Source organism: Lepus europaeus, chromosome 13 (genome assembly GCF_033115175.1).
Source record: "Lepus europaeus isolate LE1 chromosome 13, mLepTim1.pri, whole genome shotgun sequence".
In the NCBI taxonomy this organism is placed as follows: domain Eukaryota; kingdom Metazoa; phylum Chordata; class Mammalia; order Lagomorpha; family Leporidae; genus Lepus; species Lepus europaeus.
This window is the reverse complement of record NC_084839.1, coordinates 65,270,327-65,537,404: the sequence shown is the minus strand read 5'-3', so window position 1 is coordinate 65,537,404 and position 267,078 is coordinate 65,270,327. Positions and strand designations below refer to the sequence as shown.

General features: G+C 44.6%; 1 protein-coding gene across 8 annotated transcripts; it reads left to right on the top strand.

The window, feature by feature from the left end:
- Nucleotides 1-76,595: 76,595 nt before the first annotated feature.
- Nucleotides 76,596-260,484, top strand: AAK1 (AP2 associated kinase 1). Of its 8 annotated transcripts, XM_062209572.1 has the most exons (22): nt 76,596-76,701; nt 76,985-77,401; nt 161,579-161,697; nt 181,186-181,294; nt 184,200-184,342; nt 191,279-191,400; nt 193,759-193,840; nt 194,325-194,457; nt 197,627-197,730; nt 200,344-200,423; nt 203,372-203,526; nt 205,349-205,647; nt 208,322-208,597; nt 217,719-217,948; nt 219,277-219,434; nt 221,255-221,359; nt 227,341-227,436; nt 240,655-240,756; nt 241,820-241,921; nt 243,264-243,374; nt 244,901-245,011; nt 254,137-260,484. In XM_062209572.1, the coding sequence occupies exons 2-22, from the start codon at nt 77,239-77,241 to the stop codon at nt 255,249-255,251; spliced, it is 3,915 nt and encodes a 1,304-aa protein (XP_062065556.1). In that variant the 5' UTR covers nt 76,596-76,701; nt 76,985-77,238; the 3' UTR covers nt 255,252-260,484. The 8 variants fall into 8 exon arrangements, with proteins under 8 accessions (XP_062065556.1, XP_062065557.1, XP_062065558.1 ...); XM_062209573.1 differs by lacking the exon at nt 227,341-227,436; XM_062209574.1 differs by lacking the exon at nt 243,264-243,374.
- Nucleotides 260,485-267,078: the final 6,594 nt, after the last annotated feature.

Below are 267,078 nucleotides of genomic sequence, written 5' to 3'. Positions count from 1 at the left end.
TCCACGATCCTTTCAGACTGCAGCAAGGTAATCAATTCTAAGGAAAGGAAGATTCTAACAGCATCCAAACGACAGGCAGGGAGCCAGGGAGAATGAGCTCATTCTGTTTGGGGACAAATGCCAAATGTGGATAAAGCTTTCAACTTTCAACGATGAGTAAGCCAAACTATATGGCACTATGAGAAAATTCTAGAATATAAAAATGAAAACGTGACACCTCAGAGGTAGAAGAAGCTATTTCTCTACAATATGGACAAGTATGTTTTAAACAGCCTCTTCTATGTCTTTGATAAAACACATTTAAAAATATAGGGCTAATCTGAATGACTCACAAAATAGAGTTTGTAGTTATGGATTAGACTGGGCTGTATATTCTATGGAGAAAGCACTCTGTTTCCCTATTTTTTTTTAAAGATTTATTTCATTTATTTGAAAGTTACAGAGAGAGGGAGAGAGAGGTCTTCCATCCGATGGTTCACTCCCCAGATGGCCACAACAGCCAGGACTGGGCCAGGCTGAAGGCAGGAGCCAGGAACCTCCTCCGGGTCTCCCATGTTGTGGGTGCAGGGGCCCAAGGACTTGGGCCATCTTCTACTGCTTTCCCAGGCAAAGCAGAGAGCTGGATCAGAAGTGGAGCAGCCAAGACTTAAACCAGCACCCACATGGGATGCCAACACTGTGGCAGTGGCTTTACCCACTATGCCACATGGCTGGCCCCTGAAAGCACTTAGTTTTCAATTATCTGCTGAATATTTATGGAAACAGACAAAGTATTTGCAAAGGAAATATCTTTACATTTTAAAATAAAAATAGGACTTTGAATCAACTCTACCATTTATTAGCTGGACACTTACCTTCCGTAAGTTTTCTCATCTGTAAAACAGGTATAATGATAGTACTTACCTTATAGGTATCATGTTATAAGGATTGAATGACTTACATTTGTAAAACTTTTTGAGAAGTCCTTGACCATTCTAAGCTCTAAGGTAGTGTTGGCTATTTTTCTTTTTTTTTTTTTTAAATCTTGGGACTGGCGCTGTGGCTAGTGGGTTAACGTCCTGCCCTGAAGTGCCAGCATCCCATATGGGCGCCAGTTCGAGACCTGGCTGCTCCACTTACGATCCAGCTCTCTCCTGTGGTCTGGGAAGGCAGCGGAAGATGGCCCAAGTCCTTGGACCCCTGCACCCACGTGGGAGACCTGGAAGAAGCTCCAGGCTCCTGGCTTTGGATAGGTGCAGCTCCAGCCGTTGCAGCCAATTGGGGAGTGAACCATCGGTTGGAAGACCTCTCTCTCCTGCCTCTCCTCCTCTGTGTAACTCTGACTTTCAAATAAATAAATAAATAAATCTTTTAAAAATATTTTAAATGATTTTTAATTTTATTTTTATTCATTTGAAAGGCAGAGTTACAGACAGAGGGAGAGACAGAGATCTTCCATTGGTTCACTCCCCAAATGGCTGCAATGGCTGGGACTGTGCTAGGCCTAAGCCAGAAGTCAGAAGCTTCTTTTTCTTTAAATTTTTTAATTTAATTTTTTTTGACAGGCAGAGTGGACAGTGAGTGAGAGAGAGACAGAGAGAAAGGTCTTCCTTTTCTGTTGGTTCACCCTCCAATGGCCGCCGCGGCCGACGCACCACGCTGATCCGAAGCCAGGAGCCAGGTGCTTCCTCCTGGTCTCCCTTGCGGGTGCAGGGCCCAAGGACTTGGGCCATCCTCCACTGCACTCCCGGGCCATAGCAGAGAGCTGGACTGGAAGAGGGGCAACCGGGACAGAGTCTGGCACTCTGACTGGGACTAGAACCCGGTGTGCCGGCGCCGCAGGCGGAGGATTAGCCTATTGAGCCACGGCGCTGGCGTCAGAAGCTTCTTATGGGTCTCCCACACAGGTGCAGGGGCCCAAGCACTTGGGCTATCTTCCACTGCTTTCCCAGACACATTAGCAGGGAGCTGGATGGGAAGTGCAGGTGTTGAACTGACACCCATATGGGATGCCATTATTACAGGTAGTTGGCTTAACCTGCTATGTCACAACCCTGCCCCATATTTTTATTTATTTATTGAAAAGCAGAGTGACAGAGAGAGAGAGAGAGAGAGATCCATCTTCCATCTGCCTATTCACTCACCAGATTACCACACAGCCAGGTGTGGGATGAGGGAAGCCAGGAGCCAATAATTCCTTCTTGATTTCTCATATGTGTGGCAGGGCCCACGTGCTTCTGCCATCTTCTGCTGCCTTCTCAGCTGTACTAACAGGGAGCTGGATGAGAAGCAGAGCAGCTGGGACTCAAATTGGCACTGTGATATGGGATACAGTCATTGCAAATAGCAACTTAACCAGCTGAGCCACAACACAGGTCCCAGTATGGGCTATTTTTGTGTTCATAGTTAAATTAAAATTCTAAAGGGGCCGGCACCGTGGCTCACTTGGTTAATCCTCCGACTGCGGTGCCAACATCCCATATGGGCGCCGGGTTCTAGTCCCGGTTGCTCCTCTTCCAGTCCAGCTCTCTGCTGCGGCCCAGGAGCGCAGTGGAGGATGGCCCAAGTGCTTGGGCCCTGCACCTGCATGGGAGACCAGGAGGAAGCACCTGGCTCCTGGCTTCGGATCAGTGCAGTGCCAGTCATAGTGGCCATTTGGGGAGCGAACCAATGGAAGGAAGACCTTTCTCTCTGTCTCTCTCTCTCTCTGTCTAACTCTATCTGTCAAATAAAAAAAAAAAAAATCTGAAAAACTTTTAACCACTGCCATCCCCAATCAACAATACTTGGTAGGCCGGCACCATGGCTCAATAGGCTATCCTCCGCCTAGCGGCGCCAGCACACCAGGTTCTAGTCCCGGTCGGGGTGCCGGATTCTGTCCCAGTTGCCCCTCTTCCAGGCCAGCTCTCTGCTATGGCCCGGGAGTGCAGTGGAGGATGGCCCAAGTGCTTGGGCCCTGCACCCCATAGGAGATCAGGATAAGCACCTGGCTCCTGCCATCGGATTAGCGTGGTGTGCTGGCTGCAGCGCGCTGGCCACGGCAGCCATTGGAGGGTGAACCAACGGCAAAAGGAAGATCTTTCTCTCTGTCTCTCTCTCTCACTGTCCACTCTGCCTGTTAAAAAAAAAAAATACTTGGTACCACCCAATTACATAAATGCTACATTTGAGAGCTCTAAAGGGAGTTACTTTTGATACCATCCTTTAAGAAATTTCTCCAGGGACGAACATTTGGTGCAGTAACTAAGATGCCACTTGGGTTTCATCCCATATCAGAGTGCCTAGTTTCACATCCCAGACCCATATCTAATTCTAGCTTCCGGCTAATGAACACTCTGGGAGGCAGCAGATGATAGCTCACGTTCTTAAGTTCCTGCCTCATGCACGGGAGATCAGGATTGAGTTCCAGGCTCCTGGCTTCATCCTGCCCCAGCCCTAGCTGTTGTGGGCATTTGGGAAGATTACCATAGTACTTGGGCCTCTGCCACCCATGTTGAGGATCAGAAGGAGTTCCTGGCTCCCGGCTTCAGCCTGGCCCAGCCTTAGCTATTGCAGGTATTTGGGAAATAAGCCAGAGATGGAGGGTGTCTCTCTCCCTCTCTCTCAGTCACCCTGACTTTCAAATAAATAAATAAAACTGAAACATAAAATGGCTTGTAGCTTTTTTGTTCATTAAAGATTTTTTATTTATTTGAGAGGTAGAGTTACAGATAGAGGGAGAGAGAGAAAGGTCTTCCATCCGCTGGTTCACTCCCCAAATGGCTGCAATGGCTGGAGCTGGGCCAATCCAAAGCCAGGAGCCAGGAGCTTCTTCTAGGTCTCCCACATGGGTGCAGGGGCCTAAGTACCTGGGCCACCTTCTACTGCTTTCCCAGGCCATAGCAGATTGTTGGATGGGAAAAGGAGCATCCAGGACTAGAACCGGCACCCATATGGGATGCTGGCACCGCAGGTGAAGGATTAACCTACTGCACCAAGCCCCAAGTAGCTTTTATTATTATTATTCTTTTTTATCAAGTTACTCACAGCTTTAAGAGGTCAGCAGTTGGGGCCAGCGCTGTGGCGCAGTAGGTTAATACTACTGCGGCCAGCATCCCATATGGGCACTGCTTCTAGTTCCAGCTGTTCCTCTTCCTATCCTGCTCTCTGCTATGGCCTGGAAAAGCAGTAGAAGATGGCTTAAGTCCTAGGCCTGCACCTGTGTGGGAGACCTGGAAGAAGCTCCTGGCTCCTAGATTGGCGCAGCTCCAGCCATTGCAACCATTTAGGGAGTGAAGCAGCGGATGGAAGACCTTTCTCTCTGTCTCTCCCTCTCACTATTTGTAACTCTACCTCTCAAATAAATTAATAAAATTCTAAAAAAAAAAAAAAAAAAAAAAAAAAATCCGTAGTCCCTGAAGGCTTGGTAACAGAGAAAGCAGCTTGCAGCTTTCTGTCTCCTGTCTGCCCCCTGTCTTTCTGACAGGGAACTAGCATTGGTGTTGGCACCAGCCCACTGGGGGACCACAGAACACATAGACCTGAGTTTTTGAAATACGTCCCCACCACAAGCCCAGCAGTGTGCTACAATCACTAAAACACCCACTCAGGGCTGGGAAGGGGGTTCTCATGCAGAAAACCTGCTACGCTGAGAGTGCAGAAAGGACCTGAGGAGACACACCAGAAATCAGGTCTGCTTGGGCAGCTCTGCCTGGCGCCCAGGGACAGCTCTGCCTTCGGTGACTGCAGCCCCCTCCGCTTTTCCGCCTTGGACCTCCTCCGGCAGGAGCCATGGAGGAGGCGGCACTGCTCTTCACTTCTGTCCTGGACTTGTGATTGCATTGGACAGCACAATCTGGGCCGCGCATGCCCGTAGTGGGGCTCCTCTTCAGGGGCTGCGGTTTTCATTCAATGAACTCCACTGCTGTGTGGAAAGAGCTGTTGCCCAAGTTATCTCAAGTCTGGTTATTAGGACCTCAGAGCTTCGTGTCTGCCTGATGGACAGACACAGGGAGCGGTGTTCTCAGTCCCGTGGCCCACAGGGTATGTAGCTAAGAAAAAGAGCAGAGGCCGTTGCTGTGGCTTAGTAGGCTAAACTTTGGCCTGTGATGCTGACACCCCAGATGGGCGCTGGTTCATGTCCTGGCTGCTGCTCTTCTGATCCAGCTCCCTGCTAACGGCCTGGGAAATCAGTAGAAGGTGGCCCAAGTGCTTGGGTCCCTGCCACCCACGTGGGAGACCTGGAAGAAGCTCCTGGCCCCTGGCTTTGGATCAGCTCAGCTCCAGCCATTGGGACCATCTGGAGGGTGAATCAGTGGATGGAAGACTTCTGTCTTTCTCTCTCTCCCTCTGTGACTCTGCTTCTCAAATAAATAAAAATCTCAAAAAAGAAAAGAAAAAGAGCAACATAGCCTCCCACCCCCAGCAAGCCTGTTTTGATTACCATGAAGGGATTCAGCTTAACAAAGGGAGAACCACACCTGACCACCAGGAGTTAATTATTTGCATTGTATCAATCCAAAGCAGCATCCTTTGATAACCAAATGACAATAATTTGCAGATCACTGTCTCCAGAGGAGTGCCTGCCCCACCTCACCCCTCAATCAGAGGCTTGGCTTTCAGCAAGAAAGGAATTTTACCACTGATTGATGGCGTTTTTGACTCTTCTTATATGTCTTTCCTGCCGCTGTGCTGCTGCGTGCGTCTGCACGTCATCCACTCAAAACACCTTATGAAAACGGGCACTGACCACAGGACTCAGTGAGGTCTCATTTGTGTTCACAAATCCTGCAGGTGGATGTCAATAGCCCCTGAGGGAAGGCAGATCAGTTGGCAATCACAGAAACACAGCTGCAAAGAGTCCAATGAGAATAATTGTGCTAACCCATCTTGTGTATTTCTGTAGGGAGGCTTTCCCCTTGAGCATGGTCGTGGCCTCTGATGGGTTTAGGCAAATACGGCTTGCTCTGGGAAATTAGTAGGCAAATTCTCTTAGAGTATAAGAACAACAATATACAACAGTCATGCTGAACTTAATTAAGCAAGAAGGACCCAGTCGTTATAGGGATGCAGGACCCCAAGAACAGGACTAGGACCCAACCTCTGGGAATTAAGTCTCAAATACTGAGTGGAAATGGACCAAGCGCTAGACACATAGGGGGCTATTGGTGACTACAAAACCATGATTTTCAATACACATAGTGACATGCTGGCTGCTGGCTTCCCTAACGTTTCAGTGCCTGAAACCACCCTACCTAAAATCCAGTGCCAAATCCACCCTACCTAAAAGGCAGGTTTGGGGAGTCCTGGATGGAGACACAATTTTTGCCTTACTATCATCTCAATGGGACAGGGAAAACCAACCCACGGCTTTAGCAGTGCCTCTCCCCATCCTGGCAAAAGGGCTCAGTGTGGGCAATCAGTTTAGCACACCAGTAGAGAGTCAGCCAGCCAGATGTGGCCCGACCCTTACTCCCAGTGCAGCAGGTGGCAGGAGCATCACGTTCACGTGGTTCCTCCTGGCTGTCAAGTCCCGCTTTGGGCTCCTGGGCAAACCGTGATTTGTAAACCTAAGAAACATCTTTCTTAGAAGGGTCTGCTGATGAACCTGCTTTTCTACACTTGATCTTAGCCAAAAGGCCGAGAAGCGATGAACCTGCTTTTCTTCTTCCCAGATTTTAAAAGAGCCCTTCAAAAAGTTCATAGAAAAGTAGGATTAAAAAGTTCATTTTGGATCAAAGTGATTTAGAATCCACCCTATTCCCCCTAATTTAAATAGACAGCATACCATGCATCACATTTGGGGGTAACAGTATTTAGGCCCCTTCAAAGACAGGGGTAAATATCTTCATGACCTTGTGGTAGGTAAAGGTTCTTAACAGAACACAAAACACTCACCAGGGCTGGCGTTGTGGTATAGTCGGTAAAGTCACTGCCTGCGGATGCTGGCACCACATATATATGTCAGTTTGAGTCCTGGCTGTTCCACTTCCAATACAGCTCCCTGCTAACATGCCTGGAAAAGCAGTGGAGAAAGGCACAAGTTTTTGGGCTTCTGCCACCTATGTGGGAGACCAAGAAGAAGCTCCTGGCTTCAGTCTGATCCAGACCTGGCCGTTGCAGCCACTTGGGGAGTAGAAAGAAAATCTCTCTCTCTTTTCCTCTCTCTGTAATTCTGTCTTTCAAATAAATAAATAAATCTTTACAAATAAATATATAAAATTAAAATTAAAAAATAAGCCAAGTTACAGAAGAATGACTATGATTTTTTTAAAAGAATAAAGAAGAAATACATTTAGTTACATGCAATTTAAAGCATCCATTCATCAAAAGACAAGAGCATGAGAAAGCAAGACTTAGGTTAGAATAATGTATTTACAACATAGTTATTTTTAAAAGGACTAGCAGCAAGAATACATACAGAATCCTATAAACTAAAAGCATCTTAGAGTAAAAGCCTGAGGAAAAATGATATGTATTTATACTGCTTTATTAAATATTTATTAACTGCAAACAGGAAAAAACAGTAACTTTACAGCAGCGACACTACCTTAACCAAGTGATGCAAGGTAGCATGACCACTGATGAGAACCATTCCAATCACGTCCCTCCTAGCAGCATTCGCCAAGAAGAGCATGGCATCACTTCTTGCAAAGATACATAATCTGAATTTAATAAGCTCTGAAGTTTATTTACTTGAAAGGCAGATGACACAAGAGAAAGAGAGAGAGCCAGAGAGACCTTCCATCTGCTGGCTCACTTCCCAATACCCACAGTAGCTGGGTTTGGTCCAGGACAAAAACAGGAAGCCAGAACTCCATTCAGGTCTACCACAAGAGTGGCAGGGACCCAAGCACTTGTGCCATCACATGCTGCCTCCCACTGTATGCATTAGTAGGACACTGGATTGGAAACAACAGGGACTCAAACAGGCACCCTGATACGGAATGCAAGCATTCCAAGCAGTGCCTTAACCTTTCTGCCGTAGTGCCTATCCCTAAATTCAATCGGAGAGTATACCTTACACTAATAAAGATGCAGGAAATTTTACAAAATCACCGACCAGTACTCTTCCAAAGTGTTAATATACTGAAAGAAAAAGTCTCAAGAACAATCTCAGGGCAATGGAGATTCAAGGGCATGACAACTGAATACAATGTGTAACCCCGGATTGAACCCTGGTCCAGAAAAGCCATTAGTGAGACAAGTAATGAAATTGTAGTAAATCTGAGACAAGTACCAATGTTAAGGTTTTTTATTTTGATAATCAGCTACAGCTGTGTAAGATATCAAATTATTAAGTTGTATGAAGGAAATTGGGATATTTTTGCCAAAGTCTCAAGTTATTTTAAAATTTAAAAAAAAGAAAAAATAAATTTTTTTGTTTAATGCCTATTGACATATTTTGCAGAAAATTCACAAAAGGCTTGAACAGTTTTTTGTTTTTTGTTTTTTTTTCTTTTGACAGGCAGAGTGGACAGAGAGAGAGACAGAGAGAAAGGTCTTCCTTTACCGTTGGTTCACCCTCCAATGGCCGCTGATCTGAAGCTGGGAGCCAGGTGCTTCTCCTGGTCTCTCATGTGGGTGCAGGACCCAAGCACTTGGGCCATCCTCCACTGCCTTCCCAGGCCACAGCAGAGAGCTAGACTAGAAGAGGAGCAACCAGGACAGAATCCGGCATCCCAACCAGGACTAGAACCCGGGGTGCTGGTGCCGCAGGTGGAGGATTAGCTTAGTGAGCCGCGGCGCCGCCTCTCTCCCTCTTTCAAATAGACTTTTTTTTTCTTTCAAAAAATAAAAGACATTTTCTAAATTTTTACAGCAGCATTATATGTAATACCAACAAATGGAAACAATTTATGTGTCCATCTGTAGTGAAATTAAGAAGTAAATTATGGTTCTATCCAGCAGGAGAAATATCAGACTACAAGTACATACAACAACATATATGCAGGTCTGTCTCAAATAAAGCACTGAGATGATGACAACCACACATAGATCTGTTCCTCTCACATGGCTCTGTTTATGGAAAATTCAAAATCAGGTGAAGTTCATCTGCTTAAAAAACTTTTTTCAAAACTTTTATTCCATGAACTTTGTGAAACACTCTTAAACAAGTCACCTGGATTTTTTTAGTGTATTCATTTTATAATTTATAATTTATTTATTTGAAAGGCAAAGTGACAGTGAGAGAGAGAGAGTGGTTCCATCTACTGGTTCACTCTCCAAATGCCCACAAGAGGGAGGGCTGGGCCGGGCTCAAGCAGAAGCCTGGAACTTCATCTAGGCCTCTCCACCTGGGTGGCAGGGACCCAAGCATTGGTGTCATCATCTGCTTCCTCCTAGCGTGTGCATTAGCAGGAAGCTGGATGGGAAGCAAAGCAAATCACTGCATTTCTCCAACACAGTATAAAGGCACAGCCATTGCAAGCTGATCAATGAACCCTCTCCTGGGCTGAAGCATGGTTCTTCAGGAAAGGTTGCTTTCAAAATAAATAATTGGGACTGGCACTGCTGGGTAGCGGGTAAAGCTGCCGCCTGCGGTGCCAGCATCCCATATGGGTGCTGGTTTAAGTCCTGGCTGCTCCACTTCTGATCCAGCTCTCTGCTATGGCCTGGGAAAGTAGTAGAAGGCCCAGATTCTTGGGCCCCTGCACCCACGTGGGAGACCTGGAATTGGATCGGTGCTGCTCCAGCCATTGCAGTCAATTGGGGAGTGAACCAGCGGTTGGAAGACCTTTCTCTCTCTCTCTCACTCACTCTCCACCTCTCTTCTCTCTGTGTAACTCTTTCAAATAAATAAATAAATCTTTAGAAATAAATAAATAATTGGTCCCACTGAACGGTTTTGATAACTTTGAAAAGATTTATTTGAAAGTCAGAGTTACAGAGAGGGAGACATACACACAGACACACACACAGGTCTTCCATCCACTGGTTCACTCCCCAAATGGCTGCAACAGGCAGCACTAAGCCAGGCCAAAGCCAGGAGCCAAGAGCTTCATTCAGGTCTCCCATGTGGGTGCAGGGACCAAAGCACTTGTGCCATCTTCTACTGCTTTTCCAAAGCGGATTAGCAGAGAGTTGGATGGGAAGTGGAGCATCAGGACACAAACTGGTGCCCATATGGGATACTGGTACTGCAGGCAGTGACTTTACCAGCTATGCCATAATGCCAGCCCCAAGCTTTGAAAATTTTCTTAGCTGCAGTCCAGCAACTGTATGGAAAAAGAACATCACAGAACCAAATCATGAAGTAATCACTCAACATGTTTTAGAGCACTTCCTACATTTACAAATGTGGAAGAAAATCATTTTACTAAAATGCAAGGTAAAATGAGCTGGTTCTTGGGGGTGGTGCTGTGGCAAAGTGGGCTAAGCCTCCACCTGCAGTGCCGACATCCCAAATGGGCACTGGTTCAAGACCTGGCTGCTCCTCTTCTGATCCAGCTCTCTGCTATGGCTGAAGCAGTGGAAAATGGCCTAAATGCTTGGGCCTCTGCACCCGCATGAGAGACCCCGATGATGCTTCTAGCTCCTGGCTTCAGATTGGCTCAGCTCCAGCCATTGTGGCTATTTGGGGAGTAAACCGACAGATGGAAGACCTTTCTGTCTCTCCCTCTCTCTGTCTGTAACTCTACCTCTTAAATAAATAAATAAATAAAATCATTTAAAAAAATGAGCTGTTTCTTTAAAATGCCCTTTCTTCAAAGTAAACAATTGCTTGATTTTACCAGCAAAAGGCACAACACAAAGCCATGAATAACTTAGGGTTGGAATTAGCCTCTTGTCAGGCACTTAGTCCTAAGGCCACTGCTCACTGCTTCACCTCCAGCCCCCATCTACCCTTCATGGGCCTTCAGTTTCTTCGGGTCATGGAGTGACTTTGAAGGAGACGAGATGTGATTGGCATGCCAGAAATGCTCTCTGTCCTGATGGGGTGGTGGTTGTATACAGTTACTAAGGTGCAGTGAATGCTGCACTAAAATTGTGCCTTTAAGTATTTATAAATTACAGCCCAATTTAAAAAAAGAAGAGGGGTGGGTGTTGTGGTATAGAGGGTTAAGCCAAGGCCTGCAATACCAGTATCCCATATCAGAATACAGATTTGTGACCCGGCTGCCCTGTTTCCAATTCAGCACCATGCCAATGCACCTGGGAAGGCAGCGGCAGATGACCCAAATCCTTGGGCCCCTGCCAGCCATATAGGAGACCAGGATGGAGTTTCTGGCTCCTGGCTTCAGCCTGACCCAGACATGGCTGCATGGCTGTTATAGGTACCTGGGGAGTGAACCAGCAGATAGAGGATCTTTCTCTCTCTTTCTCTCTCTAACTCTGCCTTTCAAAGAAATAAATTAATCTTTATGAAAGAATTACATGACAAGATGATAAGGCATTTCCAAACCGAAAAAGATTCTGGGATCCACTAACCTCCTGTCTACAAAAGCAGCCCCTGCTTCCACCTTGTGTCGGCAGTTGTCCTTAGCCAAGTTAGTCTCCAGGAACAGGGAAAGGTTTCCATCTAGTGGCAGAAGAGGGAACCGTCAGGCCAGCCAGGAAAAGGAAGAAGCTTTGCACGTGTGCACACACACACTTGCGCTTGCCTGCCTGCCTTCTCTCTCTCTCTCTCTCTCTCTCTCTCTCTCTCTCTCCTTCCTTCCTTCCTTCCTTCCTTCCTTCCTTCCTTCCTTCCTTCCTTCCTTCCTTCCTTCCTTCCTTCCTTCCTTTCCACTGTGGGTGCCCAGTGCTGGTTTAGTTCCCCACCCAAGGACTTAAGAGCCTTCTCTGACCAAGGACACAGGGCTGTGATTGGCCCATCCTCCCTGACACACTGGTGCCAATGAGGATGCACAGCTTGGGATGCTGAGTATAGGCGCTGGGAACTCTTATGCAGTAGCAACATGCACAACTGTGTGCTGTTGTGATGCAGGAACAGTATCCTCTCCTGGCACCTCATTTTCCCACAGCAAACACTGACGCCTAAAGACATAGCACAGGATGGGCACACCCCACCCTCACATGTATCCCACCGTGGGGCTGTCATTGTGGCATAGGGAGCTAAGCCACTGCCTGCAGTGCTGGCATCCCACTTTGGAGCTCCAGTTCCAGTCCCGGCTGCTCTGCTTCTGACCCAGCTCCCTACCAATTCCCTGGAAAGGCAGTGGTTGATGTCCCAAGTGCTTGGGCTCCTGCCACCCATGTGGGAGACCCACATGGAATCTGAGGCTCTGGGCTTCAGCCTGGCCCAGCCCTGGCCACTGTGGCCATTTGGGGAATGGACCAGCAGGTGGAACATCTCTTTCTCTCTCTGTGTCTCTTTCTCTGTCACTGTGCCTTTCAAATAAATAAAATATAATAAAATTCAGTTTTCTTTTCAACAGGCACCAAGCTTTCATCCAGGCCCAGTTATTGAGTGGAGAGAGGGGGTCAAGGCATCACACGTAGTGTTGTTAGGAAAATAGGGACATACTGCTTTGTCATGAAAGATTACAACATGGAATTGGACAAATCCAAAGTCATAGGGAAGGAGCTTAAGAAATGTCATACACTAAAAGCCACAAACAAGAGGCGGCGCTGTGGCGCAGTGGGTTAATGCCCTGGCCTAGTGTGCTGGCATCCCATATGGGTGCTGGTTCTAGTCCTGGCTGCTCCTCTTCCCATCCAGCACTCTGCTATGGCCTGGGAAAGCAGTAAAAAGATGGCCCAAGTTCTTGGGCCCCTGCACCCATGTGGGAGACATGGAAGAAGCTCCTGGCTCCTGCCGTTGCAGCCAACTGGGGAGTGAATCAGCAGATAGAAGACCTCTCTCTCTCTCTCTCTCTCCCTCTCTCTCTCTCTCTGCCTCTCCTCTCTCTGTGTAACTTTGACTTTCAAATCTATCTATCTATCTATCTATCTATCTATCTATCTATCTATCTATCTATTTTAAAAAAGCCACAAACAAAAGTCAGTGTAGCACTAAGACACAGATGATGATTATTATTTAGCAAACTTTTTTTTTTTTTAATTGAGAGAGAGCTCTCCCATCTGCTAGTTCACTCCCCCAAATGTCCATAACAGCCAGAGCTGGGCCAGGCTGAAGTCAGGAGCCAGCATGCAGCCTGGGTCTCCCACGTGGGTGGCAGGGACCTGACTACCTGAGCCAGCACCCGCCGCCTTCGGGGGTGCACATTAGCAAGAAGCTCCAGTCGGAAGCAGAGCTGGGTCTCAAACCCAGGCACGTTGATGTTGGATGCAAATGTTGATATTGGATGGGCCGCACATCCACCCACAGCAAACATTTCTTAAGCAGCTAGTTTGAGACACAGGGCCAGGAGGAGGATACAAAAGGACTACAACCAGACTCCGCCTGGCCGCTCCCCTGCCCTCTGTGCCCCCAGCAAACACCTACGCTCTGCTCCCTAGTGCTCAGGTTAAGAGCCTGTCTCTTTGAAGCCCTCTCCTGCCTCCTTCCGCAGGACAGCTTCTTCATAGCACTCTGAGTACACCTCTTTCAGCGCTTCTCACAGTTGATCATGATTTCTGCAACCGTATTCATGCACACTTTCTGCTTCCCTGCGTCAGCTTCTGCTGTGTTGAATTTCTCCATTGTTTGTTTTCTACTTCATTCACATTAGTTTTATCTTTATTATTTCCTTCATTATACTTTTGGTTTTATTCTGTTCTTTTTCTAGTGTCTTGACTTGAAGTCTAAACAATTTTTTAAAATGTCTTTATTAAGAATATAGCATAAAATTTGCCATTTTAACTGATTTTAAGTATATGACTCAGTGGCATCAATTAGATTCTTTTTTTTCTTTTTCTTTCTTTTTTTTTTTTTTTTTTGACAGGCAGAGTGGACAGTGAGAGAGAGAGAGAGACAGAGAGAAAGGTCTTCCTTTTGCCGTTGGTTCACCCTCCAATGGCTGCCGGCGCACTGCGCTGATCCGATGGCAGGAGCCAGGTGCTTCTCCTGGTCTCCCATGCAGGTGCAGGGCCCAAGCACTTGGCCCATCCTCCACTGCACTCCCGGGCCACAGCAGAGAGCTGGCCTGGAAGAGGGGCAACCGGGACAGAATCTGACGCCCCAACCGGGACTAGAACCTGGTGTGCCGGCGCCGCAAGGCAGAGGATTAGCCTATTGAGCCACGGCGCCGGCTCATCAATTAGATTCTTAATAGCTATCACCATTATTTCCAAAATTTTTCATCACCTTAAATAGAAAACTCTGTCCTCATTAGTTAGGTCTCCTTTCCTACCTACCCCCCGCTACTGGTTAACCTCTGATCTACTTTCTGTCTTTATGAATTTGCCTATTCTAGGTATTTTATGTGAGTAGAGTCATTTAATACTTGTTCTTTTGTGCCTGGCTTACTTCACTCAGCCCGGTGTTCCTAAGATCCATCCATGTTGTAGCACGTGTCAGAATCTTATTATTTTTCATGGCTGAGTAATACTCTATTGAGTAATATTCTATTGCACATACACACCATATTTTGATTACACATTGATCCACTGACGACAGCTGGGTTGTTTCAATTTTTAGACTATCATGAATAATTCCATGAATGCTGGCATGCCAGGGTGTGTTGGAATCTGTTTCTTAATTCTTTGAGTATATTGCCTAAAAGTATTCTTTTATATCACTGCTACTTCCAGTAGACCATAGTCCGTTAGGGCTCATCTCATTCATTTTTACATCCCTAAGCTGAGTACAAGCCAAATACATACACCATAGCACTGGGTGTGGGTCTGGTAAACAAGCGAATAATGATAACCATATTGTACATCTGCGAATCCCTCTGCAGCTTAGAAAGCATTGATCCTTTTTTATTTGAGCTTCACAATGACCGTGAGGTAGGTAGGCAGGTCTGAGCTTTTATTTCCGGGAGTCTGGCAAGGGTCAAGCAACCAATGCCAGACTCATTGAGATTCAAATGCAGATCATCCTCTTCCTGGCCCAATCTGATTTTCAACCTGTCTTGCTATCTCGCCTGTTATTTCTGACAATCACTGGTGAGAATACCCATTCTTACTAAAAACTGCTTACAGGACGGCAAATAAAGATTTTCCTGTACAAGAGCTGGAGGAGACTGAAGGGGGTCTTGATTTGTCCTCATGCCTAGCGAAGCAGTTCTTCCTTGGAATTACACACTAAGAGTAATATTTTATTTTTGTGTTATTTATTCAAGAGGCAGAGAGAATGAGAGATGGACAGAGCTTCTAGCTGCTGGTTCACTCCCAAAATTCCGGCAAGGGTTGGGGCTGGGAACTCAATCCAGGTCTCCCATGTGGGTGGCTGGAACTCATCACTTGAACCATCAGCTGCTGCCTCCCAGAGCCTGTACTGGAAGCTGGAATTGGGAGCTGGAGCCAGGCATCAAGCCCATGCACTCTTATATAGGATGCCTATATATATATAGGTGTCTGAACCACATCCTTCAGAGTAATCTGTTAGCATCAGCAACTTGATTGCATTCATGTTCTGTGGGAAAACCTGAGGCAGTTTTGTGTGTCTCAAGCGTTCACACACACACATACACACACACACAGCACCACAAAACCCTAACTGCAGATTCTAGCCTTTGACTTCCAAAGTCCCATCTGAACAGGGACTAGGGAACTAACTTGAATGAGCCAGCTGGCCGGGTACAAAGTGAAAAACAGCAGCTGGCACTTGGCTGGGACAGGGGGAATTGATACGTGTTTCTGCTGTGGTGGCCTGGAGAGCACACACTAGGTCCATAGAGGGTAGCTGGCACACAGATCCAAGGTGGCCATGCCTTCCAACTTTCTTAAGAGAAGTAGAAATGAGCATATTTTGTGTGAATTCTAAGTATTTTTAATACTGGCAATAAGCTTCAATTAAAAAAATCAGCAGCACCAAACTTGGTGTGAATCAGAGAAACATGGATGTTACCCTCAGGGGTGCAGAGCTCAGCTCTTCCCTGGTATTCCTCCTGGCTCCCCTGCCAAATCCCTGGGTTCTCCAGCCATAGCAAGCACCCCTGCACCTCCAGGGCAGTGGTTCTCCACCTGGGTGCGCAGGAGAATCACTGGGGAATGGGGAGAAACAAAAGTGCTATCCTGGCCCTGCTCCTGGTCATTGCTTAGGGCTCCCCAGGTGCAAACAGATTGAGAGCTCTCAATGCCAACTGGACTTCCTGCCTCCAGTGGTCAACTGTCCTCTGGTCAATTGTCCACACTGCAGCAAGAAGAATATTTTAGAGGCTGGCGTTGTGATGCAGTAGGTTAAGTTCAAGTCCCAGCTGCTCCACTTCCAATCCAGCTTCTTGCCAATGCTCCTGGGAAAGCAGCAGAAGATGGCCCAAATGCTTAGGCCCCTGCCACCCACATGGGGAGACCCAGATGGCATTCCAGGTTTCTGGCTTCAACCTGGCCTAGCCCTGGCCGTTGCAGCCATATGGGGAGTAAACCATCAGATGGAAGATTTCTTTCTTCTAACTCTTTCAAATAAAGACTTATTTTATTTATTTGAAAGATAGAGTTACAGGGATGCTGAATGTTTTAAAAACCTGCTCAGCCTTCCTGTGGCTGCCGTCTGTGGTCATGATAAATGGCTCTGCATGTAACCAAGATCTCATGCCCTCCCAGCCTCCTCTCCCCCCACGCCCACCCCTGCTCCTTGCCCCCAGTGCCCTTGGCTTCAGCTGCCCTGACCGCCTTGAAGTTGCACGGACACATCGGACCCTTGAGCGCGTGAACCTTTGGCTGTGTACAGTCGGAGAAGCCTGCGTGACAGCCGTCACCAGGGCACTGCTACAGCGAGGGCGAGGGGTCTGGGGCCGTTGCAGTGGCGCGGGGAGGTGACTCACATTGGTTCTGTCCTCAGAAAGATGGAAAGTCCCTTGAAGGCAGGGACCACAATTCTGGCTCGACCCCCTCTCGCCAACAGCCAAGTCCCGCGGACAGGAAGTCAGTCCTGAACTGAGCGGAAATGACGCTCCCCGGAAATGTTCTCCACCACTCAGCTGCTGGGACAGGGGGCGCAGCCCAAACCGGAAGGAGCGTGGGAGGGGAACAGTGCGAAGCCTCTGTTTACCTGCCCACCTGCACCACCGCTTATGGGTCGTGGCCTGGAGGCCTGGCCCATGGGAACTGAAGTGACAGTCAAGCTTATTGCTTGATCGGGAAACGGTTATTGACTAGAAACTGTGAGCGGGAAAGTGCAGCTAGCTCCGATGGACCGGCAGGAGAGCTCTACAATGGAGTATCCTGAAGGAATGGACATGTCGCGGCCGACAGGGAGGAGAGGAGGAGAGTCCAGGCGGAGGAAGCAGCAGACGCAGAGCTCTGGGGCCGAAGGCAAGTGCGGCAGTCAGTACAGGTAATTCCACACGTCTGAGCCTGAGTGATACTCTGACCCCCTCAAGCTCTGATGAAGCAGTTCCCAAACACAGCGCGTACAGTATCAGAAAGAGAAAGCTCCCCTCTGGTGAATTATGTCCCTAGTCTCAAGAATCTCTGAAGAGGTGTAGGTGGTTTGGCACACTAAAAAAAAAGACACTGCCAGGGGCCGGCGCTGTGGCGTAGTGGGTAAAGCCACTGCGTGCAGCGCTGGCATCCCATTTGGGCACCTGTAGGAGACCCGGCTGCTCCACTTCTGATTCAGCTCTCTGCTATGGCCTGGGAGGGCAGTAGAAGATGGCACAAGTCCTTGGGCCCCTGCACCCACGAGACTCAGAAGAAGCTCCTGGCTTCAACTTAGCTCAGTTCTGGCTGTTGCGACCATTTGGGGAGTGAACCAGTGGATGGAAGACTTATTTTTTTTTTTCTCTCTCTCTCTACCTTTCTGTAACTCTGCCTTTCAAATAAAAATAAATAACTCTTAGAAAAAAAGACACTGCCTTTAAAATAAATCTATATAAAAAATGACAGAGAGAGATTGATCTCCCATCTGCTGGTTCACTCTCCCAAATATGTGCAACACTCAGGGCTGGTCAAGGCCAAAGTTGGGGGCCTGGACCTCCATCTGGGTCTCGCTTGTGGGTGGTAGTGGCCCAAGTAGTTGGGCCATCTTCCACTGCTTTCCCAGCAGCATTGGCAGGAAGCTGGATCAGAAGTGCAGTAGTCAAGACTCAAACTGGCTCTCAAGATGGGATGTGGATGTCCCAAGGGACAGCTTAACCAGCTACACCTGCCCCTCTCTCTACTTTTCTAGTAAATAAAATCACTTTTTTTTAAAAAATCTCTTGAGAGACTCTAGGAAAGAGAAGGAGGAAGGGGGAGATGACCAACATCCAGGGAATAGTGATGATATTTATGTTACAGTTTTTCTCCCAATAGCAGCCTTCTTTGGGAACCTGACCAGCTGGGACACTATCTGCCCACCCATCCAAGCTTTTGTCCAGGAGATGGGGATAAAGGAAGGAGATCCTTGCTTCTATTATGTAGATAGGAAGGGAGGTTCTCCTGGGGTCACACAGCAGGAGCTTAACATTCAAGGAAGTGATGGATGAGTTCTGTCTTCCAACAGCAGAGTCCCACAGAGAGAGGGGGACTCTAGAAGCCAAATAAACAAGAAACTTTCCAAACCAAACATCTGCTGTGAAATGCAGAACACGCTGAACTGTGCCCCACCTAGCTAGACACACAGGCCTGTGCTTCCCAGGGAAGCGTCTCCTAAGCCAGACTTTCCTACCATCAAAACAACTCCTTTTAACTTGAGCTTTCTTGACTACAGACCCCTGTTAAAATGTCCTAGGAGGAAGAGATCCCACAGGTGGTAGAAGGTTCCTTAACTTGAAAAAAAAAAAATTATGTAGGATCTCTGTCTTTAATGTGCTGTACATTGCTATTTAATGCTATAATTAGTAATCCAATGGTAGTTTATTCACTTTACGTTGCTATGTGGGCAAAATGTTGAAATCTTTACCTAATATATACTAAACTGATCTTCTGTATATAAAGAGAATTGAAAATGAATCTTTACATGAATGGAAGGGGAGAGGGAGCGGGAAAGGGGAGGGTTGCGGGCGGGAGGGAAGTTATGGGAGGGGGGAAGCCATTGTAACCCACAAGCTATACTTTGGAAATTTATATTCATTAAATAAAAGTTTAATAAAAAAAAAAAAAAAAAAAAAAAAAAAAGAAGGTTCCTTAACTTGCCTGTCATCTGATAGGAAGCCAAGCCCCCAGGGCAAGCACTGTAGGGATTTGGGTAGACCCAGAATATAGACACTTCCTGAGACAGATTGGTTGAGGCATCAGTGAGGGCCCAGGGCACTTAGTACTGAGGCAAGGTTTGGGGAGAGAGAGGAGACAGAGGAAATAAGATAGTCTACAGAAGAGAAGGGCATGGGCTAGGAAAGTTCTTAAAGGCCTGGCTTGTTACCAAAAGCTCAGTCGTTGTCACCGATGCCATTGTCAACGATGCAGAATCAAAATAATGTGGACAAGGTTTGAAGATAAATGGAAGAGAAAGTGTAACCTGTAGATAGCTGAGGAGGTAGCAGACTCATGTCTCACAACTACATCCCTGCCGAAGTGGGGTGCTTTGGGGGGGGGGGGGAGCTGCAAGAACGAAGGAGTCAGGAGCAAGGGGAACAGAGGGTGGGGACAGCTGCATGTTGACCTCTGGCCGGGTGATAAGTGGCTGGTTGGTGCCACAGTGGTTATCTGGGCTGGTACATGTTCAGCTTGTGCCCAAGTTTCTAGTTGGTTAGCAATGGTGTACTCTCCAGAGAATTTCTATGATGGTCAAGTAGGCTTCAGAGCTTTCTGTCCTGAGCCTGGAATTACCCTGCATGGACCTGGAAGTCCCCCAGACAAAACGCCCTGAGACAATACTGGTCATCAAGGTGTTACCTATTGGGAAAGCAAATGACCTCAGGAGTCCAGAGACTAGAAGCTTCTAGGGCAGCTGTGCCATTCCCTCCCTTCAGTAAGCTCAGCTAAGAGACAGGGCCTGATGGAATCTGAATTCAAGGCACCGTGTTGGGGCTTGGGTTCTAGCTTAATGCACAGTCTTCTCTAGGACTGGCCAGTACCACAAATCCATTATCTCCCTGGCTTTCCTCTTACGAGTCTATAGCAAAAAAAAACAGGAATTGCAGTATACTCTTTTCAGTATCAATGAATCTTTACAGTTCTTAACTTCCCAGTTCTCTAGTGCCATCAGCAGTTTGGAATGTTGGACAGAAGGCTGGGCGTTTTGGTCGACAAGAGTCAATGTAAACCATAGTGGCCCCCTAAGATGATAAGAGAGTGAGGAATTCCCTGTTGTCTGGTGTGTCCCAGTGGTCCTAATGTGTAGTGCAACACATCTCTCATGTGTTTACAGTGGTGCTGGTGTGAGCAAACTACTGGGCTGCCAATCTAAAAGTATAGCAGATATAGTTATGTATAGTATGTAAAACTTGATATTACAGATGACTTATGTTTAAAGCATTATTTTAGAGTGTGCTCCTTCTACTTATTAAAAAATAACATAAAGCAGTATGTTGTTTCATGATGGCAACAGCCTCAGATATCTTGTGTTCATTGAGTCTCTTGAGCTCATCATTTTTTCTTGTGCTGGATTTGATCTTGTGTGGTTTTGTTCACCAGGGCCCCTACACACACAAAATTCACTGTTCGGGTTGCCACTAAGAGGCCAGATTGAGAGAGTGACCTGGAAACAAAATTAAAAGTGATTAAGGAGGGGCCAGCACTGTAGTGCTGCAGTGCTGGCATCCCATATGGGTGCCAGTTCAAGTCCTGGCTGCTCCACTTCCAGTCCAGCTCTCTGCTGTGGCCTGGGATAGCAATAGAAGATGGCCCAAGTCCTTGGGCCCCTGCACCCGCATGGGAGACCCGGAGGCTCCTGCCTCCTGGTTTTGAATCAGCACAGCTCCAACCACTGCAGCCAATTGGGGAGTGAACCAGCAGATTGAAGACCTCTCTCTCTCTCTCTCTCTTTCTGCTTCTGCCTCTGCCTCTTTGTAACTCTGCCTTTCAAATAAAAATAAATCTTAAATAAAACCAAGTGATTAAGGACTACGAAGGTAGAAAACCAGTGATGGTCAGTGCTCCATTCCACAATAGCCATGATCTTGAAGAACAAGAACAAACGGATGGAAGCTATTAAAGGATCTGCTTGAGCTGTGGTGCAGCAGGTTAATGCCCTGGCCTGAAGCGCTGGCATCCCATATGGGCGCCGGTTCGAGACCTGGCTACTTCACTTCTGTCCAACCCTCTGCTATGGCCTAGGAAAGCAGTAGAAGATGGCCCAAGTCCTTGGACCCCTGCACCCATTTGGGAGACCCAGAAGAAGCTCCTGGCTCCTGGCTTTGGATTGGTGCAGCTCCAGTCATTGTGGCCAACTGGGGAGTGAACCATCAGATGGAAGACCTCTCTCTCTCTCTCTCTCTCTCTCTCTCTCTCTTTCTGCCTCTCCTCTCTCTGTGTAACTCTTTCAAATAAATAAATAAACCTTAAAAAAAATCTGCTTTACTGAAGGCAAAAAGATTAACAAAATTCAAGAAGGGCCCTTCCCAAATATGGAGAAGCTTCAAATGGCTTGGACTGAAGACTGAACACAGAAGTATATCCTTCTCCTCACCATGAAGATCAGAGCCAAAGTTTGCTGGTAACATTGAAAGAACGGTTTCATCCAATTATGATGTTGAATTTACTGCCAGCTGGGCGGTTTAAATGATTCAAGACTCGCTAGTCATTCCACAGTGTGCAAGTGAGTTGTGAGGGGCTGTCCTCGTGGTACAGCTGGTTAAGTTGCTGCTTGTGATGCTGCCATCCCAAATCAGAGTGCTGGTTCAAGTTCAGCTGTTCAGCTTCTGAGCCAGATTCCTGTTAATGTGCCTGGGAAGGCAGTGGAAGAAGGCCCAACTGCGTGGGCCAGGCTACCTGTGGGGGAAACTCATGTAATTCTTGGCTCCTGGTTCAGGCCTGACCTGGCCCTGGATGTTTTAGGCATTTGTGGAGTAAACCAGTAGATGGAAGACCTTTCTCTCTGTCTCCCCCCCACCCCACCCTGTCAATCTGCCTTTCAAATAAATAAATAAATCTTTTTGAAAAAACTGAATGGTGAGTCTGTGAGTGCTGACATGAAGGAAGCAGTAGAATTTTTGGAAACTCTGGATAAGCTGATTATAGAGAGAAATTACCTACAACAGTAAGTCTCCAATATAGATGAAACCTCTCTTATCTGGGAACGGATACCTGCAAGGACTTCCATCCATAAGGAGGCCAAGTCAGTGCCAGGTTTCAAGGCTTTAAGGCCAAGATGACAGTTTTAACTTGGGAGAATTGTTGTAGGTAAATACTGACTTCCTTGTGATCCTTTGCACAGTGAGAATCCAGGGCCTTCAAGCATATCGGTGACACACACTGTCAGTGCACCCTGGTAGCAGTGGGAAGTCATGGATGGCCTGCATCCCCTTCCAGGACACCCTCCTGATCACCATGCCAGTGAAATGGAAGAGCACTGCTTGGAGAATACCATCCCTTCCGAGATCCTGCTGATTGTTGATAATGGCTCATATATCGTCCTTCTACTGGTGATCTCCATTCCACTACTAACATGGTATTTTTTTCCAGACATCACCTCTGTGATCCAACCTGTGGATTAAAGAGTTGGAGCATCTTTTGAGGCCTCCTAGTTGGGGCAGACCTCTGCTCAAGCTATCGCCACAGCCAAGGAAGATGCTGCTGCAGTTCTGGGAGGATGACAGCATCCGTGACTGCAGCGAGGGCCTTGCCTGGGCTTAGAGCAACATCACTGAGGACTGTGCCGATTGCATCTGGAGGAAGACACTCAAGAGGCTTGTCTGACTTCAAAGGATGAAGAGGAGGCAAAATCAGGATGGCTGTGCTGGACATGGCAGACATCTCGAACCTGAGTGGATGAGGGTGCCATCGAGGGCCTCTTAAAGGTGGTTCTTGAAGAATTCGACTCATGAGTTGTTGAAAGTGGAACAGGAGAGCATAGCTGAAGAGGAGGATAAAGGAAAGAAAACTGGAGAAGAAAATGAAGACAGCCCCTGCCTCAGAAAATTCACAGGGACTTGGTTCAGCAAAGCTTTTGCAGACCTCAGCAAGCTCCATAAAAACATGGGCTCCCAGCTCTCTGCTGTGGCCAGGGAGTGCAGTGGAGGATGGCCCAGGTCCTTGGGCCCTGCACCCCATGGGAGACCAGGAGAAGAACCTGGCTCCTGCCATCGGATCAGCGCGGTGCGCCGGCCTCAGCGCGCCAGCCGCAGCGGCCATTGGAGGGTGAACCAACGGCAAAAGGAAGACCTTTCTCTCTGTCTCTCTCTCTCACTGTCCACTCTGCCTGTAAAAAACAAAACAAAACAAAAAAACAAAACAAAAAAAAACAACAAAACATGGGCTCCCACATTGAAAGGCTTTTCCTATAGAGACAAATGTGAGATGGGCATAGTGGTGCTGCTTGGAATGCATACATCCCATGCCAGAGTGCTGATTCAAGTCCTGGCTGCTCTGCTTCTAATCCAATTCCTGCTAATGCACCTAGGAAGGCAGAGAAGATGGCCTGAGCACTTGGGTTCTTGCCACCCACATGGGATTCCCAGATGAAGTTCCTGGTCCCTGGCTTCAGCCTGGTTCAGCCTTGGCTGCTGCTGCAGATGGCTGAACCAGTGGAGGAAGGATTTCTCCTCTTTGTCTCCCCCACACCTCCATCACTCTGCCTTTCAAATAAATGGATAAATCTTAAAACGAAACAAAACAAAACAATACCTAAATTGTGACATGGTCTTAGAATGTAATACCACACAGTAGTGAAAAAGAGTGAACTACTGGTACAATGCAACAATGAGGATGAATCTCACATAATGAATGAAAGAAGTGAGACACAGAGTATCATTCATCATCTGGGTGTTCCAGCGTTACCACTCTCCAATTCTAGAACATTTTCATCACTCCAGAAATACCTACTAGTAGTCACCCACCATGCCTTCCTCTTCCTACTCCCTGGAAACCACTACTTTCTCTTCTGTCTCTAGAGATTTGCTTAATCTGGGCATTTCCTATAAATGGAATCATATACTGTGTGGCCTTTTGTGTCTGTCTGCTTTGATTTAGCATAGTGTTTTCAAGGTTCCACCATGTTGTAAAATATATCAGTACTTCATGTCTTCTTATGACTGAATAACATTCCATTGTATGGATATACTATATTCTGTTTATTCATTCATCAGTTGATGGACATTTGAGTTGCTGTCACTTTTTGGCTACTGTGAATAATACTACTGTGAACATTTATGTACAAGTTGTTGCATGGCCACATGTTTTCAAGTTTCCTGGCTATATACTTAGGAGTAGGCTTGCTGAATCATATGGTAACTCTGTTTAAGGAGGTCCAGTAATTCTATTGGATGAGAAGTTGAATCTCATTGATTTTTAAAAAATGTTTATTAATTTTTATCTACTTGAAAGGCGGAGCCGAAGAGAGAGAGAGGATATTGATACTAAGATTGAGATTTTTTTCTTTTTTCTTTTTTTCCCCCAGAAATCTTTCATTTAAGGAATACAAAGTTCATACATTTCATAATTACAACTTTAGGAATATTGTGATTCTTCCCACTGTACCCACTCTCCCACCTCTCTTCCTCCTCCCTCTCCTATTCCCATTCTTATTTTTTAATAAATCTATTTTCAGTTAATATTATATTACATATGACTAACTCTGTGTTAAGTAAAGAATTCAACAAATAGTATAAAAAAAAAAAACTGTTCCTCAACAGTTGAGACAAGGGCTGTTCAAAGTCATTGCTTCTCCAAGTGTCAATTTCACTTCTATAGATTGCCTTTTAGGTGCTCTATTAGTTATCACATATCAGGAAGAATACATGGTATTTGTCTTTTTGGGACTGGCTTATTTCACCAAGTTTGATGTTTTCCAGTTTCATCCATTTTGTTGCAAATGACTGGATTTTTTTTTTACTGCTGTGTAGTATTCCATGATGTAAATATCCCATAATTTCTTTATCTGGTCTTCAGTTGAGGAGTATTTGGGTTGATTCCATGTCTTAGCTATTGTGAATTAGGCTACAATAAACATGGGGGTACAGATAACTTTTTAAAAAAAGATTTATTTTATTTATTTGAAAGGCAAAGTTACAGAGAGGCAGAGAGAGAGAGAGAGAGAGAGAGAGAGAGAGAGAGAGAGAGAGAGAGAGTTTTCATCTGCTGGTTCACTCCCTAGATAGCTGATCCGAAGCCAGGAGCCAGGAGCTTCTGCTAGGTCTCCCACATGGGTGCAGGGGTCCAAGGACTTGGGCCATCTTCTACTGCTTTTCCAGGCCATAGCAGAGAGCTGGATTGGAAGTGGAGCAGCTGGGACTTGAACCGGCACCCATATGGGATGCCAGCACTGCAAGTGGTAGCTTTATCCAATACACCACAGCATTGGCCCCAGATAACTCTTTCATATGCTGATTTCATTTCCCTGGGGTAAATTCTCAGGGGTGGGATGGCTGGGTCATATGGTAGGTTTATATTCAGATTTCTGAGGTATCTCCATACTGTCTTCCATAGTGGCTATACCAGTTTAGATTCCCACCAACAGTGGATTAGGGTACATTTTCCCCCATATCCTTGCCACCATTTGTTGTTTGTTGATTTCTGTATGAAAGCCATTCTAACAGGGGTGAAGTGAAACCTCATTGTGGTTTTGATTTGCATTTCCTTGATGGCTAGTGATCCTGAGCATTTTTTCATGTGTCTGTTGGCTATTTGGATTTCCTCTTTCGAAAAATACCTGTTTGGCCGGTGCCGCGGCTCAACAGGCTAATCCTCCACCTGCGGCGCCGGCACACCGGGTTCTAGTCCCAGTCGGGGCGCTGGATTCTGTCCCGGTTGCTCCTCTTCCTGTCCAGCTCTCTGCTGTGGCCCAGGAATGCAGTGGAGGATGGCCCAAGTCCTTGGGCCCTGCACCCGCATGGGAGACCAGGAGAAGCACCTGGCTCCAGGCTTCGGATCAGCACAGTGTGCTGGCCGTGGTGCGCTGCCCGCAGCCGCCATTGCGGGGTGAACCAACGGAAAAAGGAAGACCTTTCTGTCTCTCTCACTGTCCACTCTGCCTGTCAAAAAAAAAAAAAAGAAGAAGAAGAAGAAGAAAGAAAAATACCTGTTTAAGTCCTTGGCCCATGTCTTAACTGGGTTGTTTGTTTTGTTTTGTTGTTGTGAAGCTTATTGATCTCTTTGTATATTCTGGTTATTAATCCTTTATCAGTTCCATAGTTTGCAAATAATTTCTCTCATCCTGTCAGTTGTCTCTTTATTTTGCTGAATGTTTCGTTTGTAGTACAGAAGCTTCTCAATTTGATGTAATCCCACTTGTCAATTTTGGCTTTGATTGCCTGTGCCTCTGGGATCCTTTCCAAGAATTCTTTGCCTATGGCAATACCTTGCAGGATTTTCCCAATGTTCTCTAAAAATTTGATGGTATCAGGTCGTAGATTTAGGTCTTAATCCATTTTGAGTTGATTTTTGTGGAAGGTGTATGGTAGGGGTCTTGCTTTATACCTCTGCATGTGAAGATCCAGTTTTCCCAGCACAATTTGTTGAAGAGACTGTCCTTGCTCCAGGGATTGATTTTTCAAAGATAAGTTGGTTGTAGATGCATGGATTGATTTCTGGCATTTCTATTCTGTTTCATTGGTCTATCCATCTGTTTTTGTACCAGTATGAGGCTGTTTTGATTATAACTGCCTTGTTGTATGTCTTTTTTTTTTAATTTTTTTTTTATTTTTTGACAGAGTGGACAGTGAGAGAGAGAGACAGAGAGAAAGGTCTTCCTTTGCCGTTGGTTCACCCCCCAATGGCTGCTGTGGCCAGTGCACCGCGCTGATCCAAAGGCAGGAGCCAGGTGCTTCTCCTGGTCTCCCATGCGGGTGCAGGGCCCAAGGACTTGGGCCATTCTCCACTGCACTCCCGGGCCACAGCAGAGAGCTGGACAGAAAGAGGAGCAACCAGGACAGAATCCGGCGCCCCCGACCGGGACTAGAACCCGGGGTGCTGGCACCACAGGTGGAGGATTAGCCTATTGAGCCGCGGCGCCCGCTGTTGTATGTCCTGAAATCTGATATTGTGGCCAGTGAACCAGGGGATTGAAGATCTCTCTCTCACTCTCTAACCCTGCTTTTCATATAACAACTGAATCTTTTAAAAAAAAAGTTATAGGAGTGGCTAAGGTTAGTGCTTGGTTTTGGACTGAACAGATAGAGCTATGATTGGTCAAGTCTTGGGCCATCTTTCTTGACCTGGGGCAGGAGAACCAGCACTCTATTTATCAGGGAGCAGCTCTTGGATGAAATGAAACCCATGGATCTCTAATGCCTTTGATGTAGACTTTATCAGGACCGAGCGTCTCTTAGCATGCAGCCCCTCTGTCTTCACTGTGGCCATCACAGGTCACCTCCACATTAAAGGTTAACTCACTAAGTTAAGGGAGTGGTACAGGGGTCGGGCTGACCCTGCGGGACTCTGGGTGGCAACACTCAGCATTCAGTCATCATTGCTGTGGCTAACGTCGACCACCAGCCTATTCTGAGGTGTTCCACAGGAATTTAAACCCTGATGAAACAAAGTAACAGTCAGTCTACCCGTAGACCCCAGATGCACCAGAGCTCACTTTGCCATCACAGCATCTTCAGAAGACCGTGCTGGCCTGCTGTCACTGACCAGTCCAAGGAAGGCCACAAGCACTGCTGACAAACCTGAGGCCCGCACATGGTAGATCTTGCACTACTCATCCCCGCAGGCATCCAGGAATTGAGTGACAGCTGCCCGACTCCTTGCTCTGCACACTGCATTGCATATAAACTTCTTCCTCCCACCACCCCAGTGTCAGTTATCATCTTTCTGTGCTCCAAGCCAGGCGACTCAGTTTTGAGGTCCTATGGCGCTTTCTCCAACCAATTTTGGGGAGTTCTGTAACAAAACGAGGAGGTGATCTTAGCAAGAAAAGAGGGTACACCCCTGATGTCTGCTGCAACCATCTCCCTCGTCCTACTCCCATACATGTTCCCACTGCCCTCTGTGTATAGGCAGAAGGACCCATGGGGCAGGAAACAGACTTTGGGCTAAGACAGACATGGGCTTTATAACAGCTAGGAGACTTGGGAAAAGCCTTCAGGCTCTCGTGCCTCTACTTTCTCACCTGTATAATCTTATAGGACTGATGCAAGGATTAAAGACACAGGTAAAGTATCAGGCACACCGTAGTTACTACAGTAGTATTAATAGCACCCAGTACATTTAATTGCATTTGCCTATCTTCCCTTCTAAAATAGGGGCCTTGCTTTAGGCACAATTAAATTTAGTTACAGTAGCAGGACCCATGTATCATAGATTAGTTTATGTCCCCTGAAAGAGGATGATATAGAAAGGGTTCCCAGGCAAGACCAATTTGTAGGACCAGGGAGATGCTCAGTTCTGTCCTCAATCTTGTCTTTATAATAGTGGTTCATTACATTTATATAGTCTTTAAAGAAATACTTATTTATGTATTTATTCATTGAAAAGCAGAGAGAGAGAGAGAGAGAGAGAGAGAGAGAGAGAGAGAGAGAGAGAAAGGAATCTTCTATCCCTGGTTCATGCCCCAAATGCCTGCAACAGCCAGGACTGAGCCAGGCCTAAGGCAGGAGCCAGGAATTCCATCTAGGTCTCCTGCGTGGGTAGCAGGAACCATCATCTTGGGCCATCATCTACTATTTTCCCAGGTTCATTAGCAGGAAGCTGGAATTGGAAGCAGAGGTGGGATTCAGTTCCAGCTACTTTCCTATGGGATGTGGGAATCCCAAGCAGCAACTTAACCTGCTGCACCACAATACCCACCCTAGAAGTTATCTTTTTTAAGCTTTCCAAAACATTTCAGTCTGTATTCACTGTCACCTAGGAGGGTTACCGCGCTATTTGGAGGACAGAATTGAGGAGGAATCTATAAGTGGACAGCAGGGGGCACTGTGGACAAGCCCTAGGAAACCCAAGTTAAAAACAACTGGATGCTTGGCTGGTTACTGGGCGCAGGCTGAAGTGTTGCTTCCCAGGGCATCACCAAACGTTGGCCCAGCCCTGGGATCTGACCCAATGCAAGCCCTTTTCCTTGTGTAGGAGCTGGGTCGACAACACGAGAAGTTCGAGGGGAACTCAGCCAGTCTTTCAACTCTGCCTGGGTCCCAGGAAATATGGGGACATTAGCAACTGATGTTTGAGAATGCCTGTGTGCCAGGAGTGGCCGTGGCTACAGCGATGGGCACATTGTGGACAGAAAACTGGCTGGGCTGAGTTCACCTCCTGACACTGACCCTGGGGTGAAAGTGTTGTGTAAGGTCTGTCACACTCTGTACCTGAAACCCTCTGTGTCCCCTCTGTCTTTGCTCCTCCTGCTGTGGTTGTCAGGACGAGGTGCCTGTATTCTACCAACTTCTTGAAATCTTGAGTCGTGCGGCAGGTGCCTGCGGTCCTCACGGTGTCCTTCCTGCTTTGGATCCCATGCACGCCTCTCCTGTGGGGAGAGTCTGCTTCATGTAGGGCTGCCAGCCCAGGGCCCAGCTGCCTCCTGGAGGCGCGAAGAGCCCAGCCTTGGAGGACAGCTGGCTCTGAAGGAGAGGAACTTCCAGGAACATGGGAGATCAGGAATATATTCAGAACCCAAGCCTACATGTCTCAAAAGCCTGAAGAGCAGTGTGTCATAGGAAACTCACCTGGGACAGAGACATGGATGGAAGACTGACTGCTCCATTCCCTTGGGGAGTACAGAGCAGGAAAAGTCAAGTCTTTTTCTATTACAATTTCTCTTTCTCCCCTTCAACACACATATGTCTTCTTCCCCGCCCCCCCCCTTCCATTTGTCCTGGTTATCCAAAACTCCTTAGAGAGTTAGGTGCGCCAGCAGGAGAGGCCACAGAGGTGGTGCCTGTAGGAAAGAAGCAGGAGGAATGGAGGGATAGAGGAACAACCTCAGAAAGAACCAAAGCTGTGAGGTGTGTGCCTAGCTGCGAACTCACCACCACATACCCACACTAGGAGGGTGGGGGGCTGCTGGAGCCAGCATGTTGACCGCCGGCACTGCACATTAACTTGTTTAGGATTGTACGGGCTGGTTGGCTTCATTCTGGGAGCTTGTAAGCAGTGATGGTGGAAGGATTTACACCATGGGAATTGGCACATGCCGGCTCCTCCCATAGCGGCTGAGTCAGCTGCTGACCCTGAACTGGCTACCACTGCCATTTCCTCAGGGAGGAGTGAAAGGGATGGGAGAGAGGACCAAGAAGAGTGCTCCCTTCACAAAAGCAGAGTGGGTCCTTCATAGAAACATGGAAATAGAAATAAAGGGGCTCTGTTTACCACCTTGCCTGCCTTTCTGTGTGTGTGTGTGTGTTTTTTTTTTTTTTTTAGTCTCAATAATGTCTGACCTGAAGGTTTGAGGAAACATCAGGAGGCAGTGGAGTGTGGAGGCAGACTTGGGGTGCACAGCCAGCTCCGCCCCTCTCCTGCTGCAATGAGGCTGCGGAAAGTGGGGTAACGTCAGAGTGAGCAGAATGGTGAATGTGATTTTGGGGTGGAGGAGGTGGGAAGCCAGAACACTCTGCTCATCAGCTCTAACAAGGCTCCTGAGGCCCCCAGAGTCCTCTTGGCTTCTCTGAGCCACTGTGATGTGGCAGCGGCCCACAGACCTCGTCCGCAGAATGTGGATAGCATTCAGGTGTTATTTCCACGACTCCATGGCCCAAGAAACCTTTGTCTCCTTCTAGACACAGTGAAAAACAGAATACCAAACTGAAGGCACTGCCCCCAGCCTTGGTCCCTCGGGTCTTTGTGAGAGAACAAGTGGACCCCGTGACTTTCCAGAATTTGGAGAAAATAAAAAACACAGTCCCACCTTTGGTGGATGCATATTAAAAGGCCCGGAATATCACCAATTCATTTCTGGAGTTTCTCAGTTGGATCCGATTAGGATCATGACTGGTGTGGTTGTCTGCCCTAGGCTGAAAGAAAAGTGTCACCATTAACCTTTAATTAGTCACAACAAACCCAAAGGAGAAGTCCTTGGCCCAGATCCTAATGGAGCGATTAAAATTATTTTCCTATTCAGCTGTTTAAACTCCTGGTAGATACCCTGGTAATTTGCTGCTGCTGCTCTACAGAATGTCAAGGACCAGGCGTGAACTCTCCCTGCTAATGCACTTCAGAGCAGGTGCCCAACCCCACCTTCTCTCTGGGCTGAGTTTCTCCCCCTCTCGTTCTCATTGGATTGTTTTGTTGGAGTGTGGTCTGTTTAGACTTTAGGCACACAGATTAGTCACACGTGGTGTGTAAGACTCCCCAGGAAAGGCAGAGACCAAGAGAATAAAGAGAAAAAGTGAAAATAGGCTATCCCAGCCCCTAGAAACCGTGGATCTGCTCTTGTCAGCATAACGTTTTCTGTTCTAGAATGTCTTATAAATGAAATCGTGTACTAGGTAGTCATTTATGCCTGGTGTCTTTTCTTAGCATACTGCTTGTGGGAGTTCTCTTTCTTGTTGCATATATATGTAGCTCACTCACTTTTATTACTGAGAAATATTGTGTTATGAGCGTGTAGCCACATCACAGCTTTTTTTTTTTTTTTAAATCCACTTACTAGCTGATATACATACTGGATTGTTTTCAGTTTGGGGATATTATGAATGAAATGCTATGAACAGTCACATACAGGTCTTTGTGTGGACATATTTTCACTCTTCTTGGGAGTAAAATTTCATTTCATTTCTAGAAGAATTGCTGAGTTGTCTGGTAAAGATAGTTTCACTTCATAGAACACTGATAAACTATTTTCCAAAGATGTGTCATTTTCATTCCTACCAGCAATATATGCTCATTGTGAGTTAAAATATTTTAGCCATTCTTGTGGATGTGCAGTATTACCTTCATGTGTTTCATAAGTGATCTCTTCGTAGGCTATAGACATTGCTGATATTTTTGTCATCTGATTTTTTTAAAGATTTATTTATTTATTTGAAAGGCAGAGTTACAGAGAGAGGCAAAGACAGAAAGAGAAATCTTCCATTCACTGGTTCATTCCCCAAACGGCCGCAATGGCCAGAATTGGCTGATCTGAAGCCAGAATCTAGAAGGTTCTTCTGAATCTCCTATGTGGGTACAGGAGCCCAAGCATTTGGGCCATCTTCTGCTGCTTTCCCAAGCACATTACCCAGAAGCTGGATCAGAAGTGGAGCAGTCAGGACTCAAACCAGTACCCATATGGATGCTGGTGCTGCAGGTTGCAGCTTTACCTGCTATGTCACAGCACCAGCCCTGTTTTCATCATCTTCTGTATATTTTCATGATAAAAGTTCTTGATATTAATGTTAAATTTAAAGGCTAATTAATTTCAGATTTATCAATCTTTTTATTATTTATGATTAGTTCTTTTTGTGTCCTACTTAAGAAGTATTTCCTTATCTTTAATGAAGTTTTAAATTTAGTGTACTCAAATGCATTGTTCTTCTCTTTTATGATTAGTACTTGTGAAATAATTTTTCCCTACCCTAACGTTATGAAGCTCATTTTCTATATTGTTTTCTAGAAACTTTATTGTTTTGCCCTTCACATTTAAGTCTATGCTACACCTAAAGTGAATTTATATGTACTTTGTGAAGTATGGTTCAAGTCCCTCCCCCCTATAATTATCCAAATGTCCCAGAACCATTTGTTGAAAAGATCTTTTTTTCTTTACTGCTTTATAATGTCACCTTTGTCATAGAAATATCCATATATGCATGAATCTCTTTCTGGATTTTCTGTTCTGTTCTATCAGTCAATTTATCCTTGTGCCCAAATTATTTACAATGCATCTAAATATATAGTGGAGAGGGGCTGGCACCGTGGCACAGTAGGTTAATCCTCTGCCTGCGGTGCCAGCATCCCATATGGGCGCCAGTCTGAGTCCTGGCTGCTCCACTTCCGATCCAGCTCTCTGCTATGGCCTGGGAAAGCAATAGAAGATGGCCCAGGTCCTTGGGCCACGGAAGAAGCTCCTGGCTCCTGGCTTCAGATCGGTGCAGCTCTGGCCGTTGCGGCCTTCTGGGGAGTGAACTCACGGACGGAAGACCATTCTCCCTGTCTCTCCCTCTCACTGTCGGTAACTATACCTCTCAAATAAATAAATTAAATTTTTAAAATATATATATATATAATATATATAGTAGAGAAAGTCCTCCCATTTTCTTCTTCTTTAAGATCTTATTGGTTATTCTTGGCCCTTTGCATTTCCATCTTACTGAGTTTCTTTTTTATTTTGAGAGGCAGAGAAGCAGAGAGAGAGAGCGTGAGCTGCCATCTGCTAATTCATTCCCCGAATGCCTGTTGCAGTTGGAGCTGGGCCAGGGCCAACGCTGGGAGTCAGAAGCTCAATCTAAGTCTCCCACATAGTCTACGGCCATACCACCCTGAACGCGCCCGATCTCGTCTAAGTCTCCCACATGGATGGCAGGCACCTAATTACTTTAGTCATCACTGCTGCCTCCCGGGGTCTGCGTTATCAGGAAGCTGGAGTCAGGAGCTGCAACTGACTATCAAACCCAGAATCTCTAATAGGGAATGTGGGTACCAATCTCTAGAGTAAATGCCCAGCTCTGTCTTATCAAAGAACAAAACTTGATTGGATTTTGAGTGGCTACCAAACTTTGAAAAACCCCTCTACTAGAACTTCTGAATAATTATTTGAATATTTCTTAGTTTCATAGGTCACTCATCGGCAAACATATAGTGTGCCTGCTTTGGGTAAAGTCACTGACCAGGTTCAAAAATACTTTGATAAGAGCTAAATCACTGAGCCTCAGGAAACATGCTGCTTTAGGAAATTGCCTTCTTATGAGCATAATCCCTGTCGAAGCATCTTAATTTCCCTGAAGTCCTTTCTTTCAATAAATCCAATAGTAATTGTACTCTCCTACCAGGCTTCAGAGCACAACAGAAATTACTTTAAAATTAGAATTGAAAATGGGTAAAAGGAGACAAATTATTTACAGGATAAGACTTTGCAGGTGCAAACTGCAATTCTCTACAGAATTGACTTATGTGACGTCTGATGTGTGGCTTAGGCTTTCTCCATTTCCTCTTTCCACTCTGATCTTTCCTTCAACCCCAACATTGTCCTCAAACTGAGGCTTTTCTCTTTAACTGCCCTACTATTTTCCCTCCAGCCCAGTTCTCTTTGATCTCGTTTTCTGTGCGTGGAAGCAGAGAAGCTGTCTTCCAGGTGCGAAAGGCATGACTGACTTCTCAAGATGATCTTTGCAAGTCACTGAAGGTAAGATCAAGAGCTTTTACATATTTTAGAGTACATACCCGGGAAGCAGCTCCCCAGAAAGCTACATGGTGACTTTGCTGGATATCTCACAGTTCTGAGTCCCATTTCAGAAAAGCTGCCTGCAGCTCTAAGACAGAGCTGGAATGATAGTCCAAAGCTCTTTGGAGGTCTGTCGTACAATTAACTAACTCACTGTGTTCCTTATGGTATCACACATCAGGCTGAAATCAGGTGAGGTTGTAATGGAAGTGCCAAGCACTGCTCTATTTACTTCTTTTTTTAAAAAAAAGATTTATTAATTTATTTGAAAGGTAGGGTGACAAAGAGAGAGACAGAGAGAGATCTTCCATCTGCTGGTTCACTCCCCAAAGGGCTGCAACATCCAGGAGTAGGCCAGGCTGAAACCAAGAGCCAGGAACTTCATTCTGGTCTCCCATGTGGGTGGCAAAGATCCAGGTACGTGAACCATCATCTGCTATCAGGGAGCTGGATTAGAAGCAGAGAAGCCAGGACTTGAACTGACACTTCGATATGGGATGCAGGCATCCCAAGTGGCAGATTAACTTGCTGTGTAACAACAGCTGCCCAATTATTTACTTCTTTAAAAAAAAAAGATTTATTTATTTATTTGAATGTCAGAGTTACCCAAAGAGAGAAGGAAAGGCAGAGAGAGGTCTTCCATCCGCTGGTTCACTCCCCAGAAGGCAGCAACGGCCGGAGCTGTGCCGATCCAAAGCCAGGAGCCAGGAGTTTCCTCTGGGTCTTCCATGTGGGTGCAGAGGCCCAAGGACTTAGGCCATCTTCTACTGCTTTCCCAGGCCATAACAGAGAGCTGGATGGGAAGTGGAGTAGCCGGGACTTGAACTGGCACCCATGTGTGATGCACGGCACTGCAGGTGGCGGCTTTACCCGCTACGCCACAGCACCAGCCCTAATTATTTACTTCTTTATGACATTTCCCCCCTTATAGCTAAAGCATGCTTTCCACATAAACCTTAAAACTATGGGTAACTTAAACACCAGCCATACATTTTCCATTTACATGGTATCTTACTATTTTGACATACACTTACACACTTTTTAGATGTCTTGCTAATATTATACTGATATTATTTATAAGTTTGTTTTCTTCTTAGAATTATATCAAAGCACATTTTTATATCTTTGCATTTTTATTTATTTTAAAGATTTAGGCGGCCAGCGCTGAGGCGTAGTGGACTAAGCCTCCCACCTGCAGTGCCGGCATCCCACATGGATGCCAGTTCATGTCCTGGCTGCTCTTCTTCCAATCCAGCTTTCTACTTGTGGCCTGGAAAAGCAGTGGAAGATGGCCCAAGTCTTTGGTACCCTGCACCCAGAAGAAGCTCCTGGCTCCTGGCTCCTGGCTTCAGATCAGTGCAGCTCTGGCTGTTGTGGCTATTTGGGGACTGAACCAGCAGATGGAAGACCTATGTCTTTCTCTCTTTCTGTCTCTCCCTCTCTCTATCTGTAACTCTGCAGAATTACAGAGAGAGATGAAGGGACAGAGTTATCTTCCATTTGCTGGTTGATTTCCCAAATGGCCACAATGGTCAGGGCTGGGCCAGAGTGAAGCCAGGAGCTAGAAACTCCCTCTGGGTCTCCACTTGGGCACAGGGCCCAAACACTTGGTCCATCTTCCACTGCTTTCCCAGGTGCATTAGCAGGGAGCTGGATCAGAAGTGGAGCAGCACCCATATAGCAGGCCATGGCTTTACCCACTGAGCCAACACGTCAGTCCCCACAGCTTTGCTTTCCACAGTTTCAGTTACCTGCAGTCAGTCACAGTCTGAAAATATTACATTGCTAAAAACTTGCTCCCTTTTTCTTTTTTAATTTGGAAAGGAGAGAGAGAAGATAATTAAATTCATTTTGAAATTACAAGAATTAAAAACAGTTTGGTTCTAGCAGAGATTTAGACAGATCAACAGAATGAAACAGAACCCAGAAATACATAGAATACACAGGAGAATTCAGTAGATGATAATGGTGACATTTCTAACCCATGAAAGGAAAGTTGAATTATTCAAAAAACAGTGTTGAGACAAAGACCAGACTATTTGGAGAGGTGGGGGGTGGAAAAAAGCAAGCTGTACAACCCCAGTTCTTCATTAAAGTAAATTCCAGAAGGAATGTGATATAAAATGCTCAAATGAAATTATAAAAGCACTAGCAATTAAGAAGCCAGACACAAAAGGTTACCTGTTGTGTGATTCCACTTATCTGAAATGTCCTGGGAATCCACAGAGACAGAGAGTGGATTGGGGGTTGACAGGGAAATGGTGATGAGACTTCTTAATGGGAATGTGACTTCTGTTTGGTGTGTTGAGCGAGTTCTAAAATTGGATATTGGTGATGGTTGCACAGCTGTGAATATCGTGAATTGTAGACTTCAGGAGGGTGAATTTTACAATACGTGAAGTACATTTCAAAAGCACTCTTGTTTTAAAAAGAGAAAAGCTGAACCTGGAGAGTCCAGAGAAGGCTCCCACCAGGTTGGGGAAGGCCACCAGGGCGGCACCTGTGGACCCGGTCTGCAGAGGAAGGGAGCAGGGGACAGCTCCCTCTCAGCTCTGATCATCCTCTCCACCTCCTCCCAGAACTCAATGGGCTCTGTGTGCCTGTGTACCTTCACCAATCACTTTAACCTAAGCAAATACTTTTTGAGTTAAAAAAATACTAGCGGGGCCGGTGCTGTGGCGTAGTGGGTAAAACTGCTGCCTGCAATGCTGGCAGGGCGCCGGTTCGAGTCCCGGCTGCTCCACTTCTGATCCAGCTCTCTGCTATGCCCTGGGAAAGCAGTAGAAGATGGCCCAGGCCGGCACCGCGGCTCACTAGGCTAATCCTCCGCCTGCGGTGCTGGCACACCAGGTTCTGTCCCGCTTGCTCCTCTTCCAGTCCAGCTCTCTGCTGTGGCCCGGGAGTGCAGTGGAGGATGGCCCAAGTCCTTGGGCCCTGCACCCGCATGGGAGACCAGGAGAAGCACCTGCTCCTGGCTTCAGATCGGTGTAGCGCGCTGGCTGTAGCGGCCATTTTGGGGGTGAACCAACAGAAGGAAGACCCTTTCTCTCTGTCTCTCTCTCTCTCACTATCTAACTCTGCCTGTCAAAATAAATAAATAAATAAAATGGAAAGAAAAAAAAAAAAGAAGAAGAAGATGGCCCAAGTCCTTGGGCTCCTGCACCTGTGTTGGAGACCCGGAAGAAGCTCTTGGCTCCTGGCTTTGGATTGGTGTAGCTCCAGCTGTTGTGACCAGTTGGAAAGTGAACCAGCAGATGGAAGATCACTCTCTCTCTGCCTCTCCTTCTCTCTGTGTGTAACTCTTTCAAATAAATAAATAAAATCTTTAAAAAAAAATACTAGAAGAAAACATGATGAAATCATTTATCATCCTACAATGATAAAAATGACACAAAACCCAGAAATCATATAGAAAATGACTGATAAATTTGCATAGAAATGAAATAGTTTTTATATTGAAAAACCACTTAACATGTGATGGCAGTGTTACAGTTATACATATTTTTAAAAATTTATCTTTAGAGATATGTACAGAAAACTTGTGGATGAAATTATCTCTGAGGTCTACTAAAAGTAATTGGGGTTGGAGTGGGAAGGAAGCTTAGTGAAGGATACATCCTCTGTTGCATTTCTAGTAGGGAGCTGCATAGGAAGTGGAGCAGCCAGAACATGAACCAGTGCCCATATGGGTGCAGAGGCTTAATCTATGCCATAATGCCAGTCCAACCTGGATACTTTTTCAAATTCAAATTGTTTATATTTAAGAGGCAAACACTCAAGTGCACACACAGAGGGAGAGAGTGAGGGTGGACCCAAATAAACCCTCCAATAGTCTGGGCTGGGCTGGGCTGGGCTGGGCCAGGCCAAAGCCGGAGCTAGGAACTCAATCCAGGAGTCCTACGTGGGTGGTAGGAACCCAATTACTTGAGTTATGGCTGCTGCCCCCTAGAGTCTACAACAGCAGGAGTCTGGAGTCAGCAGACAGAGCTGAGTATCAAACCACACACTCCAACGTGGGCCATCAGTCCTAACTGAGGACTTAACCACTAGGCTTAATGCCCAGCCCTGTGTTTTTTAAAGTGTGTGTGTGCTGTATATATGTGATGGATTATTAGTAATTTTTATGTAACCATAGCATATGTTTTGGAGCCATAAAGTGTTAATAGTGGGGAAAGGAGTAGTGATGGTGATGGTGATAGTAGAACTTTATTTTAAACTTTTTTTTTATACTGCTTGGCTTTTTTCTTCATTTGAAAATACTCTTTTTTAATTTTATTTGTGAAAAAGAAATGTGACATATTGTACTCAGAGGCTGTGGGTTTGGCAGATGGTATGCAAGATGAATTTCCATTTGGGTGTTGTATCTAGGTGCCCTGTTCAGTAGGTCAGATTTCAGAATGATAACGTCAAACATTTTGTCTTTCTATACCTTTCTTCAGTTCTCTCTTCTCCCCTTCCATCCCCTGTGGGCACTCGGTTCCCTGTCCAAGTCAACCACCACCGCTCTGTGGCCCCTGTGCATGACACTGGGATATCTTCAGGGCTGCAGCTTTTTCACTATGTTCCCTCAAACTTTTTATAGAGCTTGCATTTGGCCCATGCACAGCATGTACTGCAAGCTCAGTGCATGTCTGAAAAATGGAATCTCCCTGGTCGTGATGAACGCCTTTGTTCCGAACACCCCAAAGCAGCAGTCTTGCAGCCTCCTTCCCAGCACCTCCACCCTCCTGCTTTTGCTCAGTTTGTAGGAGAGTTGAGCCCATCACTAGTGGCAAGCCTAAATTCCTTACTGCATGGGTGTCCTCTACGGGTTCACGTGTGGTTTTCCACGTCCTTAGTCCAACTTCCTTAGGGTAAGCAGTGTAGAGAAAGGAGTCCTGGTCCCCACAGCAAGGAGGCCAAAATGTAGCTCCAGATGTGCCACCAACTTCCAGAGGGACCCCAGCCCCTGAGTGCCCCTCCATAACAATGAAGATGAGCTCCAGACCCCTGACCCTGAACTCCTGTCTAGGTCACCTCCCTGAGAAGCAGGGACAAGGCTGGTGAAGGCAGAAAGTCTGCTGAATCCTAGAGCCACCCTTAGCAGCTTAACTCCATTGCCTCTGTGCCTTCCTCTGTACAAGCATCATGGAGACACTATTAGCTTTCTCTCGCTCACCTCATGGTGCCCACCTTGTCAGGTCCTGCAACACAGGACGTGCCCATGGCGTGCCTGCTGCACAGGCAACAGTCTTGCTCCTAGGCCTCCAGTTTTGCTGCCCACGGTCTGCACTCTCCCTAGGCCTGGCCTCCGGAGAGAACCGCAGCTCTCTGTGGAGAAACAGTGCTCTCCACTGGGGGAAGAGGGTGGCAAACGGAATAAAGGTGTTGCAGGTGGCTCTTCAGCTTCCTGAGTTTCAGAGAATGGGCCTTCCAGGGGATCTGGCCTTGGCCCGTCCATCTGCAATAGACTGCGCACACACACACATGTGTGTGTGTGTGTCCCTGACTCACATATTGAATCCTTAGCCCCAGTGGGATGGTGTGAGAAGGTGGAGGGTCTTGGAGCAGGACAGGCCTGGGCCAGGGCTGTTTCTCCTTTCCTCACTTCCCATTGGCAAGAGGAGCATGAGGGTGTCGTTTTATTTCACACTCACAGTCTAATGTTCTGTGTTGTTTATTTTCACACTTTCTGCAAGTTTCTTTTTCTCCCTCGTTTCCAAAAATAGCAAATAATATTGCTTGCCTGGATTTTCCACCCAAGTGTTTTTTTTTTTTTTTTTTTTTTTACTTTTGAGAGAAATCAGCACTGGCGCCAAGTGCCGCCTCAGCACCAAATGAAGAAATCCCAGGATGAAGTCAAGGGCTGGGCTTCTCTGCTTTGCAGCGCACATCTGTCCATGTCCTCAGCATGAGGAGGGTGGACACTGCGTTTGGACAACTATATATGGGGATAACTTGGCTGTGCCTGGATGTTTGCATTAAATATGTCCCTTATGTTTAATATGTTCTTAGAGTTATAAACAATGCAGAATGACCAGTGTTGTAGGCTGTTGAGGCTACTAAAGCAAAGATACCACCAACCAGGGAATTTATAAACAGTGGAAATCAATCGTTCATAGCTCTGGCCCAAGATCAAGGCAGCATTAAATTTTGTATTGGATGGGGGAGCTCACTCTCCACTTCCCCGGGTGCCTCGTTGCTATGCTCTCATGGGGTGGGAGGGACAAGCAAGCTGTCTTGGGACTTTGCCATGAGGGCACTGCTTACTCCATCCACCCCATTCACTTCTCAGAGATCTGCCTCGACCAGATCCAGGTTTTGCAGAACTTCATTTCTAGAGTATAATAATAGGAACAAAAAGCAGAGAGAGGAGAGGGCTCTCTGGTCACACTTGGGAAACACTGCCTATTCCATGCCCTTCCTAGAGATTTAACTAATCACTCTTAAGTATTTAGGAATGTCAAGGAAGAAACTATGTGCTTTCCTGTAACCCAGGGTTTCCTAAGTTTCCTAAGTTGGGCACATAACACACCCACCATCACCCCATCCTCACCCCTACACACTCACATACATATACTCTCACAGTCACATACACACATAGTCACACATGTATAATCACACACATACTCACACATTCACACACATACACTCACATAGTCACATATACATAATCATACACGCAAACATGGAGTCACACATACACATTATCACACGCATGTATACATTCACACACATACATGTAATCACACAATACACATCCATACACTCACACATATACATGCACTCACATACATTCACACAGTCACATACACACATAATCACACACACAAATAGTCACACACACATTCTACAGATAGTATTATTGGATGATACTTTCTTAGAATATAGTAAAATGAATTGATATAAACCAACTCTGAATGTAATTTAGTATCTCTGAGGAATCCCAAGGTGCTGATATTTATCCTCTGATCCCTAAACAAATGAGGATGAAGGCTACTGTGGACCATGTTTAAAAATATACTGAAGACATTTAGCCTTCCAAAGAGCGAGGTACACAATGAATTCAGTGCTTGTTGAATTACTGAATTTAAAGAATTTCCATGGGCCTCAGTTTTGTGTGCCTAGAGGGACCAGATTAGTTGGTCTTGGAGATCACTTAAAAAGTCTCAGATGTCTTTGTGGCCAGTCACTGAAATATGTAGACTGTGTTCCTCCTCCAAAAAAACGCACAGTTTATTATCAAACAGGCAAGGAACAAGTATTATTGGCCCTCAGTGTCTATGGGTTCCACACCCACGGGCCAACCAGTCACAGGCCAAATACTAAAAGGTCACATCTATACTGAACACCTACAGAGGGTCCAGGAAACAAGCCATTTTGGCTACCTAGGGACAACTATAACTATTACACAACGTGATATTTTAGTTTTGTTTTTTTTTTAAAAGATTTACTTATTTATTTGAAAGTCAGAGTCATACACAGAAATAGGAGAGGCAGAGAGAGAGAGAGGTCTTCCATCCAATGGTTCACTCCCCAGTTGGCCACAATGGCCAGAGCTGCACCGATCTAAAGCCAGGAGCCAGGAGATTCTTCCCAGTCTCCCATGCGGGTGCAGGGGTCCAAGGACTTGGGCCATCTTCTACTGCTATCCCAGACCATAGCAGAGAACTGGATTGGAAGAGGAGCAGCTAGGACTATAACTGGTGCCCATATGGGATGCCGGTGCTTCAGGCCAGGGCGTCAACCCACTGCACCACAGCACCGGCCCCTGGGATTTTTTTTTAAAGACTATTTTTTTGAGAAGAAGAGCTCCAGACCTGGGGAGGAGGAGAGATAGAGAGGTCTTCCATCCACTGGTTCATTTCCCAAATGGCTGCAACAGCCAGAGCTAAGCCGATCAGTCAGAAGCCAGGAGCTTCTTCCAGGTCTCCCACGTGGGTGCCCAAGCACTTGGGCCATCCTCTGCTGCTTTCGTAGGCCTTTAGCAGAGAGCTGGATTGGAAGTGGAGATTTGAACTGACACCCATAAGGGATGTCGGCGCCACAGTGGAGGCTTAACCTACCTGCTATGCCACAGCTCCAGCTCCTATTGTTGGGATTTTTAAAAAGGATGTATTTGTTTGTTTGAAAGGCAGAGTGACAGAGAGAGGAAGAGAGAGAGGGAGAGGGAGAGAGAGAGAGGGAGGGAGAAAAGCAGAGGGAGAGGGAGAGAGAGAGAGACAGACAGAAACATGCAAACACACACAGTGATCTTACATCCACTGATTCACTCCCTCAATGCCCACAAAAGCCAGGGCTGGATCACACCAAGGCCAGGAGCTCTATCCAGGAATCTAAATACTTCGGCCATCACCTGCTGCCTTCTGTGCGCATCAGCAGGTGTCGGAATTGGAAGCCCTGAATCCTAGGCACTGTGATGGGGGATGCAGCGTCCTAAGCTGTGGCTTATCCTGCTGCACCGCAAGGCCAGCCCCCACAATGTGAAATTGTTACAAGGGGTACACACTACATTTTATGGAAATCAGGAGGGGATAACACTGAACTGAGTTATAAAAACAAGAAGGAGTTCATTTGGATGAGAAGATACAGGGAAAGAGGACTCCAAGCAGAATGCACCACACGTACAAATGCACAGAGGCCTAAACCAGTACATTCTTCCAGAGACACTTTGAGGCCTACGTTCTTTGACTTTCTCTATAAATATTGTGGCAAATTGCATAATGCAAATCATGTCCAAATTTATATTTCCTAATTCAGGGCTCTCTACATAAGATCTCCTTACTGGGGTTCCATGTGAGACAGTTTTCTGGGCTTTTCTGAATAAAATATATGAGTTCTTAGATGTTCAGTAATCCTACTTCCCTTCAAGACAGAGGCCAGGAGGCCCAGCCCCAGGGACTGAGCCGCTCCATGCTGCCAGCTGCATCTGTGCTGCCATGGGACAGCCCAGGCGTTTGCTCCAGGCCTTCATGTCCCATGCCTTTGCCAACTGAGTTCCACAGCTCCCTGGGTGTCAACGGCAGCTTCAAGAGTTCTGTGGCCAGTCCTAGCAAAACAGCCCACAGGTGTGTGTGTGTGTATGTGTATGTGTGTGTGTGTGTGAGAGAGAGAGAGAGAGAGAAGACCCTTCTCTCTCTCTCTCTCTCTCTCTCTCTCTCTCTCACTGTCTGTAACTCTACCTCTCAAATAAAGAAAGAAAGAAAAGTAATAACTTCTAAAATATTTGCTTGTTTATTGTGAAATAAAATGGACAAGTAATTGTATTGATGTTTGTGAATTGAGTTTTTTAATAAAATACAAAATGAGATTGATGAAGTTAAGAAAATACCTTTTTTTAAAAGATTTATTTATTATTTGAAAGTCAGAGTTACACACAGAGAGAAGGAGAGGCAGAGAGAGAGAGAGAGAGAGAGAGAGAGAGAGAGAGAGGCAGGCCTTCCATCTGCTGGTTCACTCCCCAATTGGCTGCAATGGCCAGAGCTGTGCCAATCCGAAGCCAGGAACCAGGAGCTTCTTCTGGGTTTCCCAAGTGGGTGCAGGGGCCCAAGGACTTGGGACATCCTCTATTGCTTTCCCAGGCCATAGCAGAGAGCTGGATTGGAAGTGGAGCAGCTGGGACCCGAACCGGCACCTGTATGGGATGCCAGCACTGCTGGCAGCAGCTTTACCCACTATGCCACAGTGCCAGCCCCCAAAAGAGTCTTTTAAAGTATAGTCCACCACCCTTTTGAGATGAGCTAAGCAAAGCCAGGAGTGGGGCTGCTGCCTTGCATGTGCCTAGAAAGAGCAATGAATCCAAAATTAGGAAATTGTAGACATTTGGAGATCATTAAGATTATCCTACCCCATAACTGCTCCCTCCCCTCATACTCTTCCTTAAGGTCATTACCATATTTTGCAGGATTACCTTCTGCCTTTTCCATATGGTAGTTTTGCCTGTAAGAAATTTCTTCCTTATACTAAACAGAAATCTACAAATCTGTGTCCTTGTATCTTCTACCCATAGACTAGAAACTTAACCCTTCTTTACACAACAGCAGTTCCTCAAATATTTGAAAATAATCATTCACCTGGCCCTCTTCCCCTCACCCCACTTGCAAGCTCCAATCAGCAGCTTTGATGGTGTCAAGTGTTCCACCCTTGCAGGACTTGGGTTTCCTGCCCTGCTGGTTGCTTGCTCTGATCTCAGAACAAATTCACTTTAAGTTCTGTGTGCTAGAACAAAGAGATCTGGGTGTGGCCTGACTATTATGGAGAGCAGCAGGGCTATCACTTCCCTTTTACCAGTCACTGTGTTTCTTGGTTACCCAGGCCTGGAGGCCCTCTATGGAAACTTATATGAGACCATAGTTAAATTTTCAAGGATTTTCTGAACCAGCTGTTAAAAGCAGTACTAATTAGGAGCTAAATGACAAACTTACAAATAGATATATCAAAAACAAAGTAATAAATATTTAAAATTGATCATCCCTAGTATTTTGACTACATGTTATTATCATCTCTTTTCTTGGGGTTACTCACATCTGTGGTCTTTGCATAGTGGAAATACCACATAATGGTATGTTACTGCTCATCTCTTTAAATCTGCCCTCAGTGACATTGAGATTAGCAGTGGCGGGGGGTGAGGTGGGGTGAATCTGCACTAGAGAGATTGTCAGATCTGCGGGTGAGTGTTTGGGGTGATGGTTAAAATGCAGCTTGGGGCCGGTGCTGTGGCTCACTTGGCTAATCCTCCACCTGCGGCGCCAGCACCCCGGGTTCTAGTCCCAGTTGGGGCGCCAGATTCTGTCCCAGTTGCTCCTATTCCAGTCCAGCTCTCTGCTGTGGCCCGGGAGTGCAGTGGAGGATGGCCCAAGTCCTTGGGCCCTGCACCCATATGGGAGACCAGGAGAAGCACCTGGCTCCTGGCTTTGGATCGGCACAGCGCGCCGTCCGTAGTGGCCATTTGGGGAGTGAACCAATGGAAAAGGAAGACCTTTCCCTCTGTCTCTCTCTCACTGTCTAACTCTGCCTGTCCAAAAAAAAAAAAAAAAAAAAAAAAAAGATGCTGCTTGGGACGCCTGCATCCTGTGTGGGAGTGCCTGGGTTCAGGTCCCGCCTCCACTTCGGACCCAGCTTCCTGCTAATGAGCATCCTGAGCGGCAGTAGGTGATGGCTCAAGAACTTGCATCCCTGCTGCCTGCATGAAGAGCTCAGATTGAGTTCTGGGCTCATGGTTTCATTCTGGCTTAGCCCTGGAATTTGTGGACATTTAAGGAATAAATCAAGGAATAGAAAAGCTCTGTATGTCTGTCTCTGTCTTTCTCTCTCTCTCAAATAAATGAAAAAAAATTTTTTTTTCAGAAAAATTGGTAAGGGCTGACAATCAGAGAAAGCTGGTTGTTAAACATTCACTGCTACACTGTTGGATCCAGCCTGAAGTCATGGGGTCAGGCTCTTTGCTACTGCTGAAACAAGTATAACCCATTCCTACTGATCCATTTAATTCCGTAGACCTCATATTAACCGCTTTTAAATTTCATCCTATAGGATTCAGCCCAATAATTTTCCTTCTGTCATCTAAGTATTCATCATACTTCCCATTTTAGGTCACCTGCATATGCCTTCTGTATGAGGGAGCTCCAAAATATTCACAGAAAATGTGTATTGTGAGAAAAACTATGCATACATTTCAAAATTTTTGCATCCACATAAGGTTATATTTTCATTTCATTCTCTTCCAGCTTTTTGAAGTACCCACATATATTTGTTCTGAAAGCATTTGTGAGTGTTAGATGAAGAACACAGCTCAAGGGCTCACCACTAGATACTTCCTTGCAGTTTGATAGCAACTCATTTGTGTGCACCTGTGCAAGTAATTGATTGGCTACTAATTCATCCTGTGTGCCAGCATCTAGTTTAGTTTCTGACTTGTCCAAAACAATATCATGAAAAACTTCATTAAATGTCTAACTGATGGGGCCGGCGTTGTGGTGTAAAAGGTAAAGCCACCGCCCGTTTGCCTGCATCCCATATGGATGCTAGTTCATATCTTAGCTGCTCCACTTCTGACCCAGCTTCCTCTTGATGACCTGGGAAAAGCAGTGGAAGATGGCACAAGTATTTGGGCCCCTACCACTCACATGGGATGAACTCCTGGCTCTTGGCTTCAGTACGGCCCAGCACTGGCTGTTGCAGCCATCTGGGGAGTGAACAAGCAGATGGAAGATCTCTCTCTCTCTCTCTGTATCTCCTTTTCTTTCTCTAACCCCTGCTTTCAAATAAATAAATAAATCTTTCTTAAAAATGTCTGATGACAAAATATATTTTCAAAAATTAAAAAGTATATTCATGTTCATTTTATTTGAAAAGGCAGAGAGAGAGAGACAGAGACCTCCCATCACTGGTTTACTCCCCAATGACTGCAACATCCAGGGCCGAGCCAAGTCAGGAGCTAGGAACTCAATCCCAGTCGTCTTCAGGGATGGCCTGTACTTGAGCATCATCACCTGCTGCCTCCAAGGTGCACATTAAGAGGCAATTGGAATTGGGAGTGGAGCCAAAACTTGAACCTAGGCACTCTGATATGGGATATAGTTTTCCCAAGTGGCATTTTAATTGTTGTGCCGAGTCACTGCCTTGATGACAAAATAGTCTATGAGGACAGGCATCTCCTGAGCTCCTGGACTGCCTAACTCTGTCAAAAGGAGAGAAGGTAAATCAGATGTGGCTTATTCTTCATGAAGTCATCTGAGTGTTGGTAATTATTTCTTTACCTGGTACCTGGAATCGTTCCTCCAGTAACCTGTTCTAGACTCCTGTCTGAGATGGAGGCTGCAATTATCTACAATTCTTGCCTTCTTTCTCTTTCCAAAAATCAGAATCCATCACTATCACCAGTCTGCTGGTATCTCTCCTATGAGGATGTCCCCAGCCTCACGGCCAATCGTTTGGTGATCCCCTAACATTTCCTCAGGACCCTAAGATGGTATTCCTCAAAGCTGCGGCTTTCACTCACTTGGAGCAGCTCTGGGCTCTTTATTCTGTTCCTTCACCTTAGCCTGCCTGTCTGTCTGTATTTCTTTGTAAGACTGATTGATTTATTTGAAAGGCAGAAATACAGAGAGAGGAGAGAGAGATCTTTTATCTGCCTGTTCATCCCCCAGATGACCACAACACCCAGGCCGAAGCCTGGAGCCAGGAGCTTCTTCCAGGTCTCCCACGTGGGTGCAGGGGCCCAAGAGCTTGGACTATCTTTGGCTTTCCCAGGCACATTAGCAAGGAGTTGGATTGGAAGTGGAACAGCCAGGACTCGAAGTGGCACCCATATGGAATGCTGGAGCCACAGGCGGAGGCTTAACCTACCACACCACAGCGCCAGCCCCTCCACTTTAGCCTTTGATCTTCCTTCACCAAAGTTCATTTCCTTCCTCTACTGCTCTCACCGTTCTCCTGTCATGTGGAGGAGGAATATCCTTGTCCGGAGCGAGAAATAAGAGAATTGGAGAGCTCAGTTTTCTCTGTCTCCCACTGACGGTGGCCCCAAGCTGCGTGGCCCATCCTTTACTTGATGTCATTCCTCAAACTTTATTAAAACAATAGAGCACCCACAACATAATCTTGTAGTTTCAGAATAGCTTGCACTTACGGAGTTTTCTGATACTTATTCCCGCTTTACAGGTAATAACAACGTGATGGTGGTTAGCTGTTTGGTACGAGATGCCTGGCTTTACAGAAACTGTGACACTCCATCCCCACTGGGATTGGAAACAAGCTCCCTACCTCCTGAAGTGCAGCTTGGCGTGGTCTTAAAACTTTCAGTTAATTTGGCCTTGAGAATTTTTCATCTTGAAACTTTTTGAGCAAAACTGTAGATACCTCTTAGATCACACAATCATAATCACAACCACACACACACACACACACACACAAGCCGCAAAGATGAAAGAGCTCAATCTATTTAGGTGGTTTTCTTTTGAATTTTATGTAGCTGATCTTTAACATGAAACAAGTCTTTAATATAATCAACTCTTGGTTTATGCCTTTCTTTTTACCTATACTCTATAGGTTGCCCTCAGGAACAGTTATGAAAGAAACTGTTAACAACGTTCATGGTTTTAACCCAGAGGCCCTGAGCTAAGAGACAGAAAACCCAGGTTTTCCATTTTATTCAGCTGTGCAAACTTGAATAATTCTCTTGCCTCTTCTGTTCACAGCTAAGCACTATTCTAAGTTCTTTCAAATCTAAAACATCAGAGCAGTGTATTACCTGCTATATCACTGGGTCATGGGCTGTCTCCATTTGCTCTCTGTAATAGGCATGTGTGCAGGTGTCTAGGGAGGGACAGGAAAGAAAAATTTGATCTACCTTGGGGGTCTTCAGAGGGGGAGGAGGAGGAAAGGGAAGAGGAGGAGGAGAAAGACTCCATCTTATTCCTCTTAGGCTTTTCACAAGAGGTAATTTCAGAACAAAACTAAGTCAAACCTATCAAAACAAGATAATGGCAAAAGAGAAAGTAAAGGATTTTGGCCAAGTCCATCTCACAATCATTTTTCCTGCCCCACAAAGCTATCTGAACTGAGATCTTATTAGTGGACCTCCATTTCCAGTAAACATCACTCACTCAGAACAAAAACGGGAAGCTCCCACATGTAGCCCCTGGAAAGAGTCCCAGATGCAGGAAGAGGTTTGCGTGACATCATCCAGCACGTTATGCAGTAGGAAGGTCTGCAGATTACAATAACGCACCTAAGAATTCTTTTAGCTAGTGACTGTTAACACACAGGCCCATCTTAGGAAACATGCTTCTGTGTTCATATGCAGAAATGTTTATACCTCTTGATAATTGTTCAAATGCTAAGGAAAATCTTATTTATGTCTCTTTCTCTGAATGTCAGTGTTTGATTAAAAGACCAGGAAAAAAATATAAGGGCAAATACAACTGTCCCTTGGTATGTAGAAAGATTTTGTTCATGCTTTTAAAAATAAGTTGGTTGTTTTAGTGAAGAAGATACATGCTTATTACAAAATCTTTTTTTTTAAGATTTATTTATTTATTTATTTGAAAGGCAGAGTTATAGAGAGGCAGAGGCAGAGAGAGAGAGAGGTATTCCATCTGCTGGTTCACTCCCCAGTGGCCACAACAGCCAAGGCTGGGCCAGGCCGAAGCCAGGAGCCAGGAACTTCTTCCAGGTCTCCCTCATGGATGCAGGGGCCCAAGCACTTGGGCCATCTTCTACTACTTTCCCAGGCTGTAAGTCGAACTGGCACTCATATGGGATGCTGGCATCACAGGTGGTGGCAGCACCAGCCCTTATTATAAAGTCTTGAAACAAATTAGAAAAACACAAACGGCAATGTGGCATAGTGGGTAAAGCCACTGCCTGCAGTGCCGGCATCCTTTATGGGCACTGGTTTAAATCCTGGCTGCTCCACAGCTTTCTGCTGTGGCCTGGGAAAGCAGTAGAAGATGGCCCAAGTCCTTGGGCCCCTGTGCCCACGTGGGAGACCTGGAAAAAGCTCCTGGCTCCTGGCTTCGGATCGACACAGCTCTGGCCGTTGTGGCCATCTGGAGAGTGAACCAGCAGATGGAAAACCTCTCTCTCTCTCCCTCTCTCTTAGTCTCTGCCTCTCTGTAACTCTGCTTTTCCAATAGATAGATAGATAGATAGATATTAAAAAAAAAAAAAAAACAAAGAGAAGATCATAAAAATCACCCAGAGTGTCAACCCCCAGAAATAAATACTGAGAGAACTTTGGTAAGCTCTCTCTGGACACTTTCTTGTGCAAATTTTGGCTGAATTTTACAGGAGTGTGTGATCTTTGTTGTATTTCTTTGTCCTTCTTCCTTGATAATGCCACAAATCTCTTTGAATGTCACCAAGTATAGGCATAGAGTGTGACTTTAAGGACTCCATGGTTTCCCATTTTACTTTGTTCCATATACTTAGTCAATTCCATATGGAAGGAAATACAGGTTGAGAAAGAACTTTTTAAGCTTCAAAAGAACTGTTATGTAAAGACTGTAAGTTATGTAAAGAAACTTACTGGCAAAAGGATCTGGTTTAGTTGTCCTACTGCAAAGGCTTGAAATAGTGTATGCAAACAGCAGGGTGTTGCAAACATGTAAGATAAAACTTGATTATGCCTGAGTCACTAAGTAAATGATTTTATTTTATTTTTTTAAAAAATTTTATCTATTTATTTGAGAGGTAGAGTTACAGACAGTGAGAGGGAGAAACAGAGAGAAGGGTCTTCTGTCTGTTTGTTCACTCCCCAGATGGCCGCAACGACCAGAGCTGCGCCGATCTGAAGCCAGGTGCTAGGAGCTTCTTCTGTGTCTCCCACATGGGTGCAGGGGCCCAAGGACTTGGACCATCTTCTACTGCTTTCCCAGGCCATAGCAGAGAGCTGAATTGGAAGAGGAGCATCCGGGACTAGAACCAGCGCCCTTATGGGATGCTGGCACTGCAGGGGAGGATTAACCTACTGTGCCACGGCACCAGCCCCAGTAAATGATTTTAAAAGCAAGAGTGAATGACAACATGAAATTCAATAGATTTTATAACATAGTTATGTAAAATATAAAGAAAATTAGAAAACCAAAAACAGCTATAGTGGATGTGATAAAGGATTAAATGCTATTATACAAAGAGCTCACATATACCAATAAGGACAGTAACTCATGATAGAAAAGCATGTAACTTGTGATTTACAAATAATTGCTCTGCATGATTGAAACACTAAACATGGCTCAATATCACTATTATTAAATAAAAATTACAGGAGGCCATTATTCTAAGCTAAGCTCCTGCACTAGGCCTCAACAGATCGGGCTGTAATTCAAAATGGAGTCACTCAGGCTAAGCTGTTTGACTTCCAAGAAATTAGAATTAGAGCAATAACAGCCAGATTTCCCAGATGATGAAATTTTCTCTGCTTTAATCCTGTCCCAGAAAGGGTAACCTATGGTAACCAGTTCTCTTTTCTGTTCCTCTGTTATAAGGAAAATAATTTGAAATAACAAATAACAAATCTATTCTTTTGCTTTTTTTTTTTTTTTTTTGACAGGCAGAGTGCACAGTGAGAGAGAGACAGAGAGAAAGGTCTTCCTTTGCCGTTGGTTCACCCTCCAATGGCCGCTGCGGCTGGCGCACTGCACTGATCCGAAGCCAGGAGCCAGGTGCTTCTCCTGGTGTCCCATGGGCTACAGGGCCCGAGGAGTTGGGCCATCCTCCACTGTACTCCCTGGCCATAGCAGAGAGCTGGCCTGGAAGAGGGGCAACCGGGACAGAATCCGGTGCCCCAACCAGGACTAGAACCCGGGGTGCCAGCACCACAGGCAGAGGATTAGCCTATTCAGCCGCGGCTCCGGCCCTCTTTTGCTTTTTGTTTTTGTTCTCTTTAGCTCTGTTCTGTCCATAAAACAAATATCTCAGATTGGTTCATTGGAACGCTTATTCTATTTCACATAATGAAGTATTGTCCAATTCTATAAGTAAATAATGTCAATTAAAAGCTTTAAATTAAATTGTAATTTTGTCCTTTGGCACTATTAATCAGAAGATAAAAATTAAGGGGCCTGTAGTGTGGCGTAGTGGGTAAAGCTGCCATCTGCAATGCAGGCATTCCATGTGGGTTATGGTTCAGGTCCCAGGTGCTCCACTTCTGATCCAGCTCCCTGCTAACATCTGGGAAGGCAGCAGAGGATGATCCAGGTGCTTGGACCCCTGCACCCACATAGGAGACCAGGATGAAGTTCCAGGCTCCTGGCTTGCGGCCATTTGGGGAGTGAACTAGAAGACGAAAGATTCTCTCTCTCTCTTTCTCTCTCTCTCTCTCTCCCCCTCCTCCTCTTCCTTTCTCTCTGTAACTTTCCCCTTTCAAATAAATAAATAAGTAATAAAATCTTTAAAAATTAAAGCAAACAACTTTTTTCTCACCAATAATATGAAAAATTTTAAAGTTGAACTAGTAAAATTGAGGCATTGGGGTAGTCGCTGTGCTTAGCGCTGTGCTTAGCGGGTAACACCACCACCTGCAGGGCCAGCTGGATGGAGTCCAGCTGCTCTGCTTGTGATACAGCTCCTTGCTAATGTGCCTGAAAAAGCAGCAGATGGCTCAAGTGTCTGGGTCCCTGCCACCTACGTGGGAGACCAGGATGAAGCTTCTGGCTCCTAGCTTAGGACCAGCCTAGATCCAGCCATTGTGGACATTTGGGGAGTGAACAAGCAGATAGAAGATATTTCTCTCTCTCTCTCCCTCACTCTCTCTCTCTAACTATGCCTTTCAAGTAAATGAAATAAGTCCTTTTTTGGCTCTTAGCTCAGTACTTCATTAAAATCTCAATGCCTAACAAATATTAGGTCTTATTATTCTTACTCGGTAGTGGTGATATATTTTTTGTTGAAAGTATAAATTTGTAATGCCTTTTTGGAAAAGCAATTTAGCAACAAAACCCAAGAATCTTAAAATATCTATAATCTTTACCTAGGAGTTTTACCTTTAGAACTCCCTCCTAAATAATAATTTGAAATGTAGACAAAGCAGATCACTACATTATTTATAACAAAAATTGTAAATGGCCTAAATGGGGGCAGAAAGGTAGAATACCTTTCCCTCACTCATTACATGGTCTATGTCACAACCTCTGGAACAAAAGACAATTCACAAAGAAAAGCATAATGACTTTATTTATTCAAAAATTTATATAACAAAAAAGGCCCAAAGGCCCCGTGGGAGGTGAGCTTGTGCTCAGGTTTGATGAAATGTGGTTGGACAACAAGTGTATGACCTAAAGGTAACAGACTGGAAACCCGGCAAAGCCTGTCTGTCCAGATTCTTCCCTGTCTCTGTGTCGCATTCCTTCTTCCAAGAACAGAGCAGGAATCCTGTCACATGTGAGTCTCCAGGAGAGAAGGAAGAAGGTCAGAGAGCAACAAGTTTTATGGCTTCTTTGATGAGAAAAGAGTTCTAGTTTATCTGACCACCGTGGGGACGAAGATTCCAGTTTCTGTGATCTACTTCCAGGGAGACTCGGGGGGTGAAGGTCAGTGTGAACTTGCTGGTCCTGAGGTTCTGGACATCCTCTCCAGGACAGAGTGCTCAGCAGCCTGAAGAGCCACACTTGGGAGTTCCATGTTCTGAGCCCTGGCCAACTTAAAAAAAAAAAAAAAAAAAGGCATGATTAAGTGAATTATGATATAGCCATAAGACAGACTATCCTGAACACATTTAAAATTATATTCTTATTAAAGAACCTTTAAAAACATAGTAAATGATGTTTGATTTAATATGTTAAATGATGAAAGGAAGACACGAAATTTTATGTTGGTAATTTCAACTAAGTGCTCATATAAGAACTATCCTGAAGGATGATATACCAAAATATTCATAATTTTTATTCAGTAAGGGTGGGAACATGGATTTTTAAAATTTTTATATGCTTTTCAAAAATGTGTACCAACACTATATATTCTTCTATAATCATGAAAACATTTTTTTAAAAAAAATTGAAGCTAATATATTTAATGACTCTAGAAACAAATTCAATACAACATAAGATTTAAAAATTCAAATCATAAGAGAATTGAAAACTTAAATCATTTTTTACTGTCTAGTAGAAATTATCTAGATTCCATGTCTCTTATTTAGCAGCCTGAGACCTTTTTTTAAAATATTTATTTATTTATTTGAAGGGCAGAGTTACAGAGCTGAGCTGATCTGAAGCCAGGAGCTTCTTCTGAGTCTCCCACGTGGGTGCAGGGGCCCAAGCATTTGGGTGATCATCCACAGCTTTCCTAGGCCATAAGCAGGAAGCTGGATTGGAAATGGAGCAGCCGGGATGAGAACCAGGGCCCATAAGGGATGCCAGTATCGCAGGCAGCAGCTTTACCTGCTATGCCACCACGCTGGCCCCTTGAAATGAGATTTTTAAAGAATGATCAAGAGTATTTTCAAATTGGTGAACAGATTATTTTTTATTTTAAGAGAGTGGCAAACTGTAGATGTTGATGTGACAGGCTAATAATTTAGGGGAGAAAGTGCTGAAAGTATCTTGTATTTCTGTGTTTCTAAAGAATGAGTTCTTGTGAGAAGTTTCCCCAAGTCTAGCCAATCTGAATCTGGACAGCACACCTTTCCAGTGGGAAACCACTGGGAACAAGCCCAGAACCCCTGAGAACTCTGGCAGGAAGGCTGGCCCACGGAGTGACCATTATATTATACACATGAGGTGCATGCTCCTTGCCCCGTTCGCCCAGGAACAAAAGCAAACATCAGTAGTTTGCTGTTATCAATTCATAATTCTCCACTCCGGGCACACTGTGTTCCCATCGATTACACATGGGGTAAAAATAGAAAACACTGAGCTGGTATTTCTGCCAGCCACTCAGATGACTTTCTGAATCAAAAAGTTTTATCTGGTTGCATGGGTGTAAAAACTTGGTTTGAGATGTGGAAAAGGGAGGGAAAGACAGCAGAATTCAATTCTTGCAGGTGAGCCATCTGAAATTAAGCCCGAATCCTAGAAATTCTGAATACCTGCTGCAAGTAGGCCAGGCTTCCCAGGAAGGTTAGCTAGAGGTAGGGGACAGGAGGGACACTGGCAAACATGGCCTCGTGGGCTGGCTGTTTTCATATCCTCCCAGCAGTGAGGCCCCTGACATGCTGCTAATGGCTTAGGCATCTGGGACACTTCCTTCGTGTTGGGCACAGTGTGCTCCCAGGGCACGCAGGGAGCAGGGACCGTGGAGGGGTAGGAAGCACAGTGGGGCAACAGCTGGAGGAATGTTCTGCACCTCCCTAGCCCTTCCCCCTAGAGCCCCACTGGCTACCCTGGGGGACCATGCAGGGCCACATACAGCCCAGCCTCCAGTCTCCACTGCTGCCTCAGTCTCTGGGGAAGGCAAATCCCAGAGGGAATCCTCCCAGCCCACAGTACTGTTTGGCCCTGGGCCTAGGGTAGAGAGGAGCGGCCTGCTGAGGGAGGAGGGGAAGTGAGTGAGGCAGAAGTCAGCTCCCAGGAGGACGGCAGCAGGTCAGCACTTTGCTCCTTTATATGCTTATTTTTATCTTTGGAAAAAAATGTTTATTATGTCTACTCATTGACTGTATAGAGGAGAACAATACATAAAGTTTCATCAACTCTTAGCGTGTTCTCATAATTGTTTTGGGTTTTAAAAAAAGAAATGAAGTGATAACATGGTAGGAAGTTTATGAATCTCTTCCCAAACCCATTTCTGTCCCTCTCTCCCCATGGGTAACCATTATTCTGAATATGGTATTTATCATTCACAAGCATGTTTTGATGCGGTTGCTTCATAAATAGACTTCCACAAAAATATTGCCTGATTTTGCTGGTTTTGAAATGCATATATTTCTATAAACCAAAATATATTGCTCTATATTTTGATATGTTTTATATTCAGCCATGGTGATTCATGTCCATAAACTCTAGTCCACGAAAATTTCACAATTTATCTTCAGCCTGTAAACAATAGGTTGCTTCCAGTTGTTTGTTTTCTTTGTTATTGAAAACAATGCTGGGGCCAGTGCTATGGCTCAGTGGGTTAATGCCGTGGTCTGAAGCTCCAGCATCTCACATGGGCTCCAGTTCGAGACTCGGCTGCTGCACTTCCGATCCAGCTCTCTGCTGTGGCCTGGGAAAGCAGTAGAAGGCCCAAGTCCTTGGGCCCCTGCACCCACGTGGGAGACCAGGAGGAAGCACCTGGCTCCTGGCTTCAGATCGGTGCAGCTCCGGCCGTTGAGGCCAATTGGGGAGTGAACCAGCAGATGGAAGACCTCTGTCTCTCCTCTCTGTATAACTCTGACTTTCACATGAATAAATAAATCTTTAAAGAAAAGAAAAAGAAAACAATGCGTGGTGTGGTACAGCGGGTTAAGCCACCACTTGGAACACTACCCTCACATATTGGGGTGCTTGGTTTGTGTCCCAGTTGCTGTGCTCCTAATCTGGCTTGCTGCTGCTGCTCCTGACAGGTAGAGGGTGATGATTCAAGTATTTGAGCCCCTGGCACCCACTTGGGAGGCCTGAATGGGGTTCCAGGCTCTAGGCTTCTGCATGGCCCAGTCCCCGCTGTTGCAGGCATTTGGGAAGTGAACCAGCAAATTCAAGATCTCTCTCACTCTCACTCTTGCTGTGTTTTTCAAGTAAACAAATAAACATTTTTAAAAATCCAATGTTTTAGAATCATTTCCTACATATTTCCTAGATACACATACACAAAATTTCCCTAGGATATACACACATAAGAATTGAATCATGGAGTCTATGGTTTGTGAATATTTAGCTGAAAGTATCAAACCTTTTGGAAACTATTGGTGTGATTGACACCCCCAGCCTCAGTGAGTGAGAGTCCTAAGTGCTCCACATCAGCAGCAGCACTTGGGGGTTGATGGGGCAGGGGTGTGGGACAGTGGGGACACTGGCATCCTATATCAGAGTGTCCGGGTTTCCCCACTCCATTTCTTTTTTTTTTTTTTTTTTTTTTTTGACAGGCAGAGTGGACAGTGAGAGAGAGAGATAGAGAGAAAGGTCTTCCTTTTTGCCATTGGTTCACCCTCCAATGGCCGCTGCGGTAGGCGCACTGCGGCCGGCGCACCGCGCTGATCCGATGGCAGGAGCCAGGGACTTATCCTGGTCTCCCATGGGGTGCAGGGCCCAAGCACTTGGGCCATCCTCCACTGCACTCCCTGGCCACAGCAAAGAGCTGGTCTGGAAGAGGGGCAACCGGGACAGGATCGGTGCCCCGACCGGGACTAGAACCCAGTGTGCCGGCACCGTGGGTGGAGGATGAGCCTATTGAGCTGCGGCGCCGGCCCCCCACTCCATTTCCAATTCAGCTTCTTCCTAATGCACATCCTGGGAAGCAGCAGGTAATGACCGCCTCCCACAGGGAGACCCAGGTTGATTTCCAGGCACCTGGCTTTGGCCTGGCCCAACCCAGCTCTTTTGAGTATTTTGGGAATAACTCAGTGGATAGAAGATCTCTTTCTCTGTCCACATCATTCTCTCACTGTCTCACTGTCACTCTGCTTTTCAAATAAATGCAAATCAATGAGTAAAATGTTTAAAAAAAAAAAAAAACACTTGGCTGTTTCTGACAGTTCAGCTGTGATACAATAGTTTACCTTGGTTTCGTGTTACATTTCCTTGACTGAAAATGGGGTCAGTCATCTCTTGGTGTGGTTTTTGACAATTCATATTTTTTATCTTGTGAAATGTCCTGTGTTTTTGGTACATTTTTCTATTGTATTGTTTTTTGTTGATTCATAGGCATTTTTTACATATTCTGGATGATAAATATATCTGTTTATTGAGTTATACTTTTATCTGATTTTTTTAAAAAGTTATTTGTTTATTTATTTGAAAGGCAGAGTTACAGAGAACAGAGGCAGAGAGAGAGAGAGAGAGAGAGAGAGAGAGAGAGAGAGAGAGTGTTCTTCCATCCACTGGTTCACTCCTCAATTGGCCGCAATGGCTGGAGCTGCGCTGATCCGAATCTAGGAGCCAGGAGCTTCTTCCGGATCTCCTAAGTAGGTGCAGGAGCCCAAGAACTTGGGATCCTCTACAGCTTTCCCAGGCCATAACAGAGAGCTGAATCAGAAGTGGAGCCACCAGGTCTTGAATGGGCGCCCATAATCGCTATGCCACAATGCCAGGCCCTTATTTGATTTTTATTTATTTATTTGAGAGGCAGAGAAACATAGACAGAGAAAACTCCCATCCATAATTCCATTCCTCAAATACTCCGAGACCCAGCTCTGGGTCCAAAGCTGGAAGTTGGGAAATAAATGTACTTTTTGCCTGTATAGGTTTGCCTAAGCTACATATTTCATATGAATTAAATCACATGTGGTCCTTTGTGATTGGATGTCAATTTTTTGCACCAAAATACTCACTTTTTCCATTTCATTTTTAATGGACTTTTTGTAGTACACTTGTATTTCACTGAATGGATATAGCGCTTTTATTTATCTATTCATCAGGTGATGGACATTTGGGTTGTTTCCACTTTTTGACTATTATAAATAATGCTGCTATGAACATTCATGTACAAGTTGTTGTGTAGCCATTTTTAAAATTTCTTTTAAGTATATACTGAGGAGTGGAATTGCTGGGTCATAGGGCAAACTGTGCTTAAAATTTTGAGGAACTGTTAGCCTGTTTTCCACCATTTGCCCAGTTTACCAACAATCTAGGAGGGTTCCAGTTTCTCTATGTCCTTGGCAACACTTTTGATTGTCTCTCTTTTTTATTACAGCCATCCTAATGGGTATGAAGCCATATCTTACTTCTTTGTTGTGTTTTTTAAAGATTTATTTATTTATTTGAAAGGCAGAGTGACAGAGAGGGGAGGAGGAGAGAGGGAGGAAGACAGATTTTCCATCCACTGGTTCATTCCCCACAGGACCACAACAGCCAGGACTGTGCCAAGCTGAAGCCAGGAACTTCATCTGGGCTTCCCACATGGATAACAAGAACCAAAGCACTTGGGCCACCACTGCCGCCTCCTGGATTCATTAGCAGGAAGCTGGATTGGAAGTGCAGAGTGGCCAGGCTCCAGCCAGGGATTCAAATACAGGATTTGGTTGTCCCGCTTGCCCCCTCACAGTGATTTTGGTTTGCATTTTCCAGTAACTGATGATGTTGAGCATCTTTTCATATGCTTATTGACCATATGTGCTTCTTCTTTACAGAATGACTATTCTGACTGATTTTTTTTTTTTTTTTTTTTTTTTTTTGGACAGGCAGAGTTAGACAGTGAGAGAGACAGAGAGAAAGGTCTTCCTTCCGTTGGTTCACCCCCAAAATGGCCGCCACGGCCGGCGCTGTGCCGATCCGAAGCCAGGAGCCAGGTGCTTCCTCCTGGTCTCCCATGCGGGTGCAGGGCCCAAGGACTTGGGCCATCCTCCACTGCCTTCCCAGGCCACAGCAGAGAGCTGGACTGGAAGAAGAGCAGCTGGGACAGAATCCGGCGCCCAAACCGGGACTAGAACCCGGGGTGCTGGCATCGCAGGTGGAGGATTAGTCTAGTGAGCTGCGGCGCCGGCCAGAAATGGCTATTCTGATCCTTTGTGCATTTTAAATTTAGGTTATTTGTAGCTTTTTATTGCTGAGTTGTAAGCATTCTTTGTATCTTCTTGGTACTAGCCCTTATAGATACATGATTTGCAAATTTTTTTTCCCATTCTGTGAGATTGTCTCTATTGTCTTCAGAATGTCCTTCAAAGAAGTTTTTAATTTTGATGAAATCCAATTAATCTATTTTTTAAAATCCCATGGGGCTGGCACTGTGGGGTAGCTGGTAAAGCTGCTGCCTGCAGGGCCGGCATCCCATATGGGTGCCAGTTTGAGTCCCAGCTGCTCCACTTCTGACCCAGCTTTCTGCTGTGGCCTGGGAAAACAGTAGAAGATGGCCCAAGTCCTTGGATCTCTACACTCAAGGAGAGACCCAGAAGAAGCTATTGGCTCCTGGCTTCAGATTGGCATAACTCCGGTCATTGCAGCCAGTTGGGGAGTGAACCAGCAGATGGAAGACTCTCTCTATCTCTTTATCTCTCTCTCTGCTTCTCCTTCTGTCTCTGTGCAACTCTTGGCGTTCAAATAAATACAGAAATCTTTGTTTTTAAAAAATCACATATGCCTATCTACAAAGATTTTGCCTAACTCTGTCTGTTAATAAGGATTTCTTTTTTTTTTTAACACTTCATTTGATTTATTTACAGCATTTTATGAAAACAAAACCAAGCCTACTGAGCCTATTGAGGATTAGCCTATTGAGCCGTGGCACAGGCCATATATTAACTTCTTAACTTAAGGATACCTGGATTACAAGGGCAGTGTAAAGAAAAAGCTACAAGCAATATTAAAAGCAAGTCTAGGGGCCAGCACTGTGGCTCACTAGGTTAATCCTCTGCCTGTGGCGCCGGCATCCCATATGGGCGCCGGGTTCTAGTCCCGGTTGTTCCTCTTCCAGTCTATCTCTGCTGTGGCCCAGGAAGGCAGTGGAAGATGGCCCAAGTGCTTGGGCTCCTGCACCCGCATGGGAGACCAGGAGGAAGCACCTGGCTCCTGGCTTCGGCCTGGCCCAGCGCTGGCTGTTGTGGCCACTGGAGAATAAACCAACAGAAGGAAGACCTTTCTCTCTGTCTCTCTCTCTCACTGTCTAATTCTATCTGTCAAATTAAAAAAAAAAAAAAAAAAAAAAAAGCAAGACTAGGGGCCACTACTTGCAGCACCAGCATCTCATATGGACACTGGTTCAAGTCTTGGTTGCTATGCTTTCTATCCAGCTCCCTGCTAATGTGCCTACAAAATCAGTGGAAGAAGGCCCAAGTGCTTGGTCCCCTGCATCTACATGTGAGACCCAGAAAAAGCTCGGGGCTCCTGGCTTCAGCTTGGCCCAGCCCTGGCCATTTTGGCCATTTGGGGAGTGAACCAGCAGATGGAAGGTATCTCTCTCTCTCTCTCTCTTTCTCTCTTTTCTCTCTGTTACTTTGCCTTTCAAATAAATTTTTTAAAAAAAATCTAAAAAACAGAAAGCAAGTGTGGGTTTTAAATTTCTCAGTGAAAATGTTTTTCCTTAGCCAGAGTACAGGCAAAGATACATTTCCTTGTCACCTCCAGGCTGGCAAGTGGATGTTTTTCTATCTACCCTTTCACAGAGGCAGCCAGCTTTTAAGAGTTCCAGCTTCATACAAAACTGTCTGTCTCAGTTCTCTGTCTACAGCAGGTTTAGGGTCAGGTACTTTATTCCTACATATGCCTTAAAATCGAAGTTTATAACTGTGACTTCCCTCCATCCTCCACTCCCCCCTACAGGTACAATGGTAGCTGGGGCCTTTTCCCTCCGACGTCAGCACCTGCTTCCTTTCTTGCAAGCTCAGGGATACATTTAAAGACTTGTTAATATTGCACCCAGCATTCTTAACTATTAGTGTTGGCCGGCATTCCATGGTTCCAGAACTATCGCCCATTACTTTTTAACTTATTGAAAAATGTCTTTGTGCGCAGTAAGCAACTGTGAGGGCAAGCTGAGGACCCAAAAGACAGGTGAGGATACAGAAAAAAATGTATGGAGCTGTTCTATGGATTGAATCTTCATGTAATAATTCAGCATTCAGCTGTGTAGCAACTTAACATTCTTCTACCAGGGGAAAGTATACCCTGTAAGCTGAAGGGGGCCCTGGAACCTAATTTAAGGGAATTAACTCAAAATGTTTCCATTTTCATACAAATGTTGTCCTAAAATGGACCTGACTATGGTAAAGGTGTGTGCAGACTCTCCTTTCCCACCTTCCCTTTTGCAATAGCCCTTCTCTCACTTTATACAAAGGAAGGTACACCTGCCACTCCTTTGCCTCACTGTGTAAAAACCTTCCAGTCAAAGGGACTATAGAAAATAATGGTTTCTGAGAAGCATCTTTTAATTAATATTGAAGTTACAAAAACATGCTTTCAGCCTCGTGTCTTGCACTTGTCTAACGTGGCTATGGGTGAAGCTGGGGCACGGATATGTATATTTTGCTCATGTTGGGATCTACTGAACTCAGATTATAGCATGAGGCTGAAGGAGTAATGACAATTTCTATTTAATGAGATTTCCTCTTCCCCAATCTGCTCTCCTGCCCCCTAACTGTTGACATAAAATGAATGACACTTTTGTGGGAGTTACATGAAAGCAGAGCAAAAAGAGTATTGTTAGGAAATATTAAAGGGGCTGGTGCTGTGGTGTAGCAGGTAAAGCCACCGCCCGCAGTGCTGGCATCCCCTATGGATGCTGGTTCAAGTCTTGGCTGCTCCACTTCCTATTCAGCTCTCTGCTATGACCTGGGAAAGCAGCAAAAGATGGCCCAAGTCCTTGGGCCCATGCACCCATGTGGGAGACCTGGAAGAAGCTCCTGGCTCCTGGCTTCGGATCGTCGCAGCTGCAGCCGTTGCGACCATCATCCAGTGGATGGAAAATTCTCTCTCTCTTTCTACCCCTCTCCCCCCCTCCCCCCCTCCCTCTGCCTCTCCTGCCTCTCTGTAGCTCTGCCTTTCAAATAAATAAATAAATAAATCTTTTTTAAAAAATAAATATTAAAGGCTATAAATGTTTTTTTTTTTTAAAACAGAAGCAGTTCTTTTCAGCAACTGTGAATATGCATCCTTATGAAACAATAGCTGGAAAGAAAAGTATCCTTTATTTTAAAAAAGACGTTTATTAGTTTGAAAGGCAAAGCCTCAGAGAGAGAAATAAAGACAGAGAGACAGAGATTTTCCATCTACTGGTTCACTCCCTAAGAGGTTGCAACAACCAGGTTTAGCAAGGTTGAAGCCAGAAGCCAAGAACACCATCCTGGCCTCCCATAAAGATGGAAGGGGCCTAAGCATTTGGGCCATCATCTGCTGGCTTCCCAGGCACATTAACAGGAAGCTGGATTTGAAGTAGAGCAACTGGGACTCCAAATGGCACTCTGATTTGGGATGCCAGCATTTTAAGTGCCAGCTTAACCCACTGCATCATAATAACAGCCCTAAAAAGTATCCTTGAACTAAATAAGCAGGACAAACAAATGAGAGATGCTTTTAAATGTAATTTGAGTGTTTTCTGAGGTTATTCTATACAACTTTTGATAAAATGTTACATACTTTCTTTTTTTTAAGATTATTTATTTATTTGAAAGTCAGAGTTCAACAGAGAAAGGAGAAGCAGAGAGAGAGAGAGAGAGGAGTCTTCCATGCGCTGCTTTTTTGGGGTATCCCAAATGGGTGCAAGGGCCCAAAAGCACTTGGGCCATCTTCCACTGTTTTCCCAGTCCATAGCAGGGAGCTGGATTGGAAGTGGAACAGACAGGACACAAACTGGTGACCATATGGGATTCTGGCACTGCAGGTGGAGGCTTAATTTTCTACGCCACAGTGCTGGCCCCAGCATAATCTTTTCACCTTGTTTTATAAAAGAAAATGGAAAAACCAATTACATGAGAACTGTTATTTTAACCTTGTCTTGAATAATTTAATAATTTTCTAGATACTGTCAATAATTTATTTCTCAATAGTTCATAACCTTTCTTGAAACATATATGAGCACACATGTATTGAAAATGAAGTCAGGGCCGGCGCCGTGGCTTAACAGGCTAATCCTCCGCCTTGCGGCGCCGGCACACCGGGTTCTAGTCCCAGTTGGGGCGCTGGATTCTATCCCGGTGGCCCCTCTTCCAGGCCAGCTCTCTGCTGTGGCCCGGGAAGGCAGTGGAGGATGGCCCAAGTGCTTGGGCTCTGCACCCGCATGGGAGACCAGGAGAAGCACCTGGCTCCTGGCTTCAGATCAGCGAGATGCGCCGGTCGCAGCGGCCATTGGAGAGTGAACCAACGGAATAAGGAAGACCTTTCTCTCTGTCTCTCTCTCACTATCCACCCTGCCTGTCAAAAAAAAAAAAAAAAAAAAGAAAGAAAGAAAGAAAGAAAGAAAGAAAGAAAGAAAGAAAAAAAGAAAATGAAGTCAGAAGAAAGAGTAAGGTATGGGGCTGGTGCTGTGGCGCAGTGGGTTAACGCCCTGGCCTGAAGCACTGGCATCCCACGTGGGTGCCTGTTTGAGACCCGGCTGATCCACTTCCCATCCAGCTCTCTGCTATGGCCTGGGAAAGCAGTAGAAGATGGCCCAAATCCTTGGGCCCCTGCACCCAGGTGGGAGACCTGGAGGAAGATCCTGGCTCCTGGCTTCGGACTGGCACAGCTCCGGCTGTTGCGGCCAACTGGGGAGTGAACCAGAGGATGGAAGACCTCTCTCTCTCTCTCTCTCTCTCTCTCTCTCTCTGCCTCCCATCTCTCTGTGTAACTCTTTAACATAAATAAGTCTTTAAAAAAAAAGAGTAAGGTAGACTTCTTTTTCATAAAGTCCATCTTACCTGGTTGGTTTGACAGACAGAACTAACTTTATTAACTGTATTATATGGAAGACATTTCATCTATTAAATGAGAAAATCAACACAAATTACACCCTGAGAATAACATTTTACCAAGAGATATTGCATGGACGAAGGCACTTTTAAAAATTTGTATTATTGATGCCAGCACTGTGGCGTAGCGGGTAAAGCCGCTGCCTGCAGTGCTGGCATCCTATATGGGCATCAGTTCAAGTCCCGGCTGCTCCACTTCCAATCCAGCTCTCTGCTATGGCCTGGGAAAACAGTGGAAGATGGCCCAAGTCCTTGTGCCCCTGCACCCATGTGGGTGACCTGGAAGAAACTCTTGGTTCCTGGCTTTGGATCTGCCCAGCCCAGCTCTGGCTGTTGCAGCCACTTGGTGAGTGAACAAGCAAATGGAAGACTCTCTCTCTCTTTCTTTCTCTCTCTGTGATTCTGCCTTTCAAATATATAAATAAATCTTTAAAATGAAATTAGTATTATTTCTATTTTCTCAACCCGTTCTGAGAATATTGAGTTTAACAAGATGTTTCTAAGGCAGGCAGCGGTTTCCATTTCTTTGCTTTGAATAGACTTTTAAAAGGGTCCTAAAGCTCCATTCATTTATGTACCTTGCAGCTTTTCCCAGTACTTCTGTATGAATAGAGAGGATGAAATTAACTAAATTCTGGAAAGTTCCACTAATCTGTGAAGAAATGTACTTCTAATGTTCAATATTTTTACTTTTTGTCATCAAAATCTGTTATCATATTTGTGTAGTTCTAATGATGGTACAAAACGAATAGTTGTCATAAGTCAATCTATAAGAAAAAAATGTAAGTGAAAATATTAGCATGTCTTTCATACTTTCAGTAACTGTCTTATAGTTCCTTCTGGCGGACCTGACAAATAACCCTGTGAGTAGAGCAAACCGCGGTTACTACAGGAGGCATCTCCCACCGTGTGGCCACAGGAAAAACCTCGTGGCGAAAGACTCAACCAGAAAACATTTGAATTCACAGGAAAATGCTTCAAGTTACACATGTATCCATGTTTTGTTGCAGAGAATTATAATGACACAATCAATGAAAGAATTCCCAGCATCAAATTACATTTATTTAGAATAAAATCTTGGAAGGAGTAGAAATACATGTCCTAGGAGAGGGCATTAGGTGCAGAGGTTAAGATGCCCACATCCCATATCAGAGGGCCTGGGTTCAAGTCCTGGCTCCGCTTCTGGTTCCAGCTTCCTCCAAATGCACACCCTGGAAGCCAGCATGTGATGGCTTAAGTATGTGGATCCCTGTCACCCATGTGGGAGTTCCAGATGGGGTTCCAGGCCTCTGGGTTTGGCCTGGTTCAGCCCTAGCTGTTATGGGCACTTGGAGAGTGAACCAAGGATGGTTCTAACTGATTCTGTCTCCCTCTTTCTCTGTCTCTCTGCCTTTCACATTAAAACAAAATGAAAATAAGTTTAAAAGAAAACAAGTAAGTGTTCTAGAAGAAACAGGAACAATGTAAAATTTCTAACTGTTGGAAGAATTTAAGTTTTTTTTAAAAGATTTATTTTTTTATTTGAAAGGGTTACACAGAGAGATGGGAGGCAGGGTGGTGGGGGGCAGGGGGAGAGGTCTTCCATCTGCTAGTTCACTCCCCAGATGGCCAAAGTTGCGCCGATCTGAAACCAGGAGCCAGGATCTTCCTCTGGGTCTCCCACATGGGTGCAGGGGCCCAAGGACTTGGCCATCTTCTACTGCTTTCCCAGGCCATAGCAGAGAGCTGGATGGGAAGAGGAGCAGCCAGGACTAGAACCGGTGCCCATATGGGATGCCGGTGCTTCAGGCCAGGGCTTTAGCCCGCGGCGCCAGAACACCAGCCCCTGAGTTTAAGTATTCTTAAATAGGTGATGATATATTCCATTGAATTCTTCTTTTAAGGATTTATTTATTTACTTGAAAGGCATAGTTACAGAGAGAGAGAGAAGGAGAGACAGAAATTTTCCATCAGCTGGTTGACTCCCCAAATGGCCACAACAGCCAGGGCCAGGCAGAAGCCAGGAGCTAGGAGCTTCTTCTGGCTCTCCTATGTGGGTGGCAGGAGCCCAAGGACTTGGGCCATCTTTTTTTTGCTGTTTTCCCAGGCCATAAGTAGGGAGCTGGATTGAGAGTGTAGCTGCCAGGTCTCCAACGAGTGCCCATATGGGATGCTGGCATTGTAGGCAGCAGCTTTAGCTGTTACACCACAATGCCAGCCCCTATTCCATTGAATTTTTTGTGAGATTAATCTATTCAAAAGGCAGAGCATCAAAGAGAGAGAGAGAAGAGAGAGAGAGAGAGAGAGAGAGAGAGAGAGAATGAATCTTCCATTCACTGGGAGATCTCCCCAAATGGCTACAATAGCCAAGTCTGGGTCAGGACAAAGCCAGGAGCCTGGAACTCCATGCTGTCTTTCATGTGAGTGCAAGGGCCCAAGCATCTGGGCCATGATCCACTGCCTTCCCAGGCACATTAGTAGGGAGCTGGATTGGAAGCAGAGCTGCTATGACTCAAACTGGCAAACAGATATGGGATGCTGGCATCAGAAGCTATGGCTTAGGATGCTGTACCATAACACTGGCCCTTCCACTGAATATGTGGTATTGAATCTCCATTGCCTCCATTTAAGAGAGTGATACAAGTTTTATTTTATAGCTATAATTATGTAACACCCACAAGATGCCTAAAATTGTATCCTTTACAATTAGATGTATGAAGAAAATTTTAATATGTGAACTTCAAAATGGATGTGAGAGGGACCGGTGCTGTGATGCAGGTTAAGCCTCCACCTGCCATGTTGGCATCCCATATGGACACCAGTTTGAGTCCCAGCTGCTCCACTCCTGATCCAGCTCCTTGCTAATGTGCCTGAGAAAACAGTGGAAGGTGGCCCAAGTGCTTGGGCCCCTGACACCCACGCGAGAGACCTGGAAGAAGCTCAGGGCCCCTGGCTTCAGCCTGGCCCAGCAGTGGCCGTTGCAGCCATTTGGGGAGTGAACCAGCAGATGGAAAATATTCTCCTCCCCACCTGCTGCCCTTCTAATCTTCTCTCTATGTATCTCTGTCTTTCAAATGAATGAATAAATCTTTTAAAAAATGTATGTGAGAATTATGGGATTACAAAATTAACTGTAGTGTTATGTCAGAAAAAGCATTTGAAGACCGCTGTAATAATTCACAAATAATGTGTGATTTCACACTTGCTTCCAATAGAAACCCAGCTGGAACACTGGATTTCTGCTGTGGCTTAATCCCTGTGCTCTTGTTATACAAAGTGCACTAGAAAAAGATCTGGAAGACATTGGCAGAGAAGCAGTCAATGCTGATGTTTCTAATGAATTGGGGCCAGTGCCTCATTTAGTCATTCTGTTGTCATGACTATGCCTCAGGTTTTAAGAGTCCTCATAGAGGTGTGGCTGAAAACTGGCTCCTGACCCTCAAAATTACGCTCTGGGAGACACAGTGATTGGTGAAAGCCTCAGTTTGGGCAAGAGGGCAAGTCACAGTTTCCAAGCAAAAGTCAACTTCCAGGAATGATTTAGGAAATGGTGGCATAAGAGGGCCAGGTGTAATTGCTGGGCTATCCTGTGAAGCATATGGTGCCTGGGATTTGGGAATTAGGGGCATATTACACTTAAGGAGAGAGAGGTGCAGAAGGTCGTTTGCCAGGTGTGCCCATAGAGAGAAATCTAAGGATGAGGCAACCATCTATGTTCCAGCTTACCCAGTTAAGTTAATGTTGTCCCAGAATGATTATTCGCAGTCTTCCCACTTGGGGAAGGCATTTGGCCTGGCAGTTGAGATGCTGGTAGGGATGCCTGCATCCCATCTCAGAGTGCCAGGTTTGAGCCCTTCTTGGCTCCCAATTCCAGCTTCCTTCTAATGTGCTGGGAGGCAACAGGTAATGACTCAAGTGATTAGAACCCTTGGAGTTCTCAGCTCCCAGCAGATGGAAGATCTCTGTCTCAGTGTTTCTCTGTCTCTCAAATAAGTACTTTTTTTTATTATTATTTTATTTTTGACAGGCAGAGTGGATAGTGAGAGAGAGAGACAGAGAGAAAGTTCTTCCTTTGCCGTTGGTTCACCTTCCAATGGCCGCCAAGGCCGGCACGCTTCAGCCAGCGCACTGCACTGATCCAATGGCAGGAGCCAGGTGCTTCTCCTGGTCTCCCATGGGGTGCAGGGCCAAAGCACTTGGGCCATCCTCCACTGCCTTCCTGGGCCATAGCAGAGAGCTGGCCTGGAAGAGGGGCAACCGGGATAGAATCTGGTGTCCCGACCGGGACTAGAACCTGGTGTGCCGGCGCCGCTAGGCGGAGGATTAGCCTATTGAGCCATGGCGCCGGCCTCAAATAAGTACTTTTTAAAACATTTATTTATTTGAAAGGCAGAGTCACAAGTGAGAGAGAGAGACACACACAGTCTCTGATTATTTGCTCAAACAGTCCTGAATACAGAGCCCAGAATCTAGATGTGGTCCCTGTGTGGCTGAGGCACAGCTTCCTGTTGTTCCTCACACACAGACCGCACCCTTGGGGTCAAAACAACCTCTGTGGCTAAGGGATTCAACTCGGAGGCTAGGGACTAATGGAGAAAAGATCTCAAGAGCAGATGTTTCCTTAACATGGATGGGCCAGGAATGTTCACACTGCTCCCCCTGACTGTCTCAGGAACCTCAGCCTATATTTTATGTCAAATATAACAAGTATACCTTCTCCATTCAATTCGTTAAAGTGCCCACTCCAGTCAGTTCAACAGGTTTTTCAAAACAAAAAGATTGAGTCCCAACTTAAGAAAGCATCCTCAACAGGCGTTTGGTGCAGTGGTTAAGACATTGCTTGGGATGCCCACATCCAGCATCAGAGTGTCTGGGTTCAAGTTCCAGCTCCACTCCTGATTTCACCTTCCTGCAGATGTGTACCATGGGAGGCAGCAGTGATGGCTTAAGTACTTAGGTCCCTGTTACCCATGTAGCTGGATGGAGTTCTCGGTTCCTGGCTTAAGCCTGGCCCAGTCCTGGCTGTTGTGGGCATTTGAGGAGTGAACCAATGGAAGGAAGATCTTTGTCTGTCTCTATCTCCCAAATAAGTAAGTAAGTAAATAAATAAAAAAGACAAGTAGTGGATTCCTGAAAGCCAAGTTATTTTCTACCCTAATGGGGAAGCAATTGATTATCACAAAAAGTTAAAAAAAAAATGCAGAGGTAGCAATAAAGACATATTATTTAGAGGCTGATGTTGTGGTGTAGCTGATAAAGCTGTGAGTTCGTGTCCCAGCTATGCCACTTCTGATCCAGCTCCCTGCTAATGTGCCTGGGAGAGCAGCAGAAGATGGCCCAAGTCCTTGGGCCCCTGCACCCATCTGGGAGAACCAGAGGAAGCTCCTGGCTCTTGACTTTGATTGGCCCAGCATTTGCAGAGTGAACTACTGGAGGGAAGATCTCTCTCTCTCTCTCTCTTCATGCCCCGCTCCTCCACCAATTCTGCCTTTCAAATAAATAAAATAAAATAAGATAAAATACCAAAATAAGCAGCCAAGACAGGTGAAAGTTATTACTTCCTGGAAGGGAGGAATAGGAGAGAAAGGGGCCGGAGCCTGCTGTCCTTCACAACTAGTTACATGGAATGCTTTAGTTCTTTAGACTATGTCATAAGTAATGTTGGTATACATGAAAACTTAAAGAAAATTAAAGCAAATAATCATGATTATATGGAAATAGATTGTAGAAGACAACTACTCTGAGATAAAACAACGTCTGAAACTATTACTTAGCCCAGGACTAGGGAAACTTTTCTCTGCCAAGGGCCATGTGGAAGTTTATAGCATCATTTGTGGGTGATACAAAGTGATCAGCTTAAAAATTAGCCTGCTGGGGCCGGCACTATGGCATAGCGGTTTAAGCTGCTGCCTGCGCCTGCAGTGCTGGCATCCCATATGGGTGCCAGTTTGAGAACCCGGCTGTCCACTTCCAATCCAGCTCTCTGCTATGACCTGGGAAAGCAGTAGAAGTCCTTGGGCCCCCGCACCCGCGTAGGAGGCCCGGAAGAAGCTCCTGGCTCCTGGCTTCGGATTGGCGCAGCTCTGGCTGTTGCGGCCAATTGGGGAGTGAACCGGCGGATGGAAGACCTCTCTTTCTCTGCCTCTCCTTCTCTGTCTGTGTAACTCTGACTTTCAAATAAATAAATAAATTTAAAAAAAAATTAGCCAGTTGGGGCGCCGGATTCTGTCCTGGTTGCTCCTCTTCCAGGCCAGTTCTCTGCTGTGGCCTGGGAAGGCAGTGGAGGATGGGCCAAGTCCTTGGGCCCTGCACCCGCATGGGAGACCAGGAGGAAGCACCTGGCTCCTGGCTTCGGATTGGCACAGTGCGCTGGCCATAGCAGCCATTTGTGGGGTGAACCAACGGAAGGAAGACCTTTCTCTCTGTCTCTTTCTCTTACTATCTAACTCTGCCTGTCAAAAAAAAAAAAAAAAAAAAAAAAAGGATTAAAAAAATTAGCCTGCTGGAGATGTACAGAATTTTGAGTCTTACCTGCAGTTGCCTTGGCAGGGCCAGACTAAATGATTTTGCAGGCTTTATCTAGCCTGTGGGCTGGACACTCCCTAAGCCTGACCTAGTCCTATCCTTGTGAAAGTTTTGAATTTTAATGGTAAAGAATCCTACAATAAAATTTACCACAAAGGAACAAAAACAAGGAAGGTTTTGGACTTTTCTATATCGATAAGCATTAGAGGACAATGGAGAAGTTTAAAAAATTTGAAGGGAAAAATTGTGTACAGGAATTGAGTACCTAGCCATTGTACCTTCTCTTTTAGTTTTATTTATTTAAAAAAATGATTTTTTTTAAGTTTGTTTAAAAGACAGACCTAGAGAGAGAGAATTTCCATCTGCTGGTTCACTCCCCAAATGCCCACAACAACCAGGGCTAAACCAGGCCAAGGCTGGGAGCCCAGAACTCAGTCAAGTTTCCCACATGGGTAGCAAGGACCTAAATACTGGAGCCATCATGTGCTGCCTCACAGAGTGCACACTAGCAAGAAGCTGGACTGGAAGTAGAGGAGCTGGGACTTGAACTCAGCATTTCAATATGGGATGTGGGTGCCCCGGAAGGCAGCTTAACTTGCTATGCCACAACACCTGCCCTTTCACTTTATTTATTTTTTAATGTTTATTAGATGTTAGGTCTTGGGCTCTGGTCTAAATGTTTCATATGCATTACTTCATTTAATCCTCAGACCAGTCCAGTGAGGTAGGTATCAACATTATGTCTATTTTATAGATGAGGAAACTGGCACAGGACTTAAGTCACTCGCTTAAGTCAACAGCATTTTTTTCTGAGGGATAGAATTGCAGCCAATTTTAATTTTCTTCTTTATACCTTCTTCAATGTGCATATAATTATTTCTATCCAGAAAACTAAATCAAAATCGACATGTTCTTTTTAACTGAAAACGGCCATTAGAAGTTCCCTTCTGCTAAACAATGGTTCTCAAACTTGACTGCGTATCAGAATCACCTGGATGGAGGTGGGTGTGTGGCACATCAGCTAAGACACTGCTTGGGAGGCCCATGTCCCACACATGAGTGCCTGAGGTCAATTCCAGCTCTGCTTCTGGTCCAGCTCCCCAGTAATGTGCAACCATATGGAAGACCTGGATCGAGTTCCAGGTTCTTGGTTTCAGCTTGGCTCAGCCCTAGCTATTGTAGGGGTTAAGATGGGAAGCAGAGGCCGGCGCCGCGGCTCACTAGGCTAATCCTCCACCTGCGGCGCCGGCACCCGGGTTCTAGTCCCGGTTGGGGCGCCAGATTCTGTCCCGGTTGCTCCTCTTCCAGTCCAGCTCTCTGCTGTGGCCCGGGAAGGCAGTGGAGGATGGTCTAAGTGCTTGGGCCCTGCACCCGCATGGGAGACCAGGAGAAGCACCTGGCTCCTGGCTTCCGATTGGTGCAGCTCGCCAGCCGCAACGCACCGGCCACAGCGGCCACTTGGGGGGTGAACCAATGGAAAAAGGAAGACTTCTCTCTCTCTCTCTCTCTCTCTCTCTCACTCACTGTCTAACTTTGCCTGTCAAAAAAAAAAAAAAAAAAAGGAAGCAGAGCATCCAGGACTCGAACCAGACACCATATGGGATGGTGGTGTTGCAGGTTGGGGCTTAACCCACTGTACCAGAATGCTGGCCCCTGGTTTTATGTTCACCACTGACATCTTCACTGTTCATCTGTAAAGTTGGGGATAACAGTGTAACAGAAGAGGTCACAGTATCCATTTTGCATGGAGGCAGCCAATGCATTAACCAAAATAACAAATTCAGTGATTAACACAGTAACTGGCATACTTTGTATGAAAGATACATTGTAAACATCAATGTCCTTTCCTAATCTCTCTCTCTCTCTCTCTCTCTCTTTTTAAACAGGCAGAGTTAGACAGTGAGAGAGAGAGAGAGAGAGAAAGGTCTTCCTTTTCCGTTGGTTCACCCCTCAAATAGCTGCTATGGCCGACGCGTTGCGCCGATCCGAAGCCAGGAGCCAGGTGCTTCCTTCTGGTCTCCCATGCGGGTGCAGGGCCCAAGGACCTGGGTCATCCTCTACTGCACTCCTGGGCCACAGCAGAGAGCTAGACTGGAAGAGGAGCAACCGGGACAGAACTGGCATCCCAACCGGGACTAGAACCCGGTGTGTCGGTGCCACAGGTGGAGGATTAGCCTAGTGAGCCGTGGTACCAGCCTCTTAATCTCTTTAGTTGGGTGTATATCCTTAACATCTCTTGGACTTATTTTATTTTATTTTTAAAGATTTATTTATTTATTTGAAAGAGTTACACAGAGAGTGAAGGAGAGGCAGAGGTAGAGAGAGAGAGAGAGAGAGAGGTCTTCCATCTGCTGGTTCACTCCCCAGTTGGCTGCAACAGCTGGACCTGGGCTGATCCGAAGCCAGGAGCCAGGAGCTTCTTCTGGGTCTCCCATGTGGTTGTAGGGGCCCAAAGGCTTGGGCCATCTTCCACTGCTTTCCCAGGCCACAGCAGAGAGCTGGATTGGAAGTGGAGCAACCAGGAATCAAACTGGCACCCATATGGGATGCCAGCACTGCAGGCGGCGACTTTAGCCGCTATGCCACAGCACCAGCCCCCTTGGACTTATTTTAAAGAGCTCACCTGGGCCGGCGCCGTGGCTTAATAGGCTAATCCTCTGCCTTGCGGTGCCGGCACACCGGGTTCTAGTCCCAGTTGGGGTGCCGGATTCTATCCCGGTTGCCCCTCTTCCAGGCCAGCTCGCTGCTATGGCCCGGGAAGGCAGTGGAGGATGACCCAAGTCCTTGGGCCCTGCACCCGCATGGGAGACCAGGAGAAGCACCTGGCTCCTGGCTTCGGATCAGCGAGATGCGCCAGCCGCAGCGGTCATTGGAGGGTGAACCAACGGCAAAAAGGAAGACCTTTCTCTCTGTCTCTCTCTCTCTCACTATCCACTCTGCCTGTAAAAAAAAAAAAAAAAAAAAAAGAGCTCACCTGATCTAATACTTCAATCTCTCTACTTTCATCAGATTGCTCTTTTTGTCACAATTAATGTGAAGACAGTTATTTAAATAATTGGCAAGAATACACTCTATATCAACTATTATATAAGATGTTGAGATTTTATGATGTTCCCTGATTTTGAGGTATTTGATTGAGATGACACTATACACACAAAGTTGAGTAGGAATGCAAGGCAAGTTGGGAAAAATTATATTTGGAAGGAAGTGTGGCTGGAGGCTTTAAAAAAAGATTTATTTATTTGAAAGGCAGAAGAGGGGGAGAGAGCAATACAGAGATAAAGACAGAGAGCAAGCGAGCAGTATCTTCCATCCAATGGTCGCTCCCCAAATGGTTGCAACAGCTGAGGCTGGGCCAGGCCAAAGCCAGGATCAGGAGCTCCATCCAGGTCTCCCGTGTGGGTAGCAGGGACCAAATTACTTGGGCCATCTTCTGCTACCTTCCCAAGTGCATTAGCAGGGAGCTGAATCAGAAGCAGAACAGCTGGGACTCAAGCTGGCACTCCTCTAAGGGACTGCCAGCTTTGCAGGTGGCCCCATGTTAGGAGTTTTGAGATTAGTGATTTTTCTGTGCTTTCTTTGTACTCAGGAACTAAATATTTACCAAGAGTTGTCAGAAAGCTCTGATTTTATGGTTGAGAAAAATAGGTCCTGAGATCCAAGCCTTCTTGGGTCATTGCCATGTATGGCAGAGGTTTCCTGTGTGTTGGTTTGCACTGCCTGTAGGTGTGTCTCTGTTCTCAGTAGTTCACTTGATCAGTTTGCTTGCTCTTTCTAACTAGATAGGGTAGTGCAGCCAGGTAAGCAACCGGGCTTTGAGGCCAAGATATTTGAATTTGAATCCTGGCTTTGCCTGTTATGATCAGTGTGATTTTGGGCAAGTCACTTTTCTATTTGCTCCATTTCTTCACCTATATAATGAATAGTAATACTTTCTTTAATAGGGTGGTTGTAAGGGTTAAATAATATACAACACAAAAAAACCTGTGTATTTATCATTACTATCTGTCTCTGAGAGAATGGAAAGCAAGGAATTCAGTCTTCCCTAGGATTTTGATCAAAGTATTGAGGTACATGTTCAAATAAATACACATTAGCTACTTCCACTCCTATGGGCAGTTTTATATCTCTGAAGCAAGACTTGAGATTTGGGTAACTCTGGCCTAGTCTGGTCACAGAAAAGCCTAGAAAAGTGAAAACTGACCCAGCATCAAACTCTAGGACCTGAACAAATTATATGAGACCAATAGGTGCTGCTGAGAAAAATGGGGGACAATGAGCCAAATGAACTTTCTCATCTATTTTAAGATCTATTCCCAACTTCCTTCGACAAAAATGTAGCCTTTTAAGGCAAGCGAGAGGAACATGCCTCTGTGGGCTTCCTTTGAGGGAATGTTTTAGCAGGTGCTGCTTTTCACCCTAGAGGTGGCAGCATGAATTTGTGAACCCGCAGTGACAGCACTGACTCTCTCCGGAAGAAGAGATGGTATCTCTACACAGGCAGTTTAATTACAATGGCACTACTTGAAACAGCCTCAGCAGCAGGAACTGCCACAGCCAGCCCAGTCCAGCTCAGCTCAATATTCAGATCAGAGAGAAGCAAGAACATTTCTTTCCTGAGACTCCTTCTCTCCTCTCTTCAAGTGCCCACTGGGGGAAAAAATTATAGAATGAATTACAAGTCAAAAGGGCTGTCGCAGCATTAGGGAGTGGGGACCCCATATTCAGGGGTTAGGAAACTTGCGGATCTTTTTGGGGAAGGGCAGGGATTTGGCAACACCTTCAGCCTCACCTCGGAGAATCTAGTGTAAGAGAAGGGTTCCAAATGGCCTTCAGAATCTGCCATGTTAAGCAGGTGCAAATCACATATTCTGGGCACTGAGGCGGCATTATGGTAAAATAAACACCCAGGGAAGAATCTTGACATGAGAAAGAGGTCAGCCCAGGTTCTTGTGTGGAAAGGAGTGAAGGTCAGCAGAGGCATGGAGGGCTACCCTGTGGACTGACAAGCCCCGAAGTCCGGGACCGAGCCAACGAGCCAACGGCTGGGTCTTCCGTTTTCCTAGGATCTGCCTTGCACACAACCTTGAGCCGTTTCTCGGTCTGAATCTTAGTATCATCTGGGAGCCAGAGCCATCAGCTTGGGGACGGAAGGGCACCGGTTTCACTTATTTCAGAGGTGTTGTTCCGGTGTGGCCTGAACCAACCGCTGATACAAGCACCTGGATCGCCCTCTCCCACCGTTCGTTCAGTTGACGTCGGGAAGCCCCGCTGGAGCCGCTTGGGGCTCCGCGGTTAAGCAAGCGTCCTTCAGGTGTCAGCCTCCATCCGTGAGAAACCACAACTCCCAGAACCCCTTGTGCCAGGAGGCCAGGCTGCAAATAAGATGGTTCCAGAAGTGTGGAACGTGCAGCAGCGGGTAAACCTAGTCCCAGGCACTTTCTTTTACCGGATGTGTTTAAATAACCTAATCCCTAAATATGCACCACCCCACTAACCACCTTCCCGGCCGCAGAGGCCACGGATGCTGCCTCGCCCGCTCCTCCAGGGGCATCCTGGGAGTTGTAGTCCAGCCGTCGGCCTGAGCCGAACTACCATTCCCAGGGTGCCCTGCGGGCCGGGCGCTATCAATGTTCTTTCCCAAAAACTCTTTCTGCCTTGAGACCCCGTTTCCTCGGCCCGCTTTTAGCCGTTGACCCCTTCCCGTCAGTCGCGACAGAGCTGGGGTCGCAGAAGCGGTCCCGGCCTCTCGGCGCGCCGCCCCGAGAGGCACTTCCGGCGGCGGTTCACTTCCTGGTTGGGTGGATGGAGCCGGGCGGGAGCGCGCGCGGGGGAGGGGCGGCGGGTCAGTCTCCGCCGGGCGCTCCGGGGATCAGCTGGCGGGCGGGCGGGCGCCAAACGCGGCCCCGGCTCTCGCTGCAGCGCCGCCTCCTCTCCGCGACGCAGGCCGGCCCGGCGGCCGTGACAATGTTGCGGGGCTGGTAGCTGGGCGCCGGCCGCCGAACAGTCTCAAGTGGGTGCCGCGGGGATGCTGCCCCGCGGGGCGGCGGGGAGACCGGGGACGAAGGGGAGGCAGTGCCCGGCGCGGTCAGCGCTGCCCGGAGCGGCCCGTATCCCGTCTCTCCGGGAGCTTTAGACACGGGAGTCCCGGGTTCTGGGGCCGGGGGTGCGTTTTTCTCGCCGGGAAAATGCATGAAGCCTTTCCCCAGGGTGATGGCTTTTGCTCCCACTAGGACTCAGCAGTGGATCTCTAAGTGTGTTCCTGATTCATCCTGTCTCTTCCTCTGTCATCACAGGTCTAAACTTACACGAATCGCCCTCCGGAGGAGGAGGAGGAGGAGGGGACCCGCGGCGCGACTGACACGCATATTCCGATCGCATCCTCCCTCGCCCCCGCCCCCACGGCCGGGCTCGGGTGGCTCCTCTGCGAGCTGAAATCCGAGAAGAAATCCTTGGATCTGTTTTCTTAAAAAAAAAAAAAAAAAAAAAAAAAGGAAGAAAAAAATCTAGAAACCGTTGGTATTTTGTTTTGCTGCTTCCCATTTGCAAGATGAAGAAGTTTTTCGACTCCCGGCGCGAGCAGGGAGGCTCTGGCCTGGGCTCGGGCTCCAGCGGAGGAGGGGGCAGCACGTCGGGCCTGGGCAGTGGCTACATCGGAAGGGTCTTCGGCATCGGGCGACAGCAGGTCACCGTGGACGAGGTGCTGGCGGAAGGTACGGTGGGACTCCGCGCCGGGGGTTGAAATCTTGTGCTGATGTGGCAGGACTGTGGTTTCCAGTTGTTGAATGTATGAATGGGTTTTTACCAGTTGACCCTCCCTTCCCCCCTTCTCTGGCCCTGTGAGTCATTGTCCTTGAGAGATTTAAATCCGAGATCTGAAAGTGACAGGGCTTTTGGGGAGGTGGGGGGGGGGGAGAGAAGGCTGAAATTGTTTACCTCGGTGGCATTTTATTTCAGAAAACAAACATGCTGAGAAGCCAGCCGCCGAGAAACTGAGCAGCCCTTGGTGGAGTGAAGAGCGTTAGGTGCAGTGCCGGGTGGTGGGCTTGTCATCCCCTAAAACTTGAGAGGTGGGAGGCGGAAGGGTGGGGATGAGAGGTGGGGGGTCCTTTAAAAGAAAGCTTTCTCCTTCTGCCCAACTTTCCCACTTCTGGGAGCGGATTTGGGGAGGATGGGGATGTTTTCTCCCGAGTCAAGGCTCCTGGTGGATTTGTTTCCCAACCCAGCTAGAATCAGCTCCTCAGGGTAGCAGACATGATAGAAAATCAGCGTGGTGATTTTGAGTTCAATCTGGTAGGGCCCTCTTCCTCCCATCTTAGCTTTTATTTTTATTTATTTATTTATTTTTTTAACCCAAAGAAGAATTACTCCGGAGTGGCTCTTGCTTTGGTTTTCCTCTGTTGGAGAGGGTGTTATTTAGATGTGGGGTGTAAATTCCTTTCCCGTTTGCCTGTCTGTGGATCGGTACTCACGTAGATGCGTATCTCGATCCCCTAGGCTTTTGGAACACCTCTGCCTGTCTCTTTGGGTAACCTTAACCTCGACCTTCATAATTATGCCGAACTCACACTTTTCACAGCTCATTGCTTGCCTAGTGTGCTTTTATTTTTAATAAAAGCAGCAATTTCCTTGGCATGAAGCAATTCAAACTAATCGAATGGGCCAACCTACCATAGGTTGTGTTATAGACTGAGAGGTTGGGGGAAGTAGGAGTCCTCTTCCTGCAACATGGTGGTGGGGAAGAGTGCATTGGGGACGAAGGGCAGCAAGGAGGCCCCTTTAGAAAGGAAACCTTTTGCAAGCTAAGCCTGAAGCAAGGGTCCTTCCGTGGGCCCGGGAAGTGCCTGTCATGGTGAGCGTTACAGGCTGGTGGGTGGGTTGGGAAGAGGAAGAAGCTGTGTATGGCTTTGAACTTGTGTAAGGCTAGGATTCAACAGGGCCCAGGTTGCCAGGGCATGGTTGAAGGCTTCACTTTAAAAACACTATTTTAAAAGAGTTATCTTTCAGTTCATGTCCTTGTGAAATTCTTGCTCTTCTTCATTCCCAGTACTGTTCTAGCTGGACTTAATCCGGGGCCTGAGTCACCATCGCTCTGGATCCTTCCTTGTGGGCTTTGGTGCAGGATAGGAGATGCTTCTGTGCCTGCTGCCAGATCTGCACCCTTGAGTCTGATCTGTCTCTTTCATCCCTGTGCCAAAGCCCTTGACTGCAGTGGGGTGGTGAAGTAGAGAAGGAGTGTGTGTGAGAGACACATCAGGAGGAACACAGGGCAAAGAGCTCTCTCCCTTTCTAATGGCCTCTGCCGACTTCAGCGTCCAGGAACATTTATTTATTCAGATAGAATGTTGTCTCATCATGGATGGTGTTGCACTAAGTGGAGCCTGTTCCCCAAGTCTTAGAAGACTGATGGGGAAAAGAAAAGGTAAGACTGGTCTTCATTATCTAGACAGCTCTCCTCTTCACTGGAGTCCACCGCTGAGAACTGTGCATTATACATGATGATATATTGAAGTGGAACTTAGGGCTTGCAGCATTGCATTCATTCATTGGTTTTTTTTATTCAACAGTTTTGTAGTGCCTGTGATATGCCAGGCACTGTGCTAGGCTTTGGGGAAATGGCACTGTGCTAGATGCTGGAGTAGAGTGATAAGGGACGTCATGGAGACATGCTTAGGGTACGAGTTGCCCCCAGTTTCAGGGAGCTAAGAATTGTTTCCTAGGAGAAATGACTGAAGAATGCATAGGAGTTAGCCAGTGTGGTGGCAGCATGGGGGAAGACTCAGGTAGCAAGAGGTATTATGGAAAGCTAGGTCAGGCAATACTGTCTTTATATTCTTTAGTAGCTGTAATTGAATTTGAATTTGTGGCTTTTAGAAGTGTGTAGCTCAGTTGGAGCTAGTATACAAAGTCTATGCAGCCCCTACAAAGTCTCAGTGTACTACTGAGAGGAAATGAGGGAGTCCTAAAGTATGCTGTCTACCTTGAAGTGAGCTTGGAAGGCCACGGCATACCTTCACACACCCAGTGACTTGGTTACTAGTGTTGATGTAGAGACAGAGCTGAGTTCCAATTCTGAATCTGTTCTGTGTTAGATGTGGAACCTTGGATGAGACATTCTTTTTTTTTTTCCCTATGCTAGTGGTTCTCAAAGTGTGGAGCTGGGTCAGGAGCTTCCTCATTACCAGGGAGCTTGCTGGAGAGATTCTTAGGCCTCACTCCATAGACTGTTAAGTGTGGGGCTTTAACACGTTCCTGGAGAGATTCCTTTTTTACAAAAGATTATTTATGTATTTGAAAGACTTACAGAGAGAGAAAGAGAGACGGGGAGAGAGCTGGTTCGCTTCCCGAATGGCTGCAACATCCAGGCCTGGGCTGGAACAGGCTGAAGCCAGGAGCCAGGAGCTGCTTCTGCGTTTCCCACATGGTGCAGGGGCCCAAGCACTTAGGCCATCTTCTGCTGCTTTTTCGAGGTCATTAGCAGGGAGCTGAATTGGAATTGGAGCAGCTGGGATTTGAACTGGTGCCCATTTGGGATTCTGACATTGTAGGCCCTGACTTTACCTGTTGCACCACAATGCCATCTGCCTCCCCCCGCCCCCCCCCCCCCCCCGAGATTCTGATGCAGGCTCTTGTTTGAGAACCATTGCCTCATAGGGTAATCTTGAAGACTGAATGAGGCAGTAGATATAAAGTATTTAACCTTTTTCAGGCATTCAGTGAATAGCACCAGCAAACATTACCTCATATTGACAGTTAAGGAGGGTTGAATGTGAAGGCTGGTTTGGCGGCCACAGTTGGAAGCAATCCCTTTCCCCCGTCGTGGGTGGCAGAACCAGATGTTCTTTGCAGAGGCCTCTCCAGTTCTTGGAAGGACCATCAGGTATTTGTGGGAGCCATGCTCCTTCCCTGGACCCTCTTTCTTTGAGTGCCTAGGTGCTGACCTTTCTATCAGTCCCAGCCGGAGTTGTCTAAGGACGATGAGTGTTGTGCACCCAGTACCCAGGGGCACTTTAGGAAAGGGTGGTGTGGGAGTCTTCAAGCACAGACCCAGTTATCACCACATCCCACTGAATCTCTGCACTATGCTTGAGTGAGGGGTTGTAAGGTACCAAGAAGCAGTGCTAGGCAAGACAGAATGTTTGTGGCAGTTTCTCAGGGAGCAACAGCAGCGGCAGCCTTGCCGGCCTGGTTTCACCAACTTGTCCAGCAGAGGCTTAGTCATGAGCGTAGAGGATGTGGCCATCTGTAGGCTGGGTGATCAGGAGGATATTTTCTCTGTAGCCTTCTCAGCCAAGATGTCATGATGAGATGCTAAATCACGTCTGAGTTAATTAGCATTTGATGTCAAGGGAAGATTTGCTTTAAACTTACAGAATGAGCTCAATGGGAAAATTGGAGTGATGCTCAAGGAAGGGCTGAGAAACTGTGCTTTTAGCCTACTTCCTTACCTATATGAGGCCTTACATAAGTTTTAAATTAATTAATTAAATTTTATTTATTTGAAAAGCAGAGCTAGAGAGAGAGAGAGATCTTCCATCTTCTGGTTCACTCCCCAAATGGCCAAAATGGCCAAAATGGCCAAGGCCGGAACCATGATCTTCTTCTGGGTCTCCCACAGGGTTCAAACGTTCAAGGACCTGGGCCATCTTCTGCTGCTTTCCCAGGTGCATTAGAAGGAGGTTAGATCTGAAGTGGAGCAGCTAGAACTCAAACTGGTGCCCATATGAGATGCTGGTGTAACAGATGGCAGCTTTACCTGCTATGCTATAATACCAGCCCCATATCTAAGTTTTAAACAATAAGTAAATGTTTGTTGAGTACCTGCATGTCCAGGACAGTGTTTCTGAACTGTATCAATTCAATGTAAGGTAGACCATTTGGTCTACCAAATGGGTTGGGGCGCCAGATTCTATTCTGGTTGCCCCTCTTCCAGTCCAGCTCTCTGCTATGGCCCGGGAAGGCAGTGGAGGATGGCCCAAGTGCTTGGGCCCTGCATCCACATGAGAAACCAGGAGAAGCACCTGGCTCCAAGCTTTGGATCAGCGTGATGCGCTGGCCGCAGTGGCCATTGGAGGGTGAACCAACAGAATAAGGAAGACCTTTCTCTCTGTGTCTCTCTCTCACTGTGCACTCTGCCTTTAAAAAAAAAAAAAAAAAAAAAAGAATCATTTTCTCGGTCTGTGCCATGGCTCAATAGGCTAATCCTCTGCCTTGCGGCGCCGGCACACCAGGTTCTAATCTCGGTCGGTCGGGGTGCAGGATTCTGTCCCAGTTGCCCCTCTTCCAGGCCAGCTCTCTGCTGTGGCCAGGGAGTGCAGTGGAGGATGGCCCAAGTGCTTGGGCCCTGCACCCCATGGGAGACCAGGATAAGCACCTGGCTCCTGCCTTCGAATCAGTGCAGTGCGCCGGCTGCAGCGTACAGGCCGCTGCGGCCATTGGAGGGTGAACCAATGGCAAAGGAAGACCTTTCTCTCTGTCTCTCTCTCACTGTCCACTCTGCCTGTCAAAAAAAAAAAAAAAAAAAAATTTGTTTTCTCACTTGCACTAAAGGACTGTAGGTCTAGGGCTAATGAGAACAGCAAAGTGTCCCTGTCAGTAAACTTTGGAAGTTTCTCCTACCTGCAGAGCAAGGTAATGGAGCTTAACAATGTGTGTGGAACCACTGACAACATCCATATAAGGCATATACTCCTAAACCTTGGAGGTATCAACATGATGCATGAATGTATTCATTTTATGAACATTTATTAATGCTTCTTTGTGGCAGGCCCTGTATTAGTTTCCAGGGCTATTAAAATGAGTGGGATATGGGCCCGATTCTTAAGGAACTCATAGACCAACAAATAAGAAATAACCTTGTGGCCGGCGCCGTGGCTCAACAGGCTAATCCTCCGCCTTGCGGCGCCGGCACACCGGGTTCTAGTCCCGGTCGGGGCACCGATCCTGTCCCGGTTGCCCCTCTTCCAGGCCAGCTCTCTGCTGTGGCCAGGGAGTGCAGTGGAGGATAGCCCAAGTGTTTGGGCTCTGCACCCCATGGGAGACCAGGATAAGCACCTGGCTCCTGCCATCGGAACAGCGCGGTGCGCCGGCCGCAGCGCGCTACCGCGGCGGCCATTGGAGGGTGAACCAACGGCAAAAAGGAAGACCTTTCTCTCTGTCTCTCTCTCTCTCACTGTCCACTCTGCCTGTCAAAAATAAATAAAAAAAAAAAAAAAAAAAAAGAAATAACCTTGTGATAAGTGTCTAGTGCTTAGCATAGCCCTTGGTATATAGCAGATGGTAAAAGATGTTATAAGATGGTAAAGAGAAAGGGCCTGGGGATGAGGGCTCATAGATGACAGTAATGGACACTACACAGAAGATCCTCTAGTTCAGGGTTACCCAAGGCCTTCAAGGCAGAGAGAATAACATATGCACAGATGCAGAGTGGTGAAATGGTGTGGCAAGTTTCAGGAGTTTTGCCGGATCATGACCATTTTGTTTGGTACAAGTTTCCCTTCAGAGTTAACGAGAGAACACAGACTAGTAGAATGAAAACTCTTTTACATTTGCTTCCTTGTTCTACTTGCTGCCTGCCTTCTTCACTGGCTTTGGCCTTTTGAATAACTATTGATTAACTATGATATGTGCAGTGTGCCCCTCCTGAACCTCAGCCCTGTGCTGATCATGGGGAAAAGGAGTGGCTAGCATGGGGAAGGAGTGGGCCCAGAGGTTAGAGAAGAGGCTAGAAGCTTGAAGCAGAAGCAAGTGGAAGTGAGATGACCACTGCTACATAGAAGAGTGAAGGGGGCGGTAACGGAAGGTATAGTGAGGAGAAGAATGTGGTGACCCTTGAGCGCCAGCCAGAGAGATTAGTTACAAGCACCTGACACCTTGTCTTGACGCAAACACCAGTTTGATCCCTCCCACTTCAGATGTCTTTGCCTGCTGGGAAGTCTGGTTTTTCTAGACAACTGCAGATTTTCAGGGGGTGGTTTGTGAATGGTGTCTTCTTCCTGGTTTCAGGCATAATGACAGTTATAGCTTTACTAAATATAGCCAGATCTGGAATTCAGAAATGAAGTCCAGAATAAGCAATTGCCATGGTCAAATCTATTCTGTGGCCTAACAAAATCAAGCTCATTTAATGAGGTGATGGAGAAATAGCAACCATTTCATGTGGGTTTTGAATGGAGGTTGTGAGGGGGGCAAGAACTTGTACCTGAATAGCTAAAATAGCATGTAGAGTTCACATGGAATGCTTCATAAATATCAGTAGAACACACATAAAAATATTACTGCACCAGAGCCCTCATTTTAACCTGCAGTGTTTCAAAGCTGATGCTCCCTATTGCTTTTACTGTCACCATGCACTCTCTGGAGGATGAATGACTTCTGAGCCTTGAGCAGATAACTGTGACATCTGCGTCTGAAGGAGATAAGAAATTATAACTGTAGAAACAGTGTTGCCTATAAACGTAGCATCCAGCACTATGAGGTAGTGCAGACTTGCCCCCAGTCTACTTTTCCTGAGCCAGATTTTGGTGTGGTGGAAGGAGCACTGCATTATGATTTGGAAAATCAAGGTCTGTTGGATCTCCCACTGCCTTACTCAGTATCTGTTACTGAGCACTTGCTGCGTGCCAGGCATCACGCAGCTATGAGCTCTGCCTCAAGGAACTCACGCTCAGGAGCAAAGAGCTGAAAGTGCTAGAACGCAGGGATGTCAAAGGGCCAGGGCACAGACTTGCAGGAAAAATGAGTTTTGTGGGGTGGGGAATAGTCAAGGAAAGCTAAAGAGAGGTGCCATTTGAGATGTGTGTTCAATACTGAGAACTTGTTGCTAGATGGACAAGGTGGGGAGAACATTCTGGGATAAGGCAGTAACATGGCTAAAGAAATAAAAGCAGGGAAGTGCAAGTTGTTCTGAAGAGATATATTTTTGTTTTTGTTTTGTTTTTAAGATTGATTTATTTACTTGAAAGTCAGAGTTACACAGAGAAAGGCAGAGAGAGAGAGAGGTCCCCCATCCACTGGTTCACTCCTCAAATGGCTGCAACGGCTGGAGCTGAGCCAATCTGAAGCCAGGAGCCAGAAGCCTCTTCTGAGTCTCCCATGCGGGTGCAGGGGCCCAAGGACTTGGGTGATCTCTGCTGCTCTCCGAATCCACAGCAGAGAGCTGGATCAGAAGTGGAGCAGCCAGGACTCGAACTGGCGCCCGTATGGGATGCCAGCACTGCAGGTGGTGGCCTTACCCACTACGCCACAGCACTGGCCCCAAAGAGCTATATGTTTTTAGAAAGTAGTAACTCATGAGTGGCGTAGGGCTAGACTAACCACTAGAGTAGCCACTAGACACATATGGCTATTTAAACTGAAATGATCTAAAATTAAATAAAACAATAATTTAATTTTTCAGATATACTAGTCACATTTCAACTGCTTAATAGCACTGGTAAGAATATTTCATCCTTAGCAAAAAGTTCTGTTGACCAATGTTGGTTTAAAGCAGTAGTCTCTATAAGTTTTTGGGTAGCATAGCACACATCAGTTGAAAAGCACACAATCTCTTCATGTATGTATGCTTGTGTATTTCTTTCTTTTTTTCTTTTTTAAGATTTTATTTATTTATTTGAAAGAGTTAACACAGAGAGAGGAGAGGTGGAGAGAGAGAGAGAGGTCTTCATCCGATGTTTCACCTCCCAGTTGTCTGCAACAGCCGGAGCTATGCTGATGCAAAGCCAGGAGCCAAGAGCTTGTTCCTGGTCTCCCATGCCAGTGCAGGGGCCCAGGCACTTGGGCCATCTTCTGCTGCTTTTCCAGGCCATAGCAGAGAGCTGGATTGGAAGTCCAGCAGCCAGGTCTCGAACCAGTGGGATGCCAATGCTTCAGGCCACAGCGCTGGCCCCTGCTTGTGTATTTGTAAGTTACACTCATGTCCTGCTGTTGTTGGCTACTGTGGGAGGACACACTAAGTACTTGGGATGAGGTTCATCATGAATGGTAGTAGATGCAATCTGCTTTTTAAATAATCTCAACAAGGTCATATCTTATTAGATTGTGGTTGTTTCTACATTGTAATGTGACTGATGAAGACTATCAGGAGTACAAATGACAGCTCTCCCATTCTCTTTTTTTCATTTATGCTTCTGTTACTGTTAATCCAAAGTGTTATTTTTTTAAAAAAGACTCTTTTTAAGCCTCTTGTTTAATGAGGGTTGATTCATTCAAAATAATGTAATTAGCAAATCCCCTTAACAAAGCATACCTGAACTGCAGTACATGTAGTTCAGTGTGCCGAACAGATCGCCCTCTAGTACAAGACTCGTGACTGACATATGGACTGAGTAGGAGCGTTAAGTGTTGGGCCATGTATTATTTATTAATAAAAGTAAAATCTTTTTTTCTGAATTTCTTATTGTGGTAAAGTACAAATAAAATATACCATCTAAGTTATTTTTAAGTGTACAGTGCAGTGATTTTAAAATGCATTTATAATATGCAATCATTACCACCATCCATCTGACTCTTTTCATCTTGTAAAACTTGTATCATTAAGCAATAACTCCGTATTAGACTCTCCCTCTAGCTTCTGGCAACCACCACTTCATTTTCTATGTTTATGATTTTGACTACTTTTTTAAGAACCACACATGAGTGGAATCATATAGTGCTTGTCTTTTTGTGACTGGCTTGTTTCACATAAACCTATGTCCTCAGTTCATCCACGTTGAAGCATATGTCAGAGAATTTCCTTCCTTTTAAGGCTTGATAATAGTCTGTTGGAAGTGTCTACCATATTTTGCTTATCCATTTGTTTGTAGATGGACACGTGGGTGGCTTTCAGTTTTTAGCTGTTGTGATGTACAAGTATCTTCAAGACTTTTCATTCAATTCTTTTAGGTTTATAAACTCAGACGTGGAGTTGCTAGATCATGTGATCATTCTATTTTCAATTTTCTGAGGGCCTGCGTATTGTTTTCTGGAGCAGCTGTACTGGTTTTGCATTCCCACCAACAGTGCACGAAGGTTCCTGTTCCTCTGCACTCTCCGGCACACTTACTCTTTTCTGTTTTGTGATATTAGCTATCCTAGTGGATACGAGACAGTATCTCATGATAATTTTGATATGCATTTCCCCAAGGATTCTTGAAGTTGAGCATCTTTTCATGTGTTTATTAATCATTTATAAATCTTTGGAGAAATAACTGTTTAAACTCTTTGAATCAAATTGCTTTTGTTGTTAGCAGTTCTCTATATATTTTATTTTTTGTCAGATATATGACTTGCAAATAGTTTCTCCCATTGTGGGGGTTGCCTTTTTACTCTAAAAATATTATTTTTATAAGATGAAAATAAATAGAAGTAGTGGCTCTTACGTTTCCTTTCTATACCCCAGAGGATTGTCTCATATGCCACTGTTTGAAGACCATTGATCTAGATCAGTTTCCAACCACTTTTTGTTCCTTAAAAAATATGGCAATGTGTACTCAATTTTTCCTGAGACTAAAAAGTATGCAGACATGCTGAACTAGATATGGTCCCTAAAATAAGATTCCTCAAAGGAAGGGTTCCAGAGAGCAGGCTCTCGGTGAAGAACAGTCCATCCTTATGATCTCTTTCATACCCCTTTCATTTTTCATTGATCTCCGTTCCCCCAGCCCCTCCAGAATTTAGAGACTATCCAACACATCCCAGCATTGCAATAGATACTCTCTTGTGAAGTTCACTTATTTCTTGTATATCGATCATACATCAACTAGGAAGCAGGAGTCAAGTCTTCCCTTACTTCTCTGTTTGTCCTAGCATCTCAGATATAGCTGAGAAGCTACAAGATGCTCAGAAAACCTTGCAGACTCACTGGGAGGGAAAGCTGCCTCCTGCATCTTCTCATTTTGTGATCACAGCATCCCTATGCAGATAGGAATGACAGTTATTACTCCAGCTGTACAGATGAAGAAGCAGAAGCTGACACAGCTTAAATGACTTCCCTAAAGCCATGTGACAAGAAGCAGTGGTGAAAGAACTTGAATCCAAAGCTCCTGGCTGCAAGTGTGGAATTCTTCCTGAAAATTCTTTTATCAAATCAGCTCCTGACACTCTTTACCTTTCATAACCCTTTCCAACCCATTTCTCTCTGTGGAGATCACAGTTCTAGGGGCTGAGAGGTCCAACATGAGGGCACCATCCTTGTCCCATTCTAGTGAGGACCCTCTTCTGGTTTGCAGCCTGTGAGCTTCTCAGTGTATCCTCAGATGGTAGAAGGAACAGGGCAGTTTCTCATTCACACCTTCAATATACCATCTCCTTAGTGATTAGGGTTCACACCTGTGATTTTTGGGGGGCTACTCAAATCATAGCACTCATATGTGGAAATTTGGAGAAAGTGTTTTGAAGCTCAGGTTCCATATTGAGTAAGTAGTGGAGTACTATTGTAATCCCACTCAACCATGGCCTACGAAGACTTGCCATTCTGCTTTCTTTGGTTTACTAGTTTATTTCTGTAAGCAGTTATTTAATGCATAAAATGATTGGTGAGAATTTTTAATCATAGTAGATTGAGAAATATTGTTGTTAGTTCATGGATTCTAAGAAAATTAAAATTTTAAAATTAAATAATTAACCTACAGTTAACACAGAAAACTAAAGCCCCTCTGAACCATTCCAACTTTCTCTCCTTACATTAGTCAGCACTTTATGTTGTACGTGCCACTTTGGCATTGCTGGCATTTTGGGCTGTGTTGTTCTAGATGTCTTGTGCCCTGTAGGATGTTTAGCATTATCCTTGGCCTGTACCCACTACATACAAGAATTCACACAGCCGATCTGTGGTGATAAGAAGAATGTCCCCAGACATTGATAAGTGTCACTGTGAGTGGGGGAAAAATCAGCTGTTTGAGGGGACACGGCTGGTTTAGCTTGTTTGCATATTTCTAGTCTTAGTCAAGTTGTAGTATTGCCTTCTTTTTTGAGGAGCAAAATTATCTATGTAAATAAAAGATACTCTGATTTATACTCACACAAAATAAGCCTATGTGAATTTGAATCACTCAGGAATAAGGAACATTAGCACATGAAGGTAATACTGGCTACAGGATTTTGTGCCTTTCTTCCTCCATTATTGTTTGCATTCTTTTTTTTTTTCTTTTTTTCTTTTTTTTGCCAGGCAGAGTTAGACAGTGAGAGAGACAGAGACAGAGAGAAAGGTCTTCCTTCTGTTGGTTCACTCCCCTAATGGCTGCCATGGCCAGCGCTGCGCCGATCCGAAGCCAGGAGTCGGGTTCTTCCTCCTGGTCTCCCATGCAGGTGCAGGGACTCAAACACTTGGGCCATCCTCCGCTGCCCTCTTGGGCCACAGCAGAGAGCTGGACTGGAAGTGGAGCAAACGGGACTAGAACCCAGGATGCCGACACCGCAGGTGGAGGATTAGCCAAGTGAGCCACGGTGCCGGCCTATTGTTTAGATTATTATGAGTCTATTACTTTATTGAGTCTATTATGTATGCTTTACACAATCCAGTTCTTCTGTTGAGTCACAGATAATTGTCATGAAAGGGGAATCCTTTTGAGTGAGACTTCCCCTTGGCAGAGGGCAAGTCCCTGAAGTTGAAGGTAAACACTTGGAGCTGATGCTGTGATGTAGTAGATTGAGCCTCTGCCTGCAGCACTGGCAACCAATATGGGTGCCAGCTCGAGTCCTGGCTGCTCCTCTTCTGATCCAGCTCTCTGCTATGGCCTGGGAAAACAGTAGAAGATGGCCCAAGTGCTTGGGCCCTGAACCTACACGGGAGACTTGGAAGAAGCTCCTGACTCCTGGCTTCGATCGGCCTGGCTCTGGCAGTTGCGGCCATTTGGAGAATAAACCAACAAATAAAAGACTTTTCTCTCTTTCTCTCCCTCGCTCTCTCTAACTCTACTTCTCAAATAAATAAATAAAGTCTTAAAAAAAAAAAAAAGTAAACACTTGGAGCTTCATTTGAGTTCAGCTGTGGTTGAATGAGCGTGAGCTGGTCAGTTTTCCCCTGGGGCTCTTGGCAGTCAGCGAGTGGCAGTGCCAATCAGTGAGCTTTCTTATTTAAGATTTCTGAAAATCTGAGAGACCATTGGACCAAGAAGCTGTGGCAGTCCTCTATTATTATGGTAGCAGACTAAGTAAATATAGCATTGATGCTAGATTGTCATTCGTAATTAAAATTTGATGCTCTTCATGTGGGATGAATCCTGGAGAAAGTAGTAGTATAAACGTCATGCAAGTTGTTTGGTGCCTGTTTCCAAGGATGTGCAGTTGTACTGGGACCAGGAAAATTGTTGTCATTTTTGACCTGAGCAGGAATTTGAGAATAAAATGCCACATTATTACCTGTGGGGCAGGAAGAAGGAATGGGTTGGACTCATTAACAGATACATGTGCTTTGTAGATACAACTCTAAGAACATAAAGATATTCTCTTTCTCCCCCCCACCCCCCTTTTCTTCTTCCCCCTTCTTTCTTCTTGGTTCCGCTTGGTTCCTCATTTTCCCTGGTCAGTGAATCTGTTTGGTTCAGGAAGTGCTGGTTATCTAACAGATTTGTTTGATTTTCCCTGGGGGCAGCCCGGCCCTGTTCCTCAGACCTTCCTCCTCTACTATTTTTAGAAGCTGGAGAATCTTGGTGGGGAGGTTGCAGGGGGCAGCATAGGGAGAAATAATTCTGTTAAGCCTCTTGAGTGTAGAAAGATCTTGACCTGACCTGGTGTAACTCAGTAAGGATTGGGGAGATCTGATATCCAGTCAGTACTGTCTTGCTCCTTTCTCTGGAATGAAGGGAGAGCTATGATGGTCTCCTTAGAAGACTTTAAGGTTAACACATGTGTGGTGGCCGAAAGGCACAGGCATTTGAGGTAGGCAACCCTTCTTGAATCCTGCACCTTCCCTGTGATGTTGAGCGGTTTGCTGAGATCTAGTCTTCTCATTTTTAAATTTTTTTAAAATTTTTTACAGATAGAGTTAGACAGTGAGAGAGAGAGACAGAGAGAAAAGTCTTCCTTCTGTTGGTTCATTCCCCAAAACGGCTGCTACGGCCGGAGTTATGCCAATCCGAAGCCAGGAGCCAGGTGTGCCACCCCACCCCCACCCCGTCTCCCATGCAGGTGCAGGCGCCCAAGCACTGGGGCCATCCTCCACTGCCCTCCCAGGCTACAGCAGAGAGCTGGACTGCAAGAGGAGCAACTGGGACTAGAACCTGGTGCCCATATGGGATGCCGGTGCCGCAAGCGGAGGATTAACCAAGTGAGCCATGGTGCCGGCCCCGTCTTCTCATTTTTGAAGTACAAAAACATGAGTTGTTGTAAGGATTAAGTGAAATAGTTTCTGCATGTGCAAAGCACTTCCCACAGTAGCTGGCATTTTGTTAGCATCCTTTAAACGGTAACTCCTGATATTTGGGTGTGTAAATTTTGTTTTCGTCAGGCAGTGTTTGTTTTGCTGTGTGTATAAACTGGTAGAGCTAGAGTTTTGGGGAGATATGCACAGAGTCATGTATGTTAGTTTCTACAAACTCACAGATGAGGAAAAGAGAGAAGAGAGAATTAAATTTAATCTCTACTTCACCCCCTACTCCCCTTCTCAAAAGCCATCAAAGTGTTAGGACGTGTTTCTATTAAGTTGCTGTTTTTCTATTAAGTGGCTGTTCCTAGGAGCCCATGCTGTTTGTAGGCTGGGCTCCACAACCCCCTCTCCCTGCAGCAATGCTTGGCACTCAGCTGCTGATCCACAGATCTGCTTCATCCAGGCCTGTGCCCTCCTCAACTCCCTTGTGCCATGGATTTAGTTTTTTCCAGTGTTACTCATAGTGTTCCCTGCACTTGGCATACCCTCTCCTTCCCACTCACCCACCTTAATCCTATCTACCTTTTATCCTATGTGACATCAGTACTGACAACCACCTCTTTTTTTTTTATTTTAAGATTTATTTATCTGAAAAGTCAGAGTTACACAGAGAGAATAAGAGACAGAGAGAGAGAATCTTCTATCTGGTGGTTCACTTCTCACATGGCTGCATTTGCTGGGGCTGGGCCAGGCCAAAGTCATGAGCCAGGAGCTTCTTCCAGGTCTCCCAGATGGGTACAGGGATCCAAGCACTTGGGCCATCTTCTGCTGCTTTCTCAGGCACATTAGCGGGGAGCTGGATCGGAAGTGGAGCAGCCAGGTCTTGAACTGGCACCCATGTGGGATGCCAGCATCACAGGTGGTGGCTTTATCTGCTGTGCCAGGCGAAGGTCTGGATACCTACCATTTTTGCTGGCTGTGTTGATTGTTGTGGCCTGTAAGCTCAAGGTGTATGTTACTCTTTATTTCACTTGTGTCTGCTTTTCAGTGTTGATAATTAGTTCCTGGGGAGGAGAGGAGAACAGGGTTTATGCAGTATTTTGTATTCAGTTCAGAACTCTTAAACTTGAACAATGTAACTGTGGGTACTGAAGAATAACTGAATGGATATTACAATAAATCAGTATTCGTTCAAACTCTGGGCAGGCAGAGAGACCAGTCAGATTTGAGATACACAGACTTCCCTTATCCCTGTTCCAGTAATATAATAGATCTTTGTGTAGCTTAGTACAAGGATAAGAATGATTGAATCATCTAGGGTGTCAGTAAAGTTGAGGATTAAAATATGAAGCAAAGTAGACATCTTTCAGAAAAGACACACAAATTCCTTTATTGATTGGATTAAATTATAGCTGCCTGATGCTATCACTCAAAAGTGGGGATATAAAGTATATGTATCTTAGTTACATAAAGAAGCTCTAAAACCGTTTACATGCTGTGCTGTAAAAGATGGACATTAGATTAAGTATATATATATATATATATATTCTTTTAAAAATATTTATTTATTTGAAAGTCAGAGTTACACAGAGAGAGGAGAGGCAGAGAGAGGTCTTCCATCTGATGGTTCACTCCCCAGTTGGCTGCAACGGCCGGAGCTGCATCTATCCGAAACCAGGAGCCAGGAGCTTCTTCTAGGTCTCCTATGCGGGTGCAGGGCCCAAGCACTTGGGCTATCTTCTACTGCCTTCCAAGGCCATAGCAGAGAGCTGGCTTGAAAGTAGAGCAGCCAGGTCTTGAACTGGCGCTCATACGGGATGCCGGCACTTCAGGTGAGGGCGTTAACCCGCTGAGCCACAGCACCAGTCCCTTAAATATATATTTTTTAAAAAACTCACCCTGGCCAGCGCCGCAGCTCACTTGGCTAATCCTCCACCTGTGGCGCCGGCACCCCGGGTTCTAGTCCCAGTTGCTCCTCTTCTAGTCCAGCTCTCTGCTGTGGCCCGGGAAGGCAGTGGAGGATGGTCCAAGTGCTGGACCCTGTACCCGCATGGGAGACCAGGAGTAGCGGCCATTTGGCGGGTGAACCAATGGAAGGAAGACCTTTCTCTCTGTCTCTCTCTCTCTCTAACTCTGCCTGTCAAAAAAACAAACAAACAAACAAAACTCACCCCATATATTACTGGAATTTATCTTTAAGCAAGGAATACATTCATTTTCTATTTTATAATGAATATTGGCCTACAATAAATTAGGACAGTACATGGGGGTGGTGAGAATGGGACAAAAAGGAAAGAAATATATAATTTGAAAATGTATTGATTGGCCCCAGGTCCAGCCAATTATGGAGGGAACCTCAAAGAGGCTAGGGCTTAGTGGTACACACATTTTTTTTTTTTTTAAAGCTTTATTTATTTATTTATTTGAAAGGCAGAGTTACAGAGAGGCAAAGGCAGAGAGAGTTGGGGTGTGGAGAAGACTTGAGACATTCATCTTCAAAAGGATATGGTTTTTAGGAGGCTGATAGATATGACAGTAGCAACTATGAAATGAGGCTAGAGAGGTGGTGCCTAAAACTGATCACTGTATGTTGCTCTAGAACATAGGTAGGCACTCACTTCTCTCTGTTCTTGCTAGACTCAGGGGTGGAAACTGGGATCAGCAGCAAATCCTGTCTGGTGGTTTGCCCTGTGAGCTCCATGACCTTGTTGAAAGGTCAGCTCTCAGTTGCTCTCTGACCAATGATGAGAGTTCATTTGAAAAAAGTTTATTTTAAATAGAGACTGTCTTGGAAGATGAACTCTTTCCTTCTTTCTTTTAAAGCTTTATTTATTTATTTTGAAAGGCAGAATTCTGAGAGGCAGAGGCAGAGAGAGAAAGGTCTTCCATCCGCTGGTTCACTCCCCAGATGTCTGCTACGGCCAGAGCTGTGCCGATCTGAAGCCAGGAGCCAGGAGCTTCTTCCAGTTCTCCCACAAGGGTGCAGGGTCCAAGCACGTGGGCCATCTTCCACTGCTTTCCCAGGCCATAGCAGAGAGCTGGATTGGATGTGGAGCAGCCAGAACTTGAACTGGCGCCTATATGGGACTCCAGCACTGCAGGCGGGCAGCCTTACCCACTATGCCACAGCACCGGCCCCTGGGGTGATTTTTAAGTTGATATGACAGGATGATGTCAAGACTACGTTTAAGTCCTCCCAGAGTTAGCTCATAGAATATGAAGGAATAGCTGTATGATCCTGACACATCATTTCCTTTCTCTGAACTTGCCTTTTCTTATATAAATAAGGAGATCTCGATGTTCTAGAAGATCTTTTAAAATTCAAACATGATTTTAAAATTTTGTCATTCCTGTTGAGACCATTTGGAGGGAGGGTGTGGTTGATTGTTACACCTGTGTAGCTGGAACTAAGACAACATTCCCGAGATAGATAGTTAACATTGACCTATGTCTGAGTCATTCTGGGAGGTGTCATTATTAGTAGATGTGAAAGATTCCACTTTTTTCTACTCACTTGCCTTCTGTCTTTTCCTTAAATTTTCAAAAAGTCAGTGTTAAAATAATTAGATGTTAGAGATAAGAGAAAGCTGGGATGAATTTTGGGCTTCTGGCTTAAGTGATGGGGTAGATAATAATGTCAAAAAAAAAAAAAAAAAAAAAAAGAAGAAGAAGAAAGAACGGTGTTGAAGGGAGAGAGAATGATTTTAGCTTCAAGTGCCAGTGAAGATGCAAGATGTAGTTGAGGATGCTGTTGGATAGGAATATCCTGCATTTTAGAGAAGAGCTTGGGTGGCAGTTGTCATTTAGCCATGTGATAGGAATGATTACTCCCCAGGAGACTGTGTGTTGGGGGAAGTGGGCACTGGGTAGATTCCTTGGGAGCAGGAGATGAACACATCTGGAATAAAATCCAGCTCTTCACCCTGGCCTGCAAGGCCTTACAAGAGCTTCTCTCTTTCTTCACCTCAGCAATAGGTCTTTTAGTCCAGGCAATTCTGTGTTCTGGCTGAGTGTGTCGTGGTGTTTCCTCTGTAGTGTCCTAGGCTTTTCTGGTTCCTTTGCCTGGAATACTCTTCCTCCTGATCTCCCCGTGGCTGGCTTCTTGACACTCAGATCTCATTTAAATCTCACTTCAGGGGGCCCTTCCTTGACTACTCAATGGAAGGAATCAATTCTGTTTTATTTCACCACATAGCATTTGTGGATTTATTTATTTGCTTTCTCCTCCCACTAGAATTTCAGTTCCATGAAGCAAGGACACTGGCTGACTCGTTCACAGCTATATCCCAGGGGCCTAGAATAGTGCCTGGCATATCTGCAGAGCTCAGTGAAAACCAGTTGAGTGGTGAATAAGCATGTGAAAGAGGCAAATCAGGAGAGGGTAGGGTGATGAAACAGAATGCCGGTAAAATCACAAGGAAGAGTGGCTACTTCAGGGTGTGAACACATCACAAAGGTCAAGTAGGGAAGAGATTTGGAAGTAATCATGAGCTGTGTTAGAGCAGTGGAGTGGAATTCAGTGAAATGATATCAGAGTGGGAAGTGAGCTGGATGCTGAGTCAGGGCAGGATTTGTTATTATTTATTAACAATCATTTCCGATTATTTATTAAAATTATTTTTATTTTGATAATGATGGAAGAATGGTAAGTTTATTAAACAGGGAAGAAGGAAGCAGTAGAGAGGAAGAGATTGGAAATACAATACCAGGGTTTTTGTTGATGGACTAATGCTGAGGAGATGATGGGAGGTCATGGATGAGGTCATTAACTCAGTTCAAAGTGATGACCTTGAAGGAAGAAAGGGCACCTGGGTCATGGACCTTGAAGGAGGAAAAGGAATAGGTCGTGATCAGTTTCAGTTCATAATTGATCATAAAGATAGGATTAAGTGTCATAGGAATCACATAAACAAGACCAGTGTCTGCTAATAATAACTGATAGAATTAAAAAGGAGAGAACGATCCAATATGGGAAGCGGGATACACAGCAGACTCATAGCATGGCAGATGTCCTAAATAGCACTCTGGCCTCAGAATCAGCCCTTAAAGCATTCGGATCTGGCTAAAAAGCCCATGAGAGTTTCTCAGGCACGGAAAGCCAAGAAACTGTGCAAAAAAAATGACCTAAATGAAAGATCTCTGTGAGTGAGATCCCAGCAGAAAGAACAGGCCATCAAAGAAGGAGGTACCTTTCTCTGAAGGGAGGAAAGAACTTCCACTTTGATTACTGCCTTGTCTAAATAAGGTTAGAGTTTGTGAACTTAAGAGGCTTCCATAGCCTTGGCATCTCATGACAAGAGCCTCGGGTGATTACTGACATCATAAATAAGAGTGTCAATTGTTAAATCAACAACAGGAGTCACTGTGCACTTGCTCCCCATGTAGGACCTTTGTCCTTAATGTGTTGTACTATGCGAATTAATGGTAAAACTAGTCTTCAAACAGTACTTTATACTTTGTGTGTCAGTGTGGGTACAAACTGTTGAAATCTTTACTTAGTATATACTTAAGTTGATCTTCTGTATATAAAGATAATTAAAAATGAATCTTGATGAAGAATGGGATGGGAGAGGGAGTGGGAGATGGGATTTGTGATGGGAGGGAGGTTATGGGGGGAAAAGCTGCTATAATCCAAAAGTTGCACATACTCTTTTCTTTCCTTTTCTTTTCTTTTCTTTTCTTTTCTTTTCTTTTCTTTTCTTTTCTTTTCTTTTCTCTTTCTTTTCTTTTCTTTCTTTTCTTTTCTTTTCTTTTCTTTTCTTTTCTTTCTTTCTTTCTTTCTTTCTTTCTTTCTTTCTTTCTTTCTTTCTTTCTTTCCTTCCTTCCTTCCTTCCTTCCTTCCTTCCTTCCTTCCTTCCTTCTTTCCTTCTTTCTTTCTTTCTGTCTGTCTGTCTGTCTTGACAGGCAGCGTTAGACAGTGAGAGAGAGACAGAGAGGAAGGTCTTCCTTTCGTTGGTTCACCCCCTAAATGGCTGCTATGGCTGGCACACTGCACCAATCCGAAGCCAGGAGCTTCCTCCTGGTCTCCCATGTGGGTGCAGGGCCCAAGCTCTTGGGCCATCCTCCACTGCCTTCCTGGGCCACAGCAGAGAGCTGGACTGAGAGAGGAGCAACCGGGACTAGAACCCGGGGTGCTGGCGCCGCCCTGCGGAGGATTAGCCTAGTGAGCTGCGGCACCGGCCCAAAAGTTGCACTTTTGAAATTTATGTTTATTAAATAAAAGTTTAAAAAAAAAAAAAAAAAGGAATGGGTCAGAGCCAAGGAAGTTGGTGAAGTCTGGGAAGCTGAGGGAATCCTTGCTTGGGGACTTATGTTTCCTGTTGAATGCTGAGGATGGGAGTTGAATTGGAGAGTGAAGAGCAGAAAGGGATGTGGTGGAGTTCCCTACTTAGGTTTGGAAAGAGAAGAGATGACAAAGGGTTGTTAAAAGAATGGAGAGGAGATGTACAGTTCAGCACACGTTCCTTTGGACTTACCCCTAAGGGTAAAGCTAAAAATTTGCCATGGAACTCCAAATCTCATTAAGTTGGCAGGTACCAATGCCATTTTATTAGTTAAAGTGATCAGTTTAAGTTCATAATTGATCATAAAGATAGTAATAAGTGTCAAAGGGAACACATAAATAAGACCACGTGTCTGCTAATAATAATAGAATTAAAAAGGAGAGAACGATCCAACACGGGAAGCAAGCCACACAGCAGATTCATAACATGAGAAATGCCCTAAATAGCGCTCTGGCCTCAGAATCAGCCCTTAAAGGCATTTGGATCTGGCTAAAAGCCCATGGCATGGAAAGCCAAGACATTGTGGCAAAAATTGACCTACATGAAAGATCTCTGCGAGTGAGATCCTGGTGGAAAGAAGGGGCCATCAAAGAAGGAGGTACCTTTCTCTGAAGGGAGGAAAGAACTTCACTTTGCTTATGGCCTTGTCTAAATAATGTTGGAGCTTGTGGACTCAAGAGGCTTCCATAGCCTTTGCAGCTCATAACAAGAGCCTTGGGTGATTACTGACGTCATAAATAAAAGTGTCAATTGTTAAATCAACAACAGGAGTCACTGTGCACTTGCTCCCCATGTAGGACCTTTGTCCTTAATGTGCTGTACTATGAGAATTATGATAAAACTAATCTTCAAACAGTACTTTATACTTTGTGTGTCAGTGTGGGTACAAACTGTTGAAATCTTTACTTAGTATAGAGTTGATCTTCTGTATATAAAGATAATTAAAAATGAATCTTGATGAAGAATGGGATGGGAGAGGGAGTAGGAGGTGGGACGGTTTGGGGGTGGGAGGGTGGGTTGGGGGGGAAGAACCGCTATGATTCAAAAGTTGTACCAATGGAATTTATATTTATTAAATAAAAGCTTTCTATAAAAAAAAAGCAAAAACAAAACAAAACAAAAAGAATGACCTGGTTATGTGGGGAGCCCCTTCCAGATGACTTACTGTGGGGGAATAGATTTTCCTGCCCCCTGGGGTATATGTTTTTAAAGTTTTCCTGTTGTGGATAAGACTTTATCTGGAATACACTATATATTACATATATATATATATATATACATATATATATATGCCTATTTCCTGTCTTCTCAAGTATATGACGCAGAGGCAGCATGTCCTGTACTCTGGGCAGATTGCTGCCCAACTCTGTCCACCAGGTCCTGGCAGTTCTTTTATTTCTCAAATGCATTTTTGCTCTGAGAATGTTAACTGTTCTGTTACAAGTCTGTTAGGATGTTTGCTTGATATGAGTAGGACAGTTTGCATCTGAATGATAATGGCCCTGGGTTGCTGTCCTTTTTGAATTTCATGTTTGTGCTTTGTAGGGTTTTTCTGGTTCCTTCCTTAAGAGACTGCTGTCACTTCTTGCTGTGATCTGTGTACCTTCCTGAATTAGCACCACTCATCTAATTTGCTGCTTTTAATCTGCTCTGGACTTGGACACTGGATGACTAAGCTTGTTAGAACCACATAGAACAGTGTGGAAGTTCTTAGTCTGAGTGTGAGGTTAAAAAACATGGTCTGATGTGCATGCACGTTATAGCTCTTGTTGGCAAGGAAACGAAATTTTTTTTTTTTTTTTTTATATCTCCTGTTCTTCTAGAAAAGTAGAGTACTGGGAGATAATAAGTTACCACTTGCTATCTGTAGTTAATTAAATATATTTCTACCATTTGTCTGAAAAGTTAAGTTTCAGTGCTTAGGGACTTACTATTTCTGTTTTCCTTTTTCATTACTGTCCCTTGCCTTACCATCTTCCAACCTGCCTTCCTAAGTATCTTCTCTGCACAATGGATGTAAAGCAATGTTCTGGGCACAATTATAATATTATTTCAGTTTTTAAGTTTCTGTTTACTGAAACCAGAGAGAAATTTCCAGGATTATAATTCATTGTTCAGTGCTAGATATGTTTATATCTCAATAAAGGCCCTGCTGGAGACTCTTGGGGGCTGAAAGACTTGAAACAATAAATGAATGCTAATTCCATATACAGTCATACATTACTTAACCATAGGGATATTTCCTGAGAAATGCATCATCAGGCGATTTTGTCATTGCGCAAACATCATGGAGTGTACTTGAAAAAGCTAAGACACTACGATGTCACTAGACAATGTAATCTTTTTTTTTAATCTTTTATTTAATGAATATAAATTTCCAAAGTACAGCTTATGGATTACAATGGCTTCCCCCCCCACCCCGACAGTGTAATCTTATGGGGCCACTGTCACATAGGTTGTCTGTCATTCACTGAAATATCATGTGGCAACACGACTGCTGTATAATCTTCTACTGATACGGAAGAAAGCAATTAAGAAGTCTTAAAATACTTTTGGTTTTAAATTAATCCATAGTGATAGTAGCATGATTAGAAGATAAGCCAGACAAAAGAAGAAATATTACCCATAATCCTAATTTTAATATTTCAATCTGTACCCTTCAAGGCTTGTGTACTCATATTATTATAAATATAAGTACATAGTCTGTAACATCCTCTATAATCTGCTTGCTTATTTAGTATTATATATTTTTCTGTGCTAAAGGTGTGTGTCATTGGTTTTAGGCTATTGTTTGGATGAATTATGCTTTATTTAACTAATCTGTTATTAGAAATTTAGGTTATTTTATTGCTGTTGTAAAAAAACAGTTGCAATGGGGCCAGTGCTGTGGTGCAGCGGGTTAATGCCCTGGCCTGAAGCGCCGGCATCTCATATGGGCTCTGATTCAAGGCCTGGCTACTCTACTTCCGATCCAGCTCTCTGCTATGGCCTGGGAAGGCAGTAGAAGATGGCCCAGGTCCTGGGCCCCTGCACCCACGTGGGAGACCTGGAAGAAGCTCCTGGCTCCTGGCTTTGGATCGGCGCAGTTCCGGCTGTTGCAGCCAGTTGGGGAGTGAACCAGCAGATGGAAGACCTCTCTCTCTCTCTCTCTCTCTCTCTCTCTCTCTCTCTCTCTGCCTCTCCTCTCTCTGTGTAACTCTGACTTTCAAATAAATAAATAAATCTTTAAAAAAAAAAAACAAAAAACAGTTGCAATGAATATTCTTTTAAGCCTTTGAGTATTCTTCTGTTACTTCCTTAGAATAACTTTCTGGCTGTGAGTTGATTATATCAAAAGATATCCATATTTTAACTTTTTAAAAAAACATTATTTATGGAGTCGGCGCTGTGGCACAGTGGGTTAGTGCCCTGGCCTGAAGCGCCGGCATCCCATATGGGTGCCAGTTTGAGACCTGGCTGCTCCACTTCCAATCCAGCTCTCTGCTATGGCCTGGGAAAGCAGTAGAGGATGGCCCAGGTCCTTGGGCTCCTGCACCCACATAGGAGACCTGGAAGAAGCTCCTGGCTCCTGGTTTCGGATCGGTGCAGCTCCGGCCATTTCGGCTAATTGGGGAGTGAACCAGCGGATGGAAGACTTTTCTCTCTCTCTCTCTCTTTCTTTCTCTCTGCCTTTGCTCTATGTAGCTCTGACTTGCAAATAGATAAATAAATCTTTTAAAAAATAATTTATTTGAATTGTGGAGTTACAGAGAGGGAGAGGTAGAGGCAGAGAGAGAGAGATCTTCTATCTGCTGGTTCACTCCTAAAATGTCCACAACAGTTGGGGCTGGGCCAGGCTGGAGCCAGGAGCCAGGGTCCCAAGTGCTAGAATGGTTTTCCACTGCTTTCCAAGGCACATTAGCAGGGAGCTGGATCAGAAGTGGAGCAGCCTGGACTCAAACTGGTGCCCGTATGGGATGCCAGCGCTGCAAGCGGCAGCTTTTAACCCACTATGCCACAGCACCAGTGCCCTGCATTTTAATTTAAAAAAAAAATTTTTTTTTTGGCCGGCACCACGGCTCACTAGGCTAATCTTCCGCCTGTGGCGCCGGCATCCCAGGTTCTAATCCCGGTTGGGATGCTGGTTCTGTCCCAGTTGCTCCTCTTCCAGTCCAGCTCTCTACTGTGGCCTGGGAGGGCAGTGGAGGATGGCCCAAGTGCTTGGGCCCTGCACCCGCATGGGAGACCAGGAGGAAGCACATGGTTCCTGGCTTCGGATTGGTGGAGCGCCGGCTGTAGCGGCCATTTTGGGGGGGTGAACCAACGGAAGGAAGACCTTTCTCTCTCTCTCTCTCACTGTCTATATCTCTACTTGTCAAATGAAAAAAAAAAAAAAAAAGAGAGAGAGAGAGAGAAAGGCAGTGAGGTTTGCAGAAGGTCCCTGGAGGGATGTTAGGAGGCTGTTGTCATGGTTTGGGTGAAGACAGGGAGAGCTTGAGTGCAGAGTAGAGATGGGGACAGAGACAAGTGCCTTTGAGGAATGTTTAGGAGGTCCTGGCGTCAGGACTTGGTGCATACTTGGATACAGAGTAAGGGAGAGGTGTGGAGTTGAGCAATTCCAGTTTCTGCTTTGTGTGTCCAGCTGCATGAGGTGGAGTGGCACTAATGGTGCCGTCGTCCAGGAAGAGGAGGAAGGTGGAAAGAGGGCTAATGAGGGAAGATATTGAGTTCATTGTTGGCTCTAACGGGTTTGTGGTATGTTTGGGTTGTCTGCTGCTCTGTAGCAAACCACTCCAAAACCTCCTGGACCAAACCAGCAGTTTATTGTTTCTCATGACTCTGGAGGTTGACTGAGAGCTCAGCTGGACTTCTGTGTATGCTCTCAAAATTGTCCTTATTCCTCCCACCGCAGTCTACTTTATATCTGAAGTCAGAGCATCCCAACTTAGATCAAATAGCATGTTTCTGGCTCCACATGTCGTCTCTAACAGAAATATTTCTAGTGTGCATATGTCAGAGAAGTACAGGAAGCACTGTGAGTTTATACCCAGGACTCTGGTGTTGCCCACACCTTGGGAGATGCACCACAGTGAAAGCTGGTTGAAGGGTATGCTTTGGGGAACTTGGGAAAATCATTTTTAGGACATAGTACATAAGGAAGTTGAGTGTTGTGAAACTGGTTTGTTTGAAGCCATCCAGGCAGAGATACTTCCACTCAAATCCAGCTTCTTGCTAATGAGCACCCTGGGAGGGAGCAAGTGAGGGATCAGGTATTTAGGTTCCTGCCACCCATGTTTTCAGACTGAGTTCCAGGTTCCTCACTGTTACAGGCATTTGGAGAATGAACCAGCAAATAGATCTCTCTCTCTCTCTCTGTGTCTTCCTTTGAAATGAAAATGGTAATAAATTTTTTTCAAACATTAAAAAGAAAATTGCACATGCGAGTCAGAAGAGTAATAGATTGAGGATAGAGTTGAGGAGTCATCAACCTTTAAAAGATAACTCAGTATGGAGAGCTCTTAAAGGAGACAGATGAGTATCCAGAGAAATGCAAGGAGAGTTGCAGAGGACTGGGCTTTTGCGGACGTGGGGCCCTCCATGGTGAAAACACTGGAGTAGCTCTTCTGGGATGGTGTCCAGAGATGCTCCAGTGGTCCATCTTTTGATATGCCGTTGTAGCCTCTCCTGCAATAAATACAGCCTCTGACAAAACGAGGCTGTCTCAAGCCCTCAGAGATAGAATTGTTGACTTTTATACCAAGAAGTTTGGGAAAGCAGCAGACTCTGTGTGTGGCCTGTGCCCAGGCAGACTTCAGGGCATTTGTGTTGAGAGGCCTACAATGTTTATGAGGTTGCCTAAAAAGAAAAAAGTGAGCAGGGCCTGCGGTGGTTGTCTGTGTGCTTAATGTGTCTGTGACAGAAATCTGTAGTTCTTATTGAGGAGCAGAACATCATTGTGAAAGTGTTAGAAAGCTAAATTAAAAAAATGAAGCTTTCGCCGGCGCTGTGACTCACTTGGCTAATCTTCCGCCTGCGACACCGGCACCCTGGGTTCTAGTCCCAGTTGGGGCGCTGGGTTCTGTCCCCGGTTGCTCCTCTTCCAGTCCAGCTCTCTGCTGTGGCCCGGGAAGGCAGTGGAGTATGGCCCCAAGTGCTTGGGCCCTGCACCCACATGGGAGACCAGGAGGAAGCACCTGACTCCTGGCTTCGGATCGACACAGCGCCGGCCATAGCAGCCATTTAGGGGGTGAACCAACAGAAGGAAGACCTTTCTCTCTGTCTATGTCTCTCACTGTCTAACTCTGCCTGTCAAAAAAAAAAGAAAAAAAGAAGCAGCTTTCTTGAGTAATTAAAAAAACATAAAACAAAAAAAGGCTTAAAATATGCTAAAGAAGAGGATGAGATGTCCTAGAGAGATCAAGTAGATCAAGACTGGAAAATGTCCCCTGGGTTAGGCAGTGGTGTGTCATTGGACTCTGCGGGAGCAGTTTCAGAAGAGTGATGGACATGGAACTATGAATTACAGTGAACTGATGGGTGGGAGCACCATGTTTAGATTATTATTTTTTTTCAAGAATTTTATGTAAGGGAAGAAAGGGAGAAATCATATGGTAGCCAGAGATTGGGAAATGCTTGAATATTATTAGTAGGAGAGAAGGAGAGAGGGAGAAGGGGGAGGGAGAGAGAGAGGCAGAGAGAGAGAGAGAGAGAGAGAGAAAGAGAGAGAGAGAGAAAGGAAAGAGGGAGAGGGAGAGGAAGAGAAAGAGAAGTGAGAAACACAGACACAGAACTGTAGGACCCCAGGCATGATGGAGACCATGGGTTGAGAATGATGTGTTCTGTAAGGCTATGATTTTTCTCTGTAGAACTCAGGAACCTGGGGTTCAGGACAGAGGAGGTAGATGTAGCATTGATCCAGCTGTGATGGGAGGTCAGGGGTGCAGAGGAACCCAAGGAGACAGTCCAGATGGTCAGCCCTGCAGCCTCAGTGGTAAGACTGTTCATGGAACAGGTTGATTAAGTGATTGAGAGCAGGTGGAAGAACCAAAGTATAGAGGACTGGATGAGTGTGAAGGACAAATCAGGCCAGGGTGAAGGTGTAAGAGACTAGAAGGCTTGCAGGATGTATTGGAAAGTCAAAGACTGACATTTAAGATTTGTTTGAAAAGGCCTAGAGTGTAGCCATCGATGTAGGGGGTTGAGAGGACCACAGGTCGTTACAGCAAAGCAATTTAGAGGCTGCAGGATACTGCAAGGGATAAATCATCCTGGTAAATTTTGAAACCACTAGTGTGGTGGCAGGAGTTGTGGAGAGGAAGCCAGATGCCAAAGGCTTCAGTGAATGTTGGGTAAGTGAGTAGAGGCACAAAAGCAAGGCAGGATGAAGCCAGAATAGCCAGGTGTCATTAGCTCAGAGTAGGAACTTTTACATGAGGGTAGAGGAGTAGTGGTCTGGAATCAACTTAGGAGAGCAAGGAAAATTCTGACCTCCTGCCCTGAGGCTCTGGGGTGTAGGAAAATATGGCGCCAGAGGGCTAGTGATGCAAGCTGTGTTGGCTGGTGTAGGAGTAGGTCAGAGCAATTTGGATGATTTATCTGTTGGCCAGTTTATAAAGCTAAGTAGTTTTTATTGTTATGTACTAGTAATTTATGGTTGACAGTTTTATGTTTCTTCCTATTAAAATGAATTAAGCTTCTTAGTTTTATATTTACTTGTGTTATTAAGATGTAAATATTTATATTTCATTATATATTTTATATATATATACTTTTTTCTCTTTTGGGTGTTGGCTTGAGTGGTCATTCTGGAGGCATCCTCAGTACATGGTTTTGAATTTGCTTTTTGTGTTTTATTGCTGGTAGTTTGGCTCATCTGCAACTTTAAGGCCCTCATGATTGTGGTTTGGTCGGTGGCCTCTTGGATTGAGTTCCTGGTTCACAGCTTTGGCCTAGTCTAGCCCTTGTCTTTGGGGTCATTTGGAGAATGAACCAGCCTATGGGAAATTTCTATCTTCTGTCTTTCTCTGTCTTTGCCTCTCAAATTAAAAATAAAAAGTTTACTGTTGGCCGGCGCCGTGGCTTAACAGGCTAATCCTCCGCCTTGCGGCGCCGGCACACTGGGTTCTAGTCCCAGTCGGGGCGCCGGATTCTATTCCGATTGCTCCTCTTCCAGGCCAACTCTCTGCTATGGCCCGGGAAGGCAGTGGAGGATAGCCCAAGTACTTGGGCCCTGCACCTGCATGGGAGACCAGGAGAAGCACCTGGCTCCTGGCTTTGGATCAGCGAGATGCGCCGGCCGCAGCGGCCATTGGAGGGTGAACCAACGGCAAAAAAGGAAGACCTTTCTTTCTGTCTCTCTCTCTCTCACTATCCACTCTGCCTGTCCAAAAAAAAAAAGTTTACTGTTGCTCCCTTCACATCCCTAATACTTCAGAACTTTTCACTTCACCCCTGTACTGGGATACGGTGAGGCTGGGAATATGTATTTCCTTTGTTTATGTGTGATTAGTTGTTCCTGATGTTTGTTCGTCATGCTCTCAAGAGTTCTTGGTACATAGCTTCTTAGTGTTACATGCTACTGTACTGGCTTATTCCCACCCACTCCTGATTCAGCTTGGGCTCCTTGAGAGTGTGCTTAGGTTCCTGCTCATCTTTTTGTATGCTCTTAATAAGTGGGTACCTAAGAAGTAGGTATTAAATAATGCATTAAACTTAGAATTCATACAGCCTAACTCACACATCTTTTTTATTTATTTGGAAAAGCACAGAGACAGAGAGAGATTTTCCATGTGCTGGTTTACCCCCAAAATGGCTGCATCAGCCAGGGCTGGGCCAGATGGAAGTCAGGAATCTGGAACTCCATCCAGGTCTTCCACATCTCTGCTGCCTTCCAAGGTACATTAGTAGGAAGCTGGATTAGAAGTGGAGCAGCTGGGTGCTGGTTCAAGTGCTTACTGCTCCATTTCTGATCCAGCTCTCTGCTATGGCCTGGGAAAACAGTGGAAGATGGTCCAAGTCCTTGGGCCCCTACCTGCCACATGGAAGACCCAGAAGAAGCTCCTGGCTCCTGGCTTCAGATCGGTCCAGCTCTGGCTGTTACAGCCATTTGAGGAGTCAACCAATGGATGGAAGATCTTTCTCTGTGTGTCTCTCTCTCTTTCTGTCTGCCTTTCAAATAAATACATAAAAAGGTTTATGTATTTATTTGAAAGGCAGAGTTACAGAGAGGCAGAGGAGAGAGAAAAAGAGGTCTTCCATCCACTGGTTCACTTCCCAGATGGCCTCAATGTCTGGAGCTGTGCCAATACAGACCCAGGAGCCAGGAGCTTCCTTTGGTTCTTCCGTGTGGGTACAGTGGCCCAAGGACTTGGGCCATCTTCCACTACTTTCCCAGGCCATAGCAGAGAGCTGGATTGGAAGTGGAGAAGCTGGGACTTGAACCATGCCCATATGCGATGCCAGCACTGCAGGCGATGGCTTTAACCGCTACACCACAGTGCTGGCCCCAGTACATAAATCTTAAAAAAAAAAAAAAAAGAAGAAGAAGAAGAAGAAGAAAAAGTGGAACAGCCAGGCCTCAAACTGGTGCTCATATGAGATTCTGGCATTGCAGGCAGCAGCTTAACCCATTGAGCCACAACTCTGGCCCCAAACATACACAACTTGCAAAGGAAAAAACCATTCCCAAGAGCAGTAAATGGCTTGTCCAAGGCTACACAGTTAGGTTCAAATGGAATTAGAATACACTTCTCATTTCTATCTTTTGAACGATTTTTAAAAAAAGTTTTATTTAAAAGGCAGAGCGACAGACATGTGTGTGTGCACATACACATACACACAGAGACATACACACAGAGAAACATCTTCCCAAATGCCCACAACAGCTAGGACTGGGTCAGGCTGAAAACAGGAGCCTGGAAATCTGTTCTGGTCTCCTACATGGTTGACAGAGGCCCAATTACTTGAGCCATTACCTGCTGCTTCCCATGGTGTGCATAAAAAGAAACTGGATTGAAGGTGAAGGTGAAACTTGAACCCCATACTCTGATAGGGAATTCTTACATCCCAAGCAGTGGTTCCACTGCTTCCCCAAAACACCCACCCCTCTTTTGGGTCTTTCTGAAAGATTAATTCGAATAACTAGGCCTGAATTGATTGTGTTCCCTGAAGTTAGAGGCAACTGAAGTCCTTGAAAGTTCAACCTTATCTTCTAGGGATAGAGGTTTTCAATCTGTTACTATGCTTGGGGGTAGGGTGATGGCTTGCACGTTGGTTGTTCTTTAACTGTTGAGACCGGGTACAAGGAAGCTCTGTTCTACTTGTAAGACTGGTAGATTTGTTCTTTCTTGACCTGTACATTAAGGACATTGTTCTGTTTTTGTGACTGCTAATGGAGCCATGGTAGACAGTCCAGGGGGTACTGGCTAATCTGTGGCCTGGCAGCAGCGTAAGTAGAAACCATCATGTCCAAGGCACTTATAGGTGGTTTTAGAGAATTTGGAATTAGAAAGACATTATAATCAGGTGCCAGAAGTTCACACAGATAGGTCATTTGTATCTAGTAGAGTTGGCAAGCAGCAGTGAGTCAGACTGGCAGACTGACAAGGGATAGAAAAAAAGCAAATTCTTGGTAATTGCTAGGAGAGCTCTTTTTTCAGTGTAGACTAGTGGTCTCCATAGGGGGGTATTTTGCAATCTCTAGGACATTTCTAGTGTCACAGCTGGGGGAGGGGTATCCTGGCATCCTGCAGTGCACAGGAGAGGCCCTGAGCACAGGGATTATCTCCCCCAGTGAATAATTCTGATTTAGACTCTTGTAATTACCAAAGGTCATTTAAGAAATTGTGTTAGATGTGTGCTTCACTTTGAATTCTGTAATTAAAGGGCAAAGTTGGGGTTATTTCACCTTTTTCCTTTCCATTCTTTTTTTTTTTTTAAAAATTGAGACAAAATTCACATAACATAATTAGCCATCTTAGAGTGAATGACTCAGAGGCATTTAGTACTTCCACAGTGTTGTGCAACCACCACTTCTTCTAGTTCCAGAACATTTTTGTCACTCCAAGAGGAAGCCCCTACCCATTTAGCAGTTACTTCTCATTTCCTCCTTCCTCAGCCCCTAGGAACCACCAGTCGTCTACCTTTTTCTTTACCTGTTCTGGATAATTAATCTATCTATTTAAAAGGCAGAGTGACAGAGTGATCTTCTATCTGCTGGTTCACTACCCAAATGTCTGCCATAGCTGGGGCTCAGCCAGGCCAAAGCCAGGATCCAGGAAGTCTATCCAGGCCTCCCATGGTATTTGAGCCATCACCTTTAGCCTCCCAGGCAGGTTAGAAGGAAGGTGGATTGGAAGAGGAGGGTCACCCTATCCAGGCACACTGATAGGGCATGTGGATATCCCAAGCTGTGACTTAACTGGCTGCTCCACAATGCTCACCCCTATTCTGGATATCTCATATAAATAGACTCACACAATATATGATTGTCTTTTATGTCTGGCTTCTTTCACTTAGCATAATGTTTTTGAGGTTCATCCATGTTGCAGCATATATCGGTACTTTATTTCTTTTCATGGCCAAATACTATTCCGTTGTATAGCTATACCATGCTTTGTTCATCCAGTCATACATTGATGGGTATGTGGGGGTATTTTCTGCCTTCGGCTGTTGTGATTAATGCAGCTGTGAATATTTGTGTGTACATTTTTGTTTGAACACCTGTCTTTAGTTCTTTCAGAGTGATACTGAGTAGAATTGCTGGGTCATGGTAACTCTGTTTTTTGAGGAACTGTGTACACTTCCTCCAGCAAGGTATGAGGATACTAACTTTTCCATTCTTACCAATAGCATTCTCATAGGTGTGAAGTGATATCCCATTGTGTTTTTTTGTTTTTTTCCTTTGGTGTAGACTGATTATTCAACAAATATATTTTGAGCCTCTGCTCTAGAGAGCACTGTTGAAAGCACTGCGAGAGTTACGATGGGCAAAACAGGTATTGGCTTTGCTCTGCTGGAGCGTAGAGTCTAACGGAGAGGCAGACTTTAGAATGCCCAGCAATAAGGTTTTAAGACTTAGGAATTAATTTAGCTGAAAGTATAGGAGAGGGAGTCATTTTGGTAGGGTTTTTCACTTTGTGTGTGAGTGTGGTTCCTTTCATATATGAGCAAATTCATATGTTTAAAAGAAACAAGGAAGAAATAAACAAAGAGAAAAACAAGACCAGGGAGTGAGGAGGAAGTGGCACTGGTAGGGTGGCACTTACCCTGTCCTGCAGTCCACTGGGGAAATTGTCTGTTTCAAATTCCTCTAGAAGCTCCCCAAGCTGTTTTTTTTTTTTTTTTAAGATTTTATTTATTTATTTGAGAGGTAGAGTTACAAACAGAAAGAGGGAGAGACAGAGAAAGATCTTCCATCCGCTGGTTCACTCCCCAAATGGCTGCAATGGCCAGAGCTGGGCTGATCCGAAGCTGATCCAGGAGATTCTTCCAGGTCTCCCATTTCGGTGCAGGGGCCCAAGCACTTGGGTTATCTTTCACTGCTTTCCTAGGCCTTAGCAGAGAGTTGGATCAGAAAAGGAGGAGCTGGGACTCAAACTGGCACCTGTATGGGATGCCAGTGCTGCAGGTGGAGGCTTAGCCCACTATGCCACAGCGCTGGCTCCCCGAGGCTGATTTTCCAAACATCTTCCATGTGGGCTGTCTTTATTTTTTAAGTCAGACAGATGAGACTGTGGTATTTCCTTCTGGCTGGGTTAAAAAACGAACTCATGGCTGGCGCCGCACTCGAATTAGCTTACTAGGCTAATCCTCCGCCTGCTGCGCTGGCACCCCGGGTTCTAGTCCCGGTTGGGGTGCCGGATTCTGTCCCGGTTGATCCTCTTCCAGTCCAGCTCTCTGCTGTGGCCTGGGAAGGCAGTGGAAGATGGCCCAAGTGCTTGGGCCCTGCACCCGCATGGGAGACCAGGAGGAAGCACCTGGCTTCTGGCTTTGGATCTGCACAGCGTGCCGGTTGTGGCAGCCAGTTAGGGGGTGAACCAATGGAAGGAAGACCTTTCTCTCTGTCTATGTCTCTCACTAACTCTGCCTGTCCAAAACAAACAAACAAACAAACAAACAAAAAAAACTCATGTACCTACTTCCCATCCTCTGTATTTAATTTAATTTAATTTTTACGTTTTTAGCTTTTATTCAGTGAGGAAGATGCATAGAAGAGTGAGGGCCTTATCTAAAATCTGGATTCATACTGAGATTCTCCAGATTTTATATAAGAATCAGAGCTCAAGTGAGATGAGGCTGTCTGGGATCCTAGCAGGCCCACAATGTTCTGGCCTTTGGGCTTCTCTTTGAAGTCCTAGAAGGTAGGCTGAGCTGAGGTCAGGGTCTGCATGGGAAGAACAGTACAAATGAACAGGAAACTTCCGTGGTGAGTCCCCAGAAGGAAGAGCTTTGATGGTGCCTGTGAGGAAGCGCAGCAAAGCGTGCTGGGGTCGTACTAGTTTCCCGGGCCACAGTAACCAATGACCTCAAACCAGGTTGCTTACAACAGAAAGACATCCTCACAGTTCTGAAGGCCAGAAGGCTGAAGTCAAGATGTCTGCAGAGCTGGGCTCCCTCCACAGGCTCTGAGGAATTGTTGCTTGCCTCTGGTTGCTGCAGCCATTCCTTGGCATGTGACTGAGTCATCCTGCCTTCTGCCTCTTTCTTCACCTGCCTTTCTCTTCTTTTGTGTGCCTCTCCTCCATTGTCTTTTCTAAGGGTGCTTGTCGTTGGACTTCGAGCCTGCCAGAGTAGTCCAGAATTATTTCATCTCAACATCCTTGATTACATCTGCAACGATCCTTTTCCCAAATAAGGTCACATGTACATCTTTCTAGGATGAGAACATGGACATTATCTTTTTAGGGTCTACTGTTCACCACCCTACAGTGATGGAGGAGGTGGAATGCTGTGGAGTGGCATGACTGCCTCCCTCACCTGGTCCATGGAGCTGCCACCCACTGGGAGGCTCTTAGCTTCACAGGGAAGGGATGGCCTGACCAGTCAGCTTGGCCAGCCATATTAATTGACCCCTCCTCACATATACTGAGCCCCTCCCCCTCTGACTCTACTTCTGTCTTCCTTCCAAGAGCCCCTCCTTTTCCCTCTCTCTTTCCTTGCCATATGTTTTCTCTCTAGTACTTTGCTTTTCTTTGCTATTTTTCACTCCTTATTATAGGTGGTAAATAAAACAAGTATATATTTTAGTAACTTTAAAGTTTATTAAGGAAATTCTTTGTTGCTTGTCTTCTGAGCTGACTCAGCTGATGATGGTGCTTAAAAGAAAAGAGTTTCCTCAACTGAACATTTATGACGACGTGTGGATTTTTTCCACCCGTTAACAAATTCCCCAACTCTCTGGATACCAGCTGGGTGTCTTACAATTTAGTTCAGTTCTGACACTATTTGGAGCTAGCTTCAGACCCCACAGGTTTATGCCTCAGTCCACAAGACTGCCCCACTTGAGAGTCCAAGTCCAATTCCAAGTCCCAAGCCTCCAGTGCTTCCGATTGACTTGGCTATAAACTGAGGGTTCCCTGACTCCTTCCTCATGTTTGATAGTTTGGTAGGATGGCTTTGAGCACTCAGACAGTTTCTTTGCCAGTTTATTATAGAGAATACTCATGAATCACCCAGGGAGGAGGTACCTAGGGCAATGTATGAGGAAGAGTGTGGAGCTTCCACAGCCACTCTGGGTGCACTGCCCTCCCTGCAGCTCCATGTGCTCACCAATTTGGAAGCCCCCTGAACTCTTGCCTTGTCTGGTTTCAAATGCAGGCAGGATTGGTTAAATCACTGGCTGTTAGTGATCCGCGCAATCTCCTGCCCCTCTTTCCTCTCTGGAGGTTTCCTGGGGATGGGTGTGGGACTGAAAATTCCAGCCTTCGAGTCACATGATTGATGCCCCCATCCTGAAATTCTCCAGGGACCCTAGCCACAAGCCATTTCATTAGCATGCAAAATAAACATTCTGGAGATCTCAGGGGCTTTAGAGACTCTTTGCTGGGAACTGGGGGACAGAGAGAGACCAAGTATTTATCTCTGATTATGTCATAGTGCCGTGGTGGTGGTCTTCCTGCCTCCTAGCTCCTTAATCATTGCTCACATCACTTAGTCTGTGATTCTAGAACCGTTGGGACCTGCACAAAGCTTGTGCCTTCAGTTGCTTGCATCTCATCTTCCTTGACAAGAATACCCGTTCTGAAGTGGGTCATGGGTTGGGGGAGGAGATTACCCACTTCTGTTGGATTTTTCTGTCTTCTTCCAGATCTGGAGCTCTGGCCATTGTACATGGTTGAATTATTTTGATAAATGGCTGTTCTCCCCTAAAGAATAATACTTCTGAAGGTTCAGAAACCTGGTGAGCACTTCTCCAAATAGCCCTTCTAACACTGATCAAAACATTGGCAAATCTGTAAAGCTGACATCATAGTAGAGTGAAGGACAACAAGCCTTTGAAGTCCTTGACTGGCTTGGAGATCATCGAGTTGCTTTCCCTAATCTGGGTCCTATCTTCCACCTTGGTGTGACTCTGCCGGTTCTTCATTTCTCTAAGGAATGACTTACCTCCTTTGACAACATTGAGACTTGCTGGGTAAAAATTATACAGCACACATTTCAGGGTGAATGGTAAAGAGGGCAAGGGCCATTTGAGGAGCAAATAGAAAGGACCTTTGTCAATAAAACATCAAACAGACTGAAAGACTTCTTTCCTAGGCATAATTCAAAACGAAATTTATAGTCCTTTTCTAGCGCAGTTGTGATTTCCTCCTCCTCCTCATCATACAAGCTAACTTTTGGTGCTTATGTGGACACGCCTTACTGGAATTGTCTCATCTCAATAGCTCTAAGAGGTGGGCACTGTTATTACCTTGTTTTACTTCTGAAACAGTTTAGGCAACTTGCTTGAGGCCACAAAATTGTCTACTAGTGCGTAGAGAGACTACTGACCCTAACTGCAAGCCTTTCTTAAAAATGATAAAAAATACATAATGGAAAATTTACTACTTTAACCATTCAAAAATTTTATTTATTTTCATTTTATTTAAAAAGAGAGAAAGAGACATGTAGATAAATCTTCCATCTGCTGGTATACTCCCCAGATGCCTGCAGCAGCCAGGGCATGGCCAGGCCAAAGTCAGGAACCTGTAACTCCATCTAGGACTCCCACGTGGATGGCAGGACCCCAAGCACTTGAACTGCCATCTGCTGCCTCCCAGGTTGTGCATTAGCAGGAGAATGGGTTAAAAGTGGAGCTGGGACTGGCACTAAACATTCCTATGTGGGATGTGGGTATCCCAGGTAGTGTCCTAACTGCTGGGCCAAGTACACGTCCCCATTTTAATCATTGTTAAGTGGACCGTTCTGTGGCATTCAGTACACTCACATTGTTGTGCAACTCTCACCATTGATTTCCAGAACTTTTTCATTTTTTCCCAGTTCTGTAGCCATTACATATGAATACTCTATTTCTCTTTCCTTTCAGCCTCTGACCACCACCATTCTACTTTTATTTTGATTTTAAAGATTTATTTGAAAGGCAGAGTGACACACACACACACACACACACTCACGGAACGGGGTGTGGTGGTAGTAGGTATCTTCCTTCTGTAGGTTCACTCCCCAGATGCCTGTAACAACAATGGCTGGACCAAACTAAAGCCAGAAACCAGGAAATTTCTTCTGGGTCTCTCATGTGGGTGGCAGAAAACCAAGTACTTGAGTGGTCACTGCTGTCTCTTAGGTGCATTAGCAGGAAACTAGAATAAGAGCAGAGTAGCTAGGACCTGAACTGGCATTTCAGTGTGTAGGAGCATAGCAAGCTGTGGCTTACTCTGCTGACCCTAGTATTGACATCTTAGCAAGAAGTCTTTACATTTACTTTGTGGATTGCTTTAAATAATATTAATATCAATATGAAGTTTTCCAGTCTGTGTACACAGGATGCCTTCCATTTATATATGCTTTATACACATATAAAGTCTTCTCAAATTTCTGGAAGCATTATTTTTGTCATTTTCAGTGTACAAGTTTGTTGTCTCTTTAATGTTCTTTTCACCTTCATTGTTAGTCTATGGACATGCAATTGATTGGTGTATGTTGATTTTATATCCTGTAACTTTGATGAATTTGTGTATTTTTTAAAAGATTTATTTATTTCAAAGTCAGTTACACACAGAAAGAAGGAGAGGCAGAGAAAGAGAACGAGGTCTTCCATCCGTTGGTTCACTCCGCAGTTGACCATAATAGCCAGAGCTGCGCCAATCTGAAGCCAGGAGCCAGGAGCTTCTTCTGAGTCTCCCACATGGGTGCAGAGGCCCAAGGACTTGGGCCATCTTCCACTGTTTTCCCAGGCCACAGCAGAGAGCTGGATTGGAAGAGGAGCAGTCTGGACTGGAACCAGCGCCCATAGGGGATGCCGGCACTGCAGGTGGCGGCTTTACCTGCTACGCCATAGTAGCTCTGGCCCTGTGTATTAGTTCTTTTTTTTTTTTTTTTTTTACAGGCAGAGTGGACAGTGAGAGAGAGACAGAGAGAAAGGTCTTCCTTTGCCATTGGTTCACCCTCCAATGCTGCTGCCGCCGGTGCACCACACTGATCCGAAGGCAGGAGCCAGGTGCTTATCCTGGTCTCCCATGCGGGTGCAGGGCCCAAGCACTTGGGCCATCCTCTACTGCACTCCCGGGCCACAGCAGAGAGCTGGCCTGGAAGAGGGGCAACCGGGACAGAATCCGGCGCCCTGACCAGGACTAGAACCCTGGGGTGCCGGCGCTGCAGGAAGAGGATTAGCCTATTGAGCCGTGGCCCTGGCCCCTGTGTATTAGGATTTTTTTAGTAAGCCCAAGCTTTTCATTTGCTCTGTGCTCTTGCTGTGCTGTGCTGTTAAAATTAATTCCTGTCTCATTTTTGTCTTCTGATACTTCTGTGACTTCCTGGGAAATTTAAGTTTTACTTTACTATTTGGATTTTGTCATCCACAATTTGTTGTTTCTTTCCTCCATTCTTATTTAAATCACCTTTCAAGTTTGATTTCCATTCTGTCTTTCCTGGTTCACAAAATCCTTTTTAAAGGACTGCTTTATTAAGTATCTATTTTTTTTAAAGATTTATTTATTTTATTTGAAAGTCAGAGTTACACAGAGAGAGGAGAGGCAGAGAGAGAGAGAGAGAGAGAGAAGAGAGGTCTTCCATCCAATGGTTCACTCCCCAAATGGTCGCAATGGCCGGAGCTGCACCGATCCGAAGCCTGGAGCCAGGAGCCTCTTCCAGGTCTCCCACGTGGGTGCAGAGGCCCAAGGGCTTGGGCCTTCTTCCACTGCTTTCCTGGGCCATAGCAGAGAGTGGACAGGAATTGGAGCAGCTGGGTCTTCAACTAGCACCCATATGGGATACCGGCACTTCAGGCCAGGGCATTAACCCGCTGCGCCACAGCGCCGGCCCCTAAGTATCTTTTTTTAAAAAAAGATTTATTTATTTGAAAGGCAGAGTTACAGAGAGACAGAGGCAGAGAGAGAAAGAGAGAGAGGTTTTACATCCACTGGTTCACTCCCCAAATGGCCGCAATGGCTGGTGCTGGGCCAGTCTGAGGCCAGGAGCCAGGAGCTTCTTCCACGTCTCCCACGTGGGTGCAGGGACCCAACCACCTGAGCTATTTTCTACTGCTTTCCCAGACCATCGCAGAGAGCTGGGTAGGAAGTAGAGCAGCCGGGACTCCAACCACTGCCCATATGGGATGCCAGCACTGCAGGTGGCAGCTTTACCTGCTATGCCTCAGCGCCACCCCCCAAATATTGTATCTTTGTTGACTCTTTAAATCTTTTTCTAAGCATATTTTAGAGTTTTCAGCTGTTTCCAAAGTCGCTTGTCTCTCCTGAGTCTCTTTCTAACTGCTTCACATCCAAGTAAAAAAACAAGAGGGAAGTTTTAGGTAGACTGAATTTATATTGCGGCTGCCTATATTAGGACCTGCCTGTCTGTTGCCTTCAGAGGCAGCCCCATTGTCAGGTCTGGTGGCCTTGGCAAGGAGTTAGGTAAGTTACTGTTCTGAGAAGGCCCTTGGCCTATATTGTGGCAGTTCTGTGCCCTAGCCCTACCCCCATTCTGCTGCCTGCATTTTTTCCAGAACATACTGCTTATCCATGAAGATCTTGCTGGGCTGTTCTTGACCTTACTCCATCTTGACTTTGTCTGGTAGAAATTCCCCAAATTCCAGGCAGGTGGGGTGGCATCCCTCCTGTTTTCCAGCTCAAATATAGGTTTTAATTTCTTTGAAAAAGGACTAAGGGCAGGAGAAACCTGTCCTCCTCTTGCCATCTTACCCAGATGTTCTATAAAGTAATTCTCTGATTGCGGCTGATGGGATTATCAAGATCTTCCCATTCCTACTCACAGCGAACTCGATTATGCCTGTACTCATGAGGAGTCCAAGCCCTGGTCTATTAGTTGGGATGGAGAAGAGACTTTCTTCAGTATCACTTTTTTTTTTTTTTTTTTTGACAGGCAGAGTGGACAGTGAGAGAGAGAGACAGAGAGAAAGGTCTTCCTTTTTCCGTTGGTTCACCCCACCAATGGCCCCTGCGACCGGCGTGCTGCGGCCGGTGCACCGCGCTGATCTGAAGCCAGGAGCCAGGTGCTTCTCCTGGTCTCCCATGCAGGTGCAGGGCCCAAGGACTTGGCCATCCTCCACTGCACTCCCGGGCCATGGCAGAGAGCTGGACTGGCAGAGGAGCAACCAGGACAGAATCTGGCGCCCCGACCGGGACTAGAACCCAGTGTGCTGGCGCCACAGGTGGAGGATTAGCCTATTGAGCCGTGGCCCCGGCCCCAGTATCACTGTTAATTTGGGGATGGGGGAAATAAATTTTAATCAAAAAGAATTACTGCATTAGAAATGGGTTGGTTTATTGTAGATGTAATCTGGAAGGCTTTGATGATGTGTTCCCATTTTTTGATGTCCACATCCAATAGGTTTTGTATCCTGGTATTTAGCAATAGTTGATGCCTGTATTTGATGAATAATTTTACCCCTGGGCGCCATTTTTGGAGCTTCATGGAAGCGAGAGAGTAGCTGCGTGATCATGGAAACTAAAATCAAGTGGAAGAGGATACAGAGTTAAAGCATCATCAGTAATCAAAGCAGAGTCCTGGTGTTCTACAAGGCCCTGCTTGATTCCTTCCCCACCACTCCACATACACATAACTTCCTGATAGTAATTTGCTCCAGCTATCTTACTAGCCCTTGAATGTGTCAGGTATGCTCCAGCCTGCTCTTCCCTCTGCCTGGGATAGTCACCCTCCAGGTAGATTATGCTTCCTTTAGGATTTGGTTCAGGTGCCACCTTCTCAGGGAGCACTTTCCTGACTGCTATTTTTAAAGTATTTTGCCCCCACCACATACTCTTTGTTACTGTTTTTGTTTTTTCTTTTTTATCCGGAGCAGTTATCACAATCTGATCCATATTTAAATTTATGTGTGTATTTTACAGCCTTTGGTCTGCCTTTGTGTAGGCTCCGTGAGAGCAGGATTTTTTTTCAGCTTTGTTCACTGCTGTATCCGCAGGACCTAGACAAGTGCCTGAAGTGTAATAGCCACTCCAGTGCTGGTATCACTCTCCAGCATCAGGATTGTGGGTGATGGATGTCTGCTCTAGGCTGCTGAGTCTCAAAGTATTTTCAGGTGACCTGCAGCTTGTTAGTATGCATTGACTCATTCATTTACCCATGGAGTTTCTGGTGTGTGTCCTCAGAGCCAGGTACTAGGCACCAGACTGTAAGTCCACTCAGAGCCTGTTTATCTTTGCATCTCCAGCACTAAGTGCACCTAGAGATAGGTGGCTCAAAGGGAGGATCTGTGAAAGTCTGTTGAGCCAGATTACTGGGTCTTGTGATGACAAAAATGAATCAGATACCTTCCTGTATTTGGAGCAATCATGGTCAAATACATGGGCACATAATAGTTTTGAGTTTTGTGTTGATTGGCCTGAGAGATGGGGATGGCAGAGGTCAGGAAACAGGTTTTTTTTTTTTTTTTTTTTTTTAAATAAATATGGTGTTTTATTTGAGCCTTAAAAGATGGGGTTTCTTCACGGACAAGCAGGGAGAGAATGCCATAGGCATGGGAACAGTGTGAGTAAAGATACAAAGGCAGGGAAGTGCAAAGCACGTTGCTAGGGCACTGAGCTGTCTTGTGTGACTGGAATAGCCAGTTCATGGGGTGAGGAGTGTAAGGAATGGGCTGGAACAGTAGGTCTAGACCATATTTTGAAGGCCTCAAATGCCGCTGAATGAGGTCTCTGAACTTTATTCTGTAGGCAGCAAGACATTGTTAAAAGTGTTATAGAGATGGAAAACATACTAGAGTTGGAATTAGGGGCAGTGGGGATGGAGAAAAGGTAAGGGAGGAGAAAAGGTGACTGAGTGAATATGACAAGAAGTGGCATAAGGGACCTATGTGATGATAGAACAGTTCTGTGTTTCAATTGTAGTAGTAGTATAAATCTAGATGTGTGATAATTTTGCATGGAAATATACCTACATATACACACACATACAAGAACTGACCCATTCTCAAGAATTTGTTACTGAGTGGAGGTGATAGTCATGTTTCATAGAAAGATTGTTTTGTGTGCTGGGATTTTACTGGAAAAAACAGATGCACAGCAGTATGAGAGCAAGGCAAAGGGAGCCCAACTGCTGGTGGTGCGGAAGGCTTTGTAGTGACACAGTGACTGAGCTGACTGTTGGAGAAGAGTGGGAGTTCTGGTGGCACACGCTGGGTTCTGGAAAAGCCCAGGTGACAGATAAGCCTAAAATTAGTGATTGTGGGAATTAAGACTCAAGAAAGGACTCAGGGCCATTCTGGAGTAGCATTAATGCAAACTGTCGAAGTACTGTGTGTTCAGACAGAGGGGCAGTCTGAGATGACTGAAGTCTTAAACTTGACTTGCAGGACACATGGTGGTTCTCTTAACCAAAACTCAGAGTATAAGAGGAGAAAGGACCCGACTATGGTTTGAGGTGCCTGAAGGACCCCGTGTGGAGTCTGGCGTGTGTGGGAGTATGAAGCTTGGGAGAAGCAGAACCAGAGCTAGAGTGGCATTGCATGTGAAGCTGCACCCGCCTGGACCACTTGCCGCTTCCCCAGTCATCTCAGTCTACTTCCTAAGTCTCTGCTTCAGCCTTGAGTGTCCCTCATTTCCTGCCCATCTAGTGTAATCCCACGCTGTGTTGGCTCTCGTGTTCCCACCATGTCTATTTCACAGTAGAGGTGACGGCTGGACTTTGCTATGAAAAGTATGAATTTTGTCCATGGATGCTGTAGTGGGGCAAGAAGAGATGTGGGTGTGTTAGCAATCTGCTTTGAGGTGCTGAGTCTTGGAGGAAAGGGCTAGTTGAAGGATCAAGGAACCACAAAAGCAGTGAGGCCAAGTGGAAGCTTGGTTGCTTGCTGCCCCAGAACTGGTCAGTCAGAACTGGATGTGACCAGGGTGGAGGAAATAGGTCATGGTCTAAACCATAGAGGTTTGTGACAACACAAAGGATAAGTGTTTACTCTAAGTTCACACAGAGCTCCATCTTGTATGTAGAGCTGCCTTCCACTGAATGGTACCTTGCCAGCCTGATTAATTTTTAATATTTGATTCTCTGGTGAGGTGGCTGGGCATTGAAGTGCATCAGAGACAGCTTTTGTTTTTATGAAGTTCAAAATAATACTGGGGAATCAGGTTACTGTAACCTTGATCTCTGGGTGCTCTAAAGGGATGAGATCAGACTCTCTTAACTTCCCTGGTTTCAGAAAGATCTTTGCTGTTTGCAGGGCATGTTATTTGGAAATGGGAATGAGTGTGTGTCCTATCGGATTCTGTGTCCTTCTTATTGGAAAATGCCTTTTTTTTCTAGCCACAAATAGAAAAGAGCCTTAGGGAATGAAGTTCTCTTCATCACTTGAGTGATGTCGTCTGCTGTCTGAGTTCTGAAAACCTGATGCCAATCCCAGCAGCACCAGAGAATTTAAACACAAATGTACTCTAAATAATATGCTTTTTATGTGTGTAAGGTCCACAAAGCAGATGACATTGATGGTGATGATAGTGATTTTAGTTTGGGTTCTTCTGCACATTTCCTTGACTATTTAATTTCTCCATCTTTTAAATTTTATACCTAAATATTCTCTCTTATATATATATATATGTACATATATATATATATATTAATCCTCATGTCTTTGTACACAGAGAGCTCTTGATGGCTATGATTGATAGCATCTGAGTGTTGGGGACCGTGTGACGAGAGCATCTCTGAAATGAGTCATGTAGATTTGCTACTTTCTGGATTGATGACTAATTACACAGGGAGGGGGAGGGTAATGGAGAGGGGCAGCTCCACTGTTGGCTCCATTGCATCAGTGGTAAGCTTTGTGAGAGCCCCAATTCTAATTAGAGCAGTCAGTGGGGCGGGCTCTACCCTTTGCTCTCGGGAAGTGTGTCTCTTTCTGTCTCTCTCCTTGCTGACTGACTACCTATCTACTTATAAATATTCTTTCACAAGTTGGAAAGTTTCCACATTGCCCTGGACTATTAAGGCAACTTTCTTTTCTATCTACTTTTATATTATTTGAAAAATTTTTATAATAACATAATTAATTTTCTAATCAGAAAATTACAAGTGTTCCCACTAGAAAAATAAACACTTAAAAATCAGGAAAAGGTGTTCACATGTTGAAAATGCTCCTTTATTGAGTTTGTGGGTCTTTTTCTTTTTGACTTCCATAACTGATTGATTATTTTAGTAGATTTTTTTGATATTCACTGATCCATCCATTCTTACCTTTCAGAACCAATTTGCTTTTCCATACTAGACTTATTATTTTATTATTTGCCAGGTTCAATACTTTTGTTCAGTATTTCTATATCTTTATTTGTCATTGGGATAGTGTGTAGTTTTTTCATTCCTGTGTTAAATGTCAAAGTTTGGATATTAGGGCTGTTCTTACTTGCTCTGTAAATAAATGAAGGAGTCTTTACATAATTTTATGGATTTTAATTTAATTTTTTTTTAATTTTTAATTTTTTAAGATTTATTTATTTGAAAGGCAGAATTAGAGAGAGAGAGGGAGAGAGAATTACAGAGGGAGAGGGAGAGACAGAGAGATCTTCCATCTGTTGGTTTACTCCCCAAATGGCTGCATTGACCTGGGCTGGGCCAGGCTGAAGTCAGGTGCTGGGAGCTTCCTCTAGGTCTCCCATTTGGGTTCGGGGGCCCAAGGATTTGGGCCATCCTCTGCTGCCTTCCCAGGCACATCAGCAGGGAGCTGGATCAGAAGTGGAGCAGTCGGAACTCAAACTGGCATCCATAGGGATGCCAGCACTGCAGGCTATGGCTTAATTCGCTGCACCACAGTGCTAGCTCCTTTGGATTTTTTAAAATAGTAAATAGCATCTTTTTTGTGGGATTAGTTTCTGTGAGGTGCAGTGAATAGAAGCTAGGCCTGCACAGCACCAGAGACCTTGAACATCCAGTTCATGGTTGCAGCCCACATCAAAGGAGGAAGGCCCCTAGGAACACTGAGTCCCTATGGTCAGAAGGGGCTCAGGGGACTGGTTTTTTACTCCTCTTGTCTATTTATTTATTTATTTTTCATTTTATTTGAAAGGCAGAGCAACAGGGACAGAGATCTTCCACCCTCTGGTTCATTCTCCAAGTGCCCAAGCCAGGTGACAGGAACTCAGCCTGGGTTTCCTCAGTGGGTGCTAGGGATCCAAGTACTTGAGCCATCACCTGTCTCCCAGAGTGCACATCAGCAGGAAGCTGGAATCAGAAGCTGAAGTAGGACTTGAACCCAGGTACTCCAGTGTGGGCATCCCAAGTGGTATCTTAACTACCACACCAAATGCGCATACTTCTCTTGTTTATTAAATTTTAAATTTTGAAATAATTTCAAAGCAGTTCAGAAATAATACCAAAAAATTCCCATATACTCCTTACCCAGATTCTCCGAAGGCCACAGTTCTGCTACATTTGCATTATCATTTGACCTGTATTTGTGTGTCTTTTTTTAAGAACCATTTGAAAGTAAGTTATATAATATCCCTTTATCTCTAAATACTTAATTGTGTATTTCCTTTGGAAAAAAAAAAGATTTAGTGCAATTGTTAAAATCAGAAAATTGACTTAATGTTAGGCTGTTATCTTGTCTGATCATTCAAAATTTGCCGATTACCTCATTAATATCATTTAGAGCAAAAGAAAAATGTTTTCCCCCAGTCCAAGATCTAATCCAGGATCAAACATTGTATTTAGTTGTCATGTCTCTTAAATCTCCTTTAATCTGGAACAGCTCCTTAATCTTGTGTTGTCTTTCATGACCTTGACATTATTTTACAGAGTCCAGACTGCTTCTTTTTTCTAAGATGTTTTTTAATTTGAGTGAATCTGAGGTTTCCTATGCTTAGATTCAAATTACATGGATTTGGCTGGAATCCTGCAGTGAAATGTCCTTCTCCTGAGGCACAGGATTCCTGTCATCTCCTTACTGGTGACTCACTTTACTCCACTGAGCTGTATCTGTTAGCCTTCTCCACCGAAAAGTTACTATTTACTTTCATATTAGTAAGGATTTTGTGGGGTGATACTTTGGTTCTGTAGAAATATCCTGTTCCTCCTCAAACTTTCACTCACTATTGTTAGGGTACAGCACCTCTCATGAGACAACAAACAGGGAGGCTCCAGGTAGATATAGCACCCTCGGGGCTGAAGGGAAGCCAAGAGAAAGTGAGCTCATTCAATCTATAAGGTCAGTCAGCCACATCCCCCCACTCCCACTATGGTTTTGTCTTTGCAGGTATTACTTTACCTTTAGTCACACTTTTGAGAAGAGTGGTCATAATCTATAACTTTTGGGCTCCTCATTTGGTCACCCAAGGCCCAAGATAGATCCAGCCACTGGGTCTCTGGCTTGATCGTTTGACCCTGTGTCTTTACTTCCAAGGTGCAGTGAGTTGGAGTCTTGAGTGAACTGCCTCTGGATTGAACCATTTGTTGTGAACATGCATTGCTTCTGGTTACCAGGGCCATCCAATCAGATAGCCATCTACTGAGCCATGTTGCATATCCCATGCTATGCTGAGGCTACAGTTGCATGAGTCACAGAAGCCAGTGTTTAATATGTTGGAGAGTCCAAAACTATGCATAGTATGAAGAAGTGTTTAAAAATACCAAGTCGTGTATAATTGCCAATTCTTATAATTAGATGTTTTGGAAGTTAAAAAGAAGAGATGAGTAACATGAACAATAGTCAAGGAAACTGTTTTGAGGGAAAAGAGCCTTGAATGATAGGTTGGTAGGGATGTTAGGAGAAGTCACAGGTGAGAGCATGCAGGCTCTACACAAAGATGGGAATTCATCTTTCAGCCTAAGGCTTAGCCAGAAGCTGAGGCAGGGAAGTGAGGCAGACTGTTAGGACTGCCCTTTGACCACCTTCCAACACCAGGAACATCTCTGTGCTAGTGCAGGCATTCGTAGTAGACATGTCTCTCCTGCTCCCTGATCATAGTGCCTTCCAGCTTTGTAGTTGAACTAGAGGTTGAGTGGCAAATTGAAACAAAGAAGATGGGTCTCTTTGGGTCAGTATTGATACAAGGGAGCTATTCTCCCCCACTACTCCAGGGCCATATTTAACAAGTTACCCTGACATTTTTCAGAACCCAGTTTCTTACTAGCATCTCTGAGTTTCTGGCTTCACCAGCATCCTTTTGAGAGAGCTGGTGATTTCTATTCATGTATATCAGTGAAGGTGTAATGTCATAATAATTGGACATAGCAGTGTCTCACTTCTTCAGTGGTCATACTCCTGGCAGTTGTAACCTTGAAAACATGGCTCTCTACTGTGGTATCACCACATGCCTGTGTCATGTGGTTAAATTTGAAGCACTGGGACCTGGTATTGTGGTACAGCAGGTTGAGCCACTGCCTGCAACTCCCACTGGTGTTGTGCCCATTTGGGTGCAGATTTGAGTCCTGGTTGCTCCACTTCCAATCCAGCTACCTGCTGATGCACCTGTGAAGGCAGCAGAAGATGGCCAGGTGCTTGGGCCCCTGCACCCATGTGGGAGACGCTGATGGAGTTTCAGGTTCTTGGCTTCAACCTGACCTAGCCCTGGATGTTGTGGCCATTTGGGGAGTGAACCAGTAGGAAGATCTGTCTGTCTGTCTCTGTAACTCTGCTTTTCAAATAAACAAATAAATCTTTTTTAAAAAGAGAAGCCTGAGTAACATAAAAAAGTATGAAGCACTGAATGTTAAATCATTAATTTTGAAATGTAGTCATGTAAACAAACCCATGAGTATATTCAAGGGTATCCCCAAAATAATGTAACTCTTCCTTAAATTTTGATAAATTTTCTTGAATGCAGAGAATGTTGCTGAGGTACAGCTTACAGCTTATACCTTTAAGAAATGACACAGTCTACAGGATTCTCCCACTTAAAATAGAGCCCTTACATGAGTCCCCTGAATGTTTGTGGGTATATGTCTTATTTGTGAATATCACTGAGATACATTTCATGGCAGAGGACAGTTGAATGACTGTGTTGACGCAGCTTTAGGGGCCGGTGCTGTGGCATAGCGGGTAAAGCCGCTGCCTGCAGTGCTGGCATCCTATATGGGCGCTGGTTTGAGTCTCATTTGCTGCACTTCCAATCCAGCTCTCTGCTATGGCCTGGGAAAACAGTGGAAGGTGGCCCAAGTCCTTGGGCCCCTGCGCCCATGTGGGAGACACGTTAGAAGCTCCTGGCTCCTGGCTTTGGATTGGCACAGTTCCGGCCATTGCAGCCAATTGGGGAGTGAACCAACGGATGGAAGACCTCTCTCTCTCTCTCTCTCTCTCTTTCTCTCTTTCTCTCTCTCTCTCTCTCTCTCTCTCTCTGCCTCTCCTTCTGTCTCTAACTCTTTCAAATAAATAAATAAATAAAACAAAGCCAAAAAAAAAATCTACATAGTTTTATGGGCCTGGCGCTGTGACGAGCGGGTAAAGCCACAGCTTGCAGTGCTGGAATTCCATATGGGCCCCGGTTCGAGACCTGGCTGCTCCACTTCCAATCCAGCTCTCTGCTATGGCCTGGGAAAGCAGTGGAAGAAGACCCAAGTGCTTGGGCCCCTGCACACATGTGGGAGACCCGGAAGAAGCTCGTGGCTTGGGATTGGCACAGCTCTCGCCATCGTGGCCAATTGAGGAGTGAACTAGCAGATGGAAGACCTCTCTCCCTTTCTCTCTCTCTCTCCCTCTCTTCTCTCTGTGTAACTCTGACTTTCAAGTAAAATAAATATATCTTTTAAAAAAAAACCCATAGTTTAAAAAATTCTTTCAAAAAATTTATTTGAAAGGGAAAGGGAGAGAGCACAAACAAGCTCACATCTGCTGGCCCACTCCCTAAATGCCTGTAACAGCTGGAGCTGTGCTCACTAAGGCCAGGAGCCAAGAACTCATTAGAGGTCTCCCACCTATGGCTAGGAAGCAAGAACCCAATCACTTGAGCCATCACTGCTGCCTTCCAGGTCCTGCGCCAGCGGGAAGCCAGAGTCAGGAACCAGAGCCCAGCTTCGATCCCAGATACTGATGTGGAATTGTGAGTATCTTAATGCTAGGCTAAACACCCACCCCTAAAACAGCTTTGCATTTAGAAATATGTCCCTGCTTCCTCTCCCGTCCAAAGAAAGGTCTCTTACAAAATCCTATTTGAACTTGTTTCTAAGGAGAGGACTGTATGCCCTTTTCAGTGTTTTTATTATTTCCCTTTTTTTATTAATGAGTCTTACACTGTGGTTTTAGTATTAAATTAAAAACAATAAATTAAAATGGAGAAAGAGAGCAATGAAATATGATGAGAGCCACTAAGCTGAAAGGAAAATGCATGCAAGCTGACAGAGGAGTTAAAAACACTGCCGTCTGGAGCTCCTTCATGAGTGAAAGAAGTAGCATTACACAGTCCAGTAGCTTCTGAGGGCATCCCGTTGTTGAGTGAAACAGCTAATTAATATTTGTAATCATTTCTCCAGTTAGCAATAAAAGGTGGAATTTTATCTGCTTTACAGTTTGGGACATCTAGATGTGAATAATAGCTTATCTTAAAATTTTTACTGCAGGAAATTCACATAAATTGTAAACATTCTGAGACATAAAGGAAAAATATAAAAACAGCTCATATCTTATTATCCATATATTTAACTAGTTTTTTAGTATTTGGCTTTACAGCCCTTTTCTATGTATATGTGTTATTCTGATGTATAAAACATATAATGTTTACATATTAAAGGAAATATAAATATAATAAATATATATATTTATACCAAATTTATATGTGAGAACTTGAAGTCCACTCTTTTCAAAAAGAAAAATTTTAATTATGTAAAAAATACATAAAAATTTGCTGTGTTAGCTGTTTTTAAATGTATAGTATTAATTGCAATCAGATTGGTAAGACTTTTTTCACTTAATAGACTATTGTGAGCGTTTTCCCATTTCACTGAGTTATAGATGTTCACTTTTAAGACAGCATGGATATACTGTAATATAGTTAATTTCCAATTGTTGGGTATTTAGGTTTCTGAGTTGGGTTAGCACTGTGTAAAGTATCTTTAAGTATATAACTTCTACACTGTATCAAGATAAAGGCCTGGAAGAATTTTCGGATCAGGGGATGAGTACTCTCTGAAGGTTTCCATTGTATATTGCCTAATTCCTCTTCTACCACCCTATTCAGGTGTCTGTTTCACTATATTCCTGCCAATACTTGATGTTGTAGTTCTTTTAGGGTAGTGCTTATCTAATCCATTCCTTAATACCGAAAAATGCAAATAGATTAGTAAAAACTAAAGAAGTCAATGAGAAGATGCATCGTAGAGAATGTGATATATGAGATTATGATGGTTTGTAAATTAGCAAGCCACTGGTTCTCTAAAAGTATACAGCATAATGACTCGTAACACATCCTCCTGTTCATGGAGTTTACAGAATTATTTAACTTCTCATAAATACTAACAAATGTGGGGCCAGTGCTATGGTGTAGTAGGTTAAGTCTCTGCTTGTGGCCCCAGCATTCCATTTGGGCCCTGGTTCATGTCCCTGCTGCTCTTCTTCCAATCTAGCTCTCTGCTGATGGCCTGGGAAGGCAGTGGAAGATGGCCCAAGTGCTTGCCTACACCCACATGGGAGACCTGGAAGAAGCTCCTGATGAGCCTAGCTCCGGCCATTGTGGCCATTTGGGGAGTAAACCAGTGGATGGAAGATCTCTCTGTCTCTCGCTCTCTCTGTAATTCTGCCTCTCAAATAAATAACATCTTAAAAAAAAAAAGTGAAGAAATGCTTCATAATTTGAAGAAGAAATGTTAAATGAGTCTAATTTCATTAACCCAAATGAGTCAATCTTAGGTACTATATTTACTAATTTTTGTGTAACTTTTTATGTTACTTTTTGGTTGCCTTTAACTTTGTGGATTTTATTTTTCTCCATAGAAGTTCCAAATTTTAATGAGGAAAAGTAATCAAATTTTTGTTTTTTTCATAGTATGTTTATAAAAAACCTTTCCTACCTCAAAGTCATACTACTCCTTTAATTTTCTTTTATTAGTTGTATAATTTTATCTATTGCCTTTATGTTACAAGTTGTAAACGTATTTGTTAAGAGGTGGGATTTTGGGTTGTTTTTTCACTTAGTATATGTGTTTTTAAAAGTTGGAATTTAAATGCCTTCTAGGAAGGACTGATTATCCTCCTATATCCCTCAATCTCTACAACTCCTAATTATTTTTTTAAAGATTTATTTATTTATTTATTTGAAAGGCAGAGTTACACAGAGAGAAGGAAAGGTAGAGAGATAGAGAGGTCTTCCATCTGTTGGTTCACTCCCCAATTGGCTGCAACGTTCATCTTTTTCATTGTAAACACAGTTCAAAATCTTGTTCTTATACACATAACTGGATAAATTCTGCTCTTGATAGAATACATAGGCTGTCAATAATTGTGAAGAAAAACCACATTCTGTCAAGTTTGTCCTGTAACAACTTCAAAAATGCCTAGAATCCTAAAGCAGATTTTGATGCACATATTTATGTTACGTATTATAGAAGTTCTATGAATTTTTTCAAAGGTATGTGTTTAGTTCTTTTTTTTTTTCTTGACAGGCAGAGTGGACAGTGAGAGAGAGAGAGACAGAGAGAAAGGTCTTCCTTTACCATTGCTTCACTCTCCAATGGCCGCTGTGGTTGGCGCGCTGCGGCCAGCGCACTGCGCCACGCTGATCCGAAGCCAGGAGCCAGGTGCCTCTCCTGGTCTCCCATGCAGGTGCAGTGCCCAAGCACTTGGGCCATCCTCCACTGCACTCCCGGGCCATAGCAGAGAGCTGGCCTGGAAGAGGGGCAATCCGGCGCCCCCACTGGGGCTAGAACCCGATGTGCCAGTGCCACAGGTGGAGGATTAGCCTATTTAGCCGCGGCACCGGCCTAGTTCTTATAACTTGTTACTACCTCCCTGTCAGTCATTGTCAACATTTGTGAGTTAACAGGTATGGCCTTACATGTTCCTGGGACATGTGTGTGATAGATCATTGCCTGGATCATTTATGGCTATTGACATTTGGGGCTCTATAATTTGTATGTGGGGCTGTCCTATTCTTTGTAAACTGTTAGCATCTCTGATCTCTATCCCTTTGTCAATAGCACTTCTTGTTTCCTCAGGTGTGCCAGTAAAATCTTGTCTCCCATTGTTAGATGTCCCCCAGGGCAAAACTGCCCTCTCTTGAAAAGCAGTGGTATGAGAGGTCTTGAAGTGGACTTAGATGCAACTCAATAAGAAACACCAGCAAGATATGAAACCAGTTCATTGGCCAAGTAGAATACTCTGGTAGGCCATTTCGTGAGAATTGCAGTCAACAGATTGGAGGAATTGGGCATTTGGAAACTGGGAATTTGTTACAGTTTGTGAATTCCACTGGTCTCTTGGTTCTTCTGCCTCACTTTCCTATTTTCTGTTACTGATCCCTCTGTGGAATAAAAGAACCAGGGAAGGGTAACTGGAAGTTAATAATATAAATGTTAGGAAAATTATCAGCAGATCCCTTGGTAACATATTACCCCAGCTTTCCAATTTAAGCTCTGTTAGACTGTCTGTGGTCTTTGTGGTTTAAAATATGGAAGCAACTGTAACCCTCTTGACTCCAGAATAAGCTTATTTGCAGAGTATTATACTGAATACAAGTGTTTATCTTATTTCTCCTGCCCTGCTTCACCGTGGGTTGTAGGAATGATACTGCCATATGTTGGTAGCACATAATAAATCTCATGGGTGGGCTCAAAGTAGCATTGTGGATGATGATAAGACCTTAACTGGTTTTGATTGAGTTCCATTTATTTCCTGCTTCAGTTGAGCCTGTCAATGTAGAGTACTGAACTGGGTTTAATTTTGTGCTTTGCTGCTGTGACCTTTTCAATTGAGTCCTCTGTCCACTACGTATTTCTTAAAATCTCTGAGAGATACTGCAGTGATATTTATAATGTTAACTCCTTAACTATAGATATTCTAATTACAGTTTAAGTAAATGCTGCATGAAATTCGGACATACTAAATGCATTTGCTTTTCCCAGTCTTATCAGTCCTTCAGAATCTCTCCAAATATGTTCCAAAAAGCCTTCCCTACCAATTGCAACTAATACTCATCTTTTTATAGCAGGTATTATGGGTCAGCTGATCTTTCCTCATTGTTTCATGTCATTTCTTCAATAAAGTTGTGCTCTTGGGGTAGTGGGAATGGGGAATAGGAGGAATCACATTTTTATGTTACATTAAATCACTTTTATGTTTTATCTAATTTGATCTTCTTACTAACTTTAAGATTGTTAGGATAGATATAATGGTTCCCACTTTACAACTATGAAAACAGGAGCTTGAGAGAAACAGACATTTCCAGTTAATAGGTGATTAAACCAAGGATAGTACCCGTTAGGTACTGAGATTCCAGCTAGAGAAATTGTACAAACCTAAAAACGTCTTTTGAGTTGCTCCTTTATCTGCAGTGTGCAGAATCCTAGGGTTGCCGGTTGAAGTATTGAGACATCTAAGCCTGCTATATTAAGTAGGCTATGTACAAGGTTAACAGGGCTGGCTTGTGCTGAATCACTCCAGCTCTGGCTCTGTCCTCCAGGAAGGACAGGCAATGTGCAGTGGCAGTCTGAGGGTGGTGTACAGACTCTGAGCTTACAACAGTTTGTCTAGAGAGCTTTCTTGGAAGATGTGCTCTCTCCTGTTCTCAACCACCTTTGCCGAGCAAAGTCCCCAGTGTCCTCTGCTTTAATCCATAGCATTCCTGCTGCTATCGATAGCGTTTTGTAATAATACCAGCCAAAACTGGGGTTTTAGGAGCAGGACCCATCCTGCGCCTTCTTCCTTTGGTGATATGCACAGAAAGGACTCCGAAGCTAACATGGTTGTCCGGCATGGAGAGGGCCGAGGATGGATGGTAGGAGGTACTCTGCTGGCGTACGAGGATGGACACTTGCTTGTAGTGCAGCTCAGCTCACTGAGGGAGGGAGAGAAGCTCCAACTTGTCTTCGTGTCTGTCTTCTGCTGTTGATTGTCCCACATAAAGAGCAGGGCCACACTGAGATTCCTTGACTTACTCTTCTGGCCTGGCAGAGCTCGCTTCTGTGTGTTACCTCATCAGAACCAGTTTGACCATGTTTTCTTATCATCTTGTGTAGCTTTTTTTGGTGGAATTGAAGTGGAAACTACCTTGAAACAAACTAGCAGCTGCTCACTGCCTGTGCCTGTTTCATACCTGAATGCTTGATACAGGTCTGTCTCTAGGTTGCTGTTTGCTTTCAGGATGCTCACCTCAGCTTCTTGGACCCCACACTTCTTTAGCTGCTTTTGGTGGCAGTATTGCATTTTTTTCTGTTAGCAGCTCCCAGATGTTCCTTTCTGCTGATCTTTCCAGGTCTTGACTCTGTACAGCAGTGTTTGAACATTCTGCCATTTCAGAGTCCAATGATTGTGTTCTCAACTTTGTCCAGGATATAATCTGCTTGTCTGGACTCAGTTTATTTCCTGACTTTGACACATCTCCGCTAGTGTTGACTTGTTCTCTATCTAAAGACTATCCAGCTGCTATCCAATCAGACTCATCTCTTCCCAACTTTGGCCAAAGGGTTCTCTTGAGAACCCTGGATTCTTATCTGTACTTTGACCTTTAACACCAGTAATGGCTTTGTGATCAGGCTGTGGAAGGAGACTGACTGTGCAAACCATATCAGTGTGTTGTTGCTAGGTCTTGCAAGACTGATTCCACCTTTCCTAAAAGGCATCCAAGAAGCAATGGATATTCGTTTGAAAATCAGAAGCTGCCTTTTGGTAGCAGCACTTTCATTTATTCTGTTGTATGATCTAAATCAAGCTCTTTATAAAATATTCTTCCATATAATTGACTAGGATAGTCCTAACAGATGATGTGTTGTTTGATAACACTAAATACAAAGAACTCAGTATCAGCCTCTTTAATAGGAACATGTGAAAACCTGCATTCCGGGAGCATGCTGCTGTGGCAGCAGGTATAAACTAAATGTAAGAACTGAGAAGACACAAAATTGCAGTTTGCTCAGCACCCAGGAGTAGTCCTGCTGTGACCACTCAGAGGGTTGGGTTTCTGGATACCTGCATCACCTGAAGCCATCTATTGTTGACAACACATCATTATAACATACAGAGGGTCATTAGTTACGAAGAGGAAGGGCTTACTCTTCCCTCTGAATGCCAGTATAAGGGGCCAGGAAACTGAATTCCATGACCCAAAAGGAGTATTTATCAGTAGAAGTTCCTGTACTTGGAGTTTCTCTGAGGGCTGCAGGTAATATCAGACACCCACCTGAAGAATGTTACCTAGGAAGGAAGGAGTAAGGGACATTGGGGATAAACCTTTGTTGAGTACTGTTGTGTTTAGATAAGGACCAGGTGCTTTATGACGCTATCTTGTATGATTTTCACAACACCCTTGTGAAATAGGTAATGCTTGCTCATTATATAATGAGCTGTGGTCACACACCTATGGAGTGTTTGTGTTGGGATTTGTGCCCTAGTCTGAACTCCAAAGCCTAGCTTCTTGGAAATGAGCCGAGTTTGCTTTAGAGAGTGGAAGGTGTGGATTTTGGTTGAGGCGGGAGATATGGAAGCAAGTGTTTTCCTCAACTCTTTTGTCTGATAAAGACTGCTGCATTTAAAATCATGGTGCATTGGTTCTCACGTTAGCCACCTATTAGGATCACCTGTGGAGACTGAAAAAATAAAAGAGCACACCAAATCCACCACCAAGGATTCTGAATCTCAGTGGGTTCCAGATGGGGAACTGGAACATCTATATTTTTAAAAGTTTCCAAAGCAATTCAGATGTGCTGGTAGGACTGAGAAACTGTCTAAATGCAAGAAACAGTGCAGAATGAATGCGAGTCCTGGAGTGGCCCTGGAGATAACCCTTCCAATTCTTACATGATGTATGAGAGGAAACAGAAGCCCAGAGAGCTCCAAAGCCAGATGTGCCCTCTTTTGGCACCCTCCCAGCATCAGCTGTTTGTTATTCCAACAGATTGAGAAAATGCAAAGAGTCAAAATATTTTCCCTGTCTTTGAAGTTTTTAGCCTAAGGTGACATAGTTGGTTAGTGCTGAGCCACAATTGGAATGCAGGTTTCCCCACTTCTTTTGTGTTTTTAAGCCTTTTGAATATTATCATTGCCAGGCCCCCTTTTGTGTTCTGTAAGCGGCTCCTGTTAACACTGCACTAAGTCGCCCCCATAGCCCATGATTTCCCTTGCCAGAAGTCTCCTGCCTGCCTTTCTGCCTCATTACCAGCCTGGTATTCAGCCACCCACTTTGCTTTAGGTTCACAGGCCCACAGCTTTTCAGTTCACTGCTTTGTTCTCAGTTCATTTTTAAGCATCTCACCTGGAAAAGGCCTGAAAAGCTGCACCGTGATTATTTTAGAAACACAAAGTTAGACAAAACCTGCCCCACTGGTGGTCACCCTGATCTCTCTGCTGTGCTTTCTAATGAGTTCACAGTCTTGGTTCATCCCACCATGTTTTTTGAAGACTGCACTTTGTATTTGTACACTTTTTCCCAGACCCCTGAAGATGGTGATGTGCAGAGGGCAGGGAGCACATCCTCCCAGTCAGGCAGAAGAGGTGCTGGGAGGAAGGCTGGGATGCAGGAAGGCTCCGTGCTGCGCCTTTTTGTGTACAGTATTCTGTAGGGCCTCTCCATGGCATGGTTGAGAAAGTTCCTACATCTGCAAATTGTACATAATAACTAGGGCTTGAACAAGTTAAGTAACTTTCATGAGGTTACATAAATAAGTTTTTTTTTTTTTTTTTGCTAGAAATGAAACCCTGGAGCGATCTGATCTCCGAGGGGCACCCTCTTTAACTTATGCTGCATGTCATATCATATGAAACTCTTTTCATCTAGTCCGAGCATCCTTTGTGGATGACTCTTGAGTTTGGTTTCTGGTGTCTTTAGTGGGTTTTAGAGCTCAAGGCTTGGCTTCAATGATACAGGAGAAATAGGACTTGGAGCAGGACTCAGAGAAGGTAACCTTGAGTATGGCAGTCTGGGAATTGCAGTGAGAGCAGGCACAGTGCCCTTAGGTTAACTCACAGGAACCAAGGGCCAACCCAGCCCTTGCCCAGGCCAGTGTCAGAATTTGGAAAATTCAGGGTGAGCAGAGGTAAGCCAGAAGACACATGGAGGCATGGGCCTCTAGCTTAGGAGTATTTCCCATTGAACGTTAACCCAGTTGTAGACCATTGACCTCTCCTTTTAATAGAATAGTTTCTTCTTTTAATCCTAAATTATAAATTATAAATCTTTATGCACCTTTTTTTGGTAACACTTACCTGGCTTTAGTTTTAAATCTACAAAATGATAATTCAGGTTTATTGTAATGGGGAAATGAGAACATATACTCATGTGGATGACTTCACTCATGTGGATGACTTCTGTAACTGTAGACCATGTATAAATGTACCAGTAATGAGACTTAGGATTCCCTAAAAACTAACAGATTGGTGATATGGGCAGTTTTGTTGATGGGTGAAGGGAACAGTGATTTTCAAAGTGTGCATAGCTCTTGGCAAAGAACCAAGATCAGAGTAGGGTAGAAGTCTTCAGAGTTTTGGGGGGTAAATGAGGTCTGTAAGGAGATCATAGACTAAACCTGATTTGAAGCTCTTCTGAGGTCTTACCAAGAGCAGCAGCTGCCTATTTGCCTGTGAACACATGTTGCGCAATCTAGCTCCATGGTGAGTTGCTGAGAACATGCCACGACATTGAAATGAGATGTAGTGTCCCTTAGAAAATTAAACAAAAAATTTATTTATGTATTTGTAAGGCAGAGTCACAGAGAGAGGCAGAGACAGACAGAGACAGAGAAGGAGAGAGAAGCCTTCATCCACTGGTTCACTCCCCAGATGACAGCAACAGCTGGAGCTGTGCTGATCCAAAGCCAGGAGCCCAGGAGCTTCTTCCAGGTCTCCCACATGGGTGCAAAGGGGCCCAAGGACTTGGGCCATCTTCTGCTGCTTTCCCAGGCCATGGCAGAGAGTTGGATCAGAAATGGAGCAGCCAGGATTCGAACTGGTGCCCATTTGGGATGCTGGCACTGCAGGCGGTGGCTTTTCCTGCTATGCCACAGCACCAGCCTCTCCCTTAGAAATTGAATCATGTGAGATATGTGACATTGTATGCTAGTCCTGTAACAGAAGCAATACAACTGGAGAAATTGGCTTGAGGTTGGGAAACCAACGTACTAAGAGCAGAGTTACCAGTACAGGTCTGTTCTGCTCAAAACTGAAGCTAAGAGCAGCCTTCTGATTCTTATTTTCTCATACTCTCTCATCCTGTTTCTTTTCTTTTATCAAAACATGGCATTACTGTGTTCCCAGGAGCAAATTATAATTAAAGTAACCACAGTGTAAAGCTCATCAACCCAGAGTCTTGGAGTGAAGGGTAGAGAAGCTGGTTAGAGAAGAGGCATTATGTAATGACCTAATTATGAGGCCTGCCATCTGCTTAGAAGTCACGCCTGCCTGGTTAAGGTTCCCTGATTGTATTTTTCAAGGAAGATGCTAGATTGTTAAGGGTGCTGTGTGTGTACTGGGGGAGGGGAGTAGGTAAACTGCACTAGAAATTTGGTGCTTTTCTTGAAGGAAGTTTGTAAGTTGTGGAGGAGAAGACAAAGCGACCTTAAGGGCTCCTAAGCATGGAATGCAGTGGTAGCAGGCTCATTATTCTGTAGAAGAGGCTCCAGTGTTAGGGAGGGGTGCTCAGGTAAAGATGGCTGTCAGAATATGGGTGAGACCTCGCTTTTGGACATTTTTCCCCATTCAGGAGAAAGAGTAAAAAATTCCCCTTCTTTAAAGAGGTGTCTTGGTCTGTGGTTGAAGACCCATATTTTGGAAAAATATCTGTGATCTTGAATAAATGGGACTAGGTCAACTTAGAATTGAAGCACAACCACTATGTTCAGGGTACCTGCTGAGTGGCCTGTGAGCAGCTCAGGTCCAATAGTCAGATGAAAGAAAGGACACAGATAGCAAGAAAGCAGCAGGTGAAGAGAGTGATGTCTTTGGACCTACTCCAGGGTATTGCACTCAGGCTGGAAGGGGTCTGGATGGTCTGCCGTGAGACTCAAACCCAGGTGACTGTTGACACACTGCCTGTCTGCTTGTACAGTAGAGACACAGGGAATAACTTTCAAGGAAATTGTCATGCTTTCTTCAACAGAAAATCTCTTTGTCTCTGGGCTTTAAAAATGTGCCTATGTTGGGAAAATCAGAGAGGGACTGGAGCAGTAGAGAGTGATCATCCCTAAGGAAGTAATGTTTTGCCAATTCCTACCCCTCTCCCCCAGCTATCAGAGAGTTGTCTTTTAAATAATTGATAACTCAAATTCCTGTATAGAATGTAGGAGGCCATTTTGGGATGTTTCGTATCCCCAGAGAATCACACAAATGTAGCCAATACCTGGCTCCAAAGGTGAGGGGTTTTTCTGCCTCTCTAATCCCATGCCACACCTCTCTTACATGTAAGGAAACTGAGGACAGAGTAGTGTGACTTGATGAAGGTCATAGCTTGTCATTTGTGGAACTTGGACAAAAGCTTGTTCTGGATCCTGGCCTGTTGTGCTTCCTGTATCTCTCACGTGGAGGCTGATTTGAAATGGTGCCAGGAGTTTGGTGGCAGTGGCATTCACATGTGATTGTGGTGGACGTGTGACTGCACAGCCATGGCTATAACCCGGGGCAGAGGTTGCGGGGCGGTTATCGGGGGGCTTTCTCACTAGTGTCCTGATTTCCAGCAGCAGAGTCCTTGGAGCCGTAGCGAAGAGATTTGAGGCATCAGGCATCATCATTCTTTTCCATAAGTTGCCAAAGACCTTGAAACAGAAACTTTTATTTCCATAACCAAATAGGCCTCTTCTATTGCCTTTGACCACTACTTCTTGTTGGGCCCCAGTGGTGAAACAGCCTCACCCCAGCCTTTCTTTTTGGCCTGACTTCCCTAACATTCAGACTTTAGTTTGGGCCAGACATCTGGCAAAGAAGTTTCTCTATAGGATCTTGAATAACCATTTAAAATGTGCATTATGATCTTATTCCTACCCCCAGTGGCAAGTGGTTTCAGAATAGAAATTTGCAAAGTCATTAACTTCCTTCCCTAGATAAAGAGAGGCAGCCTGGTCAAACTTCCTCACTGCCTCTACCACCCCAAACCCTTAATAGGGTTCATTTAATTTAGTCACACACTCGCTCAGATGTTTTGGATATAAAAACTTATATTCTGATTTTATTCTAAGTGTTCTTGGCATACTGTGGTTTTACTTTTTATTTCAAAGAGACCTGAAATATCTTTTGATCCTGAGTAGCAGTTCTCCAGCCTAGCAGATGAACTGTGTTGTCTAGAAGGCTTTAAAAAAAAAAAGATCCCAGGGCTCATTCAAGTCCACTGAATCAAACCCTTTTTCAGCATTTTGCTCCTTACCAAGTATTTGATTAGTGATGTAATATGTACTTTGTGTATTGGATACTTAAAAAGTAGCTTATGAATTTATCTAGAACATGTTGAGAGAGCAAAAAAATTTGTTATTTTAAAACAGTGTATTCCATTCAATGTGATGTTGTGGCTTTTTTTTTAAAGTAATATAAGAATGAATAATGGAGAGAATTCTCTAAATATGTTTGAGAACAACCCATTTATAGATGGACTAGCCCACCTGCAGAGTGCCAAATGAGATCTACTGAACTGCAGAGAAATGCTTTAATTCAGAGCTTTTCAAAAAAGAAATACATAAAAATATATGGTAAATCGGTTGAAAATTGACATACATAAAGCACTGTGGGTTAAAAATAGATTGTTCTCACTAATTTGTTTTTAATCCAAACACCTTTTTAGAAAGTTGATTATTTAGGTATGCATTTGGCTATCCTTGGGATTGGGAACATCATTTTGCTCATTGATTGAATATAAGTTGAGTACTTATCTGAAGTGCTTGGGACCAGAAGTGTTTTGAATTCTAGGTTTTTCAGATTTTGGTATATTTGCATATACATAATAAGATATTTTGGAGCTGGTATCACATTTAAACATCAAATTTATTTATAGTTCATAAGCACCATATTCAAGGAACTTCCAAAAGTTCATGAAAAAATGAAATTAAAAGATAATTGCACATTTTCCATGACTTTTTAAATTCTTTTCTTTTTCTTCAGAGAGAGAGAGAGAGAGAGATGTAGAGATCCTTCATCCATTGATTCCCCAAATGCCTGCAAAGGCCTGAGCTGGGCCAGACCGAAGCCAGGAACCTGGAACTCCATCGAGGTTTCCCATGTGGGTGGTAGGGGCCCAGGCACTCCTAGGCACATTAACAGGGAGCTGGATCAGAAGTGAAGCAACCAGGATTTGAATCAGTGCTCATATGGTATGATGGTGCTGCACCTCTGAAGAGAGTTGTCAGTATTATGGATCTGATTAAAGGACATTAAGTGCTTGCTATGCACAATCACCCAGGGAGATTTACCAAGGGAGCAGAGAGGACTCAGCCTCAGCCTTCAGAAAGCAGGGGCAGCGTGAGGAGATCGAGAAGCAGCCAGAGACGCAGGCTGACTGTGCAGCGGCCTTCCCTTTGGAAGCCCAAGGGAAAGAGGGTTTGATTCAAGAATGTCACCCAGGAAAGGCAATACCTCGCTGTCACATGAGGTAGCATCTCAGAGTCTTTGCCGCCAGGAGCCACAGAGAAGCCCTGGGCCTTGGGGAGAGCAAAGGGCATGTTACAAGAGGTTTCTGAACGACAGAGGTAGGATATGAGGGTGGCATGGGTGGGGGCAGAGGGGTATAGTCAGTTTAAAATGTCTGCTTGTGAGGAGCAGAGATGGATGGTAGCTAGTTGGATCCTGAAGGGATGAAGAGTTTTTTTTTCTTTTTAAGGTCAGAGAGACTTGGGGCATGTTTAAACACTGGTTGGGGAGAGGCAGAAGGAGAGCAATTGCGAATACAGAAGAAGAGGGACAGTTTCTGCAGTGACGTCCCTAAATGGGGAGTGATAGGTTCCCAGAGACAGCAGGAAGGATGAAAGAAAGGATAGGACTGCTTCAGGGAACCTAGAAGAGGGAGGAGTGGGATGGATGTTGTGGCTCAGTGGGCTAGGCTGCACTTGGGACACCTGCACCCCATATCCAAGTGCCTGGTTTAAGCCCTGCTCCTCTGCTCGGGACCCAGTTTCCTGCTGTTATACCTGGGAGGCAGTATAGTATTTGAGTATGTGCTGCACACGTGGAAGACTTGGATGGAATTCCTGCCTTCTGGTTTCAGCCTGAGACTAAGTTCTTGCGACCATTTGGGGCGTGAACCATCAGATGGAAGATATATCTCTGTCTCACTGTTTCTCGTCCTTCTGCCTAATAAATAAAACCTTTAAAAAGAAGAGGAGAGGTGTGAGGTTGAGGGACATGAGATAGATTCAGGGCTTTTTTGGGCATGAGAATTGGTAAGTTGGAGTGGTTGGAAAGGAGGAGTGGAGGCCCCTTTCAGTGCTTGGGATGTTTTTAAATGAATTTTTTGGGGCTGGCGTTGTGGCATAGTGGGTAAAGCCACTGCCTGGTTCAAGTCCTGGTTGTTCCACTTCCAAACCAGCTCCCTACTAATACACTTGGGAAAGCAGCAGAAGATAGTCCAAGTTCTTGGGCCCCTGCATTTGGCCCACCCTTCTTGGGAGTGAACCAGCAGGTAGATTTTTCTCTCTTTCCCTGTCTCTCCCTCTCTGTCTCTCTGCCTTTCAAATGAATAAAATCATTTTTTAAAAATGATGTTTTTGACCCTGAAAGTACTTTTTAAAAAATTTTTTACCAGAGTTAGACAGTGAGAGAGAGAGAGACACGGAGAGAGTTATAGACAGTGAGAGAGAGACAGAGAGAAAGGTCTTCCTTCCATTGGTTCACTCCCCTAATGACCGCTAGGGCCGGTGCTGCGCCGATCCGAAGCCAGGATCTGGGTACTTCCTTCAGGTCTCCCATGCGGGTGCAGGGGCCCAAGTACTTGGACCATCGTCCACTGCTCTCCCGGGCCACAGCAGAGAGCTGGACTGGAAGCAGAGCAACCGGGACTAGAACCTGGTGCCCCGACCGGGACTAGAACCTGGGGTGCCGGCGCCGCAGGTGGAGAATTAGCCAAGTGAGCCACGGCGCTGGCCAACCCTGAAAGTACTTTATAAAGAGAAGAGTGTCTCTCAGCCCTCCCAGGGTGGCCGTGCTGTGTAGAGCAGCGGGAGTTGGAGAGAAGATGGTGTCCTCAGAAAGAGGATCTCATTGCATCTGGACGCAAGTCTGTGCCGGGTTGTCGTGGTACCCAGCGTTGGATGCTCAGGTTTCCTTAGGATTGAGTCTCTAATTGCAGTGAAGCAGGCTCCGACCAGACCAGTCAGCGTCTCTTCCTGGTCAGCATTCAGAATAAAGCCTAAGGGCATCTTTCTGTTCAGAATTTCACTGGACACACTTTCTGTAACCCCACCCCCTGCTCTTCTAATGTAACCCTGGTGGGATGTGTGCATGATATGACATTGTCCAATGCTAACTGGTGTTTGCTTCAAACCCCTGACTGAAGCCTAAGAGGTGAGGTGGCTGTGCTCTCTTTTTTAGTGCTAGGAGGGAGAGAGGAGAGGAAGGCAGTGAGCTGTACTCCTGGCTCCTCCCTACTGCTGGCCTCCCCCTCCCACTCAGACCGTGTTGCCCCAGCAGCCTGATTTTCCAAGGATTCTTTAGTGAAGATGAAGGTGAGAGGGATACCCAGGGGTGGTGAAAAGTGAAATTTAAGGATAAGAACCCCACCTCTCCCTTCCCCCTCCCTCCTTGACCTGTGCTTCTAACCCCATCAAAATGTGTTGCTTCTTGGTGAGTTCATCCTGCCTCCAATGGAAACAGCCCGTGGTAGGGATAAAGAATTTGCCAGTAGGCCCTGCTCTCCTTTTTGCCATGTGTAGATTTCCCCTTGCCTCCTGCTGGCAGGGTGGACCCAAAGGGTGAAAGAAGACGAGTTGGGGCCAAGAAGGAAGGAATGTAACTGAAGCTTCCCACCTGAAACCCCTCCGCAGACTGCTCTGGAAAATGATCTCCACTGAGCTGCAGGGCGGACGATGGTGTGCTGAAAGCCAGGGTACAGCAGCTCCTTGGCTCTCTCCCATACTGTCTCTCAGCTCTCCCGTGGTGACAGTGCGCGTGTGAACCAGCACAAGACACGGCAGGTGGAGGGCCCTTCACCATTTCTGCCTCCCATTAGGGGCATAAATTCTACAGGGGACTCTCGTTCCACAAGATGGCACAGTGGCCCACTCTAAGTACCTCAGGGCCAGAGATCAGATAGTGATGAATTCAGTGAATTTCTGGGTTTCCTGTGTCTCATCATTTTAAAAGCTCTTTTTTTTTTTTCTTTTAATTTTAAAGTCAGAACTACAGAGAGGGAGAGACAGAGAGATCTTCAATCCAGTGGTTCACTCCCCAGATGGCTGCAACGGCTGGGGCTGGGCCAGGCCGAAGCCAGGAGCTTCTTCTAGGTCTCCCATGGGTAGCAGGGGCCCAAACACCTGGACCATCTCATACTGCTTTTCCCAGGACATTAGCTGGGAGCTGGATGGGAAATGGAGCAGCTGAGACATGAACCGGTGCCCATATGGGATGCTGGCACTGCAGGTGGTGGCTTTACCTGCTACACCACATCGCTGGCCCCTTTCTCATCTTCCTTATCAGTAAAATGGGTCGTGAGTATGATCATGAGTACTGATGTAGTGGTGACATAATGAGTGAAATAATGGGTGATGGGTAATTTCATGATAAAATCCAAGTAGGATGCACTGGAGGACCACTGATGGGGGTGAATAGGAAATGTGCCTCTTAGGCACAGGCCAGGAGCAGATTTTTGGCAAAAGACTGGAGTTGTGCTGCTCACAGTGAACCTCTGGTTGATCCCCTCGGCAAGAGGAGTGTAATGAAACTTGCCTCATGGGATTGTCATGAGGATGCAATTAGGTAAAGCATGTGAAAGTGCTTGACGCAGAGCTGAATCTCAGTAGTGCTATTTTTGGATGTGTCCTAAACGGTTGCGCTATAAAGTAGCTGGAAATGTGATGGGGATAGACCATGTGGCCTTAACACTGTGGAGTGTTAGATTGTAAGTTTCCTTCCTTATATTTGGACCATATTTGTGTTACCACCACAGCATTTTCCCGAATGCTGCCCTGCACGCTGGTGCTTCTGGACCACTGACTTGATCTTGGTCAAGGCAGGCTCTAGAGGCTAGTCTCTTCTAGCCATGTACAGAAGTATTGCCAGGTGGACCTACCAAGACCTTGATGAACTTCTCATAAGCGTGGTAGATAATTGGGCTAATTATTATAATTCATTCATTTCCATTCCTTGGCTTTTGACTGTTTATGTGTACACTACATGCTTATACCTCAATTTAAACTCAAGCATAATTGTTACCATATAAATATTTTAGAATAGTATTCTGCTAAAGAATGAATGTTCCCCTTAGCATTGGGGAGGGGTATCAGTCATTACACATTATTTATTTTCTGGATGGAAAATATTTTTCTGTTTTAATCTTGGAAAAATCACTTTGGAGAGAAGTTGGGCAGGAGGTAAGACCTGCAGGAGTTGTGGCGAAGGAACTGGGAGAGTGTGGGGGGCTCTTAGACCAGATCACTCCCCTTTCCAGACCTTCCTCATTCTTGCGGTCCTGCTCAGTGCTGCTCTCCAACCACACAGGCAGTGGTCCACCGCACTCCCTTGACCATGATGGAGAGTGGAAGCATCTTCCAGGAAATTAGCCAGTTGGAAATATAGTAAAGAGGGAAACAGTTTAATGCCAAAAACTCCATGATGAACAAAATAACAGAATTTAAAATAAAGACCTGTAACAGTACTATGCACAGCCATATTGAGTTGGAGGCAAAAGGAAAAGACAATACTGATCTTGTTATTATTTTAAAAATTGAAATTTATTGTACATTTTTTGCCTTAATTTTGATTAAAAAAAAACAAAACAAAAAAAAAACAAAATTGCCATTAGTGACAGACACTTAGCCTAGCAGTTAAGATGTTGGCTGGGGCTGGCACCATGGCGCACTGGGTTAATCCTTCGCCTGTGGCGCTGGCATCCCATATGGACACTGGTTCTAGTCCCAGTTGCTCCTCTTCCAGTCCAGCTCTCTGCTGTGGCCTCAGGAAGGCAGTGGAGGATGGCCCAAGTACTTGGGCCCTACACCTGTATGGGAGACCAGGGAGAAGCACCTGGCTCCTGGCTTCGGATCGGTACAGCTCCAGCTGTTGCGGCCACTTGGGGAGTGAACCAAGGGAGGGAAGACCTTTCTGTCTCTCTCTCTCTCTCTCACTGTCTGTAACTCTGCCTGTTAAATAAATTAAAAAAAAAAAAAAGAGAGAGAGACCCCTGCATCCTATGTAAGAGTACTAGTATTGATAATGTGGCTGTACCTCCTGACTCCAGCTTCCTGCTAATGCTGACCCTGGGTGGCAGCAGTGATGGTTCAAATAACTTCCACCCAGGTGGGATTAAATTCCTGGTTCCTGGCTTCTAGCTCTGGCCTTTGTGGGCATTTAAGGAGTGAATCAGTACATGGGAGTTCCTGTTCTTGCTCTCTCTCTCTGCCTCTAAAAAAAGTGAAAAATTATTTATCTTCACTCCTAAGTTTTCTGATACTCTTAATTTTTATTCCCTGGGCAGGTACCTCCCTCCCTTTACCCCTCGTCTGGATATATAGCAAGGGCAGAGGAAGTTTTCCCCTCAGTTGTGTTCTTTGGTAGGTGCTAGTGTGCCTCTGCTCCTTTTTGAAGACGCGCTTTCTTTTTTAAAAAAAAAAAAAATTTATGGCCGGTGCCGCGGCTCACTAGGCTAATCCTCCGCCTTGCGGCGCCGGCACACCGGGTTCTAGTCCCGGTCGGGGCGCCGGATTCTGTCCTGGTTGCCCCTCTTCCAGGCCAGCTCTCTGCTGTGGCCAGGGAGTACAGTGGAGGATGGCCCAAGTCCTTGGGCCCTGCACCTGCATGGGAGACCAGGAGAAGCACCTGGCTCCTGGCTTTAGATCAGCATGGTACACCAGCCACAGCGCGCCAGCTGTGGCGGCCATTGGAGGGTGAACCAACGGAAAAAGGAAGACCTTTCTCTCTGTCTCTCTCTCACACTGTCCACTCTACCTGTCAAAAAATAAAAAAATAAAAAATAAATAAAAAAATTTTTAAAAAGTTTAAAAAAATATTTATTTTATTTATTTTAAAGCAGAATTACAGAGATAGGGAGTGACAGAAGAGAAAAATGGCTGCAACAGTTGGGGCTGGGCCAGCCCAAAGGCAGGAGCTTCATCCAGGTCTCCCATGTGGGTGGCAGGGGCCCAAGGACTTGGGCCATCATCTTCTGCTTTCCTGGGTGCATTATCAGGGCGATGAATTGGAAGTGGAGCACCCAGGACTCTAACTGATGCCCATATGGGATGCCAGCACTGCAGACAGTGGCCTTACCCGCTGTGCCACAGCACTGGCCGCAGAGCTCATATATCCTAAAAACATATTGGTGAAAGGTATCCTAGGGTTCTTAGGTACAAGGATTAAATAAAAAGGAATGTTTTTGATAAATACTAAAGAACCTCCCAAAACTCAGCAGCAGCTAGAAGTGAAGCAAGGGGCTGGCACTGTGGCACAGTGGGTTAACGCCCTGGCCTGAAGCGCCGGCATCCCATATGGACGCCGGTCTGAGTACCAGCTGCTCCACTTCCGATCCAGCTCTCTGCTGTGGCCTGGGAAAGCAGTGGAAGATGACCCAAGTCCTTGGGCCCCTGCACCCACGTGGGAGACTTGGAGGAAGCTCCTGGCACCTGGCTTCGGATTGGCACAGCTCCGGCCATTGTGGCCAATTGGGGAGTGAACCAGAGGATGGAAGACCTCTCTCTCTCTCTCTCTGTCTCTCTTCTCTCTGGGTAACTCTGACTTTCAAATAAATAAATAAAAATCTTAAAAAAAAAAAAAAAAGTGAAGCAAGCTTTTGTGGGTACTGCTTTCCTCTGAAGCCTCATAGTCTCAGATTGTGCTTCCTTTCAATGGGTCTGTTCCATTCTCTCATCTTTTTGCAAAAGACCCTTTTTTTTTTTTTTTTTTTTTTTTTTTTTTTTGACAGGCAGAATGGATAGTGAGAGAGAGAGACAGAGAGAAAGGTCTTCCTTTTTGCCGTTGGTTCACCCTCCAATGGCCGCTGCGGCCGGCGCACCATGCTGATCCAAAGCCAGGAGCCAGGTGCTTCTCCTGGTCTCCCATGCGGGTGCAGGGCCCAAGCACTTGGGCCATCCTCCACTGCCTTCCCGGGCCATAGCAGAGAGCTGGCCTGGAAGAGGGGCGACTGGGATAGAATCCGGCGCCCCAACCGGGACTAGAACCCGGTGTGCCGGCGCCGCAAGGCGGAGGATTAGCCTGTTGAGCCACAGCGCTGGCCAAGACCCTTTCTTTATTTGTGAGTGTGCATGTGGCTGACAGCAGCCAGCGCCATTATCTTTATGGCAGTGCAGTACCATCTGCTTCTCACCACTTCAGATTCTCGAGGGGGAGTATGTGCCCGAGTGTGTGCTGGCTGTCTACTCCTGGTCCGGTTAGCTGTGGCCAAGGGGGTCACTTGATATAGTACCTAATCGCCATTTCAGCATGGGGTGAAGAGTATGATAAACTAGACCAGTGTGTTTCCTACAGTGAATAAGAATAAAGTCAAGTCTTTGCCCTCTCAGGTAATATGGTCAAAGTGAGAAAGACTGATATGCGGATAAGTGAGATGCAGACAAGTTGGTTTTGATCAGGGTTAAGAAAAACAGATGGCTGTGAGATGAGTATTCCATCAGGTGAATGTTCCCAAAGTAGTCCTGATCTAAACTACACTTGAACATAGAACTGCAGGCTTAGTAGCTAGGGAGGGATTGATGTTCCATGCTAAAAGCACTGAGGCCTCAGAGGGCACTGCCCAGGCACTGTTAAGGGCTCTCTGTGGGCTCCAGTTCATGATGGGCTTTGTATGGCACATTCAGTTTGGGATTTGATTATTAATCAAACTAGCCCTGAGGATTCCAAGAAAAATAAGCTCTTCTTGCCATTTTGATTTTCCTTGGTGGCTCATTTTTCAGGTGCCCCACGCAGAAAACCATCTAGAATGTTGTCCTTATGGGTTCAGAGTACTCTGTTAAGCCCTTAAACTGGTGTAGACATGACAAATAGTGGGAGCTGTCACAGTGGCATAGCGGTAAAGCCACTACCTGCAGTGGTGGCATCCCATATAGGCACTGGTTCAAGTCCCGGCTGTTTCACTTCCAATCCAGCTCTCTGCTGTGACCTGGGAAAGCAGTGGAAGATGGCCCAAGTCCTTGAGCCCCTGCACCCATGTGGGAGACCTGGAGGAAGCTCCTGGCTTCGGATTGGCGCAGCTCCGGCTGTTGCGGCCAATTGGGGAGTGAACCAGTGGATGGAAGACCTCTCTCTCTCTCTCTCTCTGCCTCTCCTCTCTCTGTGTAACTCTTTCAAATAAATAAATAAATTTTTTAGAAAGAAATAACAAATATCGGGGCTGGCATTGTGGCATAGCAGATTAAGCCACTGCCTGTGATACTGGCATCCCATATGGATACAGGTTTGTGTCCTGGCTGCTCCACTTCCAACCCAGCTCCCTGCTAATATTAGTGCCTGGGAAAGCAGCAGAAGATGGTCTAAGTAGTTAGGCCTCTGCCACCCATATGGGAAGCCCAGATGGAGTTCTTGGCTTTGACCTGGCCCAGCACCACTTGTTGTAGCCATTTGGGGAGTAAACAGGAAGATAGATCTCCCTCCTCTCTTTGTAACTCTGCCTTTTAAATAAATAAATAGGTCTTTTTTTATAAAACAGTAATAAGTATTATTTCTACCAAGCAGAAAAGAATGGTTCCTTCTTTGCCCTTCTCTATAACTTATCCCAGTCATTACACTGTGACAAGAACAACTAATTGGAGGTACAGGCCATATATGTGTTAATTTGCAAGTCAGGTGACCAGCAGGGAAAGGGAAGGCATCCAGAAGAGGTGGTGTTTGGAAAAATTTAAATGCCTTTCATCAGGCCCAGGATTGGGACAGATATTCCAGGCAGAAGGAATAGTGTGTATACCTGGGAGTTAAGGTGCATCTTGGTTCAAGTTCTGAAAGTGTGGTACTCAAGGAGGAGAGTATTGGGAGACAGAGCTGGGTGAGGAGAGACCAGTATTCAAATTATGAAGAGTCAGGAACTGTCATCTGTTGTTGGTGGAGTACAATATGGTACAACCGCTCTGATAAAGGTCCGCAGTTTTTCATTAAACTAATTTATTAAGTTAAATTTATACCTACCCAGTGTCCCAGCACTTCTACTGTTAGGTATTTACCGAAGAGAAATAAAAACATGACACAAAAGGACTTGTTCAAGAATGTGTATAGTGCTTTCCTCCTAATAGCCCCACCTTTCAAATAGCCCAAATATCCATCTGTTAGGAAAAGAACAAAAAGATTTGTTCAGGCCGGCCTGCGGCTCAATAGGCTAATCCTCCGCCTTGCGGTGCCGGCACACCGGGTTCTAGTCCTGGTCTGGGCTCCAGATTCTGTCCCGGTTGCCCCTCTTCCAGTCCAGCTCTCTGCTGTGGCCTGGGAGTGCAGTGGAGGATGGCCCAAGTGCTTGGGCCCTGCACCCCATGGGAAACCAGGAGAAGCACCTGGCTCTTGCCTTCGGATCAGCGCGGTGTGCCGGCCGCAGCGTGCCGGCTGCGGCGTCCATTGGAGGGTGAACCAACGGCAAAGGAAGACCTTTCTCTCCGTTTCTCTCTCTCACTGTCCACTCTGCCTGTCAAAAAAAAAAAAAAAAAAAAGATTTGCTCAAATATGGAATATCAGTCAGCAGTAAAAAGTAACTGCTGGTTATGCTCAACATCACGAGTATAAACTATTATGGCAAGTAAAATATGTTTGAACAAGAAAGCACATACCTTACGATAGTATTCCGTGTGATAGTATTTGTATGAAGTTCTAAAGTAGGCAAAACTGGTAATACATGAAAAAAATCAGAGCACTGGTTGCCTCTGAGAGGATGTGGGTGGGGTTGCATGGAAAGGGGCCTGAAGGACTGAGAGATGGAACAGTTTTATGTCTTGATGGAGGTTGGGCTACAGAAGTGAATGCATTTATCAAAACTCTTCCAGGGGCCAGCACTGTGGCATAGCGGGTAAAGCCACTGCCCACAGTGCTGGCATCCCATACAGGCACTGGTTTGACTTCCGGCTGCTCTACTTCCAATCCAGCTCTCTGCTATGGCCTGGTAAAGCAGTGGAAAATGGCCCAAGTCCTTGGGCCACTGTACCCATGTGGGAGACCTGGAAGAAACTCCTGGCTCCTGGCTTTGGATTGGCCCAACTCTGGCTATTGCGGCCATTTGGGGAGTGAACCACTGAATGGAAGACCTCTCTCTCTCTCTCTTTCTGCCTCTGGCTCTCAAATAAATAAATCTTTAAAAAAAAAAAAAAGAACTCTTCCAGTAATATAGTTATATATCTCACTGTAAATAAATTTTATTTATCCCTTACCCCTTAAAAGGAACCCTGGACACCACATGCTTGCTGAATGTTTAGGGTGAAGAGCACTGAGGTTTCCACTGACTTGGAAATGTATCAAAATAGGTGTTGATACTTGGGTAGATGATAAAGCAAGTACAGCAGATGTGTACAGCTCTGGGCTCTTAGGTGGTAGATATATGGATATTTGCAGTATGATCTTTTCAACTTTACTATATGCTTGAAATTTTTTGTAATAAAATGGAAAATACAGAGCTTCTCATATACTGCTGCATTAAAGAATTTGGGATTTAGCTTGAGAGGACTAATGAATGCTTTTAAGAAGAGCTAGTAGATTTTAGAAGAGAAAGAGATCTAAGGTACGTAAGTTAGGACTCTATTTTACTTCCTCTGGTCAGAAAAAAGGTGGGTGTGAGCTACTGAAAGAGCCTCAGGGATGGAGTGGAAGAAATGGGGTTTGGATTTAGAGAACAGAATTGTTCAAACTCAGTTAGATCCATGTGGGTGATGGTGGCAGGTGGGATGGGGAGGAGACTGTGAGCTGATGCCCATGCTCAAGTGAAGGGCCATGGCCTAGGGACTGGTGGATGAGGGAGATTGTTAGTATGGCTTAGTAGCCTAGACCTTACAGGAAAGGCTTTGACCTGAAATTAAATTGGAATGCTCTGAAATTAACAGCTGGGAGCAGGAAGAGGGAGAGCATCAGCTTGCCCTCCAGGATGAGAGCTTGTCCCCTCTCAGAACTGGGTGAGTTGGGGCAGAATAGGATGACCTGGGTAGTGGAGCTACGTCTCAAGACGAATTCTAATGAAAACTGAAGAGTTAAAATCTTATATATATTAGTTATGTCCCTTGACCCCAGCACATGTCGTAGTAGAACGGAAAATAAGAGTGTCATCTGTCTGCTAAATGCAGAGTACCACGTGAGGAAGTGCTCTGTCTGGAACAGGATTTAGAGCCACGTCACTGGGTCTTACTGCAGAAGCAGAAGCAGAAGCATGGCGTTAAGCTGGCTGCTCTGGAATTAACAGTGGGATCTGGGAGAAGGTCAGCTCCAACTTCAGCTTTTCTGAGTCCCCCCACTGTCTTCTGCAGAATGTGGACCAAGTGGCACACATCAAGTCCTGGTGGCCATGACTGGAGCCTGAGTCTGGGGGTGTGCAGTGTGGAGTGACGTGGCCTGGTGGCCTGAAGAGTGCTGCACTCCTTCAGGTGAAGGGTGGTATAGGGCTGAGCGTGGCTGTTTGATTTCCTTTCTTTCCTTCTCTGCTGAAGAGGCTTTTCATTTGAAGCACAAGCATAGTTTTTTTTTTGTTTTGTTTTGTTTTTAAGATTTATTTATTTATTCGAAAGTCAGGGTTACACAGAGAGAGTGAGAGAGGTCTTGCATCCTCTGGTTCACTCCGCAGTTGGCTGCAATGGCCAGAGCTGCGCCGATCTGAAGCCAGGAGCTTTCTCCAGGTCTCCATGCAGGTGCAAGGGCCCAAGGACCTGGGCCATCTTCTGCTGCTATCCCAGGCCATGGCAGAGGGCTAATCGGAAGTGGAGCAGCTAGTACTCGAACCGGCGCCCATATGGGATGCCAGCGCTTCAGGCCAGGGCATTAACCCTCTGCGCCACAGTGCCAGCCCTGCACAAGCGTAGTTTTTGAAAGACGGGATCATGCGTAGAACAACTGTTGGTTGCTGTGACAGCTCAGAGATTCCTGTGAAACATCCCATATAAGGCTGCACCCTGCACACACTGCCCTGGCAGGAGGAGCCCAGGTGCTCCAGCTCCTGCTGCCCTCCAGGGTGCCAGGCTGGGCAGCATGGGCCTTTCCTCTATAGGGGCAGCCTCCCTCGTCGCCCAGAGGGGCATTTCTCATTCTGAGTCTGCGTGGATTTCAAAATGATTGTGCACCAAAAGAAACTTACCTTTAAATTCCATTTTGCACAAACTTTGTTAAGCGTCCTTTTGTCACATACTGCATTCTGACCTTCCAGAAGTCTGGGAGTGTGCACTGGTTTTTCTTGGTGTTGCCATTGCTGCTTTGTTTTGTTTTTTGTTTTCTTTGGTATCCTTTGTGGTACTAGGAAAACATGTTGCATAACACTTGGGTACCTGCTATGTAGTGGCACTGCACTGGGCAACAGAGATGCCACAGAGGATCAGTCATCGTCTCTGCCCTTGTGTAGTCTGCAGTGTACAAGCAATTCTCCCTGAAATTGCTTAATTAATATACTTGGGACACGTCCTGAAGGAACAATAAGAGGGTACTGCAAATGGCAGGGGTCTGCATCCATAGATGGGAGTGAGGGCCAGGGGCAATCAGGTAGGCTTTGCTGAGGAGGTAACATTCAGCCAGAAAGGATGGGAAGACAGCGAAGGGAGGGGAATTGTTTGCGGAGATCCTCAGGCAGGTTGTCGCATATGCAGCTTTGTGGCTGAAGAAAGTGAGCAGTAAATATTGTCAGGTGCAAATGATGCTGGAGAGAGCACATAGTCTTTTATTTTTGAAGACTCTTGCCACACTCCCTAAAGAGAAGTGCCTGAGCTGGAGATGCTTCCCAGTCATTGGAGTCCTGGCGAGGAAGAACTCACTGCCAGAGCCCCATGTTCAGCCTGGGCTGTGGCCCTGATTGGATTCTGTTGATTTCTACACCACGGCCAGCCTTGCTGGTCTCTGGTTGCGTGCCATGGCCTGGCTGGGGAGGCAGGGAGTTGAATGGCTTCAAGTCATCCCCCATCTGTGGGTGTTCTTTCTGCCTGGGGAAGGGACTGCCTTGATATGTTCCCCAGAAGGAGCTGGCACATGGCGATTTTTAATTTGAGGCAAGCGAGGAGGGATTGACATTAGAAAAACAAAGCCCGCATGCCCGCTGGAATCCGTGATGACGGGTGCTTCGGGATGACCTTCTCTCCTGGGAAAGCTCTGCAGTGCTCTTCACCATCTGTCCCCGAGTTTGAGAAGTTCAGTTCCTTCTGAGACCCTGGGCAGAGTTGTCTCCAGGGAGAATGGCATGTAGATGAGTGTCAGCCTCGTGGTGGTCTTGCTTGTGGGGGACTCTGCCTGTCTTTTCTCTTGTCCCTTCCCTGAGAGTGGAGGTGCTCTTCTGTGTGGACTGCTGCTGCAGGGAGGGCAGTACACCTGGATTCTAGTCCTGGCCCTGCCGCTAGATGGCAGTGGTAGGGAGGCCACTTGGGCTTTTCCACGTGCCTCAGTTTCCCAGTCAATCAACTGGAGGTTGTAAGATAGGGCCTGCTTACCTCATAGGCTCCTGTAAAGTTGAAAGCAAAGCCAGTACTGCATTCCTAGCCATAGAGGTGTTCACTTGTGCAGAGTTTAGGAGATTTTTTTTTAAAAGTCTGCTGCCTGGACTAAAAATCAGATTTCACCTAAAAACTTATTTTTTTTTAAGCTTTATTTATTTATTTGAAAGTAAGAGTTAGAGACAGAGAAGAGACAGAGAAAAGTCTTCCATCCACTGTTCACTCCCCAAATGGCCACAGCGGCTGGAGCTGCGCCAATCTGAAGCTGGGAGCCAGGAGTCTCCTCCGGGTCTCCCACATGGGTGCAGGGGTCCAAGGACTTGGGCCATCCTCTACTGCCATCCCAGGCCACAGCGGAGAGCTGGATCGGAAGTGGAGCAGCCAGGACTAGAACCGGCATCCATATGGGATGCCCGTGCTTCAGGCCAGGGCGTTAATCCGCTGTGTCACAGCGGCAGCCCCCCCCCCCCCCCCGCCTTTTTTTTTTGTTAAAGATTTCTTTATTTATTTGAAAGGCAGAGTTACAGAGAGATAGAGGCAGAGGGAGAGAGGTCTTCCGTCTGCTGGTTCATTCCCCAGATGGCTGCAATGGCCAGAGCTGCGCCATTCTGAAGCCAGGTGCCAGGAGCTTCTTCTAAGTCTCCCAGGTGGGTGCAGGGGCCCAAGGACTTGGGCCATCTTCTACTGCTTTCCCAGGCCATAGCAGAGAGCTGGATCGGAAGTGGAGCAGCCGGGACTGAAACTGGTGCCCATGTGGGATGCTGGCACTGCAGGCAGCGCTTTACCCACTATGCCGCCAGAACAGCAGCCCCAAAACTAACTTCTTTTGGAAACCTAAAGATTTGGCAGCCCTCAGTTCACATGTCTCTGTGGCAGCACATGGCTGTTATTGAGAGGTGGCTGCCCCATGAGTGGGACAGGGTTTTCTGGTTTGCCCGTCTCCTCCCCCCCCTGTGAGCTCCCTGACACTGACTCTGTGTCACAGGACTCCTTCTGTACATGCTGTTATTCCTGGTCTGACTCCTGAGGCATTTGAGCTCGTGCTCTTGATCTCAAGAAGGCATCCCAGGTTGCAAATTTTATGATAGGTAAGGCTTTATGCAAATACAGAAGGTTTGGGGGAAGAGGAGCAAGGAGAAAACACCTCTGTTCCTTGTATACCTCCCGTGTGCTGGATGCTGTGCCTGTTATTTAATCCTCTCTAAGGTTCTGAGCTGGATCTCAGCTGCCCTGGACAGGCAAGAGGACAGCCTCGGGGGAGAAGGTAGCTTGCCTGAGCCAGGTTTGAACCTTACTTATTGGATTCTAAAGGAGTCCTACGTCAGGTGAAGTGTGTGTAATGGCACAGCACCCAGCCACCACCACCCCCCTGCCGTGACTTACAGTACTATGATCCTTTTGTCTTCATAAAATACATAGAGCTACAAAATATTCTTTATTTTCTTCCTTCAAAGCAGAGTTGCCCCTTTTTTTCTGAGCATCTTTTCCAAAACGGCTGTCTAGCAGATAAAAACAGAGCCGCTATATTTGAAGGTGAGAAGGAAACTGTGTAGAGCCCTGCCCGTAAGTTCTGCCTCCTGCAGCAGTGAAGGACCTCTTGTAACTCCAGGACTCAGAGGGTTGGATCTAGAAACCAGCAAGTCAGCTTCATTTCTGCAGATGAGGAAGTGGGGGCCAGTGTTGCCCTGTTACTTGCATTTCCTGAGTCTATTCCTCTCTCCCTGGGTTCCCTGATTCTTTACAAAGATGCAGATGGTCTTTTTTTTTTTTTTTTAAATGCTTATTTTCTCTTCCTCAGATAATTCAAATAGAAACTGCATTAAGTTAGCAGTACTCCTTGACTTTAGCCTAATATTAAGAGAGGGAGAGTTTGTGGGACAGGAAAGTGGAAGAGCGGAAAGAGGCCGGTGGTTTTCTCATGGTTGTGGTGTCCTGTGGCTCCCTTGACACGTGTCTTCTTTCCATCCCAGATGAGCAGAAGCCATTCTCAAAGGTATCAGGAGGACTTATATTAGGAAGCAGGTTTCCTTTTACTTGCAAAACAAACAAAAACAGGTGGCAGATTTCAGTGCCTAGAATATAGGCCTAATTTAAAATATCCAGAATCCTCTTTGTCAGGAAACTGAGAATCCCTATCTCAGCACCACTGATGGGCTTCTTTGTCTCACACTCCTGGTCTAATCATTTTCATTGTCTGCCCAGCTGCTTCTCTTCACTACTCAGATAATCAGAGTGGTGTTTTTCTTCTCTTTCTGTTCACCTTCCTTCCCCCTTCCCTCACTTCTCCCTGCTAAGTGGAAGTCACTGCTTCCTGATTCATTCTAGCAGGATTCAGTGTCTGACACAGAACCAAGAGAGGGACTGCTGACTTCTTCCAAGGCCTCACTGCTGCTGTTGAGTATCATCAGGAGGCTTCTGAGGAGGTTTTGTTTCTCTTTGTCTTTGAAAAGTTTAATTTGGCACCACAATCTCTTGTTGATGTCAGAACTAGAGATTATGTAGCCCCCCATCCCACTCCCACTTAGCCCCCCAACATTTTACAAAAGTCTCACTCAGCCCCTTCTCCCAGCAGAGAACTGGGCACTTTTGCTATCGTGTTCATCGGAGAGATAGAGTCCAGGTTATCTCAGTAATGTGATTGGTGACTCCATGATCCTGTGCTTATTAAAACCTCTTTTCATGAAAGTGGTAGGAAGCAGACGATCCTGGGGATTTAAGTGATGAAGGATCTATAGGGAAATGCAAATGAAACCATAACCAATTGTCACTAGACACTTACTAGAATATTTGAAATGAAGAAAACCTACAATTCCAAGTGTTAATGAGGATATGGCACAACCAGAACTCTCAGGTGGCTATTGGGAATGTAAAATGGTTCGGCCACTTTGGAGAACTGTTTGACAGTTTCTTATAAAGCTGAGTATATACTTGACATATTGATACAACAGTATCATTCTAGATATGTAACTAAGAGAAATAATTACTCATGTCCAATAAAAAGAGTTCTGGGCCTAACGGGGATGGGCATGGGCATTTGGCCTAGTGGTTAAGCCCTTAGTTAGGATGCTCATATTCCATATTGGAGCTCCTGGGTTCAAGTCCTGGCTCTGCTCCTGACTGTAGGTTCCTGCTAATCCTCAGAGGCAGCAGGTAATGGCTCAAGTAGTTGGGTTCCTACCATCCACATGGAAGACCTGGATTGATTTCTGGCTCCCAGCTTTGGCCTGGCCCAGTATTGGCTGTTGCAGGCATTTAAAATTAAATTTAAAAAAATATTTTTAGAATTTATGAACATTTAATTCATAATAGCAAGATAATTCAGATAACCTTTAACAAGTAAATGGATGTTAATTGTATATTTCTATAGTAGAATACTAGTTGGCCAAAAGAATGAAACAACTAATACCTGTAACTGTGAGGATAAATCTCAGAAATGTTATATTGAATGCTGTATAATTCCATTTATACTAGAGAAAGCAAAATTAATCTATAAGGATGAAAAGCAGATTCAGAGTCAACATGGGGTGGTGTTGGAGGGGAATAGAAATTATCTACAAAAGGGCATGAAGAATTGTTGCTAGTGACAGGTTGACTGTGTTGATGGTTACAAGAATCTAACAGTTGTAAGAGCTCATCAAACTATGTACTTAAAATGGTTGCATTGTATTATATTTGAAGTTGATTTAAAGAGAAAAATGTAAAAGGATGATGGATGTAGTCTGAATTCTTCCACTAACTAGCTGTATGTGTTCTTTTTTTTTTTTTTTTTTTTTTTTTTGACAGGCAGAGTGGACAGTGAGAGAGAGAGACAGAGAGAAAGGTCTTCCTTCGCCGTTGGTTCACCCTCTAATGGCCGCCGCGGTAGTGCGCTGCGGCCGGCGCACCGCGCTGTTCCGATGGCAGGAGCCAGGTGCTTATCCTGGTCTCCCATGGGGTGCAGAGCCCAAACACTTGGGCCATCCTCCACTGCACTCCCTGGCCACAGCAGAGAGCTGGCCTGGAAGAGGGGCAACCGGGACAGGATCGGTGCCCCGACCGGGACTAGAACCCGGTGTGCCGGCGCCGCAAGGCGGAGGATTAGCCTGTTGAGCCACGGCGCCGGCCTGTATGTGTTCTTATGAAAGGAACTTAATCTCTCAGCATCTCTTTCTGTTTGGGAAAATGGGGACTATGGGTTGTTGACTTATCGCATTCAATGATTGCACATATATAAATGAAATAATTTTGAAATGACTTTAAAATATTTCATAGACAAATACTGGAGAGGAAGTGATATTCCATAAACTCTTCAGAGAAGAAAAGCGAGAATGGTGTTAACCAATTATGAGCTAATATCTATGTGCATGTAATATATATACATGTATATATATATATTTAGGAGTTAATTTGCAAGCCATCTTTTAACTTTGTGGGACATGGGCCATGTCACTTCCATCGTAGGTCGTCAGTAAAGTGAAAGTGCTAATCTTGCTCAGAGGTGGAAAACTAGAGGCTTAAAGCCGTCTAGATGTATTTTCTTTGGCCTCTACAATGTTGGCATGCCTAGCATTAAGAAGTGACTTGTTGTCATTGCGTAAATATGGAGATTTCACAAAGAATTTTAGGTTTCCGGTTTATCTTTGGAAATTAGCAGATCTGACAAAAGCAGGTGCATACTCCTACAGGACAACAATTGTCTGTAGTTGCTTCACTGAGGATGTCTTTACATGGGCCACACACATTTGTTTCTCATAATTTCTACCACCTTTTGGAGGGAAAAATTAAAAGACAAGTTAATTCTTTATTGAGTGCCTACTGTGGGGTAGGGGCTGTTCTAGGGTGTGGTGATTTGAAGGGGACCCAAACAGACCAGATCTCTAAGTTCATGGCAGATTGTAAAGATCCATACAGGTGTCTGTCAAACATTAGGGAGATAAAGTTAGACTAACAGAGCTATATTTTTAAAGAAAATGAGAGAAAGCATGTTTCTTTAGAAACCAAAAAAGTAAAAAAATCCGTGTGTATATAATAGGCAAAGCATGTTTTATCAAAATTATTCTGCTTCAGTTACTTGGCTTCACTTAATAGATCAGATGCTTTTTTGCCTTTGTGATTTAGTAGACATATGAGTAAAATCATCTTAGTGTTCCAAAAAAATGCCAGCAGGCAGAGTGGCCCTGGCTGCTGCATGTTAGGTTTTCTTACCACTGTCCAAACCATCCCCAGGTCAGCCTTAGATATTTCCATGTAATCAAGATCTTGGGATGCAACTGAATCTCAAATAAGTCTCTACTGACAATCTTCTCTCTTGACAGCCTTTCCATAGTAGCCTAAACCCTGCTTAGCTGAGGCTGACAGTCTTGTTACCTTGACCCATGAGGTGGACACACACTGTGCTTGAGAAGTATCTTGAATGGTGCCATCTCCCTTCTGCCTTCTAACCTAGAGCTTTACCTCTCCATTTGGTACACTACACACTGACACCTGCTGACACGTTTACACTGACAAATCCTGCTAGGCTGGGGTTTTGACCTCTTGATTTAAATGATTCTCACCTGAAAATACCAGTCCTTTCATAGGCATTAATGCCTAATAACATGGTTCCGTCAGTATTAGGCATAGTGATTCATTGCTTTTCTTTTAGATTTGTCTTGGTCATAGGCTTTGAGGGTCTAGGCTGACTCTTAACCGGTAGTGCTTGCTGGATGTTGTGGTAGGTGGCTGAGCCATTTCTTCAGTCATGGTTGGAAAGGTCATCTTGCTGCCTAGTGAAGACAGCTACACTGCTCCCCTCTGGTGGCAGGAATCTCAAAATGCAGTATCGTCAACTTGCTTCTGAAAGGACTCCCTTATCCTGCAGTGGTGCCAGGCATCACAGAGCTGTAAGAAACAGCTATTCCTAACTGTTGTCCTGCAGCACTATCGGATGGCTCATTATTATTAAAGGGATGGTACATATATTTTCTCTACAGTAAGTGTAGTGAAAAGAACATTTTCTGGACAGACAGGAGAGTGATACTGCTCCTAGTTCTGTCCATCACTTGCTATGGAACTCCAAAGCCTCACTTGGTTTCTTTGGCCATAAGTAGCAACATGCTGGTCTTCATGCTCTCCAGAGTGAGTCTGTAAAGTCTGTAGTTCTATGAGTTAAAAAGTTTTTTAAAAATATCTATAAAATGAATACCCATTTGGAATAGTTACAAAACAATGATGAACATACAGAAAAATTTGAAAATTTACATTATCATTTTCCCCAAAATAAGTTAATTATAAGATATATCATAGATTTAATAACTTTTTTGGAATTAATAAATAGTACTGCACTATACTTATTACAAGACAGATTCTGTTATCCTAAAAGTTAAAGTATAAAATATACATCTTAGAATTGAGAATGTGTATGTGATAACAACCCTGATTTTCAACTAGTTATTTTGTTTTATTTATTTATTTTTTTTTCCAGGCAGAGTTAGACAGTAAGAGAGAGAGAGACAGAGAGTTATAGACAATGAGAGAGAGACAGAGAGAAAGGTCTTCTTTCCATTGGTTCACTCCCCTAATGGCAACTACGGCTGGTGCTGCGCCGATCCGAAGCCAGGACCTTGGTACTTCCTCCTGGTCTCCCATGAGGGTGCAGGGACCCAAGCACTTGGGCCATCCTCCACTGCCCTCCCGGGCCACAGCAGAGAGCTGGACTGGAAGAGGAGCAACCAGGACTAGTACCTGGCACCCCAACTGGGACTAGTACCTGGCGCCTCAACTGGGACTAGAACCCGGAGTGCCGGCGCTCAACTAGTTTTTTAAAGTAAATACCCATACTCAAAACTCTAGAATTAACATTGATAGTTGATCATTGAACAGTATAAATAAACTTTAAAGCATTCCATGAAAATGGAAAATGTATTGAAATGCAAAGATACATAAGATGCAGTTAAAATTAAAGATTGTATGGTAAATTTTAGTGTTTATCTGAATATGGAAGAAGAACATAGTGACAGCAAATACACAAACATGCAGCCTGGTAAGTCACTACCAAAAGGCACATTTGGAGTATTCAAGTACATTAAGAATCTTTTTTACAAAATCATGTGCGATTTTATGAAAACGTACACCATGCTTTGTGATTGATGTCCTTTTTGGCTGCAAGGAATAGAATTATGCTGAGGTTAACTTGAAAAAGAATAATTACTGTAAAGCTACAACAGGAAAGGCCATAGACATCACACCAAGGGTTCCATACAGAAGAGCCACAGAACCTGGGGGATTAGAATGGCAGCGTCAAGACCTGTAACTTTACTTCTCAGAGGCCTGAGGTTTCTACAATGGCTGCTTATTGATTTTTATCAGTTTTGCATGTGGCTACTAGCCCCCATACTACATCATAACCTCAGCCTTAGTTCCCATACAGATGACTTCCCTGTGTGTTCACCTCCATCCAGTTAGTGACCACTTCTGACAAAGAAGAGCCAGGTAACTTTTTTGCTGTCCGTAGTCAATGGACAGGATATTCAAGCAAAATGAGGAAGACATATAAAGCAGGCAGATGGACTGTGTGTCCAGTATAACTACTGCTTATTCCAAAGCCTTCAGTTATGATGGATTTGCAGAGCCTTATCCATCTCTAACCCCTTTTAACAATGGCACTGAGTACCCATACAGTCTTTTGGGTGGGCGGTTGAGGTTGAGTGTTCTAGGAATTTATGGAACACTAAAGTGTAACAAACTGAGAGCCTGTGAGAATTCCTGTTGGAGTTACATATATTTCTGTTAATGAATTGGGAACTGTCCTTTAGAGAAAGGTTAGCACAGACGTTGAAAAGTCTGCCCAGTAATTGAGTCATACTTGCCTAATGTCTGCTGTGCAGGATGGTACCTTCATAACTGTATCTTGTATCCTCTTAATTGTCTATGAGGTATGGCTGTCAGGAGGAAGCCTCAAGGTCTGTTTTGAACTGTGGGTAAGCAGGGAGGTGAGGAAGGGTGCGAAGAGAGGAGATTCTTGAAATTAGATGACAACTATTGAAATTATTTTTTGAAGCTGGTGTTGTGGCACAAGGAGGTTAAGCTGCCACCTGCGATTTCAGCATCCCCTGTGAGGGCCAATTCAAGTCCTGGATGTTCCACTTCCAGTCCAGCTCCCTACCAATGCATCTGGGAAAGCGTAGAAGATAGCATAAGTGCTTGGGCCCCTCCCACCAGTGAGACAGACCTAGATGGAGTTCCAGGCTCCTGGCTTCTGCCTTGCCCAGCCCTGGCTGTTGCAGCTATTTGAAGTATGAACCAGTGGATGGAAGATATCTCTCTCTCTCTCTCTCTCTCTCTCTCTCTCTCTCTCTCTGCCTTTCAAATAAATAAATCTTTTTTAAAAAGCGAAATTATTTCTTGGCCTCTGGTATGAGGGAAAGACTGCTGGATGTATGTTAGAAAAAGTTCTGGATTTGGGCCGGCGCCGCGGCTCACTAGGCTAATCCCCCGCATTGCGGCGCCGGCACACCGGGTTCTAGTCCCGGTCGGGGCACCGATCCTGTCCCGGTTGCCTCTCTTCCAGGCCAGCTCTCTGCTGTGGCCAGGGAGTGCAGTGGAGGATGGCCCAAGTCCTTGGGCCCTGCACCCCATGGGAGACCAGGAGAAGCACCTGGCTCCTGCCATCGGATCAGCGCGGTGCGCCGGCCGCAGCGCGCTACCGCGGCGGCCATTGGAGGGTGAACCAACGGCAAAAGGAAGACCTTTCTCTCTGTCTCTCTCTCACTATCCACTCTGCCTGTCAAAAATAAAAAAAAAATTAAAAAAAAATTAAAAAAAAAAAGAAAAAGTTCTGGATTTGAATGAAATGTCTTTAAGCTTGTGTTTTCTTTTTTTTAAAAGATCTATTTATTTGTTTGAAAGGCAGAGTTACAGAGAGGATGAGGAGAGAGAGAGAAAGAGAGAGAGAGGGAGGGAGAGAGAAAGGTCTTCCATCCACTGGTTCACTCCCTAAATGGCCAGAGCTGGGCTGACCTGAAGCCAGGAGCCCAGAGCTTCCTCTGGGTGCAGGGGCCCAAGCACTTGGGCCATCTTCTGCTGCTTTCCTAGGCCATAGCAGAGAGCTGGATTGGAAGTGGAGTGGCTGGGGCTTGAACCAGCGCCCATATAGGATGCCAGCATTGCAGGCAGTGGCTTTACCTGCTATGCCACAGTGCTGGTCCCTAGTCATTGTTTTAATGAGGAAATGATGCCTGGCCTCACAGGATTGTGGGAAGAATGAAACAAGAGCATCTAAGTGTTAAAGGACAGTAGTTGGAATGCAGTCAGGTCTTTTTTCTTCTATTTTTTGAAGATTCTTTAGAAGATCATTGCTATTCTTCCTTTATCTCTAGATACCTGTTTAGGAACAATTTCTCTGACTGTTGCCACCCACTCATATCTTTGAGTTCCAAGAATCTAAGGATGCCATCTAGGCCAGGCCAGGCTGGCTGACGGTGATATAAATACCAGAACAGAGGCCAGCACTGTGGTGTGGAAGGTTAAGTCTCTGCCTATGGTGCTGGCATCTCGTATGGGTGCCGGTTTGAGTCCCGACTGCTCCACTTCTGATCCAGCTCCCTGCTATGGCCTGGGAGAGCATTGAGCCCTTGTACCCACATAGGAGATCTGGAAGAAGCTCTAGGCTTTGGATTGGCGCAGCTCCAGCCGTTGTGGCCATGTAGGGAATGAACCAGTAGATTGAAGACCTCTCTCTCTGTCTCTCCCTCTCTCTCTAATTCTTCCTCTCAAATAAATAAATAAATCTTAAAAAAAAAAAAAAAAAAAAGGAACGAACAGTGACATTACAGCCTGCGGCCACCATGGCCATCTAACTGACTTTTAGAATATACTTCAATAAAGCTTGTGTGTTTCTCTCACAGGTGGATTCGCTATTGTGTTCCTGGTGAGGACAAGCAATGGGATGAAGTGTGCCTTGAAACGCATGTTTGTCAACAATGAGCATGATCTGCAGGTGTGCAAAAGAGAAATCCAGATAATGGTAAGGCTGTCCTCAGACTTGGGACTCTTGTTTAATGTGGGGACAGAGACTGTAACTTCTAATAAGAAAGCCAAAGGGCAGTGGGGCTGGGCAGAGCTTGTTCCTTTGTCTGAGATGATGGAGAGCCCTCTGGACAAGATGGGGATATAGAACTCTGCTCCTGCCTTGGTCATCTTTAGTTGGAGGGCTGAGGAGAGAAGGCACGCTGAGAGAACAAACTAAGATTTAAGTCAGAGAAATAGTTCGGAGCACAGGAATGGTTCAGAAATTAACTGCTGGTGTTTAATCTGGAAACCTTCACTTTCCCATGAGCCTCCTCTTCTGGTCTTGTTTTGTGCTGATTGCTGATCTTGGATTGCAGATTTCAGCCTTGTTGGGCGCTTTGGCATTCTGTGACTACCTCCTTATTCAGCCTTATGGTTTTACAGGATGTCCCTTTCATGTGGAATGCTTTTCTTTTTTGGCCTAGAAATCTAAGCACTTCATGAAGATAATTTCATTTGTAGATGTCCATGATTAGGCAAAATGGATCTATAGAGAAAGAAATCAGAAATTGGTTATCTGAGTGTGGGAAATTCACTAGAAAGGGAGTATATGGGAATTCTCTGGGACATGGAAATGTTCTGGGTGTTGTTTGAGTAGCCCAAGACCATGACACAGGGGTATATTAAACTTTTTTTTTCAAGATTTGTATTCATATTGTATTTAAAGAAATCGTTCCTATACTATTGATGAATGAAATAATGTATTGAAAGATGAGTAGATTTAGAAGAGAAGCTAGATTGGCTGTGATCAAGCAGGATCATGACTACACATAGTACTTCAGTCTGTAGAAAGTAGAATTAAGGGATACATTTATTTTGGAGCAAAAAATTTGGAAGTTTTGTGGATAATTTGTTCATAAAATACATTTCCATGAGCTTTTTGAAGACTCCATAATGGAGAGCTTGTTAGTGTCATATTTTTACCTCTGTTTGACATTATTTCCCAAAAAAAAAACTTTACATTGTCACATTCCTTTGTGTTTCCCCAGTAATTCTGCTTATAGCAATTATTTTGCTAATCCTGTTATACTGTAAGGAGTTCTGCCATCAGAAAGTAAGCTATTGAGGATAAAATCAGAAACTTTATACTCTCACACCGTTTGACGTAGAGTAAATGCTTACAAACTTTGGATGAAATGAGTATATGCATAATGGAAATAGCAGATGATGTGTTCACCTGTGTGCCCTAGATTTTAATACTTTTACAAAGAGCAGCAAAAGAAGAAAAAAAGGAAAGAGATAAGCATTGTAGGAATTCTACCAGGATCCCCCACACACACACACACCGTGTCCCCTGTGGTGCTGCTCTTCCCAAGGCTGCTTAGAGTAACTGGTGTACTGCAGTAGGCAACTGACAGGAGAACTCAGGATTTGAGAGAGCCCAGTACTACTCTGGATTCCAGAAAGCTGAAACTGTTTGGGAAGCAGCTGTCATCAATGCTTAACCAACCAGCCAACAGCCGCGTGGATGTGTCTGCAAGGTTCCAGTGTCCCCCACTCTGCTGCCACACAGCTCCAAACTACTCTTCTGGCTGCATCTCCCTTCCTACATCAGTAGGTTTCTGGTGTTTCTCAGTAATCTTCCTCCTCCCTGCTTACCACATGCTTGCTCAGCTCTCATACACCTTTCTCTTTGCTTCTGCTGTTTCCTCTTCCTGGAATGCTGTTCTCATTCATTTACTTGTGTTAGAAAAACAATTCCATTTTTTGCTTTTCCCCACTCCTTTAGAAACATGTTTGAAGGCTTACTTTGTGCAAGGCAAGCAATTTAGTGGAAGAACTAAGACACACAGGCCCATTAGGAGCTCAAAAATTCCTGGGCTTCTTTAGGAGTTAAATTACTGGGGATCAAGTTCTGGTCCAGTTTTATATTGCCAGTGAGAGTTTTGTTATGTTTTTAATTTACTTTATGTTTTTTCGAAGCTTAAATATTCAAGTAGGGGGACTAGTTAGAAAAAACATGAAGCAATTCCCCAAGCATTGTTCTTGCCCTCCATTCTTCTAAAATACCATGAGTTTATGTTGGTTATGTTAGTATTAATTTTTACATTATCCTGTGAAAAAAAATTCCTGCTGCATCTCCTGGTGTATTACTATTACTATGACTTTTCCATTCAGCTCTGTTTTCACTGAAATTAATGTCTTTTTCTCTCTCGCTTTGTCCCAGTTTATGGCCTTTTTTGACAAATTAAATTCTCCCTAAATTGTAGAACACATTTTTTGAATATTTTTAAATGTACTTAGTACATTTTTTAAAATCATCTTAACATTTTCTCTTCCAGTCCTGTGGGCTGATGGCTGTCTAGGCTAGTTTACAGTCTTTTCTTGGAATTTCCTAGGCATTCCCTTTGTTTTCTTCTCTTTTTTTTTTTTTTTTTTCTTTAAATCCTCTAACTCCTCCTTTTGCTTGACTTCCTTGTTTTAGTAGAGCTGATCCTCCAGTAGCTTCCTTGTGAAATTTTCCAATAGTTAGATTTTTTATTTCTTTTTTTTAAGATTTATTTATTTATTTATTTGAAAGGCACAGCCACAGAGAGGCAGAGGGAGAGAGAGAGAGAGAGACCTTCCATCCACTGGTACACTCCCGAAATAGCCACAATTGCTGGAGCTGGGCCCATCTGAAGCCATCCCATGTGGGTGCAGGGGTCCAAGGACTTGGGCCATCTTCTACTGCTTTCCCAGGCCATAGCAGAGAGCTGGATCGGAAGTAGAGAAGCTGGCACTCCAACTGGCACCCATATGAGATCCTGGCACTGCAGGTGGCTTTACCTGTTATGCCACAGTGCAGGCCCTAAGATCTTTTAAGTCTGAAAATGTCTTTAGTATATGCTCAAATGTGCAACAGTTTGAGAACAAATTTCTAGATTGGAAATCACTTCATTCAGAGTTTATTTACCAGACTTAAATTTTTTTTAAATTATTTATTTGTTTATTCATATTTTTAAAGAAGATACATCTATTTTATTTGAAAGGCAGAGTTACAGAGAGAGGGAGATCTTTCATCTGCTGGTTCACTCCCCAAATGGCCACACCAGCCAGGGCTGGGCCAATCTGAAGCCAGGAGCCAGGAGCCAGGAGCTTCTTGTGGGTCTCCCATGTGGATACAGGGTCCCAACCCCTTGGGCTGTCTTCCGCTGCTATCCCAGGAGCATTAGCAGGGAACTGGATTGGAAGTGGAACAGCCAGGAGTCGAGCTGTTATATGGGTGCTGGCATTGCATGTGGTGGCTTAACCTGCTATACCATAGTGCTGGCCCCATGTTCATATTTATTTGAGAATCAGAGATTGGGAGAGGTCTCCTGTCTACTGGTTCACTTCCCAAACACCCACAACACCCCTGGCTAGACCAAGCCAAAGCCAGAATAGCCCAGGTCTTCATGTGGTGGCAGATACCCAACAACTTGAGTCATCACCTGCTGCTTCCCAAAGTGTGCGTTAGCAGGAAGCTGGAATCTGGAGTGGAACCTGGACTTGGACCCAGGCACTCTCATGAGATGCAGGCATTTCAAGTGGCATCTTAACTGCTGCACCAGATGCCTGCCCTAGAATTTTTAATTTGTAAATTTATTTTGTTTTAATTTTGATGAAGTCTAGTTTATCAGTTTTTCTTTTTATAGATTATGCTTTTCAAGTCTAAGAGATCTTTGCCTAGATCTTGATTCTGCAGATTTTTTTCTAAAAGTTTTATAATTTCACATTTTATGTCTAAATCCATGATCTATTGTGAGTTAGGTTTTGTGTGAGGTGTGGAGGTTGTCTAGTTCCTGAAGTGCCATTTGTTGAGAAGCTTCCCTCTCCTCCTCTGAATATTTTTCTTCAAAATCAGTTGGGCTGAGTTATAAACGTTCATTCCCAGACCCTTCTGTATTCTCCACCGTTTCATTAGTCTAAGTGTCTGTTCCTGTACCAGTATACCAGTACCACACAGCCTTGATTACTTTAGCTATAATAAATTTTCAAACTCGTACTGATTTCTCTTACTTCTTTTTTCTCCAGAATTGTTCAAACTTTTCTAGTTATTTTTTGCCTTATTTGTAAGTTTTAGAATATTCTTATCTATATAAAAAGTCTTGCTGGAATTTTGCTAGAATTTCATTAAACTTGTGTATTACTTTGGGGAGAATTGACATCTTTTATGTTTTTAGCATTGTACTTAGATATTTTTAATGATTATAAATGAAACTGTATTTTAAAATTTGGATGTCCATGCATTTAGTGCTAGTATGTAGAAATACAATTGATTCTTGCTTTTTTATCTTGGATCCTGTCACCTTGCTGAACATGAACTTATATACTGGTTTTGGGAATAATTTTTGTGTATTTCTTAAGAGTTTCAACGTAGGTTATCATATCATCTTCATAAAGAGAGAGTTTTTATTTTTTCTTTCTGATCTGTGTCCCTTTTATTTCTGTTTCTAGCCTTATTTCACTGGCTAGAACTTGGGTCCTATGTGTGTAAGAATGGTGAGTGGACATCCTTGCCTTATTCCAAGTTGTTTGAGGAAAGCATTCAGTCTTTCATTATTAGGTGTAAAGTTAGCTGTAATTTTTGTATATTTCTTAAAAATGAATTTGAGGATGTTTCCCCTCTGTTCCTATTTTTCTATGTGTTTTAGTCATCAGTAGATGTTGAATTTTGGCACAGTCTTTTCCTGTATTGACTGAAAGGACCATGTCATTTTTCTTCTTTAGCCTGTTAACAGGGTAAATTATATTAATTGATTTTTCAGATATTGAACCAGCTTTGCATCGCTGGAATAATATTTGGTCATGGCCTGTAGTTGTTTCTATATATTACTGAATTCTATTGTTAGTATTTTGGCATAGACTTGCATTCATGAGGGAAAATGGTCCATAGTTGTTTTTGTTGTTTTTAGCTATTTCTTTTCTGCTTTGGGTATCAGGATAATAATGGTTCATAACATGAATTGAGTAGTGTACCCTCTACTTCTTTGCTCTGGAAGGGATTGTGTAGACTTGTGTTCATTCTTCATTAAGAATTTGGTTGGGGCGATGCCACGGCTCACTAGGCTAATCCTCCGCCTGTGGCGCCAGCCCCCCAGGTTCTAGTCCTGGTTGGAGCGCCGGATTCTGTCCCAGTTGCTCCTTCTCCAGTCCAGCTCTCTACTATGGCCTGGGAGTGCAGTGGAGGATGGTCCAGGTCCTTGGGCCCTGCACCCACATGGGAAACCAGGAGAAGCAGCTGGCTCCTGGCTTTGGATTGGCGCAGTGTGTCGGCTACAACGCGCCGGCCGTAGTGGCCACTTGGGGGGTGAACCGAGGGCAAAAGGAAGACCTTTCTCTCTGTCTCTCTCTCTCTCACTGTCTAACTCTGCCTGTCAAAAAAAAAAAAAAAAAGAATTTGGTTGAATTTGCCAAACTATTTGAGCCTAGAGATTTCATTTTTGGAAGTTTAATAACAAATTTAGTTTTCTTAATTGTTATAGGGCTGTTCAGATTATTTGTTTCTTTCTGATCGAGTTTTGATAGTTTATATTTCTGAGGAATTTGTCCATTTATTTAAGGTGCCAGATTTATGTTTGTGAATTTTTAAAAAGTTTTCTATCATTTTTAATCTGAATTCCTATGTGTTTTTATCCCCCTCTCTCAGACTATCAGATAGAAGCCAAACCCCCAGGCCTGCCTCTCCCAGAGGTTGTAAGAATTGCAAAGGGAATTGGAAGATGTAATATGTTTTCTAACATGCTAAGGCTTTTATGTTAGCAATCAGAGAAGCAGATTGCTCTTTGTACTCACAGTGGAGGAAGGGTGGGCACGTTGGACTGAAATGTAAGGAGAAACATTAGGGGATTCGATTGGGGCGGGGGGGGGGCAGGGTAAATGCTGTGTACCATTTACCAGGGTCTGGTATGAATATACATATATTCAGGATGTGTGCTTTGATAGATACAGAGGAATACTGATTTCTGATGGCAGTTAGAAGGTGGATTTCAGACTTCTGATCTCTTCTTCTGACAGCAGGAAGATTCATTATCTTTAGATTTAAAGGGGGCAAGAACAGCGACAGGAAAGAACTGATGCTCCACATGTGTCCACTGTGGTTCTGCATCCACCTCTCCCCAGCCAGATGCATGGTATGTCCTCAGTGAGGGCACTGAGTCGCCACTGATGTTTAAAGAAGATGATGTTTAAAGAAGATGTACTCAGACCGGCACCACGGCTCACTAGGCTAGTGCTCCACTTGTGGTGCCGGCACCCCGGATTCTAGTCCTGGTCGGGGCGCCGGTTCTGTCCCGGTTGCTCATCTTGCAGTCCAGCTCTCTGCTGTGGCCCAGGAAGGCAGTGGAGGATGGCCCAGGTCCTTGGGCCCTGCACCCGCATGGGAGACCAGGAGGAAGCACCTGGCTCCTGGCTTTGGATTGGTAGCGGCCATTTGGGGGGTGAACCAACGGAAAAAGGAAGACCTTTCTCTCTGTCTCTCTCACTGTCTAACTCTGCCTGTCAAAAAATATATATATATATGTATTCAGAAGAGAACATTTTCATATTGCAAAAAGAGGGAGGTAGATTCTGTATGGTAGAGAGCACAGGTTTGAACTGGGACGAGAATCTAGAACAGATTATTTAAAAAGATGCACTGATGCTACCTTTTGTGTAAGAAAGTTGGTGTGTGTGTGTGTGCACTGAATACATATTGTTTAAATTTGCCTTAAAAAAAAAAAACCTCTTGAGAGCTTAAGAAAGATTAAAAGTGGTTCCCCAGAGAGGATACAGACTGGAGCAGGAAATAATGGCCTAATATTCTTTACTATTTGGATGTTAATATCTTACTCATTGAAAAAATTACATTTTAATGTGTTTTGTAGTCATTTGGATGAGTAAGCAGGGATTCAAAGAGCCTTTCAGGTATAGTAGGAACAAGCCTTGTTATATCAGCATCAAGTTTTCCTTTGAAAAGGTTTCTGGTTAGAGAGCTCAGAGTACAGTAGATACAGTGTTAGTGAATTTTTTGGTTACTTATTTGGATAACGACAGTTACCAGAGATCTGACAGCAGGCTGGAGACTCCAGGTTGGAAGCTGGTCAGGTGTAATTGCTACTGGGAATAAAGCTTTCTGGTCAGTAATTTAATACTGATCCAAGGCTGGCGCCGTGGCTCACTAGGCTAATCCTCCGCCTTGCGGCGCCAGCACACCGGGTTCTAGTCCCGGTCGGGGCGCCGGTTCTGTCCCGGTTGCCCCTCTTCCAGGCCAGCTCTCTGCTGTGGCCAGGAAGTGCAGTGGAGGATGGCTCAAGTGCTTGGGCCCTGCACCCCATGGGAGACCAGGATAGGCACCTGGCTCCTGCCATCGGATCAGCGCAGTGCGCTGGCCACAGCGCGCCAGCCGCGGCGGCCATTAGAGGGTGAACCAACGGCAAAAGGAAGACCTTTGTCTCTCTCTCTCACTGTCCACTCTGCCTGTCAAAAAAAAAAAAAAAAAACTAATCCAAGAAAAAAGTACTGTGGCTTATTATTAGCTTTATGTTATTTTACATTTAGTAAGAAATGAAAGAAATGCTTGTCAATTTATGTACCTAATATAAAGTTGGAAGATACAGCAACTACATTGTATGATAGAATGATCCATACTAATTGGCGTGATGAACTGATTCTAAGGAGATAAAATAACAAGGTAAGGTCACAGACTTGGATTTTTATTGTATTTCAGTCAGCCTTACAGGCATAGTTCCTACAGAGATTAAAAGCAGCATGAGTGGGAAAAGACTTACGTATTTAAGTGATCAATTAACTCAATATGAGTGTATATAATGTGATGTGTCTGCCAAAAGAAAAAGGAATGTAATTTTTAGTTACATGAATAGAATTATAGTAGGTGATAGGGCTGGCCTACTCTGCATGAGTCAGACTGGGCCTAGTGTGTTTCTTCAATTTCACAGGGCCATTCTTGTAAAAAGAATGTAGCAAAGGAAAGCACATAAAGGTGGGAGCAGCCAAAATGGTCCTAAAAACCATGTCAGAGAGCGTGGGGATGTTTAACAGAGATGAAAAGACTTAGTCTAATTTTACCTGTTTGGGAATTGAAAAAATAGCCTAGGCTTGCTAGTTTTGTGTCAGAGGGACAATCCAGAAGGTGAGGACATGGCAGGTTCCCCTGGATTTAGGAAGAACAGTGTGTCTTCCTAACAGAGTGAAGGCTAGTCTGCACATGAGCTGAGGGCCTGAGGAAGCATCTTTATTCTAAAAGAAGAGCTTGTCAGAAGGCTAGCATAGGGGCTTAGCTCTGCCCTGCCTGGTTGCTGTAGAGTGGTGGTGTTCAAAATATGTAATCTCTTGGGCTTCTCTGCTCCCATGTGTTTCTTTTAAAAAATTTTATTTCCTGCCTCCACTCCCCCAGTTTGTCATATTACTTTTTAAAAAAAGATTTATTTATATATTTGAAGGGGAGAGTGACACAGAGAGAGGGAGGAGAGAGAGACGGAATGAGAGCACTTCCGTGTGCTCATTCCCCTAGATGGTGGCAATGGCTAGGCCTCATCAGGTGAAAGCCAGGAATCCAGAGCTCCATCTGGGTTTCCTACCTAAGCAGCAGGGGCCAAGTATTTGGGCCATTTTCCACTGCTTTGCCAAGTACAATAATAGCAGGGAGCTGAATCACAAGTGGAGCAGCCAGGATTCAAACTGGCACTCTAATATGGATGCCTCAGTAGCTTATCTCAGTACACCACAATGCTGGATCCTGCCATATAATTTTTTGTGTATATAGACTGAGATAAAATTCACATCCTGTGAAATTAACCCTTTTAAAGCATAAGTTTCAGTAATTTTTAGTATGTTTACAAGGTTGCACAGCCCTTAACTCTATCTAATTGCAGAACATTTTTTTCCTCATTCTAAAGGAAATCCCTCAGCCTCTCCCTAGTCCCTTTCTTCATCCCCTAGTGAGTGTTAATCTACTTTCTGTTGATATTCTGGACATTTCATGTAACTGGACTCATACAATATATGTCTTCTTCTATCTTATTTCTTTTACTTAGCATACCTTCAAGGTTCATCTGTATTGTATGTATCAGTGCTGCATTCTTTTTTCATGCCTACATGATATTCCATGGTGTGAAGGCAGCACACTTTTTATTTATTTATTTATTTATTTATTTATTTATTTATTTGACAGGCAGAGTGGATAGTGAGAGAGACAGAGAGAAAGGTCTTCCTTTTGCCGTTGGTTCACCCTCTAATGGCCGCCGCGGTAGGCATGCTGCGGCCGGCGCACCACGCTGATCCGATGGCAGGAGCCAGGTGCTTCTCCTGGTCTCCCATGGGGTGCAGGGCCCAAGCACTTGAGCCATCCTCCACTGCATTCCCTGGCCACAGCAGAGAGCTGGCCTGGAAGAGGGGCAACCGGGACAGGATCAGTGCCCCGACCGGGACTAGAACCCGGTGTGCCGGCGCTGCAAGGCGGAGGATTAGCCTAGTGAGCCGCGGCGCCAGCTTGGCAGCACACTTTTATGTATGTATTCATCGGTTGATGGACATCTGGGTGTTTTTCACTTTTTGGTCATTATATTTGCTGCTATAAGCATTTGTGTACAAATTTTTATATCAACATAATGTATTTATAAAAAATTTATTTACACTTGAAAGGAAGTTAGAAAGAGTCAACATAATGTTTTCTTTTTTTTAAAAAAAGATTTATTTATTTGAAAAGCAGAATTACAGAGAGACAGAGGCAAAGAGAAAGAGAGAGAATCTTTCATCTGCTGATTCCCTCTGAGCCGGTCCGAAGCCAGGAGCCAGGAGCTTCTTCCAGGTCCCCCATGTGGGTGCAGGGGCCCAAGGACTTGGACCATCTTCTATGGCTTTCCCAGGCCATAGTAGAGAGCTGGATCATAAGTGGAGTAGTGGGGACTCAAATCGGTGCCCATATGGGATGCTGGCACTGCAAGAAAGCAGCTTTTACCCACTATGCCACAGCGCCACCCCTCAACATAATGTTTTCATGACTCTTGTATACAGTGAAATTGCTGGGTCAGGTGGTAACCACTTTTTGAGGAACTGCAGTCACCATTGTATATTCCTACCAGTAATACAGAAATACATACGAGTTCCAATTTTCACAACCTTGCCTTTTTTTTTTTTTTTTTTTTGGACAGGCAGAGTTAGAGAGAGAGACGGAGAGAAAGGTCTTCCTTCTGTTGGTTCACCCCACAAATGGCTGCCACAGCCGGCGTGCTGTGCCGATCTGAAGCCAGGAGCCAGGTGCTTCCTCCTGGTCTCCCATGTGGTTGCAGGGCCCAAGCACTTGGGCCATCCTCCACTGCTTTCGTGGGCCATAGCAGAGAGCTGGACTGGAAGAGGAGCAACCGGGTAGAATCTGGCGCCCCAACCAGGACTAGAACCTGGGGTGCCGGCGCCGCCTGCGGAGGATTAGCCAAGTGAGCCGCAGCGCCGGCCACCAATATGTTTTATTTATATTTTTTATTATAGCCACATTTAGTGACTTGAAGTGATATCTCATTATAGTTAGGATTTGCATTTCTCTAATGATTGATGTGTTTCTTAGTCATTTGTATATATTCTTTGGAAGTTATCTATTTGTATCCTTTATGATTTTTTTAAATAATTTTCTGTTGGTTACTTTTTAAAAATTATTTTCATTTTAATTAATTAATTTATTTTAAAATATTTATTTTATTTATTTGAAAGAGTTAGAGAGAGGTCTTCCATCTGCTGGTTCACTTCCCAGATGGCTGCAATGGCCGGAGCTGAGCTGATTCAAAGCCAGGAGCCAGGAGCCTCCTCCAGGCCTTCCAAGTGGGTGCCGGAGCCCAAGCACCTAGGCCATCCTCCACTGCTTTCCCAGGCCACAGCAGAGAGCTGGATTGGAAGAGGAGCAGCCAGGACTAGAATTGCCACCCATATGGGATGCTGGTGCTTCAAGCCAGGACTCCAACTCGCTGCACCACAGCACCAGCCCCTAAAATTATTTCTAAAGATTTTATTTATTTGAAAGGCAGAGCCACAGAAAGAGAGAGGGAAAGACAAAGAGAGGTCTTCCATCCTCTGGTTCACTCCCTAAATGGCCATAAAGGCTGGAGCTGAGCCAATCTGAAGCCAGGAGCCAAGAGCTTCTTCTGGATCTCCCATGTGCGTGCAGGGGCCCAAGCACTTGGGCCATCTTCCACTGCTTTCCTTGGTTCTAGCAGAAAGCTGGATTGGAAGAGGAGCAGCTGTGACACAAACCAGTGCTCATGTGGGATGGCAGCACCACAGGTGGAGGATTAGCCTACTATGCCAAGTTGCCAGCACCACCTTTATGAATTTTAACATCTTATTTGCTGATTTGTAAGGCCTCTTTACATATTATAGACACTAAATCCTTATATGTACAAATTTTAAATATTGTCTTCTATTCTGTATGTTGCCTTTTGACTTTTTTCTAAAAAATCAAGAACAATTTTTTAAAATATTGATTTATTTATTTGAAAGGCAGAGTGATAGAAACAGGGAGAAAGAGAGCAATTCCATCTGCTGGTCCAGGCCCTAGACTGCTGCAACATCTGAGGCTGAGCCAGCCTGAAACCAGGAACTCCATCCAGGTCTCCCCCATGGGTTGCAGGGGTCCAAATGCTTGGGCCATCTTCTGCTGTTTTCCTAGGTACAGTATCAAGGAGCTGGAATAGAAGCAGAGTACTAGGACTTGGAACCGTTGCTTCAATATGGGATGCCAGCAACACAAGTGGTGGCTTAATCTGCTAAACCACAACACTGGCTCCTGATTTTCTAAACATTGTCGTTTGAAACACAAAAGTGCTAGATTGTGGTGAAGTTCAGCTTATCTACCTTTTTCTTGATTGTTTGTGCTTTGTCGTATCTAAAAACTCCTTGCTTAACCCAGGATCAGAAAAATTTGTGCATTTTTTTGAGGAATATTAATAGTTTTCATCTATTTTTAGTTAATTTTTGAGTATGTCATGAAATAAGGACACAACTTCATTCTTTTGCATATGGATATTCTTCTGTCCCAACACCACTTTTTGAAAAAACCTTTCTTTGCCTATTGAGTTGCCCTGGCACCCTTGTCAAAAATTACTTGACTATAAATGTGTGTATAAGTGCTACTCAGAGGATCTTGTGCTAGAATGTAAATCAATAAACTGATTCCTTTACAGATAAAATCTCGCCAGGAAAACAAAATTAGCTTGTGGTTTGATTGATTTGTATCCTGGAGCAAGTGCTTTATCTTCTGTGGATTAGGAGGAGTTCACTAACCAGGAGATGTTTGTGGATCACACTCTAAGTAGCTCTGCTCTGGATCCTTGCTGCTTTAAATGCTACTGACCAGCAGCAGAGGACACACCTTAGGACATACCCTAGTGACCACTCGGTAAGAATCTGCTGTTTAACAAGATCCTCAGGTGACTCATATGCATATTAAATTTTGAGCAACACTGCTCTAGAGTCAGACTTTGGGTGACTTTAAATACCTATTTAGGGGGGCTGGTGCTGTGGCGCAGCGGGTTAAAGCCCTGGCCTGAAGCACTGGCATCCCATATCAGCACCGGTTTTAGTCCCAGCTGCTCCTCTTCCGCCCCAGCTCTCTGCAATGGCCTGAGAAAGCAGTAGAAGATGGCCCGAGTCCTTGGCTCCTGCACCCACCTGGGAAACCCGGAAGAAGCTCCTGGCTCCTGGCTTTGGATTGGCACAGCTCTAGTCATTGCGGTCAATTGAGGAGTGAACCAGCGGATGGAAGACCTCTCTCTCTCTGCCTCTCCATCTCTCTCTGTGTCACTCTTTCAAGTAAATAAATAAATCTTTAAAAAAAGAATACCTATTTAGGAATGGGCATTTAGCCTAGCAGTTGATACCCATATTCCACATCAAGTGTCTGGGTTCAGTTCCTGGATCCAGACTCCAGTTTCCTGCCACTGCAGATCCTAGGAGACAGTGGTTATGCCTCAAGTGATTAGATTCTCAACCCCATGTGGGAGACCAGAATTGCATTCCCAACCTCTGGGCGTGGCCACAACCCAGTCCTGGCAATTTCAGGCATTTTGGAAGTGAACAAGCAAACAGGGACATTTTGAGGGAGAAGGGGAGGGGGAGGGGGAGGGGGAGGGGGAGGTCTATTCAGTAACTAAAAGATATTGATAAATGAGTAAGCCTTGAGGAAGTAAGAATATATCTGGGATATCTTATGTAGCTGAAGGTCAAAGGGGCCTCCAGAAGAACTCCAGGACCAGCCTAGATTTTGAAGTGTTTCTTTTACTACTGCACTGGACTTGATAGCTTTTGTTTGCCTGTGAATAACTCCTCTTAAAGAAAATTATAAAAGAAATTTAGGGTTATAGAGAGAAAAGGAAGAGGAAATAGTAAGGCAGAAGAAGACTTTTACAAGCAGCCTTGGGAAAAACTAATTCCAGACCTTAAACTGCTTTTCTTCATCTTTAATTTAAGGAGCTGAAATTTGGCTAATAGGGTAGAGTAATTCTGGAAATAGTAGCAATAGTACTAAGTCATAAAATCGGAACAGCTTGACCATTTGAATGGAAGGTCAGAGCAGGAAAAGGCACTTCTTTGGAAACTTACTGTCTGAAAATACAAGCACTGTTGGTGCGAGGGATTTGCAGCTGTGGTGCTGAAATTCCAAGGAAGTGTGATCTAAGCCAATGATATACAGATCCTCCTCAGCTTACAATAAGCCCATCACAAGGGGAAAATGTCACAAGTGGAAAGCTCATTTATACACCTAACCTGCTGAACATCCTAGCTTAGCAATGCTGTACAGCGTAGTGTGTTGGTGGTTTCCCCGTGATCGCTGGGCGCTGCGGCTTCATGCGGCTGCCCAGCTTCACAAGAGAGTGGCCTATTGCACATTACCAGCCCAGGAAGAGATAAAAATTCAAAACCTTGAAGTGTTGTTTCTATTGAATGAGTATCACTTTCACATCATCATAAAGTCAGAAAATCACTGTTGTGAGTTGTAGACCATCTGTATAAAGAAATTAGCTAATGTACAATGCTTAGTTTTACTGTTTTCAGTTGAGTGACTTGTTATTTGCACAGCATTCACAGTGCCATCTTGTTTTTCTTGAATGTCAATATAAAGGTTTTCATAGATATACTAAGGAATAGAGTACTCAATTTTCTTATAAGGCCTTAGGGTTCTTAACTAGGAATTCTCCTGTGGCAGGAGTTTTGAAGCTAAGGATAGAATACTGTTCTGTGCTGCAAGCTTCATGAGTTAGGACCCTACATAAACTTGATGTTTGTGATAATCTGTATGGTCTGGGTTTAAAGCTTGATTTTCAGATGGCAGTTTATGCATATAATTTTCAGATGCATAGTTTATGCATAAACTAGGTTTTTTTTAGCACTTCAAGTATTTAAATATGATAGTTAACAAGCTAACTTAAACCACTTTAAATATCTAATGAAGCAGATCTTCTAATAACAGTTGTCGATATTTTATAAATGTCATTTAATATTAGCTGAAAAATAAAGTCTGGGGCAAGTGTTGTGGTGCTGCAGATTAAGTCACTGCCTGGATTGGAGTGCTTCTTGGAGTCCTAGCTACTCTATTTCCAATTCAGCTTCCTGTTAATGTTCCTGGGTCTCTGCCATGTGGGAGACAAGGATGAAATACCTGGCTCCTGGCTTTGACCTGGCTGTTGTGGCCATTTGGAGCGTGAACCAGTGGATGGAAGACCTGTCTTTCTGTTTCGCTCTCTCTTTCTCTGTCACTCTGCCTTCAAAATAAATAAATAAGTCTTTAAAAAAAAAAAAAAAGTCTAAAATGACAACTCGTCCTTTAAATTTACCACTGCTTAAATCATATGAGGGACTGACCTTATTTATTTAACTGAACATTCCCCACTCCGAGTTGCGTGTTGATTTATGCTCGTTGTAGACTTCTACCCCACTACCCCAAAAAATACCAGGGCAGAAAAGCATCTTCCCTCTATCCTGCCTTTTCCTGAGTAAGTAGATGGGAGCAGCGATTCTCCTCCTGAGTTTTCCATCCTCTACTTCCACATCTATTCCTCTTTGCTGATCTGGGGTTGGACTCTCTTTTTTTTCTAGACACTCATCTACTGGCCTGAATACCTGCAACAGCTAAGGCTGGACTAGGGCTGGTGCCAGGAGTCAGGAATATAATCCAGGTCTTCCTTCTGGGTGGCACAGATTCTACTGCTTGGGTTATCAACTGTTGCCTCCACGGATCTGCTTGGCAGGAAGCTGGAGTCAGTAGCCAGAGACAGGAATTGAACCTGTTGTGTCCGAATTTCCCAATCAATGCACAAGGCACAGTCGCGGATGCAAAAGCAGAGGTTTTTTGTTACCAGCCGGCTGGGACCCCCTACTTGCACACAGCCCTTCAGCAGTGCACAGGCAAAAGGCCCTCTCGTTTGCATAAGAGAGGTTTTTATAGCCTCACACTTACAAGGGTGCAGGTCATCTCCTACATAGGTTACCTTCTTATTCTCTATATGGCAAGGTATTGGGACCTAACATGTTCATTGGTTCATTTAAACGTATAGGCTATATACGTTATGTGGCGGGAAGGCCACACTAAGGGGATGGCATGGGGAGGCACTGGCAGGAAGTGCCACACAAAGGAGATGGCACAGGGAGTCACTGGCGGGAAGCATTGGGCCATAAATTCCAGGGGAGCTGGTGAGGAGCAGAAGGTCATAAATTCCAGGAGAGCTTACTTTCTTTGTTTTCAAGGACCTGGCCTGCCTCCTTCCCATTTCAGAATGAGGCCTGTCATGGCCTTACGGCTGGCAGGTGAGCAAGCCAGAGTGAGAAACCGATATTGAGCAACCTAGGGACTCTATCCCTGTAAACCCAAACACTCTAATGTGGGATGCAGCCTTCCTAACTAATATCTTTACTACTAGACCAAATGCCTGCTTGAGGCTGGTGGTTTAATCAAAGCCAGAGGAAAGCTTGGGCATTCTTTGGTTGCTGAGAACTGGTCTGGAGCTGCTGCCAGTGTACCTTAAATGCAAGTCAGTCTCAGTTTGTGGTGAGGTTTTTCTTTTGATCTACATTTCATAATGAGTCACACACACGGATCTTCTCCATCAGAATTGTAAACCAGTGAAATTGTACTCTTAAGATCTCAGGTGCTGCTGCTGCATCATCAGGTCATTAAAGGGTAAATGCCGTGGTGTCCCTCCCAAAAGTAGGTCTTTTCTGCTTGGACATAGCTCCGCAGAGACAAAATGAACAGCAGTTTGGGCATGAACAAACATCTTGGCAAACTGCAAGTTGCCATCTGCTGATATTAATTATCCAGTTTTGGACCTCTAATGACTTTTGACCTCCTCTTGTCTTGTCAAAGTCCATCTGTGCTGCTAGAACAAAATATTCAAGACTGATTAATTGGGACTGGTTTCATGGTATAGTGGGTTAAGCTACAACCTGCAAATGCCCAGCATATAACATGGGCACCCTTTCCAGTCCTGGCTGCTTCACTTCCAATCCAGCTCCCTGCTAATGGCCTGGGAAAAGCAGAGGAAGAATGCCCAAGTGTTTGGGCCCCTGCACCATGCAAGAGACCTGAAAGAACCACCTGGCTCCTTGGCTTCAACCTGGCCCAGCCTTTGTCATTGTGGCTATCTGGGGAGTGAACCAACAGATGAAAGATTCTCTCTCTCTCCCTCACCCCATTTTCTCTTTCAAATAAATAAATAAATCGTTTTTTAAAAAAAGGTTGAATAATTTTACAGAAGAGAAATTTATTTTCTCAGAGTTCTACAGGCTAGGAAATCTAAACTCAGTGTGCCAGCAGGTTGGGTATGTGGTGAGGGCCCAGTCTGTGTTTCCAGTATGGTGTTTTGAATGCTGTTCCCTCAGGGACTGGACAGGGCACTTACGGTGGAGGTGGCGTGGTGGTGGTGGTGGTGGTGGTGGTGGTGGTGGTGGTGGTGAGAGATACAAGCTCTTTGCCTTTGGGGCAGAAAGGCCTACCTGATTCCCTCTAGCCCTTATATAAGGTTACTGATCACCTCCCAAAGGCCCAATCTCTTACTACTGTTGTACTGGAGATTTAAACTTTAATGTGAATTTTGGAAGGGCCACAAACATTCAGATTGTAACATGAATCTACTGAAATTTTTCTCTTTCTTTCAGATTTTTTGATACTTCTCTTGGAATGAATTAGAACGCAGGCAATACTGCTGACTTTTTTCAAATAGTTAAATGTGGAGACATTTGTCTTTCATTCCTCCTTGTGAACATTTGGAGGACATGATCTGTTTTATTTTGGTTTTAGGGAACTTCTCTCCAGTTCTTCCTATCTCATGACTGTGTAACCGGAAACGAGTTCTTGAAGGGTTGATGATGAGACAGAAAAACAGAGAAGGATAGGCCTGTAAAATATGATCCCTAAAATCACTTTCTGTTTTTGGAAAAACTTGAAATCCAGAGATTCCTTTTTAGCTTTATTATCTCCTCCTTTATCTGTTATCTAAGGCATATGCTCTAAACCTTTTGTCTCATCAAGCTTCTCTCTCATCCTGTACATTTGAAGATGACCTTGATCTGAACTGCTTCAATTTCCTTTTTTTTTTTTTTAAAGCCTTACAGCAATATGCAGTTCCATCCTTGCCTCCTTCTTGTGTGCCAGGAAGAAAATGTCACTCTCAGCCCATCCCTTTAATAGTACCCTTAATCACCACCCTTCTACTTCCAGCACTTGGTTCTGTCCGCTGTCCTCATCCTCTCCTGTATCCTGTCCCCTGGCCTCTTCCATTCACCAGGGCTCAGTGTCCCTTCCTCAATGCTGCTCCTGTCTTAAGCACAGATATTCTGAAGGAGTAATCTGTAGTGATTGGCTCTACTTGCTTAGTTCCTGTTCTTTCCATGTCCAGTTACATTCTCACTTCTATCCCATCCCTTCTCTGGAATTACTGTGACATAAGTCTGGTGACTTCCAATTGACAGTTCCAGGGTCATGCTTCTACCTTTGTTTACCTTTTGTGGGTCTACCATTTCTGAAGCATTAGTTCTTTTTTTCTTTTTTTAAAGAACTCATCATCTTTTTTAAAGACTTATTTATGTTTTTATTTACTTGAAAAGTAGAGTGAGAGAGAGAATCTTCCATCCTCTGGTTCACTCCCTAGTGGCCGCAACAGCTAGGGCCGGGTCAGGCTGAAACCAGGAGCCAGGAGCTTCTTCCGTGTCTCCCACATGGTGCAGAGGCCCAAGGACTTGGGCCATCTTCTACTGCTTTCCAAGGCACATTAGCAGGGGCTGGATCGGAAGTGGAACAGCCGGGTTTTGAACTGGCACCCATATGGGATGCCACTGTCACAGGTGGAGATTTAACCTGGTATGCCACAACACTGGCCCCGCATTAGTTATTCTGAATCCATGACTCAAATGGGGTTTTACTGAGTTCAGGTTTTAGGTGTGTATGCTTAATACCATGAGGCTCCTCTTGTGTTGGTGTATAGTTTCAGATTAAAGGAGACTGTTGATCACTTTGAACAACTGAATCTCCAGTTAAGGTAATGGTAGTTTCTATTCTTATGGTCCAGACTGCCAAGTTAGTATGACGACTCTCAAAGAATCATGTTGTTTTCACTCCCTCCCCCTGACCTTTTAAAATAAAAACAATTTATTAAAACTGGCTTTAAAAAATCTTACTGTGTATTTGTACTGAAGTCATTTTACTTAGCTTGCTCACTTTTACTTTCTCCAAGTTAGTTCTTAATAACCTTGGGTTTTAAACATCCTCATTACAAAGATCTGCTTCTACAGACAATGAAACGATTTCACCAAGGTGTGAGGCAATTTCCACGGCCTCAGCTGGGCACAGCATTTAGGAGGTGCTCAATAAACATGTGTTGGCTGAATGAACTATGTAAGAAACCCTGAGACATCACATGTAGTTCCAACCACAGAGCTGGAAATAGGTCCCATTTTATGTCCTAGTCAGTTGGCTTGAAGGGCTTAATTATGAGCCTTCAAAACTTTGTAAAGCAATTATTCTATTCATGTATTTCCTAAAGGGAGAAAAACAATATGAACCATTTAAAAGTCTGGTTTTATTCACTTTTCCCCTTGTAACCAAGGAAAACATCCATTTTACCTTTCTGAATTAAAAACTCGCATATTTAAATGGTTCATGCTGTCTCCTCTTCTCTGCAGTGTTTTTGGAGATGAGTGTGTTCGCTTCTGGCTTACCTGGAGCACAGATGCAGTGAGCAAGAAGCCTTCTGTGTGCATTTGTTTTTAGAATTTAGGCTCTGAAGAATGCCTGTGGGTTAGTGGAATTTCCAGTGCAGATCTGGCTGAGTCAGTGTCAGAGAGCACTGGAGACCTGTGCTGGACCCTGCCCCTCAATCTTACCTCTCAACACTGTTAGAACCATCTATGTATACTTAAATTTTCTGGGCTGTTGGAACTGACTGGCTAATTCTGTCTCTGTTGGTGTCCATAACTAATGGTGTATTTCTCACCTTGTTCACAGAGGGACCTGTCAGGTCACAAGAACATTGTGGGTTACATTGACTCAAGTATCAACAGCGTGAGTAGTGGTGATGTCTGGGAAGTTCTCATTCTTATGGACTTCTGTAGAGGTATGTACGTGAATCCTACCCATAAGCTCTCACTTGTCTCTTGCTCTGATTATCTGGGGCAGGGGGATCCTTTCACTTAATATGCACTGTACCCTAGGCCGGTGCTGCGGCTCACTAGGCTAATCCTCCGCCTGTGGCACTGGCACACCGGGTTCTAGTCCCGGTTGGGGCGCCGTATTCTGTCCTGGTTGCCCCTCTTCCAGGCCAGCTCTCTGCTATGGCCCGGGAGTGCAGTGGAGGATGGCCCAAGTACTTGGGCCCTGCACCCGCATGGGAGACCAGGAGAAGCGCCTGGCTCCTGCCTTCAGATCAGCGCGGTGCACTGGCCGCAGAGCGCCGGCCGTGGCGGCCATTGGAGGGTGAACCAACAGCAAAGGAAGACCTTTCTCTCTGTCTCTCTCTCTCACTGTCCATTGTGCCTGTCAAAAAAAAAAAAAAAAAATATATATATATATATATATATATATATGCACTGTACCCTAAGTATGTTGTTCTGACTTTACAATGGGGAACTACTAAGAAGCTGGAAGACACAGAGCCTCCTCAGTTGCTGGTGTTCTTATCATGCAAGGAGCAGTGGTACAAATATTTAAAAGTGATAGATGATACAAAACTCCATTCTTAGGTTTAGGAAAGTTTGGTGCTGGTATATAAATAAGAATATATGAAAATGAATGTGATGGGGCCAGCACTATGGCATAGCGGGTAGAGCCGCCGCCTACAGTGCCTGCATCCCATATGGATGCCAGTTCGAGTCCTGGCTGTTCCACTTCTGATCCAGCTCTCTGCTGTGGCCTGGAAAAGCAGTAGAAAATGGCTTAAGTCCTTGGGCCCCTACACCCGCTTGGGAGACCTGGAAGAAGCTCATGGTTCCTGACTTCAGATAGATGCAGCTCCGGGCATTGTGGCCATCTGGAGAGTGAAGCAGCAGATAGAAGCCCTCTCTCTCTCTCTCTCTCTGCCTCTGCCCTTCCCTGTGTAACTCTGATTTTCAAATAAAAAATCTTAAAAAAAAAAAAAAGGAAAAGAAAAAGAAATGAATATGGTCTTTGTGCTGCTTTTTTTTTTTTTTTTAAGTTTTTTTATTTATTTGAAAGGCAGAGTTACAAAGAGGGAGTGGCAAGAGAGGAGAGAGAGATCTTTCATCCTCTGGTTCACTCCCCAAATTGCCACAACGGCCAGAGCTGGGCAGATCTGAAGCCAGGAGCTTCTTCCGGGTCTCCCACATGGGTGCAGGGGCCCAAGCACTTGGGCCATCCTCTGCTGCTTTCCCAGGCCATACTAGAGCTGGACTGGAAGTGAAGCAGTGGGGTCTTGAACTGGTGCTTATACAGGATGCCAGCACTGCAGGCAGTGCTCTGTCGGCTACAGCACAGTGCCAGCCCCTATGATGCTTTCAAACAAATGATGAAGGCATGCAAAAAGACCTACCTCCAAGATGGACTAAAGGAAGAGCTCAACCTCCCTACTCCCTCTTTGTGTATTTCCTTCCCCACTCCTACTGCCATCCTTGTGTTAGGAGGTAAAAAAGAATCCTTTTTGGGTAATGGAAATGACCCCCTCCTTGCTCTAGAGCTATTATTCCTAGGAAGACTCCGTTCAGAGGATGCTGCTGTTAACAGTGGACTTAAGTAGTTGAAAGCATGAAGTTTTAAACAACATTTATCTTGGAAAATCCACAGTTAGCGTGAATTTATTCAGAGGTGACTACATTATATCTAACCATGTTGAGGGGTGTGATTTTTTTTTTTTTTTTTTTTTTTTTTGGCCTAAGAAGCCACCACTTACAAGCATAATGTTTGGTGTCCTTTTGTAATCACCCTTAGTTCCATTAACATTTTCCCTGCCCTTAAAAATACTGTTCACAGGGGCCAGCTCTGTGGCATAGCAGATTATGCCATGGCTTGCTGGGCTGGCATCCTGTATGGGCACCAGTTTGAGTCCTGGCTGCTCCACTTCCAATCCAGCTCCCTGCTAATGCACCTGGGAAAGCAGCAAAACATGGCCCATGTTCTTGGGTTCCTTCACCCATGTGGGAGACCTGCAAGATGCTCTGGGCTCCTGGCTTCAACTTGGAACAGTTCCAAAATGGTTGCAGCCATTTGGGGAGAGAACCATTGGATGGGAGATATCTCTCTCTCTCTCTCTCTCTCTCTCCTCTCTCTCTCTGTAACTCTGCCTTTCAAATAAATTAATTAAAAATAATGATGATGATAGTAATAAAGTACCATTCATAAATGAAAAATGTTGCTAATTCCTAATATACAATTTAACCAGTAATTTCAGCTTTCACCATATTAACTATTAATGTGATTTTATAAAATATGATCAAGTTTGAACTTACAAGTTGTGTCCTTTTGTCCATTCCTTTTTTGGACAGTAAACTGTTCAGAGGCCAAGCAGTAGGCCCTTCCAGGGATCTTGATAATTTTGTAAGTGAGCTCCTCAGTCTTTTGGTCTTGGAGATGAAATGTTGGTGTAGCATTTAGGCAGGCCAAGCAGCAAGTAATGAAGCCCAAGAGACCAAGCTGTTCATTAGCACAAACTATGAAGCTGTCTTTTCCTGTTCTCTGGGTCTGTTGTGCCATCTGATTTTTACTAAAAGATGTGACAGTTTGAGACTTTGTCCTCGTCTCATACACATGAGGACAGGGTGGCCAGGCAACTACAGCAGAACTGCATTGCCATTGCCATTACTAATCTTAACGACATAATGAGGGCAGCTCACATCTGGGTACTTTATAAAATAAAGAAACTGGGTTTGATGCAAAAGAGGAGGCATTGGAGGAAGAAAATAAACCCGAGGCTGGGGTTCAAAGCTCTTCTTTGATAGCCCCTTACTGTCCCGGGTTCAGTGATGAGGCTGAGTGTTAATCAACTCTCCTTTGCTCTGTGCCACTCTCAGGAGGCCAGGTGGTGAACCTGATGAACCAGCGCCTACAAACAGGTTTCACAGAGAATGAAGTGCTCCAGATATTTTGTGATACCTGTGAAGCTGTTGCCCGCCTGCATCAATGCAAAACTCCCATCATCCACCGTGACCTGAAGGTAGGAAGCTGCGCTGTTTCATTAAGCACATACTTAGTGAGTATTTTCTGGATGTGAGAAAAGTTTAAGTATGGTCCCCAATATTAGCCTTACGTTCTGCCCTGGGACAGAAAATACAAAGGAAAAATGTAGTACTGGTGTCAACTTTATTACTTAAATAGCCTCCAGACATCCTTTATAATTGTCACTTGGACCCATGTTATTTTTATTTTTCCTAGTAAATTCCCAAATTTACTTATCCAAGGTCATGGAAGATACTTTGTTAATTTAAATCATTTGTAAACAGTGATGCTTTGTTTTTAAGGTTTGTTTCATAGTTGGAAAAATCCATTAACTGATTACTTTCAAAATCTGTCCTACTAATTACCATTGCTTTGCACTGTGCCTTTCACATTGTAGTCCCTGAACAGTGTGTGTTGAATGGAATTGGCACCTGCTTAAGTTTTAGCTTGGCATTTATTAAACACCAACTATATGCCATGTACTCTACCACATTTCATGTTTTCTGTCTCTGGAGAGAGACATTCTTCATTACCTTTTATGGTTGAGGAAACTAAGGAGCAGAGAAGTTATGTGACTCGTCCAAGGTCATATAACTAGGAAGGAGCAGTACCAGAATTTGAATAATCAGCTCCCCCTTTTCTACATTAGTTTCTTTTCATTATACCTGTGCTTCATAAAACATGCCTCATGGCTGATAACTTCCATCAGCAGCCCTACCCAGCGTGCTTGTTAAATGCAGGCTGCCAGGTTCTGCACTGAAGCTGTTGGGCTAGAATGTAGGTGGTAATGGCAGGAAGTCCCAGGAATTCATATCCTAATAAGCATTCCACATGGTGTTTGTATATCTGAAGTTTGAGGGTCACAGCAGCATACTTGGATTCCTTTTCTTTAACTTTAAAAAAGATTGATATATAATTCACATATTATAAATTTTATCCTTTTAAAGTGCACAGTTTAACAATTTTCAGTATATTTGCAAAGGTTGTGCAACTATCACCGGTATCTGATTCCAGAACGTTTCATCATCCCCCAAAGAAAGCCTGTGTGCATTAACAGTCACACTTCAGTGAATTCACAGCACCGTGAATAGAAGTGAGTGGAACAGGGTCATGGGCCCAGGCCCGGCCTGCTGTGGACCTTGGTGAGCCTGTACGTGGGTCTGCTGGTTCACCTGCAGAACTGAGAAAAGCTCTTCCTGCCCTGCCTACTGCCTGTGTGGTCTTTCTTTCCCATTACAGATAGGAAATAGCTGAAGGCAGTGCCTGTCCTTAAGCTGCTGTGTTCTAAAAATAATCCAAACAGAAGTGCTGTTCTACATTGAAGGTCTCTCTTCAAATACATTCTGTAACCCTTTATTTCCCCCGTTTTTGATTTTTGTCTCTCTGAGGATAAATAAAGATCATTATTGTAGATCGTGGAGTCACAGAGATGGAAAGCCCACCTAAGCCAGCCCACGCCTTTTAGCAATGAGGAAACCTTGGCACGGAAAGGCTCTGACCTGCACAGCTAATCAAGTGATCAAATCTGAACAGTGGCTAAGGTTTTTTGTTTTCAGTCCCATTTTCGGGTTTTCTTCTTTAATTTGTTTTGTTGTCGTCTTTTACCACACCATTTTTCCAAGCATTTAAGAAAGATAAAGAAGGGGTTAAGGTTCAACAAGTATGTTCAGGTTGAAAAAGTCACAGAAGTCTCCATTTTTAACAGAAAATAGATTTTGATCTCATGAAAGTACAACAGGATAAAGACTCTTGTCCCACATTTAGAAATGCAGGCTTGAAAAACCCACATGGATCTAATCTCCCAAGTTTCTCAGTGGCAATAAACTGGTAGAATGTCTAACTGTCCTACCTGTTTGAAATAATATTGAGATGAAGAGATCAGTAGGAAGTGGCTTTCCAGACCTTTTACCTAGAGCTGTAAGCACAGTTTGGAGTGACAACTTTAATTGCCTCTTAAGCTGATAGGTTGGGAAATAAAGTCAGTAACACTGAACTCTCAACTAACAATGATTTGAGGATTGTCAGCAATGGTAATCAGTGTTGGCCTTCATCCTAAGACACTTTGCCAAAAACAAAGTGACTGTGCAAAGGCTCTCAGAAGATGGTGTATGAATATCGAGCTGGCTGTTCACCTTCCAAATTTCATTTACTCTGCACCCACCCAGCCACCTACCTCTTTCCATCAATACTGACCTTACCTTAGCTGCGGCCCTGGTCACCTCTCACATAGACCATTGCACCTGCCCTCATGCTCTTCCCTTGCTGACGTTCCCTCCTCTGTTGCCAAGTTAACTTTCCTAAAAAGGCCGTTTTCATGTGCTGCTGACCTGTTACAAATATTGAAGTGGCTCTCTTCAGCCTGCCCTCTGCCTGCTTTTCTGGCCCTCTCTCTCTCCTCTGCTCCCTTCTCTTTGCCAAGGGGAACTGTCCATACGCCTTAGCTGCATCATGCCCATCAGCCTGAGCCCACATGCCTTGTAACCTCAGACAAGTTAGGCAAATTCTCTAGCCTCACTTTTCTCATATGTTAAGTGGGATGGTAAGGCTCTGTAAGGGTAACCTGAATGCTATGGGCAAAAGTACATGGGGCAGTATCTGGCACTTTGTTAAGTGCTGATGCTTACAAAAGTGCTGTAAGCTTCTGATGCTATTATTATTATTACCTCTGCTACTTCCGTGCTTTGTTCCTGTTACTAGTTTTACTTAACTAAGTCCTTTTCCTTCCTCTATGACCCAACATTAATTCATCTCTTCTTCCCTGTGAGCCCTGGCCCATAATATGTCCCTTCCCAAGTTTCAGCTTCCTCTCCAGTCTCAGCACCAAGCACACTGCTGGTCAGACATGGTGAGCTGCCTCCTTGCCTCGGACACTTCAGGCACCCACTGCCCATCCATCTCTGGGCCTTTGTGCTGGCTCTTCTTTGCTGGGAGGGCTTCCCCCCAGATGGTCTGCAGCTGTTTCTCCTTCACTCTGTTGTATGCTTCCCTCATCAGAGAGAGCTTCCTGACCATGCTGTATAAAATAGCATCCCTCTTCACCTTACATGTGTTTAATCTGCCAAATTTTTTTCATAATTTTTATCACCATTATTATCTTGGACTCTTAATATCCTTGGATTCTAAGCTGCATGAGAAAATCCATCTGGTCTTATTCTCAACATTACCCTTAGAACCTGGAAAAAGCACTTTCATGTAGTAGGAATTCAAATGTGCTTCCTTCATAAAGGAATGCTGACAGCAATCTTCCATTTGTATACGGAAATGTGTAGTTTGCTTTCATGTACATGCTCTTACTTGCTCTCAGCAGCAATGGTGGAAATAGAATCAGCTGCACTTTGCAGAGGAGAAACAAGTCAGAAGAGGCAGGAGGAGTTGGCCAAGGTCAGACATCTCAAGTAGTCCCTGAGGTCGTGTGCTTTCCAATCCAGTGTTGTTGCTACCCACCGTGCTCTGTGTTAAGAGTTTTGTTGGTGGTGGCACCAACAGCTGCCAGTTTCACCATGGAGATTTTTGAAGCCATTACAAGTCACAGGGACAGACGGAGAGCCAGTAGAGAATGTGGCAGTTGCTAAGGTGGCTGCCGCCAAAGCGATTTTGTAATCTCATTTGATCCTCCCAACAGATTTGCAAAGTAGCCAGAGCAGGGATTACTGTTCTTATCAGGCCAACAATGAGCCTCATCTGTGTCCTGTACTTTGTCTACTTAGTCCTCCTTTCCCCCCTAACAGTGACTTTCGGCCCTACAACTACCTTATTTGTGTTCTAAAGTGAATCATCCTTTCCGGTTTCTGGATGGATTTTCCAGCATTGGAAGCATAGAAACTGACACGTACAGTAGGAGAAAGCTGGTTTCATAGGAGGCCTGTAAGGTGCATGAGGTCAGGGAGGAAGATAGTTGCTGAATGACACTGAATAAATGATTTCATCAGCAACATTTGAGGATCACTGGCATGTGCTTCATGCTGGACTAGGTCTTGTGGGGGGATGCACAGGCATAATACAATGTCCTGCCCTCAAAGATTTTTTTACTTGTCTTCATAAATATGTAAGAGGGTTAATGCCGGTGCACAATGAAAGAAAAAGATTGGTATAGTTTTTCCGCAGAGGGCCAGGCAGTAAACATGTTAGACTTGTCAGTCATAGGATCTCTGTTGTACTTGCTCTGTTCTTCTGTCAGATCTCCAAATGCAGCCCTGGACTGTAGAATGAGTAACCCGTGGGCATGACTTGATTCAGCCTGCAGGCCTTTGTGACCCCTTCCTATTGATAGTAGGTTCTGTAGATTTTATAGTGCAGTCATGGAAGGTTTTACTGACTTGAGCAAGGTTTGAAAAGACTAGCTGGGACTTGACTAGTGGAGAGTGACCAGTTGTGTAAAAGGAGAATTAGGAGATAGAGGGAATGTTTAGCAGACATTGAATAAATCAGCCTGGCTACTGTTTAGATACCTGGTTCCTCATTGACTGGATTTCTGAGCATTTCTGAACATAGAGAACTAAGGAAAACCCTGTCCTAAGCATGTGTCTTGTACATTGGGCAAGTATAAAATCATCATCATAGTTGGAGGGTCATGGTGGGAACTACTGTACTTCTTACCTGCTTGCTGCCCTGGCACAGATTCAGTGGCCTGGCCTTTTCTAGGCATGGGTTTACTCCCTATCTTTTAGATAGTGACTCACTCTGAGCCTCAGTTTCTCCATCTGCAAGTCAGGGATGCTAATAATCATATTGTTATCGTGAGGATTTAGTGGGATAATCCATGTGTCAGTGGACTAGCAATCGCATAAATTCAGGAAATAATGGCAGTTATTTCTATAACCTCTAAATTAGATTGAAAAGTTAGTGTTGCTTTGTTAGAATTGTTTTAGATTCTTAAAGTGGCTGTATGCACAAGATAGCTCAACTGTTCCATTTTGTATAACTAGATTAAATTTTTGAGCTTTATAAAAAGCTTTCAAGGGTGGAAATATTTGCCTGATTCAGCCTTATCTCAAGGGAACAAATCTGTTGTAATCATTTTTACTTCATAATTCTGTGATTAAGAATCTTTAATCATAAGAGCCTGTCTGTGTAGGTCAGTGGCCATAGTTTATACTGCCTGTGGGAGTGATAATCCAAGGACACACTTTTGGATTAAAGTGATTCCAGGTTAGTGGTGCCCCGAGTACACCAGCATATCCCCTCTGGAAGAACAAGAGACTTCAAACACAATCTCAAAGACTTCCTACAGGTTATGTCCCAAGGAACATAAGTTAATAGCAAACCTTCTTGCAGCAAAGACTTCAGGTATTGGAATTAACAGATACAGTCTACAAAATGTACTAAATGTATTTTTTTTTTTAAGGAAAGTACATAAGCAGATATAGAAACAAGAAACTCTTATAACTGATTAGCTAGTTTTAAAAGATCCAGCCGCTGTAGTAGTAGTAGTAAGGTCTGGGTATTTGGTGGCTGTTGTTTTGATCCTGACAGAGCCAGTACGGACATGTGCTTCCACCTGCTCCACACATACACACGGTGTTATGTGTCTTTCTGGGTCTTGATTTACTCTAGTCAACAAATTTTTTTTTTTTTTTTTTTTTTTTTGGCAGGCAGAGTGGACAGTGAGAGACAGAGAGAAAGGACTTCCTTTTGCCGTTGGTTCACCCTCCAATGGCCGCTGCGGCCGGCGCACCGTGCTGATCCGATGGCAGGAGCCAGGTGCTTCTCCTGGTCTCCCATGGGGTGCAGGGCCCAAGCACTTGGGCCGTCCTCCACTGCCCTCCCTGGCCACAGCAGAGAGCTGGCCTGGAAGAGGGGCAACCGGGACAGGATCGGTGCCCCGACCGGGACTAGAACCCGGTGTGCCGGCGCCGCTAGGCGGAGGATTAGCCTAGTGAGCCGCGGCGCCGGCCTCAACAAATATTTTCTGTACTAGGCACTATGTCAGGCACGGAGTCGATAAGATTACAAATATAATTAAGAGATGGTGCTTGTCTTTAAGGAGCTTGTAGTCTACTCTTGCCTTTGTTTTCAAAAGATAATTAGTCTTTGGAAGGTTTAATTATTATTATTATTGCCCTGACAAGATTTTTTGGCTGCCATTTTACTGCCCACACATAGCCAGGTCTGTCCCCTAGTATCTTAGTGCAGCTCACCTATGCTAAAAATTAATTAGTACATCTGGAGTACATAGTACCCACTAATTTGGAGTAGTCCTTCAATACCAGGGATTTACTTAGATTTTGGTCTTTATAAACTCCTTAGAGCTCTTAACTCACTATCCAGAGAATTAATTTAGTTTTTTAAAAATTAGGGTAATGCTTTCATAGCAAAACTGTCATTTACCCTCAAGCATTTTGTCACTGAGAAGTATCTAAAATATAAAAAATATTAACCCTGGAAATCTCAGCCACATGGAGTAAAGACTACTATGTGTATTTATAAGGTCCCCAGGAAGTAGTAGACATCATGGAAGAATGAAACATTAAAGGAAAATTGGAAGGAATGACATTTCCCTGAGTGAGGGCCTAAGGGAAGGCTTCAAAAAGGACGTGGCCTTGGGACCAGGATTTGAAGGATAAGAGGGATTTTGGTAGTTGAATAAAGAAGCGGGGGTCGTGTAGAGCATGCTAGACTAGAAGAAGGCAAGAACAAAGATGCGAGGACTGTTTCTGCAGAGGGATAACTGAAAACCTAGGGAAACGGGACTCTGGCTTTCTTCACTGTGGAGTTTCCTCTTTTGCCCTGTCTGTCCCGATTTTGTCCTGTTATTATGCATCTCTTTTTATTCTACTTGGGATGACCCCTGTTGAGATACTTGAAGGAGAATAACTTTCCTGTGCACGCTAATGAGAGTACCAAAAATAAAACTGTTTATGTGACCATAAAACCAAATTTTCACATGCATGACTAAATGATATCTTGGAATGGGTGGTTGGGGAATGTCTTTCAGGTTGAAAATATCCTCTTGCATGATCGAGGCCATTATGTCCTGTGTGACTTTGGAAGTGCCACCAACAAATTCCAGAATCCACAAACCGAGGGAGTCAATGCAGTAGAAGATGAGATTAAGAAGTAAGCTTTTTCTTCTTTTTTGCGGTTTTGTCCATTTTCAGATGAGCAAGTTCACTGTCAGTTTATGGGTGGTGTTAGTCCATTGTCCTTCTCACAGCAGCATGTCCACTGTTGGGTTGTTTGACTCTAAGTGAAGGAAGAGGAGGGTCCTCATAAGATTTGATGGGGGGAGGGGGCAGCATTGTGGCTTAGCATGTAAAGCTGCTGCCTGAAGTGCTGGCTTCCCTTATGAGCGCTGGTTCAAGTCCCAGCAACTCCTCTTCGAATCCAGCTATGCAATGGCCTGGGAAGGCAGTGGAAGATGGCCCAAGCCCTTGGGCCCCTGCAACCATGTTGGAGACCTGGAAGAAGCTCCTGGCTCCTGGCTTCAGATCCGCCCAGCTTCAGCCATTGTGGCCAGTTGGGGAGTGAACCTTTGGATGAAAGATCTCTCTCTCTCTCTCTCTCTCCCTCCCCCTCTCCCTCTTCTTCTCTGTAATTCTGCCTTTTAATACATAAATAAATCTTTTTCTAAAAAAAAAAAAAAGATTTGACCAAGATAGTAAAAGGAAAGATTGTTAGAGCACTTTGTCAATGATCCTGTGGTCACTGCACAAATATATTTTGATTGATGGTGTCACATGTCCCAAAAGATTCTGAGTGGAGCACATATCATAAGTGAACTGTCATGTTTTTAAGTATAATTATGACAACCATTACATTATCAGTCACAGATGTGCCTTTTACTGAACCCTGAATTGCTGTTTGCTTCTTGCTTATAAGGAGTTCACCCACAATCTAGTAAAATGAATGGTGAGTAGGTTATTGAAGTCTCTATAGTGAGTCATCAGCTTCTATGAGAAAACCTTCTTTGGATTTGTGGCTCTCGTAAGAACCTGACGCTCCCTTCCTGTCCACAGTGTTGGATTTTTCACAGGCAACAGCAGTATTACTACTAAGAAATCAGCAGCCTAACCAACACATTTGTACCCTGATCCTTCTCTCCCATCACCCATCACCCAGGCAACAAGCCTGAAGCAGGAAGACTTCAGGTTTCAGCCTTGATGGACACTTAAATCAGTTCCATCTGGGATCTAGAGACTCAAGCAGCACAAATCACATGTTGCTAATACAAAGATGCTCACTTGAGGATGTGCTTATTCTACTCTTATCTTGAGTCAGAAAACCATTTAGAGGAAAATTGTTGTTTTTAGCCCCATTACAGGAGCAAAGATCAGGACTCTTGATCCTGTCTGTTCTCCACTCCAGCCAGGGCCCACTTTCACTGTTTAGTTTCCTAGCCAGAGTTGCATCTCTGTGTTGAGCCACATTTAAAGGGTTTACCATTTAAAAAAATCAGTAAAATATAGCTTCGGGCAACAAGGATTTGTAGAAGATTTTGTCACTTGAGCACCCAAGAAAAGTGGCTTTTAAGGATTTACTTAGTGCATCAGTGTCTTGAGTCCCCACATGTTCTTTTTTCTTTTTTGACAGGCAGAGTTAGAAAGTGAGAGAAAGACAGAGAGAAAGGTCTTCCTTCCATTGGTTCACCCCCGAAATGGCCACTACAGCCGATGCACTGCGCCGATTGGAAGCCAGGAGCCAGGTGCTTCCTCTTGGTCTCCCATGCAGGTGCAGGGCCCAAGGAACTGGGCCATCCCCCACTGCACTCCCGGGCCACAGCAGAGAGCTGGACTGGAAGAGGAGTGACCGGTACAGAATCTGGCGCCCCAACCGGGATTAGAACCCGGGGTGCCAGCACTGCAGGCGGAGGATTAGCCAAGTGAGCCGCGGCGCCAGCCTCCACATGTTCTTACATTAGAAGGTCTTGTGTTAGGGCCATGGTGTATTGATAGAGTTTTACCAAGGACAGAGTTTCTTTTCTTTCTTTTGTTTTCGAGATTTATTTTATTTATTTAAAAGACAGAGTTACAGAAAGGGAGGGAGAGGCAGAGAGAGAATCTTCCATCCACTGGTTCACTCCCCAAATGGCCACCAGGAGCCAGGAGGTTCCTCTGGGTCTCCCACATGGTTTCTGGGGCCAAGCCGTTGGGCCATTCTTTACTGCCTTCCCAGGTGCTTTAGCGGAGAGCTGGATTGGAGGTGAGGCAGCCGAGACTCAAACTGGCACCCATATAGGATGCCAGTGTTTCAGGTAACGGCATTACCTGCTACACCACAATGCTGGCCCTGATAGCTTTTCTTTTTATCTGCACTGGTATTTCATACTTTCCTTTACAGATTACTCCCAGGGAGTTGGATTCTATACTGTATGTGTTTAAAAAAAAAAAAGAAAGAAAGAAAAAACTATTACTGCTGCTTCTGGTTTTTAATTATAGCACTGACATATTTAACAAAACCTGAATCTCTTGATTGTAGATATACAACACTGTCCTATCGAGCACCAGAAATGGTCAACCTGTACAGTGGCAAAATCATCACTACGAAGGCAGACATTTGGGTAGGTGTCAACTAACCTGTCCACACCCCAGATGTCAGCAATCTTGACTATAGGTTCCTAAGTTCAACGCAGACAATGTAGTAGCATGGTAGCACCTGTACCATATCATGATCTGCCTACCCCTTGGGTTCTTGATGTGAAAGGACCAACTACTGCTTCTTGTAGCAAAACAAAGGAAATTGCATCAGAGCTCTGAGAAAATTGTTCAGGTATTTTCTCACATTTTATATTACTAGCTATTAAGAGCAAACTGGCTGAAATACTTGTTCTTTAGGAGAGCCCAATTTGGTGATAATGACAAAAAATGGGAACTCACCTGCTAAGTCATGGACTTGGGCTCTAAATTCAAGTTTCTGATAGATTGAGAGCAAAGAATTTTTACATCTGTTAGTAAATGTGGATGGTGCCGGTATCTATTGTTTGAGCCATTTACAATCACGGTAAATAAACCACTAATAGCAATCTGCTTTCTTTACTTTTTTAGGCTCTTGGATGTTTGTTGTATAAATTATGCTACTTCACTTTGCCATTTGGGGAGAGTCAGGTGGCGATTTGTGATGGAAGCTTCACAATTCCTGATAACTCTCGATATTCTCAAGACATGCACTGCCTAATTAGTAAGTATTCAAGTTTCTAGTTTCATAATTTTTTAAAGATTTTATTTATTTATTTGAAAGTCAAAGTTACACAGAGAGAGGAGAGGCAAAGAGAGAGAGGAGTTTCATAATTTTATTTCTAATCAGTAGGAATGAATGGAGGATAAAGGAATTAAGTTCCAGGAGTAATGGATTGGATATCAAGATAAAGAAAATAGCTGATAATGGTTTGGAGCTCAAAGCTAAGGTGTAGATAGAGTGGTGGGTCTTTTTGCTAGGAATCTAAACTCTGTTTCTTACCTAAGCCAGCTGCCCAGGCAGAGATCCTAATTGTGCTTTGAGTAGTGTTCTGATGCAGTCTGTGTGAAAGCTTTGGTACCAAAGGAATCCAGCTGACTCAGATCAAGTGATAAGAAATCCATCTTTGTAAAACTGGAAGCGACTCAAATAAACATGATTGCACTGCATTAGCTGGAGTGAATGTATCATTAAGACTGTATAACTCCATAGATCCTGGTTTTTCCTCTCATTTAGGTTAATCATTGAATTTTGATGACAAGCATTTAAACTCAGTGCTTTTTTACAACAGGCTTAGATTCTTCCACTCTTTCATATCCATATGTACTAACCTTTATTAACCAGATGGTAGAATAATCTTCACAAAAGCCCTGTACTAAAATGCTGAAGAAACAGAGATTTGATCTTTTTTCCACAATAGTCAAGACATTTAGCATCTAGGTTTTAACTGTTTTAGATTTTTTAAAAAATCATTTATTTATTTTGAAAATCAGAGTTATAGAGAGAGGAGAGAGAGATTTCTCTGTCCAGATGGCTGCAGTGGCCAGAGCTAGGCCAGGCTGAAGCCAGGAGCCAGGAGCCAAGAGCTTCATCTGGGTCTTCCAGTGGGAGATGGGGGCCCAAGCACTTGTGCCATCTTCTGCTTTTCCCAGGTCATTAGCAGGCAGCTGGATTGGAAGTTGAGCAGCTGAGACACAAACTGGTGCCAGTGTGGGATGCTAGCATCACAGACAGCAGCTTTACCCACTATGCCACAACACTGGCCTCATAACTGTTACAGATTTTAAATCCCGAGCATCCCAGTTTGGGTCTTGGGAGGGGATAACAGTAGAAAACAATAGAAGCAGCTGCTGTGGGTGGAGTACTTGACATTTGTTGAGGACCTATTTGTACTTCACTTAATACTTTTTATTTCTATTAAGATTTATTTAAAAGAGAGAGAGAAATCGAGAGAGGGAGAGAGAGGTCCTCTATTTGTTGGTTCACTCCTCAAATGGCCACATTAGTCAGGACTGGCCCAGGCTGAAGCCAGGAGCCTGGAACTTCATCTAGGTTTCCCATATGGTGTCAGGCACACAAGAACTTGGGCCATCTTCTACTGCTTTCTGAATAGGCATGTTAGCAGGGAGCTTACATGGATGCTGATGTCACAGGCAGTGGCTTAACCTTCTGGCTGGCCCTTTATTTAATTCTTAATTTATATATCAAACATAGTTAGTTATCCCTGTTACGCACATGAGGAATCTGAAGCCAAGAAAGTGTAGGTAACTGACCCAAGTTAACATAGAGTCTGTAAGTGACTACTCATTCCTTTGTACCAGTGTTATCTATCAGTTTCTTCCATTCATTAACAAAAAAGAATGAGTATTTAAAGAAATAGGTTATGGCATTTAATGATTGTTGGATTGTTTTCAGAGGTAAAGCATTATGTCTGTTCTAGAGTTGCAGCTAAGTAAATGAGGTTGGAAGACAATGTGAGAAAATGGCCAAATTCGATGTTAGACTGGTAGGATTTTTTTGGGTAATATTTTTTTTTTCCTTTTTAACATTTGTTCAGTAAATTTATAATGGGAAAAACAACTCCTTATGAATTTCTCTACCATTGACATCTTCCCCATGCAGCATTCCAGTTTGTGAACTATTTGAAGATTCCGTTGTTACCTTAAACTCACAAATCTAAAATTCAGTTTATGATCATTGTCCCTCCCTCCCTTTTACTCCCCAATACCAGGTTCCCCTCTCTTCAGTTTCTCTCAGTGGTATCAGCAATCATATCAAACATGAGTCAGCAATATATAAGATTTTCTTTGGATTTGGCTAGCAAGAGGAGAGCAAGAATTAGTTGTTTTTCTTTCTTTTTTTTCCCCTTGAGTTTCTGCTGTTTTCATTTTATTCTGTCCTCATCTCCATCACAATAATATAGACAGACTCGGCCTCATGCCTATACTGGTGGATTGGCCACCAGCTGTTCTCGCTGCAGTCAGTGCAACACACCCCTACCATGAGATCAATTCTTACAAGACCTGACCCTCTCAGTAAAATGTCCTTGTTCAGTAAACTTGAGCAGCTTGCTAGCGATCCCACAGCATGGCATTTAAGATCCTCCCTTCACGTCTGCTTCCATCCCACCCACCCAGCCTCCTCTCCACCCTGTCCCTCTGGCTCTTACAGCAGGGCATTCTCCTGCCTTTTTCCAACTCAGTGCTTTGCTTAGGCTGCCCTCTCGCCTGGAGTGACTTTTTCTCTGCCTTCCCCCTCCCTAGCTAGATTCAGTCCTGCCTCTTTGGAAAGCTCTCCCAAGGCTGCAGCCTCACTGGTCTTTTCTGAACTGAGTGTCTGAACCATTCATTTATTACCCAAGCAGCAAACTACCTTGCATTGTTGTTTATATATGTAGATGTGTGTTTTTGTGTATTCTCAAGGTGTTTTTTTTTTCTCTGATAAGTTTCCCAGAGAGGGCAGAAGCTTCCAGGACCTGGAAATAGTTGTGTGATCTATAGATGGCAGTAAAAGTAGATCTTTATATATTAACTTTTTATTTCTTTTGAACTGGAAATCAGCTAATATCTCCCATGAAAGAATAATATATAAGTTCACGAGGTTTGGATTTTAATTATACTTATCAAGAATGATGACTTGTTTAGCAGGAGAGTATGAACTTCAAGTGTCTTTGTTAAAATGCACATACTTTATCTTCTTGTGGATATCAAATATTTTAAAGAAGTTAAAACTGCCCTTTTTGAGAGTGGAAGAAAGGGCTAATTGTACTGTCTGATTTTTATGAGGAAAGAATTTAAAAACAATAGACTTTGGTAGTCAAGAAAGAAGTTGTTTCCTAGCTAATGTAATAATTATTAGGATATAATGAAATACATTCACATGTTTGTCTTAGGGTATATGTTGGAGCCAGACCCCGACAAAAGGCCAGATATTTACCAGGTCTCCTACTTCTCATTTAAACTACTCAAGAAAGAATGCCCAATTCCAAATGTACAGGTATGTCAATGATGCTTTTTAAGGGAAGTAAACATTATCAAATTGCCATTTTCAGTTCCTGGGGTGTTAATCAGCTATTTAAATGAATACAGATATTCCTTGCTTTATCTCCTGGGGTCACTCAGACTATGCTAACTATGAAGCAGTTGCTATAAAGGGAATCTACTTTTCCCTTGGAATTTAATTATCAAATCAAGGCAATTACACTGAACAAAAAAATGCCCAAGGGAATGAGTTGAACACTGGCTGAAGAGTGTCCAACTTCCTATCTTGTCATCTTTTCACTGAGAGCCACGTGCCTGTTGTGTTTGCTAGAGGTGCTTCTGCAGGCTGCTTTCCTGAAGCAAGCCCTGCCCGTGCCCCCATGCCTGATGCTGTTTGAGCTTCTCCTCTCTGCTCTCTTTCCTTGCAGCAGAGCATTCTTGATTTTGCTTGTTGTTGGCTAATCTATAATCACACTTGTTTTTCCTCTACCCTCTCCACACATAACAGGCCATAAGAATATTTTCTATACCTAGTAATCTTAAAACTGTGCTCTCAGTTTTCAAAATAAAATGCTTGGAAACACCCCTTTTACCACCCTGGTGTATTTTTCATGTCATATTATGATCCAGTTCTCATGAATAGTTTGCTGTAATAGAGCCTCACCTGAAGTTTTCTTACTACTTTCTCCATTAATAAAATTTGATGTCTCAACTGGGACTTAAGGGTGCAGATAAATAGCCTTCCTCTTTCATTCCCACATTTGGAATTATATGCAGAACTCATTCAGTTGGAATTCAGAATATTGGCTTTATTACCAATGTGGTTGAATCGGAGGACGTAGCTTGACCAGTCAGGCTTCCTAACATTAGACCCACTGCCTGAGGTGTAGATGCCTGATCCCCTGAGGGACAGACTCTCCCACAAAACAAAGAAGGCAGAGGTGAGCCAGACAAGCTCACTTTCCTCTCCCAGGATTATCCATCAATTTCCGCTTCTTCCTTAGGAGATGACTGTTAAAGGATGAAGTAGTTTTGTTTTTGTTTTAAGCAGAAATTCCCCTTACCTGGAAACACAAAGGAAATAAGAGAATCCTCCTAAAAAGCCAGTTTAAAATTTTTTTTTTTTAAGATTTATTTTATCCATTTGAAAGAGCTACAGAGAAAGGTAAAGACAGAGAGAGAAGTCCTCCATCCGCTGGTTCACTCCCCAGATGGGCCGATCTGAAGCCAGGAGCCGGGAGCTTCTTCTAGATCTCCCACGCGGGTGCAGGGGCCCAAGCACTTGGGCCATCTTCCACTGCACTCCCAGGCCACAGCAGAGAGCTGGATGGGAAGAGGAGCAGCTGGGACTAGAACCAGCGCCCACATGGGATATGGGCGCTTCAGGCCAGGGCATTAACCCGCTGCGCCACAGTGCCAGCCCCCTCAAATTTTTTTTACATTTATTTCTTTAACTGAAATGCAAGGAGAGAGAGAGAGAGAGAGAGAGAGAGAGAGAGAGAGAGAGAGATAAAGAGAGAGTTAGTTTTCACTTGCTGGTTCACTCCCCAAGTGCTCACAATAGCTAGGACTGGGTGTTAGCCGTCACAAAGCATACCAAACACTGGAGTAAGGGAAAGGGTTTATTGGGGAAAATCCAGCAGACTGGAGGGAAGGGGCGAAGAGGGAGAAGGAGAGTAAGAGAGAAAGAAGAGAGAGGAGAGGAGAGAGGGGAGTGAGAGAAGAGAGAAGCCAAGAGAACAGGCCCTTTTAAAACTTTGCCAGAGGGCAGGCAGGGAAGCAGGAGCAACAATCCCATTAGGATGGGGGTGGAGCTTGACAACAGCGGTTGGGCCACGTGGCCACCTGGCTTTCAGCAATGGTGGCAGGGGCTAGAGCTTAGGATGTAAATCAGGGTGTAGATCGTGCCATAAATAAAACTTCTCCAGTTTCCTAGCGCAGGGTCAGGCCAAAGCCAGGAGTCTAGAACTCAAACTGGATTTCCCACGTGCATGTCAGGGACCCAACCACTTGAGCCACCACCTGGTGCTTCCCAGGGTACTCAGTACAGGAATCTAGGATCTGAAGTAGAATCAGGACCTGAACCCAGGCACTCTGATGGGGGTTGCAGATGTCCCTAGAAGCAATTTAACCTCTGCGTGAAATGCTTACCCTGAAAATCCAGTTTTATATAACTAGTATTGTTTGCCAGGTTTCCCAGTTAATACTAGGGGTATTTTATGGTATAGTATGTGCTTGCTTTTGCAGTCCCACTTTGCCGCTCATAAAGTTAAATAACATGAAATATAATTGGAAGTATTCAGATTGGTAACTAGTGTTTTAAGAGTGTATTTTAGAAGTCTCATGTCATTTTCCTCTCTCAGCAATGGTAAACAGTTGTTTTGTGGGTAGGGACAGCTGGTTGATGCTTCCTCAAGAGGCAGTATTAGATGGTGCAGAATCCAGGCTGGAGGAACTCAGCTTAGCTTGTGGATTGACTGCTGCCTCCCATGTTGGGAAGGGATGCTGGCTCAGCAACCACACACACTGAGTGACCGTGGTCTTCTCCCAGCATGTCAGTCCCAATCAGGCTCGCTATTGTTTTTTACAAAGAAATCTTTGTCCTTTTCCTCCCCCTCCAATTCTATAGAATTCCTCCATTCCTGCAAAGCTTCCTGAACCAGTGAAAGCCAGTGAGGCAGCTGCAAAAAAGACCCAGCCAAAGGCCAGGTAAGAAATGCCTTTGTGAGCACCTGTGCTGCTCTGGTTGCCATGGCAGCAGGGGGGCCTGCCTTGTGTTTCTTAGTTCTTTAGCTGCCATGACCCAAGGGTGCACAGATCAGGAAAGGAAATTGTGTCTGCCCTAGGCAGAAACTGTTTGAGAGGAATATAATGAAATACTATGATCTACATTTGAAAGAGAACCAAGAACTCCACAGCTGTTTCTTGAGCCTGGGAATAGGCACGGGTATTGGAAGGTGAGGCAATGGCAGGCTTTAAATGTTGCCAGTACAAGAGTGTACTAACCGTGTGTCCTGGCTTTTGGTTGGCCTCGTTCGCCACCCTGATCCTTAGTCTTTTGGGTTTATAGCCATCTTGTACTAGGCACAGACATAGTCTGTAGAGTCTAACCAAGGACTTCTTTCTACTTTCCCACAAAGCACACACATTGAGGCCCATAGAAACTAACATTTTGGACAGGCTACAGTTGATGAAGTGGTTTCACAGTCATTAATGCACTTGATGTCCACATCTGCTGTGTGATGCAGGCGTACGTGTGTTTCCCCATCTGTGAACGCAGATCTATGTGTCTTTCCATTTTCCTCATAAGGGACCCAAGGCAGAAAGAGGTTACACAACATACTCCTCATCACATATGTAGCTAGTGAGGAGCTAAAGCTCAAATACAGTTTTGCTTGACTCTTGTTCCCCTCAGGGGAGGACCAGTGTGGGGGCTCTCATATTTGAATTTCTTTTTTTTTTTTTTTTTTTTTAATTTTTGACAGGCAGAGTGGACAGTAGAGAGAGAGAGAGAAAGGTCTTCCTTTTTGCCGCTGGTTCATCCTCCAATGGCCGCCGCGGTAGGCGCGCTGCGGCCGGCGCACCGCGCTGATCCGATGGCAGGAGCCAGGTGCTTCTCCTGGTCTCCCATGGGGTGCAGGGCCCAAGCACTTGGGCCATCCTCCACTGCACTCCCTGGCCACAGCAGAGAGCTGGCCTGGAAGAGGGGCAACCAGGACAGGATCGGTGCCCCTACTGGGACTAGAACCCGGTGTGCCGGCGCCGCTAGGCGGAGGATTAGCCTATTAAGCCGCGGCGCCGGCCTCATATTTGAATTTCGATGGACATCTGCTCACCTCCCTCACCCCAGGATCTTTCTTTATTACACTTTACTCCCCCAGCATTATCTGCGCCATTTTCCTTCCCTCCTTGCTTCCCCAGGCTGCAGCCTGCCCATATGAGATAGCATTTGTATGACCAGTGCTCCAACCAGCACAAAAGCACCTCCTAACAGGGTGCCAGTGAAAAGTTTCTGGGCCCAAGATGGAGACTCCTTGGAATTGTGTCATGGGGAAAGACATGGCGCCACCTGCTTTGCTTTCTGTTTTTCATTTCATGGAGGAAGTGCCAGCGTATTTTGGGAATAGTCATGAAATTTGTTTGTTTGGGCCTTTAGCTTCATTTATGCTCCCTAAAGTGCAGTTTCAAAGGACAGCAGGAGCTCTGCCCTGGATTAGGCAGAAGCAGCCCCCAGACGGCTGTGAATGGGTAGAAATTGGCACGTGGGCTGCAGCAGAAGCAAACAGCCACACCGCGGTCCTCCCTGTGTTAGGTTTGGACTTTGTGAGTTACACAAAGTCCAGAATGACAGTGGCTTGTAGAAGATGAATGTTTACTTATTTATTTTTCTCTCAAGTAAACAAACGTGGCAGTAAGTAGGCCAGGGCTGGTATGACTGTTTTGTTTCATGAAGCCCTTAGGGGCCCAGGCAGAAGGCTCACCCTGAATTCACAGATAAGCCATGAATTCACAGAGCAGTGAGGCAGTGTCCAGGAGTAGCTAAGGAGGTGAGACAATGGACACGAACTACTTACTTCTTAAACCTTATTTCTTAAGCTTTCTAGGAACTGCCACATAAGAATCTGCTTACATCCTGTGTAAAGTCACAACTTAGATACATGGGCACACACGAAGTCAGGCAATGTGATGTGATTTTTACTGTGGATCCTGCACCCAGCTGAAAAAAGTTACTACTGTGGAGAACAGAGAGTCTGTGTGTGTTGGAGGAAATGGAATTTCTCTTAAACAGCTCAAACTTACTCCTTTCAGTTGCCATGTAGAATTCACTCACTCCCTTGGTTTTCATTGTAGAGAGACCATTTTGACAGTTCTTTTTTTTTTTTTTTAATTTATGTTTTAAAGATTTATTTATTTATTTGAAAGAGTTCCAAAGAGAGAGAGAGACAGGAAGAGTCAGAAAGATCTTCCATCTGCTTATTCACTCCTCAGATGGCAGCAGTGGCCAGGGCTGGCTCAGGCTGGAGCCAGGAGCCAGGAGTTTCGTCCAGGTCTCCTACATGGGTTGCCAGGGCCCAATCACTTAGACCATCTTCCGCTGCTTTTCCCAGGCCATTAGCAGGGAACTGGATCAGAAGTGGAGCAACTGAGACTCAAACCAATGTGTATATGGGATGCTGGCATTGCAGGCCACTGTGCCACAACACTGGCCCGTCCCTGGCTGTTAGTTCTAACCAAGTCTGAATTCCCTCTGCATCAGAACACCATCCGCCTCACACCCCTCTTTGCATCACCATATGAATTGTACTCTGGGATACCCCATGTGGTTTGGATACAAGTGTCCCAGGATGCAGTAAGCTGGAAAAGCTTCTGTATCGTGTGCTCTTTGAGATTCTCCAGTACATTCACACATGAAGAGTTCTGCTGGAAAGAAATCTATTCAGTATATCTTGGTCATTGTGTTAAAAACATACTTGTCCACTAAGCCTTTCCAGAACATTTAGTAGCACACCAACATCCTGTGGGCTGTCCGTTGGGAAGTGGATTAACTGGATTAGGAGGATTTGGATGAGAGTCACAGGAAGCATCATGAACTCTTCCCAGCCCTCTCCCTCTTGCCCACACTCTAACGTGAATCTTTTTTTCGTTTCCTTTTCTAGACTGACAGATCCCATTCCCACCACAGAGACTTCAATTGCACCCCGCCAGAGGCCTAAAGCTGGGCAGACTCAGCCAAACCCAGGAATCCTTCCCATCCAGCCAGCGTTGACACCTCGCAAGAGGGCCACAGTGCAGCCCCCACCTCAGGCTGCAGGTCAGTAACTGGACTGCTGTGAGGCTGGATATATCTTTGTTTTCCTGGATAACAGAGAAGTCTTTAGGTAGCATGGCTTTGCTTTAGGAATGGAATCCAGAGGACTCACGTAGAATAATGGCTTTCCTTCAGGAAAAAGAAGTGGTGAAATGGTATGGCAAAAGGAGAGACGCCTCACTGAATTCTGAGATGGATTTCCAAGACCACTAAAGCCTGTTTTTCCTAGTCTTGTCCCAGATTTTGTGATAAGTCCATTCAGGTCATACCTATCTCTTTTAAAGAAGTTGAAACTCACCTTTTTTTTTTTTGATGCTCACAAAGGAGTATCGTTGAATGCTTTGTCTGTTATGAAATCTCTTAAAGGGCCTCTTCATGATTTGGTATTCTGTTTCTAATGAGGTGAGAAGGTTTGTTTCATAGAGGATTAATCCACAATATCAGGTAACTGAACACAGCCATCACTTTCTCCATCAGGAAGCTATAAAAATAGGTGAATTTACTCTGGCCTCAGGATCAGTCCTTAAGGCATTCGGATCTGGCTAAAAAGAGTTTCTCAGGCACGGAAAGCCAAGACACTGTGGCAAAAATTGAACTAAATCAAAGATCTCTGTGAGTGAGATCCCAGTGGAAATGGAAAGAACGGGCCATCAAAGAAGGAGGTACCTTTCTCTGAAGGGAGGAGAGAACTTCCACTTTGATTACTGCCTTGTCTAAATAAGGTTAGAGTTTGTGAACTTAAGAGGCTTCCATAGCCTTGGCATCTCATGACAAGAGCCTCGGGTGATTACTGACATCATAAATAAGAGTGTTAATTGTTAAACCAACAACAGGAGTCACTGTGTGCTTACTCCCCATGTAGCATCTCTGTCCTTCATGTGTTATACTTCGGGAATTAATGGTAAAACTAGTACTCAAACAGTACTTTATACTTTGTGTTTCTGTGTGGGTACAAACTGTTGAAATCTTTACTTAGTATATACTAAGTTGATCTTCTGTATATAAAGATAATTAAAAATGAATCTTAATGAAGAATAGGATGGGAAAGGGAGTAGGAGATGGGATGGTTTGTGGGTGGGAGGGTGGTTATGGGGGGAAAAGCCGCTATAATCCAAAGGTTGTACTTTCAAAATTTATATTTATTAAATAAAAGTTTTCTAAGAAAAAAAAAAAGGTGAATTTGGCGGCCATCTACTTTTATAGTCAGGCATCCAGACTGGGGTTGTGTAAGCAACGCTTAAAGCATCAGAGAACCTCATGCCTGTGGGTGCCAAGAGTGTGTCTATGTGCAGTAACATCAGAGGCCAGTAGAAAATGTGTCAGAGTGGGGAACGTTCGGCCCATAGGCCATATAAGGGCCATGAAATCATGTGGTCTGGCCCTAACAAGGCCACCACAGGCGAGACTTGAAATTCAGTAAATCTATGGCAGACTAATTTTTAAGTTGATAATTTTATATGATCTGCAAATGATGTTATAAATATTCCAATGACCCTTGGCAGGAAAAGGGTTCCCCACGTCTGATGCAGACAGATACTCAGCGTGCTGAGTAGTTGACTCAGTGGGATGATGGCTAACAGAGGACTTACTGATGGAGGTGTACTCATTTGGAGCCTTGTTACTGAACTTTGTTTTGAGGAGAGTTTATCAAGAGGGTGGAAAGACATCCCAGATGGAACAAAGCACGTGGAAAAGCAGTGAGGAGCTCCCGTGGATTTGGGGATATTTGCCCACTTAACCCCTTCTTTATTGTGTTGGCAAGAGAGAAAGCTGTTTGGATCTGGAAAAGTTTTAAGCCCTTACATGGAGTTTATTCTCTCTGCAGGATCCAGCAATCAGCCTGGCCTTTTGACCAGTGTTCCCCAACCAAAAGCCCAACCCCAACCCAGCCAGCCTCTGCCACAGCCTCAGCCCAAACAGCCACAGGCTCCGCCTACCCCGCAGCAGACGCCTTCCACTCAGGCCCAGGGTCTGCCCACTCAGGCCCAGGCTACACCTCAGCACCAGCAGCAGCTCTTCCTCAAGCAGCAGCCAGCGCAGCAGCCAGCGCAGCAGCCAGCGCCACAACAGCCAGCGGGCACATTCTACCAGCAGCAGCAACAGCAGCAGGCCCAGACTCAGCAGGTGAGGTGGCCAGCATGACCGCTGCTGTGCAGAGCTGAGTGTGAGCAGGCCCGCTAGGTACAGGGGTCTCCCTTGGGGAGACAGAGAGCTGTTAACCGTTATATCATTGTTTCTTCATCACTCATTCCCCCTTCACCACTCTTCTCAGGCCATCAGGAATCTATCAGCTGATTGAGGAATCTTGCTGAAGGAGCTATTTTCTAAAGATTCTCTGTTTCCTTGTTTGTTTTTTTCCCTAACCTAACTATACCACCATTACTATACTATATTGGGGGAATAAATAATAATAATTTCTTACTGTTGTCAAGCATCCAGTGGTGTTTAACTATTTCTTTAAAAAAAAAAAAAAAGATTTATTTATTTTATTTGAAAGGCAGAGTTACAGAGAGAGAGTGAGAGATAGACCTTTCATCTGCTAGTTCACTCCCCAAATGGCCACAATGGCTGGGGCTGGGCCTATCTGGAGCCAGGAGCTTCTTCCGGGTCTCCCATGTGGGTGCAAGGGGCCCAAGTAATTGGACCATCTTCTGCTGCTTTCCCGTGCACATTAGCAAGGAGCTGGTTCAGAAGTGGAGCAGCTGGGATTCAAACCAGTGCCCATATGGGATGTTATCACTGCAGGCAGAGGCTTTACCTGCTAAGCCACAGCAGTGGCCCCAGTGTTTAACTATTTCTTATGTCTCGTAAATTAAGTTGGTTTGTTTGAATCAGGATCCAAAGTCCATATATTAATTTTAGTTGATTTATATTGTTTTGTTTTCCACTATTTTTTCTAGTTTTTCACAATGGACAAATTCATTGTGTAATGATTGCTGTAGCTTTTAAGTCCTCTTTCATACATAGGATCTCTCTCCCCCTTTTTTCCTCTTTACAAATTAATTTTTTTAAGACACTGGATTATTTGTCCTGTAGGATTTTCCACATTCTAGATTTGGCTAGTTGTATCTCTCTGGTATCATTTGATCTATTCCTCCCTTCTCTGTGTAACCTGGTCATTTCTTGAGACTTGCACAATATTTTATTCTGTTTGACATTTCTTTGCTCTTCCTCTTCCTGTGCCATCATATCAGGAGGGCTGTAATAGCTGATTGCCTCTCTTAAAAAGATCAATCCATGTGTTTGATCCAGTTGTTTAATGTACCCCATTATCTTAGAAGCCATTGGTGGTCATTTCTTAAGTCTATTAATTCATTAGGAATGGCAAAATAATATTGCAGGACTTCCTCTTTGTTTAGGGGCTAGGATTTTTCTATGGAGAATTTTCGCATCAGCTATTTAGTTACCCTGTGAGGAAGCTGTTGGAACAGAAAAGACAGGAAAAATACTTGAGTGTTTTCCTTTGTTTCCCAGTCTTCAGAATAATTAATTGTTCCCCAGTATTATCCAAAGATGAGCAATAAGCTTTTTGTCTTCTTTTGTTTAGTATATTTATGAATTTATGGATTTTAACATATTTGTTATCTCTTAATACATTGAAGTTTTAAAAAACTTACTTGTGTTGGTCAACATTGTTGTCCCAATGTTGACCAGTGGAAGTCTCTTCGGATTGGCTGTGGCTCCTTTGGATGTGGCTCCAGTGGCCTCTAATGGTATCCTTGCTACCTAGGATAATAAGCTGTTTCAGGATCATTCTGCCTTACTCCTGGAATCATTCATTTCTCTAGGACGCTGTTTCTTTTTAATGGAAATGATATTTAGAAACCATAGTTTTGAGGTTAGAGATCCTCACTTATTAATGAGTTAGTTATTGTTTCTAGGCCTTTTCAGGACATTTAGAAAATGTTATGTTTTGTTAAAGAATACACAGTATGAGTTCAGATTTGTAACTACAGGATTTTTGTTTAACTTTGTGGATTTTGTTTTATTTTTTTCATCTGAAAATCTTAATTCCTAACAACATTAACATTGTTAATTAATTGACTTGTCATTTCAAAATACCAATACCAATATATTACTGAAAACAGTTTAAAAATTTTTTGCCCCTTTGACCCTTAGACAGTTTAGTGTATTATTTTCTGGGGAGTTTAGCTACCAATTTGATACACAGGTTTATTTGTTTCATTGTGCTGTTTTTAATTATTGCTTTTAAATTTTCAGCTGTCTTTGTTTTATGAATATGTAAAACACTGACATTGTTTCAAAGTTAAATCTTTAAAAATCTTTGGCCTCTGGCTCATACATATGGGTAGCCCTGGTTCCTGTTTTTGGGCTAGAAGTGTTTTATTTAATATATCCTTGAGGGTGTATCACCATTTGTTCAGTTTCCTGTTGATAGACATTTGAGATTTTTTTCCAGCATTTGTTGTTATGGATAGGCAACTAGTTTTTGATATCTGCTTCTTCGCTTACCCTTTAACTTTGCCCCAGTAGAAAGAAGTAGGGATTATTCCTGTGACTGCGAAATCATATATTAGCTTCTGTGACACTCCAGATTCTAAAGTCACATGGTATTTAGTCAACTTTGCTCAGGCTAGGTCTAGAAACCCTCTTGGAAGACCAGCCTAGTGCAGTGGCAGGGCCTGGCAGTGTAAAGTGCTGCCATATATCTCTCAGGCCTACCTTTCTTTAGCCTCAGCACTGGTCACTGTCACATGGAGGTATTCGTGTTTTGTGAATGTAATTCCAGAATAGCATGTTAGTCATCTCCTCATTTCCTGCCACTTGTCCTGCTCAGTTTCAGGCAGTACATCCAACAACCCAGCAACCAGCCATTGCTCAGTTCCCGGTGGTGTCCCAAGGAGGCTCTCAACAGCAGCTCATACAGAATTTCTACCAGCAGCAGCAGCAACAGCAGCAGCAGCAGCAACAGCAGCTGGCCACAGCCCTGCATCAACAACAGCTGATGACTCAGCAGGCTGCCTTGCAGCAAAAGGCCGCCGTGGCAGCCATCCAACAGCCCCAGGCACAGCCGACTGTAGCCACACAGCCATCCCCTGCCCAGGAGCCAACGGTAAGGCTCAACCAGGGCACAGAGCACAAAGGCAGAAGAAGAGTATGCAGTGAGGGCTAAGACAGGGGCAGAAAGGGGGTGGCAGCAGCCGTGAGGGGGCCTCTGAATTAGGGCTGGGTTGCTTCCCCACTCTAGTGGTTAAAATATTTGAACTTTGCTAGATATATGCAGGAGACGGTATGAGATATTCTGTAGAAGGTAGAGGCTTTTATAAAAATGATTCTAGGCTACAGATGAGACGGGCATCCTAATTTATCAGTGTGAAATTAGGCTGGCAGAAAAAGCTGTTCATTGTCAGTGCCACTGCTGAACAGTCAAGGACGTAGGCAGGATCCAAGCTAATAATCCCCTTTCCCTCTTCAAGGAACAGTTTGATCTACTGTGCCCTTTCCAGCCTCTAGTGGTTTAAATGGGCCTCTACCTTTACCCTGCGTCCAGTGCTGTGTCTGTTCTTTGTCTTGGCTAGTGTTAGGAACCACACCATTCAGGTCTGCCATTCAACACCCTTCAAGGGCCTGCTTCCTGGAACCATTTATAATGCCTTATCCCCTTGGGTACTGGAGCATCTGAGTATCCACTAGTTCGGGCCAGCCTGTCAGTTTAGAAATTGGGCATGTCTGCTTTTCCGTATTGACTGCGTATGACATCAGAACCCCTTTCCTGACTGAATTCTGCAGTGTCTGCGTACTTGGGCACATTGCGCTTTGGCCTTCAGTAAGTGACCTTTATTCTGTACTCACATTTTTATGAGTGATAGTGATGAAATTTTTTATAGTCATAGAGGAAGGCATTTCTCATACCCAACCGATAGAGTGTCACAGCTACTTTCTTATTCCCAGGGAGAGCCCAACTACTAGACGAACGAAGGAAAAGTAAGAAACCATCTTTCTGAGGATTGATTTCTAATAGATTTTTGTCGCCCATCTTAAACCAGAAAACCTACATCCCTCCGAAAGGAAGCAGTGCCGTAAATAGATTGTCTTCTTTAAGTCTCAGCTAAGTGTGTGTTCAGTGTCTTTACACCTTCATTTCTACAGCAACTCAGTCTTCCTGCAGGCGTGTGGCAGACAGCTACTCTCTTTATTTTTAACAAGAGATAAAGCTCTTCTTGGTATTGGAAAAAGAACTTTAAAAAAAGATTACATGATGCAACTGGAAGGGAGCTTACAATCCAATTCAGATCCCTCATTTTATGGAATTGAAAACTGAGGCCCAGGCTAGAAAGTGATCATCCGAGAACATGAGGGGGCTTCAAAAAGTTCAAGTTCTTTCAATTCCATTTTTCCATGAACTTTTTGAAGCCCCTGTCATAGAAACTGACAGTAGCGGGGCTGGGATAAGAAGCAGTGTTGAAGGATAATAATAATGAATGCACATCTAGGGTGATTGCACACTCAGCTTCTATTCACTATAGTTCTTAGCTGGATGGAATATCCACTGTCCTGGGAATTATAAACCTTCTCCGTGTTCCCTGGGTAGAAAAATACTTTGAGTACTTTGCCATGGGGTGGTTGGTTTAAGAGACAGAGAAAGGAACAGATGCTGCTTTGGCCCAGCTTTGAGCATCCATGTCTTGCTGACTCTTGGCAGGGCTTATTTAGAGCAGCAAGTGAGGAAATGTACAGAAGAAGACCCTACAGGCATTTTAAATAATAATTTATAAGAGGAAAATGGCCTTGCACCTTGATGTCTATTGCAGTCTTATTAATATTAGCCCAAAAGAAGGACACAATCTATGTTATCAGGAACCCAACTGTGAAGTGATTAAAAATCATGGTTATAAAATCTGTGCAATACTATGAAAAAAAAATCTCATGAAATGTGAAGATTTATGTAGTTATGGAAAAAGCAGGTACTTAAAAAAGACTTAAACTACAAGGCACCACAAAGATAATAAGTATATTAGGTAGTAGAATGGAATTCTTTGTTTTTTTTTTTTGTTTGTTTATTTGTTTTTTAAAGATTTATTTACTTATTAAAAGACAGAGTGGCAGAGAGAGATCTTCCGTCTACTATGTTCAATCCCCAAATGGCTGCAACAGCTGGGGCTAGGCCAGGCCAAAACCAGGAGGCAGGAACTAAATACTTGGACCATCATCCACCGCTTCCCTGGAACATTAGCAGGGAGCTGGGTTGGAAGCAGGGTAGCAGGGAATTGAACCAGCACTCTGACATGAGATGCAGGCATCCCAAGCCATGGCTTAACCTGCTGTGCCACAATCCCTTCATTTCTTTTTTTTTTTTTTCTTTTTTTTTTTTTTGACAGGCAGAGTGGACAGTGAGAGAGACAGAGAGAAAGTTCTTCCTTTGCCTTTGGTTCACCCTCCAATGGCCGCTGCGGCTGGCGCACAGCACTGATCTGAAGGCAGGATCCAGGTGCTTCTCCTGGTCTCCCATGGGGTGCAGGGCCCAAGCACTTGGGGCCATCCTCCACTGCACTCCTGGGCCACAGCAGAGAGCTGGACTGGAAGAGGGGCAACCGGGACAGAATCTGGCGCCCCGACCGGGACTAGAACCCAGTGTGCCAGCGCCACAAGGCAGAGGATTAGCCTATTGAGCCACAGCGCCGGCCTCTCTTCATTTCTTGATAATGATTGTAGTTCATTTATAATAAAATACTTTGGTTTTATCTTTTAATAATCAGCAAGGTGGATGTCTGAGTCTACCTTTTGTCCTTTTCCTATGGTGTGCCTTTCCCTCCATCTCTTCCTAGTTCTGTCTTTGGAGGAGGAGGGAGTCTTGTGCAGAAGAGTCCAAAGTGACAGTTAGGAGACATGAATTCTGCTTCCAGTGAAGCACATGACCTCGCACGAGCACTTAGCCTCACTGGGGTGTGCTTTCATCTTCTTTAAAGTGAGGGAGTTAGAATCTGTGGCTCTGAAGGCCCCTTTCAACCCTCACTTTTTTTTTTATGCTTTAAAAATTATTTATTTTCATTTTCTTTGAAAGAGAGACAGAGAGGGAAAGCTTTCATCTACTGGTTCATTCCCCATAATGCTCACAATAGCTGAGGCTGGGCAAGGTTGTAGCCAGCAGTCAGGTACCCAAACCGGATCTTCCACTTGTGGGGAAGGGACCTAAGTTCTTGAGTCATCACCTGCTGCTTCCCAGGGTGTTCATTAACAGGAAGCTGGAGTCAGAAGCAGAGTTGGTACTCCAACCCAGGAACTCTGATACAGGATGTGAGCAACCCACGAGGCATCTTAACCTCTCTGACAAATGCCTGCTCGAACATTTCTTGATTCTAAATGGAGATAAAATTTTCTGCCTCATGGGGTTGTTGTGAGTAGTAGCTGAATAGATTGGAGCTGCTTTGCATAACAAGGTCAGTATCCCTTATCTGAAATACTTGGGACCAGAAGTGTTTTGGATTTTTTCAATTTTTAAAAATTATTTGTTTATTTATTTATCTGAAAGAAGAGAGAGGGAAGAACAGAAATATTCCATCTCTGGTTCACTCTCCTAATGGCCACACTTCTGGGGCTGGGCCAAGCAGAAGCCAGGAGCCAGGAACTCCATCTGGGTCTCCATTTGTGTGTCAGGAGCATCATCTGCTGCTTCCCGGGCACATCAGCAGGAAGTGGAGCAGCCAGGATGAGAACCAGCGCTGTGACGTGGGATGTGATTGCCCCAAGTGAACCGACTGAGTCACAACACCTGCCCAGATTTTTCAATTTTTGAAATATTTTAAACATACATAATGAGACATCTTAGGGAGGGGTTCCACATCTAAACAGAAAATTCCTTTGTTTCATTTTACACACAGTCTGAAAGTAATTTTATACAATATTTTTAGTGTGACCACATCTTGACTGTGTCATGTCATATGAGGTCAAGTATGGAATTTTTACTTGTGATCTCTTGTTGGCATTCAAAAAATTTTGGATTTTGAAGGATTTCAGGTTTTCAAATTAGGAGTGCTTAACCTGCAGCACACAGCTTGTATTGTTTATTTTTGTTTTTTGTATTACTATACATACAGCCTGTCAAAAGCCAAGTTCAGAAGCTTTCTATCCAAACCTACTCTTTCCTTTCTTTTTTTAAAGATTTATTTTATTTATTTGAAAGGCAGAGTGACAGAGAAGGAGAGGGAGAGACAAAGAGACAGAGAGACAGATCTTCCAACCTCAGGTTCACTCCCCAGATGGCTGCAACAGCCAGGACTGGGCCAGGCTGAAGGCAGGAGCGAGGAACTTCTTTCAGGTCTCCCATGTGGGGGCAGGGGCCCAAGGACTTGGGCCATCTTCTGCTGCTTTCCCAGGCACATTATCAGAGAGCTGGATCAAAAGTGGAGCAGCCAGGACTTGAACTGGCACCTATATGGGATGCTGGCATCACAGGTGGTGGCTTAACCTGCTATGCCACAACGCCGGCCCCAGCACACTGCTTTTATAGCATAAGATAGCTTCCTGTTGGAGGCATCTCTACTTCAGTGTGCTGCATAGAATAGGCAGGAGGGAAAATGTGCTCCAGATAGTGTGGACTCTTCAAAAGCTAAGGGGATCAATGCTTAAGTACCATTTTCAGAGTAATGAAATATGAAATAAGCCAGCCCATTTCTGTGCTCACAGCCCTCTGGCCAGGTGTGAGCTGCTGCTCAGCTGGCAGTTACAGGGCAGCTCTGGACCCTTGCAGGAACTTGTGGAGCTGGAGCACTGGTTTTCTTCAGAATGCTCTGCTTCTCCTTTAGCAAGCCAATGCATTACAATGCATGACTGATTCTTGAACCTTATAATTGTATCATCCAGCCTGTTGGTGAAGTGGTTGGTATACTGATACATGTACATAGTCTGCCTCAGTAAATGTTGCAAGTCTCCAGAACAATATAGGAACAGTCAATATCCCAAGTTACAAGCTTCTAGCCCCCAGTAGCTGGATATTCTGGTTTCCCTAAATTCTCTCAGGGCCAGATTGGCAGACTGTGCGAGTTGAGCTGCGTGTGTGGAGGGGGAACTCTCATTGACTGGAGGGAAGGGATAGTTGAATCCCTGGTGTATTTCATATCCTAAATCATTTTATCTCTGGACTGATAGAAATAAGAAATGGAGTTAGGTGGCTTTCTTAACTTTTCTTTTTTTAAGGATGAGACTGGAGACTTTTTTTTGAGAGGCAGAGAAAGAGAGTCCCGTTCACTGGTTCACTACCCAAATGTCTGCAGTTGCTAAGAGTCAGGAACTCAATCCAGGTCTCCCATATGGGTGGTGGGAACTCAGTTATTGAGCTATCACCACTGCCTCCCGAGGTCTACATTAACAGGAAGCTGGACTCAAGATCCAGAGCTAGGAGGTTTTTTTGTTTTGTTTAAAGATGTATTTATTTGAAAGGCAGATTACAGAGAGAGAGAGAGAGAGAAAAGATGGAGAGATCTTCCATTTGCTGGTTCACTCTCCAAATAGCCCCAATGGCTGGAGCTGGGCTGAACTGAAGCCAGGAGCCAGGAGCTTCTTCTAGGTCTCCCATGTATGTGCAGGGTCCAAGCACTTGGGCCATCTTCCACTGCTTTCCCAGGCCATAGCAGGGAGCTGGATTGGAAGTAGAACAGCCAGAACACAAACCAGCACCCATATGGGATGCCAGTACTGCAGACAGAGGCTTAACCTACTATACCACAGCGTGGGCCCCCAGAGCTGGGAGTTGAACTCAGGTTTTCTGATGTGAGATGCAGGTGTCTTAACCACAGGCTAAACACCCACCCCATCTTTTAACATTTTATGCATTTTTATTTTTTTAAAAAAATATTTATTTATTTATTTGAAAGTCAGAGTTATACAGAGGGAAGGAGAGACAGAGAGAGAGAAAAGTCTTCCATCCGCTGGTTCACTCCCCAATTGGCTTCAATGGCTGGAGCTGCACCAATCCAAAGCCAGGAGCCAGGAGCTTTTTCTGGGTCTCCTAAGCAGGTGCAGGGGCCCAAGAACTTGGACCATCTTCTACTACTGATTTCCTAGGCCATTGCAGAGAGCTGGATCGGAAGAGGAGCAGCCAGGACTCAAACCGGCATCCATAGGGGATGCAGGCACTACAGGCGGCGACTTTACCCCATATGCCATATTGCCAGTCCCTTCATTTTTCCTGATACAGGTGACAGCATGTAAGGACCACTCATGTGGTCATGAGGATGTCCCCACCTGTTCAATGTTCTGTGATAGCAGTTTGCTGTGTTCTGACAGTGGTCCACATCTCAAGTCCTTGTGTTGCCAGCTCAATCATCATCATAATCATTATTTTCCCCTTAAAGCACAAGAGTACTTCAAAAACTGTGGAAAGTAGAATTAAAATTTCATACTGGTGCAAAAAATTTTTGAAATCCATATGTATTTTTATGAACTTTTTGGTGACCCTTCATATACGTGAATTTCAAAAGCATTTTTTAAGATTTTTTTTTAATTTATTTTTATTTTTATTTTTTTTTGACAGGCAGAGTGGACAGTGAGAGAGAGACAGAGAGAAAGGTCTTCCTTTTGCCGTTGGTTCACCCTCCAATGGCCGCCGCGGTAGCGCGCTGCGGCCAGCGCACTGCGCTGTTCCGATGGCAGGAGCCAGGTGCTTATCCTGGTCTCCCATGGGGTGCAGGACCCAAGCACTTGGGCCATCCTCCACTGCACTCCCTAGCCACAGCAGAGAGCTGGCCTGGAAGAGGGGCAACCGGGACAGGATCGGTGCCCCGACCGGGACTAGAACCCGGTGTGCCGGCGCCGCAAGGTGGAGGATTAGCCTAGTGAGCCACGGCGCCGACCGCATTTTTTAAGATTTTTAAAAAATTTATTTGAAAGAATGACAGAGAGGGAGAGACAGAGAAAGAGATCTTCCATCTACTGGTTCATTCCCCAAATGGTCCACTTTTTTTTTTTTTTTGGAATTTAAGGTTTTATTTATTTATTTTAAAGGCAGAGTTACAGAGGCAGAGAGGGGTCTTCCATCCACTGGTTCATTCCCCAGATAGCCCCAACAGCGGAAAGTGAGCAGATCTGAAGACAGAAGCCTCTTCTAGGTCTCCCACGTGGGTGCAGGGGCCAAGCACTTGGGCCATCTTCCATTGCTTTCCCAGGTCATAACAGAGAGCTATTATAACCACACAGGAAATATTTAGATGTTAGGTTGTTTGGTTGTATTGTGAGGAGTTGGACTGGTTAGAAGGCAGTTAAAGTTGGTCCTGTTTGGAGGACCCTAAGGCACCCTAAGGTATCTTCCACTGCTTTCCCAGTCTCATTATTTGGGAGCTGGATAGGTAGCAGAGCAGCTGAGACTGGAACTGGTGCTCTGATATGGGATGCCAGCATCACAGGTGATGGCTTACCTGTTGCACCACGACACCAGCACAAAACTAGTATCAGGAATGGTGCCGGAACTTGAACCCAGGTACTCTGATATGGGATGTAGGCATCTTAACTACTATGCCATATACCTGCCCCTAAATTTATCTTCTAATTTCATTTTCCACAGACCTTTTTGAAGTCCCCTGGAATTCTCTGTCTATTCTCCAAAGCCATTTCCAAAGTGAAGACTGGAATAACTCAATCCCTCCATCCCAATGCCTTACATTTCTCAGGGCTTGTCAAGGAAATGATCTTGTGGATCCATCCCAAAAATGAAGTAAATTGCCTTACCAAAACCAAAAAACAGTATTACCATTTATTAATCACAGTATAATTCTGATTCCTGACGAGCCTCAGCTGTTAGAAGAAACCTTCGGGTTTTTTTTTTTGTTGTTGTTGTTGTTTTTTTTTTTTTAAAGATTTAATTGTTTGAAAGGCACAGAGAGAGAGAGAGAGAGAGAGAGAGAGTGCTTCCATTTACTGGTTCACTCTCCAAATGGTAGGAGCAGCCAAGACTGGGCCAGGCCAGGCTGAACTTCATCCAAGTCTCCCGTGTGGGTGGCAGGAGTTCGATACTGCTGCTTTCCCAGGTTTATTAGAAGGGAGCTGAATTGGAAGTGAAATAGTTGGTATGTAAGTCAGTACTCATATAGGATTCTGGCTAATAAGCTGTGCCACAATTCTCATCCAAACCATTCAACTTTAATACATGGAAGCTGCAGGTGTTCATCAGCTTCTAACTGCAGTATTAGAATCTACTGCTGCCCACTCTTTGGAATTCTGAACAAGTTTCTAAGTGACCCCCTGAAGAAGAAAGTGGTTAGAGAGAAAGATCTTCCATCCACTGGTTCACTCTGCAAATGGCCACAATGGCCAGCGCTGGGCCAGGTGGAAGCCAAGATCCAGGAACTTCTTCCAGGTCTGCCACATGGGTGCAGAAGCCCAAGCACAAGGGCCATCTTCCTCTGCTCTCTGAGGCAATTAGCAGGGAGCTGGATTGAAAGTGGAGCAGCTGGGGCTGGCGCCGCGGCTCACTAGGCTAATCCTCCGCCTTGTGGCGCCGGCACACCGGGTTCTAGTCCCGGTCAGGACGCCAGATTCTGTCTCGGTTGCCCCTCTTCCAGGCCAGCTCTCTGCTGTGGCCAGGGAGGGCAGTGGAGGATGGCCCAGGTCCTTGGGCCCTGTACCCCATGGGAGACCGGGAGAAGCACCTGGCTCCTGCCATCGGATCAGTGCAGTGCGCCGGCCGCAGCACACCAGCTGCGGCGGCCATTGGAGGGTGAACCAATGGCAAAGGAAGACCTTTCTCTCTGTCTCTCTCACTGTCCACTCTGCCTGTCAAAAAAATTTAAAAAATAAAATAAAAAATACAGAAAGAAAGAAAGTGGAGCAGCTGGGACATAAACCGGCAACCTCTATGGGTTACCAGTGTTGCAGGTGGCAGCTTTTCCTGTTACACTACAATGCCAGCACCAGAAAGTGGTCATTTAAGATGCATCCTAGATCTTCAGAAGTAGGAGTAGTTTAAGCTCTGTGCTGAATTGCATATGGATGCTCTGTGTATAATTGCTAATGAGGATTGAAATTTATGTGTAAATAGCAGGCAGATGCCGTGTTACAATCAGCCTCACAGTTGCAGCTCAGATTGACAAAGCAGAGTTTATTCTTCCTGGGTGTTACTGATGAGCTGAGTCATTTGAGTCCCACGTCAGCTCTCATGTGGCATTTTTTAGTTATTCTTATCTATTTGTTTTCCCGTTTCCTACCCCCTCCCATGAAACACTTTCTATCTCTCTTCTTTGCAGATTCAAGCCCCAGTAAGACAACAACCAAAAGTTCAGACAACCCCACCTCCTGCTATCCAGGGGCAGAAACTTGGATCTCTCACTCCTCCATCATCCCCCAAAACCCAACGTGCTGGGCACAGGCGGATTCTCAGTGATGTAACCCACAGTGCGGTCTTTGGGGTCCCTGCCAGCAAATCAACCCAGCTGCTCCAAGCAGCTGCAGCAGAGGCCAGTCTCAATAAGTCCAAGTATGTGGTGCTTCCTCTTTGTTCTCGCTTTTGTGGGCAAGGCCTGCCCGTGGCTGTTACTGTGTGATTCTTTGCATTAGTATGTAGATTGTGTAGATGTTTATATCGTATGGCCATGTTTAATAAGAAAACTTGAATTTGCCTGTAGAACATGTACTCTGCTGGTCTTTAGAAATATTTCCTCCTCAGCCCACTCTTTCCATTTTGTCTTTCATTCCATGTTCTAGAGAACATTTCCCCTCCCTCCCTCCCTCCTTCCCTCTCGCTCTCTCTCTCTTTCTTTTCCTTTCTTCCTCATTTCCCTTCCCATCCCTCCCTCCACTCCCCTCTCCTCCCTCCTCTCCCTCCCCTCCCCTGTCTTTCATTCCATGTTCTAGAAAGCATTTTCCTTCCCTCCCTCCCTCCCTTCCTCTTTCTTTCTTCCTGCCTTCCTCACTTCCCATCCCTTCCCTCCCCTTCCCTTGCTTCTCCTCCCCTCCCCTCCTCTTCCCTCCTTTCCCCTTCTTTCCCTTCCCCTCCCTTCCCTTCCAGAAGCACAAAATAGCAGTGACTGTATCTATTTCTATTTGATTGTGTTGATGGTTCTAATTCTGTGCATGTTAGATCCTGAAAGGTAGAAGACAGCCCCACCGGGGGTCAGTGGTTGTATATATTATGGTGGTCACCACAGGGAGCTCAAGCCCAAGGGCAGGCTGCTTTGTGATCCTGAACTGAAAGGACTTCCAGATAAGACTGAAAACTGGCCAGCGCCCCGGCTCACTAGGCTAATCCTCCACCTGCGGCGCCAGCACACTGGGTTCTAGTCCTGGTTGGGGCACCAGATTCTGTCCCGGTTGCTCCTCTTCCAGTCCAGCTCTCTGCTGTGGCCCAGGAGTGCAGTGGAGGATGGCCCAGGTCCTTGGGCCCTGCCACTCGCATGGGAGACCAGGATGAAGCACCTGGCTCCTGGCTTTGGATCAGCGCAGTGCGCCGGCTGTAGCAGCCATTTGGGGGGTGAACCAATGGAAGGAAGACCTTTCTCTCTGTCTCTCTGTCTCTCTCTCTCTCTCTCTAACTCTGCCTGTCAAAAAAAAAAAAAAAAAAAAAAAAGACTGAAAACTAAGCAAGAGATTAAAGAAGTTGTAGGAGGTAGTTATGAAGGAAAGGAGGCGTTTGTTTCACAAAGTGAAAGCGTGTGTCTATGGAAAGTTCTTCATTGCTGCGGAAGGCCTTTTAGGAAAACACTGTAGAAAAGGACGGTGTGACTCAGAAAAGAATTTGACCCTGAAACAAAGTTTTGTTCAACTTTTATTTGTCTCTCTATTTCATGGGGGTGGGAACCTGTGTAGGTCTGCAACCACCACTCCATCAGGCTCTCCTCGGACCTCCCAACAAAACGTTTATAATCCCGCAGAAGGTTCTACATGGAATCCCTTTGATGATGACAATTTCTCCAAACTTACAGCTGAAGAACTGCTAAACAAGGACTTTGCCAAGCTGGGGGAAGGTGAGTGAGTAGTGCCCTTCTTGTGATCTTTGGTTATGACATCTCTGTGCTGAGACATCACAAGGAGCCAGAGTGAATCTTAACCCTAAAGGAATGTGCATGTGAACACGAAGGCTTGGGCCATGTCCTCAAAGGCTCAATTTCAAAGCGTGCCTGCAAATCCATCTTTATTTTTACTACAGCATGGAGGCCTTCCGTGTGCAAGAAATCCTGACCTATATGGGTCTTAGCAAGGAGAATGGAACTTTAGGGAAGAAAGTTCTAGAAAACATTCAGTGGTATAGATCAAGTTGATCCTTTGGAGCAGGGTCACTTCTTGGAGGAGGAGGGTGGCTCCCTCCTTATAGGTGGGCTTGTTCTAGGACGTGGTGACTGCTTGAACATGAGAGTGTGTCCGCACTTGAATGCAGACTCTCTCACTGTGATCTGAGTTCCAAATGGCGGTTGACTCACTATATAAAAGAGATTGTGTAAACAAAAGGCACAATTCTACCCAGAAAACTCACAGTCTAGGAAGGCAGGACACACATAGCATATGCATGCCCATACACATACATGCATACATGCATACACACACAGACACACACACACACACACTCACTCTGGGAAACTGATATGCCCTGGGAAAATTCTCTAAAATGCAGTTCTCAAAGAATACCACAATGTGGATAAGAGTGCAGGGTGAAAGAATGATCAGAACCAAGTGAATAATATCAGTTGTTGACCAAACATTTCAGCTTCAGTTGGCATTTTATGGAAATGTTTTAAGAATCAATATTTCCTGCCTTTTTAAACAGAAGAAGGGCATGGGATTTAACTTTCTTTGACAACTCTGTGTGCCCATTATGTTCTGTATATAAACAGGAATATTGTCATGGACTGTTAAGCTATAGTGATTTTGCATCTGATTAATCGGTCTCCCAAGTTCTATTTTCCCCTGTTTATTTTTACTAATTTCCTGTCTCCCTTGTTTCTGTTCTGCTGTCAGCTTACACATAAAGCGACTTCATTGTGCTTGTCCTTTGTAGCCTCTTATTCTGCCATCTCCACAAGTCCCTCTTCTCATTTGCCACCCATACTGCTTCCCACGGGGAAACCAGGCCATGAACCTCATTAGAATGACATAAAAACAAGTAGATTCCAAGTGAGGGCAGGAGGCATTGTGCCTTGAGAAATGTGCTTGAGCTGTAGGGCTTTAGTTCTGTGCTTTCTCTTTTCAGTTATTTTTATTTATTTATTAAACATTTTTAAACTTTAATAAAAACACCATAAAAGTTACCATCTTACTCATTTTTAAGTGCACAGTTCAGTAGGTTAAGTGTTTTCGCACTGTTGTGTAACCAATCTCCAGAACTCTTTTCATTTTGGAAAACTGATGTTCTATCTCTTGATTATTAGTAATCTCTTCCCTTTTCTCAGCTGTTCTCTCAGTTACTGCTGTGACTGAATAAGGACCTTTGAATAGCGGAGGTGTTGCCATAACGCAGTAAAAAGAGTCAAGTCTAGAAGCTGGTCCAGAGGGTACCCTTCCCCTCTATCCTGTTACTATTTAATATTGCACAAGGGCTTTATATATTTATATATATATACACACAAATATATATATTTGATTAAGATATAATATACATATTTGTGGGGTATAATGTGACATTTCAAGTATATACGTTAGCTGCAGTGGCTCAGTGCTGTGGAGGGTGGGACATTTTCCCTCTACCCAACTGTTTTGGTGCCCATTACCTAGCCTCCCTGCCCCGGCCCTTCCAGCCTGTAGTCTCACAGGGTTCTGCAGGAATGAGTTGAGCAGTGTTCTGTCTTTGCAGGCAAACATCCTGAGAAGCTCGGAGGCTCAGCCGAGAGTTTGCTCCCAGGTTTTCAGTCAGCTCAAGGCGATGCTTTTGCCACTCCACCATTTTCTGCAGGAACCGGTTAGTATGGCAAACACTTAAAACTGAGACTCACTGTTGCTGCCGTCACACTGCTTTCCCTCCACAGATAGCTCTAGGTACGGGTAACACACCCCAGATCCTGGCAGTAACTTACGTGCTCCTTTCTTCAATCAGAAGGCATTGTGGGAGATCTGGAATCACTTGGAGTTGAAGTGAGAGCATGGCAGCCCCATGAGGACACACTTGCGCTCTCTTGACTGCAGACATGTCTTAAGCAAATACTAAAAGTTTGAGAAGCAGCACTTTGTTCATCTCTTGTAGTTGCTTAGATTCTTTGGGATGATTTGATGAGTTCTAAGAATTAGATGTTCTGTCCTGTATCTGATGCTCTACCAAGCAGTGTTTGTGTGTGTGTGTAGTGTGTGTGCGTGTACACATGCATGCATGCAATTTTGGGGAGAGGCAATGTATAAAAGTTAGTAGTATAGAGAAAAGAGTGTTCAGACTTCTCATGATCTCACTAAGACGTACCACACAGATACCATCCTGATGTCTCCTAATGACATTTAACCTTTTGAGAGTCACAGATATTTTTGGGAATCTGAAGAAAGTTATAATCTCCTTACCAAAATACAGGGGACCACAATTTTATACAATTTTAAGTCTCAGCTTCAGACTCTGATGTACATCTTTATAGTCTTTTTTTTTTTTTTGTAAATTTTTTTTAAAGATTTATTTGAAAGGCAGCATTAACAGAGAAGAAGGGAGGAGGGAGAGGGAGGGAGAGGAGGAGAGAGAGGTATCTTCCATGTGCTGGGTCACCCCCAACATGGCAGCAGTGGCCAGAGCTGGGCCATGCCAAAGCCATGAGCTTTATCCAGGTCTCCAACATGAGTGGTAGAGGACCAAAGACTTGGACTGTCTTCTGCTGCTTTCCCAGTCATTGGCAGGGAGCTGAATCTGAGGTGGAGCAGCCAGCACTTTTGTGCATTTCCCAGTAAGAAACAAATGAGATTTTATGGAGCTTTAACTCTATCCCATATGTGTTTGTGTGATGTTCTCATTGTTTTTATTTTGAAATTATTTACTATTAAGTAGTTAAAATGTTTTTGTGCATTATTTTTATTTCAGCTTTGTTGTCTGGTCCATGTAAACTTTACTTTTTTTATATTTTGCTCAAGGGTTTACAAGATGAGTTCATGGTGCTTGAAATTTGATGTGCCACATGGTTGACCAAATGTATAAACCGTGGATCATTGTACTTGACATAGAATAGCCATGGTCCTGGGTTGGGATCTAGTTTCTGGAGAGAAGTTCATAGAATGAGGTCTGGGAAAGTCATCTTTGCTGCTGCATCCCAGCATGTAGCACAATGTTTGGTCCAACACAGGTTATTGGAATGAATTGAGAAGGGTTGCTTTTGGCCAGAGGACAGGAATTTGGATGTACTACATTAACCACAGAGGACTGCGATCACTTTCCATCCACCACTGCCCTGCCACCAGGTTTTAACACCCAGTTCTCATTTGTCACACATAATTATGTTTATGTTTAACTGTTTGTCTATGTGAGCTCTTTTTTTTTTTTTAAGTAATTTGTTTTGTTGTTTTTGCCTTTTCCTCCCCTTTACTTTGAAGGCCACAAATGCCAGTATATATTTTTAAGGATCTTAAAGGTATAACCACAAATTTATAGAGAGCCTCAAATACATACCTGTAACAGCAAACAGGTGTCAAACACATGGTATGTGCTAAGCCCAGTGAGTAAGTGATTTTTTTGTGCACTGTCCCCAGTGTTCCCCATAAGAGCCACCTGCTCAAGGTCATGGCTGGGGAATGACGGGATGGAGATTTGTACGCAGGCAGTCCAGCTAAGGGCTGTAGCTGCACCCATGCCATGCCTAAGGAGTGTTGTAAATCAGTGATGTCAAACACGGCAGTACAAATGTTACACTATGTCTTGTCTTCCTCATTTGATCCAGCATTTTTATGTGAACAGTGGTATTTCCCCTTCTTTCTTCTTTGTGGTATGAACAGTTCTTTACTGTGACACCTTCAATCTTTACAAATGGAAGAAAATTACACCTAGATCCTTAAAACTCCTTTGCCCTCCTTCTGTAAAGTATGGGATGATGAAGGGAGTCTGTACGTTGGAGGAGGAAAAGACAAATGCCTAAAACTTAACACTATGTCTCCCTTTTTATGGTATTGTCTCACTGATAACTTATGTGAGCACATGTTAGTTTGTAAAAATATGGGAAAATGATTAAAAGCCCAAAGCAGCAAGGAAAACAAACTCATCACTCCATTCTGAAAGAAAATCATTTGCTGACATTTTACTCTATTTATACCTAGAATTTTATTTTTTTAAAAGATTTATTTATTTGAGGCCAGCACTGTGGCGCAGTAGGTTAACACCCTGGCCTGAGGTGCTGGCATCCCATATGGGTGCCGATTCTAGTCCCGGCTGCTCCTCTTCCGATCCAGCTCTCTGCTGTGGCCTGGGAAGGCAGTGGAGGATGGCCCAAGTCCTTGGGCCCCTGCACCCACGTGGGAGACCCAGAGGAAGCTCCTGGCTCCTGGCTTTGGATCGGCACAGCTCTGGCCATTGCGGCCAATTGGGGAGTGAACCAGTGGATGGAAGACTCTCTCTCTCTCTCTCTCTCTCTCTGCCTCTCCTCTCTCTGTAACTCTTTCAAATAAATAAATAAATCTTTTTTAAAAAAGGAGCTTTTTCAGCCAGGAGCTTCATCTGGGTCTCCAATGTGGGTGGAGGGGCCCAAGGACTTGGGCCATCTTATACTGCTTTCTCAGGCCATTAGCAGGGAGCTGGATCAGAAAGGGAGCATATAGGATGTCCATACAGGATGCTGATGTTGCAGGTGCCGGCCCCTATTCCTAGAGTTTTATTACACGAAATACTCAAGTGTACTTTTTTCAAATGTGATGTGTATATGCAATTGTGTAATTTGCTTTTTTTCTTTCAAATGTTTCATTGTGTCTCCTTTTAAGATCAGAGACCTAGGAACAGTGATTTCATGCTTTTCTTTATCTTTAAAGAAATCTCATTAAAAGCTCACTTTTATAACAAAATTATAGCTTGAGAGTACCTTAGTGGTTTTGCAGGATAGGCGTAAGGGTGGGTGGGACTGTGAAGGGGTGGGGTGAAGTAATTCTTTCCCTTGATGGAGCAGTGCTATGTGAGACTGTGGTGCTGTACCAATCTATACATAGAAGCAAATGGCAAAGAATCCTAGCTCCAGGTTGACAGAAGGGAAGTAAATGCTCTAATAGGAATTAAGGATCCAAAGAGGGCATAGTTTATAGATAGGGGAAAAGGGCTTCTAGGGGAACTTAATGGCTTCAGTGAGGAGTGTTGGGGGTGCAAGAGGGAGGTTGAGAGTCTGAGGGGCAGTTGGGCATTATAAAATAGGAAGTCAGGATCCTTGGAGATGTGGGGAGTCCAAGGGAGGGAAATGGAGTGGTAGTAGTAGGATATTGGGGTGAGCTTCTCCCTCCTTGCTTCATGGGTAGGCCTGGGGGAGGGTAGGCACCCACAGTCCATGAGCCCAGTGTCTCCATCACCAAATGGAATCTGATAGCAGCTGCTGGAATCCTGGGACTAACTGGCCATTGGGTAGAGCATGGCTGTGGAAGTCAGGGGAAGGCTATCTGCTATCTTTAAATAGCCTTGCGGCACCTCTTGAACCCTTACACTCTTCCCTGTGCTGGGTTGTCCAAGTGAGACCACTAGACTGCCCGCCACTGGGACACCACTGCACCTCCCTCTTGCCTCCCACCACATCTAGACTTCAACACCCTGGTCTGTCCCTGCTACCTGCTGCTTCCTGTACATCTGGTTGAACTAGAGTGAGGGGATCCTGTATGCCTGAGGAAGGCTAGGTACCATATGTGCCACTCCTATCCTGTGTTTGGGTGTGCAGTGCTGGGTTCCTGTATTTCAGGGGCCTCTCGGGTGGAGGAGGACACTGAGTGTCTATGAAGCCTGGGTGCAAGGAAGGCAGCCTGGTTTTGGGGAGTGGGAGTCAGTCCGCCTTTACCTTTCACATTGTCCTGCCTCTCAAACTGCATCTTACTGGCCCCGAGCAGACAGAGCTCGGGACAGCAGCAGTGGCTGTCCAAGGAATGCGTGATACTTGGGGATGAGAGTGCAAGGGAACTGGGATACCCAGTAGGAGTAAGCTGGGGAGAAAGAGCTCAAGTCAGTCTGCTAGCCAGGAGAGACATGAAGTTGGGGCAGAATAGGGTGGGGTGAGAAATTTGCCATCTCTTCCAAGCTGCCTCACAGACCCCAGAAGACCCTCCTTATTCCAGAAGCAAAGCTGGTGACAGAACAAGAGACAGGGAAGAAAGAGATATGAGCCAAGTGCCCATAGAGATGCTACCAGTAATACCCATATGTGCCCAGCACTTTCATTCCTTGGTAAGCCCATTTCAGCCGAGGCTCAGAGAGGTGAAGAGAAATGTCCCACATCTGATGATCTAGGCAGAGGGTTAGTAGAGGGGTACTGGGCCTCCAGACTTCCAAACTCAGCCCTGTACCAGAGGTTGAGGAAGAGGCATTGAGAAAGTTAGAGATGTCCAGAGCCATGGGAGAGATATGGAAGGAGACAGAGGGGCGAGTGGGGCTCTTCTACCTGCATGGCTGTCTGGCAGTGATGATGGAGTCAGGGTGGGTGACACAGGCACTAAGTGGGGAAAAACTTATACAAACCCCCACACAAATGAGTACATGTCAGAACTGGTGAAAGTGGAATAGCTGAGGTAAGGCTGTCCCACCAGTGTCTGATGGCACACTAGAGCTGCGGAGGCTGAATTGAATGGTTTATAGGGCTCTGTACAGCAGTTTCTTGTGAGATTCTATGATTGTTTGAAATTAAGCACTTCATCGCAGGAAAAATGAGATTTTTGAACAAGCTGTGTACTCACAAGCAGGGTAAGGAATGATTCAAGTAGAAACCAAGAGACCTGGCTCTTATTCCAGCTCTGCCGATGGGTCTCTGGCTGCTCTCTCTCTCTCTCTCTCTTTTTTTTTTTTTTTTGACAGGCAGAGTGGACAGTGAGAGAGAGAGACAGGGAGAAAGGTCTTTCTTTACCGTTGGTTCACCCTCCAATGACCGCTGATCTGAAGCCAGGAGCCAGGTGCTTCTCCTGGTCTCCCACGTGGGTGCAGGGCCCAAGCACTTGGGCCATCCTCCACTGCACTCTCAGGCCACAACAGAGAGCTGGACTGGAAGAGGAGCAACTGGCACAGAATCCGGTGCTCTGGCTGCTCTCTTAATGGTTTAACTCATTCTCTCAACTTTTGGTTAACCTCATATTCTTTTCTGGAAATAAAAAAAATTATGCTAGAAAATTCTAAGATCTCTTCAAGCTCTGATGTTCTAAAAGGCAGATAGATTGCTGTAAATCTATAATTTGCCAAATATAGAATGAATGCCCCAGTATGTTAGATGTAGCCCAGAGGTTAGTGCTTGTCTGACCTTACACTAGGCAAGTAGTCTATTTCTGCTTCTCCCTGTGTGTCTCTCTAGTGCTATGTCAAACATTATGGTGATGCAACAGCACGTAGCTCCTAGAGGACATCAAGAGGGCAGTGGGTGCTTACACTTTCCACATGTGCTGTATGACATAATAGACATTGTTGATGTGCCAGAGTGTGTGATGTGGACAGTAATTCCTGTGGGAATTCTGGAACAGATCCCTGTATACTACAGTATCCTAGGAAGAAATGGAATTTCAGACGTATGAATATCTTGATTTTATCATTAGTAGCATTTCGTGGTATGTTACAAGGACTGGATTGCTGTCTTATGGTAGATATTTTCTGTTTTGCTAGATTATATCCACTCATCCCCCTTTATTCTGCCCTTAGCTTTAGGTTTCCTCTGTAATTTGAGCTGTTGGGTTAATAAACAGTTAGTTCATCTAGATTTACTTGATGTTTTCTGCTTTTCTCTTTTCTCTGTTGATCCCATTTTTCCCCTCCACCACCTCCAGCTGAGAAAAGGAAGGGTGGGCAGACTGTGGATTCTGGCCTCCCACTTCTAAGCGTCTCTGATCCTTTCATTCCTCTTCAAGTACCCGATGCACCAGGTAGGTAAATAGAACTGATGGGAGATAACACAGCTGGATTCTTATGTCCCAGGGCCTCTGTTTAAATACTCCATGAAAATGGTCTGAGTTCCAAGCCCCAGTAATAATAGGGTGCTCTTGTATCTTTTTACTGTGTTTCAGTAAGAGGGGAAGACTTGTCTCAGTACCAGCCCTTAACAAAGTAGTAAAATCATTCAGGCTATACCAAATTGTATTTCATGTCATATCAGTGCTCAGGTTTTCAGCTTTGGTTTTATTAATGGCAGTATGAGGGACCTGTGTGTCAGAAAGAACACTACTCCAGAGTAATTGCAGCGATGGAGGGAGGGGACCTAGCAGCACGTGATAAAAGGAACAGAAAAATGAATGGTGGTTATGGTGTGATGATGGAGTTGTGAGTGACTTCCTGTCTAGCACCTGGCTGTCTAGAATGTGCTTTTATTTTGTAACAAAGCCTACATAATAAGACTTGATAGGAAAGGTGAGTCAGGAGATCTGGGTTCCCTTCCAGGCCCCACCACTACCTGAAGACTTGATAGTGAAGCAAGTTGAACTGCAGGAATTAGAATGTCCCTTCCTGTCTGTGGTATAAAAAGTTAAAAAATGGTATGTTCTGATGGGAGCAGCTTTTGAAACCACAATTAAGTGCTTTCCCTTGGAGTTCATGAATGCAAAAGAGTTCCCTTCTTGCTCTGCTTCACTTGTTGTTTTCAGGAGGCGGCGGGGGCGGGGTGGGGTGGGGTGGTGGTGATGGCCAGGCAGAGGCTGTCTTCTCTAGCAGTCTCTTTGAGAAAGGAAATAGAATCAACTCCTTGGAGGCAGTGGGTGCTCATGTTGCTTCTGATAATTTCTCCTTTTTCCCCGTTCTTACCCCTGCCAATTCTTAACCCTGAACTCAGGATCAGCTGTTTTTCTTCTCTCCCTACAAGTTCTAAACGTTCAGTTGGTTGTCTCAGATTGGAAGTGATTGTGACTGTGATGTTGCTATGCTTTATGTACAACGCAGTTTTCACTTCTTTAGGTGGTTTATTGACTCTTTTTTTTTTTTCTTTTTTAGATGCATTTATTTTTATTTGAAAGGCAGAGTTAGAGAGAGAGAGAATATCTTCCATCTGGTGATTTGCTCCCCAAATGGCCACAATGGCCAGAGCTGGGCAAGACCAAAGCTAGGAGTCTGGAGCTTCTTCCTGGTCTCTCATGTAGGTACAGGGCCCAAAGACTTGGGCCATCTGCTTTCCCAGGCCATAGCAGAGAGCTACATCGAAAGCGGAGCAGCCGAATTGAACAGGTGCCCATATGGGATACCGGCGCTGCAGTCGGAAGCTTAACCCACTATGCCACAGTGCTGGCCCTAGATTTGTTGATCCTTCTAAGGTGGTGATCAGTTGGTAGTGTGTAGCTTTACAGCTTGTAAGACCTGTGTGTAGCTCGAAAATATCTAAAATGACTGAGAAATCTTTCAGTACACGGTGGTTAAAGAAAGGAATCAAATAGAGGCCCTTTTCTCTTGTACATCCTTCAAGTACAACTAGCAATGCCTGGATCAGCCAGTTATGAGCAGAAAATTATAAAAGGATGGGCTGTAAACTCAAGCTGGGGCCCACTGGCCTCCTTCGCCACTGTTCTGGAAAGCATGGAATCAGACAATGGCAGGGGCTCTCCCTTTGACATCTCTCTAGGTGCTTGCTCTGTGAGAGCCATGGGCTGCAGAAGCTGAAAGGGTGGCCTCTTGCACAGGGCAGAGGATGAAGACCACAGGCAGGTAGCTGTCCTCGGCAGCTGTCACAAGAGCCCTCAGCATGATGGGGGAGAAGCCAGGCACGTGCACAAGGCGGTAGGTTGTAGAGATGAACCTGGGGGCATCAGAGCCAGCTGGCTGCCATCTGCCTTCCTTATTGTCATCTTTCCTGTCATGTGAGCCTCCCTGCTTCTGTCAGTCTGGTGAATTCCTGCTAAAGTGTTACTGGAATGCACTTTAATACCAACTAAGCCATGACTGCTTTTGGGTTTTAGTGGAAAAATCTATTAAAATGTAATTCAAAAACTTTTATTCATTTACTTACCTAAGAGGCAGAGAGAGAGGGCGGAGGAGGAGACAGACAAATAGCTCCCATCTGTTGGCCTACTACACAGATGTCTGCAACATCCTAACAGGGACTGAATCGAGGTGCCACACACAACCCAGGTCTCCCACAGGGTGGCAAGAACCCAGTTACTTGAGCCATCACTACTTTCCAAGGTCATTTATTTTTATTTATTTTTTTATTATTTGACAGGTAGAGTTATAGACAGTGAGAGAGACAGAGAGAAAGGCCTTCCTTCCGTTGGTTCACTCCCCAAATGGCCGCTGCAGCCGGCGCTGCACCGATCGAAAGCCAGGAGCCAGGTGCTTCTTCCTGGTCTCCCATGCGGATGCAGGGGCCGAAGCACTTGGGCCATCCTCCACTGCCTTCCCGGGCCACAGCAGAGAGCTGGACTGGAAGAGGAGCAACCGGGACTGGAACCTGGTGCCCATATGGGATGCCGGCGCCACAGGCGGAGGATTAACCAAGTGAGCCACGGCGCCAGCCCCTCCAAGGTCCTTATTAACAGGAAGCTTGAGTCAGGAGCTGGAGCCAGGAACTGAAGCCAGATACTCCAGTGTGGGACACGGGTGTCCTAATCAGCATCTTAGCATTTTAATAGAGAATGCCAGGAGTGTCTTACTTGTTTTTGTATCTGTGAAACCAGATTGGAATCTCCAGTGAGAACATAAATCAGACATGTAGCGCCATCGTAACTCCAGTGAATTCCCGTATCTCTGAGCATCAAATCCAGACACCTTCCTGTGACCTGCAAGGCCCTCACTGACGTAGCCCTTGGCTAGCCATCTGACCTCAGCTCGTAGCATTCCTCTCCTCAGTCTTGTCTTTCCTCCAGCAGGCTAAGACCATTTCCACCTCAGGGCCTTTGCACTTACTGTTATTCTGCCTGGGAAGCTTTTCCTCTAGCCCTGTTCCTTCATATCATTTGATATTTGGATCCCAAGTTACATGTCATCGTCTCAGAGAAGCCCAGTGTGGCCCCACAGGTACACTGAATCACTTCATTCACACTTTCTTCTTCGTACCAGTTAGCAGGACATTTTCTGGTTTTATTTATTCATTCTCTGTCATTCCTTACTAGAATCTCACTGTCTTCAGGGGAGGAACTTGTCTGTTCATTCACCACTATAACACCAATGCCAAGTGCACTAGCTGGCATGGCCTGCACTTAGTGGATATTTGCAGATCAGATGATGGGTGAAACAAAACCTGAGCCTGTCAGCTGCTGGCTACAAAGCCTTCCATCAGTGCCTCTGGCAAACCCTCCCCGCTGAGGGAGAACAGAGGGAGGCATGGCCTGTAATGTTAGGGAGCTGCCAAGCCCTGGCCTTATGAAAGGAGTAGGCCAGCTCAGCAGATCTCTGGCTCCATCCTGAAGTTGCTCTCCAAGTGGGCTCAGTGTGTTAGGTCACCACCGTGTCTCTGACCAGTCTGTTTACTCAACAGGCAGCTTCTGGCCTATGGCAAAACATAGCTGCCTGATCAGGGCCCTACATCCTGCCTGAGCATCTTGAGGAAGGAAAGGGTGGAGGGGTCAGTGTCTCTGGGATCTGAGCAACTGTGTGTCTATCATCTCCAGCCCACCACGGACACCAACTGGGATTTGGGGCTTGTTTTGGATACTCACTCACCTTCCACAATCAGCTGATGATAAGCATCATGGAATCTTGGTCTCTTGCAAGCCATGCCTTTCAGTGACTTCATGTTTTGATTGTGTACTGTGAAAATGTTGTCACATACGGTTTCCTTTGACCTTATAGATAACCCTGAGTGGCAGGTGCCAATGTCTAGTAACATCCCCATCCTGTAGGGGAGGAAATGGGGTCTTGGGGCTCTTCTGCCAGTGCGAGGCCACATCCTCCAAGCAGTGGACGTTTCTGTTGTCTTTGGGACAGTTCCCATATCAATAAAGCTAAACTTAAGGTTTAGGGAAATATAAAAATTGATTTGAACTCTTGAGTACCAGGTCCTTGCCACTTAGTAGCTGAATGATTTTGCTGAATCATTCAAACTCTGTGTCCTCCACCTTTAAATTGGCTGTATTAAAATCTTAAGGGGTAGTCATGAGGTTTTGGTAAAATCATGTATTTGAAATTTCTAGGTAAATTTTAGGTTATAATATAATAAAGATGGGAAATGGTGTTACAACCTTGGTTCTGGGGGCTTATTCCCAGTGGAGCAGTCCCAGTGATCATAGGGTGATAGTTTTCTCTTCTCTAAATTAAACTTGCTCTTATAACCTTTAACTTGTATATGACCGAGAACTATTAGAATAGATTCCCAGGATACAATGATAGACTGTAAAGAAGCACGGGATATTTGTGGGCTTCTTTTGTTTTGAGGAGTGTTTTTATTTTCCAAACACAAATTTTCTTAGAAAGAAAAAATCATGGCCAAGGGGCTGGTGCTGTGGCGCAGAGGGTTAAAGCCCTGGCCTGAAGCGCTGGCATCCCATATGGGCACCGGTTCTAGTCCCAGGTGCTCCTCTTCCAATCAGGCTCTCTACTATGGCCTGAGAAGGCAGTGGAAGATGGCCCAAGTCCTTGGGCCCCTACACCCACGTGGGAGACCTGGAAGAAGCTCCTGGCTCCTGACTTTGGATCGGCGCAGCTCCGGCCATTGCGACCATCTGGGGAGTAAATCAGTGGATGGAAGTCCTCTCTCTCTGTCTCTACCTCTCTCTATAACTCTGTCTTTCAAATAAATAAAATAAATTTAAAACGAAAACATGGGGGCCAGCGCTGTGGTGCAGTAGGTTAATCCTCTGCCTGTGACGCCAGCATCCAATATAAGCGCCGGTTCTGGTCCAGGTTGCTCCTCTTCACATCCAGCTCTCCACTATGGCCTGGGAAAGCAGTAGAAGATGGCCCAAGCCCTTGGGCCTCTGCACCCATGTGGGAGACCAGGAAAAAGCTCCTGGCTCCTGGCTTCAGATCGGCGCAGCGCCGGCCGTAGCGGCCATTTGGGGATGAACCAGCGGACGGAAGACCTTTCTCTGTCTCTCTCTCACTGTCTGTAACTCTGCCTCTCAAATAAATAAATAAAAAATCTTTAAAACAAACAAAAAAATCATAACCATAAGCCTTTGTTCACCCGACTGCCAGATGAAGCCTGCCCTGTGGGTCTCAGTGGCTCACTCTTGTTCATGTGCTGCCTGTGCATTTATTTTACCTTCAGTTTGTATTGGAGAACAGATCAACTAGCAGTAGTACTAAAATTTTCAAATATGGTAGAAAGATTTAGGAATTTTCTCTCAAACTGATGGAAATATATTTATTCAATTATTTTTAAAATTGTGATAAAATATACAGAAGAAAATTTGCCATTTTAATAATTTATAAATGTGCAGTTCAGTAGCATTAAGTACATGCACGTTGATTTGAAACCATCGCCCTCATCCATACAACTTTTTTCATCTTGCCAAACTGAAACTCTGCATCTATTAAACAATAACTCTCTATTTCTCCCTCTCCCCACCCTGGAAACTATCTTTCTGCTTTTTGTTTTTTTAAGTAATTAATTTATTTGAAAGGCAGAGTTAGAGATAAAGATCTTCCACCTGCTGGTTCACTCCCCAAATTCCTGCAACAATCAGGGCCTGGCCAGGCCAAGACCAGGAGGCAGGAACTCAGCCAGGTCTCCTGTGTGGGTGGCAGGGGCCAAGTGTGTGTGCCTTTATCCACTGCCTCCCAGGAGCAGCAGGAAGCTGGAAAGGAAGCGCAGAGCAGCCAGGACTTGAACTAGCACTCTGATATGGGATGTGGGTTTCCCAAGCAGCTGCCTACCCTGCTGCAACCGAACTCCCACCACCCCCATTCTATTTGTCTCTGGGTTTTACTACTCTAGGCACCTCATATAAGTAGCATCCTACAGTATAAAGGGAATTCAAAAAGCTTGAGGAAGAAATGGAATTAAAAGTTTGAGTTAAAAAATTTTGAAATCCATGCATAGTTTTTTTTTTATAATATCTATTTTCCTTTTTGAAGGATTCCTTATTTTTGTCCTTTTGTGACTGATTTAGTGTAGTGTCTTTAAACTTCATTCATGTTGTAGTATATGTCAGAATTTCGTTCCTTTTTAAGATTCGATCACATTAAGTTGTATGTATATTTCACAATTTTTTAGATTACTTATTTTATTTGAAAGGATACAGAGAAAGAGAGAGACAAAGATCTAACATCCACCAGTTTACTCTCTGAAAGCCTGCAACAGCCAGGGCTGGGCCAGGCTGAAACCAGGAGCCAAGAACTCAATGCAGGTTTCCCAGTTGGGTTGTTGAGACCAGAGTACTTGATCCATCATCTGCTGCCTCCCAAGTTGTGCATTAGTAGCCTGGAGGTGGGATTGAAAGCAGGGGCAGTACTTGCACTCAGGCACTCCAGTATCAGATTCGGGTATCTCAAGCAGCATCTTAACTCCTGTGTGCCCACAGATTATTTATCCTTTCATCTGCTGATGGACTCTAGGGTTGCTTCTGTTTTCCAGCTATCATGAATAATGCTGCTATAAACATGAATGAATGAATTTAAATATCTCTTTGAGACCTTCTAATGCTGTGGGGTATATACCCAGAAATGAGATTGCTGGATTGTCTGGTGATTCTATTGTTAATTTTTTGTGGGGTCACCCTATCATTTACCACAAAAGGTGACACAATTTTGCATTCCTACCAATGGTGCCCAAGGGCTTACAGAAATGATTTTTGTAATCCTTTAATACTGATCTCTTGACATCAGTGTTCCACAAACCTAAGAATGTATTAGTTGCCTGTGCCTATAAGTACTGCTTCCTAGAATTAGAAACTTTGTTTTTTTTGCCTTTTCTTTTTTTTCTTTTCTTTTTTTTTTTAAGAATCAGAGACTTTAAACATGTATAGGCCTCTTGGTTTATGGTACTCCAGCATCTCTTGAAAAGTTGGGCAAGAAAAAACTTGTTTTCTTATTGGTTTGTTGTTGGCATGAGCTTTGTTCTCATGGCTGTTTGCTTGGCATCTTGCTATCTTATGGCGTTAAAAAACCCAGGGTCAGTGATAGAGTATGTCTTTACTCTGGGAGGTTTCTCTTCTTGCAGATTTAATAACCCACAATTTGACTTTTGCTTCCAACTTGCTGATGTCACAGATGGTTGAATGTCTGGTTTCTCAATGATAGGAATTATTTAGAGTGACTAGACAATTTCTCTCATCACAAGACTTCAGGGCTTATACCAAGTCAGACAGTATGTTAATTTCCAAGCCACAAAGCTATAGCAGCCACATCCTCTTTTTGATAAGCTCATTTCATACTCTTCCATGTTTACTGGTTCAGCCTTTTCTGCTTCTCGTGATTGTCTTCCTAATTAGGGTTGGAATGGGCTCTGAGCAAGTCCCTAGTTTTAATATCCTATATAAGTAGATACCTGTCCTCTTTTTGATTCTTTAGAAGAGAGTTTACAACTTTCAGTCTATCCAGGTCTCATGTCAGGGTTTTGTTTTTTGTTGTTGTTTTAACTTTTTTTTTTTTAAGATTTATTTTATTGAGAGAGCTACAGAGAGAGAGAAGGAGAGACAGAGAGAGATCTTTCATCTGCTGATTTACTCACCAAACGGCTGCAACAGCCGGGCTGTGCCAGGTTGAAGCCACAAGCCTAGAGCTTCGTCCAGGTCTCCCTAATGGGTGCACTGTCTTTGATATTTTCCCAGGTGCATTAACAGGAAGCTGGATCATAAGTGAACAGTCAGGATTCAAACTGACACCCATATAGAATGCCAGTGCTGTAAGCAGCAGGTTAACCTACTATGCCACCATGCCATGCCCCAATGTCAGGGTTTTAATAATCTAACCTTAGACTGGTTTATGCAAAATTTGTTAGCTTCTTATCTTGTGGTTGATATTTTTAATGACCAGGTCATGAGAAAGGAGAAAGAAGAGAAGAATCTGAAATGGAATAATTCCAAATTCAACTTCAACAACTATTTCTGTCTCAGTCTCCTGCCCAATCCCCAGGGTCACTTGAGTTATGTTTAAGAGGAAGGAGAAGAGAACATCCTGTTTGTCCCATCTCACCTTTAATTTCAAAATACTAACAATCCTCTTTAAAAGCACCTACTCGGGGGCTGGCATTGTGGCATAATGGGTTAAGTCCCCACCTGTGTCTCTGGCATCCCTTAGGGGCACTGGTTCAAGTCCTGGCTACTCCACTTCTGATCCAGCTCCCTGCTAAAAGCCTGGAAAAAGCAACAGAGGATGGCCTAAGTACTTGGGCCCCTGCCATCATTCTAGGATGAATTTCCTGGCTCCTGGCTTCAGCCTGGCAGAGCCCTGGCTGTTGGGGCTGCTTGGGGAGTGAACTAGTGGATGGAAGACCTCTGTCTCTCTTTCTGTCTCTCCCTCTCTAATTCTGACTTTAATTCTGACTTTCAAATAAATAAATAAATAGTTAAATAAGATCGAGGGCCCAAGCCTTTGGGCCATCTTCCACTGCTTTCCCATGCCATCAGCAGGGAGCCAGATCAGAAGAGGAGCAGCTGGGACATGAACCAGTGCCCATAAGGGATGCTGGTGGCTCAAGCAGAGACTTAGCCTACTGGACCACAGTGCAGGCCCCGAGTGCATCTTTTCAATCCATTAGCCATGATTTCAGACCTTCGCTAAGCCCTTCCTCAGACTCATTTTTTAAAAAGATTTCATTTATTTATTTATTTACTTATTTGAGAGTACAGTTACAGTGAGAGGAGAGGTAGAGAAAAAGGTCTTCCATCTGTTGATTCACTGCGCAAATGGCCTTAGTGGCTGGAGCTGGGCCCATGGGAAGCTCAGAGCCAGGAGATTCTTCTGTGTTTTCCACGTGGGTGCAGGGTCCCAAGCGCTTGGGCCATCTTCTACTGCTTTTCCAGGCCATAGCAGAGAGCTAGATCAGAAGTGGAGCATCCAGGACTGGAACCCGTGTCTATATGGGATTCCAGCACTGCAGGTGGAGGATTAACCCACTGAACCACAGCACCGGCCCCATCCCAGACTCATTTTCATCTGGGAACCCTAGATACTTGAGAAACAACTGAGTTTAATAATAGGAATATGATAAGGAGTCGCCATCAACAGAAAAACAGAGCAGAAAAAGAAATCTGAATTTCCAGTAAATATTTTTCTTATAAAGTTTGTCATGTATCCAAGAAATGCTTGGATTATATAGCAGTGAGGTTCTGTGATTTCTGCTGTTATCTGGATAAAGACGGGAAAACCACCTCCTCGAGCTTGACAAAGATGCAGGGAAACAGGCGCCCTTAGCTCTTGTTAATGCAATGTCTGTCCAACTTTAGGGGAGGGCAGTTTGGCAGGCTGTAACAAAAATCTTTAAAATTTTACTTTCTCCTTACTTAATTCTATTTCTCAAAAATTATTCTATTGAAGTTTAAGTATTTGTTGAGAATCAGGATTCATAGGAAAAATAGAAGGGTGTCCACTGAAAATTCTAATAGTGCATATCTCTTAAAAATGGGATTATGGGTAGTTTTACTTTTATCCTTTGGCTTATCTAAATTTCCCAAACTTTCCACAATAAGCTTGTGTTACTTTATAATAGAAGAGAATAATAGACATTATTCTTTTTTCCACCTAAGGAGCAAGCTTGGATCTTCCCCCACCTCTGCACCCTGCTCCCATGCTGTCCCTTTCCAGGCTGAGTGTCCGTGAATGACGGATTGAGTCAGCTCTCTGAACTTCCCAAAACCTGCTGCCATGGGGCCTGTTTGGACTCCCATGCAGTTATTATGACCTCCACTTTCATCTTTTGCCTCCGTTTTCCCCTTTATGATGGATGGTTGGCTTTTAATGGTTGATAGGATCTTTAAGTTTGTCCTCATTTTATTAATAAGGAAAAGTAGATTCAGAGAGAGTAAGAAATTTGCCTAAAGTATCACACACAGTGCAGAACGTAGGTCTCCTGCCTCTTGGAACCTTTCTTCCTCTCTGTTAGGCTGTGCTGCCTCCTCCCTGAGCTTCTCTTCGTGCTAGGGGCTCTGCTTATCCTGTCCACTTACCAAGGTATTTGAGTGGAGTCTGGGACTATGGCTTGAGGACCTCTCACCTGTCTACTGTCTGCTTTCTTTCTTTTTTTTTTTTTTTAAAGATATATTTATTTCTTTGAAAGTCAGAGTTACACAGAGACAAGAGAAGAGAAGAGAGAGAGAAAGAGAGAGAGATCTTCCATCCCATGGTTCACTTCCCAATTGGACACAATGGCTGGAGCTGTGCCGATCTGAACCAGGGGCCAGGAGCTTCTTCCGGGTCTCCCATGTGAGTGCAGGGGCCCAAGGACTTGGGCCATCTTCTACTGCTTTCCCAGGCCATAGCAGAGAGCTGGATTGGAAGTGGAGCAGGTGGGTCTTGAACCAGCACCCATATGGGATGCTGGTGCTTTGGCCAGGGCATTAATCCACCATGCCACAGTGCCAGCCCCCTGTCTACTTTCTTAAATGAGAACTTAGTCCCCCTATATATGCAAAGCACATTAATTGCACAAAAAGCATAGACGTGGCAGAGATGTGGAGAGGAATCTGAGAACTGAGGATGTGGAGGTTAATAAGACACCATCTCTGCCTTTAGTCACGTTGTCAGGACTGCGAGGGAAGTGAGAGTGGGCTGCTCCAGAAGGTTCCTGATGTGGCAAGGGAGGGCGAGAGGAAGACTTGGAGGATACAGGAGAGCTGTCTTTTGACAGGTGAGGAGATGGTGTCAGAAGTAAGGAACCGAACCATGGTCACAGCCCATCACCAGAGACGCTAGAATTCAGATTCTGAAAGCCAGTAAGCCTGAGCTTTTGCACCTGGGCAAACTGCTGGATGAGAGATAAACAAGTCATTAATTTAGGATCTTTATTTTTTATCCATTGCTTCACAGGATTGCAAATATACAAGTGCTAAATGAGTGGAACAAGTTGCATTTTTTTTTAATGAAAGTTTTTGGAGAAGAAATAAAAATTAGGTTCAGGGTAATACAATGTCAGACTTTTTAAGAAAACTGTCTTCCTTTGACCAGTATGCCAAAAATTGTCAAAGATATTTTAACATCTTGTCTTATAACAAAATGTGTATGGTACAAGACTAACACTGATGTAATTACTTTTGTGTACTGGTTAGTGCCCTATTGGGTTCCCCCCTGCTATTGAAAAGCTTCCTTTTTCCTTCTTCCCTTTCATCAGTGGAAATCAGGTGTCAGGTGTAATGAGAAATGTAGCATAGGGTCAGTTGATTAAAAGATATCTGCATTCCATTTACCCCAAAGATGGTGAACTGGCTTTACATATAAAATTTTTCTTTTTCTGCTATGTGTTAATTGTACTAAAGCAAATTATCTTGCTGAGACACTAAAATCCATTCTTTTGTTCGATTTGTGTAGTTACAGATCACCTAAAATTTGGTTCTTATCCTTCCATGAATATCAATTTATTCATTGCTCATCTCAGTTCCCAATGGCCTAGAAGACTGCAGTCATTAAAACGTTATGTACACATACTTGAGCTTTAAATTTTGTTTTCTTGGGTAAACTTTTTAACTGTAGTTTTATCTTAATGGCATTTTATTTCTGTGGTAGAAGAAACATTATTGGAGAATTTGTGACCTCAGTATTGTCAGTAACAGGAGATGTGAACTCTAAATTTGCTCCTTCTTGTAAGATTCTAAGATTCATTACTTTGTTTCAAGTTAATCCTCTACCTTTAGTAAGTTAAAAATAAACAGAGGGTTGCTGAAGGATGGGACTAAAGGAATTGTCTTGGAAGGGATTTCAGTGTGTACTCATTGTTACACATTAAGTTACCAGGAGTGACAAATGTGACTGCTTCTGACATCCTTTTTATTTCTTGGCCAAAAGACAGCCATAATCTATCTGCAGGCTTAAGTGAATTTGTGAGATTTGACCATGGACTAATTGACTACCAGCATATCACAGGTGCACACATGGCAGACAGTAAATGATTTTTGAAGTTAACTTTGGTATGGGTGAATGGATTCTCTCAGTGAGTTATAAACTGTAAATGCAAGTTCGACATAAAGAAAGATTCAAGGGGCCAGGGCTGTGGCGTAGCGGGTAAAGCTGCCACCTGCAGTGCTGGCGTCCCATATGGGCTCTGGTTTGTGTCCCGGCTGCTCCTTTTCTGATCCAGCTGTCTGCTATGGCCTGGGAAAACGATGGAAAACAACCCAAGTGCTTGGGCCCTGCACCCGCGTGGGAGACCCGGAAGAAGGTCCTGGCTGCTGCCTTCGTATCAGCACAGCTCCAGCTGTTGCAGCCACTGGGGAGTGAACCAGCGGATGGAAGATCTCTCTCTCTCTGCCTCTCTTTCTCTCTTTGTGTAACTCTGACTTTCAAATTAAATAAATAATTTTTTTTTTAAAAAAAAAGATTCAAACCTAAGCCCAGGAAGGGAAATAAATTTCCAAAGACTTGTGTGCAGATGCTTATGGTAACTTTATATTTTAATTGCTAAAAACTGGAAGCAACCAAATGTCTAATAACTAGTGCATGGGCCAACAAGATGTGGTATATCCATGCAGTGGAACATGACTCAGAATAAACAAAACAAGACTGCTAATGCACAGTGCAATATGGACAGATCTCAAACCATTATACTAATAAGGGGAACTACACACAAAAGAGCATATACTGTTTGGTTCGCTTTGTAGGAAATTCTGGAAATGGCAAAACTGTAGGGCCAGAAAGCAGATCAATTATTGTCTGAGTCTGAGAAGAGAGGAAGGCGTTGACTATGAAGGGGCACAACAGAAGTTTTGGGATATTGGAAACATTCTAACTCATTATTTCAATGGTGATCATGTGAATGTCCACAATTATCAAAGCTCATCAAATTGTACAGTTGAAATTAGTGACTTTTATTATTTGTAAACTATGCCTCAAAAGCATACAAACCTAGGGTAGCATCTTGAAGGCTTTTTAATGCTTCAGTTAGAGAAGTAATCACTTTTAAACCTCAAATTTTGAAGGACTATTGTTAACAAGATACTAATAGTAAACATTTTTATGGTGAATCTATATCAAATGTTGATCTCTAAAATGTGTTATATAAAAAATGATGAAAGATCTGCTTGCTTTAATCTCATTGCATTTTTGCTTTTTCTTTACCTCTCTGCCCAACCTAGAAAAACTAATTGAGGGACTCAAATCTCCTGACACTTCTCTTCTGCTCCCTGACCTCTTGCCTATGACAGATCCTTTTGGTAGCACTTCCGATGCTGTATCTGGTAAAGTCCTCGTCTGTTTCTTCAGATGTGTGTGTGTGTGAGTGTGTGTGTGTTTCAGGAATGACAGGTACTTGGTTAACAGGTCTTTAGTGAACAGCCGTAAGGAGGAGCAGAAATGCCATGAAGCCCCCTGGTTTTGGAGCTGTGCTTTGTGCTAACCCAGAAGTCAAGGCTGTCCCATCTCACTTAAGATCACTCCCAGTACAGTGCTCTCTGCTGTCCATGAGCACAACACTTTTATTTTTGCTTTTCTTAATATCTGGGATTTCTTATAAATGAGGAGGAATGTGGGAAAATTCACATATAGTTATAGAAACTTCTTGGGGAAAAGTTGGTTTCTAAGTAACTTTTACTGAACTTAATGGAATCAAGCAGATTCTTCTTTAGAAGGTCATGTATGTCCTGAGTGCTGTCAGTCACTGAGAAAACACTTTGCCCAGTAGTGAAGCCCTGTGAATACATAGAACCCAGGGCAGGGACTGGGTCTGCTTACTGCCCCCTGCTGTGTTCCTGCAGCAAGGCAGGCAAGACCCACAGAATGTCCAAAGGTGCTGTACCCCAGCGGGGGCCAGCCATTAACAATACAGTAATATCTTTGAACAAAAAGGCCTAGAGCTCAGAAATGCCATAAACCAACAGGAAGTCCCCAGGTGCAGAATGCCTCCCAGCTACATCGCGGGTGGGCTTTGAGATGGATTAGTGGCCCTTGCATGGCCTAAACGATGTTTGCTCCCAGGTTACAGAAAGCAAAATTAACGGAAAAAAAATGAAGGTGCCTTTCAGCTTGTCTCTTCTGCTGTGAAAGGGATTTGCCGAGTGGCTAGTGTTGAGCATTTATCTGTGAGAACTGATGATCACTGAGCCTGACCACAGAGGTCGCCCTTGTACGTGCACGCTCACTCTGTGAGGCCCAGAAATACACTAAGTAACAAGGTGCTTTCCGTCTCGTCTGAGAGTGGCGCTGTTGAGACCTGTAGAATGCCTTCGCTGAATTCCCTTGAGAACTTTCTGACGTCCTTTCCTGTACCCTCTTCTCTCCTTTCTTAATGCTCTATTACAAAAGAAAAAGCTGATGTTGCTGTTGAGAGTCTCATACCAGGACTGGAGCCCCCAGTTCCCCAGCGCCTCCCATCTCAGACGGAATCTGTGACTTCAAACCGCACAGGTCAGTCAGGTGTCTGCAGCCGCAGGGGCTGGTCATTGCAATGGGCCCTGCGCCAGTCTTTCCTCCTGTGGCAGATAATCCTGGGCTTATTTTGCAGCCTGGCCACTAGTTTCTAGAGAAGGGATGTTCTGCACTGTTCTTACAGCCCCAGCACCTGTATGTGGAGTAGAAGGTTTCCTTGCTAAAGAACTGAGTACCTTCTGGACATGTTCTTTGCAGAGTGACCCCTGGACTTTGTCTGGTTATAGTATTTCTTTATTCAAGATTCTGTTCACTGCTGGCAGGTCCCCTCTACCTCCTCAGTTGCAGAATTCTGCTGAGCTGTAAGGCTACTCTTAACTCCTCTGGGTCTCCATTGGCAATGCCAGCACTGTCCCTGTAGCTTACTCTCTGTATGTTAGCATCCTGTTCCCAGCACAGTGCTGTCATCATTTATAGGTGACTTGCTGCTGCACTGTAGGCAAAGTTGAAATCTCCCTGAATCCAGCATTACTTTCATTGTCTTGTCAAAATTCATTCTTAGGATTCCTTAACTGCCCATAAATTCAGATTTGATAGCCTTAACTTTTCTTGAGTTCTTAATTACCTCAATAAAAGTGGCTAATTTTCTAACTTGTTATAGAACAATGACAAGTCTGGAAAAAGTGAAGATAAACTCATCCAAGTGGGAAAAAGGTTACCCTGAAAGACAGTGTGGCTCCTTTCCTTTGACCTCATTTGGATGTTTTCTCTTAGAAAACTTTCCCAAAACACAACTCCCTTGTTTAAAATCTTGAACACTGATTTTTGTCTTCTATTCTTTAACTAAAACTGAAGTCATGTTTTCAAGGGAGCAGTTCAAATTTAGAGGATATTAGTAAGAGGCATTTTGAATGGGAACCTGACTGAGCTCTGGAAGAAACTATATAAAGTTATCACAGTCTACTAACAGCAAGCCAGAGTCAACCTTCTCCTAATCAGTTTGTATGCCTCGTTGTAGAGTAACTTTCTTCTCAGAGTTTTTGGGGAAAGTTTAAGTAAAACTCTAATTGCCAAGAATTTTCTCAAATGGTGTTTGCTGAGAACTGAGTTGCTAAAGTTATATTAGCATCCAGATAACAGACTCAGTTAAAAAATTCTCCTGTGTTACAGATGAATGTTAAGAAGAATTTAGAAATATGTGTTTCTATGGACAGAGACCCACAGGGCTTAATGTATTTCTTCTGGTTTTCTTTCTGCCACCTTTGCTTGTATGTATACATGTAAATGCGGTAATTTAAAGGCTGAGATCTAATCTTACGATATTGTTGTGTGTGCCATTTAATGCCATCACTGACCCGGGATGCTGTTAACCTGGACTCAGATTCTCTCACCGGGGAGGATTCCTTGCTTGATTGCTCTCTCCTTGCTAACCCTACTACTGACCTTCTGGAAGAGTTTGCCCCCATAGCAATCTCTGCTCCAGCCCATAAAGGTAAATTCTTTCTTCTTCTCAGGCCCACACATAGAAGTGAACAACTGCTGAGAGTTTTCCTTATCAAAAGTCTTTGCTAGTGAAGTCTTTTTAACTACCTCTCCATGTGGAAGACTTGAATTTGTACTCTTAGTCACTGTGTTATAATAGATTTCAGGAAGAATATTTAAAAGGCTTAGACAACAAACTGGTGAAGCTGTTGCTTCCTGGCAAAGAGCCAGAACACAGATATTCCAGTGGCTTAGGAAGTTGACACCTTTACACTCAGCCAGGCAGATGCTTGAGCCGGCTCTCCCCTCTCCGGGCCTTAGAACTTGAAATTGTTTCCTAACTCGGATTCACACCTTTTGAATAGTGATGACTGCAATTTAAAAAACAGGTGTCATTCCTCAAAAGGCAACCGTCAACAACTGAACTTGTGGCAGTCTTGAATTTTAGTTTAATTTGTTACTGACTACTGGGTTTCTCGAATCTACCATTTTCATTTCTTAGGCTTGCGTTAGTATTTGTTTGAAATTCTGACAGAGACAACTTGAATTGAGTTCTGTTCATTGAAGTGGTTTGTGACATTGATGGGCCTAATGCTTCGCTTACTGTGCATAGGCATTTGCTAAACTTTTTTCTGTGCTTGGGAAGTAGAAGTTGATTTTCCAGAAGGAGAAGGTGCATCAAAAAGGAACGGCTCTTAAGAATGAAATTCAAAAAGGAATCGTCCCTAAGATGACTAAAAATAATTAGCCTGTGGTTTATAGTGAAAATAGGCAAGTTTTTGTTTTTGCCGTGATAGAATTAAAATGATATTTTCATGGGCTGTGTAGAGGGAGGTTGCCTGTTCAGACAGTTAGGTCTGGTAGGAAGGTGTTAGCAATGGTGGGTAAGTTCAGAGAAGTATCATTTGCAAGATAGATGCTCTGCCAGCACTGGCTGTGAGATAGCTCTAATTAGAATGGAGAAGATGCTAACACATTTCTGCTTGAGGCTCAGTGCGTGTGGTCTTGTGCCCCGAAGTTCCCTGAGGCATCGGAGTTGTGTCCCAGTCACAGAGCAGTAAATCTTTCCAGAAGAAAAACTTTTTTTACCGTGTATATAGTAGTTACTTCTTTAAGATCCACTGATTCTCTTCTCCTGTCACCCACTACTCACCCTGCTACTGAGTTTTTTAAGTAATATTAGACCTCTGTTGACTCAATAAATATAACAAGTGACTAACTCCTATGTTTTTGTGATTTAGTGACATTGAAGACATACAGTAATTATACTTAATGGTCTTAGAAATGATAGAATTCTTTCAGTGACCCCCCTACCCCGTGATTTATGAAAGTCTTCACAGGACCCTAGAAAACATGTTTTTCTAGATCCCTATATTTTCAGTCTTGCTACTTTCATTTCAACTCAGAACAAAAAGTACTTGGCCTTTAAAAACACCAGTAGCTGTAGAGTGGGGAACTGTGTGCCTCCTTCACATTCTTTCGTTGTTAATGTCTACTTCTGTTGTTTCTGCTTGTACACTTGGATTCTGTATTAAGCTGCAGAAGATAGTAATCTCATCTCAGGTTTTGATGTCCCTGAGGGCTCGGACAAGGTGGCGGAGGATGAGTTTGACCCAATTCCTGTTTTGATAACCAAAAACCCGCAAGGTAAGAAAGAGGCCGGGGGGGGAAACATCATCTCTCTCCAAAATAGTAATGTGTCTGATCTGCAGGAGGGAAAAGCATCAGCCATCTACTGAAGGAGGCTGAGAGGACCCAGAGTAGACTGATGGAGACAGATGCAGAGATAGGTTTCTCAAAGCTTGACCGTGGTGTTTATTAACAAAAAGTATTTAATAGTTTTACTAAGTGCTAGCTTTTACAAAGTATCAAGCCAAAATTAAAGCAATCTTTAATCAATGCAAAGCTGAAGAGATGTACCAAAAGAATTTAACATTTTTTACCACCACTAGAACAATCTGTAGTAAATATTCTTCCAAAGAGATTAACAGTGGTGCTTTGGTATCGTCAACATCTCTTGAACATTGAAATCGTTTGAGCATGCCATAGAACACTGAGCTGCCAGAGGAACATCTATTTATTTTTTAAAGCATGTTCTTAATTTCAGTGTCTTAATACCTAATTTCTCCCCAGAGCAAAATTATGATTTTTTACCTTATCAAGCAGATAGCTTGATGTTCTCAGGAAGTTATAAACAGCCTATAATACTCAGGCTAAATATGTATTGATTTGAAAATAGAGTTCTCTTTGCAAGGCGGCCTGCCTATTCCATGGTGTGCACAGAGTGCCTGGACTTTGGGTGGGAAGCAGTGGGGAACTAATTTTTATGTTTAAAGATCAACATGTAAGAGATTGCAAATGTAAAATGTCGCTTCTCGAGGCTTTTTTGTTTCTGTTTTTCTCCTTTGCTTGCTCTGCACATCTAAACCTCTGTGTTTTGTACTGAATTCCTATCTCTCCACTTCCAGGTGGGCACTCTAGAAACAGCAGTGGGAGCTCTGAGTCCAGTCTTCCCAACCTAGCCAGGTCTTTACTGCTGGTGGATCAGCTCATAGACCTGTAGCCGTGACCCAGTAGCAGATGCAGTTCTGTAACCTTCATGCCGTAATACGCATTTTCATTACGGAGTTATGAGAAAATGATTTTTTTTTAATCTGCAAATAAGGGCCCTCTAGCCCTTTTTCTCCCACCCCTTGCCTTCTCCTGTAGAAATGATAAGGAAAGAAAAATCACTTTGACCCTCCAGATACTCCTTGGCCAGTTCCTCCCTGTTAGGTTGCTGTGTTTTCTCATTACCCTTCTTCAATAGCATTATCTTAAGTCAAGCACTAGATGCCATGAGCTTCACCTCTGCTGGAATCGACACCACCAAAAGCTTAACAGTAACTGAAAGGAGTGAATCGACACTGTTGTCTCATTCTTGCTGAGAATGGCCTCCGAAATCAGTCCTCCCAGCCCATCTCCTGATGAACGGGTTTCCCTGTTTTGCTTTTTATCCTTATGCATTATCATGAGGATGTGGCTTCGTCGGTTAGTCTTCACTCTAGGCAATAGCCTGGAGAGATGGGTGTGTGGTTTCGTAAAGGATAAAACTAACTAGCTGGTAGTATATGTATGGGAACAGAAATTGAGCCCAGAACTAGCCAACCAACTTCAGTCTTGTTTGATCATAGACTTAGCCAAGGGATTTTACACCCCATGCAACCTGCCCAGCATTCGTCCAGCTTTCTGGCTTCTGCTGATTTCCCAGATCTGGAGACGTGACTACAAGTACTGAGACCCCTGGATAAAATGTGTGTGTTATATAAATGCCAAGTATTGCCAGTCCTTTTCATGTTAACTGTCCCAAGCTGGGATCCCAGAATTAGACCAAAACAGGACAGTGGTGGTAATATGATACCTTTTATTAGAAGACTTTTCACTGGGGGGCAGAAGGGGGGGAGGGGAAGGAATTGTAGCAAAAACAGATGTATTTTTCTTGTGATTTTTATTTTGAATCAAATATTGTAAATTGTGTATAAATGAAGACGCTGACTAGTTCTGTTTCCACTTGGCGTTTCAAGTCCGCTATCAGGTGTCTGTACAGGGTTATGATCTCTTTCCCTTGTTTAACTACACAGCAAAACTATAGTGTAACATATGGAATCATTCTGAGTAGACTTGTGTGTCGCTATAAGCTTCCAGCAGGTCCTCTGTCTCTGTAGAATAAGCATGTTGTTTATTTTCCAATAATCAGAAATAAGTGTGCTGACAAGCTAGGCACAAGTTGACTGTGGCTACTTACTTTTCTCTCTGATGTTTAAATTGAAGACTGCCGCCAATGAAATATGTTCAGGTGGTTTTCCTTGGCTTCCTAGATTAAAATTTTAAACAAAGCATACTTCTTCACTAACCTTAGAATATTGTTCATAAAATAAATAAAGACCCTTGCACTGACATGACAACATGCCTCGTGGTCACCCTCTGTACATGTACTGACTCACTAAAGTGTATTTTTTTCCTTACATGGAAAGCACTTTTATAAAATCACCCTTTTGAAAAGAGGTGGGCACAGAGAACCTCCATTTGTTCTCGTCCTTGAGTGCCACAGTCTGTGATCCAAAGGGAAGCGTGTAGTTGATCAGATTTATCCCAATAAAATCCCGAGTCCATTTGCTTGTTGCTCTATCTAGTACTTTTACTTCTTCTTCCCATGTTTGCACTTTAAGGGGGGTGAGAGAGTGGTTCACAGCAACAATAGCCTGCAAAATACTTCACTGTGGAGGGCAAGCTTTGACCCCAGCCATGAGAGCAGCTTTGAAAGGCATCAGAGGAAAAGTCTGAATCCTTCTGTTTTCTTTCCAACTTTAAATACTTCCTATGCCGCCCATAACTAGATGGGCTTAGTACAGGCCTCTGTTGGGGTAACAGATCATTTCCCAAATTGAGAGAGGTACAAGCTTCCTGCTGAAGATAAAAAGAAATACCCATCTAGATCTCTCTGTGAGTGGGAAACAGTGAAAATAGGACTTGGCTTTACCCCTTTGTGGATAGGGAAATTGCTACAGTTCAGAATCATATCCTTTTTCCTGACCATAGAAAGAATGTATAAACTAATGAAGAAAATGTTTATTTTTACATAAGGATAGTGTTTCAGCTTTATGTTTTCATATTTGATTTTTCCATATATAACTTGCTAAAAATATAATGAAATATCTAATTACTCAATTTAATTGAAACCATGAAGAGAACTGTTTAGAGATTAGGTGTCTGTACATTGTTTCTTTCATGCATTACCCCTAATTACATTGAGATTCATTATCTAGTCATTTGCTCAATAAAGTTTAGTGGCGATGGTTTAGGGAAGTGAACAGACTAGAAGGCAGAGATACTGATGAGAATCCTGAGGGAGATAACAACAAGGAGCTATATTTGGCTTGTTCTTTAGGAGTAGGGCCTCAAAGGAGAAGAACTATTTCCTGGTAAAGAATACATGTGATTTGGTAAATGGGGCCTTCTTGTAGTTTTGTATCATCTCTGAACTAGAAGAGTTCATTTGAGGTATGCATAGCATGCTAGTAATTGGTAGATGTGCAGATCCATAGTCTGAGCTACAAGAGACACCAGAGAAACATCCCTTAGTCCGTCCACTTCATTTTACAGACGTGGGGCCTGCATTGGAGACCTGGGCAGCGCAGGCCAGCCGGGCTCTCCTGATCCTTGCCAGTCACTGGCTGAGTGACCTTCAGCAAGCACTTCACCCCTCAGGACTGCTGGTCCTTAAACAGCAGTGGGTTTGGACCAGCTGGTCTTTAAGACTATTACCAATTTATTACGATTACCAATTTATTTAGCAGACATGTTAGAATTTTGACATCCAATTGAGTCAAAGGCGTTCAAAGGCATCTGGTTGGGGAGATAGTTCTTATCCCAGTGATGCAGTAAGTTGTACTTACTAGTTAAGTTGTACTAACTAGTGTCATCTTCAGCATCTAGAAATATATTCTCTTTGTTGATCTACTTTTCCACCACTACTTTTTGGTTTTGAGCACCAAAATCACCCCCATAAGATGAAGAGTGGTTACTGTTGAAAACAGCGAAAAGAATAATCCACAGAAAATAACTCGAGAAAAGAATATATTTTTTTCAAGATGCAACATTTTTGTTTTGTTTTTAATACTGGCTTCCTCCTCTCCTGGCAGATAATTAATCATTTTGATTCAAGCCAACATAGCCTTGCCCTAGGTCAGGAGCAGCTCTGCATTCAGCAGTGCTGTGGGAACGAGAGCACCTTTGAGGCCTCAGCCTGGAGGTGTGGAGGGAGCTGCGTTCACATGCGTGCTATGGATACCTTGGGCTAAAGTAAGCTGTCCCGTGAAGAGGCTTCTCTGTGACCCAGGAGTCTAACTTTCTCAGCCTGTAAGAATTAATTAACAGGGTCTCACAGCCACTAACTGAAGTTTTGGGATACAAATGCCAGCATTGCCCAGTATACTGAATTAAACAAAATAAAGGCTGCCTGGCAGAACAGAAGAATTATCACATGGATACTGAGAATAGACTCTATTGAAACACCCCAGATATTGCAAAGCTATCTCCTGTTCCTCTGCAGAGGACTAATTTTACCAACACAAAGTTAGCGTTTTCCATTTCCAAGCTAGTGATGTTGCTGAGGTTGGACGTGCTTGAGCTTTTTGACTTGAAATGAATCCCAGATGGCCTCCATTTCCAATCATATGAAATAAGACTCGACTCTGTTTCTCCTGGGTTTCCTTTTACTAAGATAGGTAAGGGAGACTCCTAGGGCAATGCTAACCTATGCAAGCAAAGTAACCAAATGGTGGTAGTTTCTAGAATGAAAGACATTTTCTTAGCTCTCATTTTGGTGTAGTATCCTGAACTTACTCTTTCCTTGTGAGTATTCTACTCTGCCCATTGCATCCCTCTTGTCACATGAATGTATATTTACCATAGGTCTTTAACCTGTCCTCCCTGGAAAGGAAAAGTAAACAGATGTACATGAAGCTATCTTATGCAGCAAAAATGTGAAATTTGAACATTGCTACGCAAGTATTGTGCAAAAAACAAGTCTGTAAACAAAATTCTAATGTAAGCATACAGGGGAATAAAAACTTATCTGTTCAACTGGGAGCATGAATGTTTAGAGATGTAAATAACTTGAAGTAGCTGAAAACTCACTTCAGCAGAAAGAATTTAAATTTACTGTTGGGTGATAATAAGTATCAGTACAAAAGAAAAGTGTGGACACATGCGACAGACATACCGAGGACATTTTGTGGAGTCAAGGCCATCCTGGAGAATGAATCTCCTTGCAGTCAAGGAAAATAAAACACCTCTCTGTGAGTGTACTTTTCATCTGATCAGACCCAGGGTTGTAAAATGGAGCACAGATTTGTGACTACTCTCCTCTCATTTAATCATTAATATGCCAAGCCAATTTAATTAAACATCTTATGTTGGCAAGAACAACTTTATACCTAAATCTCTCATTTAATTGCTTTGTTGGCTTGAGAGGCATGGCATCACTAGCCAGTGCTGGCTCCCTCCTATCATGTCCCTGTTCTCCAGGGGACAAATGGTAGAACCAGATGTGTCAGTTTATCATCTAAGCCTAAAGGTCATGGAAATTATGAATCTGCTACATATCTCTTGATTGCTTGATTTTGTTCCAAGACTAAATTTCAATTGGTACTGCATTGTCAAAGCTCTTACATAGGGGTGTTTTGGCTTTCTCCTCAATAATCATATCAAAAGACTTCTTAATACTCCCAAGTCTTTCCAGTTTTTGGCAAGAATTATGTCTTTGATACTTTCTGTAACTGTTATTCCATATACAGTATGGAAAAAAGCAAAGTTCTGGTTGTGCATGGTGTATGTATTGCATTAAAGAACAGCCAACCAGGGATAGAAGTCAGACTTCTATTCTGTGGAAAGCTCCCTGATGACCCTTACTACGTCAGTCAGATAAAATACTCACAGTAAACCCACTGCGAGCCATTCCGCACTAATAGGAAGTTACCCCTAGTGGAAGTGTCATAGTGTGCTTTACCTGGCCCATGGCCCTACATCAGAACAAGAAATGCATTCGGGCTTTTTAATTTGATGTGCTGAACCAAAGTTTAAAAAAAAAGACATAGCCCAGTTTGAGGGAATTATAACAAAATTCCCTACCTTAGGCTTTGTGATAAGTAAGTATTGTGCAGACTCTGAGGCCAAGGCTTGAGCGTAAGTCCCTGGGGGGGTAACAGACCAGCTTTATTGAGCTCTGTGGGGTCACAGAGTATCTTCTCTGTGTACCATTGGTTTCCAAAGGAACTGAGCCAAGCAGAGGTTAAACCGATATCAGTCCTTCATTGCTAGTGGGCAAGACTGCCTCAAATACATTTGCCTGTTGGTTCATCGTTATCTCCATATATAGGGACTGGTCCCCATGAAAACATGTGTCTTCCCTATAGAACACATCCACGTATTCCAGGAAAGATCTTTACTCACCAGGAAGATTTAACGTCTACCTTCTGTCTACAGTTGTTTGGACTCCTTCTCTTGACTACCTTGTTCCTTGTGCTACCACTCCCACAATTCCTTAAGCAAATGTGGCTATCTGGGCTCCCCTGAATTCTCTGGAATTTCTTTGGCCTTCAGAGTTACAGGCCTGTTGCAAAGAGTGGTTACTCCCTGCTTCAGTTCCACTGCCACTCTGAAAAGAATGGAAAGTTGGGAGAAGTAGCCTTCTCTGGAGAATTCTTTCCATGTACCTCTCCATTTCCACAGAGCTGACTAATGTTGAAAGACATAGGAAATAGCTCTGGTCCTTGTTTCAAATGACGCGATATTGGTTTTCCCTTCAAACTTGATGTGGTGGTGTTCTCACGACTGTGCTCCTGAATTTTTTAAAGCTGCTGGAATGTTCAATATGGATTCTCATTAATCACCATGAAGGTCCCAACATATGCCCTGAGCTAGAGGGTTCCCAAGTGGGTTCTCGACTGAAAGTCATTTTCTAACAGAAATCGTTTGTGTGGTCAGGCATGATCTTCCGTCCAGTTCTGGAGCTGTGGATATGGGAATGCCTCACCATACCTCCTTGGTACTTCACAGTTCTCAAGACATCATCTAGCACCACAAGCATCCACTTCATTAGATGGCTGCTTTCTGGCAGTCTGTATACACAGATTGCCTTAGTTGAATTCAATTTAAATTTTTTAAAAAACACCGACTCAAGTCAAGGTAGTGTTCATTTTGATTATTGGGTCCTGTGATGCCAGACTAAGTCACTGGTTTGACTACATTTTCCATTCCCTGGCCCCCAGCAGATATTTTGCTCTCCTACAGAAGCAGCTTACTAATACTGACTTTCAGGGCAGTTTTAGAAGATGAGGAATTGTGCCTTAGTTTTGGCATTGTCCAACTAATGCCATGTGGGGAAGTGGTTCAAGGAGTTTGAGGGGCCTCTTGTAACTCTTTGAGGCTCAGCAAATTTTATTTTCAAATCTTCACCTCCACCCTTTCATTTGAATTTCCTCTCAGAATTCTTTCTGGGTATTACTAAGACAGATGTAATATCAATATATATGTTTGCCTGAGAAATTAGGATTATATCTTCCACATAGGTTGCACGAGAGAGATGTTCCATTTATCTCCTGTCAGCTGACCATGCTTTCCTGTCACCATGTAGCTGCACATATTAAGGTTGTAATGTAATTTAAAAAAATCATTATCTTCAAAATCATATTCTTCAAATACTCTTCAGAAAGCCATTTGGCACCAGTACAGAATTTAACTCAAAATTCTAATTTGGAATTCACAGAATGAATTCAAGCTGTTTGAAATGGAAATAAAAATGGGGTGAAAAGATGCTTTTTTTTTTGTTTTGGAAAATAATATTTAAGGTCAGAACTGTTTAAATAAGAAGCACTGCTAAAAAAGTTATAGGACTCAGAGAAACATAGTATTTTTGTACAGTATCTTATAAAATGTCTAGACTTCTCTCCACATTCTCTTTACAATGTAATGTCTCAAAGTGACTGATTTCCCAATAAACTGATTTTGTTGCCTCTTTTGCTGTGTTCTGTGTGCTTAATTTAAGCAGAAACTTGAGCAGGGGATAATTTTTAGCAGAAATTGCTGCTAGCTATGGCTTGCTGAGGAGGGGAGAGGGGCAGTTTGGGGAGGGGATGATTGTATTCCATATGTCCAGGGTTCTGAGTCATCTGTGGCTCCAGACCACTATACTTACTATTCTTGGCCTGGTGGGTTGGAAGACGCCAGTGGTGTCACTTTGTGAGCCCGTGATGAAATGATACCTTTACCCCCAACCACCCTCTTTTCTCTGGATTCTTCTTGCTTAGTTACATATGCCTTTTTCCTGCCCTCTTGCTAACATGTGCCCAATGACATACTTCTAACCTGCTAATATTTCTTGGAAGGTAAGCTGTCTTGCATTCTGATAATTGTGTATTTGAATTGAAAAGCCAGAGCACGCTGAGGCACCTCTACCTAGATAGAACAAGACTAGTGTATTGGAATTTGCTAGTACTTCTGTAATGACCCATGCATTTTACTTCTGCTTAAAGAACTTTGTAATGGACTCACTTAAGCAGAGATCTAGACCAAAAACAAAATTCCAGGGTAAATCCAGCTGAAGGTGATTTATTTTGTATGATTTTGATTCCATAGCCTCCCCTTAGAACGTGCCTTCAGTATTTGCATTTTGGGCACTCTGTGGTCTTTGAATAATGCTTGTGATGTAAATCATCAAGTGAACTTGGCATTTACCAAGCAGCCACGTTCTGCTGCTTTTCGGAGGTTCTGTCTTTCTGCATGTGGAGCAGCTGACCATGTGCCAGAGACGGAATCGAGTTCCTCCGCAGCCAGCACTTCTACACAATCCAAAACTGCCAGGGTAGAAGTGGAGAGGGGTGACTGGGCTTGTTTCCTTTCGTCATGAGCCAGTGCCAGGTAGAGTAGGTGTCCGTGCCTGGTCCCATGAGCAGGAGCGTTGCGTAGTTCTGCCGAATGTCTGTGTGCCTCACACCTCCATCTCCTTTCCCACACATTGTGCCTTTCATGTTTCAGAATGTGAGACAGTGGTTGGTTGTGTTCCAGTCTGTGTGCAATTTTCCTGCCTGACTTTTATGTTTCTGTTTTTCTTTCTCCATTTTCAACATGTATTATTTGGTCCCACAATGTTTTTGCCGCGGGTTGACCATTATATGTTCCAAGAAGAGTTAAACTGACCTACACATTAATTCTGCTTTTTTGTGCTTTTCTAGGTCTCCAGAGAGATCCCCATCCCTGTCCTGCCATAACTGTAGAGCACTTTAAAGAATCCACGGGTGTTAAAGGCCTTCCCTTGTATCCAGAGCCCTCCAAAGTGTCTGGCACAAAGACTCAGAACAACTTAGAGTCTGACTACTTGGCCAGGGACGGCCCTTCCAGCAACAGCTCGTTCCACAGCAGTGAGGAGGAAGGGACCGACCTGGAGGGAGACATGCTGGACTGCAGTGGGTCTCGACCTTTACTCCTGGAGTCTGAAGAGGAGGACGAGAACTGCAAGCCTCCCCAAGGGAAACTGGGCGGGGCCGGTCCATTCTCTCCACCGGAAGTCACTACTGAGCAGGCTAAGGTGGTGCAAGGTGGAAGAAAGAACCAGTTCCAAGCCCTCCCACAGCCGGCTGCTGATGGTCTTGGGGAGCCAGATGTCTTTGCCACTGCACCCTTCAGGAGCTCAAGGGTCCCACCTGAAGATATGGACATTTTCTCCAAAGCCCCATTCATCTCGAAGGGCAGTGTGGCTCCTTCCCAGCCAGAGGAGGCAGATGTGTTCTTGAGAGCTCCCTTTACGAAGAAGAAGAGCACGGAGGAGTTACCAGCTGTCCAGAGCATCTCCCAGGAGCTGCCTGCCCAGGCCAGTCTCCTTGGCCAGCCGGGCGATGTCCCTGTGCTCTCAGGCCTTGACAAAGCAGTGTATACCCCTGTCCGAGCTCAGTATCCCATGGCTGGGTTTGTGCAAGGAGCTAACCTTTCCTCCCATTCTGTGCAAGCACCAGACCAGCTTGACAGCATCACTCCCAGGGGCTCCTCCCACCCTAGTGACCGGAACAAAGGACCTCAGCCCCACAAAGAAGCTGTCTCAGGCCCCGTGGCTGGCAAACCATTCCGCCCCCAGTCCTTATCCAAATACTCCCGTCACTACAGCCCCGAAGATGAGCCCAGTCCAGAAGCCCAGCCCATTGCTGCCTATAAAATTGTTTCACAAACCAACAAGCAGTCAATAGCTGGCTCTGTTTCCATCACCTCCCTCTCCTCCAGGACTACGGAGCTGCCAGCTGCTGATCCTTTTGCTTTAGCACCCTTCCCTTCAAAAGCAGGCAAGCCGAAACCTTAGGGGCAGGACCTGAGCCTTAGGCCTCTGCTCCCACCCCACTCCCAGCTGAGCCTTCCCCAGGAGGAATTATCCAGTATAAACTTTATTCCCTGCATCAGAGCAGAACTTCTTCAGTCCACAAGCTCAGTTGCAGTGATGCTCAGTTGAAGCCCCTTTAAGTTATGCTCATTTCTGTTGTTTGTTTTGATTTCTGGACTCTCGGGACTTCCATCTCCTTCGTGAGTGGAGGTCTTCCACCTCAGCTCAGAACTCTGCTTCTTTTTTTTTCCTGCCCAGAAACTGTTGAAATCCAGAAAACTGCACCCCACCCCCAAAGGGGTCATACTGCTTCTTTCACTTCCTGCAGCTCCTGTTCTGAATCCTGTTCATTGAAGAAGCAAGAGTCCCTCTTGGACCTGATTTACTCCTTTCGGAAAGGGGAAATTTCTGGAAAGAAGAGAGAGAGAAAAATCCTGCCTATCAAGAGGAAGTGTAATCCTGCAGCTACTAATCATTCCTGTAGAAGCAGCAGCCCTGGATGGGTTTCCTGCGGCTGAGCCTGTGTGCAAGCCAGGCCGGCCCTTGTGCGTGAGTGTCTGTAGCTGTGCAACGTGCACCCGCCCCTCTCCTAGAGGAAACGTGTGCGAACGGGGCCATCTGGCGGCTAGTCCTGTGGGCAGGGCCTTCCCCACCCCCACGCTTTGGTGGAAGTTCGTGTGACTGCACAGATGTGTGGGGGTGTGCACATATGCCCAGGGAGCTTTTTTCCTTTAGGTAACTCCTTTCCCACCACGCTACCTCCACAATCAAAGTACTCATTTACTGGCATTTGTCTGCTGGCCTCGCTGACTTGAGCCCTGTTTTTATGTACATGTGGTTTCTCATGGCAAAACTGAGCACACAGGAAGGTACACAGATATCCTGCTGGAACTGAAGTTTCACAGAGGACGTTTTCTCCAGAATTTGCTCTTTGCTATTAACAAATTCCATTTACCTAGTTTTGAAACATTAATTACCCTTTTCCATTTTCCTCTTACAAGGATAGCAAAGAGCACCTTGTTGCTGTTCCAGCCCCTGGGTGTCTGGACTCAGTGCCATCCTTGTGGACTTCATTTTCATGAGATGGTGGTTGCAGAGTAGGTTTGCTAGGGTTTTGGTGTTTCTTTTTCTTTCCAGATCCTTGCCATCTTTCTTTACTGCCTCTTGCGGAAATGTAAATCTTGAGACATCTAAATAACGTCTGGGAGAATGATGTTAAGTAGGTCAGACAGGTGACTGACTATGCCTTTGCAAGTGTCTTTTCTTTCTGGAAGATCTGACTCATTCCTAGCTTTTTTCCATACCCTTTTATTTTTAGTGCCTTAACATAAAATCCACATCTCAATGGGAAGATTTCTGCTGAGGAAAAAACTTAATGGAAAGAGTGGCTGTATCAAGTTCCAACTTGAAAGCTTCTGTGACTTCTACTAAATACTAGTGACTCTCCATTCGCTGGAGAAGTTCAGAGAGTTGCTTAACCAACTGGGTTAATGACGCAGGAATTATTGGAATGAATTAAGCCTAAATGTGCGTGATGCTCACTGAAGTTAAGGGCTGTTGGCAGCAGAGTGGGAGCAACTACTTCTCAGCACTTTTTCCTTGTAGTTAGTCCCCACCTATTTCAGATGCCCAGCTTACAAGATGGCTAAACAACTGGCCGTGTTTCAGAGCTACAGCAGTGGCCTTCCAGTTTAGGTCTCAACTGTTCCAGAAACGTGTGGCTTTCACTTTGGTGGATGCTAAACATACATTCTGAGAGTTTGCTTTCTCCTAATTGCTGATTTTTCTATGTAACCGTGGATACAAAATTGTCTTTCCTTTGTATGAATGTTTTTGGCTGAGGTACATGGAAATTCCCCCTCCCCAACTCTTCTCATGGTCTTTATCAAGAGATAGAAATAATTTAAGGAGACTTCTCATCAGAAATCAAAAACTCTTAAAGGTGGGAACTCATTCTAATTCATTGTCAAAGACTCTGATTACCTCGATAACAGCCCTGGAAAATGCTTTTCTTTTGTTTATTTTATCAATCTCTCCTAATCAAGTGGCCACTTTTAATTCTCAACATACAAATCAGAATAAAGTCATGACTTTATTATGCAGCTGAGAAAATGTCAAGCATGGGTTTATATTGCTCTTTAAATTCTCCCTGGAGGTCCAGGAGGGATGGAGACTCTGCATACCTTCCCCAAATAGAGAAATGAATGTAAATACATACAAATTACTTTTGCCTCTTTCTTACTCAGTGATGCATGGGAAAATGTTGACTTGTGGAGTGCATTAATTAGTAGCTAATGAGCAGTGAGTTCTGCAGATTTGTACTGCAGCAAGGCTTTATTCCCTTGCTCCTGAACATCTTGAGATTTTGAGGGTAAGTGCATAGTTTAAAGGTAAAACGTAATCGCCAGAGGTCATCCTGAATCTTGAAATCTGCGTAATTTCACTTTTAGGGATGCTAGGAATGCTCCAGGTGCCGTGAATTAGTAGCAAATGCATGTTTCCAGCAATTACACTGCAGCAAGCTAACATTAAGGAGAAAAAGAAAATATGTAATCCACAAAGCACCACACTTTCTTGTTTTACTTTGTGTTATGTGTTACTTGGTTTACACATTTGATGGGCAATACAGGAACTTGGGACTTTTCATTTCAGTGGGAAGCAATGAGCCAGAATATATTTGAATGTAAAGTTTGGAGCCACATCATGTATTGATGAACTCTCAAAGAATGCATGTTAACTGACTCACAGGCACTAGCGGGTTAATGAAGTTCTTTTATGCGGGGGGAAAAATATTTGGCCTTACATACAGCCCTTGGGTCCAAAACCTTGGTTAGATTAGAAATTGGAATGGAGGCAGACCTTGTGGAGCAGCTGGTTAAAATAATGTTTCTGAAAAAGAAAATGAGGAAAATTTGATGCTGACATAGATGCTGACCAGCACCTAAGGGAATATAGATCAGAAACCATACTTCATTTTGGGCCCACTTACTGTTAAGAGGAATCTGTAAGCTGGTGTGTATGTGTTTACTAGCTCATGTTATGTCTGAGCTTCACTGGCAATGAAGATTTCTCTAAACTTCCAAGACAGACACTGATACCTCACTGGCCCGTTATTCATTTAGTGCATATTAGAGTTGCAGGTATTTTCAGTGTGTCAGCTACTTGATAGACATTTATTTCACTGATCCATAAAATTGCAGATTTAAGTATAATCACCAGTGTGGTCTGATAATAGAAATCTTGTGTTTTCTTCCATAAAGAAAAATAATCAAGATATATGTGTGAGATCAAATAATATGTATGCCTTATGTTAAGTAGGAAATTTTATCATAGGAAATTAGAGATGGGTGAGATCGAATGCAGTCCCTAACAAGGATATGACCTTAAACAGGGTCACTTGGCTCCCTTTAATAAAGAAAGATGCTGTTCTCTACTGTGTCTTTCAAATTGAAATTGTGGCATGCATACAAATTAACTTTGAAATGGCTGCTGGTCACACAGATGCAGTTTTAACTTGAGAAATTTGGAGCCTAAATGATGGAGAGTCTCAGGAAAGACCTTAGCCTCTGAGAAGTCAGGAGCACCCCGCTGATGTCTAGAGCTGCCCTCTGAGTTCTCAACTTCCAAGGAATAAACATGGAAGATTTTAAATGGAATTGTGTAATTTAAACTCTTCGTTTTCCATTGCCTTTGTCAACCAATACTTGTAGGTGGTTTTTAAACCAGCAGAATATTTGGACACATATTACTGAAAACTTCACTAAAGGAAAAGATGAGATCAAGCAGCTTGCAAATGCGTAGTATCTGGTTGGTCACTGTTTCACTCCATGCCTGGAAGTCTTCCTGGCTTGCCTGCCTTCCTCCTTAACTATACAGCTGAACGATCACGTTCATTTTCATTTGCCTCCCTTGCTGCTTTTAAACAGTTTCATATAGTTTCAGCCTAGCCAGTGACAATCTCACCAAGTAAAAATGAAGCGGCCCACCTTCCCCATTTCTTGTGGACTAGAAGAAAGGATGAAGGAAGGTTGACAGGACCCCAGCCTTACTGTGGAGAGACCCCATAACCCAGGGCAGCTCTCCACCTCCATCTTACGCAGCCTCAGAGTGCTTCAGAATGCAGGGAAGTTCACAGGAGAAGGGCCTGTAGCTGGTAACAATGGCTAAATGTTAGCCACACATGATTTAGTTCAGTGTTCTCAGAACTTGTAATTCTGTGACTTTAGTCTGAGTTACAGCCCAGGAATCTTTGAAATATGTGTGACACAGTTTTGAGTTTATAGTAATGGTGTTACTTGCATTGTGGTGGAGCTATATGTACATGCTAAAAGGGTCTATTTGATTCCCCATGGGAACAAATTGCAGAAATGGTTTTTTCCAACGTCATTTAAAGTCGGGTGGGTTAGACTTGGGGATCAGAGAGAATGCAGCCTTTTCACTCTGAAATGGCAAGTCAATTGTATTCTCTTAAGTCAACCAAAGATTCCTGTTTGAGGGATATGAATGGAGTGTGTGTGTGTGTGTGTGTGTGGCACATGCAGCCTTATGCTTTGTTCCATGGTGTTAATTCAAGCCCTCCTAATAAAGGCATCCAAAGAATACTGAGAAGTGACAGTAGGTATTTGGCGTGAACAAAATCTGTTCCCTTTGCCAAAATTTTTCAGTTAGAACTGGAGTTATTCTCAGTAAAGGTGGGGGAAACATGCCATTGCTTAGCTTCTTTCTGGGGAGTGTGGATGAAACTCAGGAGGGCATGTGCTAAGGGCTCATCAGTGTCATTGGCAGGGCAGTAGTGACCAGAATACCACAAGGCCCGCAAGATGTTATTTGAATGAGGAAATGTTCAACATCATTTGTTAGCAGACAGAAACCAAGGACCATGCTCATTCCATGTAGAAAAAAGTGACCTCCCTCTGCTGACTGTTACTGGAGTTGACTGAGTAAGGAGGTCTACCCAGCCATAAGGAGTATTGAGGTCTTCAGGCCTCAGAAAACAATAGTGTACAAACAATCTCAAGGGCTGTGAACAAGGGAGAGGAAGGGGAAAACATTTGCAAAGTCAATCTTAGTTCTTGCAATACCTCTTCTTTGCAGACTATGGGATTCATGTTATTGCACTCTTGGTGTGATCTATCTTATGTCTCTGATAGTTTTTATGCATTGTTTGAGTTGTAAACTCCTGTATACTTTATTAAAATGGACCTAATTAAACCATTTACACTGTGTTTTATTTCTTACATCTTCTAGGATGGAAGGGGTCCATAGGTGACTGTCACTTAGTAGAAAGTCTAGTAATACAGTTTTACGATTACTGGAGAGAGCCCACCATCAACATAAAGAAGGAAATCTTGGGAAAAAATGAACCCCAGATTTTAAAAAAGACCCATAATGTGTGTGTGTGTGTGAGAGAGAGAGAGAGAGAGAGAGAGAGAGAAAGAGAATCTGCCTGCCTGTTTCCTCTTCAAATATGAGAGGATAACACAGTGGTATTTGCCTGTATTATAAGGAATCGACCGTATGATTTGGGGTGCTGAAAAGATCCAGGAATTGTGCATGAGTAAAACTAAAGTTGCCCTACATTTTCTGAAAATGTATTTAAGATCTAAATCTTCATTCTATAATATGAAGTTGTTACACTTTTTCTATTTCAAGTTAGCATTAATCAAAAACGCAGTCTGTCTGTGGCTCTGCAGAAGTTCCGGGGATAGCCCTTTCTGATTCTGGCAGAGCCTTCTGAGGGCCCAGCGCGCCTGTGCTGGCTAGCCCTGTGTTTTGCATAGGGCGCACAGAAGTTGGGTGTTGCAGCTCCCATGCATGCTCTGTTTGTATTCACCTTTCTGTGGCTTTTGCCCACGAGGCTGATTGGTGAAGAAACCAGCCAGGGAGAAATGTCCTTATATTTTCCTCTAACAGAGACCCATGTGGGAGGAACCAAGGAAAAACCATGAACAAGATGATTTCTGTCTGCTCTAGATTTTGAGAAAAGCTCTCTTCTCCTTTCCTGTTAAGTGTTTTGTCCTTGAGTTCATCTTTCCTTTTATTGGGGTAATAAAATCTAGAGGGATTGGCTTAGCATGTCAGCTTACATGGAAGGAGACCAAGTAGTTCTTCAACCTGCTTTTGTTTAAATTTAGTGTACAGGCCCAGAATGCAGCCCAGGTCTGTAGCGCTGAACTCTGAAGATGAAGGTCATAGCGCAGTAATGGAATTCTCAGTCAGATATGGTGAAACTAGTAATCCTACAAGATCTCCCAAGTCCTCTGTTTTTGAGTAGGACATTTTGATCCCAAGGAGACACACTGTAGAGAAACTAGGTCATAGGAGGAGAACTGATCATAGTTAATAGAGTAAAATGAAATACAGGGGCCAGTGCTGTGTCATAGAAGGCTAAGCCCCCACCTTCAGTGCCAGCATCCCACGTGGGCACTATTTTGAGTCCCGGCTGCTCCACTTCTGATCCAGCTCCCTGCTAATGTGTCCAGGAAGACAGCAGAGGGTGGCCCAAGTGTTTGGGCCCCAGAATCTGCATGGGAGACACAGAAGAAGCTCCTGGCTCCTGGCTTTAGGCTGGCCCATCCCTAGCCATTGAGGTCATTTGGGGAATGAACCAACAGATGGAAAGTCTCTCCCTCCCTCTCTCTCGCTAAAACTCCGACTTTCAAAATAAATACATAAGTTTTTTTAAAAAAATAAAGGTGATTCCATTTTCTACAAGGGCCAATGACCTTGAATAATCTAAAATTTACCAAATTTGACTAACTTTTCCATAAGAATTGAAAGTAAATAGGTGAGTAAACACAAATATTGGGGCCGGAACTGTGGTGTGGAAGGTATGGGATGCCTGTGGTGCTGGCATCCCATATGGGCGCCAGTTCTAGTCCCAGCTGCTCCTCTTCTGATCCAGCTCTGCTGTGGCCTGGGAAAGCATTGAAAGATGGCCCACGCACTTGGGCCCCTGCACCCACGTGGGAGACCTGGAAGATGCCCCTGGCTCCTCGCTTCAGATCAGCTCAGCTCTGGCCGTTGCAGCCACTTGGGGACTGAACCAGTGGATGGAAGACCTTTCTATCGCTCCCTCTCATTGTCTGTAACTCTACCTCTCAAATAAATAAATAAAATCTTTAAAAACACAAATATTAAAAATTGTGGGCCAATGCTGTGGCATAGTGGATAAAGCTCCCATCTGTAGTGCCAGCATCCCATATGGGTGCCAATTCAGGTCCTGGCTACTCCACTTCTCATACAGCTCCCTTCTAATGCACCTGGGAAAGCAGGGGAGGATGACACAAATGCTTGGGCCCCTGCACCCACCTGGGAGACTTGCATGAAGCTCCTGGCTCCTGACTTCAGTGTGGCCCAGCCCTACAGCAGGAAATACAAATGATGAACCAGGAACATCTTGTATTGCCAGCAAGAACCAACCCAAAAGAACTTCCAGTGGTCAAAGCTGGAACAACCTGAGCAATAAAGTAAGTACCGTAGTATTAAGTTATCACCCAAAGTATAAAGCACACATCCATGAGCCCACACTGCTATAAAAATTATTGGATAAATGGGAAGAAAGACAAGTGTCACAGAGAATTTCTATTAATTTGGAAAGGTTCCCCACTAATGAAGTGGGGCATCATTCCACACACCTCCAATGCGGGCTTGGCTTTCGAAGGGTATCATACAAAAAAGGGGTGGAGGAGTAACTGCAACAGAAACACCTACCACCACCTCAGCAGATGGTCAAGGCTAACATGCTGACAGCGTGTGCCCTGGATAGGATGGGATGAGAAGCACACTTCACCTCTGTAGACACCCTTCCAAAAACCCAGAGCCCCAGCCTAGCCGAGAGAATAACACTAGACAAATGTCCTATTGATGGGGCATTCTACAAAATATCTGACCAGCACACCTCAAAACTGTCAGGTCATCACAGGTAAGGAAAGTCTGAGAAATGTCAACTCCCATGAAGCCATGTATCTCAGATGGGATGCGGGGGCAGAATAGAGCATGTGTGGGACAATAGTGAGATCCACGTAGATGGTGGAGTTTAGTTAGTGTTGGTTCCTTACTGGGGGTAGGGAGTGCCCTGGTAACGTAAGATATCAGTAGGAGAGTGGCAGAGGGTGGGCTGTGGTGGGTGGGTGGAGAGCACAGGTGGAGGGGTGCCCTGAGGAAGGAAGACACTTCTGCTATGGGAGGAAAGAACTGCTCCTCTATTTTCTTAGGGTTGCTGTCTGGGGCGCTGTGAGTTAAACCGGCAAAAGATTAGTAAGATTCCTAGTCATACACCCACACGAAAGCTCACAGGAAAATGTGGCCAGGGAGATGGTCAGAAAGTATTTGTTGGGGCCAGCATTATGGCCCAGCAGGTTAAAGCACCTTCAGCGATGCCAGTCGGCTGCTCTGCTTCTGATCCAACTCCCTGCTGACGTGCCTGGTAAAACAGCAGAAGGTGGCCCCAAGTGCTTGGGCCCCTGCACCCACACAGGAGACTTGAATGGAGTTCCTGGCTCCTGGCTTTGGACTGGCCCAGCCCTGGCTGTTGTGGCCAGCAGACAAAAGGCCTCTCTCCATCAGGGCCAGTGATGTGGCGTAGCAGGCGAAGCCATTGCCTGCAGCTCTGGCATCACATATAGGCTCCTGGGAGGGCAGTGGCAGATGCCTGAGTACTTGGGCCCCAGTACCCACGTGTGGGACCCGGAGGAACCTCCTGGCACTTGGCTTCAGATTGGCCCAGCTCCAGCTGTTGCGGCCTTTGGGGGAGTGAACCAGCAAATTGAGGACCGCTCTCTCTACCTCTCCCCAACTCCCTCTTTCTCTCTGTAACTCTGCCTTTCAAATGGATAAATGAATCTTTAAAAAAAAAAAGTCTCTCTTTCAAATAAAATAAATCTTTAAAAAAAGAGTAATGTTTGACTCAATAAAGGAGGGGAGAAGAAGAAGGGCAACAATGGGGAAACAAATGACTTTTGAGAAAGCTCAGCAGGCCTTAGAAGAGATGAGACGTGTGATAGTTTTTGTGAGAATGTTTGTTTACGTAATTCCTTTTTAAAATTTTTATTTGTTTATTTGCATTATATTTGAAAAGCAGAAAGAGAGAGAGACACACACGACATCTTCCATCTACTGGGTTCACTCCCTAAATGCCCACAACAGCTGGGGTTGGCCAAGCTAAAGCCAGGAGCTTGGAATTCCCCTCGGGTCTCTCACGTGGTTGGCAGACAGGCTAGAACAGGACTCACTAAACTAAGCCTTTTCCAACCTGACAAATATCCATCTCCGGTCCCAAACCAATCAGAAGGAAGGAGCTAACAGTCTGGACCCTAACTGCAAAAAACCTCCTCCCGCCCTGTTCGGGATGCCCGCCACCTGCTGCATGCCCAGAGCAGCCTGATGTGATCCATATGTGACCTTCCTGGGAAGGTGCATGTGTGCGAAACATCCAATAGCACCTGTGCAGAACACCGAGCTGGGTGCAAACCGAAATGGCACAGTCTCAGGGGGACAAGGCAGAACTGCAGGCTGGGTACAGATCGAAGTGCCAGGTGCCAAAGGGAAACTGCCAGGACTCCCAACCCCATAAAAGCACCCGTGCAGCTGCCCCAGTAATCCTTGTCTGGGTTGCACACTAGCCTCCTGTCAATTACTAATTGCAAGTGAACCAAAGAACTGGGGTTGGGAGCAACATGGACTCAACTACTTGAACCACCTGCTACCTCCCAGGGTGTGCATTAGCAGGAAGCTGCATGGGAAGTGGAGTAGCTGGGCCTGGAACCCAGGCACTCTGATATGGGATGCCGGTGCCCCAAGCAGGGACATAACCACTGGACCAAATATGGCCCCTGTTTCTTACCCTGGTACTCACTTATAGCCAGTGATCAGAGTCTTGCCGGTTGTGAAACTCCTAGGGAGAGGATGTAGGACAGCTGGATTCTTTTGGGGAGGCTCTGCTTTTAGGTGGATAAAGGGAGTTCAGGGAGAAAAAACAGCATTCACTGTGGTATGTTCTGGATCCCTTCAGCAAACAGAGGTAAATATACACATTTGGACAGGCTGTGGCCAGCTCAGTAAGTCCGTGGCCACCACTGCTACCACCAAGGCCTCTGTCCTGTTCTCTTATCCCAAAACATGCCCTAGTTCCCATCATCCGGCCCCTCTTACCTACAGCCAATGGAAGTTCAATATAATCAATGAATGCTTTCCTCTCTCAAAGTTTCATTATAAAAATGCTCAACCGGGGCTTGCGCCGTGGCTCACTTGGTTAATCTTCCGCCTTTGGCGCCAGCATCCCATATGGGCACCGGGTTCTAGTCCTGGTTGTTCCTCTTCCAGGCCAGCTCTCTGCTGTGGCCCGGGAGTGCAGTGGAGGATGGCCCAAGTGCTTGGGCCCCTGCACCTGCATGGGAGACCAGGAGAAGCACCTGGCTCCTTTGGGGGGTGAAGCAACGGAAGGAAGACCTTTCTCTCTGTCTCTCTCTCTCTCTCACTGTCTAACTCTGTCAAAAAAAAAAAAAAAATGCTCAACGTACCCAGGTATTTCAAAAAGTCCATGGAGAATCAGATCTAAAGCTAAGTTTACTTTGGTGCAGACTTTTTTTTTTTTTTTAAGATTTATTTGAAAGTCAGAGTTACACAGAGAGAGAAGGAGAGGCAGAGAGAGAGAGAGAGGTCCTTCATCCACTGGTTCACCCCCAAGAGGGCCGCAATGGCCAGAACTGTGCCAATCCAAAGCCAGGAGCCAGGAGCCTCCTCCGGGTCTCTCATGTGGGCGCAGGAGCCCAAGGACCCGGGCCATCCTCCACTGCCCTCCAGGCCACAGCAGAGAGCTGGATCGGAAGTGGAGTAACTGAGACTGGAACCGGTGCCCACATGGGATGCCAACACTGCAGGCGGCGACTCCAGCCACCACGTCACAGCACCAGTCCCGCAGACAGTTTTTGAAACAGTTTTTGTTCCAGCTCTCTTCTGCCTGTTTCTATCTGTAAGACCAACCCCCTGTCCTCAGGGCACCAGAACACTCATCCTATCTGTTGAAGCAGAGAGCCCAATTCTAGAATTGAAAATAAAGCCAAGTAAGATCTGCAAGCTCAATGGCTGTGATTTTTCTCCTTTGACACTGGGACTGTCAGGACACAGAAGCCTGACTTCACTGGTTAGAGGAAAAGGAGGTGATAAACTAGAGCCCAACAACGCACACAACTCTCCGTGAATGAAGAAAAAGGGGATGGAGGGTGGGGGGCGAGGCAGGATTTTCCTCGAGAAGAAATCTCAAGCGAAGCTGAAGACAGGAAAGGCTGTTCTCTAACCAGGGCGGAATCCTGACTGGAAGAGCCCGGTTTTACACTTGATTCAGGGTCCAGAACAAAGAGGGGAAGGCTTGGGGCCCGGCACTGTGGTGGGTTAAAGCCAAACGGGCGCCGATTCGAGTCCTGGCTGCTCCACTTCCGATCCAGCTCCCTGCTATGGCCTGGAAAAGCAGTAGAAGATGGCACAAGTGCTTGGACCCCTGCACCCGTGTGGGAGACCTGGAAGAATCTCCTGGCTCCTGGCTTCAGATAGGCTCAGTTCCGGCCGTTGTGGCCATGTGGGGAGTGAACCAGCGGATGGAAGATCTTTCTCTCTCTCTCTCTGTAACTCTGTTTTTCAAATAAATAAGTAAATCTTTAAAAAAAAAAAAAAAAGAGGGGAAGGCTTGCACTGAGTAGAGGACTGAGGCGGGAAGAGGGCGATGAGAAGCAGCCACGCCCGCAGCACTGGGAGGAAACAGCACACTGGGGGTCCAGGCCCAGGCCAGCTGCAGGCCGCAGACCCTCTCCGC

Excerpts from the sequence above, each read along its gene's own strand:
- AAK1 (XM_062209572.1), top strand. The coding sequence starts at position 77,239 with ATGAAGAAGTTTTTCGACTCCCGGCGCGAGCAGGGAGGCTCTGGCCTG. Across the intron at positions 197,731-200,343 it reads GCCCAATTCCAAATGTACAG|AATTCCTCCATTCCTGCAAA; the intron begins GTATGTCAATGA and ends CCAATTCTATAG. Across the intron at positions 203,527-205,348 it reads GCCCCCACCTCAGGCTGCAG|GATCCAGCAATCAGCCTGGC; the intron begins GTCAGTAACTGG and ends TTCTCTCTGCAG.